Source organism: Neovison vison, chromosome 8 (assembly GCF_020171115.1).
Source record: "Neovison vison isolate M4711 chromosome 8, ASM_NN_V1, whole genome shotgun sequence".
NCBI lineage: Eukaryota > Metazoa > Chordata > Mammalia > Carnivora > Mustelidae > Neogale > Neogale vison.
The window spans coordinates 131,120,653-131,409,010 of record NC_058098.1 but is presented as its reverse complement, the minus strand read 5'-3'; the positions used below and the strand labels follow the sequence as shown (position 1 = coordinate 131,409,010).

At 40.0% G+C, this 288,358-nt stretch overlaps 4 protein-coding genes and 1 non-coding gene across 6 annotated transcripts; 3 read left to right on the top strand and 2 right to left on the bottom strand.

Annotated features, from left to right (window-relative positions):
• Window positions 1–45,245: 45,245 nt before the first annotated feature.
• On the bottom strand, window positions 45,246–52,628 carry RAD51AP2 (RAD51 associated protein 2). The gene is made up of 3 exons (XM_044262554.1): window positions 49,373–52,628; window positions 48,927–49,007; window positions 45,246–45,364 (listed from the first exon to the last, which is right to left on the bottom strand). The coding sequence occupies exons 1-3, from the start codon at window positions 52,626–52,628 to the stop codon at window positions 45,246–45,248; spliced, it is 3,456 nt and encodes a 1,151-aa protein (XP_044118489.1).
• Window positions 52,629–76,379: 23,751 nt separating this feature from the next.
• On the top strand, window positions 76,380–176,316 carry VSNL1 (visinin like 1). The gene is made up of 4 exons (XM_044262046.1): window positions 76,380–76,620; window positions 118,513–118,679; window positions 173,306–173,521; window positions 175,098–176,316. The coding sequence occupies exons 2-4, from the start codon at window positions 118,518–118,520 to the stop codon at window positions 175,293–175,295; spliced, it is 576 nt and encodes a 191-aa protein (XP_044117981.1). The 5' UTR covers window positions 76,380–76,620; window positions 118,513–118,517; the 3' UTR covers window positions 175,296–176,316.
• LOC122916613 lies at window positions 110,154–110,260 on the top strand. Its single transcript, XR_006386242.1, has one exon. It is a non-coding gene; the product is annotated as a U6 spliceosomal RNA (small nuclear RNA).
• A 6,836-nt stretch (window positions 176,317–183,152) lies between the features above and the next one.
• Window positions 183,153–254,887, bottom strand: SMC6 (structural maintenance of chromosomes 6). Of its 2 annotated transcripts, XM_044262044.1 has the most exons (28): window positions 250,193–250,334; window positions 247,748–247,954; window positions 246,661–246,803; window positions 244,846–244,963; window positions 242,622–242,727; window positions 238,409–238,545; window positions 237,722–237,783; window positions 233,752–233,832; window positions 231,967–232,068; window positions 227,801–227,920; window positions 227,604–227,702; window positions 224,659–224,805; window positions 224,293–224,381; window positions 223,951–224,115; window positions 223,144–223,322; window positions 221,805–222,009; window positions 218,582–218,696; window positions 217,229–217,389; window positions 213,006–213,141; window positions 211,839–211,919; window positions 210,586–210,756; window positions 200,065–200,202; window positions 198,776–198,921; window positions 194,369–194,494; window positions 191,173–191,278; window positions 188,016–188,168; window positions 184,425–184,522; window positions 183,153–183,662 (listed from the first exon to the last, which is right to left on the bottom strand). In XM_044262044.1, exons 3-28 carry the CDS (start codon window positions 246,796–246,798, stop codon window positions 183,548–183,550), a joined length of 3,294 nt encoding a protein of 1,097 aa, XP_044117979.1. In that variant the 5' UTR covers window positions 246,799–246,803; window positions 247,748–247,954; window positions 250,193–250,334; the 3' UTR covers window positions 183,153–183,547. The 2 variants fall into 2 exon arrangements, with proteins under 2 accessions (XP_044117979.1, XP_044117978.1); XM_044262043.1 differs by lacking the exons at window positions 247,748–247,954; window positions 250,193–250,334 and adding an exon at window positions 254,726–254,887.
• A 379-nt stretch (window positions 254,888–255,266) lies between these two features.
• GEN1 (GEN1 Holliday junction 5' flap endonuclease) lies at window positions 255,267–285,942 on the top strand. The gene is made up of 14 exons (XM_044262042.1): window positions 255,267–255,467; window positions 263,223–263,415; window positions 264,087–264,273; window positions 268,343–268,519; window positions 270,106–270,216; window positions 272,245–272,318; window positions 275,396–275,484; window positions 277,611–277,761; window positions 278,068–278,104; window positions 278,197–278,277; window positions 279,312–279,442; window positions 280,951–281,012; window positions 282,706–282,846; window positions 283,440–285,942. Exons 2-14 carry the CDS (start codon window positions 263,255–263,257, stop codon window positions 284,762–284,764), a joined length of 2,727 nt encoding a protein of 908 aa, XP_044117977.1. The 5' UTR covers window positions 255,267–255,467; window positions 263,223–263,254; the 3' UTR covers window positions 284,765–285,942.
• Window positions 285,943–288,358: the final 2,416 nt, after the last annotated feature.

The window sequence follows — 288,358 nt, the reverse complement described above, 5'->3', positions numbered from 1 at the left end:
TTAATTGTATAAACATCTCCAGCATTGTCATTAACCACTACCCCTCCACCCCCAAAAATAAATGCATCAAGACTTCCTACTTTGTGTAATAGTACCAACATTATTCTAGAAATACAAACACTTTTTTAAGGCTGATCTTTTACCCAGCATACTACATAACACTTCCATGAATAACATTGACTTTTTTAAAGATTTTTTTTTTTTTTTTTGTCAGAGAGAGAGGGAGAGAGAGCGAGCACAGGCAGACAGAGAGGCAGGCAGAGGCAGAGGGAGAAGCAGGCTCCCTGCCGAGCAAGGAGCCCGATGTGGGACTCGATCCCAGGACGCTGGGATCATGACCTGAGCCGAAGGCAGCTGCTTAACCAACTGAGCCACCCAGGCGTCCCTAACATTGACTTTTTTAATAGTAAACTTCTTTTTTAAAACCAAAAATTGGACCCAAAAAGAGTATCAAAAGGACAAAATTAAGTAGTCTGAATTTTGAGATCTGTAAAATTTAGATAATGTTACCTCATGGATCCGGTATTGAGATTAAACATGAATAAACACATGAAAGCTATTTTGGTGCCTGGTACACAGCAGATCCTTGCAGTGGGCTGAATGGTCGTTGCTCCAAAAAAATATGACCTTGCCCTAATTCCTAAAATCTTTGAGTGTTACTTCACTTAAAAAATGGTTTTCAAGATTTATGTTAAGGATCTTGAAATGGGGAAATCATCCTGGATTATCTGGGTGGTCCCTAATGGCAATGACATGTGTCCTATTAAGAGAAAGAGGATATGATAGATATGAAGATAGAGGCATGACGATAGGGTGATGTGGCCACAAGCCAAAGATACCCAGGAACTCTTCAACCCCCACAAGCTAGAAGCAAGGGATGATTCCTCCTTAGAGTCTCCAGAGGGAGTGTAGTGTGGCCCTTGGTTACATTTCAGAAGCCTGGTCACCAGAACTGTAAGGGAAAATTTTTCTGTTATTTTAAGTCATTGAAATTACCAACACCCAAGTCTCTCGGTAATTTGTTATGGCAATGACAGAAAATTGATACAGTTCTTACATGGTAATTACAATAATTAGGTCAAAGTCATTGCTGTGCTTTCCGGCTGGTTTAACTCAATGGCTCTTTCCTTCAATGTACATTAAAATCACCTGGTAAACTCCTAAAACATGGATGTCCAGACCCCATCACCTGAGATTCTGGTTTAATAGATAGGAGGTAGAGGAGTGACATGATTCCAAGGAGCTTTTAAATATCCTACTAAAAGTAATGTGGAGCAAATGTTGAGATTCATGGGGCGCCTGGGTGTCTCAGTGGATTAAAGCCTCTGCCTTCAGCTCAGGTCATGATCCCAGGGTCCTGGGATCGAGCCCAGCATCCGGCTCTCTGCTCAGCAGGGAGCCTGCCTCTCCCTTTCTCTCTGCCTGCCTCTCTGCCTACTTGTGATTTCTGTCTGTCAAATAAATTAAAAAATCTTAAAAAAAATTTTTTTTAAATGTTGAGATTCACTATTAACATTGCTTGTTCAGAGTCTGTCTTCCCAATTAGATTTTGAGCTCTGTTAGGACAGGGAGTGTGGTTGAATTGTTCTTGCTTAGCACAGTCCCTGACATATAGTAATACATTGAATAAATGAATGAATGTCTAACCCTATAACATAGTTTCATTCAAATTAGAGAAATGAATGAAACATGGCTCCTAACCTCAGTTCTTGAACATAAGAGGGAGAGGAAGGTAGATCGGGGTAGAGGAGAGAGGCTGACTAGGAATAATAAAAATTATACCAACTAAAATCATACTCAGATTCAAATAACAGAAACCCTAAACTAAAATGAACTAAACAAATAGAATCTTCTCTCATACATAAAAGAAATCTAGCTATAGACCATAACTAGTAAGATAGTTTTATGATTATCAAGGACCTAAGCTGTTCCCCTTTTCCTCCTTTTTTCTCAGCATATCTTAACTGATGGACCAAAATAGCTGTCTGATTTCCAGAGATGAGAGACACACTGCAGTCAACAGGAGGGGGTGAGGGACAAGCACCCCCGCATTAAGGATTCCTTTAATGCATGTGACTTGACACTCCCACTTGCATTCCAATAACCACAGTTTACTCATATGACCATTTCTATTTGAGAATATTGGCTGAGAATATTGCTTGATTTCAGGCTGTCATGAACCCAGGTAAAAAATTAGTTCTACAGGGCGCCTGGGTGGCTCAGTGGGTTAAGCCGCTGCCTTCGGCTCAGGTCATGATCTCAGGGTCCTGGGATGGAGTCCTGCATCAGGCTCCCTGCTCAGCAGGGAGCCTGCTTCCTCCTCTCTCTCCCTGCCTGCCTCTCTGCCTATTTGTGATCTCTCTCTGTCAAATAATAAATAAATAATATTTTTTAAAAAAATTAGTTCTACATATTATTAAAGAAAAGGGAGGGCACCTGGGTGTCTCAGTCATTAAACCTCTACCTTTGACTCAGGTCATGATCCCAGAGTCCTGCGATTGAGCCCCTCATTGGGATCCCTGCTCAGCCGGAAGCCTGCTTCCCCTTCTCCTGCTCCTCCTCCTTGTATTCCCTCTCTTGTTGTCTCTCTCATTGTCTCTTTCTCTGTGTCAAATAAATAAATAAAATCTTTTAAAAAGAGGAAAATTTATACTTAGAAGAATGAATTACTACCTCTGTCATTAACTCTACTAGAACAAAGTTGGATCCTGTGCTATAATAAAAGTCCATAGAACTTCAGGAGTACAGAGAAAGCAACTGAAATTCCAACTGGAAGCATCATAAAAGGCTTCACTGAAAAGATATCATTTGAGCTACGAAAGAAATAGAACAATAGGCAAGAAAAAAACTGCTCTAGGCAGGGGGAATATTGTGAACAAAAGCACAGATATGGGAAGGTACAGAGAGTATATTAGGAAAAGGCATCTAGTAGAGAACACAAAAGAAAAAAAAGCATCCTGTTGTGGAAAGAAAACAGGAATGTTGAATCACAGAGACAAGTTTGAATTAGTACCTTCACTACTCAATACATGGTTAATGGAAGCTGTGAAATTTAGAACAGAATATGAAACACAGTTTGTAAATAATAAAGTTGGAAAAATGTATAAGGGTGAAACAAAAGCCTTAATCTGAAAGGAAGAAACATAATTTTCATACTAAGAATGTTGAGTTCATTCTGTTAGTAAAAAAGAGGAAATTGAGTATATTAATAAAAATCATACTATTCCTTCTTTATGGAAAGTCCATTTGGTAATTTTCATTATAAGCTTTGGTGATTTTAATAACAAAAACCTGTTCATTGCAATGGGGAACTCTATATACCACCTCGGAATCCATTTGCACCATTTTATTCCTCCTTACAGCTTTCAAGCCATGTAGTAGACACATGCAGAAAATCTGTTTGAAAATGACAAGTGAAAGATGTTTTATAAACTCCAGATGGAATTTGGTCTTTACTCAGATCAAATACGAAAAGACATCCAGGCACCAGGGTGGATATCCAGGAAGTAAATTCTATCTGACTTTGTGAATCAAAGTGTTCTGCATTTTACTACCGGAACTTTAGTGTGGAAGCTCAGTAGTTACGATACTAAGGGGAGGGAAGAAGGGAAGGTGGAAGAAATGGTGGAAGGTTACCACTACTTATTGAGAACCACAAGATGCCAGGTATTGTGCCATATATTTTATATCCCATGTTTCATTAAACTTAACAACCTTATGACCTGAGGTTCAATAATGTTAAGTGTCTTACCCAAATCATTGGATGAAGAAGATTCAAAATTCAGTCTGTTTAATTCAAATGTATTTTATTTTTCCATACTGGAGTTGTACACTCTTCTTACTCAACCAGACACTCACTCACGAATTCTCATTTCACTCAGCTGTTCACGTCACTTCAAATTTATTCCATCCAAATTTTAACCAAAACTTTTCTTCTTCCATGCACCCAGATGTCTCTGATTTCAATATTCACGGATTCTTTATTTCCAAGTTCTTTATTTCCAAGTTATCTCACTTCCTGATTTATAACGAAACATATAAACATTTTAAAATTTAAGAAAAATTTTACCAATGAAATTAATGTATAACACTTATCCTGTCTTTGACAGCTCCCAATTTTTATCATCCTTTGCATAAACAGCTGCTCATTGATTTTAAATTTGTTCCTTTCTCTTTTCTGCAGGCACTTGCTATGCATCAGTGGTGGGCTGAAATATATGACAACTCTCTCTGCTCAAGAGGGAGACTCAGATCAGCCTAGGTACTAAGCTGATTGTGTACTGTTTAACAGGGAATTTATTTATTCAAAAAATATTTATAAGATGACTACTGTGAGTTAGGAATATTCAATAATTACCAGAAATTGTCCCTTATATTCCCCATGCTCCCACTCTATCTTTCCAACTCCTGCTTCCCACCCCTCCATCAAAGAAAATTGCAAGGAACCGTATTTAAGCTAGTGACATTCTCTAAACACACTTCAAGTTTTCCCATTTCTGAGAGTTTATTTATTCCTTCCTCTCTGCCAAGAAGGCTCTCTCACATCTCATCTTAAAGGAATTCCATTCATTCCACAAAGTTCATTGCAGCCCAAACGTCACTCTCTCCAGGACATCTTTCCAACCACCACAGCTGGAAGTAGTCTCCTTCCTTCCAATTGCTACTATAGCATTGTATTTGTTTTCCCAATCACTTGTAATAATTTTATTGTATAATTATACAAAGATACATAAAATCATATAAACCAGATGTTTGGCTAAATGAATTATTTTAAAGTTAATATCACCCAGGACAAGAAATAGAAATTCCTCTGGAAGCTCGGTAGTTACGATACTAAGGGGAGGGAAGAAGGGAAGGTGGAAGAAATGGTGAAAGGTTACCATGATTCACCTCCCCTTCCAATTTACCCCAACTCCCTTCTCCTCTCTAACACCCCTTGTCCTCCATGATATTTGTTATGCTCCACAATGGACAATACAATCTATGGAGTATGGACAAAAACAATCTGAGAGGTTTGAAGTGGTGGGGGGGTGGGAGGTTGGGGTACCAGGTGGTGGGTATTATAGAGGGCACGGATTGCATGGAGCACAGGGTGTGGTGAAAAAATAATGAATACTATTTTTCTGAAAACAAATAAATCAATTTAATAATAATAAAAAAGAAATAGAAATTCCTTCCACTTATGCCATCAAAATCCCAGCTACAACCCTCCTGCCATAGATTAACATTCTTCCTACTGAGTCACTTCTCATAGTCTACCTCAGATTACTGGTTTGAGTATCCATTTGTCTCTCAATTCAAGCACAAAACTTTTCAGTCTTCTTATTTAATAATCTTTGTAACTCTGCAGCTTTATGATAGTTTCAGACTCTGTTAAGTACTACAAAAAATAAACATAAACATGGTGATATGACAAAGACTAACTGTAATGGCAGGAAGGGGGTTAGATAGAGAAGGAATTGGTTACCTTAGGAAGGGGTCCAAAGAAGATATTTCTAAAGAGGTAGCCTTTCAACTGAATCCTGAAAGAAGAGAAAGAGAGCCATAAGAAGGGCTAGAGGAAAAATGGGACAAGTAGTATGAAAAGGTTCAGAGATAAGAAAGAGTTGGCATGTTCAAGGAAGAAAAGGGAGGTCAATGTTACTGGAATGCAGAGAGCAAAAGCTGGAGTGGTAAGAAAGGAGGCAGGGGCAGATAATAGAGAGTGTCATTATACGGCTTGAAATTTATTACAAGTGTAATAGGAAGCCATTCAGGCATTTAAACATGATATGAAGCACATTATTTAAAATATTATTCATCCAAGTTCTGAAAATATTAGTGTATCTCTTCCAAGCTCTAATGTCATTCATTGCCAATCAGATCTTTCTTCATAAAAGACACCTTCACCATAGATTCATAAAGCTAAGAACAAACTTTTCTTTTCCTTAGTAATTCACTCGGCTTCCACACTTCCATCATTTCCCTGGTTACTCAACTTCAATATTCTAATAAATCCTCCTTTTTCACCTCCTCCCATACCTCCACCCCGACCCCAAAAGCCTAGGCAGGGCTCTTACTTAGAAACTTCTTATTCCTTCCCACTGCTACTATTCAAGATCAGAACCTCACATCAAACTCCATCCTAAACTACCAAAAAGAGCACCCTAATACATCTCTCTTTCTTTGAGATTCCCAGCCCCTCTTAGACTTCTCACTATGGTTACATGACATCATGCTCCATATAACAACTTGCATACCCCCAAAATGTTCAACTCTTCAATGTAGCACTGAAAACCCATCCTAGCCATAAACCTTATCTTCTACTACTCCTTTAAATAAAGCTGCATCCTCCAGCCAATTTGTTCTACTTATATTTTTCCTTCACCAAAAATATTTTTCCCCTTCTTTCTACTCATCAAAATTCTAAGCCAAAGTCCACGTCAGATGCCAATCCTGTGAAGGTATAACTGACCACCCCAGACTTAGATTAGTTCTCCTTCCTCTGACCTCTCTCCTGAAAGTACTTTTTCTCTCTATCAGTCAATTAGCACTTATCTTGTATTATTACTTTATTTCCATATTTATATGTTTTATCTTTCCAAATGAAGAAAAGAGGGGAACCCTTGAACATATGCTGTTGAGCATAGCAGAGCACTGAATACATAGAGTTACTCATTACCTGTTTGATTTGCCCTCTTGACCATTTATTGGAAATAGAAATAAGAAACAAGTGTCACTGATTTCTTACAAAACCAATTCTTTGAGAAAATAAAATGAGTGTAGGAAACCTGCACTCATTCATCAAATCAGACAAATGCTCAGTTTAGCACATTTGGAGAAATACTTTCTAAATTTTCAATTTTGAATATTAAAAAAGCCAGCTTCAGTGTGCTGAATGATGTATTTTATCCCTTTTGCTCTGTCATCAAAGCTATATGGAACCTGCATTCAACATCAAACCTAATGATCTCAGCCTATCTAAACAATCTTATCTCCTCATTAATGCTTACTCCTGACCTACTGACAATCCAAATTCACAAATCAAAATAACTGAATTATCTAACCTGTGACCATCATCTCTATAAAACTGACTTTCCTGCAAAGTTCAACAACAGTCATTTTTCTCAAAAGATGTTTTTCATGCATAGTCAGAAAAAAGTAGATGCTGGGAAGTAGTATTAAAATGCCTTTTTAACTCGAATTAGATGTGTTTCAAAGATTATCAGAGACTCTGAATATTTGGGAAATAAATGAGTATGTGTTTACAGTAACTATCAGATATACCATCTAAATAATCTCCCTTGGATTTGTTCATGCAAGTTTTTCTATTTGTAGATCTTAAAAGATTAGACACTAGTCTGGTTTTTCATAAGTAAAATTTTAAATAATTGTGTGTACTCCCATTGAACTTAATTCATTTTCTGATTGTTTTTCTTAATTATATCCAAATGTCCAGATAGAAATGTCATGTATTTATTGTTTTATTTCAAATATTCAAGGATTTCAAAAACCTATCAATTCCTTTTTTCCCTGATAATCTATCTTCAGAGTCCCCCAGTTGCCTACTCTACTCCAGACTGCTTACTCTCTGGACCTACAATAGAGTTATCTTCTTGGTTCTTCCTTTTCTCTTCATCCTGCTCTCTTCTTGAAAATCCCATTATAAATCCACTATTTTCCCTATCTCATGACCCTTTTTTAAAATTTAGTATCCAGCCTCTAATAGTTTTCTAACAAGAATGAATTGAAGGTAAATTTTGAATATTTGAAACTAAAATTGTCTTTACTATATACTCACACTTGATTAAAAATTGTCTTATTAAAGGATTTTAAGTAATAAATTATTTTCTATCATATTCTTGAAATCATTGTTCCCTGTCTTTCCTTTCCCAGTTTGTAATAGTATACTTCCAATAGCTCTGATCTTTATTATTTGGTATGGTATTTTTTCATTCTTTAAGTATCTACTGAACACCTACAATGCACCATGTGCAGAATATCATCTACTCATCAAGGCAGTAGAATGTTACTACTCTTTAGTCAAACACATGGAGTAGAGCCAGACTGCCTAAGTTCAAAATTCAGATTTGCCCCTTTATTGCTCTTTGGGCAAGTGTGGTTTTTTTTGGTTTGGGGGTTCTTTTGCATCTCTCCCTCAGCTTCCTCACTTGAAACATTGAGAAAATTAATGTGCTGGCACATAATATACACTAAATAAATCTTTGTTGTTATCATCAAGGCTTTCTTTTGTATGTTCTATCAAGTAAAAATCAGACTTTCCTCAGGTATGCTTTAATTAGCCACTGTTTTTTGTTAGGTGAGCTAGTTTCTCTTAGATTCCAGTTTGTTATTTGTTTCTTTATGAACTAGACTTACCTGAGGCAAACTAATACAAAATATTTTAAGTGAATACAAGAGAATTAACTCTTAAGTAAGTTCTAAAATCCTAAGTTATGGTGAATTACTAAGTAGGACTTCACACTGCATCAAGGTCTAAATGTTCACCTAAGTGAGTACATAATAGCCACAAAATTTCATTATTATTTATGGTAATGCACTACAAAATCAAGAGCTAATGCTTATTTAATATCAGCAAAATTCTAGGTGCCTTGAAGGCTACACTACCCTGCCCAGGGGAATTATAATCTAAAGTGGACTGCTAACGTAAGCCGGGAGGATTGCTAGCACCAGTATGTACAGACAACCTGTTGTGTTGAGTGCAAAAATTTCACTCAGGGCTCTTTGTAGTCACACTTTAGGTTCCCACTTTTTCCCTCCAACCCTTGGAAGAATACAAAGTAAATCATAATTGGTTTTGAAGAAGAAAAAAGATAAATATAGCTATCCTAACTTAAATACTTCAGTATTCTTGTGTCACTGAAAGCAGCAAACAAGAATGTTCAGCATGAGATCAAAAGAAGTTTTTAAATCTTTATTGGAAATGCATTCAAGGGGCACCTGGGTGGCTCAGTGGGTTAAGCCGCTGCCTTCGGCTCAGGTCATGATCTCAGGGTCCTGGGATCGAGTCCCGCATCGGGCTCTCTGCTCAGCAGGGAGCCTGCTTCCTCCTCCTATCTCTCTCTCTGCCTGCCTCTCTGCCTACTTGTGATCTTTCTCTGTCAAATAAATAAATAAAATCTTTTAAAAAAAATTAAAAAAAAAAAAGAAATGCATTCAAGAAGTTATTTACTACAATCTTCGCCACATTGTGATTTCACTTGAGTCATATATCAATAAACAGTTGAGACAGAAAAGCAAAATGATTTCCTGATAACTTCGTTTCTCTTCTCAATATTTTTCTTTAGTAAAGTATACATTTTCCAAAGAGTGTCATGGTCAGATACTACTGTCAAAAAGAAAAAAATCAAGAATTCCAAAAAGGAACAGACTGAGCAAAAGCAGAGAAAATGAATAAATAAATTAATTAATTAAAGAAGGGCAAAGATGTTATTCTTTTAATGAAAGAAGAGAAATTAATGAAAAACCTGAAAAGAAAGAAAGTGACTTGGAAGCAGAATAAAAATAAAAACCCATCTACAAACTTACTAGTTTATTAAAAAAATAACATCTGAAGACAATTTGCACCAATTCCTGAGTGACTCTGCATGTGCTATTGTATTCCCTTAGCTATTTAAGCAGCCAGCTTTACAACAGAGTAAAACTGATGCGGAAGTAGAGCCATCCCCTTAGCCAACTCCTATACCCTAGACCCCGTTATCCTTCTGGGGAAACAAAGGAAAACAAATACTTGATAGATGTGAAATATTAAAGTCTGAAGCAAAACAGATCAAATCACACTAGAACCATGGGTGCATACTCAAGCATACATGAGGAACTGAGCACTGGGTACTACATAGGACTGATGAATCACCGACTTCTACCTCAGAAACCAATAATACATTATATGTTAATTAATTTAATTTAATTTTTTTAAATGAAAAGAAAATACCCTCTCTCCCCACAAAAACCTTCCAGTAATGGTTGTACAGAACACAGAAATCACACTTAGAATATGTGCTGACTCTGACCATACTAGGACTCTTGTTTGCATGTCTCTCGAATCAGAGGCCATTCCCTATTGCTCTTAACATATTTCAAACAACTTAACTGAAGTATATTTTACTAATCATAAAATATATTTCCAAGTTACAATTCAATGATTCTTAATAATTTACCAAGTGGTAAAACTATGATCATAATAAGTCAGCTTTAGAACATTTTCATCCCGCCAATAACATCCCTCATGATGTTTTAAACTTCTACCCTGGGGCGCCTGGGTGGCTCAGTTGGTTAAGCAGCTGCCTTCGGCTCAGGTCATGATCCCAGCGTCCTGGGATCGAGTCCCATATCGGGCTCTTTGCTCGGCAGGGAGCCTGCTTCTCCCTCTGCCTCTGTCTGCCATTCTGTCTGAGTCTCCCCCTCTCTCTCTCTGATAAATAAAAAAAAAAAATCTTAAACTTCTACCCTACTCCAAAGCCCAGATAGTAGTTACTAATCTACTTTCTGTCTCTATAAATGTGTCATAAAACATGTCATAAAAATGGAATCATGTAATATGTAGTCTCGTGTCTAAGAGCTTTCACTTTGTTTTTGAGGTTCATTCATGAAGTAGCATATTGCTGAATAGTATTCCATTACATGGATCTACTATATTTTGTCTACTCATTCACAAGTTGATAGACACCATTTCCAGTTTGGGGTTACAGGAATAATTCTAGAAGCATTCACTAACAAGTCTTTGATTGGACATACATTTTCACTTCTCTAGCATAAACACCTAGAGTGGGATTGTTGGATCATATAGTAGCTGTATATTTAACTTTTTAAGAAACTGCTAAACTATTTCCCCAAGTGGCTGAACCATTTTTACATTCCCACCAGTAATGTATGAGAGTTCACGTTTTCCACATCCTGACTAACATCTGTTATTACTGGTCTAATCTATTATAACTATTCTATTTGGTATGAAATGCTTCCTCCTCGTGGTTTAGATTTACACTCCCCCAACAACCAATGGTGTTGAGCAGCTCATAGCATTTTGAAATTTCAAGTTCCCTATTTTACAAATTAGGAGACTGACAGCTAGAGAAGTGCCTTATCTAAGCTGATTCTAAAATTTCATGCCAAAAATAGAACACAACTCTTGAGTCTTTATTGTTTATTTTTCCCCATGGAGCAAAAAATATAACCATTTATAAAGAAAGTTTATAATCTCCTCTAGCAGAAATCAAGATCTGTATCTGTCGCCAAACTCAGTACAGTTTCCATGTAATCTTTACATTCTTTCCCCTTGCTGTATATGGATCTGCAATACGTTTGATGCACCAAAAACATCTGAGTAAGTGAACGAACGAATGAATGAATGAATGCCAATAAATGCTAGATCACAATATATATCTGAGGAAAAGTCAATGTTAGAAAGAATTCATACCAAATATGTATGTGAAAGTTTGTTACAGTCCTTTAAATCAACAGGTGAAGTAATTTCCCCCTTACTCCCAAATTGAATGTGTGCTCACCACCCCCACTTACCCATTCTAGTGAAACTTTCATCATTTCTTAATTATATTATAGCAATAGCATCAAAAGTATCTTTCCTGCCACAAGTTTCCTCCAACTCCTGCTCATTGGTAAAATAAACACCTGAAATCATTTCCCCCTCTTTAAAACTGCTTTTTTATAGTCACTATTCTTAACACCCAAGTTATTTAGCATGACACACACACCTCTGTCACATATTAACCAGGTCTTAAGGGCAAGGTAAATAGCCTGGAGATAATGGGTGAGCTAGCATCATCAAGAAAATCTCTATTCTGAGGGAGATTTTCAGCCTAGCCACTAGCATCACTTAAACTTTCCTGAGATATAATCCTGGATTTGCAAAGTCTTTCTAAACTAGGAAGTAAGTGATGGAGGGAGGTGGAAGGGAGGGAGGGAGGTGGAAGGGAGGGAGGGAGGTGGAAGGAAGGAAGGAAGGAAAATTAATTATTCCTGTGTGGGTGGAAAATATGAACACTTTCTAACACAGCATGGTCTAATTCCCATCCTCTGTTTCCTATGGTCCTTCTCCAAAATCATGCCTATTTCACTTCTCTCCTTCAGACAGAACCACCACTTTGATCCAGCACCACTGGATAAGTCCAGTACTTAACTGAGGTAGGTAAGCTGAACCTTAAGGCTTTCCTGAGTTCACAGATGCAGAAATCCTGCTGATATTTTTGTTCTTGAGCAAAGTAATCCAGACTCTACAATGACTCATTTACTATGTTCACATGAATTTTCACAAATATTAACATGGATTAATGTATCAACTCCCACTTGGCGTGAGTTTACAATTCGTTAAGAGCAACTGCAAATTAGATTGTGTCAAAAGAACTGTCTGTGCAGAAGAAAACCACGCTCTTTCCAACTTCTGGAAAATGTAATGTTACAGACAGGCCAATCTAGATACCACATAAAGTAACAATATATTTCTGCCTACTCTTAGTTTGTCAGATTTATTACAGATGCTTTAAGAACTACCTCTAAATTCTTTTTTAGGAACACATTCAATCAACCATTTTGAACACTATTAGGTGTGATTTCATTTTTGCCAGTCAATGGCTTTTTCACATCTTAAAATGACCTGTAGATTTTGCAACATAATGAATAACATTGAAATGTGATGAAAGTTTGCAACAACAGTTCTTGTTATGCAAATCTTACCGAAGTACAATTATATGTATAAATATATTTAGGTATCATGTAAACTTGAGATATAGTTTTATATTTTTGTAGACATTCCAGATGGTAGAACACCTAAACATCTTTAAATAATTTTTTAATCCGTGGCATAAACAGTTTTTGCTGGCATTCTAGAAACCCACGCATTTTATTAGCATATGCCATCCTGTCATATTTTAACAGTGCCTAATAATAACCAAAACAGCGCATAAATAGCCTTGATAAGCTAAGCCAAACTATAATGTGGAGAGAAACTGTTGCAACAAGAGCATTGAAAAAGTGTCAGGAAACATTGTTTCCAACGTGGCTTTTACACTGGCCGTGTGACTTTTGACAAATTACCTCAGCTTTCTGGGCCTCCATTTCCCTATCTCCTAGACGAGAAGTGTCAACAACAGGGTTTCTTGAAAGCAGAGTTGAGGAAAAAAGCCCACATGCAAGCAGTTTATTTGGGAAGTGATCCCAGAGAGAAATGAAGGACAAGAAGAGTGACCCAGAGAAGGAGAAGAAGCCAACAGAAGCATCTATATGATATTGAGTTGGCCGTGGGTGCTCAGAACCTCCTGGGAGCTTTATGAAATGAGCAGTCCCAGAGCTGTCCACCTAGGCGACAAAAGGAGGAAGGAAATTTCTCTTCAGCAGCTCAGAGCCTCATCAGTCAAACATGGCTCTAAGGGTGCTACAGTCCCCACCCCCACCCCCAACCTGGCACCCACGTAGAGTTTGCACTTGCTTGAATACAGAGCCGGGTTCCACAGGTGTCCACTCAAGAGATGACAGAGAAACCCTGGTCAGGAAATGAAAAGTGTGACGAAAAGCCAAAACAAAGTGCTTTCAAGCTGCACTGTATGGAAGCAGATCAAAGCCTGAACTGAAGTGGTCACCTTCACAGCAACTGGTGTAAAAAAAAAAACCAAAGCCAAGTACATTTGAAACAGAGCACAGCAGGTGCATGATACCAGACAGGTGATCAACACATTTTCTAAAACCTTCCGGTTCTAATGTTATTTAATACTAATATTTATAATGCCCATCTATGGGTTTCTACTAAATGGATAACTGTTTACAGTACTGCAATCTAACTTTTGCTGCACAACAGTCCTATAAATGCATATTGTTATCTCCATTTTGTAGATGAGGAAACTAAATGGAGAAAGGTTAAAAATCTTCCTAAGGAAAGGTTCTTCAATGCAAATACTTTGGGCTAGGTAATTATTTGTTAGGGAGCAGGCGGGGGCTGTCTTGTGTACTGCAGGGTGTCTAGCAGCATCCTTGGCTTCCACCCACAAAATGCCAGTTGCACCCCTGCAATGGTGAGAATCAAAAATGTCTGCCAAATGTCGCCCAACAGGCAAAATCACCCCTAAGAAAGAACCACTGACCTAATGTCACAGTTTCAACAAGCAACATATGTGTACCTTTTTTAAAAAAAGATTGTATTTATTTATTTGACAGAGAGAGAAAGAGCAGGCAAAGCAGGGGGAAAGGCAGAAGGAGAGAGAGAAGCAGGCTCCCCACTGAGCTAGGTGCCCACTATAGGGCTGGATCCCAGAACCCTAGGATCATGACCTAAGTTGAAGTCAGACATTTAACTGAATGAGCTACCCAGGAGCCCCCATGTATGCACCTTGAATACAGAAATGGCTGACTCCAAAATTCACTTGAAACACAGAGTGTCCCTTTTACCATCTCTGATTAATCGAATCAAGGGAATGAAAGTTCTATGGAAATCAAATAAATCAGTTCTCAAACACTGAGTAAATGCAAAGGTAGAGAAAGAGAGTTAGTAATAAGAATCCTGAAGTAAGACACAGATGTCCCAGCACACTTCTGACAATATAGGAAATGAGTGGAGTCCAACACACCATATACTGTTCAGATGAGACCATAATCACTCCCTCGGAAACTAGAGTAATTGATTCTTATTACCTTGGTAACCAAAATGAAATAGCTGAAATCAGAACCTCTATTAGTCACTATACATGCACATATATACAAAATGCGTTATTAATTAAGTAAAGAGTTGGTATTAATAACTACTTTCTCTTTCCTAGGCAAGGAAAAAGGAAACCAATATGATGCTTCTAAGATCTTAAACAGTCCTTACCTCACCTCCAGTGGAAAGTAGAGTTTCGGATTTCAGTAGTCCCTCTTAGGGAATGCATTATGTGGTCCCAAAGTAAAAGAAGATGGAAGTTACCAGTGGTATTGAAATGAGGAGGGAGCCAGACTGAGGAGATAAAGGAGAAAAACAGGAATATCTGATTTTCCTAAATGCAGGACAGCCATGCCTGCTTAGAAAAGACAGTATAGGGTGGGGGATTGCATTGAGAAGCCCTGTACCCATAAGAGTAAGTAAGGGCAAGGGTTTCTGGAAGGGTTTGCCATCAAAATTCAACCGAGACCAGATTCCTGCCAGCTGAAGTTGGTAGAGGTGAGGAGGGTAAATTTGGAGTGGATTTCACTTGTTCAAAAAGAAAATTAATGTGCCAAATTTCATACCTTAAAGTTGAAAGTAGACAAATATTCTTACTTAGCTATATATATTTAAACTGTAAATGGTGTTCATTCCAGGTTGACATTCTAAACAAATCATCTGGTCATTTTTATAAAGTCTAAATTTGAAAGCTTCCTCAGCTATTGCTAAATATCTGGTAGTCTGTATGGTCTAGCCCACTGCAACAGGCAAAGCCCTGGGACATACAGGGGTGGAGTCAGATGAGCAGCTGCTTCTTCTGAATGCTGCTATAGCCATGCTCATTTCTTTTATCATGATTGTTATGTATATTCTTTAATTCAGTTTAATTCTTTAATTCAGAAGTGTAATCATTGATTCAACAAATATAAAAGAGCACCTGCTGTGTGCCACGCATCATGCTGGAAGCTGGGATTCACTGTTGAGAGAAACAGACATAGTCAGTGCACTCATGGATCTTAGACTGCTGGGTGGGCTGGTGGACACCTGTAAAATAATCACACAAATAAATGTAAAATTACGGTTTTACAAAGGAGGAGTACAGGGAAACATAAGAATTAAAATGTGAAGGCTTTACTTGTTTGAAGTCAAGGAACATTTGCTCCGAGTTGTGATGAGAACTGAGGACATAAACAGGAATTAAAGAGGCATAGAAGGAAGGGCGGTGGACAGTTCAAGTGAAAAGAAGACTTGTGAGGTTTCTGTTGAGAGGGAAGAAAATGGTGAGAAGGCAAAAGGCCAGCGAAGTAAATAAAGATGGACATCAACATTTTAAAGACCATGGTAAAGACCTGAGTCTTTAAGAAATACCGGATGCCATTGAAGTGGTTTAAATTTGAGGTTGAGAAGGGAGGGTGGGCATAGAAAATAACAAGATCAAATTGACATTTGAGAAATGATAGCATAAGTTAAAAATGTCTATGTCATGGTGCAAGGGTTCAAGAGGAGAGTTGGTAAGTAGGAGAAAAATTCACTTTCAAGGTCAAAAGAAAGTGAGCAGGGACTATCAACTATTAGAATGAGTCCATTATGTGCCCTAGGAAATCTTAGGCAGCACTGAAGGATAGGAAATGCTTAGAAAAGAAAAACTGTACTAGAAAAATGACTTAACCAATTGTACCACAATTGTTAAAGGTCATCTCACAAAGTCCCCCTATAGCTAGAATAGCCTTGTGATATTTTATTTCCTTTCCTTTTCTTTCTTTCCTTTTTTTTTTTGTTTTGTTTTGTTTTGTTATTTGTTTTAGAATTCCCATAGAAGTAATACATGTTCATTTGGAAAGTACAAGTGTTAAAAGGAAGATAATCTCACCAGACTTTATAAAGACATTGAAGTACAAAGTATCTACCTGAGGTAACAGAAGACAGTGAGATTACCATTTAAGCCACAGCCACTAGAAAAGAGCAAAAATCCAAATGCTGGAAAAAGTACACATGAACACCAAGTCTAGAGGTGTCAGAAATAAGAATTAAAATTAGTGGTACAGTGTGGAAGACAACAGAGTCATATTTGCCTTGAACACCAGCTGGTGTTTGCAGTTTATTAATATAGACAGAGGTTTTGTGGTGCATGGAAAAATTTACCTTGTGCTAACATCTAAGCCAGGTTTCAAACTATGGCCTTTATAAAACCAGTATCAGAACTACCTAAGATGTTTGTCAAAAACATACTAGAATGCACACATATACACACATGTGCAAACTCCTGGTAGCCTTCCCAAACCAATCAAGTTGAGTTTCAGAATTATGCATTTCAACCAGGTTAGAGGATTCTTCTGTGCCCCTAAGTTCAAATATCACTGGTCTGGGCTACTACTGCCATGCTATAAGAATCCCATTCCTTGTGACTACTCAAGTAACATTGACCCACTCTGCCTATTCAAAGAAGGACTTTTTTCTGGTAACTAGAAAAAGACAGTTAAGGTCCATAAACTCTGGTCCTTTCCTTCAGCATAGCCTTCCCAAAGCCCAAAAAGTCTAGAAATCCAATTCATTAGTTGCATGATAAACTTTGGATCAGCAATCTTCTACAAGTGAATTTATTAGGTACCAAAAGCTGAGTGGATTAAGACTTAGTTTCATTTAAAATATCATCTTACCTTGTGACCTGGCCCTCGAAGAGTGGATTAAGATTGAATGGATGAAGAAATTTTTTTGTTTGGTTTGGTTTGGTTTGGTTTGGCTTGGTTTGGTTTTTCCCAATTGAGATTAGTAAAAACAATTTTCCAAAAGGAAGAAGGAGTATGAGCAATAAAACGGGAAGTGTGAGAAAACTAACTGCTCAAGAAAGAGGTTTCTATATACAGAGGGCAAGAAGAATTAACATTGTTATTTTGCACAGGTTGTGGAATTTGAGTCACCAAGTTGGGGATCAAGTTCGGAATTTTCTAGTCCTGTGACCCACTCTTTTCTCTATGCTCCTCTAAAGATAACTAAATCAATCTCAGATTTTAAAATAAACTTAAATCCTTTCAAATTTAAGAAATGTACTCCGTTTTCACCCACTTAACATAGGGAAACAAGTGAAAAAGAAAATCTCCTCTAAACTCCTAATATTCAAAACATTCCATTTAATTTAAGATATTTACTCAAGAACAGTTCACACTCTGTTTAGTTGGGGGTTGACTATTGTTTTTCATCCTCTAACTGTTTTGATGCCAGCAGTCACAGACTATTTATCTTCTATGGTTGTTTTTCCCTTACTAATCAACATAAGGGAGAAGATTTTTATTGTCACACTATTAAACAAATTCTTTGACAAAAAAATTAAAAGTCAAATATCATCCTTCCTTTTTATATCATAATAGTCCCTACACCAAAACAGTACTCATTATACTAACTTTAGTTAAATTTTCACCTGGGTAGTAGGAGGTAAGTCAAAATCTTCTACACCAATAATTCATACCTTTTCAGTCTTATAAAGTGCTTAGTTAATATTGGAAAAACAAAAACCTGTCACTTGTCATGTCCAATGAGACCGTGTCACTTTTCATTGAGGATTAACACACAGAAAAGAACTGGCTCTAAGTATAATAGAATATGACCAAGAAATCACAAAAGACAAAAAGCTGAATAACAACCAACAAAATACTCATTTTTAAAAATCAAGCACAATTTAAATTCATAAGTAAGGTATAAGACTTAAGAATTATAAGATAATCGTCCCATTGTATGCAGCCTCACTCAGATGCTCAAATATTGAATCAAATTCTGAAGTCCTAAAATCCAAAGTGACATGCGATAACCTTATGAAGTATCCAGAACTAAAACCTGAATATAGGCTTGAAAATATTTATTGTAACTCACCTTAGCTGTTGAAAAAAATAAGCGAACCTACTTTATGTATAACCAAAGAAAGATTTCTTAAAACAAAACTCTACAAGAGATGTGATTTATTTGTTTTATCCTCTCTAGGCATTAGAATCTTTATTATTCTGCTTAAAATTCTACAGTAATTTATAGGAAAGTTCTTTAACCCAGATCTTTCTTTTCAAAAACAAAAAATAAATCCACATAATGGAATATGCATTATATATAATTTCCTTTTTAGTTAACTTGGGCATATTGATATATGTCAATTTGATATATAATACAATTTGAACTGAATTTCTTTTTTTTTTTTTTTAAGATTTTTATTTATTTATTTGACGGAGACAGGGAGAGCACAAGTAGGCAGAGAAGCAGGAAGAGAGAGAGGGGGAAGCAGGTTCCCCACTGAGCAGAAAGCCTAATGCAGGGCTCTAAACCAGGACCCTGAGATCATGACCTGAGCCAAACGCAGAGACATAACTGATTGAGCCACCCAGGCGTCCCTAAACTGAATTTCTAATGCATGCAGTCAACAAACAATTACTGGGCAGTTAGGTGCTAAGTATTATTTTAGATGCCAAGGATATAGCAATTAACAAAATCCTGCTCTCACAGAACTCACATTCTAGTAATAATAAAAAGTAAATGCAATAATCTTTTAGCTAACTATAACTCCTTGAAGAAGAATAAAACTGGTGAGCAATGGGAAAATGTCTGCAGGAGGCTAAAGGAAAATGGTTTCTAAACATAAATTTCTTTGCTCAGGATTAACTATTATTCCAAGTATAAGGGCAAAATAGACACTTTCCAGGTAAGAAAATTTTCTACCTGTATTTGCCAGGATTCCATCAAGTGCAAGTGAAATAAATCTAATTCAAAAATTTTAAAAAGATGAAGAACTTTAATGGCTCATATAACTGGTAAGAAAATGGGTCATGCAAGCATGACTGTATCCAGAGTCTCAACTATTATTATCAGGTCCCTCTCTCTCTCTCTCTCTCTCTCTATCTTCTATATCTATTTTTCCCCCATCTTGTGGCATTATTCTGTCTCACTAACTACATCACTCTTCCATGTCATAGATGAAGGAGGAAACATCTATGATTTTATATCATCCCACTCATAAAAAACAAAATTACGTCAGTATACATTAAATCCCTGGAAAGACTCTAATTAAACTTAAATCATACACCCATCACTTTTTTTTATTTTCACCCATCTCTTTTTTAAAAATCTCTGTGTTCCAGGCGAGGTTGTACTATAACTGGTTGGACATGGATCAGATACCCATGTCCACGGTCACTGGCATAGAATATAGTGACTTACAGCCCCATGAAGACCACATCAAATGGCTAGTGCTAGAGAGCAAAAAGAAAAATGTGTTATTGGAATGCCTGGGTGGCTCAGTCAGTTGAGCTGCTGCCTTCGGCCTCAGGTCATGATTCCAGAGTCCTTCCTTTGAGATCTGCTTCGGGCTCTTTGCTCAGCAGGGAGCCTGCTTCTCTCTCGGCCTCTGCCTGCCACTCTGCCTACTTGTGTGCTCTCTTTCTTTCTCTCTTTCTGACAAACAAATAAATAAATAAAATTTGAAAAGAAAAGAAAAGTGTGTTATTGCCAGAAGAAGATAGAAGAGATACCAAGCAGCCAAAGCAATAGTAATGTACTATGCTAGCTATCTATCCTTTCTGAAAATTCTGGAATACATAATTTTCCAAAACAAAAACACACAAAAAGCATAATGAAATCCAAAGAGAAATGTAAGAGCAAGCAAAGAAACAAGCAAAATGTTTAATTTCATCCAAATGATTATTTTATTGTTGATAATATGCTTATTAAGTATAATGCAATTAAGTAAAATAAAACAAAGAAAAGGTATCCCAAAAATATCTTGTTTGAATTTATAAGAAGGGAAAAGCTTTATACATATTCTTCAATTATCTATATTAGTAGGCTATATTTAAATATACCTATGTTGAAATTTTAAAATAACACTAAAAATATTGGCTCTCAAAGCAGTTTACATCCTTATTACCTGCGATGTTTTATAAAAATGCAGATGTCTGGGCCTTAGAACTTAGAAGCAGTTGTTTTGTTTTGTTTCTTTAAAGTTCTACATGGGATTCTTATAGGCCACTGCAATAGAGAGCCACTGCATAAATAGAAATAATACTTAGAATTTCTGTAACACTTAAAGAGGGAAAGGGGGGATTATCAATCTGGGACAAGTCAGAAAAAGAATAAAGATAAACAAATATTTGACTTCCAGAAAAGATGACAGAGTGGGAGGATCCTGGGCTGCTCATCGCCTGGATACACCTAGATAACATTTACATCAGAAAACAATGCAAAGACTGGCAGAACAGACTCTCCACAACTAACTGTGGAGAAGAGGCCACATCAAAGAAGATAGGAAGGGCAGAGACGCAGTCAGGAGCTAAATGGACCCATAAGACTGTCCGTGGGAGGGAGGGATGCCTCAGGCAAGGAGAGAGGAGAGGAGCAGACCCCCACATCAGGCACCTCAGGCATGGCAGACCTGCACTAAGAATACAAATCCCCATAACATTTGGCTGTAAAACCAAGGCGCCTAACTTCATGAATTCTTACAATTGGTAGGGCTTCAAACCTGGAACTTTGAAAATCAGTAGGCTCAGCTCTGGGAAAGCCAAGAGGGCAATAACAAACTTAGTCCTTGCCTTAAAGAGACAGCACAACAAACAGCCCCACTGAGATATAGCACAGAAGAGTCAGTTTGAAATATACCTGGGATATATGGGAAGGAGATTTGTTTAGTCATTTCAGAGCATGTGCTAGAAGGGCAGAGATCTTTGGGAGACTTTTCCAAGAACAAAAGGGCTGGTGGGTGCCATTTCCCATCCCAACTCCAAACTAGACATAGGACACCGGAGGGAACCAGTACAGTGCAAACATTCTCCACCTAGTTTGTTAACAGCATACCCCGACTCCACATATTCTGCAGATCTCTCCCCTCCATCACAGACTTGGCAGCTTTCCGAGATGGCTGCAGGTCCATTCCCCCACCAAACCAGCTCAGATTTTGTTGGTAGCATGCACCCTACCCCAGCATTCTCCTGCAGACCCACTCATCCAACATGCCACTGGGCAGGACTCTTGCTAAGTGACACCACAAGCATGGAAGTATGCAAGTGCCCCAATGGGGGCTAGTATCACACCAAGGTGACTCCAGCCCCAGGGAGAGGGTAAGAAAACCACATACACCAGTTCAACTGTGGCCCCAGCCATGGGCTACAGGCAGATCTCTGGTCTGACTACAGACCCCAACCACCAAAGAAAATTCTTGGAAACAACCCTGAGAGAACACCTCGTGAATGCCTAGTCTGATTCAACTCGTGCCTCAGGTGATCCCAGACTGTCTGACAAACAACACAGGAAATAAACCCAGCCTATCTATCAGAAACACAAACAGGAATGCAGACAACAGGACTGAAGGCAAACATGGTTTAACCACAACAATAGGGTTCATGCAACACATGTAGGAGAAGCCCCTAAAGTGCCATGTTCTGTTGAAACAGAGATGCTGCACTATTGGACACTATAGGATCTATTCATGAGGCTACTACTTTCAGGAGTAGAAGAAGTAGCTGAATTTCCTAACACATAGATACAGAGAGATAGACAAAAATGAGGAGACAGAGGATACGTCCCAAATGAAAGACCAGAACAAATATCATATAAGAAAGCCAAATAAAACAAAGATAAATAATATGCCTGATAGAGAATTTAAAGTAATGGTCATAAAAATAGTCACTGGACTTGAGAAAACAGTGGAGGACCTCAGTGAAACACTCAACAAAGAGATAGAAAACATAAAAAGGAACAAATCAGATACGAAGAGCTCAGTAATTGAAATTGAAAATACACGAGATGGAATAAATAGAGCAGAGGAATTAAAAGAATGGCTCAGTAATCTGGAGAAGAGAGTAATGTAAAGCAATCAAGGCTAACAGAGAGGAAAAAAGAATAATAAAAAATGAAAATAGATTTTAAAGGAAACTCAGTGACACCAACAAGCATAATAACATTTGCATTGCAGAGATCTCAAAATGAGAAGAAAGAGAAAAGGAGGCAGAAAATTTGTTTGAAGTTATAATACATGGGTTGCCTGGGTGGCTCAGTCAGCTGGGCATCTGCCTTTAGTTCAGGTCATGATGCTGGGGTCCTGGGATCAAGCCCTGAATTGGGCTCCCTGCTTATCAGGGAGCCTGCTTATCCCTCTGCCCCTTCTCTCTGCTCATGATCGATCTCTCTCTCTCTCTCTCTCATAAATAAATAAATTTTTTTTAAAAAACTAACACATGAAAATTTCCCAAATCTGGGGAAGGACACAGAAATCCAGATCCAGGAGATCCAGAGAGCCCTCAACAAAGTTAATCCAAAGAGGTCCATATCAAGATACATAGTAATTAAAATAACAAAAAGTAGGGAAAAAGAGAGAATTTTAAAAGCAACAAGAGAAACAAAAACAATTACATTACTATAAGCTGATTTTTCAGCAGAAACTGCAAGCTATAAGAGAAGGACATGATATATTCAAAGTTCTGAAAGAAAAAAAGTCTGCAGCCAAGAATACTCTATCCAGTAAGGCTATCATTCACAATAAGAGAGAGAGAGTTTCACAGAATAACAAATATTAAAGGAGTTTATGATCACTAAATCAGCCTTGCAAGATGAGGACTCTGAGTGGAAAAGACAGACCATATGCAGGAGTAAAAAAAGCAAGAACACAAAAGCAGTAAAATTAAGTATATCCATTAAAAATCAGTCAAGGGATTCACAAAATAAAAGGATATAAAATATGACACCATATTCCTAAAATATGGTAGGGGAAAAGAGAAAATTTCGTGTTTTTAGAATGGATTCAAATTTAAGTGACTATCAATTTAATATAGACTACTATATGCATTAGATGTTATATATAAACCTAATAGTAACCACAAATCAAAAACTGGTAATACTTATGCAAAAAGTAAAGAGAAAGAAATCCAATTATGTCACTAAAGAAACCAGCAAACCATGAGAGAACAGAGCAAGAGAAAGGGACAGAGAAGAACTATAAAGACAACCATAAAACAATTTTTTTTAAAAAAGCAGTAAGTACATACCTTACTTTGAATGTAAATGGACTAGATGCTCCAATCAAAAGACATAGGGTGATAGAATGGATAAAAAAGCAAGACCCATCTATATGCTGCCTACAAGAGACCCATTTCAGATCTGAAGACACATGGATTCGAAGTGATAGGATGAAAACCCATTTACAGTACAAATGGAAATGAAAAGAAAGCCAGAATATTAATACTTATATCGAACAAAATCGACTTTAAAGCAAAGACTGTAACAAGAGTCAAAAAAGGACACTACATAATCATAAAGGGAACAATTCAACAAGAAGACAACAAATGTAAACATTTATGCATCCAACATGGGACCAACCAAATATTTAAAGCAGCTAATAACAAACATAAAGGAAGTAATTGATAGTAATACAATAATAGTGGGGAACTCGAACACACCATATACCTCAATGGATAGATCATCCAAACAGAAAATCAACAAGGAAATGGTGGTTTTGAATGACACATTGGACCAGATGGAGCCAACAGATATATTTAGACCATTCCTTTCTAAAACAGCAGAATACACATTCTTTTCAAGTCCACATTCTCCAGATTAGATCACATGTTAGGCACCAAAGCAAGTCTCAACAAATTAAAAGAGATTGAAATCATTCCATGCATCTTTTCTAAATACAATGCAAGGAAACCAGATATCAACTACAAGAAAAAGTCTGGAAAGAACGTAAGTAAATGTACTTTAGGTTAAATAGCATTCTACTAAACAATGAATGGGTCAACCAAAAAATCAAAGAGGAAATCAAAAAATAGAGACAAAAGAAAATGAAAATACAACAGTCTGAAATCTTTGGGATGCAGCAAAGAACTGTTTTAAGAGGGAAATTTACAGCAATACAGGCCTACCTCAAGAAGCAAGAAAATCTCAAATAAACAATATAAACTTACACCTAAAGAAACTAGAAGAACAAACAAAAACCCAAAATAGTAGAAGGAAGGAAATAATAAAGATTAGAGCAAAAGTAAACAAAATAGAAACTAAAAAACAATAGGACATATCAATAAAACCAGGAGGTGATTCTTTAAGAAGATCAACAAAATTGATAAACCTTTAGCCAAAATCATGGAGAGAGAGGGAGGAAACTCAAAATAAGAAACAAAAGAAGAAAGGGTGCCTGGGTGACTCAGTTGGTTGGGCATCTGACTCTCGATTTCAGCTCAGGTCATGATCTCAGGGTTATGAGATAGATCAAGCCCTGCATTGGGCTCTGCACTGGTCATGAAGCCTGCTCAAGATTCTTTTTCTCCTCCTGCTCCTCCTCTGTCCTTTGCATAAGTGCACACACATGCTGGGTCTCTCAAATAAATAAACAAACAAATAAATAAAATTGTAAAACAACAACAACAACAACAAAGAAATGAAAGAGGAGAAATAACAACCAACAACAGAAATATAAAGGGTTTTAAGAGAATATTATAAAAAATTATATGCTAACACATTGGACAACTTAGAAGAAATGGATAAATTCCTAGAAACTATAACTTCCTAACACTGAATCAGAAAACAATAGAAAATTTGAACAGACAAATTACCAGCAATGAAATTGAATCCATAATTTTTAAAAATTTCAAAAACAGATGTGCCTGGGTGGCTCAGTCAGTCAAGCATCTGCCTTTGGCTCAGATCCTGGGTTCCTGGGACTGAACACTGTGTCCAGTTCCCTGTTCAGCGGGGAGTGTGCTTTGTCCTCTCCCTGTGCCCTTCCTCCTGCTTGTGTGTTCTCACTCCCTCTCTCTCTCAAATAAATAATAAAATCTTTAAAAATTTTGTAGATGGAAAAAACACTTCCCAACAAACATAAGTCCAAGACAAGAAGGCTTCACAGGTGAATTCTACCAATTTAAAGAAGAGTTAATACCTATTTTACTCAAACTATTTCCAAAAAATTGAAGAGGAAGGAAAGCTCCCTAATTCATCCTATAAGGCCAACATTATGCTGATACCAAAACCAGATAAGAACACTGTAACAAAAGACAACTACAGGCCAATATCTCTGATGAGCATAGATGCAAAAATCCCCAATAAATATTAGCTAATCAAATCCAACAATACATTAAAAAAATCATTTGCCAAGATCAATTAGGATTTATTCCTGGGTTCATTATTCACAAATCAATCAATATGATACGTCACATCAACAACAAAAAGGAGAAAAACTACATGGTCATCTCAATAGATGCAAAAAACATTTGACAGAATACATCTAATCATGATAAAAATCCTCAACAAAGTAGGTTCAGAGGGAACATACTTCAACATAATAAAGGCCATATTGAAACCCACAGCTAACATCACACTTAAGGGTAAAAAAACCTGAGTTTTTCCTTTAAGATGAGAAAGAAGACAAAGATGTCCACTCTCACCCCTTTTATTCAGCATAGTACTGGAAATCCAGCCACAGCAATTAGACAAGTACAAGAAATAACAGTTATCTAAATTGGTAAGAAAGTAGCAAACTTTCACTATTTGCAGATGACATACTATATAAAGAAAACCCTAAAAACTCCATAAAAAACTACTAGAACTGATAAATGATTTTAATTAGAATGCAGAATACAAAAATCAATGTACAGAAATCCACTGCATTTCATACACTAATGACAAAGTAGGGGAAATAGAAATGAAAAAAAAAATAGTCTTGCTTACAATGGCAACAGAAATAATAAAATACCTAGGAATAAACTCAACCGAAGAGGTAAAAGGTCTGTACTCTGAAAATTATAAAACGCTGATGAAGAAAATGAATATAACACGAATGAAAAGATATTCTATGCTCATGGATCGAAAGAACAAATATTATTAAAATGTCCATACTACCAAACGCAATCCACAGATGTAATATAATCACTATTAAAACATCAACAGCGTTTTTCACAGAACCAGAAAAAATAATCCCAAAATTTGTATGGAACCACAAAAGTCCCCAAATAGCCAAATCAATCTTGAGAAAGAACAAAATTGGAAGTATCACAATTCCAGATTTCAAGATATAATACAAAGCCATATTAATCAAAACAGTATGGTACTGACAGAGAGATAGACATCTGGATCAGTGGAACAGACTAGAGAGCCCAGAAATAAATCCATTATATGATTAATCTTTCACAAAGGAAACAAGAAAATACAATGAGAAAAAGGTTCTTCAACAAATGGTGCTGGGAAAACCGGACGGCAACATGCAAAAGAATGAAATTAGACCACTTTCCTACACCATAGACAAAAATAAACTCAAAAGGGATTAAGGACCTAAATGTGAGACCAGAAACCATAAAGGTCCTAAAAGACAGCACAAGCAGTTATGTCTCTGTCATAGACCATGGCAACATTTTTCTAGATATATGTGCTGAGGCAAGGGAAATAAAAGCAAAAATAAACTGTTGGTACTACATCAAAATAAAAAGCTTCTGCACATTGAAGAAAACAACCAATAAAACTGAAAGACAACCTATTGCATGGGGAGAAGATATTTTGAAATGACATAAATAAAGAACTTACACAACGCAACACCTAAATAAATAAATAAATAAACAAAACAGAAAAGACTCCAGATAATCCAATTAAAAATGGGGAAAAAACATAAACACATTTCCATAGAGGACATACACATAACCAACAGACTCATGAAAAGATGTTCAACGTTGGGGCGCCTGGGTGGCTCAGTGGGTTGAAGCTTCTGCCTTCCGCTCAGGTCATGATCCCAGGGTGTGGGATCGAGTCCCGCATCGGGCTCTCTGCTCAGCGGGGAGCCTGCTTCCTCCTCTCTCTCTGCCTGCTTCTCTGCCTACTTGTGATCTCTCTCTGTCAAATAAATAAACAAAATCTTTAAAAAATATATATATATATGTTCAACGTTACTAATGATCAGGGAAATGCAAATCAAAACCACAACAGGATGTCATCTCATACCTGTTAGATAAATAAAAAAAGCTAAATAAAAATAAATAATATAGTGATGTCTCTCTCCTTTACCCAGATTCTGCTTTTATTTAACATTTTCTAACATACCATATAATTTACTTAATTGTTATGTTTACTGTTGGTTGTCTGTCTCCCCTAATTAGAACATAGAGGTCACAGGGCACCTGGCTGGCTCAGTTAAGTGTCTACCTTAGGCTCAGGTCACGATCCCGGAGTCCTGGGCTCAAGCCCCATGCCACACACCAGGCTCCCTGCTCAGGGGAGAGTCTGCTTCTCTCTCTCCCTCTGCTGCTCCCCTTTGATTGTGCTCTCTGTCCCTCTCTCTCTCAAGTAAATAAATAAAATCTTTAACAAACAAAAAAAGGGATAAAGAAGGTAGAGTCCACAAGAATAGTAAATTCTATTTTGTTCATTGGTATATCCTAAGTGTCTAGAGTAGTGCCTTATACATAGTAACAGTTCAGTAAATATTTTGGGGTGAATTAGTAAATTAATTCTATTAGTTCTTACATTAATAAATAATAATAAGCATTTGAGCAACTGTTCATGACAATGCTTAATTCAATGTTAGTTGCTAAGAGACCCTGGATGGCTCAGTCAGTTAAGTGTCTGACTCTTGATGTCAGTTTAGGTCGTGATCTCAGGGTCATGAGATGGAGCCAGAGTCAGGCTCCCCACCCAGCTTAAGATTCTCTGTCTCCCTCTCCTGCTTCCCCTCCCCCCTCAACCCCTACCCCCACTATCACATGTATGTGTGCTCTGTCTCTCAAAAAAATTTTTTTAAATAAATATTATTGCTATTGTTTATTAAATGCCTACCATGAACCAAATACCGTTTGACAGTTTACGGACTTTATCCATAATTCTGATAAAAAACCCTGAAAGGTGCATTTTACTATCAACAATTAATAGATGAAGAAACAAGAGAATCCAAGAAGTTATTATGGATTGGAGCCAGATCTAGCTCCAAAACCTCATGTTCTTTCTGCTACAATATGCTGCTTCTGCTTTCAGTTTATGTGTTTCACACCCTTTTTGGAAATGCAGAGTATGATGTAACCAAAAGTCATTGCGATGCATTTATTTTCATCTCTTGTCTGATTCCTTTTCTACCACAAAACCATTACCCAAACTGCTGATTAGGTCTCCACAAGTCAGAGAAAGAAGTATCAGGCCACATTTTCCCACAGTACTCAAGTAAAAAGAAAATATTTTACAAAAACTAGATATTAAGTTAGAAAGAAGAAAATTTAACATAGATTTTATTTTAAACATCAGTGAGGCCAAAAGGTAGCATATTCTTACTAGGAGAGAAATTTTTATTTCTCCATCTTGCTTAAGAATAGAAAAATGAGGCAGGCAGATTTTGTCAAATTCTGTAATTTCCAAAACTAAAAAGTCTTTCATGGCTGAAGGCCCAGCAATGTTAAAAATTTTAAAACTTGAATAGTGAATGTATATATCAAGAAATCTTTTAAAATGTTTAACTCTTTTTACTACATACAGTTTACCTCATATAGTTTGCAATTAGGAATAGAATGAAGTATTAAAAAGGATTCTTTATGAACTCGTTTTTAGGATTAACTAATGTTAAATAAAATCCTTTCTAACATGTTTGTGAATATTGTCAAAATATGACCTTATTATTCTAATCTTGTCCAGTGACAGCTTGACAATTTGAGAAGGTTGTATTTTAATTTTTTAGTTTTATGTTCTATGCGATAGAACTTTCCCAACTGGCAAGCTACATATCAGCATAAATAAAACTAGGGCTAAAATATATGCATATATATATTTAAAACAATATGAGAAGAAGAAAATATGGATATGAATATAAATGGATTAATTTATATAATGCTTCATTAATAATTTTATATGTCTGAATTGAAAATATATATCAATATATTTATTAATGTCTCATTTTTTGCAAGAGTTTTTAAAAAGATTTTATTTATTTATTTGTTTGTTTGTTTATACAGTATAAGCAATGGGAGGGGCAGAGAGAATCCCACCCAGACTCTGCACTGAGCACAGAACCCTACATGGGGCCCGATCTCACCATCTTGAGATCATGACCTGAGCCAAAATCAAGAGTCAGGCACTTAACCAACTGAGCCACCCAGGTTTCCACCCAGGTGTCATATTTTTAAAATACAGAACTGGCAAGGTGCTAACATTTAACTAGTGAGTAATACAGACCAAATTTTTCGAGTTTGCTCATCAAGAACCCATAAACCATAACATCACTTAATGCCATGCTATATCATCCCATTAATGTTTAATATAAAAAATAATATTTTAATTAAAGAAATTAAATTTAACTTTTTCCTTAATATGCTTTTCATTTAAGCCAATGCTCTAAATTATGAAAATTTAAAATATAGTTTCATGAATATAATTGTAAACATGAAAATATGATTTAACACTTAAAAGATTAACATACTATGCACTACAGATAGATGAAACTTCTTTGGAGTTCTCCCTTTTGACTTCTTATCTATAAGATTTCAGAAAAAAGAACACTAGCTTTTATTTTTATTTAACTTTGTAATGTGTGACTATTGTTTCTCCCCAAACAGGTAGTCAACCTCATGAAAGCAAACATGTTTTATACTCATTATATATCCAGCAGTTAAACTTATGTCTCAGATATAGTAGCACTCAGTAAAAAAGGAAATGGGAAAATGGGGAAGGAATGAAGAAAAACAATAGGAGAGTAGGTTCCTTTGTAAATTTAATGGGAAGAGTATTAGCCCTAATTTCATTTCAACCATTATTTCCATGTGCCAGGTCTTGTATTAGGATCTAAAGTCTTATAATCTGCTTTCTTGAAAAGGTTACCTAATCTAGATATTAATTTCATTATCTGAAAAAGGGGTTGGATAATGAACTGGTGAGAAGATTTAATGGGGCAAACTATAGAAAGTGCTGTAAATTTCATAAAAACTATAGAAATATACACAAAGATGATAATGATGAGCTAGGTACAATTTTGCAAACATGATAATGAAAAAGAAACTAGTAGTTTAAGAGATAAAGTTAAATTTTCCAAGTTTTTATAAAAGAACAGAAAAATAGAAAAAGATATCCTAAAAAGAGATGTCTGAAACATTTATCTTGCATACCTCAATTATTATGTACTTATAAAGAAGGTAATTAGAGACAAAAATTAAATCTTTATCATCAATGATCTCATAGTATAGCAAGGAAGATGGTCCAGTAAAATGTGTAACAGTTGAGGGTAATAAGTCTTATACTATTGTGGAAATATTGATCATGAAGTTCCTTTCAGTCCTAAAAGCTTTGACTCCACTGACAAATAGTTTCCCTCAGGAGAATTGTAAAAGTAAAGACAGAAGCAGATCTAACCATGGGTATGTTAGAAAACAAATATAATTCGGGAGAGGGAGAATATGACATAAAAATAAAGATAAAACCTTTGAGAAACTGAATCAGGATAGAAAGAAGAGAAGAAATAGAAAGTAAAAAAAAAAAAAAAGGAAGAGAGGAAGGAAAAGAGGGAAGAAGGAAGAAGGGAGGGAGGAAGAAAGAGAAAGAAGGAAACTTGAGTATCCTGCCTTAACTTTGAGTTACTCTCAGGGTAGAAGCTTTAGAGAATTTCTTCAAAGGCATATGAATCACTTGAAAATGCAAGCATTCCTTATTCTTTAAGGGGGCTATACTGTTAGATTAAAATTTAATTTGTTCTAAATTCTGGAATTTCAGTATAATGCTTCTTATCTCAGAAAGCCTCTTTAAATTTCATTTATTGAACACAAATCAAATTCTCAAAATTAAAAAAGACTTCAAAATATAGTATAAGAATTTTTTATTATAAGGGAATTAAGTCCTTCAATATATTTTCTTTTTAATCTATAATCCTCCATAATTTTATAAAATATTAAAATAAAATATATAATTAGCAAGTTCAAAACTCCTCAGCTAAACAAAATTACTCATCTTCACTCTTCCCCTCCCCTATCTTAATCTATAATTATTAAAACTCATGGGGCACTTGGGTGGCTCAGTCAGTTAAACTTCTGCCTTCGGCTCAGGTCATGATCTCAGAGTCTTGGGATTGAGCCTCTAGGTGGGCTCCTTGCTTAGCGGGGAGCCTGTTTTTCTCTCTCTCCTCTGCTGTCTCTCTTGTGTTCACTCTCTCTGTCAAATAAATACATAAAATCTTAAAAAAAAAAAAAAAACCTTAAGATTTGGTTTAAGTTCTGTGTGTTTCACATAAATCTCCTCCTCCAGCCAGTATCAATCTTTCAAATTTCTGCACCCTTAGAACACTCAGATTGTTCTGTTCTATATTATATGCCAATATGTTTTCCCTTCAATTATATTAAAACTCCATATTTTGTAACTCCCACAGTACTTACCAAGTGCTTTATATATCAAATCTTCAAAGAATGTTTATTCAATTGAATAATGTCTTATCTATCTTAATCTAACAATATTTCATACTTTCTTTCAAATTTACCAATATACATTATTTTTCTATGCCTTACAAAACATTTTGTAATTTTATTGCATTTCAAGTGTAATCTCAGCTACTTTTATAATTCTATCCCAATTTAAAACTTTCCTCCTGTTGTACTATCTTTGTAAGAAAAAGCTGTTAAGCAAAGGAACTTCATGTCCAGGTTCTAACAAATACCCAAGCAGTTTTCAAAGACACATAAGAATGTGTTAACCATAGCTAACATAAAATCAGTTTGAGTTAAAAACTAGAAAGAATTGCAAAAGTGAGTTTTCTTCCTTCTGTTGTTATGAATTTATGATGTTGCTCTTATGATAAAAAAGGAAATCTGAGCAAATATATATTTTTAAATACAGTGAAGTTTGAAAGTACTATATATAACAATGTGAATGTACTTAATGTCACTGAACTGCATACCTAAAAATCATTAAAATGGTAAATTTGTATTGAGTATGTTTTACTGCATTTGTTTATATTAAATGGACTTCCATGGGACCTGGCAGAGTATATTACACATATGAAAATAAATTGACCCAAACATGTATAAGTGTTTAACTTGTTCCTTATAAAGAAGGTAAGTTGAAAAGTAAGTATTCAAAACATATGATAGACTTCAGTGCATAAAGATAAGTATTCCTCATCCCATACCTCGTGGGTGAGATCTCTTAAGGCATGAGACCCCATTGGTAATCTTTTTACTTACAGCTATAAGGGATGAGAAACCCCTCCTGAAATATTAATAATAGTTACTAGTAATTATATGCTTGTTATGTAATGGGAGCTGGGGTAGACATTTCATATATAGTATCTCTAACATTAGTCCCATGAAAAGCAATAAAATAACCCCTACTCCACTTTCCAAGTCCTCATAATCATAAATAAACACTGGCATTATTGAAACTCTTTTTCAAATTTAGTTATGGAAAATATGTCACATCCATAGGACTGTCTTCATGGCAGTCTTCAGAAAATCCAAGCAATCATTTTTTAAAAAGTCCATCCTTTATTATTGATATAGAATAATAATTAATTTAAGGGAGAGTTCCTTATAAATTAGGCCCAAGACATTCTGTGGGTAGATTCTCTTTTTTAAAAAAATGCCTGCTCCATAGGAAGAATGATGAGTAACATGCTCTGAGCTTTATAACTGAGAGAATTCACAGAAATGAGATCATTTGTTCGGTTCCAGACTCACAATATGCTCTCAATAAGTGTAAATTGAGTGCATAAATAAATGAATAAATGAATGCATTAGGAAACAGATAATATTCTTCATATTTGAGATGTATGAAAGATAATGGGGCACGTGGGTGGCTCAGTCAGTTAAGCATCTGACTTGGGCTCAGGTTGTGATCCCAGAGTCCTGGGCTGGAGTCCACCCTTGGGCGCTGTGCTCAGCAGGGAGTCTGTTTCTCCCTCTTCCTCTGCCCTCCTCCCGCTTGTGCTCTCTCTCTCAAATAAATAAATAAAATCTTTTTAAAATGATAACAACTACTCTAATCTTTATTCTTTTTATATCATCCTTTAATAGCAAATAAAAATGCTAAAATATCTAAAAATATTTCACATTCTTTGATTTTTACACTTAATGCCTTTCTTTCTTTATAGTTCTCCTTTTATTTCTAATGAACAACCCACAGTGTATTTCATTTGCAAAACAACAGAATATCAGAAGTTATTTTGGTGATTACAATAAAAGCCAAATGAGGAAACATCTGAAAGCCAAATGCGGCTATATGACATATTCAAGATCATGCTGAGAGAGTCAGAACAAAATCTCAAGTCTCCTAACTATTCTTTTAGTTCTTTAGTGGGTTTTGCCTCTTAGATTTTGCCAACTAACTTTGTATACTCTCTAAATCAGGAGCCATGATTTATATATGAATATTCCATATAGCACTTGATAAAGTGCTAGAAAATTACTGAGTCTAAATACATACTTGATGATTATTAACATTCAAGTAGTCACAGAATGGGAACTACTAATAGTATTCGATGTCCATGCAGCACATCACAGGGCCTTCATTATACAAGATATCACAAAGAGTAACACATTAAAATATTCCCTTATATTGGCTAGTGCTTTTGATTTCCACTTCTAGAAATTTTCCAAGCCTAGCATCGACTTTTACAGCACCATCCTAATGTTGACCATTTAGTCTCTGGCGCATTTTGGCTCCTAAGTGCAGCTCTTACTAACAAAATAAAAGATAAAACCTTCTTTGGAACCATTTTATCATGGCTTAAAATGCTTTGAAATGTCTCTGTTCAAAGAGAAGCTTTTGTTAATGTTGACAGTGTAGCTCCTTAGAAGAGGAAAATCTATGAGAAAAACTTTCAGAAGTTGATAGGTGGACAGAGCCACAGTTTTACCTGATTTATAATTTCTGCCTTTTTCCCTGAAAGAAAATGGAATGGTAGAAGGGAAGGCCTAAAGCATTTGGGACTTGAAGTCTTTTCCTAGAAAAATACCTTTTGCTAGAAAAGTTAAGATCATAGGAATCTTAAATGCAGATCGCCATGTGAAAGAAACCATCTACATAATAAATAATTCCAGCTTATATGGTATTTTGGAAAAGGCAAAACTAAATAGAGTAAACATATGAGTGGTTCCCTGAATTTCAGGAAGAGGGGCAAGGAGAGACGAGCGGGTGGAGCAGAGAGAGTTTTTAGGGCAGTGAAACGATTCTGTATGATACTGTAAAAGTGGATATGTGACATCATGCATCTGAAAAAACTCAAAACTGTACAACACAAAGAGTGAACTTTCATGTAAACTGAACTTTAGGAAATAATAATGTATCAAGGGTTGCCTGGGTGGCTCAGTTGGTTAAGTGTCCATCTTCAGGTCAGGTCATGATCTCAGGGTCCTGGGATTAAGTCCTTGGGCTCACTGCTCAGTGGGGAGTCTGCTTCTCCCTTTGCCCCTTTCACTGCTCATGCTCTCTCTCTCAAATAAGTAAAAAATTCATCTAAAAATAAATAAAAATGATAATGTATCAATATTGGTTCAACAATTGTAACATATGTACAACACCAATGCAAAATGTTAACAATAGAGGAAATTGAGGAGATGGAGGGAGCAGTATAGGGGAACTCTGTACATTCTATTCCATTTTTCTGTAAATGTAAAACTTCTCTAAGAATTAAGTTCTTCAAGTCAGTATTACAAAAATCTTAATGATTTATGAAACTATGCTTTCTCATTTCTTTTTTTTTTTTTTAAGATTTTATTTGTTTATTTGACAGAGATTACAGGTAGGCAGAGAGGCAGGTTGTGGGGCAGAGGAGGGAAGCAGACTCCCTGCTGAGCAGAGAGCGGATGTGGGGCTCGATTCCAGGACCCCAAGACCATGACCCGGGCCGAAGGCAGAGGCTTTAACCCACTGAGCCACCCAGGTGCCCCTGATTTCTCATTTCTTAACAGGGGTTTTAATCTAGCATGAGAGCATTAATATCTCTTTAGATAAATGTATTTTCAGCATTGATGAATCATTGGAGCTGTTGAAGCGTTTGTGCTGTTACATCTTATTTCTTTGTAACCACTTCCAAACTGCTCTGTGTTTGTAAAGAGCACCTGTGAAAATGTTCCTAGATCCAACTCCAAGTCGGCAGCATTCTAATCAAAATACATACACTCTAAGAAATTACTTCACATTGAGTTAATTTATATATTACTCTGCCACATTCAAATTAAAACTTTCTGTCAATAAGTTTGTGGTTTGTCATATCCAAAAAAGAAGACTTGAGATGTGCAGAGAAATTTCATGAACGTACATAAAATATTTGAACAACATGCTACTAAAGTAATTAGAAAATGAAGCACCAGCTCTAAGACTCTGACCCACCCAGCAGGCTATGAAAGAATTATTTGTTTGCTCCATTGCAAATAAGCAACCTCCACATTTTGATTATTGACACTAAGTCCATATGTGCCAAGTTGTCCTCCTCATAAAGACCCTTGATGGCTAACAATTATGATGATAATAATGATGAGGATAATCATTCCAAGTATAGTATTTAGAATTGCAGTAGATTTGTGAGGTACTATTTTGTGAAGCAAACTTTCAAAGACAAGGAAAAAATAAATTTGTACAACATTCATTTTTGCTTATAGCTGAAAGCACAAATAAACAATTTTGTAAAGTTTTATTGAAAATCAGTATTATCAAGAAAAAAATGAGTGTGTAAATCAATTTAAGTAGGTGTTAGTCATATTAAAAGGTATTTATAAAAGCATTGTGAGGAAGAGTTGGGTTCTACTTTGAAGCTGGTCTCAATATTGAGGGGAAGTATAAAGAAGAAAGAGCCAAAGATGAAAATATATCAAAAAGCCCCACTGGATTTATTATATTTTCTTCTGCAAACAAACAAAGAAAAAAAGCTATAACCTTAGTAGATTTGCCAATAAAAACATAAAACCAAACATAAGAAATCATGAAATAAATGTATTAATATTTGACATATAAGTAATAAACCACATTTAATACAAAACACTGATCAAATGCTTTAGAGACTGACTATAAAGAATTTTCTAAGATGATGCTTATGCAGAAGCTTAGAAAAGTAAGGGGATAAATAATATGGATAGTTGTATAATAAGTGTTTTTTAAGTGAATTTTAAAAGAATGCCCTATGTTATTCATAAGACATAAGATGTTCCAGTTGTTGGTGGAAACATTATAGAGGCTGTAGTTTAAGGATAGGTAAGACTTAAATAGGTATAAAAGGAGAGCACCTTAGAAGAGGAACGACTATGAACAGAATAGAAAATATTAATTGGTAGAAAGTGAAGCATTAATAGAATAGTTAAGTTATAGGGAAATCGTGGGGTGGTCATCTGAAAAGATCACATTATGAAGGCTCAAATGAATGGAAAAGTATGAATAGGTCGGAAAACTCCTAAGGAGAAGGAAGCAACAGGTTTGATAATGGGAAGGTGGGGTTGAGTGGCTCAGTCAGTTAAGTGTCTTGATTCTTGATTTCAGCTCAGGTCATGATCTCAGGGTCATGAAATCCAAGCATCTGTGGGGCTCTGCACCAACAGGGAGTCTGCTTAAGATTCTCTCTCCCCCTCTCCCTCTCCCTCTACCCTTCTTCTTTCTCCCCCACGACCCCCCGACACTTTGCTCAAATGTGCATTCACATGCACTCTCTCTCTCTCTCTCAAAAAAAAAAAAAAAAAAAAAAAAAGGATTTGATAATGGGGAATAAATGTCAGGTAGGAGAGTGAATGAATGAAGACTCATAAGACTTTAGATATACTGAGTTAAAGTTATTGACCCACAGCAATATGGAAATTAGAGCAGTATACTGTAACAGTTAAGAGCTTTGGCCTTGAGGCAGACTGCCTGGGTTTGAATTCTGATTCTGTGAGTTAATACTTTATGACCATACACAAGTTATATAAATTCACAGTGTAAAAGAATGATGAAATAGTATTTTACTATGAGGTTATTTAAGGATTGAATGATTTAAAATAGATAAAGAGCATAGACTATCTTCTGACTTGAAGCACATGACTAGTGCAGTCGGTTAAGGACAGACTCTTAGTTTTGGCCCAGGTCATGATCTCAGGGTCATGAGGTCATGCCCTGAGTAGTGCTCCACACTCAGAGTGGAGTCTGCCTGAGATTTCTCCCTGTACCCTTACCACCCTACATGTGTCATCTCTCTCTCTCTCTCTCAAATAAATCTTAAAAAAAAAAAAAAGAAAAAAGACTATGTCCTGACTTATACCATGCACTTAGTGAATATTAAGTTTTTTTTTTAATTTAAAGAGATTTTTTTTTAAAGATTTTATTTATTTATTTGACAGAGAGAAATCACAAGTAGATGGAGAGGCAGGCAGAGAGAGAGAGAGGGAAGCAGGCTCCCTGCTGAGCAGAGAGCCTGATGCGGGACTTGATCCCAGGACCCTGAGATCATGACCTGAGCCGAAGGCAGCGGCTTAACCCACTGAGCCACCCAGGCGCCCATAAGTTTTTTTTTAAATTATTGTTATACAATTGAAATTTGAATCTAAGAAAGACATTATTTGGTACCAAAACCATAGGTTTGATATGCTAGATGATGCCATGAAAACTGAAGAGGTTTCTAAGGAATATAAAGCAGAAGAAAGGAGCAAAAGGCCATAGACTAAACTGTGCAGTTTGCTTCTATCTCAGAATCAGAAAGTAAAAGAACTTGTATGGTCAGAGAAATAAGGAGTGGTGTATCATCACAGATTGAAGGGTTCAAGGATGGAAGGCTGCCAACAATTAAAAAAAATGCAAACTGAAAAATTGTCAAAATCCTCAGTAACTCTTAAGAGTGTCCTTTCTGGGGGTGTCTGGGTGGCTCAGTCGGTTAAGCATCTGACTTCAACTCTTGTCATTATCTTGGGGTCCTGGGATTGAGCCCCACCATCAGGCTCCCCACTCAACAGGGAGTCTACTTGTCCCTCTGCCTGTCCCCCTGTTAATGCTCTCTTGCTCTGTCTCTCAAAAAAATAGATAAAATCTTTAAAAAAGAAAAGAAAAGAGCATTCTTTCTGGTCAAAGGAAGCAGGGTAGGGTAAAGAAAGATAAAGACTCTGAGGAGAGAAGAAAGGGATTGTGTATAAATATACAATTAGAAGCATACAAAAGAAATGAGTAGAAATTAAGCTACTGGATGTAAAGCAGTGAAATAAAGGAGAAATTGGAATGGCAAATAGACAGGCAGCAGAATCAATCACAAAGATTTTTTTAACTATTTTATTTTACTTTATTTTAAGATTTTATTTATTTATTTGACAGAGAGAGACAGAGTGAGAAAGAGAACAAAAGAAGGGGGTGTGGGATAGGGAGAAGCAGGCCTCCTGCTGAACAGGGAGCCCAATATTGAGGTCGATCCCAGGACGCTGGGATCGTGACCTGAGCCAAAGGCAGACGCTTAATGACTGAGCCATCTAGGTGTCCCAATCACAAAGATTATGGATTATATGATTAAGCATGCTATTAAACTATATTTACTAAAATATAAACCCAAGAGTTATGTTAGAGTAGTATTAAGAACTTTTTAAAGTTAAAAGTCAGAATTTCTAAAAATGCTTTAAAATTACCATAAATTTGGTCAAAATGTCAAATTCATTAAATGCATTTGACTTCTTTTCAAGTTTCAGTTTCTTTAGCATTAAAATGTTTTTCTCCTTTTAATCTTAATTTTTTTAAAAAGTTTTATTTATTTGAGACAGAGAGGGAAAAAAAAACAAAAACAAAACACAAACAGGAGTGAAAGGAAAGGGGGGAGGGGAAAAACAGACTCCCCACTGAGCAGGGAGCCTAACATGGGGCTCCATCCCAGGACCCTGAGATGGCCTGAGCCAAAGGCAGTGGCCTAACCAACTGAGCCACCCAGGTGCCCATAATCTTACATTTTTAACATGCTGAAATTTATAAATTACTGAATTTATTAAGTATGCTGGAAAAAATGGGTATAAAAAAACAACTAAAAATACTTTATATGCTTATTAATAATAACATATTATTCTTTCATGGAAATATATAGGGGAAATGAATTGTTAACCATTATTTCCTCTGTGGAGGAAGACTAGATAGCTAAGTGTCAAAAGGGGTGGAAGTACTTTTATTCATTGTTTCTTTTTTTTTTTTAATCCTTTGCATTTAGTACCATGTCTAGATATTAACTTTTTAAAAATAAATATTGTTTTAAAAAATAAAGCTTAAGAGATTGTTTAAAGGGAAAATATAAAAGTAAAAGGACAAAAATAAATAAAAATAATACTTCTTTTCTACTAACACAAAAGAATAAGTAAATAGGAAATTTTTATTTATTATACTGACTTTATTTATAAAGATCTTAAATGGGATCAGAGATAAAATTGATTTTGAGAAGTATTTTTATAATTTAGTTTTCTAGATTATACATCCATGTTTTAGCTTTAACTGATTTTTCTCTTCATTTAAATTTAAAGAGAAAAACATTTAAAATTCTGACAAGTTAATGTCTAATTTCTGAAGAAAGATACATAGTTACTGTTAAATTTACTGTCCTAGATCCAAGCTTTGTATTCACATACTTGGATCTAGCAGACATTGCAACAAAGAATACCAAAGAGACCTTTGGTATTCTAGGAGGACAAACAGTTAAATGCCTCAAGAAGAAAAGTTTAATCAGAGCAATGTGTTTAAGACAAACTTACTCTTGTTGGCATTGTTCACTCTTGTTTTCAACTAACATTTATTACGTCAAGCACCTGGGCACTGGGGATACAGTAATAAAATAGGAAACGCTTTTGCCCTCAAAGAATTTAAAATCCAGTGGGGAAGACAGACAATAAATAAAATAAATATGTAAAAGACAGAGTATGTTGATAGCAAAGTATTAAGGAGGAAAAGATACAAGCAGGGAAGGGGCATATGAATGATAGCAGGAAGAAAAAGCACACTAACAAGGTGACATTTAAGTGAAGTTCAAGGAAGGGAGTAAAGAACAAGCTATACAGATAACTTACGAACATTTCAGAAAAGGCAAGTAAAAAGTCCCTGAGGCAGGAATATTCCTAATGTATCCAAGAAGCAGCAAAGTCAGTGTGGTTTCAGCAGAATGAACAAAGGGAAAATAGCAGAGAGGGCTTTAGCGAAGCAAGAGAGATCACTGTCAGATGATTACATATAAAAGTAAGTAAGATTTTTTTTTCCTCTGAGTAAGATGGAAAGCCCGTAGAAGGTTTTGAACAGATCTGTGATATGTTATGACATATTTTAAAGAATCATTCTGGCTAATGTGTTCAGAATAGACTGAAGGGCAGCAGGTACTAAAGCAGGGAGACCTATTAGGACTCTACTGTAATCATTCTGGCAAGAGAAGCTAATGCCAATAGAGTTTGTTTTTGGGTCAGCAACAGGTTATGAGAAAATAAGAAGTGGCAAGGATTACTCCAAGATTTCTAAGAAACTGAATGAATGGGGTGACCATGCACTGAAATGAAAAGCCCTGGAGGAAGAGTTAGGGGAAAATAGCAGAAGCTCAGTTTGGGGCATCTTAAGTTTGAGAAACTTGTTAGACATCACAATAGAGAGGCTGAATAGACAGTTATGAGTCAAGTTCAGAGAAAAAGTCCCAATATGTCCCTTTAAAAAAAAAAAACAAATCCTGATTTTGTTTGTTTGTTTATTTAAAAGAGACAGAGAACATGAGCAGTGGGAGGGGTGTAGGGAGAGACTCTCAAGCAGACTCTGGGCTGAGCACAGAGCCCAACTCCGGGCTCAACCCCATGACCCTGAGATGGTGATCTGAGACAAACCCCAAGAGTCACTCACTCTGAGTCATCCTGGCACCCCATCTGGATACTTCCATTTAAAAAAAAATACACATAGTCCAAATCTGTAAAAATTTATAAAATTACAGAAATATTATAATCATAGAGACTTTAGATCATGAGTTTATTCTTCTGCCCATAACCTGGATAGGTGGAATAGTTGAGTTACCATTTCTTCTGAATCTGCTGTTATAGCACATGCCTATGCTTTAAAAAACAAACAAAAAAACCCCACCACCATCACCACCAACAAAACACATGAAATAGGAATATCCTGGCAAGGATAGTCTGAAACAATGACATATTTTACAACAAAGTGAAGAAACTATGATTTGGATCCCTTCTGACATCTTTATATCTTAGTCCTCTCAGCTCAAAAGATACCTTTTTAAGTAGTATACACTAACTAGTAGTAGTATACACTAAGTCATGAACTATTACATGCCTGTGAAAGTGTGTGATGTCTGTGTTATTAAAAAAAAAATCCAAAATGATGGCTGGCTCTATAAATATTCTTTTATGTGGCAACATAGATGGAACTAAAAATCAACTTCTCTACATATTTTGTTTCACATTTTGCTTAACTAAACAAGGTTAAATAGATATTAACTCAGGGTTTACTTTTATACTTCAGGTACTATCAACATAACTTTTGCAAGTTGATTTAATAGAATGCTCCTCTTCTTTTCTCACGCTCACAGTTATGCCTCCCTAAGCTTGTTAATTTGAACTGAAGTAGCACAGAGATTTATTCTAAGGTTAAGTAAAAGCAAGTCTTTTTAAAGTGGTTTTTCATCCTTTGAATATTTTTCTTCTGATCTGCAAGTATTCAACTTTTACATTTTAGGAATAAAGATGAAGGGAACAGGTGGAAGGAGAATGGATTTCAATTTAAAATATCTTCTACCATAGCCATCGGTGCAGCCTCTCCAAACCTGGCCATCAAGACACAAAAACGTAAGAGCTAAAATGTTACCTCCCTCCTATCCTCCAGCTTTCTAATTCCAAAGGCAAGAACTCACAGAAGTAGGGAGAGGGGGTAAGGTGATACCTGTTTGTGTGTGCCTATATGTGTGTTTGCATAGGAAGTACTGGGAGAAGGGGTGTTTAATAAGACTAGCAAGAGAGAGTTTTGCATTTGAAGAGATGTGGTCTTCCCCGTTTTTTACACAGGGGTGAGGAGTTTAAACTTACACGTAGTTTGGCATATGAGGGAACCAGCAGTGGTTGTACACTTTGTAAAACTGAATAAAGGAAACTTCATTTAAAATAGAGTCAATGGAGTGCCTTATAGCTCAGTCAGTTAAGTGTATGACTTCCTGGGTTATGGGATCCAGCCTTGCAGCAGGCTCCGCACTTAGCAGAGAGTCTGCTTGAGATCTCTCCACCTGCACCCCCATAAAATAAATAAAGAAATCTTAAAAAAAAAAAAAATTGAGAGTCAGGATGCCAGAAGGGAAAGATCTTTTATGCCCTATCCTTGGTTGTCAATTATAGACCCCAAGAGAAAGAGCATATCTTGCATTCTCAATCAAGAGAACCCTGTACTTTACTAGCCCTGTAGGAGGAAGAAAGATTTTCTCCTTGCCTGGTAACAGCCCAGCTAAGAGACATCCACAGCTTGCCCATGAAAAGCCACTCCACTTTGAACTCCCAGTAATTTCAATTTTTTTTTAAATAATAGCCCCTTCCAACTCCTCTCTTTCCTCTATAAGTGTTTCTTATCTTTGTTCTCCAGACTTGACTATAATTTTGTCATAACATGCATAGCTTGGATTGCAATTCTCTGCTAGTCCCCAAAAAAACCATTTTGTTGTTATCAGTTTCTATATCATTTATTTTTATTTTTTAATATTTTATTTATTTATTTGACACAGAGAGATCACAAGTAGGCAGAGAGAGAGAGAGAGGAGGAAGCAGGCTCCCTGTCGAACAGAGAGAGCCTGATGCAGGACTCAATCCCAGGACCCTGAGCCCAAGGCGGAGGCTTAACCCACTGAGCCACCCAGGGGCCTTGAGACAAATCTTGATTGTGATGAGGTTTGCCTTGTATAAAGATAAAAGGAAAAAATCCAAATGAGCCTTAAATAATAAGAAGAAAAAGAAAAAAAGAGATATGTGAGGACCCTTTTAGAAAAAAAAGTAAAAGGAACTCAAAGGAATAGGTATATTCCTAGAAATACTCTAAATCATGATCCCCCCCAAAAAAATTTTCAAGAAAAAGTCAACCATTCTAAATGATTATTAATTATTGAGTAGTTAATATGTATCAGCATGTTGGTGTTCATTATTGAGAAGTTATTATGTATCAGAGCTATTATCAATATATAACATATACTAGCTCATATAAACTTTGTAATGACTCCATGAGCTATTGTTATCCTGCTTTTAGAAATAAGGACTTGCCCAAAGTCATAAGCTATTAAGAATTCAAAAAGGGGCACCTGGATGGCTCAGGTCATGATCTCAGGGTCCTGGGATTGAGCCCTGCATTGGGCTCCTTCCCACTCAACAGGGAGTCTGTTTCTCCCTCTGCCCCTCCCCATGCTTGTGCTCTCTCTCAGATAAATACAAAAGAAGAAGAATTTAAAAAGACATAGGAATTATGAGCAGGTGTAGAAATTCTTTCATTCATTGGCTATTTTATGGGTACTTACAAAGGTCAGGTACTATTCTAGGCACTTGGCTATACTAGTTTGTGGAGAGGAAAGAATCTTGCCTTCAAGGAACTTGCATTCATTCTAACAAGATGTTTATAGTGTTTAAGAATGTGGTGAGTTCTGCCTGGGAAAAAGAAATCAGAACAAGATATTGAAGTTGGAAAGTACATGGCTGGGGGGTGGTAATTAAAGACTATAGCTGAATTTGAGATATTTTTAGTGTGTTTCAGAATCCTAGCTTATAATAGGATAATTTAATCCATCCAGTCACATATGTTTTGTGAATTGGTACATTTAGTCTTCCTTCTGTATTGTATGCATTCTGTTTTTTAATGTTTTCTTGATGCCTCCTTCCCTTACTTTTTGTTACTTAGCCCATTTTATCCTTACTTCTTTGTATAGTGTTTTGAAAAGAATTATTCTACTGATGGCTACCTTTAAATTATGTATAATCTACATTTCTTTACCTATACATTTCTTTTCTCAAGCAGAGAAAATTAGTTCCATAAAGCAGGCTCTTTACATACCTTCTTTGGTATTCTATCTCTGAATTTAACACAATGGTAGTATTAAAATGTATCTGTTTTATAAATGAATAAATTATTAGGCATTAACTACATGATCATAATTCTGCTCTGGGGCCAAAGATAGACTCTGGGGAATGAAATAAAAATTATAAAATGAATGCAAAGAAAAGTAGGAAAGAATTCTTCAGAGAGTGCCTCTATCCCAATCCAGACACTAATTCTGTGTTCTTAAAAACTTACCCATCCTCTTTGCACCTCTATTTTTCACTTGATAAATTAAGGAAAGTGGATTGAAACAGGTTTTTTTTTTTTTTACCTTTTTTATGAATTACAGATCCTTTTGAGAAACCTATAAAGGCTATATCACTCTTCTCCATAAAAGTTTTATAAACATACATATCATGAAATATAAGTTGACATGTTTCATGAGATCATGAAAATCTTTTAATGTACATATTGTAATAATATGAAAACAATAATGAAAATTTTTAAAACATTTAAAGGCAATTATATAATTCACACACAAAAAAACACACACACTAAATCCTCTGCATACTTCATAATAAATAAAGCTCAGAACTCTCAACCAGGAGAAAGCATTTAACCAAAGTAAGAGACAAAAGATTTATAAATATGAAATGTTTTGAAAAATTAAAGTCCAGTGCCTTCTTTTAAGTTCTCATAACATTTACTTCAGATAAGGATGAAGTTGTTTAAGCTTAGCTTTTCTTGACAAACCAATTCTTATTGGTCGACTGCAGGTCTTAAGAGGTAGTACTCTTGAAATTCCATGTGAAAAATTACTACCTAAGATATAAGACAATAAAAGTGCATGAGGGAATAAAAATTACTTGTAGTTTCTAAGCTTAAAAAATTCTACTTCTCATCAACATCTAGCAATGTTTTCTGAGTCACTGAGCTAAGTGCTTTAAATGCATCAGTTTGCTTATCCTATCTCCATTTTTAAAATGTGGAAACCTCAGCACAACAGAAGTTAAGTAACTTGCCCACACAAGATAGCAACTAAATAAAATCAACATTCCAGTCTGGCAGTTTGACTTAACAACAACAAAACTATACAGTTAACTTGATGCTGTGGCTTTAGAAACCAAGTCGTTTTTCTACTAGAAGCTTAACTGTAGGTTATACTATTAATGATTTCATTTGGCTTCTAATGGAGATTATTATCAACAGTACTGCACAAATACATTTCACTATTATGTATAAATAGAGGGCTCTGATTTTGAAATTTTTATGCAACATCATACAGTCATATTCAAAGTTCAAAGCATTTCATGGACAACGAACGGTTGACCTAACAGGTAGGATCAACATTCTTGATAATGAAACACAAAAATATCTTTAATTTTCCAAATGCTTTTTTAAAAAAAATAAACAGTGAGGTACATATGTAAAGCTAAAAATGTATCAAACTTTAAGCCAGCTTCAATCAAGTAGTATGATCTTATTATAATAGCATATTTTACTAAAAATGGTGTAATCAACTTAATAATACTTTTAACAAAAGATAAACGGCATGATTTCTACTAAGCTGAACCAAGTAGAAACTGTGTGTTTATCTATGTAAACATTAATGAAATAAAATACAAAGTTTAACTATATATAAACAGGGAGAAAAAACTTACCACAAAAATAGTTATAAATATGTTTATGATACTTTGTTCAAAATTAAAAGTATACAGTTAATTATAAAAGTATATTACTAGTTTTTTTCAGTTTTTACAGAAAAAGGGATTGTCCAAATAAAATAAAATTGTTGGATCATTTCTGATACACTGGATTTGTTTATAAATTAGATAATTTCAGAAATTTATGCTAAGTGAACTTCTTCATTATGAGATTATGATTTTAGAACAAAGCAAGAATTAGTCTACTTGATTACTTTTTCAAAGAATAGCTTTCCTCTTTCATAGTCTAATATAAAAGATACTTCTGGTAATTTTGCAATGGGTAGGAAATCACCAAACCACTTTGTATCAACAGCAGGCTCTTTGCAAAGCATATGCCCTTAAAGAGTCATCAAGTTGTGGCTATGAGGATATGCTTCTTTGTCTCCTTGGATTTCCTCCTCTTAGATTATAAGTAATTTTATTATTTTATTATTACTTTTATTATTACTGTGCACCAGATTAATTTATTGCTTTGTATTATTTAACAATTCTAAACGTTCAAGCATTAAATTATTTATTTTAAAATTCAGTGTTAACTAACTGAACTTAAATAAGTTAAAAAAAAGCAGTGTTTAAAAAAATCCATAAAATGTGTTAGTAATCTTTTTAGAGATAATATTAACTCAAATATTTTCTAAATTGTTGCAAGTCAAAATACAGTCCACAGGCTAGCAGCATCTACGTATGCTAGGAGCTTGTTGGGCATACAGAATCTTAGGGCCTACCGCACAAAAGAATCAGAATCATTGAACAGGACACCCAGGTGATTTGTATATACCTTCAAGTTAGGGAAGTTTGGGTGCAAATGATATATAAAGCACCATGTGCACTGACTGGCTGTCATATTTCACATGTTCAAAATAATTTCAAACTACTTTCATTCTCTACACCACAGAGAAAGGAGAGTGAAACAGAGTGAGTTCGGATGCACTGGAAATATTAGAGGTAGATTTAACTGGAGGCATCATGATGACATCTGAATAAATATAAAAAACACTTCAGCATCACTGTGAAGCCAACCATTTCCCAATGCCTTTAAGATCACACTGCATAAGCAGTCACCCACTCTATCGAGGCAGAATTAGTCCTTGTTTGCTAGCTCTGCTTCGCACCATTTCCCAACTTTTCCCTTACACTATGGATTTTAACAAGTCTCGGGAAAATCACTCCATTTTTATGCACTTCGAATGTAAATCCAAGAGGACAGTCTTAACATAGTACTAAATAACTCTGACTGTCCATATGATTTTTCATGTTTCATGACAAGGCTCTTTTTCTTGTAAAAGCACACTAGAGTATTATGGGCTCAGATATTCCCAACAAATGTAACATTCCTTTTCCAATTTGTGTGCATACTTCAATTTTCCTCATATATCCATTCCATTGTTACAATTATGACCATGATGACAATATGAGTATGAGCTACCTACTCTTCTTCCTTTCTATCTCAATATACTTGCCTAAACCCAATCTCTTCCTGTTTGTCCTAGAAGAAACAACCTATTTCCTTTCCAGGCTAATTCTACCACTTTGCTTTGAATCTCAGAGTATCGTTCTCTCAACTATTCCTTTTATTCAAAGGAGAAGAGACTACCTAGGGGCTCTTGACCTTCCAAGGAATGGAATTAATTTTTAAGATTATCTCATTGTAAACTAAGAAAAGAGAAACCGGTACAGTTTTCAAGTGACTGAATAAAGTTATCAAGGATACATCCTACAGATGATGAAAGGTCAGGAAAAATATTTTGAGAAATAATGCATGACTAAAGATGTTTTGGTTAATATGTTCACCTATATCATTACTCTTTCTAGATCTAGTCTTGTGGTGTAATGCCAGCAATTTCTGACCATATGAAAAAATCATTTAGAAAACAGTTTCCTAATTTCAACCCTACCCCTACCTCACTCCCATTGGTATCACAAGTTAAAGTGGATATTAGGTTGGGTGAGCCTGGTGGTGGGTATTATGGAGGGCACGTATTGCATGGAACACTGGGTGTGGTACATAAACAATGAATTATGGTAAAATGAAAAGAAATTTAAAAAATAAAAAATTTGAAAAATTGGATATTAAACTTAGCATGTTTTATTCAGGTGTTGTAGACCTTTTAGGCAATGGATAAAGTTAGTTGTTTAAATTCTCTTTAATCAAATTTTAAATGTCATAGTCCTAGATCATGTTAACATATCTAAGTGATAATAACTTTTTAATTACTAAATAAAATATTCATATATAAATCCCCAAAATAAGAAACATAGACAAAAAATATGTAAATATTTTTTTCATCAATGAAAATCCAACTTAGATAAATGCCTTTTTTGGTTTTGCTAATTAATGTTACATACATTAGATGTGTATATTAGCCAAAAAACAAACCAAACAAACAAACAAACAAAAGAAAAGCACACACTTCATCATCTAGTTATTGCACTGCATCACTGCAAATACTGAAATATGGTTTCGTAGAGCACATTTCCCAGTAATATTCTAAGTGACATTTTAATTTTTAACTGATTTGTAACTACTGGAATGTGCATCAGTAAAATGTAATGGTTACAAAAGTGATAAATCTTTGTATTTATCTTCTCACAACCTGAGGATATTCTCCTCATGCTAAAAAATACAAAATGCAAAAATCATCTCTGAAGGTATTCTAGAAAATAACCAAAAATCTTACCTCCCTTCAGTAAATAATTAGATTTTCCCTCAAGTTCATCAGAGAAATAAGCAGGCCTTTTAGATGAAGATTTTTCACAGTCTGCAAATAAAAATCAATATGTTACAGCAAAAAGTAACTTTTACACAAAATGTTAATACTATAAATAAATTAATTTCTCAAAAATGTTTCCTCCTATTGGCTTCTAATATTAAATAAATGAAGCAGAAGCAGGTCTCACCAAGGCTCCTTTTTAAAAATTCATCACTTGTGTCCTTCAACTTCAGGGTATTATTTAGTGTTTGACCAGCCAGGCTTTCATAGGAAAATAATATGCATCTGTAAGTATTGTCTTACTCTTTACCTCGCTCTCCTTTTTTCAAAAAATTGTATATTTGGCCTACACAGAAAAAAGGCAACAATTTTTTTCAATCATGAGAAAAAACGTTTTAACACTAATTTCATACCTTCCTTGGAAGTAGAATAAAATTCCTCTTCCAGGGTTCTTGGACAGCTATATTCATTTGGAACTTCCTGTTCTCCACGATCGGGTATTGTTTTCCATTTAAATGAACTTCGGTGTCTTTTAGGCATGTTAGGACATGTTATAGCATCACAGAGCAAGGAAGACTCACATACTTTGTTGACTGTAACCATTTTCAAATCTTTTTTTATCTCCATTTTTACCTCTTCAATATCATTCTTTTCTCTAAAGTAATTTTCTTGCCCATTGTTTGTTTCCACAGCACTTGGAATTTTGTTTTCCTTACTAATTTCGTGAAACATATGAAGTTCTTCAAGTACTAAATCAAATTTACTCTTCATCTCACAATCATTCACTATTGTCAGAGCTTCTGTTGATAAACACTCAGCAGTTGAGTCCTGAAAACATTCATTGTTCCCTAGACTCAAATCAGTTTCAAATTGATGATTAACACATTCTGTAGAATCATTCTTTGGATGAAAATGCTTTGAAGTAGCCAACTCACTGTCTTGCAAAACACTCTCAAATTCATTTCTGTCAGCCACATTATTTTGATTAACATATTTCGTTTCTTCCAGATTTACTTTTTTACTCATTAAGGAAACTGGTTGCATAGAAAACATGCCATCCACTGAATAGAAATTACTTTTCTCTTCCTTTTCTATCTTAATATCTTTGTTAATTTGACAACTGTTGGGTAAACTTTGTGCCATGACTTCTACTTCCGCCTTCAAAATTAAGTCATGTTTTTTCCCTTTGATTTCACTTAGCAAGCTCATAACATTTTGCACTTCGATTAGAGTCCTAGGATTGGTTTGTTCACTATGTTTTAAGTCGGGGTTTGTTGGTATGGCCTGTTGCCTAATATTGAAGAAATCTTCAAATATGCACTTAAAATTAAAGCTACTGATCTTAGCACACTCCTGTTTTCTTTCAGTGTCTAAATCTGGGTTGTACGTATTTATTTCATAAAATTTTTCACTAATGTGTCTATGGCCTTTCTGTATAAATGGAGAGCTAGACTTAACATGTGTTGTAACAGTATTAGGACTACAGTGAACCCAATTTTCCTCATTTATGAATTGTTCAGGAAAACTCTTATTCTTGTAAATTTCTTTTGTCAAAGAAATTTCCTCCTCCTCATCAAAATCCATTAAAAGAGGAATTTTTTCGTACGTTTCAAAAATTGGAATATGTTTGTTTTTAGTTGTCAGACAAAAGGAATTGATGGTTTTTTTCTTAGACTCCTGAAAATCTTGATCAGTTTTAAATAACTTTTTTTCTAACATAGGTTTCATATCTTCTAATAGTCTTGAAAAAGTTGAAATCCTTGCTAGCTTTACAATATGATTTTCCTCTATGTTTTTTGAAAAATGCAAATGCACTAACCATTTGACAATGCATCGCTCCTCTAACTTAGAATCATTTTCAATTCTCATTAAAGATTCACAGTTACTGAGCAAAGACATTATGTTGTTTTTCAATATGCTATTTAAAGGTTCTGAAACACTAGTTTGTAAATATATGCATAACATATTCTTTCTAATGACATTCATATTCTTAGTTATTAGATTTTGAAGATCAGTTTCCTTTTTATCCTTGAAAATTTCACACCAGATTAAAAAATTATCTTTTGGATTTCCTGAAATATTTTCATGAAAATAAAAAATTGCCATAATGAAACTTCTAAAAATATTGTTTAAATGAAAGTCTTTTTGTGTAGTATATTTTAACTCTAGCGTATTACTGTTTTCTCCCTTACCATTTAACCAAAATAAAATTATTAAAGCCTTTTGGCTACCAAGCGTTCCTATCATGAGCGGTTTGGGTTGTTTTTCATGTGTTTTCATGGCTTTTGGATAGTGATAATTTTCTTTGCTTAAATTATCTATTTCTAATAATTGTAGAAAATTCATTTTTTCTCCAGTTGTATTTTCACTTTGAGTCTTGTAATTATCCGTAATCCAACAACTTGCCCTCTTTTTCCCCAAAACATGTCTAATGTTACAGTCCTGGCTTTGAGAGTTTTCTGATCTGGTAAAAATGTAAATGTCCAGGCATGTTTCTACTTCTCCCAAGTTTGCATTCCTTAGTATTATAGTGAAATCCTTTTCAGAGTCTGTTACATCAGATATGATACTACTGTGGTTATAGTAGTTTAAACTGATCAAGTCTTTTTTTCTCACACAAATATTTTGGTTGCTGAGTGACTGGTGGTTACTTTCACAGCATGCAGAAAAAATATTTTCTGCATCGGCTTCCACAATGTTTTTATCATCCTGTAACTTTTGCTTCTTAACATCAGGTCTATTTTTGGACCAGTAAATGTTTGTGAAATCCCTAACATATGCCTCGTTTTTGTCTTTCTTTTTCTTTGCTATTTCCTTTAAATAGACAGAGGACATTTTGCTATTTAAATCAGTTGGAAACTCAGGGATACTTATTGTGCTGCTATCTCTAAAATAGCTGGGTTTGGCGATTTCTATGCTGGGTTGGTTTTGTGATTTTGAGATATTTAGTGTTGATGCTGAAATGATATTTTCTTTTTTATTTGATGGCATAACACTGTCAACTTGACACCTGTTCTTAATATCATGAAATGTTGACTTGGTTTCCTTGGGAAAGGTAACATCCCTAAATAGGTTTTCTGTCTGTTTTACACAACAATGGTCTCCCTGAATATTGTCTCTCCCTTGGACTAAAGACTGGTTTCCGTCCGCGTCTTTAACTCCAGGTAAATCGTGTATTGAGGCGTTGGGCAGAAGCGAACCGGCCTGGGCTTCAGCGCCATCGCCGTAGTGCTCACTGAAAACCTCGTTGTCACACAGCCCTGCTTCAGGAGACCTTCCAGAAGCCCTCAAGCCAGGATCAAAACTTTGTGAGGGGAGAGACTGCAAACAACCACTCATCTCAGATTTGCCATTTTGGCATCGCAGATTAGCTCTCTGCTCCCCACTGACGGGTTTCCCCGCAGACGAGTCTGTGGAGTGACCAAAAATCACGTTAGTTGAAACAAAGCGCGCCCTGACGGGTCTGGGCGACAACTGCCAGACTTTTTCCACCTCAGACAAGCGAGGCACCAAAGGGAGCCTCCACTGCGCCTCAGAGGCACTGCCCGGTTCCGTTAGACGTGGCCGCTTACTACTGGGGGGTTGGGAATCAGGGTCCTCGACAGGCGGTAAAAAGCAGAGAGGTTCCCTGAACTCCGCACCCCGCGCGCTGGAGTGCGTGAGCGACATGACTGCGAACCGAGACGTTCTGAGGTTCCTGCGGGCTGGTCTTTTAAGTAGGCTCCAGGCGACTCCGCCTCACCCCAGCCCTCGACGCCCTGGCCACGCCCCTGACACGCCCCCTTGAGGCTGCTTTTGACCCCAGACTCCGAAAAAGTCCCGCCCGTGACACGCCCCTGACACGCCCCAGAAGTAGGCCCCGCCCCCACTCTGCCTTGAGCCGGGTTGCGCCTAGTTTTTTCTTCAAAGTACAACTTACCGAGGGCGGTTACGTTGTCTATTTTTAGCGCCTCTTGCTGGTGCCTGGACTGTAGCGGCTCTAAGTATTTTCTTCCTTTTGGTAGAATTAAGGGGAAAGTCAGAATCTCTCTTTCTCTCTCTCTTTCTTTTTCCCTCTTTAAACTTTATTTTAAAAATTCTAAAATTCTGTTTACCTCAGAAGCGGCTTCTCCACAGTTGCTCTAGAGCGTCTTCTCCAGTTTAAAAAAAAAAAAAAAAAAAAGTGTAGTTTTGTGAGCGCCGGTCCCAACCGCTCCGTGTCTGGAGTAATTTTTTAAAAAGGCTCTTAATCACCCCAGTAGCATTTAAAATCAGATTTGCACCTCACTAATAAAGTGTTGTTTAGGGGAAAGAAGGCACTGATATTTACCAATCGGAATATTTTAGGGGAAAAATGTGTGGAAATAATTACGCAGATAATTATTAATCTTCACTTTAAAACAGTAGAAAAATTGTTTTCATATGTGCTGTGGGATTTTCTTCCCCAACACTGTGGATAAAAGAACTTAAAGATAAAAACTGTGTTTCAACTACTCCAGTTACTGTAAGCATAAATAATGATACAGTCTCGACTCCTACCTAATAAATTGTGCGGACATTATTTTTCTTTTTCCTCTGTCTTGAGAATAATTCATTTATTATTTCAAGTCAGCTCTGATTTTTTTGTCAATTTCGAAGAAGAAAATTATTTTCAAAAATGTTTATTATTATTATTACGATGTACATATTTATTAAGAAATACGTGATTACTGTTCATTCATCAAAAACCTCAGTCCCCTTAATGGTCTTTTCAAAGTTGGTCAGTTTTATGTGCCCTGGTAAAAATTTATAAGAACCACAAAAATGTGCCTGAGGAATCCTAATTTTAGAACCCATGGGAGCATATATGGCAAAATGTGACCAGCATACTACTTTAGGTAATAAGATGTTCATCAGTCTTGTGAATACTCTTAGATATATTGCGATTTCAATTCTGGGTATCTGCTATTACTTTGGCTTGTTAATTCCTCAAGAGAAATGTTTGCTTGGATTTGTAGAAAGCCTTGCAGTATAAGCACTTCATCAACATTAAGAACGTGGCAATTGCTTAAATTATACATCAGTGAGTTCTCAAAGTGCTGCTTCTATGTCTCTTGAATTCCATTCCTTTTTTTACCACAGACTTGCCACAATTCTACATTCCATACAAATGCAATCTGTTCTATGCTTGTGAACAGCCTGTAAGGACTGACTTGCTTGGCTAACAGTGCACTAACATAATATTAGGAACAAGCTTTCTTTTCTTTCTTTCTTCCTTCCTTCCTTCCTTTCTTTTTTTCTTTCTTTCTTTTTAACCTCTATCCTCAATGTGGGGCTCCAACTCATGACCCCAAGACCAAGAGTTGCTTGTTCTACTTACTGAGCCAGGGAGGTATCCCAAGAACAAGCTTTCTATTAAATGCCATAGTTTTGTGATTCTAGATTGATTTGTAACTTGGTACCTGTTTCTTCATCTTACTAGTTTTCCAAGAACATACTCTTTTTTTAGATTGCCATGATACTATTATTTAAAAACTATGGATTGTTGGGGTGGGGGATGGGAGGTTGGGGGAACCAGGTGGTGGGTATTGGAGAGGGCACAGATTGCATGGAGCACAGGTGTGGTGCAAAAACAATGAATACTGTTATGCTGAAAAGAAATAAAAATAAAAATAAAAAACAAACAAACAAACAAAAAAACCCTATGGATTGTTTAAGGACTAGAATTCAAATAAAACCCAGAAGTATTATTTGAATTCAACAATTGTTTGGGAATTGGATCTAAGACCCTGTTAGGTGTACAGAAATGTACAGGGTTTGTAGGTTTGTTTGTTTTTTCCTACCCCAAAGAAACTTCTAGCAATGAAGACAGAAACAAGAAGTCTTTTTTTGCACGTACTTATTTAAACATTACATTAATGACCACTGTCATTTCAGTCAATGCCCGTTGAAACTATTATGTGTTTTTTGCTTTATTTTTTAAATGCTATCTTGAAAACACACTAGTTATAAGTGAGAAAGGCAAAAAGTTGCATCTTCAATTCATCAGAATCAAAAATACAAATGAGACTTGTTCAAATCTTATCTACCCTTCAAACCCCATTCCAAATGTCACATAATCACCTTACATGCCTTTTCTTTGAAAGCTCCTACCTCCTTAACAGCAGTAACCTGAGCTTTGAGGGCAGTACCTGCCCTTCCTTTCAGTTTGCTGTCTTATTATAGTCCAGCTCTGAATGAATGAGAGCATGAAGTAAACCCATACAGAAAATACAACACAAACTCCCCTTAGAGTTTAAGTCATCAGTTCACTCAGTACCTCAGAATGTTTAGTCTTAATGTCCTTAGCATGACATGCCAGATCTTCACAACTAGGTCCTACCTTATGTTTTTTTGGCTTCATATTTCTTTCTTTCTTTTTCTCTTCTTTTTTTTACAATTTGCACTGTGTTGCCAATACCAGGCTGTTTGTTATTTTCTTGCTTTTCCATGCATGTTTTCAATGTCCTTCTCTTTCTCCAGCTGACAAATTCCTATTCAGCCTTAAAGGGTTCGACTCAAAAGAGACTTAAACTGTGAAAGCTTTACCTCCTCCCTGCTCTGTTGGATCCCTGGGCAGAACGACTTGCACCCTTTCCTGTATAAATAAAGTTCCTATAGAACTTTATTTTTAACTGAATTATAACCATTAAAACATCTTACTCTATGGAGTTGTTTACATCCTCTCCACCAGATTTTATGTTAACAGGCCAAAGATTTATTCACTTTTAAATTCCCAATGCCTCACACTGAATACTTCAGTTAAGGAGAAAAAAAAAAGAAACAACAGAATATTATTGTTACTATACCTTTACCAATCCAAATGAGATTTAGTGGTGTCTTGAAAGTGTCTTAAGTTTCCCGTTTCAGTTTTGGTTTTATATGTTAAAAATGGAGACTTGCTTGAGACTAAACCACCATCAAGGCCAAAAACTGACTTTGAATAGTACTGGTTTTAATATCATTTAAGGTTTTGTTTGGTTTTTAAGATTTTATTTATTTATTTGAGAGAGAGAGAATGAGTGGTAGGGAGGCGCAGAGGGAGAAGCAGACTCCCTGCTGAACAGGAAGCCCAAAATAGGACTTGATCCCAGGGCCCAGAGATCTTGACCTGAGCCAAAGGCTGGTGCTTAACTGAGTGAATCTCCCAGGTGCCCAGCATTATTTAAATGTAATGGTAGGACGAGATACTTGATGTGGCAGTTTTTCTCTTTTATGTCTCCAGTAAATTTTATACATGGTGAATAAATATACTAAACCTAAAACTTTTAGACTGACAAGATAACAAATATCTTTTCAAGACTTAATAAGAACCACTAACAAAAAAAAATGTAAACCAAATACAGGGGCTAGAGAGGAAAATATCATCACTGCTAAAAATATTTAAAACAAATATGGCTGGATGTAATATAAATAGCACATTTTTCAAGTCACTAATAAGCACTAGGTGGGAAAATATTTCAGAAAACCATGATGGCGTGTATATCTTCATGAGCAATTAAGCGTTCAGAAGAGCTCTAATGTTAATTTATAACATAAATATAATCTTAAATGAGACAATGTGTGTGCAAATACTTTACACTATAAATCATCACATTATTCTCAATTTTCATTAATGACATCATTATCTCCCTCGTCTCCTACCCTAGAAACTTTCAGTGTTCTTAACTTTTTCTCTCTTTCACTCTTTACCCTAAATCCAACTCCTATGTAGACATTCATTAAATCATGTTAATTTTACATCAAACATGACCCTGAAACTAATTCTTATTCTTTATCCATATTATCTCAGCTTTATTCTAGGCTGTCATCATCTCTGGGAATATTGTAGTAAACTAAATTTTTTATTAGTCCCCCTCAACTTCTTCTCAACACTACTTACTATAAGACTCTTTTGTCTTAAAATATTCATCATGTTATTACTTCCTTAAGAATATCTTTTGATTTTTTGATACTTAAAGAATAAAATACACACTCTTCAGTTGGACATAAAACATTCTTCATAATTTATCTCCAAACTGTTTTTTCAGCTTTTCTGTCTACTTCCAAAACAACTCTCTTTCCTGCAGTTCTAAACCTCTCACCTTTCCTTAAATATATAAGGCAATTTCACAATTTCAGTCTTGGGCATATACTGGCTCATTTACCTTAGGTGGAGTGGCAGGCCTTACTCGAAGTCTTCTGAAGTGATTCCAAAGTTTATAGCCTCAGTTTTATCTGCAATCCCTTCTTTTTCATTTTTAAATCTTACCTTATTAATGTACTATTATATTTACTGCATGTTTAGCTAGTCAAAAATAACCTTTTTCTTGAAACCTCAGTGTTAGAAAACCAGGTGGGAATGTTCAGCTATTTACAACCTCCATTTGATGTTCTAATAAATTTCAGTATCAATTAAAAGATTCTTTGCTGCTGAAATAAAAGAGTCTGTATTATTTTTGGAATTCATGCAATTGCAAATAACAGCTCTTTTAAAAAATAATTGTGAATTTTTTTTTTAAAGATTTTATTTATTCATTTGACACACAGAGATCACAAGCAGGCAGAGAGAGAGAGGAGGAAGCAGGCTTCCCGCTGAGCAGAGAGCCCAATGCGGGGCTCAATCCCAGGACCCTGAGATCATGACCTGCGCCAAAGGCAGAGGCTCTAACCCCCTGAGCCATGCAGGCGCCCCGGGAATTCTTTTTAATTAACTTTCCCCAAGAAATCTTTTCAAGATTTTGAGATGGTAAAATGTGTATCATTTTTTTCATTATACAAACTTATAATTACATAGATTGCTTTCTCTCTTTGTACAGTTTTTCCACTGAGACAAATCACTTTGTTTTGGTTGGTTGCACAATAAATATTTAGCTGGACATTGCAAATTCATAGAACTACCATTTACCTCAACTTTTTAAGGAATTATACATTTGCATTAAATGCAAAATACATTTAATATGAAAACTATGTTAACCATAATTTAATTTTTTTATCCTGAAAGAAATATAGAATAGTGTTTAGGTGATTAGGCTTCAGCATCAAATTGTCTGTGTGTGAATCTATGCTCCACCTCCTCTTATCTGTGTAACGTGAACAAATTGCTTAACCTTTCGGAAATACAGATTCATGTAAGTGGGAATTATAAAATAGAACGTACTTCATAGATTATTGTGTAAATTAAATGAAATACACCAGTTAGATGAGTGATCGACATGTAAGTGGGTGTGCACTAAATTTTTAAAAAATTACGGTAGTTATTATTAACATCAAATTAGCTATGTGCTGGGCTAGCTCCTACAGGTTCAGATGAATTGACAGTCAGCATCTCTTCCTAACCATACATTTCAGAAATTTTATGTGAGTACCTTGGATTTGGACCATGACAGAAATACTTACATCACTGAAACCAGCAAATACCACAAATCAGGGTTTGCTTGCTTCTTCCTTTCTAGAAAGCCCATTGTTAAATCATTACCAGTGTAATTCTGAATCAGATTCTATCTTCCAGTAGTTCAGATACGTTACTATGCCATCAATTCTCACAACAGAATTAGAGCTGTAGCCAGCCAGGTAGTTTTTTGTATCTTGTCTGGTTGAGGTCAAAAACAACTTGACAGACTTTATATTGATGCCAGCACATACTGTAAAAACCTTATGTAAAAAAAAATTTTTTTAAATGAAAAACAAAACAAAACTGTATTAGTTTGTTTTAATATCATTTGATACTTTTTAGGAGTGGAGAATTCAGAATTTGCCACAAAAAAAGAAAGTATCTATTTCAATATTTTAAGTTGGTTCAGAGTTCTACGATTTCAAGATGGAAACAGGTTTGGTTCATGGAAGAATAATGGATAAAAAAGAATGTTTCTTCCATCATTCTCTAGAATAGAGTGTAATCACTCTTTTCTATCAATCAATAATCATTGACAATGGAATAATAGCATAGTTTTTAAAGTACTTTTAGTGGATGCTTTCACTTTTAGTGATTTAACTCCCCTTTGGTTTGCTGAACACTTATTATGTGCAAGGAAATATGCCTGATACTGAAGTAAATATTATGGCATATAAAATACAATCCTTTTCTCTAAAGAATGTATTCTAGCAAGAAATATGCATATAAAAGGATAATAAAACATACATGGCCCGCTGTATAGGCTAATCAGCCATTCACAACTTTGTCCTAAACTACTTTCCAGCCTGATCTCCAGCCACGCCATTTCCCTCTCCAGTATCACCTTTACCACACAAAAGTGCTTGCAAATCCCAACTCATTTTGTTGTTACTGATTTTAGAAGACATAAAAGTAACTTCGTTAAGTATTAGGTATTGAAAAATTTAGTATTGTTGAAGAACAAGCACAATCTTTTTTTCAAGGAATTTGCAGCATAGCAGAAGAGACAGACATACAGAGTTTATTATAGTATAATACATATGTGCCACAGTAGAGCTATACCCAGGCATTGAAGAGAAGGAATCAAATCTAGTCTGGGAGCTTAGAGAAGGTGCCCAGAAAGAAACAGTGCCCTCAAACTGATTCTTGAAGAATACATTCTTTTATTCTATCCCTCTGAGCTTATAATTTTCTATAAAACTCCCTTTCCTGGGGCACCTGGGTGGCTCAGTCATTTAAGCAGCTGCCTTCATCTTGGGTCATGATCCCCAAGGTCCTGGGATCCACCATGTTCCCTCTGAGCGGGGAGGGGAGTCTGTTTCTCCCTCTGCCACTTCCCACTGCTCGTGCTCTCTCTCTCAAACAAAAACAAAAACAAGAACAAATAAACCAAAACTTTTACAAACAAAATTAAAAATTCTCCCTAACCATAATAGTTAATTTTCATACACATATCTATAGCATTTCAGACATCTATTGTAATACTTACAAAATCACACAATGGTCAGTCGTATATATATTATCTTCTCCAACAAATTATTAATTCCCTGACAATTAGAGCAATTACATTATTTACCTTTGTATTCCTGAAGTATAACATGGGATCTGCCATATGATAGACAATTTTTTTTTAGTTGTTGGGTTGAATACATATCAAGTGAGTAATATATAAAATAAGTATATTAAGAAATAAATAATATAAGGAATTTCAAGAATCATGAAATCAGTTCTAGATAGGGTCGGCAAGAAGGTATCACCAGAGGACAGAATTGAACTTGGTCTTAAAAAATGGGATTTGGTGGACTCAGAGCAATAGTTTCAAGTAGGAAACAAAAATTGACCTAAGGTCCAGCAAAACAGAGCTCTGTTTTCTCAGAGCAAAGAAGTAGAGAAATAGCCTTAGCACTAGACTGAACAGTAGGAATAAAGAATAAAGATGAATTAATCAGGAGTCATTGACCCAACGGATCTGGCTACAGGAAGAACTAGCCAGTCAGGATGTAAAAAACTACACAGGATAAGGGTTACTTGGTTACAATGTCATCTTTAAGAAATTATTGAAAGAAGGCTAGCTGGGAATATAATATGTAGCTAACAGGGACAGAACCACAGTAATCATGGTTGAGATGAAGGTCCTCTTTTTGGTATGTGAAAAACTGAAAGATAAGAAGGAGAAGCAGAAGCGCTGTGACCATGCATTTCCAAGTTGTACTAACTGGAATTTATCATTTTTTTTTTAAGATTTTATTTATTTATTTGACAGACAGAGATCACAGGTAGGCAGAGAGGCAGGCAGAGAGAGAGAGAGGAGGAAGCAGGCTCCCTGCTGAGCAGAGAGCCCGAGCGGGGCTCGATCCCAGGGTCCTGGGATCATGACCTGAGCCGAAGGCAGAGGCTTTAACCCACTGAGCCACCCAGGCGCCCCTGTACTAACTGGAATTTAAAGGAAAAATAAGTAGGTGCATTCTCCAGTATAAAAATGATAACATAATCAAAGGATTATAAATAAAATATTAGTTTAATATGCTGTATGACCATCCAATTTCTATATCAAAAAATAAAGTCTGAAAAGGCACAGAGGTTTTCTTCTTTGCTTTTGCTTATGAACCTCTGGAGGGTGGAAACAAACAAAAATATTTCAGTTCAAAGAATATTTTGTACAGAGTATGTGCTCAATATCAGACTGGGTGCCATGCTCTTCCAAAAAAGTATAGGCTTATAGTCATGAACACTTAAATATGAATGTGTCTTCCTCCTACTAAATAGCCCTATTCTTGCATGGTAATATAATAGCAATATCATCTTTTCCACTCTTGCTCTTCAAACGCTCTCTGGTTGAATAACTTCTTTTAAAAAGGCCAAGTATTTCAATATCTACACGCCACTAAAGAAAAGACTGCTTCCATTAGGTTTGATTTATAAACTAATTGTCTCAAACTGTAATTACCCATCCTTGAAGTACTGATATAAGGTCAGACTTTGTCGGGAACTTTAATATGGAAACAAAATAGCCAGTTTAAACCCCAAATAGTGGTCAGTGGGTCTACAGGACAGCTTGGTGGTGGAGGCTGGCAAACAGAGGGCTAGAAATTAAACTATGGCATCCTTCACCATGAGCCCTTCCTGTAACATTTCTCCCCCAGTACTGATCTACAAGACCATAAGGATTTGCATGTGGTCAAAACTGCTTAACTGTCAAGAAATGTACTTTTACTGACTTTGCCAAAGGATTTGTAGAATTACAAAACTACTTTTGACTTTTTAAATAATTTTAAAAAAGAAAGAAAAGTACTTCAACTGTCAAGAAAACAACAAAATTTAGGCTTTTTTTTTTCTTTCCTTCTTGTTTTATTCCCTGATATGGCTTTTTGGGAATGAATGCTATATATTTGAATCAGTTTAAACTGAAATCATAGTAAGAACTTGAAGGTGGTGAGAAATGTGCAGAAATCCACCAAGAGACAATGCAGAGAGAGGTTAAGAACTAAGATTATGAATTCTGTACTTCAGAAGTCCCATTCATGCTTCAGTCCTCTTTACTTGGGTGGTGTATTCATCTCGTGATATATTTCATTGTGTTGTAAATTCAAGAATGCTATCTTTTTCTGTATCTATCTCTTATACCCATGGAAGGAAGGAAGGAAAGAAGGAAGGGGAAGAAAGGAAGGCATTGATTCTGAGACTAAACTAGTTTAAGATTTGAATCCTGATTCCATAGATTCCTATCTATGTGACTTTGGATAAATTCCTTAACCCTCTGTTAGAGGGTTACTCTTCTATTAAGACTGTTTTTTAAAGTATTATACATATTTATTCATTAATCCTCATTTGGTAATAGTTAACCTATTTTTGTGACTATATATCCTAATTCTTTTCTGCATCAGTTGTCTTCACTAAGTTTTTTCTTTTTTTTTTAAATATTTTTATTAAAAGATTTTATTTATTTATTTGACAGACAGAAATCACAAGTAGGCAGGGAGACAGGCACAGAGAGAGGGGGAGGTAGCCTCCCTGCCCAGCAGAGAGCCTGATGTGGGGCTCGATCCCAGGACTCTAGGATCATGACCTGCGCCAAAGGCAGAGGCTTTAACCCACTGAGCCACCCGGACACCCCTATCACTAAGTTTTTTAATGGTGCTGCTAAGTATAGCCAAATAAGGCCCTCATTACTGAGGACTCAAAGACGTTTACTCTGGGAGCCAGTTCTTTTTTTTTTTTTTTTTCCCTCAAGATTTTATTTATTTACTTGACAGACATAGATCATAAGTAAGCAGAGAGGCAGGCAGAGGAGGAGAGGGAAGCAGGCTCCCCACCAAGCAGAGAGCCCAATGCAGGACTCTTTCCTGGGATCCTGGGATCATGACCTGAGCTGAAGGCAGAGGCTTTAACCCACTAAGTCACCCAGGCACCCCTGGGAGCCAGTTTTAATCAATGAAACAATCATTAAGTACTAGTATTTATTATTTATTCAATATTGTGTCAGACATCATACCAAGAAGTTATGACACAGAGCCAAGGTATTAACAATAAGAACCTTAATAACAATATAAAAGTTTTTAAAAACCTTGTATGTAATTTTCAATAGATTATGTAAATGATACATATACATGTGGTTCAGAAGACTTGAATCATTAAGGATTGGAGTATATCTAAAGGGATCACAAAGAATATTTATGATTTGGATATAAGAAGAATAGTTGATATATTCCAGATAAGAACGAAAAAGAGCATGACTAAAGGTATAGACAAAAGTGTAAGGTATGTTTGGGGAATAGTGAGTAGGCAAGTGCATTTGAGAGAGAATATTTTTATAAGGAGGTGAAAGAAGATAGACAGAAAAAAAAACTGATTTTAGGGTATTCAGAACCTTGAATCCCAACCTTAAAAAAAAGTGTGGACTTGATGCTATAGGGAAGATTATATCTGTGGGTTTGCTTCAGGAGAAAGACGCATTTAAATAGAATTTGGGGGCCACCTGGGTGGCTCAATGGGTTAAGCCTCTGCCTTCGGCGCAGGTCATGATCCCAGGTCCTGGGATGGAGGCCTGCATCAGGCTCTCTGCTCAGCAGGGAGCCTGCTTACCCTCTCTCTCTGCCTGCCTCTCTGCCTACTTGTGATCTCTCTCTCTCTGTCAAATAAATAAATAAAATCTTAAAAAAAATAAAATAAAAATAAAATAACATTTTAGAAAAATTCACCTAGCAGCCACTTTTAGGATGAATTGGAAACAAGTGGAAGAGCATGATCTCTAGCAAAATTATGATCCATTGCCATAGAATCAGAAATATTAAGGACCTGTATTTGAGCATAAGCCATAGGAATGGAAAGGAAAATACAAATGGGAGTGATATTCTTAGAAATTTTTAAGAAGTTTTTAGAATTTGATACTGCTGTGCTGTCATGTGGGTAAGGAATCACCAATGATTTTTAGGATTAAAGCCTAAATGATTAGGAAAGTCAATAGAGATACCATTGATAGAAAAGGCAAATGGAGAGGTTATATTCATTTAAGAGTATACCATAGAATAAAGGTGAGAAGTTTGGGTTTAGGTATATTGCACTGAAGAAATTGCTAGACTTTTTCTAGTTGGAAAAGCAGAAACAGAGCTCAACAGCAGGCAAGACTATAAGTGCAAAAGATTTTGTGTCAGTATGTGTATTAAAATGCATCAGCATGTTTGTAAAGGGCAAAAATATCAGAACTGATGCTCCCTGCAACTTTTTATTGCTGTTATTATGTTCTAACTATACATGGCAATGAGCAAAAGGATATAATTTATATTCTGTGCTACTTATATATACAATCACATCACATCCATAAACTGTGTGGGCATAAAAACCTCTTAACTCTTGATGGAAATTAAACCTCATCGCTTTTTACTGGCATGGTTAGCTTGGTTTTAAAACATGATTGCAAAGTGTGATCCTTGCTTTAATGTAGTCAGATTTTGACTGTTTTGTAAGCTGGCAGAATTTTTACTAGGGGATGATATCATCATCAAAAGGCTTTTAAGCAATAGCTCCTTGAAGATATTTCACTTATTGTTTAATATGGTTAAGTTTTAATGTTTGAATTTTGGAATTCATTTCACAAAAAATTAGCTTGAGTGAGTGGCAAAGAATCTTCACATCTGTAGCATGTAGATTTCAGTGTTCCCTAACATATTGACAATTTCTCTCAAAATATAAAAATAAATAACATTTTCCTTCGAAAATATAAAAGAAAGAACTACTCAATCTTTATGAAGGCCTTGAAAAGCTATCTTCATGTCCAAGAGAGCTACCAAACAGCAGGGGGAAAAAAAATGTAAGTCTAGAACAGCCTTCATTTCTCAATGAGAAAAAAAGAGAGAGAGAAAAGAAAAAAAAAAAGGAAAAGACAAGAACAGGACAAATACATAGGGTAGAACAGTAGAAAAAAACCATATTCTTTGTGTTGGAAATTATTGCAACACTTGCCAAAAGGTAGTTCAGTTGCAGTGTCTAATGTCAATTGTAAACACTGTTGCCCAAATAAGCCTAGAAACTCCTTCTGTCAAGTCTAACTTCCTCTTCCTTTCATAAATCACTTGGTGTTCATGGAAATTAACTCAAACACTAAGTTATCTCTAAATGCTTTTTTAAGATATTCCGCTCTATCTGACACAAACCTGCATTAAATAATAAAGATAATGAGAATAAAAGTAGGGTTACTATATTTTTTCCTCTCCACCGAAGTGGCAAGTCATTCACACAGCTTTTTGGATAGAAAGAACATAAACATAAATAATACCATTCTCTTAGATTAATATGTTTATTAGCTCCTAAGAAGAAAGAGTTTCTCTCTATTTAGAAGTATTTAGAAAGAACTACTTGTAAAAATGCATGTGGAATTCCTAAAGACAAGTAAATTTTAGCTTTTTCAAAACTGACCTCCAAAACTGAGCCTGGAGCTGAGGGAAATTGGAAGGGGAGATGAACCATGAGAGACTATGGACTCTGAAAAACAATCTGAGGGTTTTGAAGGGGTGGGGGGGGGAGGTTGGGGGAGTCAGGTGGTGGGTATTATGGAGGGCACGTATGGCATGGAGCACTGGGTTTGGTGCATAAACAATGAATTCTGTTATGCTGAAAAAAAATTTAAAAAACAAACAAAAAAACCCAAAACCTGAGCCTGGATGGCTCAGTCAGTTATGCAACTGCCTACAGCTCAGATCATGATCCTAGAGTCCTGGAATCCAGCCTGACATTGGTCTCCCTGCTCAGCAGGAGTCTGCTTCTTCCTCTGACCTCTCCCCTCTCCTGCTCTCTCTCTCTCTCTCAAATAAATAAATAAAACCTCAAAAAAACCAAAAAACCCAAAACTGACCGTTCATTGGATTCAAATTGCTTTCAAAAGAACCATAATCCCAAGTTTCAGTTACTTATTTTTCAAGGAATAGATCTATGTATGAAAATTATAATGATTACAGGTAGCAGAATTTTAATAGCATGTGACCTTTATAGATTAAATACTTGGGTTGTATCTATTTGTGAATGATCTTAAAGATTATGATGACAGTAATATACCATTTTGTTAAAGCACAGATGTGAATCTTATGCAACCATAAAGATGGCACTTGTAACTGATAACCAAATTGGTAAGTCTAGGCCACGGATTATCCTGTGTCTGCAGTTCAATGTAGCCTTGTTGTTCTTATTTAATTTATTGTCTCACTTCATACTCTATAAGGAGGCAATATTATATGGCCACTTTACCAACAAAGCAATTTTATAGGGGATATTCATATATTGGAGAGTCAAGAGTGTCTTAAGACATAGCCCTCATAAATACCAGGGCCTACAATATATTAGAGAAGGAATACAGTTAACCTTTCATTTAGTCTTATTTTCCATCCAATCCACAATCAAAATGCTTGAATTTCTAATACTATGCTACAATCTTCATAATTGAAATTGCTAAGATCTATGATCACTGAATGTTTCTGAAAACATTGTGCTGCAAACCTAAAATTTGTCTAACTAGTGCAGCCAAATTTAAAAAATCATTACATTGACAAAGTGTTAAATAAGTCTAATTTCAAAATATTGCTTAACATTTCGATGTTACTAATACTCAATTTTATTGGGCCATCTATAAACCAGTCTGGGAAATCTTAAAAGGAATTTATATTACTTCTAGCAATGGTACTGTGATCAATGTACCTAATCTGATTTTTTATGAAAAAACAATATGAAAGGTCTCTAAGGAAATTATTCATAAAATAAACTCAAAACCAAAACCCATTTATTTAATTTACAGGCATGCATACTGGAGACATTGTGGGTTCAGTTCCAGACCACTACAATAAAGGGAATATTGAAATAAAGTCAAATGAAATCCTTTGGTATCCTAGTGTTATAAAAATTTTATTTAATTTTACTGTAGTCTATTAAGTATGCAATAGCATGATGTAAAAAAATTTACATACCTTAACTTTAAAAATCCTTTATTGTTAAAAAATGCTAACCATCTTCTAAGCTTTCAGTGAGTGATAATCTTTTTGCTGGTGGAGGGTCCTCCCTTGATAATGTTTGCTCATCAGGTTGCTGAAGGTTGAGGTAGCAATGGCAATTCCTTAAAATAATGCAACAGTGAAGTTTACCAAATCCATTGACTCTTTCTGTCATGAATGATTTCTCTATAGCCTGGGATTCTGCTTGATACCATTTTACCCACAGTAGAACTTTTTTCAAAATCAGAGTCAGTCCTCTCAAACCCTGCTACTGCTTTGTCAACTAAGCTTATGTAATACTCAAAATCCTTTGCTGTCATTTCAGCAATCTTCACAGCATCTTTAGCAGGAGTAGACTCCATCTCAAGAAACCATATTCTTTGTTCATCCATAAGAAATAATTCTCCATTCATCAAAGTTTTATCATGAGATTATAGTAATTAAAATATAATAATATTCAAAAGTTTAAAATATTACAAGAATTACCAAATATGACACAAAGACACAAAATGGGATGTGCTTTTGGAAAAAATGACAAGGAGACTTGCTCAATGCAGGGTTCCTACAAACTTTCAATTTGTGAAGAATGCAATATTTGCAAAGCATAATAAAGCAAGGCACAATAAAATGAGGTGTGCCTGTAGTTTTCAGTTAGAAGAAAATAACTCAATATGATCTTGAATGTAAATTAGCACTATTCCTTTACTATCCAAAATTTTGTGGATGCCCAATATCTTGAGTTTTAGAACTGTGGAGACCCACTTTTTTTTTTTTTTTAAAGATTTTATTTATTTATTTGACAGAGAGAGATCACAAGTAGACGGAGAGGCAGGCAGAGAGAGAGAGAGGGGGAAGCAGGCTCCCTACTGAGCAGAGAGCCCGATGAGGGACTCAGTCTCAGGACCCTGAGATCATGACCTGAACCGAATGCAGCGGCTTAACCCACTGAGCCACCCAGGCACCCCATGAGACCCACTTTTATGTAGAGTTTTAAATCTTTCCCAATTTATAAGTAAGGAAATCAAGTCATAGAGGGAATTTAGGTGATTTGCCCAAGACTGCATCTAATACATAGTAGAGTTGGTTCTTGAATCCAACTCTTAACTCAAAGTCCACTGGTTCTCATGGAGGGGGTGGGAGGGGGAGTATATCTATTTGTAGAAAACTTTATCTTTCTATTATTTCACTGGCAGAATATTCTTTATTGTAAACCTAAGTGTCAAATGCTGTATTTAAATGCACTTCTCTCCTCTATATTTCTCAGGGCTTCTGTAACAAGATACGATAGAATGGGTATCTTAGAACAATGAAAATTTGTTTTCCGACTGTTCTGGAAGCCAGAAATCTGGAATCAAGGTGTCACTATGGTCTGGGGGCTCTGAAGAAGAATCTGTTCCGTGCCTCTCTTCCAGCTTCTAGTGGTTGTTGAAAATCCCTGACATTCTTTGGCCTCTGCATAACTCCAATCTCTGTCTCCAAAATACACCAAATCAGTCTAAAATAATAAACTGTATTTCAATCACCAAATTTCAGTGGATCACCAAATTTTCAGTGGAAAACTATGGACAATTAACCAATGAAATATTTCCATTTCCATTATATTACAAGTAATTTGAATAAAAGTGAATCCTTTGATGGCACTGAGATTGGGGCAAAATGTAAAAATAAGAAATGTTTTAATAAATAAATAATTTGCAGTTTTAGTGTAAAAAGTTCCCTGTGATTATACTGTGGACTGCTAACAGATGCCCAGCCCCTTTGTCTTTGGGTTTGTAATGAACTGTGATTTCTTAAATCAAGGAAAACAAAGTGAGGCAAAAATGTGTTTTTTAACTTTAGTAGTGCAAACAATAGTAATTCACCTTCTTTCTAGATTATAGTCTACTACTTCATGTTCTTGTCATACCAAGCAAGAACCTGAAACTGAAAAGATGGTAACCAGTGGAACATTTGTCAGTATCAGAGAGTTGTTACTCTAAAAGAAATAAATTACCGAATTGCACCTATTTCTACCACACTATAACCACATAACTTCTAGAAAGCATTACAATTTGGACTTCTTAAAGAGTTGATCATCTCGTGTATAAAATGAGGATGGGGCACCTGGGGTCTCAGTCATCTGAGCGTCAGACTCTGGGTTTTGGTTTAGGTCATGATCTCAGGGTTATGAGACTGAGCTCTGTGTTGGGCACTGCACTCAGCATGGAGTCTGCTTGGAATTCTCTCTCCCTCTCCCTCTCCCTCCGCCTCTCCCTCTCTCTTTCTCAACCTCTCTCCCTCTCAAATAAATAAATGAATCTTTTAAAATAAATTAATTAATTAAATAAAATGAGGATAATGATTTCTAGGGATTGTATAATGTAAGGATGGTACAATCATTTAAAACCTGAAAAGTATAGGGTATTTTATTATAGTTCCATGCTTACAATTTATGCCTAATGTCCAGAAAAGCAAACAAAAAAGAACAACAAAATAAAAAACTTTGAAAATCAGTTGGTATATAAGTGTTTCTAATTATGGTAAATGATAGTAGTTCAACCAAGGTGTAAGACATACATACATAAATGTTACACATCTCCTTATAGCAGCAACTAACTCTAAATTCAATCAAGGACCATACATTAGTTAAAACAATTCAAGAGTTTTGTTTTTACACCAATATCATATATTCATTTTACCTTTTGAAATGAAAAGGAGAGCTGCCTGGGTGGTCCAGTCCATTAAATGGCCCACTCTTGGTTTTAGCACGGGTCATGATCTCAGGGTCATGAAACAACCCCAACTAGTGGGGTTCCACACGAAGCCTGGAGTCAACTTGAAATTCTCTCTCTCCTTCTGCCCCTCCCCATCCCACACTTGCACTCACCTTCTCTCTCTAAAATAAATAAATAAATAAATCTTAAAAAAATAAAACAAAACAGCCAACATACCTAATGGTAAATTGGACAATTTACCATTACATCCTATCTTATGTTTAAATAGAGTCTCATAGTTTGAAATATTCTCCTATATACAATTTTAGTTAATCTGGACAGCAACCTTGCAAACTGTCTTCTAAGAGTTAGTAGGAAAACGATTCCTCTATTGAGAAATAATATTTTAGCTGAACTTGAAGTATTAATAGATATGTTCCAGGCAAGGCAAAGCTTCCCAGGAAGAGAAAAAGACTAGACTAAAGAGAAGGAAAAAGAAAAAGACAAGACTAGAGAGAAGTAGAAGTACAGTTCTGCAGTGTGCTGGAGCATAGAACACTAATGAGATGCAGCAGGAGATGGCGTGGGGGGTAAGCAAGAGCCAGAATATAAGGAGTCTTGTATGGTGTGCTAAGAAATTTTTATTTTTCTCATTTAAAGTGAGAAACTACTCAATATCTTTGTTCAAAGAAGTGATGTGATTTTATGTGAAATTTTGCACTCGACATGAGAATAAAAAAGAACAAGTCCAGCAGGGAGATGATGAAAGGCTGAGTGAACGATCACTGTGGCAGGGAGGAGTAGATTTGACAGACATCCTGAAAATGAAATTCACAGGATTTCGGAGACAATTTGACAGGGAAGGAGAGATAGAAGAGCTAAAGATGATGCCCCAGGTTCTGATTTAGAGCAGTGGGTTGATAATGGACACCTTCAAAATGCTAGGGAGCACAGGCAGATTGGTGGAAATGGGGGGCAGAGGAGATCATTATTTTTTAGATATTGAGTTTAAGGTATCTCTGGTAAATTCCCATGTAGATATCATGTAGGTGTTCTGTAGGCAATCATAAATAAGAAACTGGAAAAAAAAAAAAAACAAAAAAAAAATAAGAAACTGGAGAGCAAGGGAAGCCTGGGTGGCTCAGCCAGTTAAGCATCAGACTCTTGATCTCAGTTCAGTTCTTGATCTCAGGGTCATGAGTTCAAACCCCATGCTGGGCTCCCTCTGGTCATGGAGCCTGCTTGGTGAGAAAGAAAAGAAGAAAGAAAAAACAAAAAGAAAAGAAAGAAAAGAAACTAAAGAGCAAGAGAACAGTCTGAATTTAAGATCACCAATAGTCATTCTTTCTCTTCTGGAATATTCCTTTAGGAAGGCATATTGAAGTTAAAGGAGAAATACAGTAAGAACAAAAACAACTTAAAAAACAACAATAACAAAAAGAGGGAGCCTTCAGTTTCTCTTCTCTTTCATGCAATAGATGAAAATGCAGGAACTCTGGGAAAGATGGACTTTTTTTTCTGGGCCCGTTTCCTCCCTCTTCCCCTTCCCAAATTTGATGCTCTACAATTAAGGCAGGCAAGTAGTCATCTGCCACATGGTGGAAGATTCTGAATATATGACTTAGGGTTTGAAGTTTTCTCAGGAGGCAATGGGAGACTAATGAAGAAAAACAAGATGATCACAGTATTCACAATACTCAGCTTGCATAAGTATACAGATGGATAAAAAAGGTAGTAATATATAGAGGGAGTATCGTAACTTTAATTGGAATGGGATGGAGAAAGAGAAACTGAGCTAACTGAAGAAGGCATGTAGAGATATTACTAATATATACGTTGCCTCAGCTCCCTCTTCATCTGTAAAATGGGTTATAATAGTGCCTATAGATAAAGAAAGTCATTGTGGAATGGAATATGGCATATAAAGTGCCTGACACAAAGAAGATACTCATTCGGTGTCTGATAAATGAATGAGGGAGATCAAAAGGAATTCAACCTGTAGCCACTACCAAACACCACCATTAGTTACTCAAGCATTTTTTTTTTTCCTTTTTAAAAAATCAATACAATCCACTCTCTTGGAGACTGTAGTACGGGTACTAAACCTACATTCTGGAAGAAAAACAAGAATCATTGACAATCATTCTCTCTTCCTAAACCTCCTTAGGTGGGTCAAATGAACTTTAAAGGAGAAATATGATAAGAACACTAAAAAATGAGAGAGTCCTTTCCTCCATCAAGCAAGGTAAAAATATAAACTCCACTGTGAAAATCATTTGGTAAAAGAGTTTGTTTTTGTCGGTAGTCTCAAAAGGAGTGAAGAATTCATTATTTTTATTTTCCTTATATGTTATGCTAACATTCTCTGTTGAGTTTAAGAGTATCATTAAAAGGAACTATATTAAGGAATATAAAGACTGAAAGTAGAAACAAATTAGTAAAATCTGTTTTAAGCAAGAAGGGCTTTTGAAGAGCCTTTGTCATTATGTGGTTTTCAAAGTATGGAAGCTCCAGAATATGCATCCATGGTTATATTTACAGTGGGTGGCTATTCACACAACTAAAAAAGAGCACAGCCTAGTGTATAAGACCACCTAAAGACTCACTGAAGAAAAAAATAGAAATCAGATTTAGCACACTTCTGCTATCACCCTTTCTTTGGTGTGGTGAAAACACAACAATAATGGTGAAAATTTCCAACTTAAAAACTCTGCTGGGAATCTATAGATTAGGCCCAAATGTGGAAAGTAAATGGAATAAAGCCTTTCTATTCTTAAAGCTGCAGAGCACCTGCATTTACCATGACCATTTCTAAGACTCCCTAAGAAAATTCCAGGAAACTCAAAGGTTTGACAATATTCATTCAGCAGGGATTTAAGGAACTTTTATTGTGGATTGTTCAATTTTTAAGGGAAATTGGTGGCACAGCTAAGAATAATCTTTCAGAATTAATTTAGATTTAGTAATGGCTTAGAGAACCACGGGTCACTGGGATAAATGATCAATGGAGTTCATTAACACTAAAACTATCAATCTCTCATCCTCATAGAGACCTGGAACTCACCCCCTAACCGCATGGGAATCACTCCCTCGTGGTCTTGCATTTTCCCACGTATTCTAGAAAAACATGTAGAAGGAATACAAACATATAGAATGAAACCCTTTCTGTTAAAAAATGTTACTGTATAGTTTTATTCTAGATAATAATTTGCTGTTGACCTCCGGAAGTTATTTTATTTCGTTCATCTATCCGTGTATTGTTTAAAATAAGATAAATAAAACAGAATAAACATAATTATCTTAGGTAATGCATCTTTGTAAGGATTAATACCCACAGCTTTCTGAAACAAAGACAATTTACCTACACAAGAAAATTACTATCATTATTCTGCATGAATTTAAATGAGTTTAAATCCATTTTTCCAATTCTTGTCTCTTTTCATTTTCTAATGTTGACTTTCAAACACTTCATTTTCCTTCCAATTTCCTAAATGCCCCCATGCCTTAAATTCCGCCCTTCTTGGCTCATAAATTTTACACACAGCATGTCTAACAAATAATATTACCATGAGCTCAGAGCACCACAAGCTCAGACGTGTTAGCCCCCTGGCGTTTTGTAGTATCATTTTCCGTGTTCTACTTGTCTGTCTCCATTAAAGCGGATGCCAACATTACATGAGGTTGTGTACACCTAAAAAGTCGCTCTTAGTTTCATTTTGTTTGTTTGAATCTGGGAAAGAGTGAGGTGGGGAAGTAAGGCTACCTCGGAAAACAAATTGTGAGGAAAGGAAAATGGCTCCCCAGGAATTTCTTAGCAAGTGAGGATTCTACTAGGTAGCCCCCCCAAAATCCCAAACTCTTCTCTACAGCACCTTCCTCTCCCCCCCCCAAAAAAACCCTCCAGAGTATGAAAGCTGACAAGGTTATATCCCTCCACAGTGTTGGGGATGAGGTTTAAGTTCAGAAACCACTGCTACAGCTCAATGGCATTCTGCACTCGGCAGGGTGCGGTGTTCCTGTCCCTCAACTCCAGGGCTCAGAGCGCTGGACGGAGCGCCTCTGCTCTTGTGGGATTACCAGTGACATCTGCAAATGCGTAAAGAAGGAAAGAAACAGAGGGTTCCCTCATCGTTTAGTGTCTACCCCATTCCTCTTTTCCAGTTCATTCTGTCATCCCAAAGAGGGGAACTGCTTTCTGTAATTTAAACGATCATATTCTTTTGGTGTCTTTTAGAATTAGCTTCCCTACGGTGATTTCAGGCAGCACATGAAAACTCGACCAAAAGGCATCTCAGGGGGAGAAAAATTGACAACAAAACATTAAGGCTTAAGAAAATAAAGTTACATAATGGCTGGAGGTTAAAAATTAAAATACCGCAGTAAGGACGCCAAACAATGCTTCAGTGCAAATGAAACTTTTTAAACATTGTCTGCCCACTGAGACAAAGCTGCTTCACAAAAGCGCACGCATCTAAATCAAATCTCCCCTACAAGAGAACACGGCTTAAAGTATCGGTGTTCGTTTTTTCCGAAACACAGGTTGAAAGTAAGTTATCTAAAGCCGAACAACCGCACGAAAGAGACCGCCAGGGCGCACTCAATAGGCACGTCTCTCCCACGCGGGGAAATGGCATGGTGACCCTTTCCTTCAGCTGATGCAGCTTGCAATGCGGAGGCTGTTCTCTAGAGAGAAACCAGGCAGCCCAGCGTAAAATGCTTTAGGAGGGGAAATGGACAGAAGACGAGAAATTACTTGGAAAGCTTTGGAAGCCGTTTCCACGGCCATCCAGAACTGACTTCGGACCCCACCCCATCCCAAGAAACAGAAAGAATCCGCCGACCAGCCCCGCTGCGCACTGCGCACTGCGGCCCGGGAGCGCGGAGCTGGCGCCCGCCAGACTCTCACTGTGCCCGGCTTGCCGCAGCGCGCCCGGGAGCGCGCCCTGTTCCGCGCGAGTCCGCGCTCCGGGTTTCCGAGGTCGCCAGCACCCCGCGAAAGAGCCCCGCCGGGAGGGGACTTCTGCGAGCTCCGTCCCGGGAGTCCCGAGAGCGCTTCCCGGCTCTGCGCCACCTTCCCGAGGCGTCTGTTCGGGAAAGCACGTTCCTGGGCTCCGGGCCGACCAGGTTAGCTTTGAGCGTCAGGCTGCGGCTTCGGTGTCACTCCGGGGGTCTTCACCTAGCATAAGCATTTTCCAGTGCCAGAGACTGGTGGGGTGGAGGTTCTCCTGGTGTTGGTTAAAGTATCCTCAAGTTCTTCCAACCTGGACTCCCTGACTTGGTGGGTAGGAGTAGCTCCCTCCTGGCAACGGAGATTTGTCCGTCTGGAGACCTTCTGCCATGGGAGATGCTCTTGGTGTCCTCAGAACCAAAAAGGTTTATTAACACTGCAGTTCTCCTGAACGTGCTGGGGTGTGCGGAATTGTAAAGGTGTCTACTTAAGGAGAACCTAGACCTTCACTGTGCCCCCCACCCCAGAACTCCCCTCCCTAGAAAATAGAACTCCCATCTGAATGTAAATCTGAGGGTGGGCTTTTGTTCACTGCATTTATACCCCAAATAGTGGCTAATAGTAAGTAGTCGGTTAATGCATAATTGTTGAATGAATGAATGTGCAAACATACACACTTGAAGAAGCTGATTGGGTTGGGAACATCTGGGAATTCTTGTTTTCCTGGTACGGAAGCGACCAAACATTTACTGGGCACTACTCCTTGCCAAGTCTTCTAGGCTTTGGCAGGACAGTGGGGAGAGGGGGAGGGCTAGCAAACACAGGCGTCCTTAACCGACACAAAAGGGGGCTTTATAAAATCACGTAGTCCAAGCTCTCAACCCTGTATTCCAAGGATGGGTTGTCCTCTCATCCATCTCCTACCCCCTCACCCTGCGGAGAGTATTAAAATATGTATGTGTGTGTATATATATATGTATATATATGTGTATATATATATATATATGGAGTTCCCGCGGGAACTCTGAGCCCCTCCAACAGAGCATACACACACACACACATATATATATAAATAATATATTATATATTTATTTATTGATTTTATATATTTATTTATTGATATTATTATAAATATAAAAAAAGTAAATATTTATTATATATATTTATTTATTAACTGCACACTGCAGGCGCTGGTTAAATGTTCCTTGATGGTTAGCATGATTTGCCCAAGGTCACACAGGGCAAGAAACTTCGGACCCAGCTTCCTTCCAACATACATTTCTCCAGCCTCTCTGGACAGGACGGTCCTGGGCACTGGGGTACGAGAAGGCCTGTCTCCCCTTACTCCCAGGTTAAGACCCTCTGATGAAATAGCCCAAGAGAAGTGGCCACCATAACCACTCCTTCACAGGGAGCCGGGTCCATATGCTCAGAGCTGGCTGGGGATACAATTTCATCTAGAGAATAGGATTTCTGCAGTTTTCTCCGTCACCTTCCAACCTGACAAAAGGTGGGCCGAGGGCCCTCTAGGGCGGGGAGCCCTGGGAATAGAAGGCTCCAAGTGTCCCATCTCTGGCCTTCGCCTTCATCATCAGACTTCATAACGGCGGGGTGTGGTGAGCCCAACGGGCTCTCCCTACTGCCAACCCAGGTGCAGGCTGCTCCGGTAGTCTGGCTCTCTTTTCCTATGTACTTTCCTTTTGAGTTTCTGCTAAAATCTGGAGACATGGAGTCCACCCGCGGGAACTCCGAGCCCCTCCAACTGAGCATGCGCCAATGCCAGGCTGCTTTTGGTCACCGACTCCAGAGCTCTCCAAGCTGGGGCTGCGGAGCTGGAGGAGGAGGGAGGAGAGGAAGGGGAGGGGGTGCCTCGAGACTCGGCGGCTCGCGCGCCTGCGCATCCAGCTCCAGGGACCCTAGGTTTTCTATGGGATTCCCAATCTGCAGCAGAGACTTACCCGAGCTTGTTGCGGCGGCGGCTGGGCTTGCAAGGCGCGATCCAAGAGGGATTTAAGCAGCCTAGAGCTCCAGAGCCAAAAAGAAAAAGAAAAAAGAAAAAAAGCGCGAGAGAACCGCACAGAGAGACGGCTTAACCGTTTACCTGAATTATACATATATATAAAGAACTGTTGAGTTTTATCATTTTCGTTAAGTGACCGTGCGCAGCGCTATAACTGTAAGTGGAAAATGCAATCTTCGTTGCTTTTCTGCATGTGTAGTACAGCCAATTGTCTGAGGGATGCTTTGGCTATTGTCACATACTTTGCATAGATGCCTCTGAATGCATGGTGGCGATTGCTTTGGTTAATGCTGGCCATCTGAATGTGCTGCCTGTCAACGGGGGGATCTTTGGGGATAATGGGGGTGGGGGAAGGGGGAGTGTTTATATGCGGCGTGTTTGGGGGACTGTCTTAGGCTGGATTTAAGATAGGTGAAACAGAGGTGGTTTTTTAGTGTAAGCCTAAACAGATTTCCTTACACGGATTTAAGTAGCTAATTGAGCGATTGTGAAGTTTTCCGGTTGCTGATAAAACTATTGAGCGGTTGCAGTCAAGTACCAACCTGTCATCCGTGGGGCTGGGGCACCATTTTTCTCACCGTGGAAGAGCAGTGAAGGTGTTTGCTAAGTGAAACTGAGTAGACGAGATGCGGTGTGGAAATCAGCGTTGGTTTCCGAGCGGGATGTTCGTGTTCAGAACCACGGAGCGAGGCGCAAAAGAAGCACATTTCCTAGTATTTAGAAACGAGAAGATAATTTTTCGGTTTTGATTTTTCGTCATGACGGTGAATGGGCAAAAAGGGAAGGATGTACAATCACATAGTCAGCCGTTTTCGACAGACCCTGAGTCTCAGAACCTCTGAATGGGAACAGTCAGAGCCAAACTAGTTACCTGCCTTTTCATCCCGTGTTCACGTTCTGGTATACAGGGTTGAGAAATGTTAAGCCCAGATGTGTTAAATTTGGTAGTGTTTCTTTAAAGGAGAAAAGGTCGTTTTGTGTTTTGAGTTAGAATGGGTTGTTCCTTGCCCAGAAGCTGAAGCGGGGTCTTTGCAAGGTCAAACCCCCTTTGGAAACCAGGGGCACTGGTGAATGTGGCTGGGGGTTGGAGGAAATGGTGAGGCTCGGTACTAGTGCTGAGCACTGCATGGATCAGTGCTCTGTGAGATGGGGGAGTGGGAATCCATTTTTCTAGAGTTGTGCTCCTGCCCATATTTTGGAGACTAAAATGAAATGGAAATGCTAGTGGGTGTAGAAAACACAAGTGGATACTATCTGTGTGTCACCTCTCACTTGAAGACAAGAGGAGGGAAGGAGTTATATTTCTACATATTAATTTTTTAAAAAAATTAAAGGGATTTCAGGTTGAGACAAATTAAAAAGGAAACTCTTGTGAAAACATATTTTATCCCCACTATCATCTGAACTGCTTACATGTGTGTGGTAGTGGGGGGGGTGTCCTGTATCACTGTATACTTGACGCGTAAGTGCACTCTCATGAAGCTGGGGTGTTTAATAACTCCAGAAAATGCTGCATGAAGCAGTTGGCAGAATGGCATGAGATAGGCAGACAAGAGAAGAGCATGGCCAGTGTGAGTTGGATTTCCATGGAAAAAACAGATTCGATTTCTGTAACGGCATAAATTTTCCTTTAAATAAGACAGTTCATTTTTTAGCCCTTTGGCCCTTTCGGCAGTCCAAATATTTCGAACACCTCAAAGGAATTTGTAATTTACAATGGATAAAATTTGAAATAAAAAATTCGAGAATGTTCTCTCCTTGGAAACCCAAAATGTAAATACTGGTTCTTCCTTTCCTTACTTAGGGCAGAAGGATCAATCTCTTGTCATAATTGAGCCATTCTCCCGGTCATCACTGAGAGTTGGGATCTGCTTCATGAATGGTGCAGGTGCTGTTACACTGCATTGATAAATGGGTAGTGCAGGAGGAATGGGGAATCTGGCACTAAAACTGAGAGATGTTTAGTATCAGATACCCTAGCTTGTAGGCTGACAGAGTCACCCGAGGCAGAGACCTTCAAAAGCATCTAGTCCAAACCTCTTATTTTACAGATGAGGAAACTGAGGCCCCGCACCACGGAGCTTAGAAGAATCAATTAACTTCTAGTCTATGAAATAAACAATTACAGAGTAATGGGGATGGAAATGTTCCCTTCTCCCTACACTTTGAGCATCCTCAGTGACATTGCTGAAGTCTTTAAATAAACAATTGTCTGGTCCCCAGCACATCTTTCAAGAGAATCCCAAGGATTCCTTTTCACACTGTATCATGTCTTCTTTCTTGTATCTCTTTGCTATTGTCCCTCCCCTCCAACATACCCCCCTTATTCAATGTTTAACGTGGCCTTCCTGGCCTCCTCTGCAAGTCAGTAAATTTGTTTGGAATCCTTGGATTTTTTTTTTTTTTTTTTTTTTTTTTTGAGAGAGAGAAATGAGCTGTTTGAGCACTGGCCGGCCCCTCTCCATCTCCTCCATGCGCTCATCCTTAATGGACTGCAGCCCTCTAAGACGCTGCATCCTCACTCCTCGGCCCATCCTGCATCTTCCAAAACTGCTGCAGCTGCAGGGCCTGCGACCTCCCGGAGTGAGGCCCCTGCAGTGTGAACACACAGTGGGTTCTGCCAGCTCTCCTCTGGCTCCTAGAAGGCAGAAGCCAAATCCAAGATGCCTAACCCTCCCCAGCCTTCATGGAAATCCTCCAGAGGCAGCCACCTGCAGAGAAGGGGAGGGGTGGGGGGCAGGAAGACTGAAAGAAGGCGGCAGCAGCTCAGCCTGAAGTGGGCGCTAGAGAGGACAGCAGTTAGGGCTCGGAAAGTACTTGCACAGCTTCCTTCTCTGTTTTGCGGCACTGAGACTGCAAAGCAAGCAATCCTACCTGCCTACCTGGGCCGCCTTCTCGTTCCTTCTTTTTATTTATTTATTTTTTCCCTCTCAATCTTTCGGCTTCTCCCTCATTTTCTCTCCCGAATGCCAAGACAGTAAAGCTCTAGGCCTTTTAAAGATAATCCAAGCCCTCCTGTTCCTTTTTGCAACACGTAATCTCCCACACCCTCAGAAAGATAGCACAACCACCACAGATGGCCCCTTCAGGAGAATGCCAGGAATTTCTACCTGTGAAAAGCTGAAGCATTAGGGAAGGCTTGAGGAAGACAGTCTGAGTCTTTTTTCATTTGAAAGAGGAGTGAAATACTCTTGGAACTTTTTGAGGAAGCATGGAGGTGAGTTCCTCAACATTCAAAAATTTACAAGTGTTTAAAAATTTTATTTATTTTAAGTAATCTCTACCTCCAGCATGGGGCTTGAACCTAGGACCCTGAGATCAAGAGTCACATGCTCTGGGGCGCCTGGGTGGCTCAGTGGGTTAAGCTGCTGCCTTCGGCTCAGGTCATGATCTCAGGGTCCTGGGATCGAGTCCCGCATCGGGCTCTCTGCTCAACAGGGAGCCTGCTTCCTCCTCTCTCTCTGCCTGCCTCTCTGCCTACTTGTAATCTCTCTCTGTCAAATAAATAAATAAAATCTTTAAAAAAAAAAAAAAAAGAGTCCAATGCTCTACTGACTGAGCCAGCCAGGGACCCCACCAATTAACAATTTAATGTAGCCCTTCCCTTCAGGGTAAACCTTTGCCAAATTGGGTTGAGCTCTGTCTTGGGTAGAGTCTGTCTCTAACAAATGTCACCTGGTCTTACTATCCCATTCTGAAAATAGTCATGGCCAGACTGTTCTGAACACCAGGTAGCCTAGGCAGAGACTCACAGTTGCTAAGTGCCCAGCTTTCATTTGCTATGCTGTGAATTTCATCTGTAATGGGATAACACGATGAGAAATGTTGTCCAGTGCAAGCTATAGATTTTCTGTCGGGGTTGCATATAGGTTTGGGTTCCAAACATTGCTGAGGAGCTCCTTGGGGAGTTTCATAAAATGACAGTATAATGTCAATATCAAACAGGTAACCTAATTCAGGAGAGTAATACCTTTTAATGTCATTCTGGAGGTCTTTTTCTTTGTATTGAGTGTTACCTGTGCTCCTTAGATTAGTAAATATTTAGGAACATTGGATGGTTTTCTTAAAGAATGGGTCACATTCAGTTTAGTCTAAGGTTGAAATTAACAGTGTCCATCTTAATTACATTTAGTAGGTATAAATGTATCAATTTTCCAAAAGTATGAAATGGTACACAAATAAGTTAACAAATGGTATTTCTACTGTCCCAGTGGTTAATTCAGATAACTAATGGAGTAAAGGAACTGGGTGGGATCCATATAAATTACTTAATCCATCCCTCCAACACATAAAAAGTGCAGTATATCAAGGAGCATTTTCATCTCAAAGACATATCTACAATATGATAGCACAGCCCACAAGGGCAGAGATTTCAATGACCCTTTTCATATTTCCATAAAATTTGTACAATGTCTTTTTTTTTTTTTTAATTTATTGGACAGAGAGAGATCACAAGTAGGCAGAGAGGCAGGCAGAGGGAGAGGAGGAAGCAGGTTCCCCGCTGAGCAGAGAGCCCGATGCGGGGCTCGATCCCAGCACCCTGGGATCATGACCCGAGCCGAAGACAGAACCCACTGAGCCACCCAGGTGCCCCTGTACAATGTCTTTTATAGTAGATATTCTATAGTAGATATTAACATATGTCAAAGATATTTAATATTTATTCCAAGAATCAATTGTATGCACCTTGTTAATTACAGCAAGAAATTAAATTATTTTGACTAAAAATAGGCACAATTTAATTACTTTCAATATTATTATGTTACTAAAAGGAAATGTAGATTAAAGGTTATTATATAATTTGTTCTCACTAAAAATATAAAAGCTCTATAATAAGATCTTTAAGAGTTCATTTTAATCCATGAATATTTTTCTGTTTATCTCTCTCTTTTTTTTAAGATTGATTTATTTATTTATTTTAGAGAGAGACCGAAAGAGAGAGAGAGCACTCAAGTGGGTGGAGGGGCAGAGGGTGAGAGAGAATCCCAACCAGACTCCCCTTTGAGTGTGGAGTCCAACTATGTGTGTGTCTCTATCATGTGGCTAGATCTCAGGACTCATGAAACCACTACCTGAACTAAAACCCCAAGTCAGATACCCAACTGACTGAGCCACACAGGCACTCCTCCTTCTATATCTTAATAAGTCAAAATATAAGTTATTTTTACCTAGTTACAAGAACTGATATTAACAGGTCAAGAAGGAAATCTAAACCCAGACTATGGTAGCTATGTGTACCACAGTATCTTGCGCTATGGAATTATGGGTCTCTTGTGCTATGGAATTAGGTTAACATGTTCACACTGTGAAGGGACCTCAACAGTAGTCCTCATTTACAGTTTGTTTCTAAAGATAATTTATGCTCTCTTAAGTGAGTCAAAATAGTTTGAGTTTCTCCCAGCCTGGTTCATTGAGAACTTCACAAATGGGGATCCTGGGGGTGCTTCAGAAACTACTTAATGAATGAAACAGAAATGGAATAGCAAATTAGTCAAGAATCCTCACAGAGGTTTGACACTTTAATAATAAGGTGCCTGTGAATACATTAAGGAGATGCTCTATACCCTTACAGCTAACTTAAAGCAAACAAGTTGGGTAATTTTTCATGATTCTTATGCATTCTCTGGATTTCTCCACTGCCTTACTTCACTGTGCTTCTGGCACAGATGACCTGCTGGGTAACCACCAACTGTTTATTTTTTTTAAGACAATGCCCTGCATTTATAACCATTTGTTGGATTATCTTCAGGTCAACAATCTATTTCCTTTTGTTCTAAATTACCCTTAAGACTTGGAGCACTCTCATTCACCAACTGGCCTTCAAGCTCAATATGTGTGATACAATAATTGCCGAACTTTTTATAGAAAGTAGGGCTCTCTTAATTAAAATGATTTCATTTTTATGAAGTATTACTCATAAAAGGCAAAGTGTTAACATATTGGTTAAATGTACTTGCAGTTATTACAGATCTATAGAGTGAATTTGGTTTTTCTTTATTCTTGCTCATATAAGGACTTTTCTGAAAATGGAAATCTTTCAGTTCAAATTTTTTTTTCTCTCCTTTGTTTGGATTTTATTTATTAGCGCTTAGACTCTGAAAGGCAATGAGCTTTTGAGGAGCTGAATGTAAATAGATTTTTGCAAATGATTAACATGTTAAATGTGCTTTGGAGCCAGGGTGGATTTTTTTTCTAACCCAAATAAATAGACCCTAATATTTTTGTTGTTTCGTATTTTATTGCAATAGGAGATTCTTAAAATAGTAGCCTGTGATGTTACAGGAGTCCTTGGTATTTTATATTTTGTGTTAGTTTTATTAATTTGTGATTAAAGTGTTTATTTCTGATTTCTTGAAACCCAATCCTAAATTATGAGTGAAATGTCTTATGAAAGGCTTATTAAGCATTACCAATAAAGTTAACATGCTTATTAATATATTTTATTTTAATGTACCAAATAGTGCCATGCAAGTGTGACTTTCAGTTAACAATTTCTATTTGTTGGAATCTTTTGGCAATTGGTGTTATGAGTTAATGGAAGACCATCAATTTTGTTTATTCCAGAAATTCAAGAGTTTTGAAATTTATACTGAAGGCATTTGATGTTTATTTTCTTGCAAATATAGGAAATTCTATACAAAATATAAAAGAACTTGTGAAATCAGTTTAAATTCTATACAAAATTTTAGCTTTTCTTTTAAATGATTATAAAGGTAATCTTTCCTCAAAGAGATGAAAATCATCCATTTAATCTTTACTCATTCTTAGTTTGTGAATGGGAGAATTCCTCAGCCCTCTCCAAGGTTTTAACAGGCTCAAAAGAAAGTAGGGTAGGAAATGTGTATCAGAGTTTTCCAGCTTGATACTCTTAGATAAAATCCCAGTTCCACAGATTATTAATTCAATGACCTTGTATAAGTGATTCAAACTCTCAGCCTCACTTCCCATTTAAAATAGTAATTCACAGGATTCTTGAACAGAAAACGAAAGACTACATATATAAAGACATAATGTTTATTAGTGAAAATGCAGTAAATGATAGTTACTATCATCCCTTTCCTCAGAAATCAAGTGTTCTGAAACCATTTTATTCTTTTGAGTTGTAGTAGAGCCCACATTCGTCGTGGAACCTCTAAAGGAGGTGTCGAGCTATGGAAAGCAGTGAACATTCGACAGTGCCAGCCTACCTTGTAAAACAAGTGTCTAGGGAGTGAATGTGCCAAGCACAGTGTTGTCCCTGTGCAATCAGCATTAAATAAGTTACAATCCCAGCCTTGATGGAATTGATGCCTAGGAAAACATAAAAGCAATTCACTAAGTCAAGTGAAATAGAAAGGTGGCCCGGATGCATAGAAAAGAGTTTCTGGAAGAAAAGCCTACACCGACACCTCAAACTGACGTTTTTCTCATTCTTTCTTTCAGTCCACCTCCTTGCCATTAGACCTTTTCTTTACTATCATCCCCCTGCCGTGTAATACCAGCATATAATTGGACCCAACAGAATAGGGAACTAAGAGCACATTTTTACATTTGTTAACTTATTGAATCTATTTTAAATCCATCTATTATTTTTCAAGGTACACTTGTCTCCCCTTATCTGTAGTTTTGCTCTACACAGGTACAGTTAGTTACCCCTGGTCAGCCCAGGTCTAGAAGCTGATGATCCTCCTGATAATTGGTCAGAAGACCAACAGTCAGCTAATGCTAAGTCACATGCCTCCAACAGTTACCCCACTTCATCTCATTACGTAAGCATTTTATCAGCTCCATCATCACAAGAAGAAGGATCCATACAGTACCATGAGATATTTTGAGAGAAAGGGAAACCACATTCACATAACTTTTATGACAGTATATTGTTATAACTACTCTATTTTATTATTACTTATCCTTGTTAATCTCTTACTATGCCTAACTGATATATGAAACTTCATTATGGGTATATATGTATAGGAAAAACCATAGTATGTATAAGGTTCAGTCCTATCTGAAGTTTCAGGCATTCACTGGTGGTCTTGGAATGTATCTTTTGGGGATACAGGGAGTGCTACTCTAACTGAACAATGTGACCCTTGTCTCCCACTCAAGCCTCCCACGAATCATAGGACTTGAACAAAAACATTTCAAGAGTGCCCCTCCTTTTGATTTAAATATCATACTATCACACTTCTATCCTTTATTACCTTCCAAAAAAGGAATTTCTAATACTCTCCCCTCACCTCCCTTATAATTCAAACTAATTTCATGACTTACCTTTCAATGCCTGTCTGTGGGAGGACTTTTATGTGATCTATTCTTTCATTCTTTCCTCCCAGGGATGATAAGGAAAGTATATCTCCCAACCCTTCTTAACTACTGAGCTGAAAACTTGATTCCAACCCTTCTGTGCGCGCGTACACACACACACACACACACACCCCCAAAATGGCCTTCTTTTCTTTAGCTCTTCTAAGACCCATTTTTCTCCTCAGCTTTTTCTCTCCTCTCCCCATATTTCCTGCTTCATTTACTAGGGAATTTCAGATATATTTCTAACCTGTGGCTACAAAAGAACATCCTTTTCTCCCTTTGAAATCTATAAAAGTTATTCATACATTCTGAAGCTCTTTTGTGTAGTAAGAGTCTTGGATGATTCATAGAACTAGGTAGGAATTTTGGTCCTAATTAATTTGGGGGGGGGCTCATTTTCTCACTTGTGAAATGGGAATAATATATTTGCTTTATAGTATAGGGCTGTTGAAGACCATATATATGGTCTTGTATATACAGGTATGCATACACACACACACATACATACATATATGTATATACTCACATACCACCTAAAAGAGCTTAGCACAGAGTAAATCATTCTCCCACTCTGGACCTCTACCTTTCCTCCTGCCATTCTCCTCAGTCTGCATTTCATCGTTTATCTTAGTCTCCTGTTCTATGTTCTGCTCTTTCTAAGTGTATGTGTTCTAATTTGCTGGTAGTTAAATAGTAGCTAATACCCACATATCCCAGGAAGCCTGGTGAGTATGGTCCTAGAAAAAGTTTCCTAACTGAGTCAGCATCCTAGCTTAGACCTGTTCTCTGCATCTGTTTGGGAAACTCTTCCATTTATTTCAGACATGCCTCCTGCTAAAGCTCCCCCAGCTTCCAATGACTAACGTTCGGTTAATGAACAATCCTTCCCACGCCAATGACTTATGGCATGCTTCATAAATAATGTCAGAGGATGTCTACTAGTGTTTAATTGTCTCCTGCCCTTAATCCTCTCTTTCCTTCACCTCCAGCACCTGTGACACATTCCCATGACAGCCTTACTTCACTTCTTTGGCCGAGTCTGGTATTATCACTTAGTCCGTCTGTTGTCCGTCAAATAAATGTCCATCAAATAACACCCAGTATATGGCAGAAGGGGAAGAGTCAGTGGCGCATGCAATAAAGTTTGCAGAATACGTTTGAATCAGGATTAGCCTATCAGGGCCTTCATTGGTTGGGTGTTTGTAGAAGAGCACAGTAATCACTGAAGCACATTGCCTAAGAGCAGAGAATGGTTCTCAAAGCAGAGATGAGGGAGTACCGCGCGCACGCGCACATACACACACACACACACACACACACATATACATACGTGTACAATAAGCTCAAGTACTGTCATCGATCGTTTCACATTTTTAAGCAAAATATTTAAGAGCAAATGGCTTTAGAACAAATCAGTACTTAGGAAAAGGTATTAAAAGAAAGGCCTATTGAAAGTTTGCTCATTCTCAAGGAGGTGGCAGAGTTGAAAGGGAAAGTGGTTTAAATTTTGTAGTAAGGACATTTTCAACTTTGTTTCTTTAAAGAAATATTTCAATGACCCTGATAGTTATTGCCCCTCAGAGAGTTTTGTGGAAACTTTTTCTGAGGGACATAATGCTTCCTCCATCCCACTTTCAGATATTCCTCGTGCACGTGCGAATTGAGTTTAGTGTTTCTCTTATAGAGACTCTGGTAGCCGTTGAGATTTGTTTGGCCTTGTTTCCAAACTTTGCTCAGGAACTTTTGTTATATTATGCTGGTTACCGTCTCAGTGTCTTCTGAGGAACCCAGCTGGTAAAGCTGCTTTAGAAGGACATGAGTGGAACTACGTAATGGGATGCCTGTAAAACTGGGAGGCAGGCGTGCCTGGGTGGCTCAGTGGCTTAAAGCCTCTGCCTTCAGCTCAGGTCATGATCCCAGGGTCCTGGGATCCAGCCCTGCAGAGGGCTCTCTGCTCATCGGGGAGCCTGCTTCTCCTCTCTCTCTGCCTGCCTCTCTGCCTACTTGTGATCTCTGTCTGTCAAATAAATAAATAAGTAAATCTTTAAAACAAAACTAGGAGGCATCACAGGTTATAGTCATCATTTATGTGAATTCCTAGAAAAATTACTTAAACATTCCTGAGTTTTCATTTCTTCATGTGAAATTAAATATGGGTGTCCCTTTCTTAGGGTATAAAACACAAGCTATGAACAACATACTCTATACCTTATGATATTCAGGGGCTTTGCAACTCCTCACAGTGAATCCAGCAAGGAAAGGTAAAGAGGAGATGCTTTCTGAGGGGTGCAGTGTTTGGAAACATGCGTGGCACATCCCATCTCTCTGTGTGAAGGGCTCTGCCATGTTCTTTGTTCTACTTGTATATTAACCCATTCATTTTCACAACAATCTGATGAGATAGCTCTACTTTAGACCAGGAAATTGGCGCAAGGATTAGAGAATTTGCCTAAAGTCATGAGTTTTGTAAGGGATAGCTCTAAGATCAAAAACAGATCTGTGCCCTTTCTGCGTGCTTTACCCTGTTGTTTTTGTATTCACTGTGTTGCTACTATGTTATCAATGCATTCATTCTTTCAACAAATACCTGTTGCATATCTGTCATTTGCATTATACTCGCTATATGAGGTAAACTAAAATGGCATAATCCCTGCACTCATTGAGCTCAGAGTACAGCTAGAGAAACATATATTAAACAAATAACCACAAAATAGCACAAAATTACAAATAAGATTGGGTACAATGGAAGAAAATACATGACACTATAAGAAAATGTGACAGGAAGACCCTATTTTGAGCTGTTGGAATAGATTCCAGGGAAATCCAGTGAGATTTAGATTTCCAATTCAGCCTCCTGGGATTGCTACTAAGATGTGGTTATAGCTGCTGGGCCTTGAGAAGGAGATGAGTACTGCATTTCTCTTTGAGAACAGGAGAGTAGGCCTTGCTCCCAGGTTTAAGCATCTACTACTTTATCCATGACTCACAAGGTCCCCAATAATGAGGACAACAACAAAGCTTTTGATGGCAGTACATCTACAAGAGAACCATGCTGTGATGCATTGTTCACTAGGACAGTTTCCAGGCAGAGAAATCTGTAAGCACCTGTGTGTCCAGTGCTCTTGCCAAACCCTTGGCTGCTTTCAAGTGGTGTACATATTTGGGTCTTTAAACATGCTTAAATGTGTCTATAATTCCATTAAGTTAAACGTGGTTTTCATTTATTCAACAAGTGTTTATTGAACACTTACTATGTATCTTGAGGATATAAGACATTGTTTGTGCCCTCTCGGCACTCACATTTCAACAGTGGAGACCAATAATTGATGGTCTGATAAGAATCATCATGGGGGGTGCGCCTGGGTGGCTCAGTGGGTTAAAGCCTCTGCCTTCAGTTCAGGTCATGATCCCAGGTTCCTGGGATCGAGCCCCGCATCGGGCTCTCTGCTAAGCAGGGATCCTGCTTCCTCCTCTCTCTCTGCCTGCCTCTTTGCCTACTTGTGATCTCTGTCTGTCAAATAAATAAACAAAATCTTGAAAAAAAAAAAATGAATCATCATGGGAGGAGCATAGAGAACTATGGTCGCACTTCTGGGGCACACAGAACCCAAATCTCCATATGGTGAGGGTTGGAGATAAGCTAATTTCAGAGATGTCAAGAGTAGGAATTACCTAGATGATGAGCAAAGGGGAGCAGGGATGCTATTATTGATAGAGGGAGCGGGAAACAAAGTATGCGGTACTGGCAGGCCAAACTTTCAAGTTCATGTGTCTGACATAATGTTTTAAAAGGTTATAGAATCTTGATCAAATAAGATTAGCCTGATGTTATGAAAAGAAATATGGATTTTGTAATCAGGCTGTGTCACAAATTATTCTGAATTATATGAATCATTTTCTCTATGACATTTAGATAATGATACCTATGTGGCAGTATTATCCTACTGATTAAATTATAAATATTGCCACATAGTTATCATTTGATGGATTTTAGAGGTGAGTAGTAATGGTGTTTTTAATCAATAATACTACATATGGTTAAGTTATATTGACTTAATTACATGCATGTATTCATCTGATGCTCACAACTCATGCTAAGAATTTTTTTTAAAAGATTTTATTTATTTGAGAGAGTGAGCCCACATACGGGGTGGAGCAGGAGAGAGAGAAGCAGGCTCCCGCTGAGTGGGGAGCCCAATTTAGGGCTCAATCCCAGGACCCTGAGATCATAACCTGAGATGAAGTCAGACACTTAAACAACTGAGCCACCCAGGTGCCCCTTTGCTAAGAATTTTTATTGTCCCCATTATAGAGATGAGGAAATGGAGACTTAGAAACAGCAAGTGACAAGCCCACAATCACATAACAATAAGTGCCAACAGCAGAGACTGACATTAGAGCTCTTTTCCTGATTGCTTCCCACTGTCTCCTTGCAGTACTCAATACACAGCTATTATTATTATTATCATTAATATTATTATGATAATTATTTTAAATTTAAAGCTCTTGAGACCATAATCAGAATTCTTTTTTTTTTTTTTTTTAAGATTTTATTTATTTGAGAGAGAGAGAAGAAGAGACCATGCACAGAATAGGGGCAGAGGAGGGGAGTGGGGAGCCTGATGATGCCAGGCTCTATCCCAGGACTCTGGGATCACGACCTGAACTAGATACAGACACCTAACACTCTGAGCCACTCAGGCAGCCCGATAATCAGAATTCTGATATCAAACATCTGTTATGCTTTGTTTCTTTTCTTCTTTGTTCTTTGAGCCAGAACTTAGAGATCATCTTTAAGATATTGCATTTACACTTTTGTTGTTCTACCTTATAATTTACTTTACAGTTAGTATTAGATCCAGCTTAAAATGATAGAAAATCCCAAATAATGAGGGCTTAAATAAGAGAACTTCTCACCCAGATAAACAAATCCACAAATAAGCAGTCCAGGGCTGATAAGAGGCTTCACAAAATCTCAAGGACTTAGACTCCTTCTACCTTTACCCATGCCCTTTTTAGCGTGTGGCTTCCATCATGGTCCAATATGGTTGCAGCCTCCATCAATTGAAAGTAGGAAGGGGTGATGAAGAACATACCCCTTCCCTTTGAAGAACTTCCTTGTGCCATACCCAAAATTGATATACGTGCCATTGACCTGAGTTTAGTCACATTCAGCAAAACTACTGCTAAAAATTAGGGGTTTTATCACTGGGATAAAAGAAGGAAATGAATCTTGAAGCAAACTGGAAACTAACTGTAACAAAAATTTAAAGTTTTAATAAATATTTTAATTTAGAGGACGCCTGGATGGCTCAGTTGGTTAGGTGACTGACTTCGGTTCAGGCCATGATCATGGAGTCCCAGGATTGAGTCCCATCTTGGGCTCCCTGCTCAGCAGCAAGTCTCTTCTCCTTCTGACCCTCCCCCTTCTCATGCTCTTTCTCTCTCTCTCTCAAATAAATAAAAATCTTGAAAAATTTTTTAATTTAGAGTTTTAAATTGTTCTTTAGTTATAGTTGTAATATAAAAATAATATAATATAATATGAAAAATCAGCACAAAAACAATAATGTCTTAAATTCATGTTTAAGGTTCTAATCACCAAGACTTTTACAAAGAACATTGTCTCAGGGACCAAAAAATCTTTATATTCTTGCCTGAGCTTTACTTCTAGGTTTTCATCTTGATCAAATCACTTTCTCTTGGTGGGCATTGGTTTCCTTATAGGTAAGAAGAGTAGGATCAGGCTAGAATGTCTCTAACATCCTTCCAGCTTTGTCTACTAGTACTGAATCTCATAGGGAAATCTCTTACATTTTCAGAATTTTAAAGACATTCTGTACAGCAAAAATCTATCAAAGAGTCAATTTCTCAGGAATAGATACAGACTTGTGTCTATATTATATCTTGCCTTGTCTCAGAAAAGGTTAAAAACATCTAGTTTTTATTTGTGCAAAAGCAATATGATAAGAAAATGAAATAAGCTGAATAAATATTGGAAAAATTAAATTATTGTTTTTTGTTGACTATATAGAGAGAAAATTAGAAGACTGAAGTAAAAATTAAAAATAGTGAATATTTGATAAGGAGTTTGGATGGGAATTAAATTACAAAAACAGTCTTTTCTTTTAGTCTATCAAAAAAATTCAGAAATGAAAAGTGGAAAAAAATATCCTATATATAATAGCAACCAAGTGATAAAATATTTAAGATTAAAAATTATAAGAAACACAAAGTGCTTTGTGGAGCATAACTAAAAAATCTTACTGAAGAACAGAAAATATGATAATAACAAATGAAAAGATAATATGGACACATCATATTTATGTAATATATAATAATTATAATGTCACAGGGTTTTTTTGTTTTTTGTTTTTTACTGTAGTCATCATTTATATTGTTTAACCTGGTTTTAAAGTTTATCTGGAACACTACATTCTCAAAATAGAATAGTCATGAAAAGTATTAAAATAAATAGTCAGTATAGTCTTGCATTACCAGATGTTAGAACATACAATCATTATAGTCAAATTAATATGGAATCAGCATAGGAACAGGCAAACAGACCAGTGGAACAAAGTAAAAATTCTACAGAGATATCTTACGTTTTATGAGATGTCTTCAATTACCAACAAAAGTGCCATTTTAATTTAATGGGAAGAGTGTAGTTTATTTTATAAATAGCACTGGCACAACTTAGAAATACAGAAATTTGGATCCCTATCTCACACTATATAAAATGTATTCCAGATATAGTAAAGACTTCAGTTTTTTTTTTAAAGGTTTAGAGGAAAATCCAGGTGATGTATTTGTAACCTAGAGATAGTGAGAAATAAGCAATCAAGAAACTATAAAAGAATAGGCATATTTGATTGCATAAAAGATGTCATTATGTTAAAAGATGTCATTAACATGGAAACATACAGTATATTTTAGTAAACTTCAGAAGACAAGTTTCTGTATCTGGATCATGACACCTGGTTCATAGCTGAGTTTTAGATTAAAACATGCCAGTAGAATGGGATACTTCACTACAAGAAGTATAGATTATGTACTAAGAAAGGTTGGACGTGGAAGAGCAAATTTGTTTTCAGTAGGTTTCTGAGGTTGTCTCTTTGGGGCTCAAAATTTCTTCTGTAAGAATATGACAGTTAAAATCCAGCTCAAAAATCCTGAACTGATTAAACCAGTTTAACAGACTTTGAGCGCTTATTATGGGCCAAGCCCTGTCCTGGAAATATTTAGAAGCAAAAAGACTCTCTTATGGAGCTTATGGATGGAAAGGCAGGGCAAACAGGTGATTAAAAATTGATCAGCCTGGAGAAAAGGGAAGATTATGTTCCTTTGGGCATGCATAACAAAGAGACTTAGTCCAGGGAATCCAGGACAGAGTCAAAATGAGATTTATGGTCGGATCCTAAGTGGGAGCGGAGGTTAGCCAGGTGAAGAGAGGCTCACAGAAAGAGGGCTCCACTCATGGGTCATGTGTATGCATTTGACAGTGAACCCGGTGAGAAACTGATGAGTGGCATTAGATGAGGCTACAGAATTAGTAGCAAGCAGCCAGGTTCCAGGTTGCCATGAATCTCACAAGGAATGTTAGGATTTTTTTTTTCTTCTTCTTCTTGTTACTGTATCCTAAGAGCAGTGAGAAGCTATTGAAGATTTTTAAAAGGGAGTGGCTTGATCGGACTTGAATTGTCAAATGATCTTCCTGGAGAATGAATTAGGAGACCAGTTTGGAAGCAGTTGTAGTACCCAGGTGAGGAGTGAAAGGTGGTATTGGCTTGTTCTAAAATGGTGCAGCATGGATTCTGGGAGATGTTTAGCAGGTGATTCATACAGGAACATGACTATATTTGTGAAGACAAGGAGAGAACTGTGTTCGTGAGCAAATAGGTTGATAACAGTACAAATCTTCAGATAGAAAACCTATGCCAAGTAGGGAGAGGGTGTTTGGGTTATGGACATTGGGGAAGGTATGTGCTATGGTGAGTGCTATGAAGTATGTAATCCTGGCAATTCACAGACCTGTACCCCTGGGGCTAATAATACATTATATGTTAATAAAAATTTAAAAAAAAAAAAAAGAAAGAAAACCGATGCCAAGTATCTATTCTTTTTTTGTGACTCTTAAGAATGCAGTTTGGTGGCACCTGGGTTGCTCAGTGGGTTAAGCCACTTCCTTCGGCTCAGGTCATGATCTCAGGGTCCTGCGATCGAGTCCCGCATCGCATCGCATTGGGTTCTCTGCTCAGCAGGGAGCCTGCTTCCCCCTCTCTCTCTGCCTGCCTCTCTGTCTACTTGTGATCTCTCTCTGTCAAATAAAAAAAAAAAAAAAAAGAAAGAATGCAGACTGGAAGTTAATCAAGAAAATGACACCCCCTTTGCCTTGTTCTAAATAGGTATACTCATCAGAATAAAACAAACCCTCTCACCCAGTCATTGGGGTCTGCAATACGCTCAGCTTATGGAATTGGAGTCTGTTGTGTTTCTTTTTAAACCTATTGAGGTTTTCTCCAGTCTATACAGGTTGTATTAGGTGTCCTAATCTTTTCCACCACTATTTATAATTCTGGGACTTCTCTTCAATGCCAACAACTTTTTCAAGCTTCCAAAGTTAGTAAGTTTAATTTCATTCTTAGCTGCTTTGAAAGAACCCACTGCACAAATAACTACTTTGAATTCAACAATGTCTAAAATTCACATTTAAAGTTTACATTATTAATAGCAATAGCATTGACACACATTTGAAAAATAATGCAATGATATATGAAAGATACACTATTCAGTTTCCAAGGCTGGTATTCATACCCATTCACAGACCCTTTTGAATAGCTAAGTGAATTCTCCCACCTCCAGACTTCAATTTTTAAAGCCATAGACCAAATTTAATCTTTCAGATGACCATAAACTTTTTTTTTTTAATTTCAAATAGGAAACAAAGCTAATGTTAACATGGTCTCTTTGAGAATTGCACAGTCTTTAGAAATCAAAGAATAAATCTTTGCTCCCCTGTGATGGCATTTAGACAGGATAATGGGATTGTGTAAACAGGCATTCTGTCTATTCTGGCTTATGTTGGGCCCTAGGTGTAGAACCTCAAGTCTGTCTCCAGTGAGGGCATACACTGCATTAAAGCAGCTTTATCTTCCTCTGAATAATATTATACAAAGGAGGGTTATTTTCAGGATAAACATGAGAACAAGACCTACAGAGCCTTCAGGAACCAGCATTACTCTAGGGATTTGCCACTACTTCCTTTTCTTGATCTGTGGGATCCGAGATGCTCTTCTCTCTATGTATATAGCACATCAGCTTCTCTCTGTAGTCTAGCTCTGCACTCACTATTGATGAAGGATCTGGTACCATCTCTCTTCCATTCCAAATCTGTGAAAGAGCAAGTCTGATTACTTCCATCTCTGTTTGCAAGCCCTTCCCACCATCCAGCTTCATCAGCTGACCTGGGTTGTACCTCTCTTGGGTCAGTGACCCAGCTTTGATTGGATTTGTAGGCCATTTCTGCCTAAAAACAACTTAACTCTACTTTCCTGAATATGAAGTATGGATAGGGCCACTGCAGCTAAAAGAAGAGATGGGACATATTAATAACTGATACATTTAGTATGTCGGGCAATGTATAACCAAGAAAATGGGATGAAGGGAGAAGGGAATTATTTCATGACAAATAATTCTGGTACCTCACCTACATGTGTTACACAATACACTGTCTTCAGGGCAACATGAGAGACTGTTACAGTACAAAGACAGAAAAATCATCCTCCTAATATTCAAAGCTGATGTAATTATTTGGCATATTTCTTTCTGGCCTCTTTTTTATATGCCTATTTTTTACATAGTTGTCATGTTAATATAGGTAAGATTTACCCTCTTTTAAGTTTTCTGTTTTCAAACCAATTCAATTTCTTTAATTACATCAAGTGTTTTTTCCAGAGTCCCTCCCGCTCTTCTCCGTTTCCTTTTATCTAGTTGTCTTCCTTGCTTCAGAAAGGATTTCAGTTAGGTCTGGAAAATGTATCTAATACAATCAAATTTTAAAAATGAATTTTAAAAAAATGAATTGGAAAAGAGAGGTTTCAAAAAAGGAAAACGAGGGTTTTCTTCTGATTTGTTCTATCGCACACTTCTGGGTGTTCAACAGATTGTTGCTTACGTGGTTTGGCACTGTCCTCTGTATCTCCTCGGAGTCTCTCTGACCTCAAATACACTTTGGAGCCTATAAGCCGAAATAAACTCTGTAGTTGGCCAAAGATCTTATTCCGTTTTGGCAAAGAAACGGGTATTTATCATTAAGTGGACTTTATTACACCACCTCATGAGGCAGTTCAGAGAGGCCTTTAAGAAATTATTCCAGGGGCACCTGGGTGGCTCAGTGTGTTAAGCCTCTGCCTTCGGCTGAGGTCATGATCCCAGGGTACTGGGATTGATCCCCTCATCAGGCTCCCTGATCAGCAGGGAGCCTGCTTCCTCCCCTCTCTCTCTGCCTGCCTCTCTGCCTACTTGTGATCTCTCTCTCTCCGTCAAATAAATAAATAAAATCTTAAAAAAAAAAAAAAAAGAAATTATTCCAATACTCATGCTTAGGCTTCTGGAGAAACAACAACAGCAACTACAAGCCATTACAGACTCATTTTATGTTTTAATCCAATGGCAAGAAACCAGGTGACTCAAAGAGTCGCTCTCATGCCAACTCTGAGTCTCTCGGAACCTCTCAAGATGCCTTGCAAATGTTGTTAAACAGCTGTGTCTACATATGCCTATTCAGGATGAAAACTGAAGTTTATTAAGTCATTTTTAAAATCACTGAGTGCCCATGTGGTGTAGGCATAGATGAGGAAGATGGGGTCCCCCTTTTCTAAGTGTTCCAAGAGTCTAGTGGAACCGGCAAATAAACAAGTAATTGCAACACACAAAAAATGATCTTGTAGCTAAAGCATCAGGTGCTGCCCTAGATGTATGCCTTGTATGTATTTATGGTAGCATTGATCAGAGAAGTGTTTTTTCCTAAACTGAAAATGGGCTACTTTAAGTAAGTAAAAGTCTTAGAGGATGGCAAAATTTTCTCTTCGGCTTTCTGCTACATTTCCTTTGAAATGTACATGACTGCTCTTTATGATAAGAACTGGAGGAAAATATCATTACCCCGAATCAAAAATGATACTCAAGCCATATGATTCATGAATCTTCAATGATGTAGAGTACTTCGGAAAAAGCCAGAATTAGAGAGAACTATGAATTCCAAATGCTTTAAAAGAAAACATTAATTTTCTATTGTGAACAATTTCAAACATACATTAAAGTTCAGATAATAACATAGTAAGTATGCACTATCCTACCACCGAGAATTCTCAGATATGAACGTGTCCGTATCTTTTGAAATTATGTTCATTTCTCTTCTCAGTTCCACTCACTTCTCTTTTTCTTCAGAAACATTCTATTGAACTTAGCATGCATTTTTTTTCATGAACATGTTTATTCTTTTTACTAAATACATATGTCTCTACAGTATCATTTTGGCTCTTTGATATTTAAACAGATGACATCATACTGTCTCATTCTCTGACTTGTCCTCTCAAAAAAAATTTTAGATCGCAATTTTTATTCATTTAATATCATTTATTCGTTTTAGTATCATGCAGTATTTCATCAAGTGACTCTACCTTAAATTACTTATCCCTTCCCTATTTGATGATCATTTAGGTTGCTGTGACTTCTTAGTGTTTGCAATTCCAAACCTGCAGTGTACATCTTTTTCATATATCCCTTTGAATATCTGTGTGTTTCTCTAGGGTATATGTGTAGAAATAGAACTGCTAGAGCATGTTCCATATACACCTTCTGCTATATTACAGATTGCCAAATTGTTGTCCAAAGAAGATGTACCAGTTAATATTCCCCATCAGTAATATATTAGAAAGAGTTCATATCTCTCTACATTTTTGTAAACACTTGGTATCAGCATATTTAAAAAAAATTTTTTGTCAAACTAATTGGAGAAAATTGTCCCTTGTTATTTTCCATTTCTTTGCGCTTTATTGGCCATGTAGGATTTCTTCTCTGTGAATTATCCATTCTTATGCTATTGTTAATAGGATTGTTTGTGTTTTTCTCATACATTATTTGGAATATTTCTATATTTTGAATACAAATCCTTTGTCATATACATTGCAGATACTTTCTCCTTGCCTGTTACTTATTCAACTTTATTCATGATTATTTTTCTCTAAAAAATAGTTTTTAATTTTGAGGGGGTCATGTTTATCAATTTTTTACCATGATCTGTGCATATTGTGTTCTTTGGGTTTTAATCCATCAGAATACATTTTTGTTATCAGTGTGACACTGGCATCAAATTTCATTTTTGTGCAAATCTTTGAGCATATAACTGATAATTTTCCTTAAGTTAAATTCCTGGGATGAAGAGTATTAACAATTCAGGGGTCTTGATGTCTATTACCAAAGATTCTATTTTTTTCTTTGCTAATCATTAACAATTAATACGCTAGAAAGTTGAGATACCAAGTATAAAGTTAAACTACCTTTAAACTTTCATTTCTTTTTGCTTCCTTACTTATAGTCAGAGATAAGATTGCATCAATAGGGTGACATATAGGCGGACCTTTGAGAGAATTCCCATATTCTTTCTTTTGGGTTTGAGAAGAGGGTCTTTTCTCAGTCTCAGATACCTGGCAGAGTGAAGGATTACACCTCAAAATCTTGGCAGATCTCTCACATGAGTATCCCTGTTCCATATAATTTTCCTTTTGTAATATAGTGAGGTGATTGCCCTTCTCACTTTGTCTTCACCCCCCTCACCAGCAAAGCAGACATGATTTTTAAAAAGACACTTCCCACAAAGAAACATAGTTTTTTAGTTTTTGCTTTTTTTTTTTTTAAATCATGTAAGAGAGATCCTCCCTACATGTGGAGGAATGAATATCAACAAAACAGCACTGAGATGTAGATACTTGGAAGAATCACAGCCAACCTGAGTGATTTACTCCTACACACCAGCCCTGCACCAAGAATGTCTCAAGTACATGATCCAAAACACTTAAAAATTCCTTCATTTCATGGGTCCATAATACAATAGTCAGACTTTGAAATGTTAAATCTATTAACACCAATGGTTTACTATACTTGCCATCAGAATTTTTTTAATGAATCAATCTGTGGATTATTATAGAACTTTTCCTGAATGTCAGTGGAATGTACTGATCAATACCACATGGTAAGGTAAGCCATAAAAGTAGATACTCTTTGTTGAGCATCTACTATAACAGACACTGTGTTAGGTTTTTAACTTACGTTAGCTCTCATTTTACGAAAGCCTTTGAGTCAGGTGGTATTATCACAAGTTTACAGATGAGGAAGCCGAGTGTCAGAAATGTCAGTTAACTGCCCAAAATGTAAGACTAATATAATCTAAATTCAAAACCAGTCACCTTTCCGTTGTTCATTCTTGCTTTGAAGACCTCCAAAAGCACTCTAGAACAGCAGAGAAAAAAAAATGATGTATAACTTAAAAATATCCAGAATTCCAAGAGCCGATGGTTTAGCTATGGCTTGTGTCGGGTAACTTCCCTGGTTTATAACTCACACTTTGCTCTAGATCCTAGGATACTATCTGGGTCAAACCTAACACAATTAATAACATTTTTTTTTTAACTGTAGCCTCTAATCTGACTTAAGCCTGTTTATTTCAGTTTTTCTCTGAAGTTGTCAATAGTGAAGAACTCTAGTGTGTTGCATATCCCTATTGAGCTCATGAGCAGGGAGATAGGGGAACTTAAATGTGATCTTTCCTTCAAGTAATTTGGCGTACAACATCTTTGCACTGATATATGAAAGAACACATTCATAAGGTAACTATCGATCACTGTCACTATCAAGAAAGGAAGCTTATGCTTAAACATTATATTGAGTTAAGATATTCATTTTATGACTATTAAATACCTACTCAGTATTAGGGATGAGTCTAGAGAGAAAGAGTGGTGCATAAAACAGGCCAGATTCCTGCCTTCTTGGTACTAACATTCTATAGTGAAAGAGGAACACAATAGATAATCGTAAATTAATAAGTACATTTGCTAAGGTCAGATAGTCTTAAGGGCTACAAAGAATATAAAACAAGATAATGAGATCATCATTGGAGAAGAAGCTAGTTTTAATAGTTTAAATAGAAAAATCCAAAAAGTGGTATTTGACCAGTGACTTGGTGAGAAGTCAGCCATGAAAGATCTTTGAAGTAGAGAATTCTAAGGAGAAAGAAAAAGTAATGCAAAAGTCCTAATGTGAGAATAAATCTGGTGCATCAGAGAGAAGACACACAGTCTGTAAAGCCACAGCGTAAGAAATAAGGGAGATTGATAGGAGATAAAGTTGGAGAGGTAATGTGATGCTACAACCCAATTTGCTTATGAAAGTCCTGAATAATACCTCTTGTCCTGGTAGAAGGACAAGACCCTCTCTGAGTGTGCTCTTTGGACAAAACATTATAGGATCTCCCCAGTGAAAGTTAAGTAGGGGACAGATTATTTGATTATAGACAACAAATGAGCAAAAAATTTTAGGGGCACCTGGGTGGCTCAGTGGGTTAAAGCCTCTGCCTTCGGCTCAGGTCATGATCCCAGGGTCCTGGGATGGAGCCCCATATCGGCCTGTCTGCTCCGCAGGGAACCTGCTTCCCCCTCCCCCGCCTCTGCCTATTTGTGATCTCTCTCTCTCTGTCAAATAAATAAAATCTTAAAAAAAAAAAGAAAGAAAGAAAGAAAAAAAATTTAGAGACTAGCTAATAATTGAATTCCTTCTTGTTCCATTGGCCCTTCCTATTTTAATCTGAGTTGGAGTCAAAACATTTTATTCTGATTTAGTGTGATATATGCAGTAGGATAAGCGAGACATACAGATAAGAGCTGGTTGCTGAGCATCCTTTGGAGAGGTTTTTAGATTTAGATCTGAAAGAGGCCCTTAGTCTTGCCTAGTGACTAAAGCAGCCCAAGATACTGGTGTCAAACCAAAGAATTAACATGATGAGGAAGAAGAGGAGGGGAAAAGGAGAGGAAGACAGATCTTCTATTCTAAGCTATTCAATGTTCAGAATCTTATATGATCTCATCTTTAATTTTCACCATTTTAAGACGAAATGGAAGCTATGAGAGTTTTAATAGCTTGATTGGGGTCAGACAAATAGTGAGAATTACCTCTGGGATTTGAATCTAACTCTGTCTAATACTTTCCTTTCGGTTATCCTGCCCACCTCAAGCGTTCCAGCTGTATTCTAGTATTTCTTGATCCCTGCAAATGCCGTGTTCTTTGCTACCTCATTGTGTCTGTAATTTCTACCTGACAATCCCTATTCATACATTGCAAATGTTGCTTCTCATGTGAAACTCTCCTTAATTCCCAGAAATATGGTTGTTTCCTCTGCCCTTCGAAAACAGCCATACCAGTCTCTGTTACACAGTTTTATTCATCCATCTATGCGTTTATTCAGCTGTGAAATACTGGACATAAAACAGTGAGCAGAACAAACACAGCACCCAAAATCATTGAGCTTATGGTTGGAGAGGATTAATTAGCCAAAACATCAATGCCATTAAGAAATGTCTTTATTAGATTTCCTTTATCTCATTTGTTCATTCGTCTGTTCAGCAAGTGCCTCCTATGCTAACAGAGACATGATAAAATATTGACACATTTTTGAAAATACAAATTCAGTGTGAGTATGAGTCTGGAAGTATGAGACAGGAGTAGTAAGAGATAAAAGTGAAGGAAAGGTACTGGCAAGATCATGGCGGCCCCTATGGGTATTTTAATGGAACTTAGACTTTATTTTTAGGCAACAAAGAGGCATTGAATGCCTGAAATGGTCAGATATTTATCCTAGTAAAATCAACATGGCAGCAGTGTCCAGAACAAATTTGAAGGATTGAGTCTGCATATAGAAAGACTAATCAGATAATTGTTGCAAAAAAGGTAGTGTATGAAGTAAGATAGAATTAGTCAAGGCAGAATTTCTGACTAGTTAGAATTAGGGTACATGGAACAGAGAAGCCAACTCCTGTTTGACCTGGACTTGCACACTCATGTCTCTTCCCTAAATTACTGAGACAGAGATGAGGTCCTGCCCACTGTATCCTCCATTGCCCTTACACATTTTTAGAAGATAAGTAGCCTGTTTCTTCTGTCATCTTCTGTTTTTGTTGATGCGCTCCCAGTGAAAGCCACATTTGAGGAGAACACTGGACTTGTGATCTGGAAACGTGGCTCTGGAACCAGATCTTCTTCATTTTTTTTTTTTTTTAGATCTTCTACAGATATTCTCTACACTCTCAGAAAAATCTTGTGTTTTCTCTAGGTATCGGGTTTCCATATGGAAAAGGAAAGCATTGATCTAGGTTCTATGTATTTACTCTCTGCATCTCAGCCTTCTCAGCTTTACAATAAGAAAGATTAATTAAATTTTACAAAATCTTTTTTAGATTTACAAAGATCTTTTCAAGTTCTCCTATTTTAATGTAAGTTAATATGGTAATGTATGTAAGAGATCTTTACCCCCTAACATGTGTTACCATAAAATCTTGTACATTGTAGGAATGTCCTTATGGCTCCTTATTATATATTGTAGATAAATGTTTGCAAATTATTTGTCTCTCCCATTGGGTCACTGGTCTCTATGGGAAATAAGCAGCTTTTTATTCATCTCCATTCCCTGTTACATAACATGATTTCTGCACATAGTGTGCACTTTTTATTGATTTGCAAGGAGGAAGAGAGGAAAAAACAGAGTACTTTTTTTTGCAAGAAATAGTTGTAATTATCTTGTGTATTCAATATTGTATGTCTGCTTTTTCCACTTAGCATGTCATAAGTGATTTGCCATGTTTCAAAACTGTACTCACAATTTTATATTCCATTGAGTTAATTCACTATAATTTACTACCCATTTCCCTAATGAGGAGTGGTCACAGTTCTAGAGTTTTTACCTTATTAAATAAGGCTGTAATAAATATATTCCTTTGTATAACTTTCTTCTCTCAGATTGTTTTTTTTAAAGATGGCTTCCCTTGGAATGAAAAGCATTGATATTTAATACTTCTTGATTTCTAGTATTTTTTAGTGGGTTACACAAACTTGCAATTTTACCATGTTTGATTATTTGTAGGCTTGAACTTGGCCATTGATATTTCATCTCTGTTCATATTCTGTTCATGCTGGTTGTCCAACTTTTTATCAAATTCTCTTCTTATTAATTTTTAAGCACCTTTAATGTTTAAAAGATATTTATTTGCCTATTTTTTTCCACTTTGATATTTGCCCTTTTTTCAGGAGTTTTTAGACTCCCTAAACATTGAATTTATGTAGTTATATGTATCAACCTTATCTTTTATAATTTCTGCCATTGCTTTTATGTTTAGAAAGTCCAACTTAAGCTTAGTAAATAGGTTGAACATGTTTCTCTGGGTTCATTTACCATTTGTGTTTATGCTGATACAAATTTTCTATTTACACTCTATCGCTTCCGATTCTCATGATTCCCTTAATAATTGAAATTTGCTTTATATATAAAGCTATGGATAAGTGTATATATATACACATAACTATTAGCATTTCATCTAGCATACTTTCAGTTTCTATTAGTTTTCTTTGACATATTTTTATATTAAACTGTTTATTTCCAAATGTCAGTGATTTTTTTTAAAAGATGGTACATATTGTGGTTCTGACTTAATATTTTCCCACCAAATTGCTATCAAATGATGATGGCATCACTTATACAACTATATTTCCTTTTCCTCTTGTTCTGAAAAGCTTCCTTGATCATACATTAAGTAATTATGTGTAGCCGAGTCTATTTCTAGACTCTCCATTCTGTTATGCTGATCTATAGGTCTATTTTTGTGCCAGTAAATCCTTCACTTGTTCAAGGAGAGCTCAAATTTCCTTTTTTGAGTCCTTCTCCAGCTTAAGCATCCTCAGTTCCTTCCATTGCTGCTCTTGTATTTGGCATCTAAGACCTACCCCAGTCCCCTTGGGGCCCAGAAGCAAGCAGTTGGGAGAGAACAACCAAAGCTTAGTACCTGAAATTGTCTTACTTGGGTAAAGAAATGCACAGATCAGGGCAACACGCAGGCAAGAAAAGAGAATGATAAACTTTAGATTGAAGTAACAGTTTCTGTCCTGAAAAGTACTTTCTTCTCTCTCATCTCCTTTAATAGAGCAGAATAGTGAATGGTAGATCAGAGCCTTCCAGGGTTCAAGTGCCAGCTCCACCATTTTTTTTCTGTGTGGCCTTGGTCACGTTTCTTAAATGCTCTAAGTCTCATTTGCCTTGATTGTAAATGGAGACATCGTGGTATCTACTTTATTCAATTATTATAAAGATGAAGTAATAATCCATGAACAAAATCCAGTTCATAATCCATGAACACGTAGTTAGTAGGATGATGTAAACTATGGTGATTACTGCTAAAATATCAGTCATATAAATTTATTGTTTCACTTAAGTTTTCAAGAAATTGCTTATTGCTATAGAGTTGACCTATGAAATTGGCTTAGTTTCGGGTGTACAACACAGTGATTTGACAATTATATACATTATAAATGTTCAGCATGATGAGTGTAGGCACCATCTGTCACCATACAAAGTTATTACAATGTTATGGACTACACTTCCTATGCAGTACTTTTCATCTTAATGACTTACTTATTTTATAATTGGAGGTTTGTACCTCTATATCTCCTTCACCTGTTTCACCCATCCTCCCCACCTTCCCCTCTGGCAATCATCAGTTTATACTTTGTATTCATAAGTCTGTTTCTGTTTTGTGTTTGTTTGCTTGTGTGTATGTTTCATTTAACCTTTAGAGGCACTTATTAGCATAGACATTTAAAGTTGAATGAACAAGATGAACTTTCCCCAAAGCACCAGCTAATGGAAGCGCTAGCTTGGGATCTCCCTCTTTCTAGCTCCCAGGCCTATGCTCTTCCTTGCAGATGGCATCACTACACAGCATGACGTAAGGTACTTGTAGATGGTTCTCTGGGTTCTGTGGTGACTATGTAGCAGTTAAATTCTTAGGTGAAGGTAAGTATAAATAAATAAATAAATAAATAAAGGTAAATAAAATGTTCAAATGTGTGATACGATATATAGGTCTTAACGATTTCCTTTGGGTTTCAACTTGGAAGGGCATTCGATTAAGGGCTTAATCTTAATATGCAAATCGGCTGGTGGGGAAGCATATCCCTTCAAGTGATTACTCCACATACTGCTCCAAGTGGCAGTGACACAGCCCAGCAGCATTTGTCATCCCCACGGGGTGCCAGAGGAAGAAGCACTTCCTCTCCCTCAGCACACGCTACCTGTGCTCTCAGAAGGCACACGGTGGCCGGGAGGGAGGCGAGTGGAGGATGCCACGTTGGCAGCCTGTGTGCACAACTGCCAAGTCAAACAGCGCCGGAAGGTCTAATTTTAGCCCACTCAGCCTTGGCATTGTCCCTTTTAGCCAAGATATTTTTCAAGCACCACAATAAAGTGCTTTGTTCCAGCCTTGCTGGATACTTCACAAAGGCCCAGCAAGGACAGGGCAAGCATAATTCAGACCTGGAAACATATCAAAGACAAGGAACCTCCCTGGAGAGGGTCAGCACTCCTCCGGCAACCTTTGGTAAATATACCCTTTCCGTCCACCTCCCAAAGCTACAAGTGGCCCATGGTCGCGTCCTCTTCCCCCAGCTTCTTTGTCAGCCTTCTGTGAGCTGCTTATTAACAGGTGTCTTTGCTCTTTCATGCTGGGATTTGCAATTTACTCCTTCTCTTTTTTTTCCTGCCTAACAAACCCACTTCTTTCCATATATCTGGGTCTAGTTTCCTTTCCTGATGTGTCTAGAAGGTGCCCTAGATTAAGAGCTAAGAACAGTTTTACCACTTACAAATGGCCTCTGAGGTCTGTCCCTTACAATGACCTGGTGAATTAGGTGAGGTAGAAACTTCCCTAGAACTTTTGACGAAAATTGAAGCTCAGAATAGAAGCTGACCTTGGCTGAGGTCACACAGGAAAACACTGATGGATGTGGGACTGGAACCAAGGTTGGTGCTTTAGGGAAAGGTATGGTCAACGAACCTGTCAAAGCAGGGACCCGGAAAACTTTTTTCTGAAAGTATCAGTTGGCATCATAGCCAACGGTTCCAGACTGAGGACTGAGAATGGTGGCTTCCTTCAATAAGGACATCACGACTTCCTTATTTCCTGGAAAGAAGGTAGGGAAGGTTGATCCACAGACACAACTGGCGACACTCCTGTTTCCAAAGTCTTTGGGGGAGAAACAATTTCCCCTCAACCCTTCTAGGTTCTTGACTAAGATTCCTGCCCCTGACCCCCATAATTAAAAAACAGGCTAACAGGAGAGAAATAAACATAAGCGTAATAACATGTATACCTCCTAAATACAAGGGAGATACCCAGGAAAACTGAAGAACTCACTGAAATGACCCAAGCGATCACTTTAAAGCCTATCTCCAGCTAAACACAAAAGGGGATTGTGGGGAGGGAACCAGTCTGGGAGTACTGTCAGGCAAAGCACAGTAAACATGTGCTTTTACATGTTTAAGTCATGTAAGTCAGTGGCCTTCCCCACTGGCAAAACTTCTAGGGATTTAACCTTCTCCCCCTTCATGCTGCAGAGAGAGACACCCTTACAAATGGAGATTTCCCTTATAAATGTAAATGTCTCTTCCTACTCATATTTTAGAGATTCTCCTATGTCTGCTGTTGCTTAAAAATAATCAGCCTGAAAGGATCCTATGCCAGAGCGACATATATTGGGGTAGCAAATTCTGCTCCCTTTCACCTTCTTGGATCTTTTCTTTGACCTTGGAGTAGATCTCTCTGGACCTCATTAGACAATCCTAATCTGGCCTTAGGCAACCAGCAGCGATGATCTATGGGATCATCATTTCTATCTTTGAATTTTCTATCTTTTGAATTTGAATTTCAGTCATTATAATGAACACTGGATAGTGCTTTAGCATTTATAAAACTCTTTCCTAACACATTTAAACCATGTGCTAACACACCAAGATGGATATTGTTATCATCAATCTCACACATGGTTGCGCTGAGCCTCAGAGTGGTTTCCTGACATGGCAGCTCTGGAGGGTCAGAGACTCTGACCTGGACATCTCCCAACACTGACAGATCCAGGGTCCTTCTGAGCCGCTCTTCATATTCACTTCTTCACCTAGAGCAACCCAGGATGGTCGTCAGAACTAACGGTCTTTGGTCTGCAAGTGAACCCTGACCTATTGCTGTGAATTAATTGTTGGAAAAGGGACTGGCTTAACTGAAAGCACCGTGAAAATACTTTCAGGACTCCCAAGACTGAAGATTTTATGAACAAAAGCCATTTTGTTTGTTGGTTAGAATTACTTATGTATAGGGGCACCTGGGTGGCTCAGTGGGTTAAGCCTCTGCCTTCAGCTCAGGTCATGATCTCAGGGTCCTGGGATCAAGTCCCACATCAGGCTCTCTGCTCGGCAGGGAGCCTGCTTCCTCCTCTCTCTCTCTCTCCCTTCGCCTCTCTGCCTACTTGTGATCTCTCTCTGTCAAATAAATAAAATCTTTTTTTTTAAAAAAGAATTACTTATGTATATATTTCTGATTATAAATGTTATGTGCATTCATTATAAAAAGTTCAGAAGTATAATGAAAAGTGAAATATTACCACCTACCAGCAGTTAGAATCACTTAAGATTTTGATGTAAATTGTGTCCTGCCCAAACACTGTGTACACACAAGTTGAGCATGTGTATGTATAAAGCAAAGGCAAGGTGATACTGCACATACTGTTTTGTGACTCCTTTTTTAACTCTAACAGCATATTGCAATATCTTCTCTCCTTTTTTCTTTCTTTTCTTGGACCTCAAGTGCACATTTATGTTCATCGTACTCCTCTGTCCGTGACACTATCATCACTGCCTATCTAAGCCCCTCCTGTGTTTTATTCTATATTTTTTCATCTTCTGTACTCATTCCCATTTCCTCCTTCCATTCTATTGTGTTTAATACATGTCCTTGGTTAAGTGTTTATCCTTGAAAACACATAGTTGTTTTGTATACTTCCATGTTAATTTAAATAAATGACATTGAATCAATACCAGTCTATGTCATTAAGTGTAGATCTGTATTACCACTGTTAATGGCTTCGTAATTACCTCTGTGTGATTCTTTTTTAAAAAGATTTTATTTATTTATTTGACAGACAGAGATCACAATTAGGCGGAGAGGCAGGCAGAGAGAGAGGAGGAGGCAGGCTCCCCACCAAGGAGAGAGCCCGATGCAGGGCTCGATCCCAGGACCCTGGGATCATGACCTGAGCCGAAGGCAGAGGCTTTAACCCACTGAGCCACCCAGACGGCCCACCTCTGTGTCATTCTAACGAAATCAATTTAACTAGTTTTCTATGATGGACATTTAAGCTGTTTTTTGAAAAGGTGCGGTGTTTTAAAAATGGTTTTAAACAATGCTGGATGTAACATCTTGGTATCTACATCTCTGTGGATTTGTGCGATTGCTTCCTTGAGATAATTTTGAAGGGTCACCTTGCAAATAATTCTTCACCCAACTTTTCAGCTCCTAAAGTAGTTTTGTTACTGATTCCTTGGGGTTCCCTTTTACTCCCTCCTCTTTCTCTGTTCCCCCGCTCCATCTCCACTTTGTGCATGTCTCCCTGATGGCACTTAGCACATTCATCTTTGATCTCTGTTTCATATGTTCTCTCTTATCACTCAGCTGATAAGCTCCAGCTAGTTGTTGACAGAGACCACACAGTAATTAATTGATTCAACAACATTTCCTGGGCACCTGTTCAGTGTAGTCTGAGGTGAACCTGACAATCACTCTGCCCTTGGGGAAGCCCGTGTCTAGTGAGGTGGCAGACGTGCCTAAGGCAACCAGATGTGCTATACAGTCACCACACCCCAGCATGCACAGACGTCAGGGTGTGAAAGAGGAAGCCAGACAGCAAAGTCACCTAGACGAGGTGCCTCATCTATGTCTGGTACATGGTTTGGAATTTACTAGAAAGCTAAAGGGGAGCGAATGGCAACTTCCCTCAAAGCAAGAGGAACAGCCGGCACACACCAGAGGTTTGAGATAATATAGCAAGTTGGAGCGTAGGATGGCATCACACACAGGGGTGAGACCAAAGAGATCTCGCATGTGGGGCAGGGGAGGCCCAGGTGAGCAGGCCTGGAAAGCCTCACTGAGGGTTGGATTCAGAGTGAGGCCAATAGGAGGCCACTGAATGGGTCTCACAGGACAATGGCATGATGGATTTGGTGTTTTAGAAAGGTCATTTGGCTATCACGTGGAAGATGGGTTTCAGAAGAGCAGACTGTCAATGGAGAAGCAAGTTTGGATAATGATAAAAGTGGGAGATGATGGAAGCCTCAGTTGAGGTAGTGGTGAGAGAAAAGTCAGTGGATTTAGAGGGACAGTTGGGAAGTAGGGTCTACAAACTACTTCACTTGACTGGTGTTGTGAGGAGAGACAGAGTCCTGGATAACCCCCAGGCTCTGAATGGGAATCTGGGCAGATGGCAGGGCCATTTCCCGAGAGAAGAGCACAGGAAGAGATGTTGACTTTGGTATGGTTGTAGGATTCCACGGTGGAGAGGCCCAGCAGGCAGAGGGAGAGACTGTCAAGCATCCAGGAAAGGCTTACCCTGGAGATAGATTGGGGAACCATACTTACCTTTGTAATACAGAGTAATATTGAGTAAAAGATTGTTGAATAACTGAATGACTGAATTATTGAATTAATTTCTCATGTCATACTTCCTTCGAATAGAACATTTTACTCTCATCAAGGCACCTCGACCCGAGAATTTCAAAGTTCTCTGTATTTAACATGAGTGAAACTATTTTTTAGAATTTTTGTAGAGATAACAATTTAGGAAGATGGTAAATGCAAACAGCTTTCAGAAAGGAAAGACCACCAGCCTAACAGTCAAGAGACCTCAGTGATTCTGCTACTATGGACAGACACTTGGATATGTCACTGGCCCCTCAGGAGAGCTGAGTCCTTAACTCTGAGATCAAGGAGAGGGCAGGCATGGCTGAGGTCCAAGGATGCTCCTAGCCCTGGGACTGGGGATGTGCTGGTGACATGGGCGCCCCTGCTCTGTACTTCTCTCCTGCAGCTCCCTGCTGATCGGAGATAAGGACCACGGTCCTTCCCCACTGGGACTTGGCAGCACAACCTAGCACACAATCTGTTGGACAGAAGGCTGTGATTATTAATGAAAGCATTTCCTCTGTTACCTCACAGAACTCAGTGAGGTTCTGACACTGCTAGAGACGACCGTTTCCTTTCATAGAAATTGATGCTCAGACACACAGAGAAGAGTTGGAGAAAGACGCACAGGGGTGTAAAAATAAGATGCGGAAAAGTGGGCGGCTGCTTGAAACCCTCCCAGAGGAAACGCTACCAGCTATTAATCAGCTACACTTCTGTTCAGTGGGTGAGCAGGGAATTAGATAGAAACTTCACTCAATAGTTGATGCTTTAGGCCTACAGGGTCCTCGGATGACTTTCCTCTGTCAGGTTGGACAAGAAACACTTCAGCTTGACAGTGAAGAAGCAGGACCACAGCAAAATTCCCTAGGTGTCACCATTTGTATACTTCTGTTTACACGTACCAGGTGTGGCACGCGGTGTCAAGGTTAAGGTGACGCCTAGATATATGGGCCTGGATCTTGAAAAGTTTGCCCCCCCCCATCGTCTGGAGCAGCCCAGTTTGCCAGGTCCGATGATGAGGCTAATAATAGCTACTGTTTGTTGAACACCTGCTACTTGGAAGGCACGTGGGTAGGAATTCAGTGTGTTATCTCATTAATTCTCGTAACAGCCCTGTGCGCAAATCTCATCGTTTCCATCTGACAAATGAGGAAACTGAGCCTCCAGTGTGCCAAGTAGCTGCTCATAAGTCACATACCGTGTGCGCGGCGGGAACATCATTTGACCCCGGGTCTGCCTCCAGCCCACTTTTTTGTCCCACTCAACTAAGTCCAGTGAAAAATGAAAGAGACACTGTGACCAAACAGAAAGGGGAAGGGAACCCACCAGATGGACTGAGTCAGAGTAGAAACTTTCCCCAAGTCCTAGCTTAACACCCGGGCACCAAGGTGGCTTCGGGCTTAGCCGTGCTTCCCAGGTGCTTGAGTGATGTTCTTTGTGCCTGGCAAAGGAGGACGAAGGCGTGGAGTCTCACCCCCTGGGCTGGTCGGGCCACTTGACCCCCTTATAGATCAGAGTTCCTGAGCACCTGCCACCTGCTTACCAGGCGAGTTTTAGTTTAGAACCACTTAGTCAGTGCTTGCTTTGGCAGCACATGTACTAAAATTGGAACAATACAGAGAAGATTAGCATGGCTCCTGCGCAAGGATGACACGCAAATTTGTGAAGCATTTCATATTTAAAAAAGAACCGCTTAGTCAGATCCAAGAGCTAATGTCCACCAGCAGCTGCCATCTTGGGTCAGGGCTGTCCCCAGGCAATGCCTTCAGACTTTACACCTGAGCTGCAGAGGGAGCACTCGGGTGGGAACTTTCTGGAAGCAGCTGGGGCAGGCCTAAGGAAGACCACCATTCTTTACAGCCTGGTCACAGGGACCTGGTGTGGTTCATTCTGGTCCTGCAGAGCCTAGGACCCTCAACCCATGTCCGTACCCAAGAGTCACAAGCCTGGGCATCGTGGCAGCCACCGTGTCCTGCCAAGGCTAACTAGTCAGGGCGCTGCTAGCTAAGCCCTGTTATGGACTTGCCCTATTCCCTCACACAAGTTTCCTAAACTTCCTGGGACGCTTCTAGAAAATGAAGGGGTTAGAGCAGATGATTTTTTGCTCCCTGGGGCCCACTTTGCTTCCATCTTCAAGTATTTATTGTTCTTTCTGGGTTGGAACTCTTGTCACTTGCCCTGACAGGGCCTTTGCCACTGCCATCAAAATGTTTTCCTCGTTGCAGATCAAATAAGGACTCTGGCCTTGAGTCCCCAGGGATGCCGTCTGCGCCCTCCTAACCTCCCTCCTGTGTTATGCTTGTGGGCCACACCTCGGCTACAGTCCCACGAGGTTTAGGGCTTGAGGTAAAGTCATCAGAGTATGCCGTAAGAAAGGATTTCTCGCCTTTTCTGAAGCTTCTCTGGTCCCCAGAGACGGAAAAGCCAGCCAGGGATCCACACTCTGCCTTTAGAGAGATGCTGCTGGGGCCTTGGGAGGAGCCAGCCTGGAGGGGTAGATGGAGCCATCATGTCAGATAATTGTCCTTATTAGAAAAGAAACCCCCACACAGTGCACTTGGCAACTTTGAGGCCTGGTTTTCAGGGTGGCTTTAACAGTCTCTGGAAACTAGCAATCTAGTTTCATTTGTTTATAGGATCCAAGGGAGGTGGTGATGGAGATTGTTTCAACATCCCTGCTCAGAGATAAACATGTGTCCTGGCTCCTAGGCTTTGGTGTTTGGTATGGGGACAGCTCACTGCTGGGGTAGGAGGGTGAGAGCACCCAGTTGGGTCGGGAGACCAGGGTTCTCATGTCTACTCTGCCATTGGGGTGTCCACGTGATCTTGGAGAGCCTCAAACTCTCTAGTCTAAAATCAAGGGAATTAAAGCTAAAGAGCCCGAAGACAAATCTTTTCAAGCTTTGGTCTTCTCTAGTTGAGAAATTTTTAATTCTTTTTTTTTTTTTAAGGGTGGGTAGGGTCAGAAGGAGGGGTAGAGAGAAAATGAAGCAGACACCGTGCACAGCGTGGAGCCCAACACGGGGCTCAATGTCATGACCCTGAGATCAGAACCTGAGCTGAAATCAAGAGTCAGAAGCTTAACAGACTGGGCCACCCAGGTGCCCCTTAAATTCCTAATGTTAGTCCTCAATACAGGATCTTGAAACAACATCAGAGGTGTCAGGCAGAGGGAGCGAGGCATCAGCGAGAACTGGGTTATGTCTGTGCTTCTTGGAATGCTTCCTCCTCAGACCGTCTACTTTGATTTGTGTTCATGGTTTTCATCAGTGCTCCCCAAATGGACCCGAGTCGCTTGCTGAAAGTATGGATTTGCTTCTGAGGGAGGGTCTCGTGAAGCTGCATTTTTAACGACAGTAGCGCCGTCGCACTGAAGCACTGTTCCCCAGGCAAGCTTGGGCAATGCCAACTTAGAGCTTTCACCTGGGGACCAGTCAGGTGAACTTGCCTGACCAGATGGTCCGCTGTCGCTCTGTCCCTTGTGCTCTGTGTCTCTCCGATCTGAGCACTCATCTCCTCGAACCCCACATTCCAATGGGCAGGAATGTCTCCTGCACTCATTTCTGAGCTTTTCAAGACCCACGTCTTTCTCCCACCGTGCCTAGCACAGAACCTTTCTCGTAGGCAACACCTGCGAATGTCCGCCAAGTTGAGTTGCCCAGAGCTAACTGGGCCGTGGGTCATTATTGATGCAAACCGTTCGATGGAGGAGAAGAGGGGCTGGTAAGAGCTTGTGGAGGAGGGTCGCAGAGAAGACAGCGTCGGAACCTAGCCTGGTTGTTTAGACAAGTGGGAAGGAAAAGGAGGAGTCCTCTAGGCAGGAGACCAAGCATGACAACGCCTGTCTCTTCCAGTTATTTCGGTGTACAAGTGAGGAGCCCAGGGCTGAGAGAGGGCACCCGCTGTATTCAGGGCTGGCCCCGTAATCTGACCCTACAGCCGGCTCTGCTCTGCCTGGCGCTGTCCTCCCTCAGCCTCCAACTGAGCCCCGGAAGTCCTCCCTTCCTCCCCTCGAGCTGTACCTCCAGGCCTGTTTCCGCACTGGTGTGCTTAACCTGTTGTGTATCCGCACGAGTGCCTGGGCCTCTCCATCTCGACCCCCAGGCTTTGCACGAATCTCGCCAAGGTTCAGCCAGGCTCATGGCCGGATTACCTGGGAGAAGCCAGGCCTGCTGGTCTGTGCACCTCCTCGCACTCAGCGGGCCCTGCTGTGTTCTGGGAGGCTGGCCTTCGATATCGGAGGGGGTAAAGGACAAGCTTGGGCCAGCACACACATGCACATACACATATGATCCTTGAATTCTCTCTCTCTGAGACGCAAAGGGTTTGTGGAGGAATGAAGCTCATGGGCGCTCATTGCCTCCCCTGGCCGGCCTTTTCCTCCTACAGGAAGTCTCCCAGATCTGTGCTAAGAGCACTCATTCACGCCCTGGTTCCTTGGCTCTGCAGTTCTGCTATTGAGACTAGGCAGGAAGTGGAAGAGAGGCAGGCAAGACTCAAGGCAGGCAGGCCGGTGAGAAAGTGTTTGCAGAATCCAGGCAGGAGAAGATGGTGGCCTGTGTTAGGAAACCAGGGGGTTCTGGAGAATGACTTTTTTTTTTTTTTTAAGATTTTGTTTATTTATTTGACAGAGAGAGAAATCACAAATAGGCAGAGAGGCAGGCAGAGAGAGAGGGGAACAGACTCCCTGTTAAGCAGAGAGCCGGATGTGGGGCTCGATCCCAGGACGCTGAGATCATGACCTGAGCTGAAGGCAGAGGCTTAACCCACTGAGCCACCCAGGCACCCCTGAAGAATGACTTCTGTTCTGTACGAAGCTTTCTCTGCTGGTTGAGCTAAGACAGAGTACCCATTCCTCTGGGCTTCAAAGCCCTCATCAGTAAAGAGGCGGTGGTAATAATCTCTTTCTTACTGGACATGGGTCCAGTTACATGGGTAACTGTTGTTGCACGGAGCCTTTTGTAAACTATGGAGCATAAAAATGTGGTCTTGGGGCGCCTGGGTGGCTCAGTGGGTTAAAGCCTCTGCCTTCGGCTCAGGTCATGATCTCAGGGTCGTGGGATCGAGTCCCACATCGGGCTCGCTGCTCAGTGGGGAGCCTGCTTCCTTCTCTCTTCTCTCTCTCTGCCTGCTTGTGATCTCTGTCAAATAAATACATTTAAAAAAAAATCTTAAAAAATGTGGTCTTTTCTGGGTATCCTTGGGAAGTTGGTGCTAGGCTTTCCTCACCCATGGGCTCATTTCTGCTTCTTTTGCCCACACCAGATCTCCCCCATCAGGCCTGTTCCTTGTCTAACACTGAGTCTCTCTAATGCCATGCAAACCATGAGAAATCATTTGGGTTGGGGCTTGGCTGGTTTTTATCTTATAACCCGAAATGCTAGCTTTAAAATCATACACCCCCATGTCTGTCCCCTCCCTTCTTAGGCAACAAATATGCAAGTACTGACGGGTACCCAGGTGAAGAACCCACAGAGCCAACATGTGTATACTCTTTCGAGACAAGCCAATTTGAAGTCTGTGACTCATCTTTTCAGCTTTATAGAACTTCAGCTGCTGATCAGTGAACAGTGCGGTTGGAAGGGCCTTAAAGGTCACTTGGTCCAACTGACTTGTTTTTCAAATGGGGAAACTGAGCAACAGAGGAGGAAAGGATCTGGCCCAAGATCACAGAATGAACTAGAAACAGAACGGGAATTACCCCCCCCACACACACACGCATACACACATGGATTTTTTTATTTTACTTTATGTGTGTCATGAGATCTTTTTATTGGGAATGCGATAAGTTTTAGGGTCATGTTTCCCCTTTCTGTTTTCCTGGGCCCATAATGAGAGAGACTGTGGGCCTCTCTCACGGTACTTCCAGGACAGAGGGGGCAGAGGTAGGGCATCTTAACCCATCATCCCTGCTTTCCTTCATGCATCCGACATCACTAAGCACCACCTTTATGCCGAATCCTGAGGATATTGGCTTTAAGATGTTCAAAATTTAGTGATGAAGGCAACAACAAAAAAACAGCCTCCGGGTGGGCAGGCGATTTTCCGTACGGCGAAATGAAAGATCCCTCCCATCTGTTGCCGGAGTGTTATATTTATACGCATGATGGCACTGACTCTTCTCCTATACAGATTACTATGAGACTGATTCTCCCAGAAAGGAACGTACTAAATACCACAACTTGATGAAGACCAGTGCCAAGGTCCTTGAGTCCCTACCTCACAGTGGTTCAGGGCCCTTCGTTCATTCTTTTCCTCAAAAAAATACTCTTCGAGCATCTAGTCTGAGGTAGCAGGGATGCAACCATAAATAAAAGACAGTCCTCTCCTCAAGAAACTAACAATCCAGTAGAGAAATAAATAATGACCAGGGAAGCTTTTACCAGGGAGTGGAGATGCCTTGGAGAAAGGACGCCTACATCAGCCTTGGAAAGTCCGCAAAGGCTTCACAGAGGGGGCGGTGTGTGAGCTGAGGCTACGTAAAGAAAGAGGAGAAGCCTGCTGAACAAGTGAAAAGACAGATGGGCAGCAAATGAGGATGTGAGTAGGCAGGACAAGCGCCAGGCGAGGGAGAAGGGGCCACATCCTGCAGACAATGAGAAGTGTTGACAGTTTTAGGGAGAGGCTCAGATGGTAAGGTTTGTATTTTAGAAATTCATTCAGGCAGCCATGCAGAAGGTGGGCTGGAGTCAATCAATCCAAACAGGGTCTGGCCAGAACTTGATTTTCCCCGTGATTCATCTCACTGCCAGGCACACCTGGCTGATAGTGGCTGACCATGACCCGTGACCGGGAAGCACGAGGTTAGGCCTGTGAGTCTCCAAAACTGTGATTCATGGTCCTCACCGTGTTCCCTGTGTGAGACCCACCTCTTTTTTTTTTTTTTTTTCTTTAAGATTTCTTATTGGAATGTGCACAGGTGGGTCAGAGGGAGAAGGAGAGAGAGAATCTCTAAGCAGACTCCACGCTGAGCACAGAGCCTGTTGTGGGGCTTGATCTCGCAACCTTGAGATCAGGACCTGAGCCAAAACCAAGAGTCAGGGGCTCAACTGACTGCACCACCCAGGCGTCCTCATGCTGTTGACTTTCTAAAGGCATTTGGGAGAGGCAGTTTTTAATAACACTTAATCCACTTTCCCATCACGAATACAAACTCACTCTGGCTTATGGTTTTAGTTAACTCCAACAGTCTTTTCCAAAATAGGGCCTGGCAAAGTGACGGGTCCTCCTCTCTTCTCTTCTTTCATTGCCAAGGGGCACTGATTCAGCCTCACAAACCTTCCTGCATTTGCTCTTCCCGTTCCTCCTGAGATGCCTTCCATCCACCTGTCTGTGATTGTGTACTGGAGTCTTACTAATCCAGGTTCAGGTTCTGGTTCTGCCACACAGTACTTGCATGGTCCTGTACAAGAGAGCTGCCCTAATCCTCACTGCTGAGCTGTCATAGGGTTAAAGATCGAGGGCATAAAGTTCTCAACACAGTGCCTGTCCCACAGCCGACACTCAGCATTCAGCAGCTGTTATTGTTCGGGGAGATTCTGGTTCAATAATGAAAATTTGTAATTCTCGACTGTAAACGACAGAGTGAAGTCCTGGAAGTTTGGTAATACACCTTTTGATTAGCAGGATAACCACGGATTACAGTTTTCTCACCCAGATTAATTAAACTTGACACCTGAGTACCCAACTTGATTTCCATATCCAGCTGGGGGATCCCACAGTACCTATAATTAAGAGACAGTTGCTAATAAGAGACATGGAGCTTGAAATTAAGAGCAAAAATAAGTAGAGATGTTCCACGATAAAGGGCATAGTTGCTGATCCTCAGGTCCCTGGCTCAAACAGAAGAGCTTGGGAGACAAATGGGCATTTTAATTATATCCTCTCATTGTGTTAGATTGCGATGATGCGATGAGATAGCTTTCCTTGGAAGTAGCAAGAGTGGTCTGGTTTCATCACAGTGAAAGAATTGTTCAATGTTAGGGAGGGTCGCTGACAATGGGTGTGGAATGTGTTGTGGAAGAAGGCAAAAAATTAAAAACAACGAAGTATGGGATGATCCCCTTCTGGGATGATTGCAACTGTAGACCCACCTAGAGCCGAGGACAGAATTTGTCTCAAGCATGTTGAAGGTCTGGATGCACGTGGGTAAGATTTCAAAGCCCAATTCAATTCTAGTATCAGGATTTTGAAGATCTTGTGACACTTTCCTTATTCTGGTGATCCTTCAGATTTTCACTTTGAATTTAACTTATTTTTTTAAAGATTTTTTTTTTTTTTTTGAAAGGGAGAGAGAAAGAGAAGGCAGGAGGGAGGGACAGAGAGGGAGAATCTCAAGCAGACTCCGCACTGAGTGGGGAGCCCGACGGGGTTTCCATCTCACAACCCTGAGATCAGGACCTGAGATATAACCAAGAGTCAGACAATTGACTGTGCCAACCCCTTGATTTGAATTTTTAAATCAATCTGGGGTTAATTTGTTTATTTTTCACTCTTTTTTTTTTTTAAATTGTAACACCACAACATTAAAGGGACACTTTAAAGAATCCTCTTTAATTTTTCTGCACTAATACAAAAACTATTTTAATTTTAGAATATTGTTTATCGTTGTATACCTGTTTCTTAATTAGTCCTCACAGTGACTCTGAGAAGAGTTTTGTTGTTATATACATTTTATTAAGGAAGGAATTTCAGTGGCTTTTAAGGCCTGGGTGGCTCAGTCGGTGAAGGTCTGCCTTCGGCTCATGTCCATGATCCCAGGGTCCTGGGTCGAGCCCCACATTAGGCTGTCTATTCAGCAGGGCAGTCTGCTTCTCAGTCTCCTTCTAACCCTCCCTCTGCTCATGTTCTCTCTTGTTAAGTTTCTCTCTCTCTCAAATAAAATCTTTAGAAAAAAAAAAAGGAAGGAATTTTAGATAAAGCTGTTGGTTTACATATTTTTAAAAGATTTTATTTATTTACTTGAAAGAGGGAGAGAGACAGTGAGAGCAGGAGCACAAGTGTGGGGAGTGTGAGAGGGAGAAGCAGACTGCCGGCTGAGCAGGAAACCTGATGTGGGGCTCGATGCCAGTGTCCTGGACACTGGGACGGTGACCTGAGCCGAAGGCAGATTCTTCATGACTGAGCCACCCAGGCATCCAGCAGTTAATTAATATTGCTCTAAGTAACACACATGGTATACAGTCAATAACCTGGCACATAGCGGGTATAGGTAACATTATTTTATACAGTTATATTTTTACCTACCAGCCGCAATATCAGAATGGAATTAGGTCAACTGGAATTCACCACTCAATCTCTCTAAAAAGCCACCAAGTTTGCCAACATTGACAGCAACGTCGTAGGAAACCTCTGAAGAAGAGCAGAGAAAGAGAATTAATTTGACTAATAAAAATAAGCTGTTTCCATTAAAAAAGAAAAAAAAAAGCTGCAACGTTAGAACTAAACCAGCTGAGATTTCCTGCCGTCGCTGATCAGATTTCCCAAGTCTGCTTATAATCATTTGTCTGTAAAGCCCTCTCATTGCGTGTGTCAATAATCCCACTTAATATCCTTATAAACTAAATGTGGAATTAGATACGCAGGCAGCAAATGCTGATGCACTTTAGTTCATACCAGGAGAATGTAAACAGTGCCCATGCACTTGACACCAGCGGCACAAACAAGGGCAGCTGCCTCTCCGTGGGGTGGTCGACGCTGTGTGTTCGGGGACGCGGGATGCGTGATGGACGGGAGTGATCCCTACAGCCTTTGGAGCCGTTCGAAGGGTCTTTCTCGCTCATCTTCTTTCTCGAACGCCAGAGAGAAGGAGGCCGACCTGGGTGGGGGCGGGGGGACGTGATAGGACACGCTAGAGGCTGCTCAGACCTCGGACTTGGCTGTTAATCAAGTTTGAAATGATCGCGGCTAATCGCATGCATCCGCTTTTCTCCAGGCACAATGGGGAAACAGAACAGCAAACTGGCCCCCGAAGTGATGGAGGACCTGGTGAAGAGCACGGAGTTTAACGAGCATGAGCTCAAGCAGTGGTACAAAGGTTTCCTCAAGGACTGTCCGAGCGGGAGGCTGAACCTCGAGGAGTTTCAGCAGCTCTATGTGAAGGTAAGTGGCTTTCAGTCTCCTGTTCTCTTCAGGCCACGAAGCGCTGTCTTCGAGAAACGTCCCACCTCCGAGGAGCCTGTTCGTTTCAGCCTGATGGTTTTCCAACCAAAAGGGAAAATGGGCGTTTTTAAAAAGGCACAGAGATGTGTTTTGTTCCAGGCTTAAGTCGAGCAGGTTCTGAATAAGAAGAGCAAGGGTTCAATGAGAACACTGACTAGAGTTCAGATGCCGGCACTGGGTGCAACCACAGTGGGAATCTCAGAGAAGAGTGTTTGCGGATGCTTAGTGACGCGCTGCTAATTCCACTACTGCTTGGCTTGTTAAAGGTATCTGCGCCTCTCTCCATTACAGAGAAAGTACACGGGACGCTTTTTCACCAGGAAATGGCCTCCTATTTGCAGATAAGAAAAAAACAACCTTAGATTCCCACCACAGCACATTTGGAAGGGGGTGGGAAGGTCTGGTGCCTATCTGGGCATCAAGGTCTTCAACATGCACTCTTAACATTTTGTACTGTGTACAGGTTAATCTTACCCTGGGCATTAGCTAAAACCATTCATTGAAAGTATAATCTCTATTGTTGTGGTATTTTATTTTGGTTCTTCTGAGTTTATCAGTTGGACTGGTTCTAGATTTGGCAAGATCTAAGACATTCCGTTTCGTGTCTGCTTATAGAATGTCAGGCTTGTAGAAGAAGGGCATTGTTTTACTTTGAACTTTTTCTGACTAAAATACCAAATAGTAAATATTACTTTCATCCTTTAAATGTAGCAACTGTCAGGGGCGCCTGGGTGGCTCAGTGGGTTAAGCCTCTGCCTTCGGCTCAGGTCATGATCTTAGGGTCCTGGGATCGAGCCCCTCATCGGGCTCTCTGCTTGGTGGGAAGCCTGCTTCCCCCTCTTTCTCTCTCTGCCTGCCTCTCTGCCTACTTGTGATCTCTCTCTGTCAAATAAATAAATAAAATCTTTTTAAATAAATAAATAAATGTAGCTACCGTCAGTTTGAGGAACATGAACTATCCACCCACCCGCATCTCTGTGCGGGCATGATTGTACCAAGTACTAAGACTGCTTTTCCCCTCCCAAAGTTGAGTGCTTCACCTCGCCTGTGCCCCAGCAGTTCTGTCCTCACACGTGTACAAGCAGCGGCACGTATAAGAAAGCTCACAGCTGCACCGTTCGCAGTAGCAAAGCTGGGAAGCAGCCCAAATGCCCATCAGAGGCTGAGTGGAAAGTGAATTACGATCTATTCACATAGCAAAGCATTGAACTATAGCGTCGCAGAAACATCAAGCCCAAAAAGTAAGTCTTAAAATATTTTAAATTAAACACAAATCAGATTTAAAAATATTTTATAGGATGTAATAAAATTGTACTGGAAAGGAAAGCAAGACTGATGGACACAGGATCCAGACTGATGGCTACGTTCAGTGGAGAGGAGGCGAGGGATGGGAAGGGGGTAGGACCCCATCGTTAGATATAGATTGTATCTCAGTGGTAGCTGTGGTTTTGGGGGTGAGTTTGCAGATGGGAGCTTACTGCATTATTAAAAGCTCAGAAACCCCATAAGGACCACTGATGAGTGTCAGGGACCCAGAATTATGGTTAAGCCAAAGCTGAGCAGCCAAGGGCCCCAAGTACATACAAAACTACCTCCTTAAATGTATGTAGAAAGGTATGCTTAGAGTGGCAGGTATAGTATATACATATATATATATATATAGTATAAGACATAGAGTATATACGTATAGATAATATAAGATCACTTGCCATTTCTAAGACCTAAAACATGAGTTTTTATCACATAGAGCTTTTTCATGTAGAAGTGCTGAGAAATGCTTTTATTATCCAATGGCTATAAATTGCTTTTGCCGACAAGCAGGATGGTATGCATTTTCCCTCTATTGTTCAACCACTCTCTTCAGTTTTCAAAGTCACATCTTCTCACATTTTGTCACCCAGGAGTGAGCCTAGCTTCACCACAGTCTTCACTCTCAGCCCCAAGGAAAGTACAGACAAATGAGATTTGTCAAAGCTACTTTCGTATCACTGCAGGTCATACAAGCTGTCACTCCGTGTTTAAGAAAGCTCTGTGCGCCGCGTTCCCCACGAGTCTTTTAAAATGAGAGAGACTCGCCTTTGGAGAAGTAGTTGACATGCAGGAAATGAGGTATTTCCTTTACGTGCTGGAAGTTCTCAGCACTGGGACAGCACCAGCCTCAAAATGGAGGTGGGGGGCTGTAAACGTTCAAGAGGGTCAGCATCTTGGGGTACAACTGATGTATATATACCAATATCATGTCCCTCCTTCACCTCTTCCGCCCACCCCAGAGTGGATTTTTTTATTCCAAGAAGAGAGTATCTGACTTTCCGGGAGGAGTTTAGATTCTTGACAGCCTCTTAACATCCGTGTTCAAACTCAGCCTGTGTTCCTGTGTTGAATCATCAGAAAGCAGGCAAAACCTTTTTTTTTTTTTTAAGATTTTATTTTTTTATTTATTTGAGAGAGAGAAAGCACCAGCAAAGAGAGGGGCAGAGGCAGAGGGAGAAGGAGACTCCTCACTGAGCAGGGAGCTGGACTCGGGGCTCAATCCCAAAACCCTGAGATCATGACCTGAGCTACCCAGACGCCTCTGAAAACTGGCACAGTCTTCTCCTTCCAGAGTTGTCCAAGGACAGACATGATACAAAGGAGAACCGCAGAGGAAATATGTCACGTATACAGGGAGTAAAGAAAAGACAGCTCTGGTAAGCGAGAAGGAAGAAGCCCAGAGAAAGATGTAGATTATGTAATAAGGCTCAAGAGAAGGGCTGACCAGAAAAGACTGCCTTTAATGCTACTGCAAACTGCAAATATTCAGCTAGGCATCGTCCTTATCCTGGTGAGCAGGCACTTTTCAGTGGCTCCTTCTCTATCAGTGTGGACATGGAGACATTCTAGAATTTAGCCGAGCGAACAAAACTGCCTATGGCCTCTGCCCACCGTCTGTGTCGTCAGCCTGGTGTGTCTACTCTTACCAACCCGACCCACCGCAGGCTCCAGGAGAGACACTTCGCTGCTATAGAACCCTGCTCTTGGGAGGGGTGGGATAAAGAAAGAGACACCTCTGCATGGTCAGGAGCATAAACTGTCAACTGTAGAAGTCTTTGTATCCAAAATAGAAAAGAACCCCTACCTTAGGTCTACGTTTAAAAATGTTTCAAACTGAGGTTCAGAAAAATGAGGCTTAGTGTCACAGAAAGAGCGAAGGTAGGACGCTTAATGAAGATGGGCTTGCCCGCTCTCACCGCAGAACACGGCCCTGCCTTGCAACGGGGGTCCACGGAAGCCCCCCATCAGTCCCCTCCAGCCCCTCCAACACACAGCTGCTGGGGCGAGCTTCGCGGAACACAGGTCTGGGCACAAGCCTTCCTAGTTCAGGTCATTCTTTCGTCCTGTAGACCCTAGTCACCTCATTTCAATCAACGTAAGACCCAGTAGTGATCACAGAGCCTGACACAGCCTGCCACCAGTAAGTGTTTGTTGAATGAATTATAGATAAAATTATATTCTGGCGGGTACCTCCTTCTCAGGGAGCCTCATAGTGGAGACATATAGAAGTGACTGAAGGATGGGTCCTGCCTACCCTCCGGGATCTCACAGGCTAATCGAGAAGGCACAGTTAACCCCCATGGAAGGCACAATGACATAAATGCTTGTTGGTGGGGCAAGAGGAGAAAGAAAGATTCATTTCAAAAGGAAAATTAAATAAGAAGTTAATGAATGCAGTGATGAAAGGCAAACTTCCTTTTCTCTTCGCCTTTTAGAAGATAAAACGTCTATGAGTAGAGAGTTTTTACCTTTTCCAAGCTCAGTATCATGTTTACTTTACAAAAATATATTGGTGGAATTCCATTCAATAAGAAATTTTCTAGGTCTAAAGCTTTGGAAATATAGGTCTGCTCACTAAAACTCTGTTTGTTTGTTTAAAGATATTTATTTATTAGAGAGAGAGAGCATGAACAGGGGCAAATAGGAGAGGGAGAAGGACAAGAAGGCTCCCCACTGAGCGGGGACCTCCCCGCAACGTGGAGCTCAATCCCAGGTCCCCCGGGTCATGAGCGAGCCCAAGGCAGACACTTAACCGACTAAGCCACCGAGATGCCTCTCAACGAAACTCTATTGGCACAGGTACTCAGAGACAAGTATGAAAACAAATAAAAATAAATGATATCATAAAATCTGCAGCGCCTAAACATTTTATGATAAAGATATTTTAATAGAATAAGAAAGATTTTCTAGTTAATAAAGTATCACAACCATATTCTATAAATCTCTATAGAGTTTTAGCATTTTACTCACAAATTATGCTCTTATGCTTAAAAACCAGTATCGGGGCACCTGGGTGGCTCAGATGGTTAAGCGTCTGCTTCAGCTCAGGTCATGATCTTTAGGTCCTGGGATCGAGCCCCATGTTGGGTTCCCAGCTCAGCTGGAAGTCTGCTTCTCCCTCTCCCTCTACTTGTTCTCCCTCTGTCTCTGTCTCGGTAGCTCTCTCAAATGAATTTAAAAAAAAAAAAAATTAAAAAAAAACCAAAAAATTGAAAAAAAATGAAAATAAAAACTAGTGTCAGGAGTAAAGGTATGCTTCCTGAAAGTTAGATGCAAACATATAATAAGTTTAGGATTTTAGGCATGTAATCTTTGTTTTATAGAATATAACATAAAACATTTGCATCTCATTTTGCCCTATTTAAGTTGTGACTTTGATCTAGTGACTTTGCAAATGAAAAGGTCGATCTACATCAATGGCCAATTCAAACTTGAATGTGTCTCAAAATCACTAGGGCTGATTATTTAATTGCCAGATTGCTGGGCCCCTTCCTTAGGGCTGCTGTTTCACTGGGCCGAGGACAGAGCCCCAGCAAATGGATTCCAAGGAAGACCCCACAGATCGTTCTAATGGAGAAAATCCATGAATGGCATTTTGAGAAGTCTAGAGTTTAACCCTGGGCGTATCCTTGAGTAGGCTCCCAGAATTCTGTATACACTGAGATGGTGTGTGAACGTTTGTACCTATGCTCTCTTGGGATAGCTTTAGTCAGGTTTATAAAGTGTTCCCTATGGTGATTTTCCATAAGAAAAGTTAGGAACCACTAAAGATGTTTCTAACCATGGGTGGGCTTAACATTCTAACTCCCAAGACAGCAGAGCCAGTGGGGCTTAGCGGACACCAAGACAAATGAAGAAATATCCCCTTTTAAACTACACTTTCAAATAAACTTCTCTGGCAGGAAATAAGAATGATAATTTCTTCCCTGCACCCTGTTAAACTTGTTTCCAGTTTGCAAGAGATGTTTTCCTGATGTGGGGCCATTAATTAAATTGTGTTTTGTCCAGAGCCCCATGAAAATGAAAATGGGAAGGCCCCAGTGGGATAAAATGCAATCCCGGTTCGCCATCCACTCTCCTGAGCACAGCTGTGGGCCGGGTTCTCAGGAGGCCCCGAGCCAGTCGAGAATGTCAGGGTTCCTTTCCTTGGCCCACTGTGGTCCGGTCTGCCGTCAAGCAGCCAGCGGTCAAGTGCAGGCTCACAATGTCCATATACCTGCACCTGTGCTGAGGCCCACAAAAGACAAGGAAGGGCCTCTGGGTCCTCAGAGGGCTGGAGGGGAAGGTTATATTGAAGCTGATCCTCAAAGGAAGTGTGATTTGGACATAAGGAGCTGTGGCTTATGTCTGGGCTCTCAAAAGTGTCACTGACTAGAATCCCAAAGGTGGGAAGAAAAAATAACTATTGTGTTTGAGAGCCGCTTCTTACGGCCTTGGCAGGAGGCCCACAGACTGAGCGTATTAGGCTGAAACAAAACATAACAAAATGAAACAAACAAGGACCCCGTGGCCATCCGGCTGAGAGAAGGTGAAAACCACCTGTGGAAGAAAAAGCTTGTACACAGCGGGCTCCGAGCACAGTCCTCCTTTCTTGTTTCTCCCTCCCTCGATCCCTCTCTACTCTCCTTTGTCTAAGTCCCTTACCTTTGTTGACTCTCTCACTGGTTCTCTCTGACGGTTCGCTCACTTGGCTCTCACCTCGACCTACCGTGGAGGGAGACTGTGGAGTAGAGTTCCCTCACTTCAGGGCTTAGCGGCTGGAAAGTCAGGAGACTTGCCCAAGGCCCCGGAGAGACCAGCACAAATGAGGACTGTCACCACCGTGCAAGCAGCATTCTCTCCACCTTGCTGTGCGTCCTGTGTCCTCTTGGCTACATTTAGGAGCAAGCATCTGGAAGCTTCTCTAGTCTACTTTATTGCGAAGCAGAATGCCTCCAGTGCTCCCTTGTCACTCCATCCTAGTCATGCTTCCGGGACCAGCTCAGAAGCTTCTCCCAGGAGAGCTGTCCTTGATCTCTCCATTCTCAAAGCAGGAACAGTCTCTTCCTCCTCTGCAGTCCAGTGACTTCGGTCTCCCCGCCTCCTTCTACAAGGATATTATGTCTTTACAACACAATTATGCAAGCTTTTCTCACCCTGTCACTAGTTAGAGCCCTTCTCCACTCCCCAGAGCCTACACTGCTCGTGTGTTTTGCCTGAGTGCGCATAAATCCGGTGGGTTTCACCGGAAGGCAGAATGTGTACCTGCCGCTTCCGCATACTAGCCGTGTGACCTTGGGGAAGCCCTGTGCTTAAGTATTTGTTAAATAAATCAACAAACCACTCTACCTCTCAGCTTCCTAATCTGTCCAACGGGGAAACTCTAGTGAGCCAGAAATAGCGAGTCATCTTGCCCAGGAAAGGCTCATTAGTGGCTTGACCTTCGGCACCTGGGCACGGGAGCGCTTCCAGATGCCAGCCTACCCCGAGACGGCTACCATGGCTTCTCAACACCGGATTCCAATCAATTTTGAAAATAAAACTCTTGGCTCAAAACAGATTTTTGGATGATCAGTTTTCAGGGATTCAGACTCTGCTCGTTCCTAAGAAGTAATGAGGAGTAGACCTTATTAAAAATTTGTTAGGCAGAACTATATACAGAAACATCTTAATTCCCTCGGGAAACAGATATTACATAAGACACAAAATGTCATCCAGATTGGGCTGGTGGGGACGTTGCAATTTTTAGTGAGAACCTGGGAATTCATTTCCATTTGGAATGTTTGCCAACATGATCGAGGGTGCACTTCAACTTGAATTAATGTGCAAAACAAGAGCTAAGGGCTGAAATCTCGAGGAAGAGATGACAATGAAGTTATAGTTCTGGGAAAACAAAGTCTCCTGGGAGGCTCCGAAGGCATTTTATTATGGCGAGATTGTCTCAGGGAATAGCTAGCTACCGGCACGTCTTGCATTAGAGCATTTATCCCAGAGGGGTGGCAATGATAACCTTCTCCTGCCTCACTGGGTGTGAAGTTATTTTGGATGGCTTCCACACCTTGGGATTTTGCTTTCCGGTGATAGGGCAGGTGTCAGTTCGAGAGATATCAATGGTCATTGCGGCCATGATATCCGAAGGAATGCTCTTAGATGATACCTCAACTCCTCTGCCCTCAGGATAAGGTCGGAAAGAGCGCTTTCAAAGTCTCTCAGTCCGCCCACCCCCAACTCCCCCCATTTTACACAGGAGGAAACCAAAGCCCTTGGGAGTCAGGGGGCAGTCCAAGGCTGAGCTGCTTCTTCATTGCTTCACACGCCCGAAAGGATGTGTCTCAACTCCAGCCCGATTATAGCAGTTTCAAGCCAGAAGGACATACTCTCCCTTTAGCTATTCCCTGCAGCTAATTGTTAAAGGACAATCCGTTTCTCATTGGAAATAGAGCCAAAGAGGCAGAAATAGCCCATTTTTATTACAGAATTGGACTTGAAGACACAAAATCTGTCTGGACCTCTCATTATAAAAGCTGCATTACAGTACTGGATTTTTCTGACCTTTGAGAGGACCACGGGGGTTTGGATCTGGTACCATTGACTCACCTTGGTGGGAATCATTTCCTCCCTCCTTCCGTTCGGCCCACAGAGCACTTGCTGGAAGCATGCTCTCTGTCATTGATTATTCGTTCTCCTGGCTTCACTGGGAATGGGTCTTGAACCGCAGATGTTTCCTTCTGAGGGTAGTTACGGAGCTTGGGGTTCCATCCTTGTGACCTCCTGATGTTGCTGTCCTGTCACCTGTCCTGAGCTCTAAGTCACTTCTCCCCTCTCAGTTGAAATGCAGTCCAAATGGGGGAGACATTGGGGGGTGGGGAGTCAGGAGCAAAATAGGGCTAAATCCAACTACAAAATGTCCAAGGGCCTCCTTAGGTCCAGTGGAGGAGAATCCCTCTGTAGATGGTAATTCAGAGAAGCTGTTAGAAGTCAACCATCTTCAACAATCACTTTGAGCAATATCTATAACAAATCTGTAACCAAGAGCCAATGGGGGATGAAGAATTCAAGCCAGACTGCCTCCCTCATTTAAAGGGCTAACAGCCTACTCGAACAGTCCATGTAGAGAGCCAAAAGACCACAGAGAAAAATGGCATTTGCGCCAAAGCTGGTGCAGGTACTCCAGCCTAGCAAATGTCTGTGTAAATATCTTCACTGAAGATTTCAAGATACCTTGAAATGCAGATAGGATCTGTGGCTTTGAGGATTTCCTTAAGAGGAGGGACAACCCAAGCAAGGGCATGGGGGCAGGGAGACCGGTGGGTGGTGAGGGGGAATAGCCAGCCGCTGTTGTCGAGTGACTGCCCAGGTATCAGGGGACAAGTGAGGTTGCAGATGTGAGTGGGGGCTCAATCACAGAGGCCATCAGGTGCCAGAAAAGCCCTAAAGTTCTGAATCTTGGGGACCAGGTGAACAGGTGCTTTCCTACCAAGAGGTGTTGGACGACCGCAGACGTTCTGATGACATGGCATTGTCTGCTTCTTAAGACACCGTAACGAAGGTCTCGGGCATGAGCCGTTAACTTTCATTTCCCTCGTAAGCATTCTCGGTGACTCAGTGAGGGAAGCTGCAGGAGCTTGCCGCGTGCCCTCCCGTGAATGGCTTAGGAAAGGTTGGCTGAGTTATTCATTGACTACTGTCTGTACCTTGCGTGTGCAGCACAGGACTAAAGACAGAGAGAACCAACAGGTAGTACACCCACGCAAGTCCCCCGCCGTCTAGGGAGAGAGATGCCTCGCAAGCAGACAAACGCAGAGAGCTAAGTGAGGATGTGGGTCCTTCAGAGCTTTGGGAGCTCAGGGGAGGGGAAGGAAGGCGGAGGGTCCGGCAAGGCTTCCCAGGCAGCGGGGCAAGGGGCTGTGATCCTGGGGTGAACTTAGACAAAATGAACACACTCCCTCCACAGGGCAGGTGGTAAGCAGGAGGTGGACAGGGCCCAGATCTCGGAGTGATTGGGACCCTGTTCAGGGCATTATGGAATTGTCCTTCACATCGCCTGTGGCTGCCCAGGCTGCCACCCCACCTGTTCTTTTCAGTGGCAGAGGCTCACCCGAGCCCACAGGTCTACTCCAGTTCTCATCCTGGTCCCGGCCCCAGCAGAACGGCGGGCTGGGAGCCCTCCACTCCCTTGGGGAGCTGGACTTCCCTGGGCCTTTTTTCTGTTATGGTGAGGAGCTGGTGCTGACTTGCTGAGAAGAAGGTGAATTCATTAAATCTCTTGGGGTGACAACAATGACATGGGGTGTTCCACGAAGCCTCTGGCTCTGGCTATGACAAGCAGCACCCATTCCATCAGGCCCCCTGCCCATCTCCTCTGTAGCTGAAATTCCTTCTCTCTCCGCTAAAAAGCAAACTCAACATGTTTGGGCTTGAAATTATAGACAAGCTAGGTTGTCTTATCAGGGTGACTTACATTGTTTTCAGGGAAAATGGAAGATGTATTTTTGTGATTATATATTACACTAAATGACCAAAGGATGAGGGTCAGATCAGGCATGTTATCATTTTAGGCTTGGATCCCTCTATCAGAGACCCAGAGGGTGGCTTAGAATTGTGTGAGGTGTTTGAAAAGGCAGCTTCTTTTGTGGGAAGGCCAGCCCTGGAACCTGACAAAGCATTTTTGGGAGGGGGGCTTTGACACCTCTGAGGTGTCAGAGCTGCGAATTCTTGCCCAGGGCCCTCCACTTCCCTCCACTTCCTTCCACTTCCTTCCACTTCCCGTGTCTTTAGCTTCCAGAGCCATCGAATGATTCTCTGTATGTACCTTGCAAGGGCTTGATATTAAAGGTGCTCAGTGAACGCTCAAGGTCACTCTTATTATTACTGGAGCCTTGAGGACTGGTGACAGGAGCCCAGAGGTGAGGACTCTGGCCTCAATGTGTGCTTGTGCAGGAGAAATCTTTCATGGTCTGTTTGGCTCTGTGTGGCCTCAAGTGGCCATCTGCTCCAGGGGACTGTTCCTCCCTTTGGAGAGGCCCGCCTTGGCTTATAGTCATGAGAACCAGTCTTGGCCACATTTCCCTGCAAGCCCCCCAGGCTGGCCCAGCCGCCACTGCTCCTGTGTGGGAGGAGGGGAAGAGAGGAAAAGAAGAGCCTGCTCCAGGCACAGGTGCAGGAGGGAATGCTCCCAGCAGCGGGCTCACGGCTCACGGCTCACGGCTCACGGCTCACTGCAGAGAGGAGAGGCTCCCCTCCTCCCCCTTGCACTTCTCTGCAGCAGACATTAACAGTTCAGAGCAGTTACATTAACTCCAGAGAAAGGCTGTGGGAGAACAGGACTTCATCTGTACAAGGCGCTCAGGCAGGGTCCCTGGGGCAGGCACGCAGGCCCCACCGAGGGCTGACCCAGAGGGACGGGATCCCATTTGAGGCAAAACATCCCCACGCTAGATATTGAGGCAGGAGGTGGGGATGGTTTCTGCTATCCTATGCGATCAAGTTTACTGTCTGTGCCAGGGGGCTGTCTCTCCCTCTCACACACACACAGTTATCCGGCCAGTCAGGGTGGGGCCCCTGGTTGGCTTTACAACATTGAACACCATAGAAACTAGGCACACCTAAGGTCCTTTCTAGAATAAATCAAAGGATGGCAAGATGCAGAGATGAATAATAAATAGGTAATAATAGCCCGCATTAATTGAATGCTTATTGAGTGTCAGGCCCTGTTCCAAGCACAGCATTCTGCATATATTATTCATTTGTTCCTCACAAGGGTGTATGAGGAAGGTATCATTATTTCCTCCATTTTACAAATGAGGCAACTGAGGCACAAAGCGGTTAATAACTTCCCCAAGGTCATAAACACCAATGCAGGCGGTTGGACCTGACTGCCGGTGGTCTTTCCTAGGTAGGTGGGTCCTGGATGGAAATCTCAGGGGGTCCGAGCCCTGCTCATAAGGATGGTCTCTGTGGTTTATCTAACCATAGTCTTTAATTAAAAACACCCAAGAGGGGGCGCCTGGGTGGCTCAGTGGGTTAAAGTTTTTGCCTTCGGATCGGGTCATGGTCTCAGGGTCCTGGGATCGAGCCCCGCATCGGGCTCTCTGCTCAGCGGGGAGCCTGCTTTCCCCTCTCTCTCTCTGCCTGCCTCTCTGCTTACTTGTGATCTGTCAAATAAATAAATAAAATCTTTAAAAAAAAAAAAAAAACACCCAATAGACGACCAGTGTGGTTCTAGATGACTTATGATTGGAACGTGGCAGTGGGAAGGAGCGGGAGGTGTGGGAACGTGGCAGGGCGAAGGAGCCGGAGGTGTGGCCTCAGAGCCAATTCCGTGTCCCCGCCCCTCTGCTGCACTGGGCAGTGGGCAATCCTTCATGCTCCCAAGTCCACAGTTTCCCATCAGCAAACAGAAAACCTGCCTTTCCTGCCCCTCAGCGTACACATGTGGGCCAAAGAGACAGAGTCTGACAGCACGAGAGCTCCTTGCTGGCTGTGCTGGAGTTGGGTCAGTGGAAAACCCAGTGGGTTGACTGTCTCCATGAGGTTGGAGAAGCCCACCCACCACGAGGAATTGCAGCATCCTTCTTAAGGACATTTAATGTCCACACATTATGGGATCATGCCCATAAGGGCTGGCACTGACCCAAGGAGACACGAAGGGGGGGCTTGATTAATTGAGGTGTCAGACACAGTTGGTTACCTACCCGGCGGCCATCTCCCTCTCCCCTTGCCTTCTTCTCTGGTTGTGGCCAAGCTCCCACTGCAGAAGCGAATGACCCACAGACACACTTTCCTGGTCTGCTTTGCATCTAGGATGTGGGCATGTTAACCAATCCTAGTTGAAAGGGATCTGAGGAAAGATCTGCTGGCGGGGACGGGGAGGGTTGGGGGAAAGGTTTTCTTCTCACTCAAAGAAAGGCTGGCATGCTGATATTTGTGGTGTCTGTGTATGACCCCGGAACAGCTATCGTGGTGAGAGATGTCACTTCCAAGCTGAACGTGGACAGAAAGAAGTTGGACGCTTCGTGATACCCCAGATCTGTTGGGTCAGTCCCGAAACTGTATCTGGACCATCTGTTGGGTGGGATCATTTACCTTTTATGGTTTAGGCCACCTTTAGTTGGCCTTTCTTTCTCATAGGAGAAAGTACCCTTAATACAAAGTAGAATGGGAATGAGAGGCAGAAATCCCAGTCGTCGTCGGGATGCTGCTGCCGACAAGCTGTGTGATTCTGGGCCAGTTAATAACCTCTCTGAGTCATAGAATCTCAGTTTATTGAAAACCCTGGTAATTCCTGCCCTAGCTCCCTCAGAACATGTGTGGGACCACATGAAACATTTTTTTGGACTCCCACCAGCTGCTTTGTTCTGGAGATCTAGAAATGAATAAAATACAGCACAAAGGCAGATATGGGAATGTACTCTGTGTTCGACAGACAGAAGGTCAACATGGCTGAGCAGAAGAGATTGAGGAGCTGAGAGGTAGAAGGTGAGAGGCAGGCACAGCCTCAGTTTCTTCCTCTGTAAAATGAGGGAGAGAACCACATGACCTCTTAAGTTCACATCTAATGCCAGGATTCTAGAAGTCAAGTGGGGCTGTTTCTGTTAGATCTCTGCTGAACATGAATGTCCCTGTACCGTAGGTCACTTGGTATCATAGCAGTTTCCCTGTCCTACAACCCATAGGGACAGAGACTGTATCTTACCCATCTCTGTATCCCCAGCACTCAGTAACAAAAATCAGTTGGTTGATAGAACAAATTAATAAGTACGTAAAGGAATTTCCCTTATAGATTAACCAAAATGCGATTTGAAGAATAAATGAAAAGAGTAAAACATTTTATAGTGTGTTATCCAGAATAATAAACCACAGAGGGTCATAATGAACCATTTTGATATAGGAAGTTTAAATAAGCCGAATGGAACCTAACAGGATCGCAACGCATCCATTCTCAGACTCAAGCGGTTAGCTGATTTTCTTACGAAGATGCGAGGCACTTGCCAGCGAAACAGAGCAGCCAATGAACTTCCTTAAATGTTATTTTCCCAAAGAGGAAATGAAAGGCTAAAATGTAAAACTAGAGACGTCTAGTATCAAAAAGCTAGCTGATGACTTGGAAATTAGGCTGCTTACGTTGGAGTTTGTAGTGAGATTGATTGTCAGAGAAAAGTGTGAAAACTGAAAGAGTTTTAGGAAAAATGCAAGGGAGATCATAAAAGACATAGATGGTCTCTGAACATAAATAGCCGTGTGCTTTCTAAGTAAATCTCACTGCATAGTCAAGGTAGGACTTATCTTTATCTGTATTCTTTTAAAAAAGATTGCGACATGCCTACCAGGAGGACAATGAATGATGACATCTTGTTAGAGCTAATATATTGTGGCTTTATGGCTTGGCCTCAGTCAAATCTCTTGCAGACTCAGAAGTCGGTGCCTGGAGACATCTTTCAAGATGACACAGCTGGGTTGCCAGGGTAACTTGCTGGTTGAGGATCTAGCCAGCATTGGGAGAGCTTACATAAGACAAAACCAGCGGATGTCCTGGAGCTAAGGGATGACAGGAGTTGGGACCATTGTCCATTTAGCTTTCAGGATGATGACAAGGTGGGGACTTTAGAAGTTGCATTAGCCACCTGAATCAGCTACCTGAATGGAAAAGTCTTAGTGTCCAGACTGATGAGGAATGCCTTGGGTAACTGAGGATCCTGGTTGATAGAGAATTAATATGATATATATCAAGCAAGGATGACTTTTCACAAGAATCAGTCTCACCATTTCCTTATAAGGTTTCAAAGATATTGAAGATGCCCTATTACTTTGTGTTAGAGACACATGTTAATACGCATTTATTGTTCAAATGGATGAATGACTTCCTTGAAGGACCAAAACTCAATTGAATTAAAAACTGTCAAGAGGAGAAAATGAAGATCCTGCTGAGTGCGTATGTGTGAGAGAAATTTTATATGTATACACAAAAACACACATACATATTCAATTCATTTACAGACTCATGTGGTTTCAACATGACTGAAGATTGTTTTTCTCTCACAGAAAGTCTAAGCTAGCCTAGCGGCGCTGCTCTACAAGCCACCCAGAACTCATTCCCTTTTCTACTGGTTTCCTTTCCTAGGCTGTTTCTCTGATTCACATGACCCCAAGGGACTCCTCACAGTGTCACCTTCTAGGTAGTGGGAAGGACAAGCTAGAATAGATGGGGGAATATGCCCTCCTCTTAAGGGCAAGACCCACAAATTACACACATCACCTCAGCCGTATTCAGAACTTAGTTTCATGGCCACACCCAGCTGCAAGGGACACTGGGAAAGGAGCCTCAGTTTTGGATGACCCTGTGCCTAGCTAAGAAGTCAATTACCCTAGAAGGAGAAAAGACTAGATGGGGGACAGGTAGCAATCTCTGCATAGAAGGTACATTCCTGGAAGGCTTCTGTCCACCAGTAGCCTCTCTTCTAAAGGTCAGGTGCGAGATGGACAGCAGGATTGGCATTTGAGCTTCTTTGTGGATGAGACTTGAGGCCAGGACAAGCAGAAATGGGCTCACTCTGTGTGTGCTTCTTCTTTGCCAAGAGTAGATGGTGCCAAGATACTGTTCTGCAGCCTGAGCTGGGCCTGACAACCTCCCCAGGGCTTCGATCTGTTTGATACAGTGGGGCCCGATGGAAGCTTCATCCAAATAGAGAGTTAAATTGGAGCCGTAAAGTTCCCAACAATTGGTCACAACTGGGGTTTGTTTTTTAAACATGAGAATCTGTTGTCTATAATTTGCTAATATAAGAATGCCCTGTGCCTCTGCTTTCTTCTCACACCTGGTGCTCGAATCTTGACCCTCACTGGGGTGCCTCTGCGGGGTGCACGCTGGACTAGTGGAACGTGTTTAAAGGCTTGCATTGCTCTCCTGGTATCTTTTTGACAGTAGAGGCTTTTATTTGCCCACATGACTTGAACATCATGTGAAAAGCAGGTCTGTGGTGGCATTTGGCAAATGTAATGTCACATAAGGGACAAATACCTAACAATGGGTGAGAGAAGCTAAGACATAGGACTTGTAGTCATGCTTGTAGTAAGATTTACCAGTGCAGAATATCTGCTTGGTCTTTGTATTTCATCCATCCATCCACCCTTCCATCCATCCATCCACCCTTCCTTCCATCCATCCACCCATCCACCCATCCATCCGTCCATTCATCTATCCATCCATTTATTCATTAAACTTATGGGACATCTCCTCTACAACACTCTCAAATTAAGAGCCGGGGTCACTGAAATGAACCAACAGTGGCTACTGTACTCAGGCGGCTCAGCTGACGGGGGAGCCTGTCAAGGAAATTGGCAATGGTAATACAAGGAGGTAAATGTTGTGCTAGATGCATTGGAAAATGGGTAGTTCTGGGCAGAGGATCTAGGGGAACTTCCCAGAAGAAATCATTCTTGAGTTCCATCTTAACATAATGAGCCAGTGGCAATGAAAAGATGGAGTTCCCAACAGCAGCAAACATTCGCAATCCTTTTTTTTTTTTTTTTTTTCCTGGGATTCTTTTCCTGGTCCTAGTCTATAAAATCATCTTACAGGTCAAGATCCTAGCTACTTCTCAGCCACACTAAAAATACATCCATAATCTAATGGAAACAAGCACATTGGCAAAACTTTCCTCTTCCTGCCCATTAGACAGCCCTTTATCAGAACAGGCCTGTCGAGGACCGAGAACATGACATTGGATTGCAACGTGTCAGTGATATGGGGCTGGAAGCATCTGATGACAGGGCCTTGGCTCTCTGTCTCTACTGTGGGTTTCCAAGGAATCTTCCTCTGAACTCTCGCCAGGCCAGGCCCACAGCTCAAGGCCCTGAACCGTGCTTGCTTTGATCCGGTGGTGCCAGGTTTGGCCACTTTTCCCAGGGAATATGAAAATCTTTGTTCCATAAAACAAGTGGTTGTGACATTTTTCTGATCCTGATGGCAATTTTCAGAAAGACAAAGGAAAGGGAGCTAATATTCACTGAGTTCCTGCTGTGTGTCCTGTAGATGCTACAACAGAAACAGAGGCTATAGGACCCTCTGGAAGCGATTTTGAGTAGTAACAATAGGAAGATCAATAATAATAGCAAACACTTCTGGGTGCTCACTAAGCGTCAGGCACTATTCCGTGTATGTTGTGTGTATTGATCCTTTTAATTCACACAGCAGCCTTTTGCACTGGGTACCATTACTGTCTCCATTTTACAGATGAGACAACTGAACACGAAGAATAGTAACAAGTCTAAGGTCGCTCACTGATGAATGGCCGAGCTATGTATTGGCTTTAATTTTGGATCTCCCAGTTCTGACCTTTACTGTGTGATCTTGAACAGATTATATAAACTTCAGTTTCTTCCTTGATGCCATTGAGATAGCAGTATCTCACACACAGTTCAAGTGCAAGGATTCCAACTATGTTGAGAGCCCACGCGTGCACAGAGGTAAAATGAGGGGTGATCACGTCATATAAAAAATATGCTTTTATGCTCTCGTATGGCTGCTTTGGGGCAGGCTTCCTCTAGGAAGTGAGCTTTGAGCTCAACCAAAATGTAGACTTTTTACCATCTAGGATGAGGTTTGGAGAATAATTCTGAGGAGGACAGTGGTGGCTCCAAGCGTGAAATGAGCCAACTCCGTTTTCCTGTGCCTTATTCTCTGCGCCATATTTCCCTACCCTGTGCTGTCCTCCACCACCCGTGGCCTTCCCTCACCCAAAGGTTTCTAATTAACTTATTGATACTAATGTACCAGTGACTGATTAGACTTAATATGTACACCATGCTAAGGGATTCACAGTTTCTCAGAAAAGCCAAGGTAATAAAGGTGAGATTTCAAGGCCTGTGGAGGGAACCTTTTCTGGTGCTAAAATTCACATCACCTCCTATGGGTAGACAATGCAGGGCAAGACTTTGCCAGTCATGAAGGGTGAGGATTGGACAAACCATGTTCTTCATTCCAGGTGGATGTGTGAATGTGTTTCAAGGGCATGGGAGGAATGGGTGTGTTTGAAAGTTTTTGCCTTCCTTGACTTTGGCTCCTTCAGCAAAATAATCTCCTTGCAATGTAGTCCTTTGCTGGAAGGAAGCTCTCATTCGGCAAATGTAATGTCACATAAGGGACAAACACTTATGTTTAGGAGGGAAGCAGGGCATGGCTCCAGAGTGTGCCTGACACCGGGTAATCCCTGTGGCTTGTGAGGGGGTACTGACCAGCAAGGAAATCCCATTCCAGAATGATTCTGCAGTTTAAAAGCCCCCTTTCCTGTCCATGAACCTCTCATCAGTCCTTCATCAGAGACCCCTGGGGTTGGGGTAAGGATGAATGTAAAAAATCCAAGTAGACAGTCAACCCTACAAACCTTACCGAATAGATCACCCCAGATATGACAGAGATGAGTTGGCTACAAGGCCATCTCCAGAAGAGGCCAGGGAAGGTGGAAGAATCTAAGAGCCATTCCTAACCCCAGGAGTATGAATTCTTGATTTCCACATGCCTGAGGGGGCCCACCCCTCCCCAAGTAGGCACCATCTCTACTTGAAAAAGTTCCAGGATAACTCTGAAATGCATCCCCAGGTACCATTGGGCTTTAGCATGATGCTAAATGGGGGCTGATGATTCTGGAGGACAGTAGTCATTTCATTTCCCAGAGAGTAGATTTGCCTATTCTACATCCATTCATTCACTCAACAAAGAGTTCCCAAGCCCATCATGAAGCCAGACCCAGGCTCAGTTCTCAGTGCTGAGGGACACAGCCACATAAGACACATAATCTTGCCTCGAGTGATCACAGTCCCATGATGCCATTTCTTCTCCCACACCCTGTCTTCCCACTTCCTTCCCTTTACTCCCTAGGCTCCCCCAAGTCCAATACCCTCATAGTTCCATCTGCCTCTCTCTTCTTTTACCTTTGGGAGCTTATATTGCATAGTGCATCACCCTTCCCCCATAATCCATGTGCTCTTCCGATGGCCAAGAAGGCCAACCTAAGTAGAACAAGAAAGAACATGGCTATGTGCAAGTTGCACGAGCGACCTCTCGAATCTTCAACAGGGGGTTACTAGTGAGTGCACAGAAAACATCAAGTGAGGTAGAAAATAGGGATCACATGAAAGAGTGAATGAAATGGGTTGACAAGTAAAGTAAAATTCTTGGAAAACATTTGATGAATTATACACATGTCTACATTCCTAATCCAAATGGTGACCACAGGCAGGATAGCCAACAAGCAGCCAACAAGCTAAGGGAGCTGTGAGCTAGACGTTAGCAGAGGGGGGTTCTAGTTCCAGCCCCACCACTGACACCTTGAGCCTTGAGACACTTCTGTTCTCTCACCACGAAACACATCAGGACTAAACTATTTTTAAGGACCCTTCTTCCTGGGGTAGTCACCCCAATGTTTCCCTCATGGTAAGCACTCTTCACTCACAGTAGCCCCCAGGCTTCTTTTCCCAGAAGTAAGACCCTATGCAGGAGGGTGCTCACTTTTCCCCTGACTTGGACACAGCTCCTTGTCCACAGTTCATTCACTCACCTTCTCACTTTCCATCCCGTTGCCCAGAAGCAAAGGATACACGTCTCCCTGACCAGTTCATTCATTCATTTGTTTCATAAAAATGTAAGTAGCTCCTAACATTTAAATGACTTTCAGGGTCATCAAGACCTAGAAATCAGATAAGATCTTACCCCCAAAGAACTCCCAGTCTAAGGGGCAGGACACAAATGGTTAATGCCACAAGGGAAAATATGCTTAGCTCTCTTCAAAAGATAAGTCACAAAACGTTAGGGAAATGACATGGGAGGTGGGAAACAGGCATGGGGAGGGGCTATCAGAAGAGACTTCCAGAAGAGGTCGAATTAGAACTGGTCTCTAAATTGGGGTGGGATTTCCCAGGAGTGCTGGGGAGGGCACGACACCGGGAGAGCCTTTCCTATGGGCAAAGCCCCTTGGGGTGTAGCTGAGTGCTGGAGAAGACTCAATGGTCTCCATCTCCACCTCCGCTATTGAGGCAGCGTGAGAGGGGGATTGAAGCTGCAACTTCCTGTTGTCAGACTTCCAGTTGGGGGAAACATTGGCTTAACGACGTTCTGCAAATTGCATATTCACAATGAATCCCGTTGGCAGATCTTCACAGCCCTGAGCACCAGAGATGCCTCTGACAGCATAATTACCCCTCACTGTAAGTTTTGCCAGTTGTCATTTTCCCAAGAGCTTCACTTAACAGTAGGCAAGGAAGCCAGCCTGATGGGCTCCACACGGCACTTCCTTTGGTTTTCTCGTCCTTTCTCCCTTTGCCTCCAAACCCATGTGAGGGTGTCCCTGCCTCATTCACTTAGCTTTGGCCAGCACCAAAATGGCATCCATCCTTCAGAATCAGGTCCATGGCATTTTGCCTTTTTAGAAGGACTCACTAACAAGATGATTTCTGGGCCCCTAAACGTGATGGGGGGGCTATTACAACAGACCACCCATAGAAAAATGCAAACCTGTGTGTTGGGGAAACAGGGTCTTTGGGGTCAGAAAGAACTGGCTTCTGATTCTGAGTGAGCCTCTATAAAATGGGAGTGATCTTCCAGAGGAGCTGGATAGGATGAAAATGCCTGGCATAGTGCCTACCTTTAGGAAGTTACCAGTAGATCTCAGTTTCCTCTTTTCATAGCAAAGGTTTTGTCTGATTTATACATTAATGATTCCATATCCAATTTACCTTCCTTAAGTACAGCTCCCACAATAGCCTATCTCCTCAAAACCCTCCTGGATCCATGTTACCTCATTGAATGAAAAAGGCCAGTTGCAAAACACTTTAGAGAGAGACATAGAGCATGATCCCACTTTTGCAAAATATACATACCTGTCTCACCACACCCCTCCTTTTTCATAGTGTTTAACTTCTAGAAGTTCTGATGAGAGGGGGCCCTTCACTCCTTACTTTATATACTTCTTAATTGCTTGAACTTTTCATTACATACATGTATGAATTTCATTCTTAAACTAACCTTAGAAGCAATAATAAAAGCTCTTCTATGGGTCTCTTTGCCTACTGGAAAAAGAATGAGTTCCATTTCCTCACGCTGGACCTATGTCACTTCCTTGGCTACCAATAACCAGAAATCCAATAAGCAGTGGCTTAAGTAGCAAGAGTTTCTTTTTCTCATATATTAAAAAAAAAAAAAAAAAAGAAGTTTGAAGGGCCACCTCAGTGGCTTAGTCGGTTGAGTGTCCAACTCTTGATCTCAGCTTCGGTCTTGATCTCGGGGTCATGAGTTCGAGCCTCACTCTGAGCTCCATGTTGGGCGTGGAGCCTACTTTAAAAACAACAACAACAACAACAAAATTTAAAAAAAAAAAAATTGGAGATGGATGGAGATGGAGTTTGGAAACTTAAAAACTTAAAAAAAGAAAAAACCTTAAAAACTTAAAAAAAAGTTTGGAGATGGACATGTGTTTGGTAGTAGATCATGACTTCTGAACATCCCTGGGACTCTCCTGGCCTTACCTTCAAGGATGCAAGCTGGTTGTTTCCATCCTGGGCTCCATGTCACTGCCAGAGTCTGCCAGGGAAGGAGTCAGGGGGCTAACAGCGATAATCCCTTTCTACCAGGAAAAAAAAAACATCTCCAAAAAGTGCTTCCATCCCAGTCACCTTCACCAGACTTAACTCTTCGGTCGCTTTGGCCTAAACTATATTACTTGCCAAAAAAAAAAGAAAAAAAAAAAAAAAAGCAAAGAATAGGATTACTATTATTAGTTTTAGTCCAATCATTACATTTTGCCTCAGGCTGGGAACACTGATGCCTTGAACAAAAGCCAAGTGAAAAATCAGGGAAGGGACAGTAAGCAGGTGACAGACCACCTGCCACAGGGCCCCATAGCCTCACCGCTCCAGTCCACACGCTAACTAACACGGGCCGCCTGCAGCCGCCACACACTCTCCCGTAAGCCACCTTTAGCCCGGTACTCACGCTGTTCCCTAGGCCCAGGACGTGCTCCGCTGGGAGGTCGTGGCAAAGGGAACAAGGCGCACACATACTGCGAACATCTTCCAGAGCACAGCCCAGCAAGCCTCACACTGTCACTCGACTCCAGGAGTCCCTGCGGCCAGCCCCGGCTCCCGTCCTGCTGTCATGTTTAATTGATGAACTCCAGCTTCGTTATCACGAAGGGCTGGGAAATGGTGCCCCATCACTGCGGCTAGCTCTTCCTTCTGCAGTGTGGTGGCTAAGTCCCGCAAGGATGGCGGAGGACAGAACTTCTCCAAATATCCCACTGCTGACTCGTGGCACCGGGGTGGGGGCATGAGCCGATGGAGCAAAGTGAATTTGCTTTTTAAACCTAGGCTTGACCGAGGGTCCATGTAGACCCTAGACTGCAGTTACCTCGGGGGTCGGTCTCAACTTTCCCGCTGGACTAAAGCTCCTGGAGGCCAGGCGCTAGTTGAACGTCCTTAGAAAAGCAGATGAGTTAACCAGATTGACTTGAGGAGTGCCTCCTGCTTTGTGTGATCTGGACCCCAGAGTCCATCCTGGCCAGCGGCAGGGCTTAAGAGCTATGCTAGGTCCACGAGGAATAATAAAGGAAGCGACTCCCTCAGAGCTCAGCATGGACCATGGCCCGTTCTCCTACTTCATTCACTGTGAACTGGGACACCCCTCTGACAGTGACTAACACAGAGTACAGCTTCCTTCCACCTGGCTGCTCCTGGGGTCTTTCCTTCCGGTGGAGAAGGCTGGGTTTGAGGAACACAGAGAAATAGCCATCAACGTGACGGTCATTCCTTAACTCCACACTCTTCCTCGGTCTAAGTTTAGCACCTCCCCATGAACTTAATTTCACAGCTCTTAGAGGGACTCCCAGGGCTCATCCTGGCCAGCCCCTCTGTTCTTCGCACAAAAGAGGAAAATGGGTTCAGAGGAGGAAAAGGACACGAACAAGGAGATCTTGAATCCAGTGCTGTGTTTTCTGTATCCTGCAGCCTCCCATCCCTGTCCTCACACCCTTTTCCTGTCTTTCCGAGTCCGTGAAGTTACTGTTGAAAGAGGGAAAAGAGGGCGCCTGGGTGGCTCAGTGGGTTAAGCCGCTGCCTTCGGCTCAGGTCATGATCTCAGCGTCCTGGGATCGAGTCCCGCATCAGGCTCTCTGCTCAGCAGGGAGCCTGCTTCCTCCTCTCTCTCTCTGCCTGCCTCTCTGCCTACTTGTAATCTCTCTCTGTCAAATAAATAAATAAAATCTTTAAAAAAAAAAATAAAAATAAATAAAAAAAAAAATTAAAAAAAAAAAAAAAAAGAGGGAAAAGAGCAGAAGTGCTCCGGGCTTAGGTCTGCCAGACCCTGGCAAGGTGCTGAGCGGCTGAGCAGTGGGTGCTAACTGGATTGCCCATGGGCAGAGCTGTGCTAAGGAGGCTGAGAGCAAAAGCCAAGGGATGCTGTTTCCATGGCAACTGCCATTCATCCTGGCTTGCTGGGCTGGGCGTCCTGAGTTGAGCAGGGCTGAATTATTGTCCCTATTGTATGACACTCTTTTTAGTTTTGAGATCCCTTCCTCCGCACACATACATGCATACACATTTCCCTCTACTTTTGCACAGGAAAGAAGAGGTGTGGTTCCCAGCGGCACATTTCAGACATAGTAGCGTCTTCTCAGCCCCTGACAGTATCATTAACCTGATAAAGGACTATGGCGGGGGGCAGGTGGGTATGAGAGAAGTGTGGGGGGAGGCAGCTATTGTCATAGTACCTAGTGATCAAAGGAGTCCAGTGGGTGTTCAAGAATGTAGTCTCCCGAAGCCTGTTTCCTGCAACTACCCTAACTAATTAGGACAAACCAAGTGGCTTAAAACACAAATGTATAATCTAACAGTTCTAGAGGTCAGAAGTCTAAAATGGGTTTCACTGGGCTAACATCAGGGGGCTGGCAGGATTGCTTTCCTTCTGGGAGCTATAGGGAGAATGTGGTTTCTTGCCTTTTCCACCATCCAGGTTTTGACTTATGGCCCCTCCTCCATCTTTGAATACAGCTTCTCCAGATCTCTCCTTTTGCTTATGTTTTCATATCTCCTTCTCTCATTCTTTTAAGGACACTTGTGATTACACTGGGTTCATCTGTATGATCCCGAAAGAGTTTCCCCATCTTAAAGTCCTAAACTTCATCACATCTGTGAAGTCCCTTTTGCCACATAAAGGAACTTATTTATAGCATTCAGGAATCCGAATGTAGTCACCTTTGGGAATGGCATCATCCTGCCTTCTCCATCCGGGTTCTATGAATGTGGGTCCTTAATAACCTTTTTTTTTTTTTTTTTGGAGAGTCATAAATTTCCCACGTACTTAGGACCTCATATGTGATCAGCACCTCTAAATTCTTACACATGTTAGCTCATTTAATCCTCGCTAAAGCTCTGCAAGGATGGTATGATTATCTTAATTTACACGTGAGGAAATTGCATATGAGAAGCTCAGTGAATTGGTTCATTGAGTTTAGGTTAAGGAGGAAGAGGAAGGAATGGCCTCAAGTGTCTGTGAATGCCTTCCATTATGCCACTGCCACCCCCAAATTCTCCCAGCACCTTAGACCAACTTTGCTGGTCAGTGTTGTCTCATTTCTAAACACACTGGAGGTGGAAGTGGATGGGAGAGGCTATGGAGAACACATGATGAGGACACTGGACCTCCACCATGTGAGTACCCTCTGATGGTGACCATGCAGGCCGTTCCCCTGATGGAACAGCGCCATCACCCCAACCTTAGAGTCGACCACGGTGCCCAGAAGGGTTAAGTAACGTACTTAAAGTAACACAATTACTAAGTCGTAGAACCGGAATTGGATCTGGGCTTCTCTGAGTCCAGGACCCATATCTCTTCCTCTTCTTTCATTGTATCTGACTAGTTTTCTATAGGGTAGCGAGCTGGGCATAGGCAGAAGATAACTAGGGTCTATTTTCTCAGAATGCTTAATTTACTTGAAGACTGAAGGGTGATAGAGTAAGTTAACTGTAAATTAATTGTAAACATGTTTTAAAATTTTCCAGCTTTATTAAGGCTAATTGGCATTTCAAAAAACCCACCCATTTCATGTATATAAGGTCTAGAGTTTGATGAGTTTGGGCATACGCATACATCCATCACCATAGTCAAGGTAGCAAACGTATCAATCACCTCTGAAATTTCCTTGTGTCCCTTTGTTTTTGTTTGTGTTTGTGTGTGTGTGTGTGTAACAGGGCATCTGCCCACCTTAACAAGCATTCAAGCTCACAATACCATTTTGTTCACTATAAGGGCTGTGTTGTGAGCACATTTCTAGAACTGATTTATCTTGAATAGCAGTAACTTTATGCTCATTGAACAGCAACTCCCATTACTCCTTCTCCCATTCCCTAGCAACCCCTCTTCTATTTTCTTCTTAGAGATGTTTGACTGTTCTGGGTACCTCATATAACTGGAATGATGCAGTGTTTGTCCTTTCGTGACTGACTTATTTCACTTAGCCTAATGTCCTTCAGGTCTCTCCACATTGTCACATAGGGTAGAATTTCCGTCTTTGGGGTGGTGGGGATGAATAACTTTCCACGGCAGGTATATACCACATTTTCTTTATCCATTCATCTGTCGATGGACACTGGGTTTGTATGTTTCAATTTGTTAAAAAAAAAAAAAAAGCCATTTTAGGGAACATAATGCAAATTTCAAGTAAATGTCAAGTAAAATGTGAAACTTACAGGTCAGTAGCTCTAAGCACGCTGAAGCCCCAGGGGTATTCTCCAGTCTTGGTGCCACTGCTGGAAGCATCTGGGCATGGACCTCAACATGTTCAATCAGGCCAACTTTCTCACATGGGTCTTTTTAGACAAGGCCCCTTCTTGGTAGAGAAGTAAAATAACCAAGTCAAAAATAATACTAGAGCACCCTGACCCGACTCCCACCTGGGGGTCTTTTTACTGCATTCTTGGACTCTCTGGGTGTGCATTTCTCCCCTCGAAAAATGAAGTAACTCATTCGTTCACAGAATAAAGGTTTACTGGATACCTACTATGACCAAAAACTATACTAGACATCAGGGATTTAAAGTTGGATTAGTTTCGGGGCACCTGGGTGGCTCAGTTGGTTCAGCATCTGCCTTCAGCCCAGGTCATGATCCCAAGGTCCTGGGATCGAGTCCCTCATCAGGTTTCCTGCCCGCTTCTCCCTCTCCACATTTGTGCTCTCTCATATTCTCTCATTCTCTCTCAAGTAAATAAATAAATAAACAAATAAAATCTTTCCAGAAAAAGATTATTAGTTTCAATCTGAAAAACAATTAATGCAGTCCCTATCCTCAAGGGCCCCCAGAGATGTTGCAGATCCATCTTAAGTGATCACAATAGCAGGGGTCAGTGCCCTGTTGAGAGTCACACCCAGGCTGTTAACAGCATGGAGGAAGGGCACTCAACTTAGGTTTGAATTCAAGCTTCTTTCTTGAACTAAATCCCAGAGGATATGTAGGAAAATGCCATTTTATTTTATTTTATTATTTTAGAGAGAGCGGGCATTCGAGCATGGGAGTGGGAGAGGGTAGTGCAGAGGGAGAAGGGGAGAGAAAATCCCAAGCAGGTTCCATGACCAACACAAATAGGAGGCTCAATCCCAGGACCCCGAGATCATGACCTGAGCTGAAATTAAAAATCAGATGCTTAATGACTGAGCCACCCAGGCGACCTGGAAAAAGCCATTCTAGAAAGTATGAGAGTGCCACCTTTCTGTGTCATGGGGAAAAGATGGAGGTAAGAAACTACCCACCCCACACACCAGACAGGAGGTACATTAGGAAGCACAAAAGTTCATTTTGCGGGAACGTCAAGTGTTGGGATCCAGCCAGGGGGGTACCCCTGTATGAATGGGCTACACCCTGGAGAAGTGACCAGGGTTTCTCTCCCAGAGGTTCTACAATTCAGAAAGTGATGAAAAACTCATGAAGTAGGATGACTCCGTGACATTTTTATTTTTAAGTAGCTTGTTCTGGCAGCAGTGTGGACAGTGGACTGGCCTGGAGAGGAGCAGGCTAGAGGCAGGAAGGCTGGCTAGCAGGTGCTGCTAAGGGATCCAGCTGGGATTTGAAAGCAACTGCGTCCCTTCCCTCGGGAAGATGGGAAGCTTTGCCTTTTCTGGAAGGTTTTCTGGGTGGGGGACTGTCACTGGCTCTGGTGTAGGATACCTCTCTACAGATCAACGTTCTAATTAAAACTGAGGGCCCACTGAAGAATGTAGTCTTCTCTGCTCCCCTGGGAAAAGGGGTGGGTAGGTGAGCAGTACGCTACTTGTGATATTATCTTTCGAGAAAAAAAGAATTTCACACCCACCACTGTCTTTTATCTAGTGACATTACAAATAGGTTCCAAGCCTCAGCAATCAAAGGGGGTGTATAGTAAAAAATAGCAAAGTTCACACACTCTTCACTCGCTTGTGTAAAAAAAGCACAGAGAGTAACCCCTCATAAATTCAGAAAAAAAAAAAAGAGTAGAGTGAAACCTCTCAATTTAAACTCACGGGAGAAGGCTTATTTGAATTTCACATCATTTCTAAGGAATGCAATTATAAAATCTCACATCTAAGCATAATAAAACCATAAGAGAATATTTGTGTAATCAAAGCTAATAAGTAGAGTAAGGTAATCATAAATTTTCATAAGAGACTTGTCTTACATAATGGTGAGTCACAAGCATTTTGGTCATTTGGTACCTGAAAATGAAGCTGATGAAGGAGACAGCTTTCTTAAAACAATATCCAGCATTTCACTTTACACAGAATCTCACTGAACAGGCAGTCCTATCAAAATCAGCAGTTTCTGGGGGTGGGGGGCTACTGGTTTTTAGATTGGATTCTTCTGGAGAGCCGAGACGACTCTGAAAAGTCATAACAGGAGAGAGTAATTCAAGTAGGTGAGGTTTGCGTCATGTCCTTCGTTCTGCCCCATGCTTCCGGGTCCCTTCCTTCTTCCGGGTCCCTTCCTTCTTCCGGGTCCCTTCCTTCTCCCTGCTTCCTTCTCACTCGCGTCCGAAGCCAGACCCAGACGCATCCCAAAGCACTCAGCCTGCTCCCTCTTCATCTCTTAATCTAGCATCAGTCTTACCTCTACATATAAAAACATTGTCAATGAATCCTAGGAATCCATATTTAATGCATATTAAAACAATCATTCACCACAATCAAGGAAGACCCCCTCCCCAAGAGTTTAAGGACAGTTTAGCATTAGAAAAACTATAAATACTTTATAATATAATTACACCAGTATTTCTCACGCATGCAATCATTTGGATAAATGCATTTAAAAATGGCAGCATCCTCTAAAAGAAAAGAAAAACCTTTAATATCTAATAACAAAAGGAAATTCTTTAATTTGAGGAAGGGTTTCTATGTTAAACCTACACTAGCATCACCATCCTTAAAACAAACATCCATTCAAACCAAGACAGAGAAAAGGACACCCTTGGTCTTTTACCACCGTTACTTAATTTTGTTAAAGAAATTCTCCTCCAACCACTAAGGTAGGAAATTAGCACGTAGTATCAAAAATTAAGAGATTTCGTTATCATTATGGAGGAACCACGTATGCTCCCCAAAATCTATGAGAACCAACATTTAAAAAATGGGTTAATAATGATTGATTTTATTTCTATTTTTTTGAAAGAGTGAGCATGCACACACAGATGGGCAGAAGGAAAGGGAGAGAGAAAAGCTCAAGCAGATTCCATGCCCATTGTGGACCCTATCTCAGGGCTCCCTCTTAGGACCCCCAGATCATGACCTGAGGCAAAACCAAGAGTCAGATGCTTAACCAATTGAGTCACTACGTGCCCCAATAATGACTGATTTTAAATGGCTGGATTTAAGTTAAAGATACAAGTCATTGCATTTCATATATAGCATCAATAATCAATCAGAAAACATATGAGGAAAAGATAACACTTATAAGAGCAATAAAGTAAAAGCCTAGAAGTAGCCTTTAGGAAAAAAAAGTGTGGGGCTTATACAAAGAAAATTTTATTGAGGAATGTAAAAGAAGGTATAAGTAAATGGAACCCCAATGTTCCTGGATTACAAAATTACATATTATAATGATACCAAGTATTCTGTAATTAAATATCAATTTCAAGTTATTCTGAATAAATAAGAATAAATACTTGAGAACGTCATATTTTCTCTGTTCAATGTGAAAATGGGTTTTTTAGCTACAGGAATTAAAACAGGATGGCCCTAGTGCCGGGGCGACTGTAAGGACATGGCACGAACAATTAGGTCCGAGCCCTCCCCACCCCCAGCATTTATAAGAACGCAGTATATGATCAGATGCCTTCACTGACTGATGACTGTGGGCACAGCCGGTTGTTTCCTCCCCTTCCACCAGACACTACATAAATTCCAGATACATTTAAGGAGGTGCTTGTTTAAATTAAGTAATAAAGAAATTCTAAGGAAAGAGAAGTGGCTGTTAATTCATCGTCTGTGAGTGGGTGATTTCTAAGTGTGAAAGTGATAGGAAATGTCTCTTCGATCTGTAGTCTCACCACACAGAAAGGGAAGGTCATGTAGGTCCAAACACCACAGGCCCAGCTGAAGGCCAGGAGCCACCTGGAATCATGCTAAAGATGGACTTCGTGGTGAATTAGGGCCAGGATGGAAGGAGCTAGTTGGAAACACCAATTTCCGCAAGGCACCCCCTGGGAAGGGAAGAGCTCAACCCTTCCCAACTTGTTTCTTGGTTACGGCCAGGGTGGATGTTGCCTGATCAATGTCAGACCGGGTGCTAGGGAGCGCAGGCTCTGTGTCTCTCCAGATGTGCCCAGGACATGACTAGACACTGGTCTGCTGCTTCAACCTGGGTAAACTTGGATTGGTCACTTGGCCTTTCTGTGGGAGGCAGAATAACGTCTTGCCGCAAAGACATCCGCATCCTAATGCCTAGAGCCTGTGAAAATGCAACCTTATGTGGATTTGGCAAAGGGGAACTGAAGTTGCAGATGGCACTAAGGTTACTAACATGGGGGGCAACCCTGGGTTATCCTGATAGGCCCAGTGTAATCACAGGCAGCCTCAGAAGTGGAAGAGGAGGTCCTAGAGATGCAGCGAGAGAGGGGCTCCACCGGCCATTGCTGGCTTTGAAGATGGCGGAAGAGGAAGCCAAGCCAAGGAATGCCGTCCGGCCAACACACTGGTGTCATGAAGTCGGAGACCCATGTCTGACTTTAGACCTCTCACAGTGTAAGACAGTAGTACATTCGTACTGTTGCAAGCCAACCAAGCTGAGGTAATTTCGTACATACAACAGATAATATTCAAATGTATGGCTAAGGTTATTAAACGAGAGCAAAATGTGAAATGTCTACTCGGCTGGCTGCCACCCAAGGGCTCGGTTCAAAGGACTCTGGTTACCAGAACAGTAGTAGCTCTAATGCCACTCAGTATGGGAAAGCAGATTTCCAGAAAAGTCTCCATGCGTTGACATATAAACACAAAGGGATTTTTTTTTTAATTTATTTATTGTAACTGTACTTGGTAACCAAGCTGTGGTGAACTACTCTGATGTGTGTCGTGGTTACTTTGGTGGCATCTTGGCAAGATTCCTTCAGTCTGCAGTCACTTTCTGGAATTACAACAGGCCCATTTCAGGTAATCAGAATTCAGTCCTATTCATCTAACAAAATTGTGTCTCCACCTCAAGTCAGAGCCCCCTTTGCCTCCTCCAGCACAGGCCGACTTCTCTGTGGCCGAGGCTTCTAGGGATGGGGGTGGAGGCATCAATGACCACGTCTTGCACCCCTCCCCCACCATCCTTCGTCTGCTCCTGGCCAGCTCCTCCACCCCCACCAGTGTGCGGAGCCAGGGAGAAAGTAAGAAAAGGGAGTGATTGTCTCCTTATTGAACTAGGAAAGCTACGATCCTCTCCTTGGCTGACCGTCTGATTAGCTCACCGTCTCGGGGCTCCCTCGTGCTGGATTCCAGTGCGCTCCACCTACAAGAAGGAGACTTCTAGCAATGTCATCTGAGCATCAGCTGCCCCTGGGAGCTGGGGATTTTATGCTGCATTCCAGGGAGGACCCAGGGTGGCCCCCTCCAGCGTGGACTTGAGCACATGCAGGACCCACCGTCCACCCTGCTTAGGGACTTGGAAGTAGAAGCGTCCCCGGAATGGGAGCATCCCGCGTGGCCATAATTCCCCACATCTCGTCTGCCTCCAGTTCTCTTCCCCAGTCAGAACACACAGGGGCCCACGCAGCAGCCATCTGTGGAACAAAAGACCAGGCTTTCCCTCATACAGAAGCCACCATTTCCTGGTACTAACTCCCTTGGACACACCCCTTTGTCTGTGAGGAGGGGAAGCGCTCACCCGCCCCCTTCCTGCGCAGGAGGGAGGAGAACAGATTTTCTCAGCTGACCTGGAGACCCTGGTTGGACACGGGACGGGTTCTTGAATTAGCACCTTGTAATCAATCCTATCCGCGTATGGCTGACCCCAACTGCGAAGTTAAAATGAGGGGTACTGAACGCCTGTGATTCCCAGTTTGGGGCATTTGCCACCATTTGAGGACACCAGGAAAAATCTGTCACAGGCCTGAAGCTTCACGAGGATTCTTAGAAGAGGCTTTGGAAAGAGTCATGCATTTATTCTCATGAGGAAGAATTACAGCACTCGTAAGCCAACCTCACTTCCGAGTGAGGCTGACTGTTGCCAGGACCCGCCGGGTCCAGCACGCCTACTGCGCGGACCCAGGATGGGGGAAGGCCCGAGAAGGGTTTTTAGCAGTAATTAAAGCAATACAGGACTGTGTCGTCCAAGGCCTGCTGTTCTTGGCCAACCTCAGCAGTTCCACCCTCATTTCAACAATGCTGCATCCTAACAGCCTCGTGGGCAGCAGGCAAACCCAGGCCCACGTGACCCCACACTTGGCCCCTTCACTGCACCGCGGCTGTCCGGCTGCCTCAGGGCTGCCCGAGAAGGTTAGATGAGCAAACCCCAAACGCTGACACACGTGTACATGCGGACAGACCTGCCTTTGCCTCAAGAGCCCATGGGGTTATTCACTCTTTCGAGAAGGCACCTGTCGTGTTCCCGGCTCCATGCTTTGAGAGATACAAAGGTAGGCAAGAGATGGCCTTTCTCCTTGGTGGTGTACCCTAATCTCACAGGACAGACACAGACACAGAGCTTGAAAACTAGACACAAGGGGGCCAATGCCCTTAGGAGTAGTGTAAGTAGAAGGTTAAGAAAGCACAGATCCAGGAGACAGACTGTAGCCTGTACAGCAATGTACTCTCGACGTCATCGAGAGTGAGCGCTTGAGGAAGCAGCCACGTCTTATCTCTGTGTGCATCAGGGTCCGGCCCCATGTCTGACACACGTCAGATGTCTAACCCCGGTGTATCCATTGGGCACTGGAGGCATGAAGATGTGAATAAAAACAAAAAAATTTCGGGGCGCCTGGGTGGCTCAGTGGGTTAAGGCCTCTGCCTTCGGCTCGGGTCATGATCCCGGGGCTCTGGGATCGAGCCGTGCATTGGGCTCTCTGCTCAGCAGGGAGCCTGCTTCCTCCTCTCTCTCTCTGCCTGCCTCTCTGCCTACTTGCGATCTCTGTCTGTCAAATAAATAAATAAAATCTTAAAAAAAAAAAAATTCAAGATGTCTGGTGTACAGCACAGGGAGGTGGGGGTTGTGACGAGAGGTCAGCCGCCATTTTGAAGGCCTGGAATGCCCAGCACAGGCATCTACACTATTTCCTGCGGACAAGAAGGGGCAGGAAAGGTATTAAAGAGAAAAATGATGAGAAATACGTGTTTTAGAGAATTTGCCATCCATGCCATCAGTGAAAGGCAGGGGTGGGGGAGTCGTTTTGTTTCAGGGGGAGAAGAGATTTGGGAGGACTGTGGTCCTCTGGGTGTTCAGATATGGTTTCGGTTTGTTATGATACCTCCTTTGAAAGGACGTTAAAAGAGAAATTCGGAGTCGCGTAGCCTGTACCGCAGGCTCTGTGATGCGAGTGAGATCTTACCCCTCCACCGGAGGTTGGCGAGTTTCCAAGGGTCCACCAGGGAAGGCATGTTTAGGACACGGGGAGGAGTATAAATAAGACATATATGCAATATTTGTTTTATTTGTTTTTGTTCTTTCTTAAGATTTTATTTTTTTATTTATTTGAGAGTGAGAGAGAGATCATGGGCAGGGGGAAGGGGCAGAGGGAGAAGCAGACTCCCCGCTAAGCAGGGAGCCCAGTGCAGGACTCGATCCCAGGACCCTGGAACCATGACCTGAGCCGAAGGTGGACACTTCACCGACTGAGCTACCCAGGCACCTGATACTTCTTTTAAAAGTGGTTTTTACGCCAGCTGTCTGTCCAGAGAGGTCCCTGCTGGTGGATGCAGTTCTGTGGACCCCAGCAGTGGAATTCATCAATAATGGGGGCTTTTGGGTGGCTCAGATGGTTAAGTTTGCCTTGGGCTCAGGTCATGATCTTCGGGTCTGGGAATCGAGTCCCACATCTGGCTCCTCATTCAGTAGGGAGTCTGCTTCTTCCTCTCCCTCTGTCTCTCCCCCGGCTTGTGATCTGTCTTTGACTCTCTCTCAAATGAATAAATAGAATCTTTAAAAAAAAAACAAAAAAACTGTCAACAACAGAAAGCAGCTGGATTAAGGCCCCGCAAGGCAGCAGACTGGTAAGCAGGCAAACACATCTCTAAGAAGATGTGTCAGCGGCTGGAGAGCTGAAGATTGTTTCTATATAATGTACAGCCTTCGGACATTTTAAAACAGAGTTTCAAGGGCAGGCCGGCCCCTGACCTGACAGGAAGCTTGGCCTCCTGGTGCTCAGCCCCGCCAGCCTCATTAAGGATCCAGGGCTCCAGAGCTGACTGTCCCCGCCGCCTGCTTTCAGGCCTTGTCTGGTGCCCTCATTCTGTCCCCTGTCCACCTGTGTTCATCCCTGCCACCCCCATGGCCACAGAGCCTCCCCGCTTTCTTGTCTATATTTCAAAACTCCTGGTTCCCACTAGATGAAAATAATACTTGCTTTCAGCACAGGGCTCAGAGCCAGGGGAAGCTCGGTTGACCCCGGCCCATCTCCTGTCCCTACAATTTCTTTGGGTCTCCGCATCCCCCACCGCGCCTCTCCCGGGCACCCGGCCTGTCTCCCTGCTTGAGTCTTCAACCCCTCCCAGACTGGGTTTTCAGGCTATTACTAAGTTCCTTATGGTCAGGTCGTTTCAGTGAGAGACTCGGAGATGGACAGATCTAGGACCCAATCCCAGAGCATTAGCTACCGGCCTCGGGTGGGTCAGCGAGCCCTCGGCTCCTTCCGTGATATGGGGCAACACCACCCATAGTCAGCCAGAAGATGCCGTGTGATGCTCACACAAAGCGTCTGCCAGACAGACCGGCACTCCGACCTGAAGCGTCGCTGGGCACTCTGCATCAAAATTCAAAATTTGTGTACTCTTTCCCCAACGATCTATTTTGGAAGATAACCAGAACAATTTTATGAATAAAAAAGTGTCAGTCCAGTACTGATAACAATGACATTTGTAACAATTGCCTAAGAGTTAAGATCTGGTAAAATAAATTATGAAATGTACCAGCCATAAAAAAGAGTCTCATACGTGCAAAGCCAGGGGCATAAAAAGATTTTCACAAAGTAGCAGTCAATGAGCAAATCTAGTTAAAAACAACAAATATACGTGTGTGTGTGTGTGTGTGTGTGTGTGTGTACACAGAACTCTACAGAGGCACTTACATAAACAAGGACCCGAGGGAAGAAAAGGCTTTTTGTGGGTATGATTCACTGCGGTATCCTGAATGCATGAAACATAGCCATTGTTCAAAAAACACTTGTTGAATCTGTGAAAGAATATCTAGAACAATGTTTGCTGTTAAGAATAACTCTGAGTGGTAGGTTTTTGGATAATAATTCTTTATTGTTATTTTTTAATTTTTTTTTAGAGATGTGTTTTATTTTTGAAGTCAGAAAAACGTGGTAATTTTTTTAAATTAAATTTATTTATTTTCAGCATAACAGTATTCATTATTTTTTCACCACACCCAGTGCTCCATGCAATCTGTGCCCTCCCTAATACCCACCACCTGGAACCGCACCTCCCACCCCCCGCCCCTTCAAAACCCTCAGATTGTTTTTCAGAGTCCATAGTCTCTCATGGTTCACCTCCTCTTCCAATTTCCCCCAACTCCGTTCTCCTCTCCATCTCCCCATGTCCTCCATGCTATTTGTTATGCTAAATGTGGTAATTTTTATTAAGTGAAAATAAAAATACTTTAAGAAATATCAACAGTGAAACTGTATTATACACTGAACAGATCACTCATTAGAGAAGAATTAAGAGAACAATGTAGAAATAAGCACGTAAAATAGAACTCTTAGTTAATTTAATAGTAAGGTAAGAAAAGAACTATATATGAGAGATTTCACAGGGGGCTACCTTCAACCATTGTTAGTCAAGAGCTGTTTATTGAGTATCCCCTCTATTCCAGGCATTAAGAATTCATAAATGAGTTAGGATTGACCCTTCTCTCGAGGACCTCATAGCAGAGTGGGGGACAGGTGTATTAACAGATCATTACAATGACGAGTAGTGAGTGTCCTGAACACATCGATACAGGCAGGGCTTAGGTGTGGGAGCGTGTGGGTTTAAAAGGCAAGAACAGTCTAGGAGGCCAGCTCAGAGGAGGTGACCCATGAGCTGAGTGACAAAGGCCTAGTGGGAACGAGCGAGGAGTGAGAGAGAAAAACAATACTCCTGGCTGAGAGGGAAGTGGGCAAAGCGTGCAAGAGAACTTCGGAAGGATTCCAGCGGCTCAGCATGGGCCTGGAGTGCCCGAGGTGTGGGCTGGGAAATGAAGCTGGAGAGATTCGCGGGTCCCGGGTGGTCCAGAAGGGCTTCCTGTGACTGGCTAGCCCTGTGCTTGGTTCAGAGCTTGGCCGCTGCCCTCTGGAAATTCGTCGTAATTTTTTAAATAAGGGGCCCACATTTTCATTTGGCACCGGGCCCCCCAAATGATGGGAAGAATCCTGGCAAGGTGAGAGGCTGGCTCCTTACTGCCCGTGACCAGGAGAGAGGACAGCTGTCCTCCTCTCCCTCCGACGGCCTTTGTGTTTCGGCGTCTTCTCAACACGTTGTCCTGGGAAGGAGCAACAAATAAAATGCCAGCGTGTGGCAGTGGCCAGGCCAGGGAAGGGGTCCCGCAATGTGTGAGTGGGAAAAATGAGTCCAGGACAAAGACTTCCTAAGGCCTCCGGTCCCTCCCCCACACCCGCATTTCACTTCTGTTTAGAAATTAGGATTAGCCGAGCAGAAGAGCAAGGTTGTCCAGTAGGAGCTGGGAGGAGCAGGACAGCTGTTTTGTGCGTTAATTTTTCTCTAGAGAAGATGGAGGGCTCCCTGCTGGAGAGCACTTGCCCCAGGCCCCCGCTATGTACCCTCGGCTGCTCCCACACCCTCCTGGGCTCCTGCTGCAGGGAGTTGCGGCTTTGGTCTGATCCTACACCTTCCTGCCCCCACACACGCTCACGTGTGTGCACCTCTGGGCACATGAGGGTTTGTTTGTGTCACATGAGGGTTTCCTTCCACACATCTCAGTGTGCACAGCTGCTTAGCAACAGGCTGTAGGGCAGAGCTGGGAATTAAAGTGCCCCTTTGGTGCTTCAACCTCGGTTGTCCCTTGGGAGGGGAAGGGTCCACGGGAGTGGCTTGAGCTGGAAAACAGAGGTGTGCGGCCCCCAGAAGGACACTTCAGAGATGGTACAGTCAGGGCCCTGGGGCTGTGCCAGGAATCTCAGAGACCTGCTGGGAACAATGCTCCAGAAAATAGAATCACAACGCAAAGTACAGGGAAGCTGCAGGGATGGCTGGTAACAGGTGGCAGACGAAATGTAAGAATCCAGAAGTATCTATGGATGGGGTTTGCTTTGATGGAATCTGGGTTCAGGTCATCATTACGGCTGCCCTAAAAGCTTCTGCACGGTTTGGGGTTTCTGCCTTTGGAACTCAAGTTCAAATCCCCTCCCCGTGGAGTCCTGCCCCTGGTAGAGCAGCAAAGCAAAAGAGATCTGCACCAGGGCTCTGCAGGTGGATCTCCTAGGTTCTCCTCTCAGCCCTGCCATTTACTGTGTGACCTTTAGAAAGTTACTTAACGTCTCTGTGCCCCCGTTTCCTCATCTATGAGCCCTATATCTTAGGAGTGTCTCGAGAGTTAAGTTTAAACAGTTAAAAGGCCTTGAAACAGTGTCTAGCACATGGGTGTGAGCCAACGCATGTCAATTACACTTCTCCAGGATAAGAGTTCTTTGTCAGAAATGGCACAGACGGTAGACTCCCAAACATAGAAATCCGTGGTTCCGAGAGCAGAAAGAGATGTAAGCTACTCTTTCTCTTTCTTTCTTTCTTTCTTTCTTTCTCTCTCTTTCTTTCTTTCTCTCTCTCTTTCTTTTTCTTTCTTCCTTTCTGTGTCTTCTAGGCACCCGGTATTATACAAATCGCTTTACATTAGCTATTGCCTCTATCGTACCTGGGTATGATTTGGTCTTTCATACCCGTGGGTTTGGTCTTTTCATACCCTTGGGAACCGAGATTCAGAAACAAAGGGCCCTGCTCAGAGCCCTATGACACTCCAGAAGTAGAGATGGGGTTCGACACAGTCATCAGCTCCAGGGCCCTCACTCATTCCTTTAAGCCAAATTGTCTCCCCTATTGCTTCTCAGAGAAGTATAAAAAAGTCTGTTTTCTTTTGGAGAGTCAGGACTTGCTAGAGAGAGCTCCTCCCCAGAATAGTGTTCCGGAAGTAGTGTTTGGCATTGGTGTGATGGCCCTGAGTCCCTGGGGCATGGTACCCGAGATGGGGAAATACTAGCCAGGGTTCTTGAAGCCTAGATGATGTTATCAAGATACGAAGACATGAGACACATGGATGAGGAACGAGAACATGAGTTTGTGCCACCATTCCAAGCCCCGCGCACAAGCAGGAGACCACACTGGCCTCTCACTGGCCTTCAAGCCTGATGGGTCCAAGAGCAGGAAGAGAAACTGGGGTCTGAGCCTGAGAGGTTAGAGGCTCTCGGCTTTCCTGATGAACACACAAACCCCTGCTTCCCTGACCAAGTGGATGCTTGCTCTGGGATGCATACGTATTCCTCAAGTTCGTTTATAGCAAGATCCTGAACGCATTTGTTTGCCTTGTCCGTGTTTCCAGGCTGCAGGTCTCCATAATGCAGCCCTGAGCTCAAGCACCCCGAATGTGGCGAGTGGGAAAGGAGATGCGCCCTACATAGGCCACACACACACTGAATTCAAAGACGTGGTCCCCCCAAATGCGAACTATTTCATTAATACAGTTAATGTTGATTACGTGTTTAAATGATATCATTTGATGTGTTTGAATATAGTGAGGTAAATAAAATACGTTGTTAGAATTAATTTTACTTGTCTTTTTTCTTAACTTTTTAAGTAGTTACAGAAAATTTCAGATAATGGCTGTGGCTCAGAGCCTCTTTCTGTTGGACAAAACTCCTCTCCAGGGGATCCATAACAGGCCTTTAACTTGGCAAATGCTTTAGTGATCATAAAACCTCAGCCCTATTCTATGATAGAGTCACAGAGAGTCAAGCCAGGAACCTGGAGCCCGAGCCATTTGGCTCACTGATGTACAGGCACAGAAACTGAGGCACTCAGAGGAGAAAGGCTTGTGGTGCTCCAGGGAGAACCCCAGCCGCCACCCCCCCACCCCTGCACTCCCACACCCCAGCCAGGGAGGGATGCCCCACTCCGCTTCAGCACCTCCTGCCCAGGCCTCCTCTTCCCCAGCTCCCCTGCTGTGCTCTGGGGGGTGGGGGGCTGGGAGGACTCTCCTGGGAGAGTCTGGGGCATCTTTATTCATGAGCCTGGCGGAGGGCAGCCCCGGAGCCTGTCGGAAGACTGCTCCCTGCTTTCCCTGCAGAGATAAATATGGAAATGAGGGAGGAGAGCTTCCCTGTCAGGAACCAGGACTGCTGCCTCATCCGATGCCGCCAACTAACTAGGCCTGCAGGAGGAGGCTCCTCGTGGCTGAAACCAGCTGAGTCCCCTCTGACCGGCTTGTGCCCCCTCCAGCCTCCGGCCCCTCACTGGGCAGAGCTACTCCAGGCAGGCTTGGCAGACCCAGCGGGTATCTCCCCACGCCGATTCTCGGTTTCTGTTCCCCGCAGCACCCCCCAACAGTGGGTGCCCTCAATACCCTCAAATGCCCTTGGGCCTCCTTACCTCCTGCCACCCTCATAACCCCACTCAAGCCCCCCAGCATGCCTCCCCTGACCTCCCCAGGCCGTCTGGGCTTCCTTCTTCAAATCTCGGATGCTGGGTGTCTACATTCTTGCTTCGTGTGGTTCGTGGATCAGCAGTTTCTGGAGCCCGGGGGACGGTGTTAGATATGCAGACACTGCCTGCTGAATCAGAGCCTGCATTTACACAAGACTGCCAGGAAACCCACAGTAGGGGAGCAGAGCTGTGGCTCCCACCAGCAAGAGCAGGACGCTGTCAGGTTAGCAGTGTACCCTACGGACCCAGCACGGCGCTGAGCTTACAGGGGACACTGCGCACAGAATGAACGCCAAGCGGCATTTTCTCAGGTGCCATCCACATAATCACCCACTGCTCTGGACAGTGCTGAGCAGTTAAGTCAAGAACCCTTGACTCTGGCCAAAGCCCATGACCCCTAAGCAATCTCTGAGCAACTTGGCCCAGCGGGGGCTGCCAAAGAACAGCTGACCTCACCTGCCCTGTGTCTTTTTTATATATATTTTTTAAGATTTTATTTATTTATTTGACAGAGAGGGATCACAAGTAGGCAGAGAGAGAGGAGAAAGCAGGCTCCCTGCTGAGCAGAGAGTCTGATGTGGGGCTGGATCCCAGGACCCTGAGATTAGGACCTGAGCCGAAGGCAGAGGCTTAACTCACTGAGCCACCCAGGCGCCTCCCCCCTTTTAAAAGATGTTATTTATTTATTGGTCTGAGAGAGGGAACACAGGCAGGGGCAGCAGTGAGGCAGAGGGAGAAGCAGGCTCCCTGCTGAGCAAGGAGTCGATAGAGGACTTGATCCCAAAGCCCTAGGATCGTGAACAACCAAAGGCAGATGTGTAACCGAGTGAGCCACCCAGGCGCCCCACTGGTCTAGCGTCTTGGCCGCATCTGTCTGGCTTGGCGGGTGCAGGTGGTCTGCTGCGGCTTTGTGGTGAGGGGTCAGAGGCACAACTGGGGATTTGCCCTTTGTGGTGTCTGTGTTCCTGGATTCCTTAGACCAGAGGCTTGTAACTCAGAGCCTGTGTAGAGCCTCCTGAGCCAGATGAGTTCAAATTCTGCCGCTAGAGGTATGTGATCTAGCCCTGGGCTTCTCTTTGCTCATCTGTGTAGTGGGACCAGCAGTAACACCTACATCAGGGGTGTTGGAGGATGACATTGTTAAATATTGACAATGTGCTTAAACCACGCCTGGCACAGAGTGCTATAAAAGTTTAATTAAGTCAGCAGCTTTTGTCAAGGATGATGTTGACAGTGTGCAGGTTTAGAATCATAATAGCAGACAGAACCCCTTGGGCTCATAGAGAACCTACTCATTCATTCTACACAAGAGGATCCAGGCCCAGATGGTCATATCCCTCTCCCGACGTAGCCCAGCCAATAAGCAGCACAGTGGGGACTCGGACTCTGACTCTCTTCTGCTGGGGGTCGCACCCTGCAGGACGTGATTGAAAAGAAGACCGGCTCCGGCCTCTGTCCTTGTTAGGGGGGAGGATTCCAGCAGCAGTCACTTCTGGCAGTCCCTCCAGAGACTTCCCCATACCCTGAAATCTTACCTTTGAGTCAGTCCTTCTAGACTGCAGACTAAGGAGTCAGATGGTGTTTGCTGGGGGCACACTCCGGGGAGAGGAGAACCAGCAGCCTGCCTGTGGGAGGAGAGGCACCCAAGGAGGGCTCCTCCCAGGGAAGGCTGGCTCACTCCTTATTCTAAGGGTCTGCAGGGATGATAAGGAATGGTGGGGTCAGGTGGGCACCCCTTTGTGGGTTTTTTGTTCCTGCTCTGTGTGCCCCTGAGTTCTGGCTCTTGGCGCATCTTTGGGTCTTTCCAAATGAACCCTCGTCTGCCCCCAGCAGGCTGTAACCTCTAGCGTGTCAAGATACACAGGGATCCCTCCTGGAATCTGCCTCTGGGGCCCAGCACGACTGGACAGTAGAGAGTGACAGTTCTCTGCGTGGATCTGCTGCGACGGTCTGGTCTTTCCACTCTTCTGCCACGGGGCTGCCGGGGTACCCTGCCCTGCTGTTCTGGAGGGGAGGGACTACCCGAACCCCTCAGTATTTCTTATGTTACAAGATTCTTTGCCTCAGCTGGATTTCTGGTTTTGAGCAAATCTGGGCTCTGGTTGACATGGGTTTTGCATGGGCTTGAAGGTAATAAAAGGAAGATCTAGATACCGCAGGACATATCCTCATTCTGCAAGGCGGGACCAATAGTCCCAGCCCTGGCTGGTGGTGGCTCCCTGGGCTGCCTTGCATCGCTCATGAACCTTGGGCGTGCCTCTGTGTCTGCCACCCTAAACCGGAGGGAATCTCTAGCTACAGTTTACACTTGTCTGCATCCTTTTCAACACCTAGCCCAGCACCTGGCACATAGTGGGTGCACACAATAGGTGATTATTGACTAATCTATCAATATATTTTTCCCATGAAAGAATAAAAGAAAAGAATTTCCTTTAAATGAATTTTTTGAAGATTTTATTTATTTATTTGACAGACAGAGACCACAAGTAGGCAGAGAGGCAGGCAGAGAGAGAGGAGGAAGCAGGCTTCCTGCTGAGCAGAGAGCCCGATGTGGGGCTCGATCCCAGGACCCTGAGATCATGACCTGAGCCGAAGGCAGAGGCTTTAACCCACTGAGCCACCCAGGCGCCCCCAAAATCATTTCCTTTACTTGCATGTTTATAGTCTTCATCGTCTTCATCGTTTTAGTGCGTGGAGAACACAGGCTGGCCACAACACAAGATAGTACTAGCAGTAATAATACGGCATCTTTCATTAGCTGAGAGCCTACTATGTGCAGGAGTTATTACACACATATCATCTTAATCCTAGAGCATCGTTCCTGGGTCCATCCCGAGAGAGAGAGAGCCCGCTGCTCCCAGAGGCTCCTCTCCTCTTTGGCGGAACTGGTAGCCAGTCCTGGGCAGGCTGGACATCCTTTGCAGCCCAGCAACCATTCTCACCTCCAGCTCCTTTTTCATATGAATAAACTAAGGCTTTGAAAAGGATTACAAGCCGTTCCACATCTAGTAAGCTGCAGAAGTGGTCTTCAATCCCAGGCCCCCCCCACCCCAAGCACAATCTCACACACCAACACGGCCCCCACACTTCCCTACATGATGTACTTCCTTTCTGTCTTGAGCCGCTGCACCCACACCTTTCCCTGTACCTCCAGTGGCAGAGATGGGAGTACATGGAACTGGCATAATTGGGAAGCAGTTATAGATACGGCAGTCCTGGGGGACAGTAACGAATTTGGGGAACCATCTTATAATAGGTTGGCAGATTTCTCCTTTCCAGGAAATGGAGGGCGCATCTTCTGGGGCAGTGGCCCAGAATGTGTTCATTTCTTACAGACTCCCGCTTCTGCAGATAGAGCGCGTCCCTTGCTCAGGCTGCTGTTGCTGCCGCTCCCTGGGCTGTGGACGGCTCCCTCTCTAGTGGTCCCCCCATGCTGGTAGGGTTCTTATTAAGACACAGCCTGGCTAAGCATTCTCGTCATCACCACAACATTGCGAAGCGAGTTGGGTGGAGGGTAAAATGGGAATCGATCTTGAACAGAGCACTTCATTCTGGGAGGAGTGGGAGAGATGAAACATCCAGTTTCCCGACCAGTTGCAAAATCTGCTCTACTCACGTTAGTTGGAGTCATTGAAGGGATACCAGGTCAGGGGTGTCTTTCCAGTTTTCCCCCATACCAACCAGTCTTCCACCAAGCACCTGCAAAGATCCTCACCCCCTTGTCTGGTTTCAGAAATGAGCTCCTTTTAAAATTGATAAGTCTTCGCTCTAATCAAACGGATTGCCTTTAAATGGAAATTCATGACCATTCCCAGAGTGTAATTTACTATTGGTGACCATCTATTTTGTAACACACGTTAATGGTGGACTAATTTATGTTGGTGGCTCAAGATTAATCAGCCAATGAAGTGCTGGAGGGAATCCCCTGCCCCAAATCAAGATGTCATTGATCCAGTTTGCAATGTGAATTGGGTATTGGATAGAAATAAAGAGTTCATTTGATTTTTTTAAAGTCTGAGTAACCAATGAGTATCTGTCAGGCTCTGTGAAACTTGCAATAGGAATAGAGATAGAGATATGATAAAGGGATAGAAATGGAGATAAATACAGAGATAAGGAGACAGAGCTATAGTGACCGAGATAGGGAGAGATGTTATAGAGATATAGGTTACCTATAGATAAAGAGACAGAGACGAGGTAGTGATACAGATACATAGATATTCATACTGATGTATACATATGTAGATGGAGATAATACTCGCCCTTCAAAGTCTAATCCTGTAATTAAGACATAGCGACACAAGGGGGCGATATGATCGGCTCTTTAGTTGATAAATGAATGTCGAATAATGCAAGGATCATCCACTCGTCCAGTTCATTATTAATTAATTCTTCTTCTTCTTCTCTTTTTTTTTTTTTGAGATTTCACTTCCAGAATCAGAAAAATAAATAAAATAGTATAGCTAAAAAGAATTTTGAAGCTCATCTGATTTGTGCCCTCATTTTACATCATTTATAAGAAAATGGAAGTCTTAAGAGGCAAAAGGACTTGACTTTAGTCACACACAGACACCTTGTCATTCAACGCAGCACGTTGCTTCCTTTATCCATCAAAGCATTTATAGAGCACCTACAGTATTCCAGGTCCTAATTTGATATAATGAAACGCAAAGCATATTTCCCTTAAAGTAGAGGTGATATGGGCTGTTCTCTTGGTGATAATTCTAAAACAAAAGAGACCTAAAGATGAGTGAGGAGTCTGGATTCATATATATATATATATATATATATATAACAGAACGTCTCTAGGAGCTCATGACCTTCTTGTGGCCATGTAACAAGGTCAAAATGCACACAGAGACCTGGTCTAGGACATAAGCAAAAATTGCTTCCCCTACCCCAAGAGGCAGAAACCCCCTTCTCTAGAAATTTAGTTCAGGATGAATTTTCTTCTCAAGTAGCTGTAGTTCTACAAGAACCAGGAGTTAATAGTGGTTGCCTTGTAGGAAAGACTGGAGCCCCGAGGGAGAGAGCCAGGGGTGCAGAGAATTGATGTTGTTGCCCGACAGCTAGTGAAGAGTCAGCTCTGAGGGGGGCAGGGGGCATGGGGTGGGTGTGTTTGAGCCCACCCCCCCGACCCCAAAAGACCTCCCGTGTGGACGGCAGCTCCGGCTCTGGGACAGAGACCAGCTCTTCGGTTTCACTCCGATTTTTTGTTACCTCTCCTCACCCTCCCTCCTGCCCCCTCGGAGCTCAGCATAGAGCCTGACCCCAGCTAGGCTTTTGTGAGTATCTGTTCAATGAAGACATTGGCAGAAAACAGCTTTTGGACTCCCCATTTCTAATTAAGAGGAAGCATCTCTCCTCTTCCTGTGCATGTGGCAGGTACGTGCCCAGCTCCGGGATGATTCACACCGTCATGAATCATCAGCTAAAGTCTTAATGGCAGCGACAGGCCTTAAGGCCAAACAGCGAGCCTCCTTTAGCACAGCTGACTTCAGACGATCTTCAGAACACATTTCAGCCCTCTGACCGGTCACCGTGTGTGTTCGCCACTGTCTCCTCTGGCTTGAAAGACGCCTGCTGTGCTGAGTTGCTCCGTCGTCCGACAGACCTTTAATGAGCACCTCTGGTGTGCCTGGCCCCATACGAGGCACCAGGGGTTTTAGTGGTGGGGAAAAGCAGGCCATTCCCTGCCCTGGTTAGCTTACAGTCCACAAGGGGAGAAAGGCATCAACCAAGCGGTCCCCTGAACACAGAAGGATGGTCACCAAGGGCGGGACTCGGTGCTGTGCACACTGTAAGGGAGGGCTCCGACCTAGGCTCGGAGAAGGCTTTCCTGAGGAAGCGAAGACTGAATCGAGGTCTGAGAAGCAGCAAGGGCTGACTGGGCAGGGGCAGGAGAGGAGCATTTTGGATGAAGGGAGTAAGGGGACTGCGGCCAGAGGGCACAGCAAGGCCCCAGGCAGAGGAAGGGTCAGGGAGCAGAGGACTGGACTGCACCTGGGAAGGCTCGGAGGCCTGGGGAGAATTTTGTTCCTTCTGAGAACAGTTAGACGCGACGGGTGGGTACGGGAAGTGGACACGAAGAAGCGGGCGTGAGAGGTTCCCTCTGGAGCTATGGGGAGGAGGGACCGCAGAGCCCTGAGGGTGGGTGTGGGGGACAGAGAACGTGGGCCAGTGAGGCAACGGGGATCCTATTCCTGGTGAGGCTGCACGACTGTGAAGAATCTGAGGCTGAAACCAAGTACCACGTTAATCCTCAGGGGCCCCAGCTTGGCCTGCAGCCCGGGGTGTGTGCGCTGAGAGCCCACCACAAAGCGCCTGCTCCCTGGGGGTGGGAGGCGGTTGGGGGGCTGTAAGTCCAGGCTATGAGAAGCATCGTGGCAGCCTTGGGGGAGGGGGAAGGGAGGAGAGAGCCTCCAACACCCAGTGTCCCAACCGCGTGCAGTCTCAGGTGCCTTCCACATCTGTCATCTCCAGTAAATCTCACACTTGGAATTAATCCCTGTTGCCCCATTTGGTGGATGAGGAAACTAAGGCTCAGATGGGTTAACAGATTCAGCCACCACACAGGGTTTTCATCCTGCCTCTGCCTCTCATTAGCCTCAGGGGTCGTCCTTTCTTTCAGGGACCAAGTGGAGGTCCTGGAGGCTTAATGGAAATCTTCGGGCTTGGCTGGCACCTCTCCCTCCCTCCACAGCAGCACCCGCCACAGAACCAGGCCCACAGCCCCCATCGGCCTGCCCTGGGTGTGGCTCTGTTGAGCCGAGCAATCCCACCAGGGATCCCCAAGCTGGGATGGCGGGGACGAGTGTGGACCTGTGTGAAGGCCCTGACGGGGGTTCCACTTCCCACGGGCCTGCTGCGGCCCAGCCCGACTGAGGAGAACAGAGATGGGAAGGCCTGGCTCCTGTGAACACAGCGCAAGGCAGGAGGAGCACTGTGTGGCGAGGAAGGGCCCACTCGACCGGCGAGGATTCCTCAGACAGAGCCGGTTTGCCTGGCCTGTCGCAGCCCCCCGCCCTTAGTGGTTTAACCTTATGCAGTTAGTGAACTCAGAGTAATGACCCTCGAGCCCTCAACTTGTTGAAGAAGCCACTGAGGGAGCACTGACAAAAGGCCTTCTTCAGGCTTTGCTCCCTGATAGACACTCATGAAGCGGGAGCTGCGGATTAGTGGCAGGGCCTGAAGAGGGAGCCACTGAGCCAGGGATCCCAAGGAGGCTAGAAGCTTCTGGCCAGTTCCAGCAGACGTGAGGGCAGAGAATCCCTGAGGTACAGTAGCCCTATTTTGGATGCCGGGGTAGGGGGGAGATGAAGAAGACACCATGCTTGGGGAGGGGATTGTGTTTGTGGGTTCATTAGCCAAAGAACATAGGCTTGACATGTGAGAACAAAGGTAAACAGAATTGACGTGAGTCAGGACGTTTTTAAAGGGACAGTGTTCTGTGAGGGATTGGATGGCAGACTTCTCCAAGCCCGTGAGCCATGGAGTGTCCAAGAATACTCTTCTGTTCTTTGATCCCATCATGAGCTCTATTTCAGGCAGACTAATGGGCACAAATCTATTCTGAGTTCTGAGGGCTGCTCCGCATCAGCCGGGAGCTAGGCCTTGGGCAAAGTGCTGGAGAGCCTCTGTCCTCCTCGGAGGCCTTCTGTCACCCCTCTTGACCCAGCCCATCAGCTGTCACTGTGGGCCGAGGCCCTGCTGTGCAAACCTCCCTCAACCTGAAGGTCGGCTGGGGCAACCGCTAGGAGACCCGCAGCCTCCATTAACTTGAGGCAGGCCCCAGTGGCTGCGGGAAGAGGGAGAGGTTCTCATGGGAAATGTTAGAATGTTTTCTCTGCACTTGGTACAACTTCTGGAAGGATGAGACGTACAGGCAGCAAGATAGAGCAAAGAGCTGGAGTGGGAGGCGCAGAGGGAGGATTACACGAGGGGACGGAAGCACCGTGTCTTCAGGCTTTTCTTAACACAGCCACCGAACCACCGAACAGCCTTCTGTGCCAGGTGGGGCCCCGGGCTTGCAGAAGCCAATGACACCACGCCGAGTCAGCACGAGGTGTCTGGGGTCTATTCACCACATATTTAAAAAAAAAAAAAAAAAAAAAAAAGTCCCAGCTGAACAGGTTATTGAAAAGTTGGAAACACAGAGCTTCAGCCCTCTATCTGTAATGTAGGGAAAAGCTCCCGGTAGCTTTGGAACAAGCTGGTGCAAAGTCTCCTATTATCTTCCTGAGGAGAGACCAAGTCCTCAAGCTTTTCCTGGGGTTTTCTCTTGCATGTTGGATGGTTCAGAGTAGGGATGGGTGGTGCAGTTGGATACAATCTAGGTGAAATCCCAGCAAGTTTCGGTCTCTGAGACCGTTCCTGAGCTATGATGAACAACAGTGCATTGACAGGAGACTGCATATTAGGGTGCAGGGAGAGGAACATGGAAAATTTCTGTTTAAGTTTCAAGCTCATAAGATCATCCCCATCACTCGTTTGATACATAGTAACTGCTCAATAAACGTTGAGTTAAAGAATGAATGAGTCATTTTTAAAAAATCCTTTTTAGCAATTTTTATGTAGTGCATACATGCTGCCAGAAGGTGGCGATAAATGCCCACCACGGAAGACAGCGAACCTTGGAAGGTAGCAAAGAATTACATAAGGTAACAAATACGTTCACTTCATCAAATGTGGATTTAGGTTTATTGCCTCAGTTTGACAAAGAGAAACAACAGGATGAAGCAGAAATGACCAGACAGATCCGTATGCAAATCCTACCTCTGTCACATTCTGCCAGGAACCTGGGGCAAATGCCTGGACATTTCAAGCTCACTTCCTTGACCACAGTGCGTGGTTTAGGGTGGCCGGTGTTGCTGTAGGAACTAAAGGAATTAACACACATGAGAAGTACTAGGACTGAGCCCATTCCAGTGCTGTGTGATAATCATCAAAGTGTTCCAACAAATGCTGAGACAGATGAAAATCTGTCCCTAAGTTTCTACCTTCTGTTTTGTATGTTCATATTCTGAAAAGGAGTGTCCATTTCTCACTGCTCGTCTGCATAACCTTGCAGCAGACTGACACAGTGGGAAGAGAATTAACTTCAGGGTTTGCTGGACCTTTCCAAGTCCACATTTCCTTGTCTGTGAAATGGAGCTGAGGAGGACTGCTTGACACGGGTATAGTGAGAACTAACGACGTAGCATAGAAACGACGTAGCATAGATCATAGAACTCCATACAGAAGCTGATGGGTGCACACGGTTTTCTAACTTGACAGGTTAATTAAACGCTATTACAACATTCAGTTCTCTGGTTACACTGGTAACATTTCAAGGGTTACTTTCCCCACTGTCCTCAATGCTGTGTCTTTTAAAAATTTTATTCCCAGCACCTATGTCAGTGGTACCTACCTACAGTAGGTACCATTTTGAACAGGGCAGTTATTGAGTATCTTTATAATCACGAGGCGTTCTGGTGGACAGAGCTGGTTAGATTACGATACGTGTCCAATGAGTGGGGTCTGTTTCCAGCAGCAGTGTTCAATGACCTCGTCACTCTGAAGTGGGCACTGCAAGGGTCTCTCTCATGTGCTCACTCAACACGGTCATGTTTAGTCCCCGCCATCTGAGACCTGTGCTCTGTGTTATGGAAGCAACGGTAGCAAACAAGGCTTTGCCTTCCGGGAATTTGCAGTTCAATAACTGATGTTAAATAAATAATCCCCCTAAGAAATAGGAATGACAGATGGTGCTGAACCTCTGCCCTAAAATCCCGCCTCTCTATCACCAAGTCAAAGTGAAAGAGAACCAAACCATCCCTTTGGGCTGTCCTGGGTGTTCTAGGAGACCGTGAATGCATAGTCAATAGTAACTGTGCGGTACAGTTATTAGAAGGACAGTGTCAGAAAGAAATCGGTTCACTCGTTCATTCGCTAAGTCATTGCGGAGCGCTTGCTATGTCGAGATTCGGTCAGAAACCAAATAGTGCAGCCGCCAAATAGTGTAGCCGCCATTACATCACAGAGTTTACATTTCTCATAGAGGAAGAAAGAAGATGAATACATAATTGAAATAAGTTGGATGGTCATCAGCTTTTTGGAGACAAGTGAAGCAGTGAAGGGGGACAGGGAATTCTGGGAAAGGGAAAGCTGACATTTTAATGAGTCGGGTGCCATGGTTTTCGTCACTGTTGAGTTGTGGAAACCCCTCTTGTCTCCCGGGCGCATGAAAGCATTTAGTTAATGCAGCAGCCCCATTCCACAGATGGAAGAGGGACACAAGGACAAATCCACAGATGGGGGAGACCACAGACCCTGTGCTCGCTGGAGCCCTGCAGCTCCTCCTCGGGAGACGCTAAGCATTAACTGTGGGGTGCAGGGGGAGCAAACCATCCCTGCCCTCACAGAACTCTCCTGCCAGGAGGGACAGAGCAGGAACAGACTGACTGTGGTCGAAGGCAGACACCCCTGGGAGCACAGTCAGGGCACAGAGGCAGAAAGCAAAGGAAGGAGAGGATGGGTGTGCAGGTTGGGCATTCACGAAGGGCCACGGACAGCAGGGTGAGAAGCTCAGACTTCAGCTTCACAAGCCTCTGGAGAGCTGGGCCCCAAGCAGGACACGAGTACCGAAGGCAGGTAGTGGGTCAGATACGGAAGCTCTCAAAGAGCAAGCGAAGGAGTTCAGGTTTGATTCCACTGGGCGTTTCTGTAAGAGAAAGGCGCAGTCTGAGCCATGTTAGGGGAAAGTCAGAGCTGCTCTGGGTAGTGGACCCAGAGGACACCCGAGGCAGGAGGGAATTAGGGGACTGTAGCCAGAATCCCATGGGAGACGATCGGCCTCTGGCTGAGGCGGAAGAGAGAGAAGAGGGTAAGCTATATTTAATCCTCCCAAAGGAAAGTCAACTGGGGAGATCACGGGGGAGAGAAGCAGAGGTGGTCTTGACCCACTGGTCTTCACGGAAGGGCCACCACTGTGTGAGGAGAAGGAGATGTCGTCTGGGCCCGCTCTCCGTGGTGCTGGACGGGGCCCCGGGCGCTTCCCCGTGACACAGCTCTGCAGACAGACAGCCTTGCTGTCTCTGTGGGGGCCACCTGACTGGGCTCTGCTTAAAGCCCGAGGGAGGGGTCTGGTCTTCCCCCGCAGACCCTCAGGAAAAAGATGCAGCCCTTTGTTGCAGCAGCCCCCCACAATGTGATGGCCGGTACAATGACAGTCCTTGTTCCCGGCTTCCCGGGAGGGAGAGTCAAGAGGAAAGAAGATGTGGGACCCAGAAAACCTATCTCAGGAACTTCCAGAAATCAGTGCAGGTGAATTCCATGGGGACAAGATACATGCTTCTCCTGCTTGTCATTCAGCAGGAAGGGAGCAGGAATGGGGAGATTCTCCTGTGGGTCTCATGCTACACTCGGTGGGCCGGATGCTCCCCCCACCGCAGGTCAGCAACATGGACAGCCCGTGTTCTCAGGACACCGCTGGGGCAAAGGATTGTCCCTATGATAAGGCAGGGACAGATCAGGGTGTAGTCTTGAGGTCACAGTCTCACCAGCAGGCCAGAAGTAGCCAGGGGTAGAAGGCCCTTCCTGCCCCCACCTTCTGTCAGTCGCCCACTCCTAAGTTGGAGGCCCAAGTGTCAGAGCAAAAGGGCCGCGGGCCGACACAGGGGGAGTCCTAGACCTGAGGAAGGAGACTCCAGAGAGCCCTGAAGAAACTGTCTCTGGTGAACCATCCCCTACCCAGGAACCTGTGTCCCCCTTAGACTTGAGTCTAGGGTTCTGCTGGCCAGCCCCTGCAGCAGACTCCGCTCAACCCCCAAACCCTGCCTCCGAAGCGGAGACTTCTCCTAGGCACCCTCAGGAAGGCAGGCTGCCCCCAGGTGCCAAACCAGACAGGTGTGGCCTTCAAGAGCCACCCGACCCGGGTGCCACCACTGCCAGAAGGACCTAGTACCTGGATTCAGTCAGCTGACCGTCTGCAGCTGCTGGGCACAGAGTCTGCTTAAGATCCTAGGGTTCTCTCCCCATCTCTGTCTGACCTACCCCCCCCCCAAAAAAAAGAAGCAATAAGGGACCCAATAGTTTCCTTGCTTTCTATGAGGACAAAGCAAGAATTTAGCAGTGTGCAACCCGAAAGAGGGCCTTCACCAGAGACTGCCCTCGCTGATACCGTGATCCTGGATTCCATCCTCCAGAACTGTGGAAATAAACTTCTGTTTATAAACCGCCCAGTCTGGGACACTTCGTTACAGCAGGCTGGATGGACTAAGACACAAGTGGAATTATATATCATATATTGTGTGTTATGTATTATGCATTATATATTATATATACACACACATAAATATATACATGTGACTTTTCAACCTCAAAGTTTTGTTATTATATAGACTTGCAGATTATTAGTGCCACTGAGAATTATTTCCACATCAACATGTAATACAGTTATTCAAGCAACATACATTGAATTTAAAAAATAAAACAGTATACATTTCAACTAACAATACACAAAAAAATACTTGTACTTCTCAGGGACTATCATAGTCCAGAAGTGAGTAAGAGCTCAAGATCCTGATTTCTTCCCGAAGACACTGAAGAGTGTAGTTTCATTTTTCTGTGATGATCCACCCAGAGATGAATCATTTCATCAAAAGAAGGGGCACTCCCCTGATTAGAAAAGCTCCTAGCTCTCAGAACATACTGGGTGAGTTTTCTAAAGGGAACAAATCGCACCGCGCCCCCGATATGTGAGGGCTCCCGAGCACACGCTCAGTTCTTCTGAGGTAAACGTGTTGGCTATAAAAGTCAGTCAATAGCCCTTCTACAGGGCACATGTAACTTTTATAGCTCAATCGATTTTTTCCTCAAGAATTTTCAGATCTACATTAATTTTTAATATACTGGCTTAAAGTTCCCTGCTATTTTTAGATGAAACTATCTGACACCCCTTTTCTTTAAAGCTCCCTACGAGAAATAAAATAGTTAAAGCAGTTCACAGCCAGAAACCCACCCAGATGGAGAAAAACACCCAGTGGTCTCAAGTCACTGTCTAGAGCAAGCTTGGTGGACACACGGCACTGAGGGATGGGAAGCTGCCGAGGGCTCCCTGTGCTGTGCTCGGAGGCCATTTCACTGGGACCAGCCCCGCCCAAGACTCCTGACCAGGGTGCAGACGGCCACATCCGCAGAGAGGAGAAAGGGGTGAAGGACATTTGTGCACAAGGCACTTGGGATGTGGTGATATAGTAAGAAATTAATACTTGGTCTCAGCTCCCAGTTCCTCACACTGGAGCTTCTAAGAGGCTTGGACTTTCTGGAAGGGTAACAGTGCCTTCTGTATGCTAACGAGATGTCCAGTGGCTGGGGGCCCTTTGGTAGCTTCCGGATGGGAGCTGGTCAGAAGATAGAAGGAGGCGTGGTTAGAGGACTGGAACTTGCAGCTCCACCCCCTGGCCTCTCGGGAGCGGAGAAGGGCTGGAGATGGAATTAAATCATCATTAGCCAGTGATTTAATCAACCATGGGTAAGTAATGAGGCTTCTGATAAAACCCTTCAACTACAGGTTTGAGGAGCTCCCCAGTTGCGGGGGGGTGGGGGGGCACATTGAGGTGCTGTTAGGGAGGTGAGCCCAGAGAGGGCTCTGTGCACCCTCGCTGCGCCTTCCCCTGCACCCCGCCCTATCCGTCTTTTCCAATAGGCTGTTCTTGTGTCCTTTAAAATAAACCGGTAATAGTAAGTACATTGTCTTCCTTAATTCTGTGAGTTCTTCTAGCAAATTACTGAAGGAGGGCTTTGTGGGTCCCCCTGACTTTCTATCAGGTCTCTCAGAAATATCCAGGACTGACCACTGGCATCTAAAGTGGGGGGCAGTCTTGTGGGACTGAGCCCTTTCCCTGTAGGGGTCTGCACAGACTCCCCCCAGTCAGAGTCACAATGGAACTGAATTCAGTTGGACCAGGTTAATGCCCAGAAAATCGGAGTTGTTAGTAAGGAATAATCAAAAACCAAACCCAATCAAAACAAACGCCACACATTTGGTGTCAGAAGTAGCGTAAGTTTAAAAACGTTCAGGGCACATGTGAATCAAACTTACCTCTTCAGAAACTGTCAAGGTCAAAAGTGTGCAGTTCAAAACTCAGTGCCCGGTAGCCTGTCCTCAGGTACCCAAGGTTCTAATGGCATTACGGGGTGGGGTGGGAAAACAGGCTGAGCCGGTAGAAGAGGACGAGAGCCTTTCCCTCCTAATGTTCCACTTTGAAACCAATCCCGTCGTCTTGAAGGGTGGGAACGTTTTGTCCCCTCGCCCGTCCTAATTCTCATCAGTTCTGCCTTGGGTTCCTCCAGTAATTCTGAATTCCTGGAGCCGGGGGACCATGAGGTGTTGATCTGTGGTTTCCCAGTACCGAAGACGGGGCCTGGCCCCAAAAAGTCCTCAGTGGATTTTGACGAATCATGAAAAATGAAGGATAGAAGTTAACATGTTCAGGGGATGAGGGAACAAGGGAGAAACTTGTGCTCCATAGCCTCAGGAAAATGTCGTTCGATTAAAAGAGAAGAGGTTGTCAAATCCTTCTTTTCTGAGATTAGTGAAATAATTGTTGTCTCAAGTTACTCCGTTTTGGCGGGATTTTTTTACCCAGCAACAGTAAGCACGACAGATCTTGGGGTCCAGAAGTGGGTGTTACTGAGATGCGGGCCTCGGTCTGCTCCTCCCACTGCACGGCTTGTCCCTTCTCTGGCTCCCACTATGGGATCCACACGTGGAAACACGCATTTCATTTCTGCACGGAAATGTTCCACCTTCCACGGAGCTTCTAAGTATGGGAGGTGTGGGCAGCAAGGCCCAGGACAGGAGGCACAGAGAGAAACGTGCGTGCGCTGAGGGCCCCCAGAGGGAGCGAGCCCCAGGTGGGCACGAAGCAGGCCCACTGTAGGGAGGCTGGCTGGCCTGTCCCAGCAACCAGCGACAAAACTTGGGAAGGAGCAGGGATACCCGTCACATCCTCAGACACCTGCTTTGGTCTTTGTATTTGTCCGATGGATTCTTCCAGAAACCTGTTCATCCCCTCTCTGCCTTAAAACAGCACGTGGTTTGTTTTTGCTTCTGGTTTGGGGTTTGAGGCTTGTTCGTTTTCTCCCCTCTACCTAAAGAATGTCCTTCAGCTTCTCTGGGGCAGCTGGAGGGCAGGTGTCAGAAACACCTGCTGTGTGTGACCGGCCCAGACTCCTGTCCTGTCCGCAGGCAGAGCCACCGCCTCATTCCCTGCGGTCTCCCCCTCTAGGGTCGGCTCTTCCCTTTCCTCCCGTGTCCATTTTTTGTCTCCAGCGGCACTCTGGCCAACTGTTGGCTCTGAAAAGAAACCTCTTTATAGCTCTCAGAAATAAACCCAGTCATGTTCTATTTTTAATGGGTTTTAAATGTCTCTTCTACAAAAGAAAAGTCCTTGTAGAAAAGAAGCCAGCCGCTGGAGCCTCACCCGGGGAGAGGAGTGTGGGCGGGCCATGGGGAGCCGGGGGCAGAGAAAAGCAGGTCTGGGCAACCTCGCTCTGGCCCCACAGGGCAGAGAACCTAGAGGTCCCCGGGGAGGCAGAGGAAACTCAGGGAGCACCACCCTGCCTGGGGATGGAACTCGGTTACCTGCCTCAGTCCCTGTCCTTGTGGGAGAGGGGGCAGGGAAGCCACGGATGAGGGACCCTGGCTGTGAGCTTGGGGGCCCTACCAACACGAAGGCCACATGTCCCCAGCCTCCTCCCCAGGAAATAACGGGATGGACGCCTGCCCTCGGCCTTGAGCACCCGCTGTCCCGGCGGGAGGCCTGCGGGCCACACCTGCTTCCCCAGCTGCCCGGCTCCGCGGCCCGGCGCAGAGGCCGTCCAGGCTTTCCCGGACCCCATCGGGCCCTGAGGTTTGGGGCCTCCCATCCCCTGAACCTGTGCCTTCTGCTTACAGTTCTTCCCTTACGGGGACGCCTCCAAGTTCGCCCAGCACGCCTTCCGAACCTTCGACAAGAACGGCGACGGCACCATCGACTTCCGAGAGTTCATCTGCGCCCTGTCCATCACCTCGCGGGGCAGCTTCGAGCAGAAGCTCAACTGGGCCTTCAACATGTACGACCTGGACGGCGACGGCAAGATCACGCGGGTGGAGATGCTGGAGATCATAGAGGTGCGGGGGTGGGGGGGCGATGGGGACCCCGGGAGGCAGGGCCAGCCCACGGGCCGGGGCGGGGCCAGGACCCTGGAGGCTGGGGTTGAGGGGTGGGGACAAGGGTGGGAGGCCTGGGCAAGGCAGAGAGGAGGGGGTGGGGTGGGGTGATCGTGGGGGAACCTGGGTGGCAGGGGCGGGAGAGGGGGGCCTTGGGGCGGGGCCGGGCCGACGGGGCTTCAGTGGACCTGGTGGTGTTGCTGGACTTCGGGACCAGGGCGGGACAGTTCGGGCTAGGACCAGGGCCGCCGGGCACAGAAGACAGACCCCCAGGAGGAAGCTGGGGCGGGCCTTAGGCTGCGGCGACTTCTTTTCGTCCCTGCCTAGAGCCCAGGTAGTTGCGTGCCAGGCCTTGATTTCACCTGACCCCGGTCCCCTGCCTCAGCGCCGCGCTGGGAAAAGTCACCGATCCAAGCCGCTGGGCGCAGAGGATATTAGCAGACTCAGTTCTTCTGCCCTCGGCTTAGATCCGCTCTGCTGGGTGTTCCCCTCTTCCTCAAACCAGCTTGCCTTCCCCTGGTGGGCATCTTGGCTCCTCTAACAGGCATCTTAAAAAGCTTTATTGAGTTATAATTTGCAGACCATAAATTCACCCGTTTTAATTATAAAACTAAATGATTTTTAGTAAATTTACCAGAGTATGCAGGCATCACCATAGTCCAATTCTGGAACATTTTCACTCCCCCAGGAAGGCCCCTCCTGCCACGTGCCAGCTCCTATTACAGACTCAGAAGACTCCCCTCTTCTTTGTCTGTAGGGATGTGTGTCTCTGGACATATCATATAAACACAACCATACAGTGTAAATATATGGTCTTTCCATCTGGCTTTTTTAATTTTAGGATTTATCAGTATTTCATTCCTTTTTTCCCCCTAAAATAGTATTCAGTTGCGCAGATCTGGCTTATAGTTCACCTGCCTACCAGATGGCGAGTGCTGGTGTTGCTTCCACTCCGTAGTCGTTCTTAATAATGCTGCTAGGAACGTTCTCCTGCAGGTCTTGGTAGGGGTGGGCAATAGAAAGTTGTTTCTATTTAGGAAATTGCCACGTTGAGAATTACTTGTTTATGGTTAATTGAACCGAATAGACAAATTCTTTAACTTACGAAAGAACAAGAATCCCTGATCCACGGATCTGCCCACACCATCTTCTTTCTGGGCTAAGTGTTACTGGTCCACCTTGGTTGATTGTCTTAGCCAACTGTAAGTTCATTACGACAGTTGGGACCCCATTTTTGTTTTCCTAAATCCGCAAGGACCGGTGCACTTCAAACCCGGATTGTTTAAAACTGAGCTCGTCATTTTCCTCCTGAATCTTCTCATCTATTACTCTTGCTCCTACCACTTTTCTCCCCACTCCCTCCAGTCAGAAATTGGGAGTCGGATGAAATTCTTTTATACCCTATTAGTCACAAGCCTCACACACATTTGATCATATCACCATCTTATTTAAAATGATTTTGGAGTCCTTTGAAGTATATTTAAATTCTTTATCAGATCGTGGGAGACCTTTACGCTCTGTTTCTGGTTTTCCCAAGGCTATCTATAAGATGGTAGGCACCGTGATCATGATGAAAATGAATGAGGACGGCCTCACCCCTGAGCAGCGAGTAGACAAGATTTTCAGCAAGATGGATAAGAACAAAGATGACCAGATTACACTGGATGAATTCAAAGAAGCTGCAAAGAGCGACCCTTCCATTGTATTACTTCTGCAGTGCGACATTCAGAAATGAGCTGAGATCAATGCTATGGACTGCACAGAAGTCTCAATGTTCCATTCAGTCTGCAGCTATACACACACACACACACACACACACACGCACACAGATATTGCTTGGACTACCTATCAATGGACTTGCTTCTTGTGTTTGAAACACTTGTGTGCATGAGAATGTCATTTGCTAATGAATTTTAAAAGCATATATTATAAAACAACCTGCCACAATGTGATATGTGTAACATCATTTCCTAAAACCCTTTCTCCCCTCAAGCCTGGGCAGAAATGTGCTGCAAAAAGTTCTATGGTTTCTTGTTCATGTTTTGCTAATGCTCGTGTCTCCTTGATTACATGTTAGTAGCACTGAGCCCCCCATGGTAATGTAACTTAATATAGGCTGTGTCTCCATTCTCCTGTAAAATAATACTGGACAGGTCCATGGCAGGGCCTCGGCTCCTCTGGGTGGTCCACACTCAAGAGCCTGTGTTACCAGTGAACATAAATGTGCTACATTTGCATGCCTTTTAGGTTTGCCTTAATTCTTACCTCATTTGCATTCTATCAATCTGGAAAGAGCTATGTTGGAATTAATGCAGTATAAAACTTAAAAATCCTGCTAACTGACTCATTAATTAAGTATATCTATCTCTATATACATATACACAAAGATATTATTTATTGAAAGTAAAAAAAAAAAAAAAGCTGGAAGTGTATTGATTTCTGCTTGGATTTTCAAAGGCTTCCAAAGAGGTAGGCAATAGATGTCCCAAATAAATTTATAACATTTGACTTTTTCCTTCAATTCTTATTTCAAAAGAACATCTGAAAGGGATGTTCATAATTATCAAGGGTCAGCTAGCAACGACTTACCAAATTTACCTTGAAATACATATCTTTGGAATTCAGAGAATTAACAACCACAAAACGGGAAAAAAAAATACAGCTTTCCAACTCTTCATCCTGGCCCTCAAAAGAGGGACAGTTAACGTGGTATGTAAAGTTTCAATAAAACGTAAAACCTGTTTGTTCTCAAAAAATGCTCATCGTATAAAATTCAGTTTCATCTTGATGTGCCTGGTGCTAGAAACACGCCACCTTCTTCAGGGGCTGTGGAGGACATGCCGCCAGCTGAGATGTGTCCTCACCAAGCACCTGTGGGAAAGAACACTTCTGTCTTTCCAAGTCAAAAGTATACTAGTTATTTTATTTTTTTTTCTTTTTTTTAGAGAGAGGGTAGAGGAGGGGCAGAGGGAGAGAGAGAATCTAAAGCAGACTCCATGCTGAGTCCTGAGCCCAACGTGGGGATTGATCTCATAACCCTGAGATAGTGACCTGAGCCGAAACCAAGTGTTGGGACACTTAACTTACTGAGCAACCCGGGCATCCTGCTAATTGTTATTTTTAATGATTGGACAAAATTCTGACTCTTTTAAGCCTGAGGAAGGCAGGCAGAAAAGAGTCCCTCAAGAAGTCTAAGGACAGGTTGGTATTTTCAGAACACGTCTAGAGAAGCTCAGGTCTTTTCTACAGTGCTGTGCAACAGAACTTTCTATGATGATGGAAAGGTGTATGTCTGCACTAGCTATGTGTAGCTATTGAACACCCCAATATGGCTAGTGTGACTGAAGAACTGAATTTTTCATTTTAACAAATTAAAATTTAGGGTTCCTGGGTGGCTTGGTCGGTTGAACGTCCGACTCTAGATTACGGCTCAGGTCATGATCTCAGGGTCATAATGAGCCCCGCGTTGGGCTCTGCACTTAGCAGGGAATCTGCTTAAGATCCTCTCTCTCCCTCTTCCTCTGCTCCTCCCCACCCCCTAAAAAATAATAAATGATAATTAATTTAAATTTAACTTGTCACATGTAGCCAATAGTTAGAGTATCAGACAGGGCAGTGCTATATTATTCACTTTTTATTGAGTGCTTTTTTTTTTTTCCTAAATACTCTTCATCTGTCTTAGGATCATTAACTAAGACCAGAGCCCAGGGCCTAATGATTCCATGCATCCACTCAACAAGAGGCTGTGAGCAAGCACGTCTCCCCACAAACACTCGGGACACCCGACGGTACCTGAATCACTGATGGAACTGTCCCAAGGGTACTAGAATGACCTTCCCCCGTGCTTGGTGAGTCCAACGTGGGGGCAGGGAGAGAAGGGAGAGCTTCAGGGCCTCTGGATGTTCCCTGCCCCTAAGTGAGGAGGGTGGGGGGTGAGGAGCTAGGGAGGCTCCTTGGAGTGGCACTTAGTTAAGTCAGACTCTGACACTACGTTCATAGCAGATCTTCACTGGTCACCTGCTGGGCACCCATCATCCTTATGGGGAAGACAGACAATAACTAAACACCACACACACACAGACACACAAACACACACACGACCACCTGTGAGAACAGTGAAGAACCACAAGCTCAGAAGGATGGGGAGTGGTGGGATGTAGCAGCGGCGATTTGTGATAGTGGCTAGATGAGATCTGAAGTAAGACCTGAAGGAAGGAAGCAAGCATTGAGGGCAATTATGGGTCCAACAGACTGACTAGTTCTTCTTTGTCCCCACCCCTTTTTTTTCCCCCTAAAGATAGCTTTTATTTCAGAGAGAGAGAGAATGCACACGAGTGGGGTAAGGGACAGAGGGAGAGAGAATCTTCAAGCAGACTCCCCGCTGAGCATGGAGCCTGAGAAGGGCTATTTCCCACAACCCAGGAGATCCCAACCTAAGCTGAAACCAAGAGTTGGAGGGATACTCAACCAACTGAGCCTCCCAGTGCTCCCCACCACTAGTTCTTTTCATAAATAAAATGTGGAGACTGGGCCAGCAGGTGAGCACAGCACTGGTAGTATAGACGGGGGTACCAGGAGGCTGACGAGCTGTCCGGGCACTTGGCTAGAATAAGAGGGCATGTGCCTGAGAGGCGGCACTCCCACTTCTGGGTGTACTGCCCCAAAAGGCTCTCCCAGAGGGTCATGAGAGGATGTGTTCCGAGATGTCTGTGACACCTCTTTGTGGGAACTGCGGGCAATCTGGTGGCTCACTACTAGAGGACTAGGTAAGTACAATGTGGTCAGTGAAACTTATGAGTACTACACGCTGGCTGGAGGCAAGAGACGGACGCACACACAGCAACATGGATGTAACTTTTTATTTTTTAAAAGATTTTATTTATTTGAGAGAGGGAGTGAGATAGAGATAGAGAAAGAGCTTGAGAGAGGGGAGGGCCAGAGGGAGAGGGAGAAGCAAACTCCCTGCCGAGCCGGGAACCCTGTGCAGGACTTGACCCCAGGACCCCGGAGATCATGACCTGAGCCGAAGGCAGACAGTTAACCGACTGAGCCACCCAGCGCCCCAGACAAAGCTCTCTTAAATGCTGAATGGGGAAAAGAGAAACAAAATCTTAGGCACAGTATAATATATACAAATGAAAAATTCGTTCTCACAGGAAGAACACTGAAGTTTCATAAAAGGAAAGGAACCGTCCCATCAGAATCGTTTCTAGGGGTGGGTGGTGGAGTAATGGGCGCGGTTCAGTTGCTAGTGCTCCACAGTAACTGCTCCCCAAGACGTCATGGCTACAAACAGAAACAATCATTTTGTTACTCCCCTGGTTTCTGAGGGTCAGTAGTCTGTGAGAGGTTGGCGTGGGTGATTGTGGCTCCAGATCTGGAGCAGCCAGGGTCTGGCCGGCCTCTTTCTTCCTGTGGTCTCAGGTCTCCTCCCCCTGGCCTTGTTTGTGCTGCTTCACAGGATGGTAGCCTTAGCACACACGATTTTTTTTTTAAGATTTATTTATTTGACCGAGAGAGGAAGTGTGTGTGTGCACTAGCAGGGGGAGCAGCAGGCAGAGGGAGAACCAGGCTCCCCGCTGAACAGAAAGCCCTACACGGGGCTCGCGGATCCCAGGACACTGGCATCACAACCCGAGCGGAAGGCAGACACCCAGCCGGCTGAGCCACCCAGGCGCCCCGGCGCTCACGACGTTCACGGTGTCAGACTCCGGCAAAGAGGCTGGAGGTCTCATAGATCTTTCTGACCTGACCTCAGAAGTTGGGAAGTATCACACTTCCACAGCATTTTACTGATGACAAGACAGTCACAGACCCATCCATATTCAAGGGAGTTAGATTCCAGTCTTGCTTTTTACAAGGGAATCCTATTGTTGGAAGACTTCTGATTTCCTGTAACTCACTCATTCAGGAGTCTCTGGATGAACAATGCGGACTTCTTTCTTAAAAAGAGGCCAGATGCTTATTTCCTCCACTTGGCTGGAACGCATGTCAACAGGTAAAACACATGCTTAAACAGATGTCTTCAGAGAGCCTAAAGGCAAAGTATGGGTAGGGGAATAGCAAGAAACTGATAGCTAAAGAGCTCTAAAGAAAATAACATGGGTTCCCTGAGGTCCTTTTTTAAAAAAAGATTTTATTTATTTATTTGACAGACAGACATCACAAGTAGGCAGAGAGGCAGGCAGAGAGGGAAGAGGAAGCAGGTTCCCCATGGAGCAGAGAGCCTAATGTGGGGCTTGATCCCAGGATCCTGGGATCATGACCTGAGCCGAGGCTAGAGGCTTAACCCACTGAGTCACCCAGGTGCTCCATTTTTTTTGCGCCCCCCCACCCCGAGCTCCTTTCTTGTAAGCAATTAAGCTTCTCCAATATTTTGGGCACACAATTCGGGTTTTCCCCAGCATCTTGCTGGTGAAATGTAATTTCCAGACTCTTCAAGTCACGTTATTGTTTTCCATTCTTACACTCACCAGCGTTGACGTTAACGCACCAAGTACCAGTGCCCTTGCCCCCACCTCCGCATCTTCCCTGTGAACGGCACACTCATTCTTACACTTTTTGGGCCCCAGAACAATTGCCCTTGATTTCTCCTCCCTCCTCCCTCCGTAGTATTGCCAGCAAATCCCACTGCCTCATTTTCCACTTGAACGCTTCTACCTCCTTTACTTCGGCCCAAGTCACCATGACCTCTTACCTGGACCATTGCCAAAGCTTGCTCTCGTTGGCCAGACTCCAATCCTAACCTAGTCTCACAGCGGCCAGGGATTACTCGAGTATGTTGACTGGACCAGGTCTGAAAACTTACTAGAGGTCGAACGATTCTGCTTCCTTTTGCCCGACTCTGCTCCTCATCCCCTCTGCTCGCTGAGCTCTGCCAACATGGGCCTCCCGACCCCTGGGCATGAAGTCCACGCTCGCTTACGGCCTCCGCCCTCGTGTGCTCTGCTTGGAACCCTTGCCCATGTCTTCCCACAGCTTGTTCTCTCGCTCATTTCAGCTCTGCTTAGATATTCACTTCTGCAAAGCCTTCCCTCGACACCACTGAGACACCACCCCTCCGCTCAACTCCTCACCCTGCTTTATCACACACAGCAATTACTGTTCTCGAGAATTACAGACAGTAGATCTTTCCCGGGACTAGACTTGGAGCTCCCCGAGGGCAGATTTGGTATTCACAGTAGTATTCCCCGTGCTTTAAATTGTTCCAAGCACGCACGTGGCAGGAACTTCATCATTTCTGAATGAATTAATTATCTACATTCCTATACTTGAGAAAGTCAGGCAGCAACAGCTTTCTCAAGTGCGCTGATCAATGAATATTCTCAGGCCCTGTTAGTTTCTGTGGAATCTATCCAGATGCCTTAGCCAAAATGCAATAGGTTAGGTGTCAACATTATAAATAATGAAGAAAACATCATTTGCTGACTCAAAGAAATAGCTAATTTATATCCACATAACTTTACCACTCTCTAAAGAACAAAAACTGTTCTTATTAAATAATATTTTGATGGATCTTTCTGTACACAGTCACTTCGTTCAAGTTATGAGGTATCAGTTACTGTTTAAACTTTTAGAACTTGAAATTTCAAACCAATTCTCTGGAAAATCTGAGTTGGTCAAAGCATAGGCATCTTTGTTGATGCATATGAAACAGTCCTCGTCACAGACTCCGGTTATGATAACCCGGACTAATTCACGGGAAATCTGGATCACTTGGTCTCCAGCACGGCTGGCGACACTTCAGCCCGAGTCCCAGACAACAGTTACTCACCCAGAATTGAAGCATTTTGGTCTCTGGACATCTTGAAGACGTGTGAGGTGAAGAGGGGAAGGCGGGGGCGGGCGGGAAGCAGCACTTGAGGATGGGATGGAGAGAAGTGAAAATACTTAAGAAAAAAGAAGGCAGTGCCTGAATCTTTAGTGTTAATTATCGGTGTGAGTAGCTCTATTTCTATCTTGGTTTACTACAACTCGTCACATTTGTCATTTGGAGAACACTCTTAATCGTGTCCACCCCACAGATTTGGGAAGGTGGGACTGAAGAGGCCAAGGAAACAGGTGGTTCTTGTTTCCTGGGATCTCATCACTCAGCTCAGTCCTGACTAAACCAGGGGCCAGGGAACCCTCTGCATGATGTCGTGAAGTCACTCAATACATACACATTTCAAGTTTTATTTCTAGAGGTTGCACATATTTAAAAAAAAAAAAACTTTTTCTTCTTTTATTCTAATTAGTGTTATTATTAATTAGAACATCAGTTGAAGATATTTTCACTTATGATAGTTGAAACCAAAACTCTGTGAGGCTAAAGCAATGAATCACCTTCGACTCTTCACAAAAGGTGTTCGGATACCTGAGGATTGTTATTTTCCATTCTGTATTCAGAACTGTAATGTTCAAAAACTATCACAAAGCTTCAGACACTAAAATTACTTAGCTAATATGCATTTGGTATATTCTATTTCATTCTTTATTTGAAAAAACACATGTATGCTAAAAAATAGTTTTGATACAAACTAGTTATAAACATACCTTTACAAGGTCAGACCTCATATTGGTATGGGAGATGTTTATTAACTTTCAGCATACCTCTTTCTGTAAACTTTTAATTAGGAAAAGCACAGATTTTAGGGCTTCTCATTTGCCAACTGATCTCACTTTAAGGTTAATCAGATTCCTCCTGCCTACTAAAATAAAAAACAAAATCCGGTTTTTCTTAGTAACAATAGAAGTGCTGCTGCTTTTACAATACTGCTTTTTTTTTTTTTTTTCTTAAAATGCTTCCTTTTCAATTACATAAATATTTATTGCTAGCAATACAGGGAACGCTTCTTGGATAGCCAAGTCTGTCTTTTAAAAATTCAGCACTCGCCCTAGTATCAAAGAGAACATAGGCGGGTGGGAGTCTTATTCAAGCCTTCTTTAAAAAAAAAAAAAAGTCAATAAATACCATTTCCTACAATATGCTATATTTTATCATGCTAAGAAGCACACTCAACTCTACAATCAGGATGTGTCTTGCATGATACGGATGCCAGTTCACCATCCGCACGTTGGCCTCTGGCTCTGCGCTGCTTTCCCGCTCGAGGGGGAGCCCCAGTTTTCCCAGCCCTTCTCCACAGCCTGGGTCCTCTCAGCTGAGCCCGAGCTGAGCCAAGAGAGCTGGCCCATGGACGGAGGGGTCTGAAACCGGGCAAGCAGGTCAGGGTGTGGTGCTGTGTCACAATCCCACTGTGACACGGGTTCGACGCTTACTTGGGTGGACGCGAGTTAAAGGACCGAGAAAGGCTCCGGGTCGGAGCGCTGGTGCTCTGGGCCTCCTTCTGAGTGCCACAGAGGCAGCATCCGGAATCTGAATGAAATATGATCATTAAAAGCACAGCCCAAATCCACAGTTGCATCCCTAATGATACGAAATGCCCTGTGCAGGAATTCTGAGCTATATTTTATAGTCCTGTGCGGGTCCCTTATAATTAATAACCAAAACAGACAATAAATCCACTGCAAACTGGTCCCTGTCCACGACCACCTGTGTACCCCAACACCTGCAATGAGAATGTCATATTCTGGAAAACAAAACTAAATATAATCAGGTACTCAAACTTTTATTGTAATTCTTACAAAATACCATAGAAATGAACCCAAACTAAACAGATATGTACATGTACATATGTACAAAATTTTACTTCTGAAAAGCAATCTATAAAAGTAGATGTTTAAAAAAAAGCAAACTTAAAAAAAGATTTAAAACCAGTACTATGAAATTAATTTCCTCAAAGTAAAGTAACAGAAATTTTAAACTGCTTGTTATAGTAGCCTTTCTAGAACTATTTACATATTTTATTGGGGCCAGATATATAAAGGAGTTTCTTTTATTTCAGATTATCTCCAGTTTCATTTTATTTCATCAAATACTCCTGAATCTGTTTCCCTTTACAAATCCTTCAACATGAGGACATGGTGCAGGGCACAGGGAGTTACAGATCAGCTTCGGTCTTCTTCTTCCTCTTGACCCACAGGTCGGAAGGGCAATGTAGTTTGTCCTCTTTCAGGGTCAGACATCCGAAGGATTCTAATCAGTTTACTTGATGGAAGTGAACTAGAGGAAGCAAAATTAATTACTCAGATTACTAGAAAATGTTTTCACATTAAAAAAATTCTACTGCTGACTATCTGGAGTTCTAGGAGAAATATAATTTGCAATAAAGAAATAATTTGTTTTCATTTTGAAAAATTAACTTCCTGCTAAGTGCTGTGGGCTTTCAGTTTAGAAGAAAAAGAAAAAGAGATTTATATCCCAGCTATTTCTAATTCTTATTCTTGTCTAGCCAGGAAGCAGTTACCTGACTATTCTCGGTCATTAACTTCATAAATTTCAATCCCCATGGGGTCAAGTGACCACATTAGAGGCAGGGACACAATGCCTGACACTTTGTACGTCCACAACCCCTGCTGACTGGCTACAGAACAGAGTTCTTTAGTTAGAAAGACTAGTAGCAGTAAGTCACCAGGAGAAGAGCCAAGACTAGGGAAATTATGAATTGTGTCTTTAGTCTAAAGAGAATTACCAAAATTACTTTATTAGTTGGTCATAACCACAAAGGAACAGAGTCAAATTAGAAATAGTAACAATTCAATAATCATATACACATCAACTTGCTTCTGTTATGGAAGGGAGATAACAAAAACAAAATTTTAAATATTTAAAAAGGAAAAACTATCTTAAATCTCCTAACATTGGAACTGATTTTTCTTTCTATTGTTTTATGTATTTGCCTATAAAACTTGAGATTACAAGAAATTTATTTCTACCTTTTATATACTTGATTTATATATTCACAGAAGAATTTTCTGAAGTTACCTCATGCTCTGAGGGGTGAGCAAGATGAACTGTCTGAAACGCTGGGAATCGGCCATCTTGAGTATCATGTCCATCGCAATCCTCCGGTTGACCATGTCCTGAAGAACAAAGTTAGGATCGCTGCTGCATCAGTCATGTTCCTGCAAAAGCAGCGTTCTGCTGGCTACTCGACAAAACCCCCACACTTTTGTCCAGGATCGGCTACCACCTTACATGTGATGCCAAACTATCCATACAGGGAAAGACAGTATCCAGAACTATTAGGGGAAAATAACTGAATGTACGTATCTTCCAGGTAATTTCTACAGTCAAGTTTATTTGTAAATACAGCTCCCTCCCTCAAATACACTTAGCAATTAAAATAACCTGCAAATATTCCAAAGACAAAATGAAATGTTAGAGAATGGATCTAATTTGTACAGTAATAGTAATTAATCCCTCAGGAGAACAACATCAAGTGACAGCTATAAAGTTACTAAATTCTCTCAAAATTCCCCTCAATGATTAGGATGTTTTAAAACCTCTGTCCCTACCCCATCACTTTCTACAATGCATACAATGTGAACCTACTTATTTATTTATTTATTTAAAGATTTCATTTATTTATTTGACACACAGAGAGAGAGCGCAACAGAGAGAGAGAGAGAGACAGCGAGAGAGCGCCCAAGCACAAGGGGCGGGAGCAGCAGGCAGAGGGAGAGCGAGGGAAACGGGCTCCCGGCTGTGCAGGGAGCCTGACTCGGGGCTTGATCCCAGGCCCCCGGGATCATGACCTGAGCCGAAGGCAGACGCTTAACGGACTGAGCCACCCAGGTGCCCTGAACCAATTTAAATTTATAAACCATTTCCTCGACTCAATCTTTAAAGTAAGTTAAATAGCATATCAGTGTATATAAAAACAATGCTTCACTGTAACAGGTTTTGAAAACTAAAACGGTGGGCTTACATTTTCTGAGTATAAATAACTGTGACAGAAAAAAAATCAAAGTATCTTGAAAACGAAAAGTTGAAAACATAACCAAATGTGTTTACAGGCATATATTTTTAAAGGTCTGTCTGAAACTGGGTGTGGAGGACGGCATGGGCTTCAGGACACACGGTTTGGGAGGCAGACCAGCATCCTGGTTACACTGCTCAGTGGCTTGGATTACATAATTTCTTCCCTCCGGCATATCTGTAAAGCAATCTCACTTAAAGTTAACAAAAATAACAAGAGCTGGCACAAGCAGATGCTGTCTTTTCACAACATTGCCCTGGGGAGGCCTATCATTTAATAACAAAGCTGCCAAACCACCAAAATATACGCATTTGTTTCTGATTGGTTTTCAGAACTTGGGTACATTTTTCTCAGTTAATTCCAGTGAGGCAAAATGCCATTCTGATTAAGAACCTCTAAGTTTCTGAAAGAGAAAGAAGTTATCGGAATTAAATCTGACAAATCAGATGGGTGCGAAGACTGCAAAATGGTATTTCAAACAAAATGAGCCCCTGGTAAGAACAGGTCCTCTTCTGTGGTTTGTGGATTAGTCCTGAAACCAGTTCTCAAGAGAATTTCTAACCAACTGCAGCAATGTTATCGCAGGGGAAAAATGACACTGAAGGGTGGATTTTACAAGTCACAGGTATGAAGTCCATGAAGGAGCACTTTGTGAGTATTTATTATGGACTAGGCAGGCATCAGGCAGGTAGAAATATCATCGAGACATAGTTGGTAACATCAGGATGAAAATGTGTAAGATACATAATAGTAAAATGTATATAATATAAAATTATATAATAATACATTTTATATTATAAAATATAAAAATAATAGTATGAATTGGTGTGGGGTGGTGCCAAGGGAGCTCTGGGAGGTTCTTAAATCCTGCCTGGTGGTCACAGAGGCTGTATAAAGGTCACATCTGAGCCAAGTCTGGAAAGAGGAGTGGGATTCTGACAAACACAAAGAAGGGCACAAAAGGCAGGGACACAGTGTTTGGAAAATCACAAGTAGCTTAGGATGGCCACAGAAGTAGGGGCATGTAGCATCTCAGTTACCCAAAGAAGTAAACGTTCATCCCAGATAAGATAATTCACCACCACAGAGTTCGAAACAAGCAAGTGACCATGACCAGATTCATTTTAGAAATATAAACCGGGCAAAACAGTGAGGGAGGGACCACAGAAGAAGGAAGGTTAAAGTCTGGGAGTCTGGACAGGAGGCGGTAATGACAGACAGGGTGAGGAGACAGAGCCAAGCTAACAGGAAGGAGCAGAGACTTGGAGTCAGACATGATGGGCAAGTAAAAATGAAGGAAGGATCACAGATACATCAAAGTTCTGGCAGTGAGAGGTAACCACGTAGGAAACAGCAATTTGCCAGCAATCAAAGGAGGGGATTCAGGAAAAGGAAGAGGTTCTGAGTGGAAGACTTGCAGAGTCTGAGGCACGGTTGTGCCTGACGACGTCTAGCAGTGGCTGGGCATATAGGTCTGGAGCGTAAGAGAGGGGTCAGGGGGAGACACTCAGATTTGCTGGTGTCCAGATGCAGGTGTAGTGTTGGAGACTGCGTGTGTGTGTGTTTAGTGTGTAGGCGTAGGTAGGGTATGGTATCCAGGAAAATGAACAACAGTATAAAAAACCGAGAGGACCTCACACATTTAAGGGGAATGGCATTAGGGGAGGCAGCTTGGAACACAAAAGACCAGAAAAGAGGAGAGCAGAAACTGGCAAGAAGACACATTATAGGAAATGGAGGATGTGTCTCTGGTACCAAATCCTTCAAAAAATTAAAATAATACTAGAAGTTCATTGATGATCCTCGCTAAGCAAGTTTTGCTGGAGTATCATAGTCTAGACCCAGATTACGGTGGGTTTAGGAAAGAATACGTCATGAAGAAGTACGCAGCATGGTTAAGAGCTGGCTGGTGAGGCCTCACGCTCCCTCTGCCATAGGAAGTGCATTTACACGTCAGACTGGAGCGTCTCACCGTAACGCTGTGAGACGGGAAGGATTAATGATGTTACTTTATGCATGAAGAAACTGAGACCCAAAGTCCTCTGTAGAAGTTAGGTCTCAAACCTAGGTCTGTGATTTCCAGTTCAAACGTTTCTGTCCCTTGTGTGGTTATCTGCTGCTCTTCCGGCCCAAGCAAGTACTAGGAAATGCTTACCCCTGTGAAATGGAAGGTGGAGACAGGCTAGGCAAGAGCCGGAAGCCCAGGACGGGCTTTTGAGGACAGACGAAAATTCTTTTTTTTTTTTTTTTAAAGATTTTATCTATTTATTTGGCAGAGAGAGAGAGAGAGATCACAAGTAGGCAGAGAAAGAGAGGGGGGAAGCATGCTTCCCGCTGAACAGAGAGCCCGACGTGGGGCTCGATCCCAGGACCCTGAGATCACGACCTGGGCCAAAGGCAGAGGCTTAACCCACCGAGACACCCAGGTGCCCCCAGACGAAAATTCTTAAGTTATTCCCTACCACCTCTCATGGACTAAAGTGTCAGGGCAGGATCCCTTCTCTTGTGGGTAATACTAAAGAGAGAATTGCTTCCTTTCAAAATACATATTTCCAACAACAACAAAACTTGGAGAATTCAAAATGTAACACTACCATGTAGACATCAAACTCATCCAGGCATCTGAAAGGAGACTCAGCAATGGACCACAGGGAAAGAATGAAGCAAACTGTGGAAAAAGAACGTTCTCCTCCGGACAAGGCTCTCATGTCGTTGAAAGCAGCTTTGTTTCCCTCTCCAGGCTGAACCTTGAATGAGTTAAAAAACAAAGTGGAGCCAAAGTCAGACTAAATTCTTTACAGAAAGGTTGGCTAGCATTAGAAAATAATGGGTTTACAGTCAAAACAAAACAAAAAAACCCAAACTCATTTAGTGATTTGGAAATGACATGTATTTAGCAATATTAATTAATTCTGATTAATGAATGTGGGCTATCTTCCCATTTATTTGTATCTTCTTCAGTTTCCTTCATCAATGTCTTATGTTTTCAGTGTACAGATCTTTCAGCTCCTTGGTTAAATTTATTCCTAAGTATTTTATTATTTTCAGTGCTACTGTGCAAGAAATCGCGTTCTTTCTTTAAGCATTTGCTATGGGCTAAAATAATCTTTTGTTACTTGAATTACAGTGACATCTAGTGGCTAAGCTGCTTTAAAGGTAATTACTGACTGTCAAAAAGACAACAGGACCAACTTAAAGAGGCTCACATTGGCCAAGGAATATCAGCAGCAACTAACTGAAACATGTAAAATCTCTTTAAAAAATTCCTCTAAGTAAGGGCTCAGAGGGATAATGATAAAGTAATTAATAAAATTAATAAACTTTCACACAATATCCTGGGGAGACAGTATAAAATAACATTAGAAGGAATTCTATCTTATTTGGACAGAAATCCAGACATACATATATACCCATAAGGTGGGAAAATGGGGTACCATCAGCTTGCCCATCATGAAGTTTCACCATATGAGTTTTAGCAAACACATAGCTTCGCATATTTATCTCATCCATTATTTGAAAATTATGTGCCTCTCAATTAGCATTCATTTATAAAAGGGTTATAAAAAAATCTGAATTTAAACATACACAGAAAATTTTAATTTATCATCCGTAAACCTGAATCTGGGAGAATCCAAATGAAAAAGGAACTCCGTAGTAAAAAGCCAAATCAAGCCAACCAACCAACTAACCAACCAACCAACCAAACTACCCACATAAAAGCAAGAACTAAATTAACAGGATGCGGTCCTTTGCTCCAAAACTGCATTTTGTATCAATCTAATAAATGAAACCCTAGACTAAATGTGGAGAACTAAATTGTACTCCGATCTATTATTAACTTATCATGGGACTTTGGTCTCAGTTTCCTTATTTGTAAAATGAAGACTAGAGAACGAAAGGATCCTAAGAACAGTACTATTCTTTTTGAATAACGGGGTGATAATGTCCGAGGGGCTTGCTTCAGTTGTCCCGTACAGTTAGATCTGGGAATAAATTATCCAAACACTCCTAATATTTTCTCCTTTTTTTCATTTCTATTAGAGTATAATTTATATACAGTAAGGAAGATAAAGTTTAAGTCTTCAGCTCAGTTACCTGGGTAATTACTCAGATCAAGACACAGAACACTTCTAGCATCCCAGCAGATTCCCTGTGTTCTCTCCCGGTCACTACAAACCCAAAAGGTAACAAGTATTCTGACTTTTTACTTATTTTAAAATTTATTTTTATTTTTAATTTTATTAACATATAATGTATTATTTTAAAAATGTTTCATTATTTATTTGACAGAGAGAGAGACACAGTGAGACTGGGAACACAAGCAGGGGGAGAGGGAGAGGGAGAAGCAGGCTTCTGGCCGAGCAGGGAGCCCGACGCAGGGCTCGATCCCAGGACCCTGGGATCATGGCCTGAGCCAAAGGCAGACACTCAATGACTGAGCCACCCAGGAGCCCCAACTATTCTGACTTTACTCATCACCATTTAATCGGGTGAATTTTTATCAGTTTTTGAAGAGTTCTCAAGAGTGGAATTGCTTTCATAAACACTGCCATACAGGTCTCCAAATTAGTTCTATCAAATTCTACCCCTGCTGACAAGGTACGAGGGTTCCAAGTCCGCACCCTCACCAGCACGAGATGTTTGCAGCGTGGCTCTTTTTGGTCACACTGGTAGCAGTATGATAGACATTTATTATGGTGTAAGTTCGTACTTTTCTTTTTGCTTTCTTTTTTTTACAGAGGGAGAGAGGGGAGAGGCTGAGGGAAAGGGAGAGACAGAATCCTAAGCAGACTCCCTGCCGAGCGTGGAGCTTGATGTGAGCTGGATCTCACCACCGAGATCACAATCTGAGCCGCAATCAAGAATCAGATGTTTAACTGAGCCCCCCAGTTGGCCCAAATTCATATTTTTCGGATGAATAATGATAATGAATGCTTTTTCAGGCACTTATTCACCACTTGGATACTTTATGAAGTTCCTTTTTAAGCGTTTAGACCATTTTTAAATACATTATCATTCTTTAATTATTATTTCTTAAAAAATTATATGAGTCTTACATATATGTACTATAAGTTATCATTTATTCTAACTATCAAAATGAAGTATAAAATTTACGGCAACTAAGAGCAGTAAGCAATTACTTCAAAATTTTGCCGCAATTACTTAGAGCGGTGGTTGCTTCTGACCACCTGTATACATAATTTTTAATGCTGTCTCCCACACTCCCTCTTCCAACGCATGCGCCCATGAAAGAATCCACACACACAGTCTCTGCAAAGTTGCATATGGTGGCTTTGTTTTTCCAAAAGAGGCTGGATCTACAGACACCTTCAGAAATAAGTGCAAAGACAATGACAAGGAGTAGAAAGTTCTTCTGAGAAATCCTTTCTTGGTTTCCTATAGTGACTTCCAGAGTCCATGGACTTTCTATAACAGCCCACATTAATTTAAAATGCTACATGAATTTTAAAAAGAAACCTGTGGAGTAGAAAGAGGGTTAATTAACATTTGCCACTGAAAATAAAATTCCTAGTCATTTTCTTGGTGGTTGTCTGAGGTGGGGAGGAGTACCATGGCAGCGTTAGCTAGTGAGATGGATTCAATTTTCAACACTCTGGCAAACAGTAGCCTTAACTTAAAAGTTCTTCTGTTTTCCAAACATAACAGATTAAAGCTTATCAATGTATTATCAAAAGAAATGCAGCAGTTAATTCCCTTAATAATTAGCATACAAAGAGTTAAGACACTTACTGATATGCTCAGAGTTTCATTCTTGTGGTCAAAATTCATCTTTCCACAATAAGCCCGCTGAGACAGTAGGTTGTCAAAGTACAATTTGCATCGTAAAGTCAAACACCTTGGAGTAAAGAAATGGGGCACATTAAAAAGAATATAAATATATAAAAACTGTATATTCAGCATGATCTTTAAACTAGCACGTAAGACCAGAGAGAAATATGCCAAAATGTTATCTCTCATTGCCCAGGTAAGAGGTAGGATTTTAAGATTTTTTCCCCCTCATCTTTATATTTTGTGTCCCCACATTTTTACCCCGTCATTTCCTTTTAAAATAAACAAACATATTTAATAAATTCTATTACATTACAGCCAATCCATATGAATATATCAATTAATTCAAACAATTTTTATGAGGCAGTGCCCTAATACAGAAGACATAAATCTTGTCCTTGAGAGAGTAAACTCTAGTAGTGTTAAGATAATAAATAAATGGCCTAATCATTTGCATATCTCCTCTCGATTTATGGAGATACTAAGGGTGAGGGCAAGTTCTTTATCGTTCCGTACCTATGATGCCTTATCCACAGCCTAGAACAATGCAGACTCCGTTGCATTGTTGAAAGGTAACAAGCACCTTTCCCTTCTTCCTCAATTATTTATTTATTCACTTTTCTGTATATCAGGATGGAGTCAAAGATTCTTATTTTATTCACGGGTTACCAACCATTTCTGCCTCAAATGGGCCCAGGTTTGGCCAGTGGGAGCCTCCTGGGCTGCCTCTTAGGTCCTTGCATCATGACTCTCTGTTCCTTCGGAGCACTGACTTTCTGGCATAGCAAGAGGCTCATCTATACTTTCTCTGCCCAGCTCTGGAAGCAGCCATTTCTCCAAGGGGGGGATGGTATAGAAAATAAGATCTAGACAGAAGGAGACTTGGTATCTTTCTTAACATCTCTGCTCCTTAATGAGCCCAAGGTTCATTTCTTCAGAGTAACTATCATTTTATTATTATCCCTCCTAATTTCCTTGCTAAACTACGTTGCATTTCCACCCCCAGAAAATATTGATAGCTTGAGTTTTCTTTTGTGACACAGCAACCACAGCTAGCTGGTTTTCAGAATTTTCTGTAAACGTTTCTTTCTTTCACTACTGATAAGTATTCTTTAATTGCTTCCATACATGAGATGTCTAAGAGAGATTCATAAAAGGGCAAGGTTCTCCTGTGTAAAGAGATAAACAATTTTTAAAAATTTGATCATTCTTATTCTACTCTTAAGACTGGGTAAGGAAGATAAAACATGTCACTGGTGAAGAAACATATCACGATAATAAACTATAAGATGAGTACTTTCACAGAAAATATTTTAAATATAAATTTTCTGGATAACAATATAAGAGCAAACCCCACTGCTTCTGAAAAAGATGGAGAAATAGGCATCGGATATAGTCCTCGCCTGACGCGTCCAAAAGCACTGGACAGAATAAATTAAACAAGTTTTCAGACTGAACATCAGACAGTACAGGCAATCGCAGTCAAAATGATCTCTAAAATACAGGAAACAAACAAACTGAGACTTATAGATGTCCCACATCAATATTTACAGAAGGAGTAAAGGGGAGTGGAAACCCAGGCGGAGCCTGGAGGTCTCCCTGTTAGAGAAGACAGAGCTGGGCGTCTGGAGAGCCCAAGCTGCTCTAGATCTCAAAGCCTAGAGCGCAGCACAGGGAGAACCCCAGCGCACAGACAGTCTCCAGCTGAGAACTCTCTCTGCATGTGGGAAGCTGGGGCAACAAACATCCCAGTGCAGCAGAAGCAATCCCCAGAGGTCACCCGGAGCCAGGAATAGTCCCAGTTCCCGAAAGCAGAAGCCTTCTAACTCACAAGGGTCCGTGGAGTACTCTGAAGGGCATTGCTTCACGGGTAGGAAAGAGTTGGTCCTGAACCAGCTGCTCAGGTCCCACCTAATGAGACTTAACAAGCAGCCTCAAAAGGATAAAAATAAATCCTATAGAAGTGAAGTCCTAAAAACATGCTTACAAAACTGAAGCACACATTTCAACCAACCAAGAGTTTAGTTAAAGATATGACGACACATGCAAAGCCTACTTCTCTTTATTGAATTAACTGAATTTCCTCATACATATTAGATACATTTTTTTTTTAATTCTATAGTCTCAGGATTGTAGTTTTGGGTATAAAGACAGGTAAAAAGCAGGTCACTGAGGGAATGTCACTGGGGAAAACAAAGGTTAAGTGCAGAGATTAGGACTGCCTTGACTCTAAGTAGGTCAAGGACCATCCCTACCTATAAACTGACCTCTGGTTTATTTCTGTTGTTTGTGATTTTCATTAGGGTCAATCTATCCCTGAGAATATGAAGATTTCTGGGTACACACAATATCCAGTTTCTCTGATCTTTTGTTCATTCTTTCCACCAATATCTATCAACTTTCTACTGTACTTCAGGCTCAGGAGCAGGTACTGGAGACACAGCAGTTAACAAATCAGAGTCTACATCCATGGAGCCACACCATTCCATTAGATCCTAAACTGAGTACCACCTCAACAGGTCTCCTCAAAAACTTGTGTCCCTTTAAAAAAAACAAAAACAAAAACGAAAAAAACCAAACTTGTATCCCTTAACAACATGCAGTGTCCCAGAGTGGCAACAGGCTGTTGCAAAGCCAGCGAGCTCCCATTCAAAGGACCAGAGTGAGCAGAGATGGAACAGCTGTCTCTGAGTTACTTAGTAAAGGGTATCTAATGGAGTAGAAAATCTGGATAAGCTCCCTTTAAAAGTCCCTTCCACGGGGTGCCTGGGTGACTCAGTGGGTTAAGCCTCTGCCTTTGGCTCAGGTGATGATCTCAGGGTCCTGCGATCCAGCCCCGCATCGGGCTCTCTGCTCAGCGGCGTTTCTGTTTCCCCCTCTCTCCCCCTTTGCCTGCCTCTCTGCCTATTTGTGATCTCTCTCTGTCAAATAAATAAATAAAATATTTAAAAAATAAAAAAGTCCCTTCTAGTCCAGAATTTGCTGATTAAATGACAGGACCCTAAGTACTGGCCAATAAAGGAAGACCTGGCAATTTCTTCTTTAACTGAATCATGTAAAGTTCTTTCAATTTAATTTTATTATTTATAAGGGGTAAGTGAAAACAAAGAAAATATGCACATGTAAAATATGTGGTAATATTTTTAAATGCACTTACCTTCTAAATTGTTGATATGTTTTGTATCTATGAGTCATTATTTCTTCCAGCAATTTAATAAACCTTTTTAAAGTCTTTACTTTATTATCCAGATCTAGGTAGGTTTCTTTTGCTTCTTGATACTGCCTGTTTTATGAGAAAAATATTAAGTCAGTAAGTGTCATTCAAAGAAACATAAAGAAAAGTAAAATCTCATATATTTAATGGGGAAGAAGGGAGAGTACACGGAGTGCTAAGGGGCCCATCAACCACAGGTGTCCTGTCTCCAGGCGAACTGTACTCCCAGAATGAGCATGTGCTGTCCCAAAGCTGAAGAGGGCTAGGCAGGAGAAAAGTCCAGGTCCTGGAGAAGGCAGAGGAAGTAAGTGAGGAAAGTACCGGGGTGGGGGGAGTAGCACGGGGCAGAGTGGCAGATCATGGAAAATGCCAGCCAGTATACACCTTCTAAAAGTGAAGGGATCATACCAGAAGGCAAGAAATGTTTCCCTGAGTGACAGATGCCAGTTCAAGAACAGAGGAACAGAGCTGGGCATTAAAATCTGCCAACACCTGCCTGAACAAGACAAGGTCAAAGAGGCAGAGAAGGCAGGGTCCCTCAGAAGTGCTATTGCAGAGGGCAACAGCTCACTGGAAGAGGAGAGGAGAGAAGGTTGTTGACCGAGTCTGCAAGGCAACGTTGGCCAAGGCACCACAGCTCCCCATCACAAGCTCATTCAGATGCCCAGTCCAGGAAAGTCCATGTAAAAAATGAGTAACACAAAAGGCACAGATATAGTCTCCACACACAGATATTAATGGAAATAGGCTTGGGATAGAGCAGCACCATGGCCCCTACAGACAAAGAAAACTCAACAAAACAAGGCTGTTACAAAGCTGATGAAAACTGTAATTGAAAACCACAAATTAGAACAGAACATGATGTAAGTTCTAACAGGAAGAGACACCTCAAAATAGACATAAAAAACCTGAAAGAATAGAGAAATCAAAGTACTCAGAGAACAGGTAAACAACAGCGGGTGATAACCAAGTAAGAGCAGGCAGCGGGTGAGAACCTGTAGAACCCAAGCTGGGGGAGAGGAAGGGGATGGACAAAAAAGAACAAGGATATGAAGACAGAGTGAGGAGATGATGCACAGCGGAAAAGTGACAACAAAGAAAACACTCACAGACACAGAGATCAGAAATGAGAAAAGCAAAAACATGGGGAAAAGGAGAACATGATGAGACAGAATAACTAGAAGACAAAGGACATGCAACACGTTTGCCACAAAGGCTATGCAAAACCAGCTGAACGACAACACAGCGAACACGTACCAGTAAAATACAAACAAGAAATTTTAAGAAATAAGGTAAATCTATGGATTAAAAAAACACAGTGTACACCAAGGAAAGGGTGACAGAATCTGACATTCTGGACAAGTTACAGCTCTCATCATAAACAGATGGTCAGGAGAAAAAGAATGTTCTCTCAGGCTGAACTATCCCTTCAAATTCAAAAGCTACAGACACACAGTTCTGAACATGCCAAAACAAAACACTTTACTTCACACGGCCGTTCTTAAGGATGCAATTAATTATAAGACAACCAAAATTTCAAATAGCTATGCAGCCCTTTGGAAAAAGAAAAAATACACTCTTCACATCAAAAATACTCAAAGAAAAATGAAGTACATAAAAAGTTCACAGAAAAAGATATAAATAAATGGTCCTTAAGGCAGGAAAAGATGTTCAGACTCAGTATAAGTGAAGCGGAAGTTAAAATTACATTGAGCAATATATTCTTCTCTTCTTCTTCTTCTTTTTTTAAGGAAATCTACCCATTGGCCAAAAAAAAAAAAGAAAAAAAAAAATCTAAGGTTATCACACAGTTTAGGCTGAGGGGAAACAAGCCCTCGGACACACTGCCCTCAGGAGTGCCAACAAGCACAGTCCCTGGAAGGGAGTCTTCCAAAATGGAGTCAATCCTATAAAAATACCCGACTACACAATCAGACACATAATACAAAATTATTTACTGTGACCATCATTTCTAACAGCCAGGGATTAGATTAGAATTCGACTATCCATCAGTAGGAGTTGATTCAATACCATGTAATTATAAAAAGCAATGAGAAAATACCTGTGTACTGTATCATTAAATCAAAGAACGCAATCTGTCCAAGTTTATTTACTGCGCTACCTCTTGTATCTGGCAACAGTGAAGAATAACAAATATGCTCACATTACCTTGCATCTACATAAACGATGAAAACGTATTTAATAAGTTTAATTAGGTAAAAAGAGAGAGAAAAGTGGTAGAGATGAGACTGGAGAGGGAAGTAGACAGCCTTCACGGGTCCTCACTTCCAAGATGACCAAGAAAAGAAGGAATCATACTGGACGTGCCACAAAGGGCCCTTCCACTGCCCCAGCCTCACCTGTGGCACAACCCGGGACAAGGCTATTAAGTTGCTTATTCACTCGGGACATGCATTTGCCGCGTCAGGGACACTGCCCAAGTGAGTGTCTTCCGCGGCTGGGTGCGAGCCCACAGGGCTGAGCGAGCCATGCTCTTCACAGCAGGGCAGCCGGGCAACCCTCTCGGGAGGTACCACCGGACCCAACACCCCCGTCCCCGATGTGGGCCCACGGGCTCTGCCCCTAGACCTCCAGTAAATGTGGTGGAAGAAGCCAAGTTCCTAAGGACTGAAGAAAAACTTCTCTGGGAAAAAACAAACTTGGAGATTATACTTTATTTGTCTGTATGTATGTTTACTTTAAAAAAAATTTTTTTTTAAATTAAAATCCAATTAACATATAGTGTACTGTTAGTTGCAGAGGCAGGGTTCAGTGATGCATCAGTCTTACGTAACACCCAGCGCTCACTACACCACGTGCCCTCAATGCCCCTCCCCCAGTGACCCCAGCCTTGTATCACGCCTCTCCCCAGCAGCCCTCAGTTTGTTTCCTATGATTAAGAGTCTCCTATGGTTTCTGGAGATTATACTTTAAGAGCAAAACAAAACACATGAGGTATTGATCTACTGTAAAGAAAAACTACTCTTAACTATGATTGTGTTTCCTCCAATTGTTTTCCACTGTTTCTGTAAACAGAATTGAGAGCATTCCTGTTCTTGAACTTTATTATAAAAAGCTCTCCATAAAGTTAAACAGATGTAATTTTCTACTATAATTCAACCAGCATCCTATAGTTGCACATAATTCCTAATTTCCCAGCTTTAAATAAATACCTCTACAATAAACATACCCAGGCACAAATAGCTTTTCTCGTTTTGGATTATAATAACAAAATTATTTGGCCAAATTGAAATTTTTGAAGGTGTTTGACATAAGCTGCCTTAATGCTTTTCAGAAAAACTTCAATAATAATCACAGCTAACATTTTATGTATCCCAATATTGTTTATTAGGGACTAACTCGTTTAATCCCTATAAGCACTCTACAGCTATAGTTTCCCTATCTTACAGACAAGCAAATTAGGTAATTTGCAAAAGTCCTATAACTGGAAGTAAAACTGCAATTCAAAACAAGGTAGTCTTGCTTGAGAAACTGTGCTTTCACTACACTAACACAGCTTCCATTCTTTTTTTTTTTTTTTTTAAGGTTTTATTTATTTTTTGACAGAGATCACAAGTAGGCAGAGAGGCAGGCAGAGAGAGAGGAAGAGAAGCAGGCTCCCTGCTGAGCAGAGAGTCCGACTTGGGGCTTGATCCCAGGACTCTCAGATCATGACCTGACCTGAAGGCAGAGACTTTAACCCGCGGAGCCACCTAGGCACCCCCAGAGCTTCCCTTCTTACCACTAACCTAAAAATAGCCATTTCTCTGAAATCTCACTGACATGAGACTGACATGTTATTTTTCATCTTGACATATATGAAAATGGCTTGTAATAGTTCTGGTTTGCATTTCTTTTAATTGCTTGTGAAGCTGAACATTTTTCCTATATGAATCTTACAGGTATAAAAATGGCATTTATGTTAAAATATCATTCCCTAATGAGTTTTCCTACAGTTCAGAAGAAAAAATGTTAATTACTTTTCTTAAAGATTTATTTGTTAAAAAAAAAGATTTATTTATTTTAGAGAGAGAATGTGTGTGTTGGGGGGAAGGGTGGAGGGAGAGGGAGAGCGAGTCCTAAGTGGACTCCCCACTGAGCGCAGAGCCCCATGTTGGGCTCTCTGGGTCTCAATCCCATAACCCATGACGTCAAGCTGGACCACCCAGGAGCCCCATTAGTTTGTTATGAATGACACACATGAAAAACGAGCTTGGTTATAACTATTGCTATGGTACCATACCATACGATAGCAATACTCAAACCAAACTTAAGATTTACATATAAACATTTATTTTTTATGACTTAATATATATGAATAATAAAGCAGAAAAGTGACCAACCACTTACCTCATTATTTCCTCTCGATCTCCATGACTAGCATGTTCGGCTTGTATCTTTTGTCTTAATCTATTAATTTCTTTGTCCAGAATTGATGCAGATTTTTTTACTTCTATCCGTTCTGGGCAGATTTGTCTTGCTTGTGACATTTTCTCCTAAGGTTATATCTTAAGTTTAATATCTTTAAAACTTTTCTTTGACATAGTAATAAATTGTACTACTTGTGCCAACAAAAGCAAAGTAAAATTCTGAACTTAGGATCAGACTTTTACATGTATTTTGATTACTTTTACTATCAATGTTATTTAAGCCTTACATTGAGAAGAGAGTTTAGACTATACAGCTTCAAGAGAAAATTGCATTACTATGCACAACTTTAGTAATTTGTAAGATCTCCGTATCTTCCTAGTGAAACCAATTTCAAGTGGCAGTCATGAAAAGTGTGGCAGACAGCTTTCTGTGTTTTAGAATGGCCTCTGAACACCAAAGAGTACTGAAAACATAAACAAAAAGACCCTCATATTCATAAAATATTAAAAAACTCAAAGCCCTTTATTTATAGGACTTATTTTGCATTCACAACATTCCACATAGTAAGTCATAAACAAGTGAGACAAGAGATCAGAGTTTAAAGGCTTTTCTTAAGAAAAGTTGGAATCTCTTCCAGTTACACCAAGGTTGCCTTCAACTTCTCATCTAAAAACAGGGCTGCTGCTGACAGCTGTTAAAAAAGGTGTGTAGGGGGGCTCCTGGGTGGCTCAGAGGGTTAAAGCCTCTGCCTTCGGCTCAGGTCATGATCCCAGGGCCCTGGGATCGAGCCCCGCATTGGGCTCTCTCCTTGGTGGGAAGCCTGCTTCCTCCTCTCTCTCTGCCTGCCTCTCTGCCTATTTGTGATCTCTATTGAATAAATAAATAAAATCTTAAAAAAAAAAAAAAAAGGTGTGTAGGAAGCAAGAGCTGAATTTCAGCCCAGTCCACACCCATGCTGCTCAGAGGAAGGGGTGCCTTTTTCTGACATAAAATTGCTGTCCACTTGCCAAGCTGGGCATGTAAGGAGTTAAGTAGCTGAGAGCAAGTGTCACTTTCCAAATCACTTGGAGGCATGAGATTAAACTTGCTGCCTGACCCAGAGCCTTCTCCGTGGTGGGTCGCCTCGCTGATTCAAACATGCGTCACTATACAGAACAGATAACTCATCAGACAACGTGTCTATATTTGGAAAGACGACGTTAAGGAAAACACTTTAACAGCCCTGACTGAGGTGGTAAACAAAACATAAAAGAAAAATGCTGGATAACCTCTAGTTCTTTTTCTTTCATATCGAGTTCTCGTTTCTTTTTATTTAAAGTATCCAAGTGTTCCTTCTGTTTTTCCTCATAATGCCGCTTCCCTCGTTTTTGGTTATCCACTTCAGAATCAGCAAGGTTTAATTCATCCTGTTTAAAGAAAGCCAAAATAATCTTTAAAGAAAAGATTGTTTTAAAAAACAATTACCAGCATAGGTACAAAACTAACTGATAACAAAGTGGACAGGGTTGTTAATGTTGCTTCCAGAGGCAAGTGGCAGTGCTCAGATCCAGGCATATGAATGGAAGTGAAGGGTCTCCACAAATTAAGAAGTCACATTATTATATTCAAATCCTAACATGAAGTCTCCACATATTATGGTGCTTTCAACTATATTTTGGGAAATAAGACAGTTTTGTGGAAAGTCAAAAGTTTTAAGCCTGAAAAGACTTAAGACAATCCAAGTGCTGGATATTTACAGAGGTGATCTGGCTTTTTAAAAAGGTGAGTCACCATGGAAGAGAAAAGGATGCAAAGATACTTTTCACTGACCTATTTATCAGTCTGGAAACATAACTCACAATTTTAGCATTTTTAAGATGCCATTAAAAATAAATAATAGTGGACTATGATAAGGTAAAGATCCATATTATAATGCACAACAACCACTGGAAAAACAAAAGACTTATGGCTTAAAAACGAGCAGAAGAGATTAAAAAAGGGAACACTAAAAATTACCAGGCTAACCCCAAAAGGAAAAAAGAGGAAACAGGAATAAGAACAATTAAAATACAAATGGCAACAAACCTTTTTTTTAAAGATTAAATGCTTTCTTTTTAAGACCAAGTACAAGGCAAGGATCTAGTCCCATTCTACTCAACACTGTATTGCAGGCCCACGCTAATTCAATGAAAATGTAAAAAGGAAAAAAAAATGTAAAAAGGAAATAAAAAGCAAAGATATCGGAAAGGAAGAGTAAAACCACATTTAAAAAAAGAGATGACTGGAGCGCCCGAGGGGCTCAGTCAGTTGAGTGTCCAGCTCTTGGTTTCAGCTCAGGTCATGATCTCAGGGTTGTGGAATTGAGCCCTGCGCTGGGCTCCATGCTGAGTGTGGAGCCTGACTGGGATTCTCTTTCCCACTCCTTCTGTCCTAACCACCCCCCCCCAAATATATAAATATATAAAATCTTAAAAAAAAAAAAAAAGAGAGAGAGAGTGTATGAAGAAACTTCAAAGGAAAAGCTTTTAAATTAGTAAGTTTAGAAAACTCACTGGATACAAAACCAAAACAAAAATCAGTAATATTTCTACATGTTAGGAATAATTTAAAAATTACTTAAAATCTGTAAAATTCACTATAGCATCAAAAATATCAAACATATACCCAGAATACATAAAGAACTCTTAAAACTCAAAAAGAAAAACATATAACACAAGTGAAAAAAGGGCAAAGCTTTGATCAGACATTTCTCCAAAGATACACACATGAACAATACGAACATAATTTGTTCAACAGTATTAGACATAAGGAAAATGCAAATCAAAACCACAAAGAACATTTCATTCTTTGGGGCACCTGGGCGGCTCATTAATCATCTGCCTTTGGTTCCGGTTACAACCCCAGGATCCTGAGGTGGAGCCCCATATCAGACTCCCTGCTCACCCAGGAGTCTGCTTCTTTCTCTCCCCACCCCGCTTGTGTTCTCTCTTGCTATCTCTCTCTCAAATAAAATCTTAAAAAAACAAATTCACACCTAACAATATGGTTAAAGTAGAAAAGGCATACAATAACAAGGATGTGAAGGAACTGTGACACTCAAACATCACTGGTGGGAACATAAAGTGGTGCACTTTTGAAAATAATTTCAAAGTTTCTCAAAACAGCGTAAGTGTGTGGCCCAACAATTCTACTTCTAGGTCTTTATCCAAAAGAAAGACAAACATGTACATGAATGCTCACAGCAGGAGGACCTGAAGTACCATCAAATGATGAATGGATAATAAAATGTGATACACAATAATAAAATGGCATATTACTAGGGCATACAAAGTTACTGCTGATCATGCTACAATGGGGACGGAGGTTGAAAACATTATACCAAGTGAAAGAGTTCGGTCACAAAAGACCACATATTGTATGATTTCACTGACATGAAATTTCTAGAATAGGCAAATCTATAGAAACAGAAGTAGTGGTTGATTAAGTGTGTAATCTGTGCACAAAATACAGGTCCCAAATATATTTTGTTAGATGTACATAGAAACATTTCTTTTCAGGAACTGTGAAAGGTGTTTAGTTTTAATTTCAGCAACCACAAGTTCATATGCCAGTGTATCAAAGTGCAAATGGCTTTTGTTATGTTTATCTCGTATCCTGTGACTTTGCTGAACTATATTTTGAGTTCTAGGAGTTTTCTTGTAGACTCCTTGAGGTTTTATTTTTTTTCCAAGTAGACAATTATGGCATGCCAAATAGAGTTTTATTTCTTCCTTTACAATCTGTATATTATTTCCTTTTCTTGTCATATTACACTTGCTAGAACTTCCAATACTAACTACACTGAGTAAATATAGCAAGACAAACATCTTTACCTTCTTCATGCTAACTAGGTTGTTTCTGGCCTTTAATGTGACGGAAGAAAATCTTTATTTCTGTTTTTCCAAGGACTTTTTAAAAAAATCATGAATGAGTGAATGTTATCAAATATTTTTTCCTCACTGATATAGGATTTCTCTTCTTCAGCCTATTAATATGGTAGAAATAGTCTTGCATCTCCAGAATAAGTAAACCCCATGTGGTCACTGTGAATAATATATAATAAGGATATGTATTTTATATAGATATAGATATAGATATAGATTTTAAGATTTTATTTATCTACTTGACAGAGAGAGAGAGATCACAAACAGGCAGAGAGGCAGACAGAAAGGGTGAAGGAGGCTCCCTGCCAAACAGAGAGCTTGATATGGGGCCCAAGCCCAGGACCCTGAGATCATGACCTGAGCCAAAGGCAGACGCTTAACGGACTAAGCCACATAGGTGTCCCTATATATTGTTTTTCTAATGAATTGTTCAGTGCTGTAAATTTCCCAAATCACCTTCATTTTCATTTGGCTCAATGTTTTAAAATTTCTCTCAATACTTCCTCTTTGGACCCTGGGTTATTTAGAAGGATGATAAGTTTCAAGTATTTTAAAATTATCTATTAAAAGATTTTTAATTGATCTTTCAATTAAAGATTTCTAGTATGAATGCATTATAATTAGGAAACACACAGTTTAAGTTCAGTTCTTTTAAATTTTTTTTTTTTTTTATGGTCCAGGAGATAATCTATCTTGGTGTACATGCCGTAGGCACTAGAAAATGAGGTGTATTCTGCTGGTGTTGGTAATCTCTAAGTAATTCTCTAAGTACTAGATCCTATACGTTGATGGTGCTGTTCAATTTTCTAAATCCTTACTGATTTTCTGTCCTATCAATTAGTGAGGGAGTTTTGTCATATTTTGCAGGTTATATGTTTGGTGCAGCTGTGCTGTTTTGGTGCACACATTTACAATTGCTATCTATTCTTGGTGAAGTAACCCTTTTGTCATTATATAATATGTCCTTCTCTGCCTCTGGTAATTTTATTTTGAAGTGTACCTTACAGATTTTAATACAGTCACCCCTGCTTTCATTTGATTATCGCTTGCAAGATATATAAACTTCCATTTGTTTATTTCACTCTGTCCGTAGGTTACATTTGAATTGACCTTGCAGATAACATATATACTAGTCATGTTTTTAACCTAATCTGCTTATACCTGTCTTTTTTTTAAGATTCTAATTATTTATTTATTCAAGAGCTAGAAAGAGAGAAAGAGTAAAAGGGGTGGAGGGGCAGAGGGAGACGGAGAGACAGAGAGTCTCTGCACTGAGCATCGGAGACTGATGCAGGGCTTGACCTCATGACCTGAGCCAAAACCAAGAGTCAGATGTTTAACCAACTGAGCCCTGTTCCTATATCTGTCTTTCAATTATTTATTTAGACTACTTACATTTAATATAATTACTTATATAATTAGGGCTTAAGACTGTCATTTGTTTTGTCTTTTAATCTTCTTTTTCCTTCATGTGGGTTAAACGTTTTTTTAGAATTTCACTTTGATTTGTCCATATATAGTACTTTTGAGTGTATCTCTCTGAACAGCTTTTTTGTGGTTGCTCCAGGTATTATATATATATTTTATATATTTAACAACGTAGTCTACTGGTCATAATTTTTACCAGCTTGATTATAAATACACAAGTCTTACCTCCCGTTCTAGCCCTTTATGCTTCCTTATTTTTTAGCATAAATGTCTTAAAATATTTCCTCTACATATTTTAGAACCATCTCAGACATTATTAAAATTTTATTTGGTTTTAAACACAATTTTAAAGACTTCAGAAAGAAAGTCTGCTGCATTTACATATATGTTTAACTTGTTTTTCTTCCTTCCTGATGTTCCAAAATTCCTTCTTTTTTTTTCTATTTAGAGAACTTTTAGCCATTCTGTTAGAACAAGTCTGTTGGCAACAAGTTCCCCAAGTTTTCGTTCATCTGAAAATATTTCAATTTTTCCTTTACTGCTGAAAGATATTTATGTTGCAATTAGATTATGCGTTGGCTGGTCTTCTCTTTCAGCACTGGAAAAATGTGCGACTTCCATGTGGTCTCCATAGTTTCTGATGAGAAACTGGCTATCTTTCAAACATTGTGTTTGTTTCCCATAGAGGTAAGGTTTCTCACTTAGTGCTTTTAAGACTTTAGCGTTCAGAAGTTTGACTATGATGTGTCTTATTGTGGATTATCTTGGGTTTATCCTGTTTGGCGTTCACTCACTTCCTTAATCTGTAAATTCAGACTCTTTGCCAAATTTGGAAAGGATGCAGCTATTATTTCTTGGAGTACGCTTTTAGCCCTGTCCTCTTTCTCCTCTCTTTTGAGGACTCCAATGATACAAATGTCGGATCTTTGGTTATATGGTCTCACAAGTCCTTAAAGTGTTATTCATTTTTATTCAGACTTTTTTTCTTTTCTTTTTCTTTCTTTTTTTTTTCCTTTTGCTTGGTTCAGTCTATTTTCTCTCTGTTGTTCAGTTTAATAAAGGACAATAAAGAAAAATTATGAACTACATGTTCAATACCTATGATAAATGTCAATGAAACAACACAATCCCTAAGAAGAAAACTTAAATAGTTCAGTATCAATTAAAGGAAATGAATTCGTAGAGAAACTATAGGCCACAAAAAAGATTATAGGCCAAGATAGCTTTGCTGGTATATTCTATATGTAAAAAAGAAGTAATTCCAAATCTGCAAAAACTTTCAGAAAAGGGAAGGGGAAACACTTCCAAACTTATTTTATAAGGCCAATACAGCCATAATTAAAAAAAAAAATCAAACACATCACAAGAGAATCAAAGACTAATGAATAAACACAGGTCAAAAATCTTTAAGAGGGGGCACCTGGGTGGCTCAGTGGTTTAAGCCGCTGCCTTCGGCTCGGGTCATGATCTCAGGATCCTGGGATCGAGTCCCGCATCGGGCTCTCTGCTCAGCAGGGAGCCTGCTTCCTCCTCTCTCTCTACCTGCCTCTCTGCCTACTTGTGATCTCTCTCTGTCAAATAAATCAATAAAAATCTTTAAAAAAAAAAAAAATCTTTAAGAGGATGTAGTACACACACACACACACACACACACAGTGGAATGTTAGCCACAGAAAAGAAAGAAATCCTGATGTTTGCAATAACATGGATGGAACTAGAGAGTATTATCCTAAGTGAAATAAGCCAGAGAAAGACAAATACTATATAATTTCACTCATATGTGGAATTTAAGAAACAAAACAAACAAAGGGGAAAAAGAGGGAGAGGCAAACCAAGAAACAGACTCTCAACTACAGAGAACTGACAATCACCAGAAAGGAGGGGGTGGGGGGATGGGTGAAATAGGTGATGGGGATTACGAGGTGCACTTGTGATGTGCACAGGATGTTGTATGAAGTGTTGAATCACTATGCTGTACATCTAAAATTAATCTTGCACTCTATGTTAACTGGAATTCAAATAAAAACTTAAGAAAAAGTCTTCACTAAAATTTTGATGGATTTAAGAACCACCAAAAGAAGGTTTAGACTGGAAGACAGTTTGTTCATTTACTGTGATATACAAAGACTTGTACACTAACGGTCAAGGCAGCTTTATTTATAAAGCCCCCAATATAAATATTCAATTTATAATAGCCCCCAAACTGAAAACCTGTATGTCCCTCAATAGGTAAAAATAAACAAACAATGACATAGCAAACATAATGGAACACTATTCAGCAACAGAAAGGAATGAATGACTGATTCAAGTAAAAATATAGATGAATATCAAAATCCAGAAGAGTAACTTTTATTCTATTCACTTTCAAAATATAGTGTGGACGTATGTGCTAGACAATGTGTTATATCCTGAAGAAGGTCAAACCAAAAAACAGTAAGAGTACATAATATGTGATTCCATTATACATAATTCTAGAAAGTGTGTAGACTATAGTTAACAGCAAGGAGATTGGTAATTAGGAACATGGAGTGAGGACAGAGAGATTACAAGGGACATGGGGAAACTTTTGAGTGTGAAGAACACATTCCATTCTCTGTGGTTTCACAGTTTATACATGTCAATACCTATCAAACTGTATACTTTCATGTGTATTCACTACACATCAATTGCATCTCAATAAAACTGTTTTAAGTCAAAAGTGTCCTGATTTGGGGCGCCTGGGTGGCTCAGTTGGTTAAGCGTATGCCTTTGGTGCAGGTCATGATCTCAGGGGCCTGGGCTCAAGACCCACATCAGCCTCTCCCTCTCTTGTTCCCCCCTCTGTCAAATAATTATTTAAAAAAATCATTAAAAAAAAAAGTCTCCTGATTTAAGGACCACCAAATTAAATTTTACTCCGTGTGTTGGTTTGGTTTTTGGACCCAGCACTAGCCATACACACTGTGATGATCATGGGTCAGCCTTAGGAGCTACAGTCAGAAACAGAGAAAGAAATAAACACCAACCAAAACAGTCAAAACAGACTCAAGAAAGACAGAATATTTGGAAGTAACCCGAAAGGAAAAGAACTTGTGAGGTATCTGAAAATATTTACCTAATATAACACTGGATATAGGCTATCTTCTATTTTAAGACTACAATTTATTGCACCTTGTTCATATTGCTAAAAATAACTATCCCCCAATCAGAGAAAGACAATTATCATATGATCTCACTGATATGAGGAATCTGAGAAACAAGACAGAGGATCATGGGGGAAGGGCGGGAAAAATAAAATAAGATGAATGCAGAGAGGGAGACGAGCCACAAGAGACTCTTAATCTCAGGAAGCAAACTGAGGGTTGTTGGAGGGGAGGGGGTGGGAGGGATGGGGAGGCTGGGGATGGACACTGGGGAGGGCATGTGCTATGGTGAGTGCTGTGAGTTGTGTAAGACTGATGAATCACAGATCTGTAGCCCTGAAACAAATAATACAGTATATGTTAATAAAAAAACTATTCCCCATGGTAGATACCTGATTATAAAAGGGTTCTATGAAAACTAAAAACACTGTTACATCGATGGAGAAAAACTGTTCCTTTACTTCAAACAGAATTTTTAAAAGTGGGTGCAACTGATGTAGGTAGGAGACATTACAGTTAGTGAGTAATTTATGAAACAGGATGTTTGAATCATTTGTGGTAGGAACTTTCACACTAAATATGCCGTTTGTTTCAGGGAGCCGAAGCGTAAAGTGTTTCGGGCCACATTTGTGCCGGGAAATCTTCCCTCCCAGCAGGCGTGGAAATGTACAGACTTCACTTGTGAAATAGGATGAAAAGAACCTGATCTGGTGGCTGGCCACCCCTTCCTCTACATTTACCATGACTGTTTGATCTGTCCTTGTGCACTTCATAAATGTATGTCAAATTTAAAACCAAAAGTGAAGCAAGAGGGTATTTCATTTCATTTCATCTTATCGATGGAAAGAAGGGCTACCGGTATGAACAGCCGGTTAACGACACCCATCCTGGGTTAGGTGAGGGTTACGAGGGATTAGGTCTAAAATTAAAGTCTGATGTAGTAGCCCTAAACCAGTAGCATTTCTTTTTTTTTTTTTTCCAATTTATTTATTTTCAGAAAAACAGTATTCATTATTTTTTCACCACACCCAGTGCTCCAAGCAAGCCGTGCCCTCTATAATACCCACCACCTGGTACCCCAACCTCCCCCCCCCCCGCCACTTCATTTTTAACCTTTAAGAAGTTACAGCCTTTAAAAAGTAGGCTGGGATGGTACCAGGAACATAATCATTAAAAAATGTTACTATCTTAGATGCCTAAGAAAACCAGTGTTACTCTGTGACATTAGATAAATTGCTACAGTGCTATTACTGGCACTTGTTTCATATAAACCTGTATCAATTATGAGGTTTTAAAAAATTATAAAACATTACCTTGGAATTTTTAAAAGCACATGATCACCCATCATCCAAACAAGCTATCAGAAACTGAGAGGGCTTCCTATTCTAATAATGTAGCCCATCTCTTCTAGTAGGCTCAATGTGGGTCATGTTCCCCGTCCAACAAATTCAACTTGCAACTAAAACTACAGCATTAAGTTTGTAGTAAAAATCTAAACAAACTGTTCAATGTGAGGAAAATATTCCCCATACCAAAATTTCAATGACTATATATCTAAGCAGAGCCCTTTAACCCTCACCATCCCTGACACAACATGAACAGTTGTCCTAAAAGCAAACAGATCACATCTAAAAGCTGCTAATGTATCATGACGGCAGTGTCTCAGGAATTAAATTATTTTGTTAACCCGTTGGTCCTGCTGTTATTGATGGACTAGTGAGACACGACACTGGGGAGGAAAAGCCTCTGGGCTGCTGGCTGACTGCAGGCAAGTTCACTGAAGGACTCCCCTCCTGGCTTTCAGTTATTTGCAGCCAAGGCAAAGAGCTAAGATCAAGAACCCTCACTGCCCTATGCCCGCATTTTCTGCTCTTAGACTTTTTCAAACTCCCAATTCCAGGAGTTGCGTTAGCCTAGAGGTCCGTAAAAGAACAGAACAGAGCTCTTCATCATTTCTTGTTTTGAATTTTAAATGGTCTGGGATGAATAATTTAGGTGCTGATCTTTCCTTTCCTTTGTTGTTTTAACATATCTCATCATTTTGATTTTAAGACACCCTGTTCTGTCCCTTACCCATTTAAAATATTTTTTTATCCTACCTTTGCTGTGACTTCACTGCTTTAATTCCTGAGTGCTGAATTCTACCTTGTTTATTCCTGATGATTTTTAATATTTATCTTACTCTGTCTTACTTTGTTTTCTTTTAAAAACTAGTCTTGTCTTTTTTTATTTTAGACTCCTTGCCTTTTTCTTATTTCCTGTAGCAAATGCTTTCATAATTATTTTTCTCAATATTACCTTAAATACATTTTCCTTCCTCACAATTTTAATACTGAAACGTTATATTTTCGGGGGTGCCTGGGGGCTCAGTTGGTTAAGCATCTGCCTTTAGCTCAGGTCATGATCCTAGGGCTTCTGGGATCGAGTCCCATGTTGGGCTCTCTGCTCAGCAGAGTCTGTTTCTCCCTCTAGCTCTACCTGATGCTCCCCTGCTTCTGTGCTCTTTCTCTGTCAAATACATAAATAAAATGTTAAAAAAAAAAAACCCAAAACAAAAAACTTTATTTTTAATTTTCATTTTGATTCAAAGGGAGTTTTCCTGCCAAAAAAAGGGGTTTATGTTGAAATTGTATCACCAACATACCCCTCTCAGACTCTTAAAATACACTATTCATGCTTCTCAGAGTCTTGTAAAAAAATTTAAAGTTCTGAGAATTGAACTATTCATAAAAATGATAATGACAATAAGCTATTGATAATTAAGCTAATAAAAACAGGGAAATGTACATATTTAATTGTTAAATAATTTTATTTTCCTAAATTTGGTTTCAAAAAGCATGTGCTTAAAAAAAAGAAAAGACCAGTTTAATTGAGGCTGGAACATTAACAGAGACATATCAATAAATAAGAATTCAGTGGTATTTTATTTCAAGTTGGCTTTTATATCTAATCAATAACTATTTTTATATAACTAATCCCTGAAGGACTGAAGGAACGCAAGGAGGGACAATGGAATAGGTGAGCACAGAAAGAGAACAGATGGATAAGATATCCATGCTTCTGGTTCTAAAAAAAGAAGAAGAAAATCACAAAACAAAGAGAGAACCAAATTGTAATCTTCTGGGGGAACAATTCTGGCAATTTATGATCCTAAAAAGATTAACAGAAATGTTTAATTCTAACTGACCTACTGACGAAAATTTGGTTTACATCCCATTTTATGTGGTTATATTCACATTTGACCATGAATTCTATTAGGGAATTATCTTGCAAGTACAGCACGGATACACAACTGAACCATAAAATACGCATATAACAGAATAACAATAACATATACCTTAAGTGGTTCTGCTAGGTCTGAGAGCTGATTAATTTTCTGTTTAATTGCATCATACTTGTTTTCTGCTTCTATTTTCAGACTTTTAAGATGTTCCTTATTTTTTTGTTGTTGTTCCATATTTTTCTCAACCGTTTTCATTTTGATTTTATTTTCTTGCGCTTCATCTTCCTGGTTACATTTACAGAGCATATGGAGTTAATTAAAATACTTAAGTTATGAAATAGAAAAACAGTACGAAATTCTGAGAGCGGAGACACTACAGGCTCCAGGCAATCTGATGAAAGACAAATACAAAGAACACTAGTATATTTTCATACCCTTAGTTGTTAATCAGGAAGTACAAGAAAATGACTCAATAAAAAGATGGACATTTGGGAGACAAGTTAAACTAAACTCTGCTTGAGGTCATCAACAAAGGAGAAGAACTTTTATTTTATCTAGTTACACTGTCTTTCAAAGTGCAGTGTACTGAATTAGCCCCAGCAAAAGTTAGATGCTGAGGAAACAAAAATGACCAAGACCTAGCCCATACCTTTAAGAAATCTAAGGAATTAAAGCAGAAAAATAAACAGTGGAAAACAAAATTACTGATAACAAATGAAGACAAATTCTCATTCCCAGAAAGCTCCCACGCACTTTTTGTCTTGTTCTCTGTGATATCTCTCAGCACTTAATACGGTGCCTGGTGCAGAGTGGACACTTAATAAATAATTATTCACTTTAACCAGACCCAATCTACCTAATTCACTGCTTACTGTAACTCAGAGAAGCTAAGCTGAATGTCATACACAGTTCCTTGGAGGGGGGGAAAAAAAGAGGAACAAATATGTGATAAATTAAAAGGAAAACCAGTTTCTAGCAGAAAAAAAAACCAATGATGCGGAGCCTAGCTACAACTGACTAAGAGATATCCATTAATACTAATACTGACTAATTGTGAAATATACTATGTTAGGCAGTTTGGTTTAAAAGGCCACTGTTCAGAAACATACTGTTTAAGCTTTTATCGTTTTATTACATGCAGTAGAAGACAAAATCAATTATTATGAATGCAAGTTACATATACAAAACACTAAGGAACTTAAATGCCGGAAGCTAGGTAGTTTCTACCTTATTTGTAAATGAAGATAGCAATCATAAAAACTAGCTCCAATTAAAAGGATTAAAAAAAGGCTGAGAGAAGGTGCTATTAACATAAATGACAGTTTTGTCCTTTAACACTACATTTAAACTGAGGAAAAGAATCTTACCAACGTTGCAATATCTACAGACTGGTGTTCTTCTATATTCTCAAGCTCCCGAATTTCAGAAATACTTTCTGTTATTTTTACCTGAAAGAAAAGTATTTCAACTTTAGTAACATAAAATAAATTAAAGGGCTGCCTGGCTGGCTCAGTCAATAGAGCATGTGACTCTTGATCTCAGGGTTGTGAGTTTGAGCCCCGTGCTAGGTGTAGAGATTAGTTAACAAAATAAAATCTTCATAAATAATTAATTAAAAACAAACAAAACAAAACCCCAGAAAGGATATATTAATTCACAAAGTTCTTATTGGCTTTTGTTACAGAGGGGGTTCTGTAGCTAATGAAAGAGACACATTAGTATTAAATGAACAAAAGGAAGTTGTGTATCAAGTCTGCTGCTATCACCCTTATGACTAATCCACTCCCATGGAAAAAAAGATGGAAGAATTCCATCTTCGCATTTAAAATGGTGACAGTGTTGGACTCATCGAGAAAATCTTTTTCTGAAACACCCAGACTGAGGTTACGGCAAGATTACTCCAATGCGGTGCTTCACAAAGTATGATCCAAGCACACCCTGGTGCTTCTGAGACTCTTTCAAGGGGTCATGAGGTCAACACTATTTTCATAAAAACACTAAGACACTATGTACCCTTTTTATCATTTACAAAAATATAAAAATGTCAATTTTCTCACTAATTTTTGGTTTTAGAAAAATATCCATAGAAATATTATTTTTGTTAACACATGAGTTTTTGTTAAGTACACCAATAAATATTCTTAAAGTTTTTTTTTTTTTTTTTTAAGATTTTATTTATTTGAAAGAGGGAGGCGGAGAGCAGGAGCATGAGTAAAGGGAAGAGCAGAGGGAGCAGACTCCCCACTGAGCTGGAACCCAGCAGAGAGGGGCTGGATCCCAGGACCCCGACATCATGACCTGAGACGAAGGCAGCTGCTTAACCAACTGAGCCACTCAGACATCCCTTAATTTTTAATAATTAGGTAAAACCCACACACATGAAAGCTCTGTTAAGACTGTAAAGGGGCTTGAGGCCAAAAAGTCTGAGAACTGCTCCTCTAAAACTAAATGAATAGTAGGAACTTGAAAACAACTGCGAAGTAGTAAGTTGAGAAAAACAAAAGGACATTTTTTTTTTTTTTTTTTTTTTTTACCTTTAACTCTCTATAATGTATTTGGCGCCTTCTAAGAAATTCTTCATTGCGCTTAATATCCTTTTCAAGGGCAGACAAATGTTGCTGAAGATTTAATATCTGGGCCTTTTTATTTTCAACTTCATTCTCCAAGTCACTGGGCAGAGAGGAGAGGATAAAAAACACCTTAAATCTATTTCTGAAAATTACAAATACTTTAGATCTTTACAAGGAAGAGCTTATTTGTGATAGTTTATTTGCAACTCTGTTCAGTTAAACCAGTTCTATATTCCTACCGAGTTATTAACAACATGAAAATATAGAGATTTCAGTAGAATCTAAACAGAGTCATAGTTGACTCATTTCATTAAGAAATATTTATGATTTCTGTGTGGAAGGCATCATGTGCAGTGACAGGCAGAGGTGGAAACAGAAGGATTCAAAGAAAAGGAAAAAAAAAAACCTAGGAAATAAACTGTAACGTTAAAATGTCACTTTTTTCTTTTTTAATAACAGGGCAGCTTAAATTTGATGAAATACTCTGTGTTACCTTGCCAGAATCCTCAAAATCAGAAAAAGACTCAAGAAATGTCAGCTGAATGAATGATAAACATGAGGAAAGGAGGAAAAGAGTTGTGGTATTTCTGGTAAAAATGGGGCCAGATACAAAAACTTAAGATGGCTCCTCAAGATGTAATAAGAAATACTTGAATTACTTGAACTACCATATATACACCTATGCCTATACTAACAAATGGTAACTTCACTAAAAACAATAGAATATTTACCAAGTAAACAAACTTTGAAACCCAGAGCCTAAACCAAAAATAAAAACCAGTGAAATAAGCACAAACAATATTCTGTTTTACCATTTCCTGAAAACTGCTAAATTGTACAACTTCCTTTTTGCTGGCTAGGATGAATTCTGTCACACACTTTCTTTTTAAATTTTATTTATTTGAGAATAAGACAGAGTGAGCAGCAGAGATAGCGAGAGAAGGCACAAGCCTGCTTTTCCCTCTGCTCCCCGCTGAGGACATGAGGCTCGATCCTAGGACCCTGAGATCATGACCTGAGCTGAAGGCAGATGGTTAACGAACTGAGCCACCCAGGTGTCCCTGTCACACAATTTCATAGAGTGTTCCTCCTTAGTTTTTAAATAACTTTCACATGGAGCAAGAACCTTTGCTACCAATGAAATAGGTACAACAACTGAGCTAAGTGTGTGTATGCCATTTGCGCGGGATGAACACATGCTCCAGGGCTGCCCATCCACATGGTACACTCCTCAGTCTCCAGCCCTTCCTCTGCTACGTCTGTCTCCACGGCCCTTGAACGAGTTAGTATTCGTCTACAGTCTCTGCCCACTTTCTTAATATAAGCTCCGGGATGAGGAATTTTTTGTATTTTATTTTGTGCAGCGTTTTGTGCCCAGATCAGGGCCCAGCACATCAAGTACTCATTCAATATCTGTTTTATAGAACAAATGCAAGAATAAATTTGAAAAACACACTTTGGAAAATTACATTAAATATGCTACAGTAGTTTGACAATTCAAAAATCCACAGGTAAACTTTTTTTTTTTTTTTCTGATCTTGTATGTAAGCGGTAACTGCACTGGAATTATTCTGAGAGCTACCTTAGACATTTTTCTCACACCTTCTGTGTACTTTCATCATGGGAAAGCACACTGGGATAATTCCACTATTAAGAATGTAGGATCTGCACACTTCCAAAACTATGCTGAGATGCACGTATGTGTGTTCCCCCTGCAGCACTGTTAGAAGAGGAAACGGTGAGCAACTCCTATGTCCATCAACAGGGAATCGGAGCAGCAGTGTACGGATTCCGCTCATAATCTGCTTGGGTGGCTCAGATCATGATGCCAGGGTCCTGGGATGGAGACCTGCCTAGGGGTCCTGTTCAGGGGGAGGCTGCTTCTCCCTCTCCTCCCCGCCGAAGCTCTCTCTCACTACCTGTCTCTCTCAAATGAATGAAATCTTTAACAACAACTGTAACAAGGTGATGAGAACAGTTCATTCTGTATACTTTCCAACACTGTTCGAAGTTTCTCGGCATATGCATATATTCCTTTTAATTATTTTTTAAATGTCAACAAGGACTATGGAAAAACAGGATAATGAGCTACTTTTGTTTCCTGATTTATACTTTTCTGCATTTAAAAAAACTAGTGAATTTTTCTAAACTTCAAACTGTCAGGCAACTATCAGACTGGTTCAGGTCAATAGAGATGACACGAAATTCATGTAAAATACCATTAAACTTGGTATATTCTTTCTTTTACTTTTTTAAATTTGTTTTTATTTTTTCCTGAAAATCCAGGAATTTTATTTCCTTCAGTGCCTTCATCTCCTTCCTATATTCTTTCAGACATGGCTTTTTTAGCTATTAGCCTTTTTCTTTCTCTCTTTTTAATTGAGGTGCAGTTTACATATAATATTACATTAGTTTTAGCTGTACAAGACAGTGATTCAAAATTTATATATATTAAGAAGCGACCATCACAATAAATCTAGCAGCCGTCAGTCACCAAAGTTGTTAAAATATTAATAATCACTAATATTAATTATATTCCCTAAGCTATACATTGTATTTCTAAGATTTACTTATTTTCCAATTGGAAATCTGTACCTTTTAATCCCCTTCATCTCATTCAGCCATTCCCTCATCCCTCCCTCCTCTGGAGAGAGACTGTTCAACCATCAGATTGTTCTCCTTATCTAGGAGTCAGTTTCTGTTTTATTTGTTCATTTGTTTTGTTTTTTAAATTCCACATAACTGAAATCATACAGAATTTGCCTTTCTCTGTCTGACTTAAATTAACATAATACCCAGAAATAGCATATTCACAATTAATAAAGCTGATCAATGTGGGAAACAATTTTCTAAAAAACCAGTATTCAACAGCCTTTTGAAACAAAAGATGTGTCCCCTACATATTAATATGAATACTATTAGCTAAAAAATGAAGCCATGTATCAACTTGAAATGTTTATTTCTGAAATGTTGCAATCAGAGGCCCTAACTCACTGCTGGGGTTTATTTACATTCTTTTCCAATAATGCCATACTTCTTTTTTTAAGACTCAGGACACAAATACACGAGGCAGTTTTTGTTCAAAGGAACGTGTGAGCAACATAGTATAACACGACTGTATTTTTATACATTTGCACTCATGTCTGCTTGAGCACCATATACGTTAGTCTTACTCAGTTAAGAATTAGGAAGACTGGATTTAAATGTCATGGCACGATGGAAAAAACCTACCACTTCACACGTCACTTTTATACAGCACATTCACACATCTATCCTCTAAGACTCAGTGTCAATGTAAAACGTGTGCTTTGTGCCACAACACCAAGTTGCTAGTCATTCAACTTTTTTTTTCTATTGCTAAATAAGAAGTTTTACCAAACTTTCTGATATCCATTATGGCTACTGTTCTTCATGCTGTTCTCAAAGTCACACTAAAATGACTAATATTATTTGAAAACAAGAGATGTAGCTCAACAAAACTCTCATTTCTCCTACATATATAAGTCATTTAGAATACTTTCACTTTTACTCAGTTTTCTTAGATATTTATTTTACTTAAGTTCTGAGTTCTATTAAAGGTCTTACAGGTCACTAATTTAGTTCCAACTCATCAATCTGTCAACTGAATTTGTTTAGTTAGAAAATCACGGTTTTTTTGGTAACCAAAAATCCTTTCTGCAATGCTTGTGAATCTCATTAAATATACTTAGTAGTTTTTTGTTCAACTTCTCACTTTGTCTCCTCTGGCAGCTCTGTTTTTCCTAGATATGTGTTCTAATTTGCCAAATGATCTTTTTAGAACAGTGCAACTCGAAATACAGTCAGAGACAGAATATGAACTTGAGCCAGAATGTAAACCGGCACACTTATACTCTCACTGAACGAAGTCAAAACTAAATGACGGGATAGTGGTGTAGCTGATGTACGTTCTGAGTTCGGCTCCTATGTCCTTGTAGATCAGCTGGTCAAGGAAACACAATTGGTGCTCTTAGCACAGAATACTGTTGTCAAAGTGATGATGGGAAACAACCATCAACCCAGAATTCTACCTCCAGCTAAATGATCTTTTAAACCCAAAGAGATGACTCACAATCCTTCCCTGAAAGAACTACAATAGAGTAATACGAAGGGAACCAAACCCTCCAGGAAGCAGCAGAACACCAGAGCAATGCTACACTGACACTAACCTTATCTCAGAATCCACATCTTTGCTTAGGAATTTAGGTCTTGTATTTTCAGACGAATAGTAACGTCCAGCAAAGACTTGATCACCATCAGCAGTAAAAGCTTCTCTACAGTTCTTGGGTGGTTTTTGAGACTGCATTACTGAACGAGCTACAGAGTTGCTCTAAAAAAATGGGGGGGGAGACATTTTTTAAGTTATGCCATAGCACTTCTGATACACAATTTCAAAATGTTACCTATCATTATTTTAAGATTCAAGTATTTTTACTTAAACATTTAAACATAAGTAAAATAGTTCCAGAAAGTTAAAAAAAGAACTTCAAAAACAACCTTCATTAATTCAAAGAATTAAAACTGACAACTTTTAGAACAACAAAGTAAGCAAGGCTTTATGATAAAGTGATTTAAGTTCTAATGCTATCCATTAGAGTTAAAATTTTAAGTACATTTTCACATGAAAACATTTACTTTAGAACAGAGTTCATACAAATCTTACTTTTTCTAAATGACTTTCACAGCCTGAAAAGAAAGATGTGAGTGAACAGCAAATGGCAAGAAAAGATAAGATACTGAATTATGTGGAGGAAAGCCTGGAAATAAGCCCTAAAAGAAGTAAAATAAGCATTAGGCTTTATGGAGGCCCCGCCAACCTCTGAGGACAGACAAGAGGACTTCATTATTTCCTTTCAAGGATCTTTCTAAAATATGACGGAGCAAGAACCACAAATAATTACAATATGACCTTGCAACACATATACTGTATATACATTTAAATTACTGATACCATTAATTCTCAGTTTCTGTTAATGAGGAAAACAAACTCTATTATGTTTGTTTTGATTAGATCTATTTCAAATTTCCTTGTTCCTTCTCAACCAATGACAATCTAATCCAACAAGTTCATAAAAATACATAAATAGATGAAAAGTAAATACTGATGTATTTTATAACACATTTAAAGTTTTAAGATAATGAACTCATAAAATATCAAGTAGAGTATTTGTTTAAAAATTAGGATAATAATACACTTATCTATAAGGGTAAATAAAAAATGGATTTGGCAGCCAATCAAGAAAGAATGAGTAACAAAAATTATAGCATCATTCACCAAAATAATATGTACTTGTGAATACAGTTGTACTGAGGAATAGCCAAAAATGTGAAAGTTCCCTCAGGCAGAAAACGCAAAAACCAGTTCTGTATTATTCTATAGCTTCCTATGAGGTAAAAGTACAGTGGTAAAACATATTAACAACTTCATAATATAGACTAGACTGGGAAGAGGAATTTATAGAACCAACTTCAGTTTTGGAAATTTAAAAGCAATGCAAAGTTCAGCAAGCATTTTATCTTACTTTGATCAGAAGCACTGTCTCTATGCTTCTCATGTCAATCAGGCTGTTTGCAACCACTGCATTATCTATTTCTAAAGCTGTCAGGACTGTTGGAAACTCTGGATGATAAGCAGCTCTAGGAGACAAAAATATTTAAGTACTAAAAAATTACATATTAATAATATGTAAGTACTTTCAAACTTCAATTTTATATACATCTGTCTTTTTAATGCGTGACTATAGATAAGACAACGGAAAATAACTGATAACATTTGAAAACATCTGTAAGAGGTGAATTTGATTTAAATAGCGAACATTTATATTATGTGCTAGGCATTCTAAGAATATTATAAATAGTATCAGCTCATTGAATCCTCATAATAACCATGAGATTGATAATAATATTCTCTAATTTAAAGGAGTTTGTTCTTAAGATGGGGGAGGCAAACCACTAGCCTAGGATGCTTAAAACGGAGAGAAGTCAATGGAGTAGGAAAGTTTAAGGTTCAGAACAGAGGTGAAATAATTAAAAAAGCAGTCCAACAAACCAGGCAAGAAGGCAGGCAATTCAGAGCCTATGTAGCATAAAGAGCTTTTGAGAGAAAGAGCATCTCTTCTGCCAAGCAGGACAGGATGTACAGACGCAGACACGGTTATGGGTGGCTAGCAGGCCGAGCACTTCGGCAGCCTGTATGTACTTCAGAGGGAACAAACCCATTTAAATAGGAAAGGAAACTATTCCTAGATCTCCTGGGGAGCTACACACTACCCCAGGCTCCTCTGCTGAGGTTCTCTAATGTGAGCTTGATACACCATGTTCCAAGGGTGTTTTCCTGCTCTTTTCCACATTAAAATAACATGCTCAATTTTAAAATTTAGTGCTGGAATCACAATATATACCGATAAAGTTCTTTACCAAAAATCACCCCTCCAAAACGTCTGCAAAGGCAGCTGAAGTTGAGAGACTATTAAACGTACCCGACCTGTCGATATTCTGTCAACATCCGACTTCCTCTACTACGCCATTAACTTGAACTTCAGCTAAATTGCAAACTACTCTGAAGGGTGAATGCCCTGGAGCTGCGCCATTGACCTCTGACTTCCCGCTGTCACCAGGAGCCCACCGCAGCCCTCCCCGCTTCCCGCACCTGCTCAACCTGCTCTCTGTCCGCACTGGCAGATCTCTAGAGCTGCTCCCATGCCTCACAGTCCTCCCTCTCCAGCTACAAACTAATGAACTTTCCCAGCAGCACTTTCTCAACGGCTTCCCTCTTCTTCTGTAAGAACCACCCGCTCTAACAAATCCAAATGGAGCATTAGTCCAACAGTACACATTCTCTCCTCAAACTTACTAAAAAGGTAAGAGTCCCGTAGCCACCATGGGTGTCTGAATGCGGAGCAGGTGTCGGCTCTGCTTCCTCTCTCGCTCTCCCAAACCTACCCAACGGCTGAGGCCCTCGTCCTCAGCACATAGATTCCGCTATTTCCAAGCAGTGACCTCATGCTGCACAAATGGAGCTCACCCCGCAGCCCTTCAGGGAATGACACACTGCTAGGAGCCAGGAAACACGGTGTGCCAGGAGGGCCATGCCAGGAGGGCCGTGCCAGGCGGGCCTACTCATGGGAGTCTGTGCAGCGGCTCACGGAGGGGTCCCGGCAGCTGCTCAGGACCGCTGTCCCTGGTGCCCGAAGTACACGGCTGGTGCAGGAGGATACTCCTCAGAGGGGCCCATCTCTCCCAGCAATCTCGGGGACAGTTTCCAAGGTCCCCGCAGGAAAACCTGCAAGTCAGCACACTGGCCTTCTACCAGCTGTTCAGAGGTCTCTCACTCGAGATGCAGCTAGCCCGTCAGGGGGCATCTTTACCATAACCAACACTGTCTGGCAGCACAACCGAAATTTCACTTTTATCAGGTTTTAGAAATCAGGAACCAGAGCCAGAAACGTTGGGGTCATATTTTCAGGCAGACAGGGAAAATAGTTTATCTTGAACTTCCAAATCCTCATTTCTAGCCTAAAAGTTCAAAACTGGCAATTCCACAACAACAGGACTCATCCACTTCTGACAAATCCACCTTTTCCTTATACTTCTCCTAAACCAGTTACGAGCATACCTGCTCAGTCGTCACTCCAGCCAGAGACCTCGCAGTGATCCTCAATTCTTACATTCTCTTACATTCAAGTAACAAGTTCTATTGATTTTGACCTAAATAGTGCTTTCGTTTTTATTATTTCCTTAAGGATTTATTTATTTGAGACAGAGAGAGAGAGAGCGCGCACGTGCGCAAGCAGAGTGAGGGGCAGAGAGAGGAGGAGAGGGTCCCAAGCAGAGCCCCTGCTGAGCGTGGAGCCCCAGACGGGGCTTGATCTCATGACCTTGAGATCATGACCTGAGCCAAAATCATGAGTTGGACACACAACCAGCTGAGCCACGCAGGCGCCCTCTAAATAGCACTTTTAACCTGCCCCTTGCTATCTATAATGCAAATGCTATTTTTTGCAGAATAATTTATGATGCCTTGTCACTCTGCGTTTTGCACACAGAATTCTCTTGCTTCTAAGGCAGTTGACCCTTCTCTGTCACTTGACAAATTCATCAGGTTCGAAGACTGATCATTTGTCCTCTTTTCTCTAACTTCTTTGCCAACCTGCCCACTAATGTATAACATAATTAAACTCTCTCATTTGAACTACATCTGCATTTTGTGATCCAATTTGATCAAAGCTGACGAAGAATAAACTGGAAAATATGTACTACACTTAAAAGTAAAGTGACTAGCCAATCAGCAGTTAGCAAAGAGGCCAGTTTAAATACTGTGTCCGTGAGAAGGTTTGTTGGGTTATCAAAGAAAACCACCACAGCTCTTTATGGAATCTGCAAAGCACCTTGAGAGCTGAACTGTGAGTGCTGAGTGCCAAAGCTCTTCCTTAGTACCCCGGCCCCACATACCCCTTAATTTGCCGTGGTCTATATCACTTCCCTCAGTTTAATTTCTATGCCACACCACATCTCTTCCCCTCTCCTGATGCCCATTAATAGACCTTGTTTAAGGAGTTCAAGGGCAGGGAGCATGTCTTATTTATCTATGTGTCTCCATTGCCTAGACTGAACTTAAAGAAGTGGCTTGATGAAATTTCATCAATTAGTACTACAGATTTAGTTGACGTAAATATGTCTTAATTCTTTCTGATTTTGGACATGATTAACCAAACCAGAAATGGCATTTAGCTACCAATGCCTCACCTGTGTCTTACATCATACATCTCATTCCGAAACTCAGAAACTATTATCTGTGGTCGTGAGGTCCCCCGTGAATAAAACCTTTCCATCAGGGCCTGAAGAACTCTTTCATCGGCATGGTTATGGCAACAGTAGGCCTGCAGGAGTCCTTTCAAGCAAGATTCGATAGCCAAAGCAAGTTCGGGGTCACGAAGATGAATGCAAGCTCCTAAAGGCAAGAGAAAACTATTAAAAGGCCCATAAATACTTATTTTGAAATATTAATGTAACTATCTTCTTGTAACCGTTTATAAGTGACTTCAAAATATTTTCACATAAAGAAGCTTAAATGACATTACAGATCTTATGTTAACTATATGGGAAATCCCCACATATCCACTGGATACACTGGGGCGAAAACCCATCAAATCCTGTGAAAAGAACTGCCCTAGTAACTCCAGTGTAAACCAACAGAGGTTTTTCGGTTTAAGTGTATACTACTCGAGCCTCCGAATGGCACTTTGGAAAGTAAACCAAAAGGTTTACAGACTCTTCATTATTTTCTGTAAAACTGATTAACACTGGTATTTTTAGATGAGGAGAATACCAGGAATTGGTATTTCAGGAATGGATGAGGAAATGCCTCATCCACTGAAACAGATCCTGGTATAGAGGTACATATCATTTATATGAACAGATTTTACCGTAATACTTAATACTGTGTGAAATGCTGTACTAACACAGTAAGACAATACTTTAACAACAAAGCATTTTTATGTTGACAGCATCATTTTCACTTAACGATATTACACAATTAGAGATAACTCCTCAGGAGAATTCAACAGATACATATATTATTTAATCTCATGTATAATAGGGATAACTCAATAAACCCAGGATTTATACTTGAGAAAGGACTTAGAAATAATGTTTTCCAACCTAAACAGAAAATAAGAAAATAAGTCATTTAATAAAGGTTACATAAAATTCAGGTAGTGAGGGGCCTTCTGATTCTGGATTTTCAGACTAATCAATTATTTTCAAATTAGTTCATTCGTTTATTCATTCATTCAGGGAAAAAAGTTAGATCAGATTATTCAACTCAATAGTTTTTTTTTTCCTTTTCCTAAGTTCTCTTGCTTTTTTTTCCTTTTTCTAAGTTCTTATGCTTTAAAAATGCAAAAGGGAAATTATAAAGTTTAAAGTGATTTTAATCCCTGTATCCTAAAATATATACAATTAAAATCCACATACACTTATGTTCCTTTTTGATAAGTTTTAAAACTAGATTCAATAGACCCTTTCTGAAAATAAAACCTTATTTTTAATGTTTCTTATACCCTGACCAAATGGTGACAAATACCTAAAGGGCCCACGGGTTTACACGTAAAAAGCCCACGTCTATAGGCATCATCTATTGCTTCAAGAAGGGCTGGAACATGAGGGCCAAATCTTTTCAGTCGATCAGTTTTACTATCTTTTAATTCTTTCAGTTGCCTCTGATTATAGCTCAGTGTATGCTTGACATCTAATTCTTCTCCCCTAAAAAATAAAAGTGAAAAACAGAAGAGATATGAGATATAGTTATACAGAAATATCCAGCCTCTCCCCCCAACACCTGCATATCAGTGAATGACTCAGCTACCCTAAAGACTAAAGTCAGATTTCTTTATTTGAAAATGATGGTGTTACTAGAGAAAAATAGTCTCAAGTCCATAAAACTTAGCACAAAAAAAGAAATGATGCCATGGGAATGAGGATTAGAAATTCCAGAAATGGCCCAGCTCTACAAGTGTTATAAAAGTCTGGGAAAATTGATTTTTTTTTTTAAGATTTTATTTATTTATTTGACAGACAGAGATCACAAGTAGTCAGAGAGGCAGGCAGAGAGAGAAGAAGGCAGAGAGAGAGGAGGAAGCAGGCTCCCCAAGGAGGAGACAGCCCTATGCGGGGCTCGATCCCAGGACTCTGGGATCATGACCTGAGCCGAAGGCAGAGGCTTTAACCCACTGAGCCACCCAGGCGCCCGGAAAAGTGATTTTTAAAAGATATCTTATTCAATACAAGAAACAACAACCATAATAAAACATGTTTTCTCTCTTTCTATAAAGACCAAACCATCTGATTTTCAAGTCATTGAAAAAAATCATTATAGGGTATTGAAACTTACTTAATTCTGATCCGTTCTTCTTTGTCCTTTTCTATGGCTTGCTGAAACTGTTCGATCTCTTGATTGATTGAGCTTTCTTGATCCTGCAAGGCCTTTACTCTCTCTTTTAACCAAGAAATTTTTTTTTGCCTTTCCAATCGTTCAGGTTCCAAAGATTGATCGGTACTAACAATAAATAATCCAAAATGGAAAATGTTAAGTGAAAAACTTAACATTTAAAAAATACAAAGCTATGTGATAAAATTCCTTTAGAAATAATATGAAAAATATAATACTCCACTTTGCAACTTGGCTATATTACAAAATGAGGCAATTGTGAACACGGCAAAGTAACCATCTTACCTTTTCTTTAGTTCTTCGATTCTTTTGCAAAGCTGCTCATCATCTTTCATTAATGCTCTATACTCGTTTAGGGAACGATTATATAAAACCTGAAAAAACATTAGACACAGTTTGGGAAGATAAAAAAATATACTAATCCTATTCAAATCCACTTTTGCCAAATCTTCATATTGGTGGCTAAATATATGCAAAAATATATTTTTAAAACAAAGTACATAAATGGCCATATGAAACCATTATTCTTTAAAGTCTGAAAGCAGCACAGATTTCTATCCAGTTGCAATAACTCTACTTTTAAAAGTAAATGAACAGTATTTGTGTTTGATATGCAGCATTTAACATTCCAGGTTGGAAAGTTTCTCTCACCTCAGCTTCATTATAGACCCTTTTCTTAGCAGTAACATCTGTTTTCAACGCCATACATTCTGGTGCTCTTGCATTTGTCTCTTGACTAATCTTTTCCAGTTTATCTTGAATATCTTTGTATTTTTTTTCTGCTTCATTAAGTCTAACCTTTAAGAAAATAATATCGTTGGAGTGTTTTTTACTTTTCTTCAATAAACAGAAAAAAATTTTTAAACTTAGTTTTACTCTAAATAATCTCAAGATATCAGGTAAGCAAACTTAATTACATGAAATACTAAAATACAATTTTTAATTCTACATTTAGTTATCCAACAAATGTGCTATCTTTTGGAGATACAAAGAGTAACAACGGTTTGCAGGTAACACAACCAAACAGAGACAGACAAAATTTCACAGAAGAACAGACTGCTTAAATTGATCATAGTTTGGATATAATAATGCTTAAGTTGGCTATGTCTATAATTGTGGAAGCCCAGGGAAAGAACCCAGAGGTCTGCCAGAAAAAGTCAAGAATGCCTTCAAGGCAGAAGTAGCATTAGAGCTGAGACTTGAAAGATTAATGCATATGTACCAGCAGAAAGGTTGGGGAAAGGTGTTAGAGGCAGATGGGAAAGCATGCAGAAAGGCACTAATACAACTTTCAGCAATGAAAATATTTGAGCTTAATCTGAGAAGGTAGTGGTGGGAACTGAGCCAAAGCATGGAAGGGCCCAGAATTTCCTAACAATCAGCTTACAACTTAACCCTCCAGACCACAGGGAGACAAGACATGACCAAATCTGTACATCAAGTCACTTTGGAAGCACATGCAGGGTGGAGGGAAAATGAAAAGAAACAGTGTCAGTAAAGAGGTAACATTCCAGAGCAAAATGAATCAGAAACCAAAACGGGACACTGACAATAGGAATGGATTAGAAGAAACAGATATGAGAACTGTCTGGATCAGGGATTAGCAAACTTTTTAATGAGTCAGATAGTGTAGCAGACACTATTTCTTCATATCCCTTCCACTTAACAGTCATTCTGTACTCAATTACCACGCCTAAGACTACATGAAAGGTTTTATGTAAGACATGGTAGGAAGATAAAATATAAAACAAGACAGTTCTTACCCTCCAGAAACTTACCATTTACTACAGAGTGCCCAAATGCTTAAGTGGGCCAAAGGCCTGCAGAACTCAAGTATCACCCAGCCTCAAGATCCTCCTTTTCCCATTTGAAAAACCATGAACATTTATTACATTTAATTCAGACTGGATTTAATTACTTTTTTATTTTTTACTTTTTTTAAAGACATATTTTATTTTGAAGTAATCTTTACACCCAACGTGGGGCTCAAACTTAACAACTCCATAATCAAGAGTCATATGCTCTACTGACTGAGCCAGCCAGGCGCCCCAGATTCCATTTTTAGGTTGGAGATTATCTAAAGAGAAAAATAACTTAAGATCTTCCTCTATGACAATTAAGAAATGAGGATAAGGAGAATTTGGTGGGAAAAAAATTCCAGAATATTCTCAGAAAAATGAAAATCTGAGGTGAGAAAAGATGAGTGGGGCTGAACTTCCATTTGCTACCTGAAGAGGGAATAAGAAATTCAGTCTATTTCTGTTATTTTTACATATTTATTTCTTACTTTTGATGGATGAATAACACTTAAAGGGAAGGAAATATATCTGCTTACTATAAAAAAGTAATGTGGGCAAGATTACATTCTATATTATAAACTAAGCTTGGGGGCCAAAACACTTAAGTAGAACAAAATACTAACAGGTTAAGTCAGCCACACTTAACTAAGTAGAGCTTCTATAAAAATGAAAAGCCTACGAGTTCTACTTCTAGCATGACAAAAGGCAAGGAATTCTGCACTGAGGGCTACATACCCTTGTGAAATACTAAAAGACCACTCAAGTGCAAATTTTAACCTGGTGAATTACACAGTGTACGAATTATACTTCAATAAAGCTGTTAAACAAAGAATGAAAAGGCAAGTATGAAGAGTGCATCGGCTATATGATAAAAGGTTCCTGTGGACAGTCCTAACAGAGTATCACTGCTTTTATTTACCATCCAACCAACTTCTACCTCTATCCCAAGTGGAAGACTCTTGAATCATAACATAAATAGCATAGTTCCCCCTGGTATCTTAAATCTCATGTTGAAATTAACCTTAACAAACCTAACAACTTGTCCCACACATGCTGCACCTACATGAAATCCTCTGATGGTTCTGGGCCCTCAAACTTTAGTTCCCTCAAATTTCTGGTAGCAATCTCTGGGCACTGTGCTTAGTTTTGAAATGTTAACTTCATGATACTTAGCTTTCTAATGGACTATTATCCTAGCACCTCAAGACTTTATATGTTGATACGCCCAATGAACACAAGAGTAAAAGCTTCATATTGTAGCATCGCTGGTTGATAAGAAAATACTGTTTTCCAGATGCATGAGTTTAGGGTGTTTTATCACCGGGCTCAACCGGCTAATCATGTCCAAACACAATACTCCTTTTAAAAAAGAGTTGCTGGGGAGCCTGGGTGGCTCAGTTGGTTGGGCATCTGACTCTTGAATTTGGCTCAGTTCATGATCTTGGGGCTGTGAGATGGACTGTGTTAGGCTTGACACTCAGTTCAGAGTTTACTTGAGATTCTTGCTTCCTCTCCTCCCTCTGGCCCTCCCCTTGCTTATGCTGCCCAACAGCCCTCCCACCAGATAAAAAAATTAAATGTAAAAAAAATAAATAAATAAAAAAGAGCTGCCACTTTAGTACTTGAGCAAAAGTTTATGTTAGTTTCATTTAAGTAATAAATTCAAGCAGATAAATATATAGGTTCAAACTGCTCTTTTTGTAGGTCTTTTAAAATGGTCTGATATAAAAAAAATGGTCTAATATCAGTAATCTCATATGATTTAAACTGCTAAATCTGTATTAAAAAAACAATTACCTGCTGTTCTTCCATCTTCCTGTCAAGTCTAGCAGCACGATCTTCCCCAATTTTGATATTATCTCTGATAGCATTCAATTGTTTTTCAATTTCATTGACCTAAAAAGAAATTATAGTGTAAATCACATCTAAGAGTGACTGTAACCAAATATTTTCTACATATTAAAAGCATAAGTGAATAACAGAGAAAAAATTACCACTGCCCAAGCCATTTCATGTTTCAAGTATTCTAAATTAGTCTTCATTGTACTTAAACCCGCAATACTTTGAAAACGTTCTTCTTTCTCCAAACACTGGCGTTTTAGTTCAATAAGTCGCTTAAAAAAAAAAAAAAAAAAAAGGATTTGTTTCTTATCAACATTGAAAAGACAAGACTTTTTAACAATTATATATTTTTTGAATGCACCCCCTTAACAAGTATTAAAAACGATATGCAAGGGAACGACTTCCTCAAGGTAAAAATAAAAGTACCTTTGGTTCTTTGGTATACTTTTATTAGGTGTAATTGTTGTCTTAATTTCTGCATTATAAAAATGTCCAAATACTCATCAAACGAAGATCAAAGGAATAAAACGTTTAAGAATAGACAAATCACAAAACTCAGTTTTCCATTTCTCTCAACTCTTTATCCGACAGAGAGACTGGTGTGTTCTTCTGGGCAAAGTATGCCCAATACTCACTCCAAAGATAATGGAAGACACATAAGAAATTTATTTCTAAAAGCCAAGTAAGTTATAATTATTGACTTATTTACTTTATTTTTTAAGAAGGCTGTACATCCAGTGTGAAGCCCAACATAGGACCCAAACTCAGGGCTTTGAGACCAAGATTGAGCTGAAATTGAGCTGGACACCCAATCAATTAAGCCAGACATCCCAATTTATAATTTTTTTTTTAAATCTAAGCTCTCCTTAATAAATAAAATCATCAGGGGCACCTGGGTGGCTCAGTGGGTTAAATTTCCAGCTCTTGATTTTTGGCTCAGGTCATGATCTCAGGGTCATGAGACTGAGCTGCTGCCGCCCCATCTCCCTGGGCTCTGTGTTGGGTAGAGACTGCTTGAGATTCTCTCTCTTTGTCTCTATCCCTCTGCCCCTTCCCCGCTTGCTTGGATGCACACACATGCTCTCCAAAAATTAAATTAATAGTATAAATCATCAAACAAGTGTCAAATATAATGACATTAGAACAGCTTCTGAGGTGGTTTAGATTCTGTACACCTGGGTAGATGGCCTCCTCACTTCATCCGTGCTTACCATCTTCAACTAGGGCCTCACACTGTGGATCTAATATGTCCCTATCAGTCACTTTCCCAATTCTCCAGAATTATTTCAATCCATTATCACTCTCTTCAAGCCTCATACTCCCCCATCACCCTAATTCCTCACTCTTTCTCACTGCCTCCTACTTCAGAGAACTTAGTGGTCATAGGAGGAAACTCTCTCCAACTTCCACCAACCTCATTTACAAATCTAAAGCAGGAGGAGGTGGCTTCCTGACGCGAGCCCCCATCTCCTACCTACATATTTTGGATCCACCAGCTTCTGCCTTCTCAGAAGGCCTGAATTAGTTCATTTTTCGTGCCTATCTTTTCATCTTTGTTTCCACTTGGACCTCTTCACTGACTTCCTTCTGTTATCATGTTTAGTCTTTACTCACTTAACTTTCCCATTTACAAACAAAACCACTACTACCCATACTTGGGCACCTCCTCTTCCTCTCCTCCCCTAAGTTTTCTGAAAGTTATCTCTCTTCCATTATCTCATATTTTCAGCCCCACAAATCTGGCTTCTGCTTTCACCACTACTGAAACTTCTCTTGTCACAGGCCTCTCTGCAGATTATGTCACTAAATACAGGGAGCATCTGTCAAACCTTGTGGTACTTGCCACTGACCACTGTCTTCTCAAATTCTCTTCTCTTGGCCTCTGTGGCTTCCATGAGCGTTTCTCATGGCTCAGGCCCGGACCCACTTTCTCTCCTTCTCAGCAAGCTAAGTCATTCCTGCTGCTTACACACCAACAATACACTAATGAGTCTCAAATTTTTACTGAAGCCAGACTTCTGAATTCCTCACTCATATGTCCAATTGGATGTTCTGTAAGCACCTCAAAACTAATGTGTTCAAAATGAAATTCATCATTTTTCTAAAAAGAAAAAAAAGAAAGAAAAGAAAAAATGCTCCTCTTTCCAAGATTTCCTATCTTAAGAAACTTAGCCTACAGCTCAGGTCATCCACCTGGAGGTCATTCAGTCACCTTTGTTATCTCTTCTGTCTCAACTTCACTCCTCCTTGTCCCACAATCACATCTGCTCAAATCATTTCAAAACTCCCCTCCACTAACCTGCTACTGCTCTTACGTCATCATTATATCTATGGACAATGGTAACTCTTTATTGATCTCTCTACATTAGTTCTTTCCTTACAGCGATTCACCCTCTTCCACAGATTACAAATATTCATTTAGTCAATCATCCATTTCACGTGTTCTACAGCTCTTAGGTTTACAAAGTCCTCTATAGTTTGGCCTCTTCATTCTCACCCTTGTGCACGCTGGCCAATCTGGAATTCTTTCAGCTTTCTAAAAGCACCATATACTCTCTTGCCCAAGATGCTGCCACACTCTTACCCCAGGACCCACACCCTTCCTTACTCTCTCCATCCCTTGCCTGGCATGGTTCATCCTTCAGTTCTCACCCTGGATACCATCCTTAGCGACGACACCCCTCCCGTGTCTCTACCCCCACTGCTGATACCCTCTTAAATGCTTTTGTACAAATCTAATCACAAGTCCTTTAGTAGGGCCCACCATACTGGTATTTACTATATGTTTCCTGCTGAACAGTTAGGTTTATGACCCCAGAACCCGGATATGTATTTGCTGTCATATGGCCATGGACAATGCACAATGCCAGGGGGCACGTGCTGGAACTTGGTTTTTGTTGACTGAACACCTTCTAGTTTCTATCTAACCTTCACATACTATTTCCTACAGATTTAAATATTCAAGTCCAGAGCTTATTTTGAGAATATAAGACATTAATTAATTAGAAAAAAAGCTCTTATTATGGGCATATTATATATAATGAATTCTGCTACATGATACAGGGAAATAGTTCTTAAACTTCATAATCAAAACACCTTTAGTAGTTGATAACAAAGTATACCATAGAGAAAGTGGGTGTTCAACCCCCAGCTGTCTGAAGCAAATACATTTTTTCAAAGTCCTGATTTATTATTTTTAAAATAATAAGTAAAACATATGCTATCATTTTTAAAATATGCAAATATTTCCTCTTGCCAAAAACACCATACACCAAGAAATTGTGTTGTACTAATTCTGTGGCTTATAGTTTATAGTGTGCCTCCTGGCACACTACCACTATCCTGGGTTTGAAGGGATAATGTGAGGAATAAAAATAAATATATCCATCCTTGCTGTTAAGAGTTTTCATACAACCACAGACCTAACTTTAAATATGCAATCCTCAAAACCTAAAGTAAAAGGGTCACTGTAGCACCAAATAAAGCTGACCTGGGTCAATCATTAGCACAATTCTGTGTCAAAAGAACAAGCTAGGAACTAGCTGAAAGCTCCCCTGATTTTAGAAAACTGATTAGGTAACTAAAGAACAAGATACAGAATCACAATAATTGGTGAGAGTCAATGTACAGGATAAAAAGCTGAAATGTAAGCCTTATGATTTTGAGGTCCTTGATTAGCATAGAGAAGGTTGGATCTTTAGGAATCTGATGAAAGTACAAGAAGAAAATATAGCAGATGTAAAACCAAATTTAAGAAAGTCACATTGGCTTGAGTAATTTCAGATTCACGCAAGTATACACAGCTGCCAAGCTGGTGAGTACTGATGTGACAGGTGCTACCAAGTCATCAGTGCTTCATGAATGTTAACATTTCCCCAGTGTAAGGAAAGAGTTATCTACCACAGATAATGACAAATGCATATTGTGCTTTTTATCAACTTGAGGCATGCGCTTATTTTGCATTCAAAAGAAATATTATAGTTTTTAAATTACGTATAGTGGGAATTAGTGATACTTTACTGTAATACCAACTAGTCATATATCAAGGCTTAAGCTGTAAAATACTGCTCTGTCCTCTAGTTTATGGCCTAACAGAGGAAAATGTGTACATAGCCATTATGCCAAAACAAAAAATAAAGGCTGATAAATGCCCTGAACATAAAAACCACATGTCCTATATTTCATAGAGTGTATGAAAGTGTCATCAGTTTTATACAGATACACACCTACAGACAGGTATGCAATTATATAGTACCACTTATAAGTACTACAGGAATTTGACTGATCTCAAAACTATTTGCATTAAGTATTTTCAAACCTCTTCTCCTTGATTTATCTGCTCCTTTGTTCTTTCTTTTGTTTCCATAATATATGAATAATCTTCTTTCATCTGTTCAAGTTGGGTTGCTTTCATAAAAAACTGTATCAATAAGAAAAACACAATTAGGAGTTTATAAATTTCCACAGAACTGAAAAAAATCTGTTGGTCTCCAAAAATATTTGTTTTTTTTTTAATTTTTAATTTTTTATAAACATATATTTTTATCCCCAGGGGTACAGGTCTGTGAATCGCCAGGTTTACACACTTCACAGCACTCACCAAAGCACATACCCTCCCCAATGTCCATAACCCCACCCCCCCCTTCTCCCAACCCCTCTCCCCGCAGCAACCGTCAGTTTGTTTTGTGAGATTAAGAGTCACCTTATGGTTTGTCTTCCAAAAATATTTTAACAATTATGTAAAAAGACATTAAAAACACACTCAAGTTTTCACACCCAAAATTTACTTAATATACTCTGTTCATATCTATACATTCGTTTGCAATAGCTCTTAAAAACCCACGTTAAGAAAACACTTCTGGTGTAAGAATAATACCATCTTGAAAACTCATTTTCACTGATTCTTTCATTCTTTAAACAAATATGAATAAAAAGAAAACATCTCGACTCTTGATCTTGGTACATCTTGAGTTTTTAGAAAAGGAAATAACGAAACCCATTCAAAAGTTATAGCAAAAGTAGTAATCAAATATTTTGTAAGCTTTCTAAATAATTTACAGTTTAAAGGTTATTATGTATGGCCAATCATTCCCTTGAATTTCCTTAAAGATTAATTTTAAAATAATCCATTCTCTGGCAAAGACCGAGAAGGCAAGAAACAAGAAATGTTGGAGAAATTGTGAAGAAAGGGGAAGCCTCTTACACTATTGGTGGGAATGCAAGTTGCTGCAGCCACTTTGGAAAACAGTGAGGAGGTTCCTTAAAAAACTAAAAATAGACCCTATAACCCAGCAATTGCACTACTGGGTATTTACCCCAAAGATAGAGATGTAGTGAAAAGAAGGGCCATGTACACCCCAGTGTTCACAGCAGTAATGTCCACAAAAGCCAAAATATGGAAAGAGCGAAGATGCCCTTCTACAGGTGAATGGATAAAGAAGATGTGGTCCATATACATAAAGGAATATTCCTCAGTCAACAGAAAGGATGAATACCCAACTTTTGCATCAACACGGATGGGACTGGAGAAATGCTGAAGTCATGTGAAATAAGTCAGAGAAAATCAGTTATCATATGGTTTCACTTATTTGTGGAACATAAGGAATAGCATGGAGGACATTAGAAGGAAGGGAAAAATGAAGGGGGAGAAATTGGCGTGGGAAACAAATCATGAGAGATTATGGACTCCAGGAAAGTTGGGTGAGCCTAATGATGGGTATTAAGGAGGGCACAGATTGCATGGAGCCGTGGGTGTTATACGCAGACAATGAATCACAGAACACTACATCAAAAACTAACGATGTACTGTATGGTGACTAACATAACACAATAAAAAAAAATAACAATAACTTTTAAAAAAGAATAATCCAGTCTCTCTCAGAATTAAAAGCCAGAAAGTGAAAACAACAATTTACCAAGAAAATTATACTTCCATCATATTTAGACCTTCCCTAAATTAGTTCTACAGTATTACTGTAAATAGGTGGCTTTAAAAAACCCAACTCAATATTTATTATGTGAGCAAGAGTTACGTTCGGTATATATGGTTTATCTATAAATGTATTCTTTTTGATAAATTCCTATCTCCTTTGGTGCTCCTTACTTTGTATTTGTCTCCCTCGTTTTTAGACTGCAAGAACTGCTTGCTCATCTCTTGTGTTAAAACAGAAACTGGATTATCCACCTGAAACAAACAAGAGAGGTTATTTTTGAGTATTTCTTTTTTTTTTTTTTTTAAGATTTTATTTATTTATTTGACAGAGAGAGATCACACTAGGCAGAGAGGCAGGCAGAGCGAAGGGAAGGGAAGCAGGCCTCCTGCTGAGCAGAGAGCCCGATGCGGGACTCGATCCCAGGACCCTGAGATCATGACCTGAGCCGAAGGCAGTGGCTTAACCCACTGAGCCACCCAGGTGCCCCTGAATATTTCATTTTAACACCTTAAAAATAAATGAACTGAAATACAGCATACAATTCACCAACGGTGTCATCAAGAAGGCTAAGGTTAGAGTATTAAGGTAAATATACAAAGAAAAAATATTAGAACTTCTTAATGTGAAGAAAATGTTTCATTACTTCATGATACTAAAATAAATACCATATACAAAATTATTCTGCCACTCAGTGAGGGCACATGCTTTCTTTTACCTGTTTTATAGAATTTCACTCCTATGCTACTGGTTAATAATCAGACAACAGTGAGTAAAGCCCTCCGCTGCCTTGGGTTTTTGTGTTTCATGGCCCTATGTAGCCCTGGGCAAATCAGTTTCTCCAACTGAATACAGAAAGTCCAACTAATTTCTGATCAGAATTATGATGCCAAGTAGTGTTTATTTTTCTTACAGCAGTTCTTCAGATTTTCCATTTGTTATTATTTCTTCATGATTATAAAATAAACAGAAATGCTAAAGTCATTTCTACCTTTTGGGGAAGGAATCATTTTAAATAAGCCATTGCTTGAACTGCACTACCTATTACTAACAAGCTAAAGTATAGTTATATAATGGTAAAGTACAGTAACGGACCAACGCACAGGGGAGAAAGTTTAAAACATATATATATGAAACTTGTTTCAGAAAGATTCGCGATCATTACTCATTGGTATCTTTAGTATTAGTAAGAAAGTAATTTGTGTATTAGAAATAATCCCATTTGCAAGTTACAGAATATGTAGGACGAGTAAAAATGAAAAAATTTTTTTTTCAGGTTTTATATATTTGAGGGACAGAGAGCATGAGCAGGGGGTAGGGCAGGAGAGGCAAAGGGAGTGGGAAAAGCAGACTCCCTACTGAGCAGGGAGCCCAATATGGGGTTTGATCCCAGTACCTTGAAATCACAACCCAACTGAAGGCAGATATTTAACCACTGAGCCACCCAGGTGCCCCTAAATAAAAAAATTTTAAAATTCTTCATTTTGCCATCTGCCATTGTAAGATGCTAAATGTACTTTGTTAGCATAACAATGGTTTAAAAATCGTCCCTTTTAAATAAAATTTTGTGCTTGCTTCAATAGCACAAATACTTTTTAAGTAAAATTTTGGGTGTCCTCTTCTAAAATAACAAAAACATTTATAGGGTTATAAAGAACCCTCTACGTTACTTTATTATTATCATTATATAGGTAGACCAGACTGCCAAGTATTTTTGCTCTGTATCTTAATTTCACACTCCGTCTGACTTCTTAAAAAAAAGACCTAATGCACTAGCTTTACCAACAGAGATTTTAACCAACTTTGAATTAGTAGCTTCACCAAAATTTATATTCTTTTGTCTACATCTTTCTGATTGTTCCTGAAATGGGGTTCCTAGTTCCTAAGTCTAGCGATTATGTAAGAATCTTGCAGCTTTACCTGTTAAGACTAGAGCAAGCAAAAGGCAAGCACAAACAGGTAAACTTCAGAGAAAGGACAAGAAGGGGAGGCATTGGGGCGCCTGGATGGCTCAGTGGGTTGAGCCTCTGCCTTCAGCTCAGGTCATGATCTCAGGGTCCTGGGATGGAGCTTTCTGCTCAGTGGGGAGCCTGCTTCCCCCATTCTCTCTGCCTACTTGTGATCACTCTCTCTGTGTCAAATAAATAGATAAAATCTTTTAAAAAAAAAGAAGAAGGGAAGAGAAGACAAATAAAATTAGGTACTTAAAGACATTAAATATCCTCCTCCCTCTGGGTTATTCTAGGTCATCATTGTCCAATAGATACATAATGCAAATCACACAGACAATTTTAAATTTTCTAGTAGCTACATTAAAAATATAAAAAGAAATGGGTAAAACTGGGATACCTGGGGGGCGCAGTAGGTTAAGCATCTGTCTTTGGCTTAGGTCATGATCTCGGGGTCCTAGGATGGAGCCCTGCACAGGGCTCCCTGCTCAGCACGGAGTCTGCTTCTCCCTCTCCCTCTGCCTTTCCTCCCTGCTCATGCTCTCTCTCTCTCTCTCTAGCTCTGTGTTCTCTCTAATAAATAAATAAATTAAAATCTTAAAAAAAAAGAACAGATAAAATAATTCTAATTTAAAATATTATCATTTTAACATATATCTATATAAAAATGAGATTATTCCTTTGCATTAAGTCTTCAAAATCTAGTGTGTATCTCACACTATAGTGCATGTCAGTTTGGACCACCCACATTCAAGTGCTCAATACCCACATGTGGCGAGTGGTTACTGTACAGGTTAGTGTAGCTCTAGGCCTTCCATATGTTGATCAATGAACCCGAACCTTTGGTTAAATGCAGCATACCAGAAAAGGACTAAAGAAGTTATGATAACAATCTTCAAATATTCCAAAAGAAATAAACATATTTTTATATTCCCCAAGGAAGTGGGAGCTTAGAGAAACAGGCTTTTTTCAACTTTTCCATAATAAAAACCTCCTGATGGAGCTGTGTGCAGAAGGACTCAGAAGTCTCAGGCACAAGTGATGTCTCCACTGCAATCCACTTAATAAGCACTTGCTGGAGGGACAGGGGGGTAAATATGGACAGTGAGAACTCTACTGGATGCCCTTCAAGATGCTCCCAAACATCCGATTCCATACACTTTTGGTTTTCTTGATTCTGCTTAAAAATTGTCCTGCATTCTAATCTCAAATTTATTTGACACATCTGCTTTTCTCTAGATTTTAATAATTATTTTTCTAACCTTCTGTTGCCTGATATACAAGCTACTACTCACATGTAGTTTTTTTTACACTTAATTAAATCAAATCGAACACTTGATTTCTTAGTCCTACATTTCAGGTGCTCAAGAGCAATATATTAGTGGCTGGCCCATTGAGCAGCATCATACAGAATATTTCTACCATCAGAGAAAGATCTTCTGGATAGCTTTGTTCTAAACGAAACTGGAAAAAAGACCTAGAAAAAAGACCTAATTCGTAATTATTCTTTGTCCTTGGTGACTAGTCTTGCTGTTCTTCATCCTGGAGTAACTAAGGCAGGGTGGTATATTAGAATGGAACAGGATGCACAGATCCCCAGCCAGGCTCTACCAGCAACCATGCCTAGACCACTGTAGGGGTAAATTTACTTTTTCTAGTTCTATTATCACCTAGAAAATAAAGGTGAATTAGATGACCTCCAAAGACAATTCCAGCACTAATAAGACTACATGCTCTACTTCTAATTATTCGAAGTATCTTAGCAGAAAGGACTGGAGCCTGATCTCCTTAGGTATGATCAGGAACTCCAAAACTATACATAAAGAAGGCTTTATGTTTCTAGAATAAATTTTTTTTCTACAAAAATTTAGCACTGCATTTAGAAAACTATGATGCTATTCTGACTAAGATCGCAGAAAGCAAAGAAACGTTATAGCCTTTATTAACATCTACTTTAGCCTGTACCAGTATAGACTAGATGTTCTTGACTCCTCTTTCAAATCACAGGTGTTCTACTAGGCACTGAAAATTCCTGCTGAATTAGTAAATTTTAAGCAACGTTGCTAACAATAGTTGTACATGTTTGTCCTACAGTCAGTTTACTCACAGGAGCCCATTTTAATTCTTTCAACACTACAAATGAAATCATATGAGAAAGTGACCAGTTACTCTTAAACGAAAATTTAGCAATTACCTGTATGTTAAAATGATCAAGAATCGCGATCAGCTCTTCTTTTCTAGTAGAAACCACGGTACCTGGTTAAGAGAAATACATAAAATGACCAGACTGTTTCTAGGGTAAAAATACAGAGAAAAAAATAAGCACTCATTTGAAATACAAATATTAACTACTCTGTTATGTCCTTAAGAACAGGCACACATGGGAGAGAGCCACAGGCTGCCTGCGTCCCGAGCCAGGCACACGGCAGCGGAAGCAGCGAAAGCAGCAGACGCAGGGACGGTGCTCCTCTTCTCCCTGCAGCGAAACACTTGCTTTTCCTTCTCATCTACGGCTTCGCTTCTTCTTCCTTCCTGTCCTTTTCCACCCTTGGCTAAGCCCCCTTTCCATGTGTGATAAAAACTACGGGGGTGGAAGGAGGCCCGCGGGTGAGAACAAAGCAGCGCAGCCCGTTTCAAGGGGACCCAGGCTCTGATAACCGTGGTCCTGCCCTACGTCCTGGGGTCAAACACCTGTGGGTGCGTGTCCGTACAGCATCCCGTGTATGTCATACATGCAGCCGACCGATCACATGACGAGAGAGAGGTTTCAAGAGTTTGGGAGGGAATTCCCTTCCAATGAATACCTGAGCAATCACTTTGCTCTGTCTAGCTGAATATTTACTTGCATTTTATATGAAACGAAAAGACACTCATAACAAACCTGTTTCACTTTTTAGTTTATAAGACCGACTTCCATCCATGCTGATGTGCTGCTGCACGACTATAGAGTTGCCGTACACATTTGCTCTATAGGCATCATCTCCTCTGTTCCGTAATGTTATTGAGATATCTGCTGAGCTGAAGCAAGAAGGTTAAGCTAAGTCACATGAAGGCACAGTGCAATTTCAATACTAGGTTACTATAATTTTCAAAACCTCCCAATTCATTTGGGAAGTAGCTTTACACAGCGATTGATGGCTGACAGGCTATACAGAACAACGTTGAAGATACCACACCTAACAAAAAAGTGAAGTTGAGAATAAGGCACAAAAACATTGACTACCTTATCTATAACAGAAATACCACATTCACATAAAAACCACTTTTTAAAATATTCTATTTATTTATTTGAGAGAATAAGAGAGAGCACTAGTGGGGAAGGAGCAGAGAGAAGGGGAGGGACAAGAGACTACCTAATGAGCAGGGAGCCCCATGTGGGGGCTTCTCCCAACACCTCTCCCCCCAGCAATCCTCAGTTTGTTTTGTGAGGTTAAGAGTCACTTATGGTTTGTTTCCCTCCCGATCCCACCATAACAGACTCTTAACAACAGAGACAAACTGAGGGTTGCTGGAGGGGAGGCGGGTGAGAGGATGGGGTTAACTGGCTGATGGACTTAAGGAGGGCAATTAATGCAATGAGCACTAAGTATTATATGCAACTGATGAATCACTAAATTCTACCTTTGAAACTAAGAAACTATATGTTAATTAAACTAAACTTAAATAGAAAATTAAATAAAAATAAAGTGACTATGTATATTTCCTCTCTGAATCATTAAACACCTCTCCTGATGGACAGCAAACATCTACTTTATTCTTTTCATTCCTAGCTACTCCTTGTATTTACATACCTTTAGTATTGTTAGAACTTTGGAGGCACTGGTATCCTGCTGTGACAGAATTTGGATAAAAAAAGGCAAGTTTTTCAAAAAATACTATGGCTGAGGAGAAAAGTTACATAATAACTGCTCAGAACACCTGTACAAGGAAGAGACATGGACAACTTTACTGGGCACTAACTGCTGTCCCCTCACCATCCTGATGTAGCTCATCCTGAACTGCGGTTAAAAGCCATGGAGCAAAATGTCTATAAATATGGGAGACCCTTAAGTGAAGAGACTATCGAAGGGAGTTCTTTCAGAATGACAACACAAACCAGTAGTGCCACAGAAAGAACGTGGCTTCTTTCTCAACTCGGGAAAAAAATTGATCTGCACAGAGGTATCTGGCACCAGCAGACCAACGGGAACAAGGAACAAGGAACAAGCCATGTAAAACTACGACGCATCTGCTCTGTCCCCGAGTAGCTAGCTCATCTGCAGGAAGTTCTGCAGCCTTGACTGAATCAATCAGAAATGCAGAGTAGGCGAGTATGAGTTTTTGTCCCTCCATAACCCACTCCCAACGGCACAACCGATGTCAGAAATGGGACTGCTGCAAAGATCCCAAAGCCCCCAGGGCTAGTATTCGGAAGGCGAGGGGAGGGAGCCGTGAGCTAAACTTGTTCAAGAAGAACCTGAATAACAAGGGGCATGAGACCTTGGATCACTGAGAGGTTTCCATGGAGGAGCTGCATTAGGCCCCAGCACCACTGTAAAGGGTTGGCGGCTGACAGAGGGCCGACTCCCAGGTAAAGTACCTCAGGGCACAGTTCTCTGAACCTCACTGGACAAGCATTGCTACAAGAGCTGAAACCCCCAACAACTGAGAGCCCAGGTGCTATCAATGGGGAGTGTAATGTTTGGCAGGGGTGGGTGGGGAGTAGTAGGGAGCAGAGTCCCAAGGACTATCTTGAACCTGAGCCAAACCAACAGACCTTCTTCAGGCAAAGTGGGACAGCCACGATTTTAGATACAGAATCGACTAAGACTAGAACTGAAAAGCTCCATGAGCTGATTCTGTAAAAAAGTGATGACAGAACCAGAGACTATAAAATAAGAAGAAATTCACAGATACTGAATATTTTAATCATTTATTTTAAAATGACTTATTTGTGGGAGAGAGAGCATGCACGCTCATAAGTGAGGTTTAAAGCAGGCGGGGGGGGGGGGGAGAAGCAGAATCCCCAGTGAGCATGGAGCCCATTACGGGGCTGGATGGATCCCACAACCCTGAGATCATCCCACAACCCCTGAGCCGAAATCAAGAGTCAGACCCTCAACTGACTGAGCCAACAAGGTGCACCATGAAATTCAGATATGAAACATTTTAAATGAAGAAGGGACGACTAGAAGAATAGTAATGGGTTTGAAAAAGCTGTTTTAAAGCTACTTTTTCAGACAAGGTCAGTAAAAAGGAGATTGAGCTCAGGAAAAGCTTTTAACTGTTATTAACTGTTTAAAATACATTAATATTCCTATCTACAGGCAGCTATATCCTTGAAAGTTGGTGATTCATGTAAGCTGGACTTTTCCTTTTTTAAGTGATATTCTGAGGACAAGTCTCAGAAAGAAGTTTCTGCTTTGGTCCAGATATTTCCCAAGTGGCTAAAAACAAAAAAACAAACAAACAAAAATTTAACTGAGACATAAAACATTCAGTGGTACAGAAAAAAAATTTTTTTTCCCCCTCAGAGTTCCTATTTGAAAGAGCAATGTGTTATCTGGCTAGGCAGACCATGTGATTGTTTGGACAACTAAGAAATGTATATTTAAGTATAATGAATTGAAACAGAGCCGGAACCATTAAAAATGTTGAAATAACTTATATTTGACATCAGATATCATTTGGTTGGGGACTACGGAGAGGAGAAGACCTTGCTAGGCTGGGACCCAAATAAGATAAGGAGAGACAGAAAATATGCTGGAGAATTGTTACCAAGTAGTTTGTTTCCAAGGCCATACAGCATGGGAAATTATTTTCTGTGTATCTTCACCCCTTCTCCTGTGTCCACTTGGAACTCTGGCTTAGGGTTTTCGGAGAGATACATGAGAAAACTGCAGTCCTGGTTTACATCCCATCCCTGTTTATTTAGTATGAAGTATTTTAGTAAGAAAACTGAAGAAGTGAAATGGATATGACACTGAGCAGAAGGAAAGTCTATTATACGAAAAAAGATCACTTAATTCTCAAAGTTCCAGAGGTTCTAAGCATGGGGCATGCAAGAGAGAAATGAGAGATGCAAGCAGCCTCACTCTGAGAGCTAGTATAACAGAGTTTTGGGCTTCCAGTTTTTTGGAGACGCAAGGATCCCTTCAGAGTTACTTGAAGTTGTATTAAGAAAAGGAGATCAGCCTGAAGAGTGGTCTTAATGGGCAAAAGGACCTAAGTCTAAGACAATGCAAACTAGGGAATTAAGAAAAAGTTACATGAAGGCAAGTTACATCAAAAAGAATTACAAATGGGTCACCTGGGTGGCTCAGTCGGTTAAGCGTCTCTTGATTTCAGCTCGGGTCATAATTTCAGGTCTGTGGGATTGAGCCCCACACCGCGCTCCGTGCTCACTTGGAGTTGGGTTTATCCCTCTGCTCCCCCCACCCTTGTGCTCTCTCATTCAAATAAAGAAATAAAATCTTAACAAAAAAAAAAAAAAAAGAAAGAAAGAAAGAAATGTAAGCAGAGAGCCAATAAGAGTAGTTACATGACCATTCTCCAAGGGTCAAGATGGACCACAAATAGATGCGTGGATGTGGTCCTCAAATCGAACTCATTGGCAAACCACCTGAGTAAAGGACGTAAAATCAAAGACAGAGAGCAGAATACTTTTTTGGAATTCTTAGGGACTGGAGGCAGAAATTTTGCAGGGACCCTTGGCTGGTCATGGACTCTCTTTTGCCTGTATCATACCAATACAGACTTAGTGAAGTTTGGGTCAAGAGCCAGGCAAGTCCATTATTTATAAATATTCCTTTAAACAGAAATAATGCAGATTTATCACTGTTAGTTCTTTCTTCCAAAAAGGTAACAGAAACAAGAGTATAAGTGGGCAGGCACGTGGAAATACCTTACACAAGCTTTCTGTCTGGAGAGAGTAACGGACAACAGAGGCCATGCAGGCAACAGGGACCAAGAGAAAGGAATGGAAAAAGAGGGCTGTTCTGCTCTGGTTCTGGGAAGTCAATCCATTTCCTACCATGTTTACACGAACTGCAAATCTACAGTAAGCTGCTTCTTACTAAAGAATTGAAAAATCCATGTAGAACGCAAACACTTACTTCTGTCCATCTTTCACAAAACCTTTCAAAGAAGAGCCTCTATTAGTAGCGACAGCTTTTCCTCCAAGGCCGACGATGAGAGCTGTGAGTACTGCGCTCTTCCCACCTAACGAGACAGGTGTTGAAAAAAAAATCACACTCATTAAAGAGAGAGTAATAAAAAGGCTGACTCCTACCATTTGATGTACAAAGATTTCTGAATGAAAATGTAAATTAGTTCTAACCCTGAAATGAACTGTTACACTTCCATTATCATTTTCTTTCAGCGAACTTAAAAAAGTTATACCTATCATGAGATATTTAGCTGCCGCTATTAGAAAAATATTAGTATGTTTCAGGAATCAAATTTTTGGCACTAACAGGGAAATGGAAAAAATGGTTGCTATCTTTCCAACCTACAAGTCTCATTGTTGCATCTTGGTCCATCAGCCTATCAAAAACGAGTCTATCTTTTCTAATTACACATGTATACTTGATTCACCTGATTTTTATTACATTCTAATTTAGGCATAATTTACTTTTTCCATAAATTCAGAGAAGTCAGAAACTATTTTTAACAACCCTTGAATGCAAACAAGCCCCACAGGGACAGGGATGTTGTTTGTTTTCTTCAATGCTGTTTGTTTTCTTCAATATCTCCAAGAGCAGCCCATCATAGGCACTCTGCTATTTAACAAATGAATGAACTTAAATATGAAAAAATCATCAGTCATACAGATGAATGTTTCTGTGTAATATTTTGACAATTATTATTCATAATTTGAAAATTATTCATCTCCTAGCTCTCTGAAAAGTACACTTCTTTTTATGCCAACAGATATAAAATATCACAAGCTGAAATTTCAAAATCTAAACAATTACCCAGGATATGTAATCATTTTCTGAACTCCACAATCAACCAATTAAATCAACTCTTACGAGGCCATCATTTTCCACAATATAACCCAAATTAACCCAAATATACCACTGGTTAACCCGATTTAGTTCTTGGAATGCCTTTTGAGTCTCTAAATCTCTGCTTGTTCATTTCCAAATTCAATGCCTCCACTATTTGCATTATTTCTTCTTCTCTCAGTTTTATTAATAAAATCACTGCTTCAAAATTAAAAACAAAAACAAAGAAAAGACCTAATTGCAGAACCTATCAGCCTTTCCTTATTTCTTATCCTGTGGGACCTCCCAGTAGCACTGGATCCCTCTGTCCCTTCTCTCCTTCTTGTAACATTTTCCTCTTGACCAAATATAGCACAGGAGAAACAAAGAACACCTACTAAACACTCAACAGAATTCAGAGCTGCACTCGCCTAAGGTCCCTTCTAGCACACCACCAGCTGCAGGCTCTGACAAGCCTCTTCTCCATGTATGGCTCAATTAAGTTGTCAACAGCTCAGGCCTGGCTGGTCCATCACAAAAGCTGCCTAACACGTCTTTTTAACCCCTGTTAATCCATTCTCCACAACGTGGCCACTTTGTTTCATAAATCTTGACCATGTCATCCCTTACTCATAAACTTTAACTGGTTCTCCACTGACTTTTGAATATAACACAAAAATCCTTATCATGGCATTGAAGATTCTCACTAATGTCACCTACAACAGGACTCTCCAGTGTCAGCTTCTACCTCTCCCTATCATGTAGGATACGACAAAGCCATATAAGGTTGTTCACCACTGTCCACGCACGTCTATTTCTACTCCTTCAAACCTGTGCTGATGAGCAATCTTTGCCTGAAACATCTCAGACTCTTCCTCCCCAGTGAGATCTGCACAATCTGTCATTTTCATTCAAGTCCACCACAAATACCACCTCCTCTCCAAGTTTCATTGGCCACAGTGAGAATTAGTTTCTTTCATGTTTGGATTCTCATGGCACTCTGTTTGGGCTCTGTCATAACATTGAATAGATGTAAAATGCAAGGCTGCCTCAATCATAATGAGGATTGCTTGTCCACTCTTCTAGGGTATGAATTTCAAAACAAATGGATTAAAAAAAAAATAAGCAGGAAATGTTTATTCTTACTACATAAATAATAAACTGACAGTTAACTCCTAATTTTCTTAAAGTGTAGACTGACAGCAAATACTGAAAATACTCATGACTGTTAAGTTTATAGATCTAAAACTTGGATTTATCAGCATTCAGTCACCTATTTTACAAAAGTTAATGCATTCTAACTGTAAAGTACTGCTCAAAGTCAAATAAGGAGGAGGACAAAAGCACTTACTTCCATTGTTACCAACAACAAAGTTGACATTAGAACCAAATTTAAAGGGTCCAAGCATCGAATGACACATAAAATTTCTTAGCTGAATACTCTCAATTATTCCAACTTCTGCTGCAGTCTATTAACCCAAAAAAAGGGGGGGAGGGAGAGAGAAAACAATTAATCTAATAAACTCACTATAACCATCTAAACATTTGGAGAAAGTTCAGTGGTGTAATTAAAGAAAAGTTATAGTAAATGATTAATGAATAAGATGAAACTAAATGGGAACCTTCTATGAGTAATCACTCATTCTAAAGTCCTTCAAGGATCTAATAATTGTTATCACATAGTTTCTCAATAGGACAATGCTAATGTTTTGAGTCAGATAATTTTTTTGTTGGAGGGGGGGCTGCCTGGTGCATTTTGAGAATTTTAGCAATATCCCTACCTTGTACCCACGAGATGCTAGTAGCACACATCTAACCCCAAGTTGTGACAACCAAAAAAATATCCAGACATTGTTAAATGTCCCCACGAGAGGCGGGGGGTTGCAAAATCCCCCCTTGATTGAGAACTACTGGTACAGTGACATTTTTAAATCTTTTTTAACAGTGTGTTTAAAAACTCCTGGTTTCTCTTTTCTGGACACCATCTTATTAAAAAGCAGAGACACATCCTTGTATGAGCAGAATACTGGAAATTATGGTTGAAGACTCTAAAGTAAATTTTTATTCTGATCTAACTGTAGGTGCAGTTGCAAGAATAGAGGGATCCTGTGAATTCTCTATTCAGTTTCCACCCACAGTAAATCTTACAAACTGTAGTACAGTATCACGACAGGGATACTGACATTGATCCAGTCAAGATATAGAACATTTCCAACACCACAAGGATTCCTCACGTTGCCCCTTTTATAGCCAAGCCACATCCCATCCAATCTACCTCTATCTTAACTCCTGGTCCACTAATCTGTTCTCGATTTCTGTAACACTGTCACTTCACAAATGGTATAGAAATGTCTATTGTTGCCTACACTGGGGGTTCACTGCTAAGTAGTTTTTCATGGTATGAATGTACCACAGTGTTTAACTGTTCACTCACTGAATGACACCTGGGTTGTTTCAGTTTTGGGCTATTATAAATAAAGCTGCTATAAACATTCATGTATAGATTTTTGTGTGAAGGTATATCTTCATTTCTCTGGGATAAATGCTGGATTTTATGGTAGGCTGTTGTTGCATGTTAAATAAAAAAAATAAAATAAAATAAAATAAAGAACAGCCAAACTATTTTTCAGAGTAGCTGTATCATTTTACATTCCCACCAGCAATCCATGAATGATCCAGTTTCTCTGCATCCTTGCCAGCATTTGAACTTGTCACTGCTGTCATGTTTAATTTCAGTCATTCTGATGGGTGTGTAGTGATATCACATTGTGGTCTTAATTTGCACTTCCTCAATAACAACTGATTTTGAACATCATGTCATGTCACATCCCCTATTGTCCTTCTGAAACCTTCTAAAGGGTTGATGTTTAGAAAGTTGAAACCTTCTAAAGGTTTGTTCCTGTTACCAGTAATTTGTGCCTTTCTTTTCTTCCGTTGGTAGCTTTGTTAGAGGTTTGTCATACTTACTGATCATTCCAAAGAACAAACTCTTTGTTTTCTTTACCAATTGATTCTAATAGTTAACATAAACATCAAGAGAAGTCGTATTATTTCGCTTTAGTTGGTTTTTTAAAAATCATACTGCCTTCCCTGATATTGAATTATCAAGAATATGACATATAAACGAGACGTAAGAACCACGCCAAGCCCCAAATTTTGCACTTACCAAAGTAGAGGTACCATTAGTGAAAGAAACTGTACATTCATCTTCATCACCGTCTTTGTCAAAGTCATCCAACTCTTCTTGTCTTGGTCTTTTGGCATTTTCAGGAGAGAAGAAATTTTCTTCCTTTCTTTTGGCCATCAGGTCTGAACATGTATTAGAGTAACAATGAAGTAAATCAAGAAATCCATATGATTGTTCCATACATATTAAACTTAACAAAATAAAGGAGACAAAGCTTAAATTTTAAGTACTATGTCCATTAGTTTTCACTTTTAAGAAAGTTGAAATATCATCTATAGAGGAGGAGGAGGCCATAAGACAAAAAACACCAGTGGCTACTAGAGACTGGAAGGGCAACAAAATGGATTTTCCCTTCAGGTCTTCAGAAAGAAACACAGCCTGACCACCACTTCAATTTTAGCCCCAGGAGTCATGTCAGACTTCTAACCTGCAAAAATATAAGGTAATAAATGTATGTTGTCATCTTTTTAAATCATGTGCATATGCTACACTAGTTGATTTTACTTCAGAGTTATTCACGGCCAAGATTGTATTGATATGGACCTACCTGAAAGTTCTGACTCCTGAACTGACAAATGGTAAAAGATTTTGTAAAACTATGGTTTCTAGTTTCCTAGATCTAACAGAGATGTCATAATACCTTCTGAAATTATCCCACAGCGATCATTCGATTTTTCAGATAAAACTATAAGTAGTTTCCCTTAATCATTCCCTAAAGAAATAGTCCATGCTGTCTTTTTTTTTAACCAATGTACTATGAAATTAATGCCTAGAAAACTAATGTATTTTAAATTACACAAGATTTTCTGAACATATGAAAACTGCACCTCAAGTCAAACCTGACTTAAATGTTATGCCTACTGATAGCAGCTTTTACTCTTCTCTGTAAAATACAGTTTAGACTTACGATATGTACTTAATAACTATTTGCTGAGTAACGGAGAGAAAAATACACAATATAGGTAATCCAAAATGTCTCAGATACAAGGAAAGAACAAGAAGAATAGCTCTAGTCTTGATCCATTTAAGACCTTCAAGTACTATACCATAGCAACAAGGTCTGTACCAGGTACTGGGCAGGAGGAGAGCAACTGAGGTTTTCTCTCTCTTGATTTTGGACTGATGAACTCCAGTTAGTCCTCACTAGAGATGACAGCCCATGTGATGATATGCACACAGGGCAACAAAGCCAGTCTTAGTGTGTGTGTGTCCGAAGAGTGGGAGACTGGCGGAGTGGTGTTCCAAGAGATGTGCAGGAACCCAAATGGGGCCTCTAGAGAAGAAAAGTGAACAAGGAAAGGAGGGTGAAAGAGGAAGAGACAGACAGTGACAGACTATCTCTGTCAGGCTTGGTTATCTTTTTTAAAATTTATTTATTTGACACACAGAGGGAAAGAGCAAGCACAAGCAGGGGGAGTGGCAGGAAGAGGAGAAACAGACTCCCCACTGAGCAAGGAGCCCAATGCTGTAGGACTTGATCCCAGGACCCTGGGATCATGACCTGAGCCAAAGGCAGCCACTTAACCAACTGAGCCACCCAGGTACCCCAAGGCTTGGTTATTTTCACAATGCAGTCTCATTAAATGAACTGAGTGGTTTTCCCATCCTTTTAAGGCTCTCAAATCATTGCTACTGCTTGACATATTAAATGTTTTTTCAAAGACAGAAAGAAGTAGAATTAAAGCTATTACAAAGTGGAGACTGCTTAAAAGTTAACTTTATAAAATCACTTAAATTTCTTTCTTGTACACCAGTTTTTACAGGTTCACTATATCCTCCTGAATCATTTTTTCTGTAATTTTATTTTGCAAAACCTCACAGTTACTACACAAGATTACCTTATGTTTTGTAAAATCCTCAACTATAGTCATGTCTCCTTCATGCAAATTCTATTTAATTAAACTTGGAAATATTTTCTTCAAAAACTAGATCTTTACTTTATCAAATCTAGATTTTCCTTAATGTTTTATTTTTTTTAATGTTTTAATGTTTATTCATATTTTCTATACAACAAATATAAAGGATATGCAGTGGGTCTAGAGGTCAATCTTTCCCTCGAACTGCAAGTTAAAAAAGCAATCAGAGGCTTCCACTTCTAGGAAAATGGAATAGATATACTTCTCCCTATTCCTCTTGCTGGGAAAAACTAAAAACTTTGGAAATTACATATATAACAAACATAAGACAACTCTGAATGAGAAGGAGACAGATTGGCCAGGGACCTTAGGACACAAGGAATGACATCATGATGAGTTCCCTGAGTTTTTGTTTTGCCTCAAATACACCAGACTTGGAGAAGATGGCAACTGGGGGAAACACAACAGGTGCAGGGGGAAAAGGGGCTAATGAAAGCTTGCTCTCTCTAGCCGAAGGACCAAAAAAAGGGCATCCTAACAAGAAAGAAAACTTTTAGACAGTAATACCAAATACCACAAAACAAAAAGCAAACCAAAACAAATGAACAACAACAACAAAAAAACCGGTGATGTTCCTTCTACTTTCCCAACACACACACTAGCAAAAGCCAAGCAGGTAGCCTGGACTTCCACCTTTTAAGGCCATAAGGAGACCAACTGGGCTAGTGTCAGAGAATGCTATGTAGCCCAAATAGAGAGCCATGATAATGGTGTCAGTGGGGCCCACCTGAGAAGCCTAGATGTCTATCCTGATCAGGCAGTTACAGGGTGCTACTTACTCCCATTTTCCTTTGGGTAGTATTCCATGAGACCTTTTACCACTGCCCAGAGAGATAAAGTACACAGAAGCCACGTGGAACGCCAAAATTCCCACCTATCCCATGTGTCACTGAGGCTAAGGAAGGAGCTCTGGTCAAGTTCTAGACCTGAGTCTTTGCATTTACAGCCTAATACCATAGGGCAGCAGTTCTCAAAGGTTGTGGCTGATCTCTTCTTAAACAGTACTTAGGACTTCAAAGAGCTTTTTGTTTATACCTATCAATATCTACAAAACTGTCAATTAAAACTGAGAAACTTTTTCTTCTTTTAAGATTTTATTTATTTATTTGACAGAGAAAGACACTGCGAGAGAAGGAACACAAGCAGGGGGAGTGGGAGAGGAAGGAGGAAGCAGGGAGCCGATGCAGGGCTTGATCCCAGGACCCTGAGATCATGACCTGAGCGGAAAGCAGAGAGGCTTAACGACTGAGCCACTCAGGCGCCCCAAACTGAGGAACTTTTAAGACAAAGAACACATATGTACACATTCTATCAATCCTCAGAGCAGTGACCTCATCAAGTCTTGTAACCTCTGGAAAAACCCGTTCTCTCATAAGTGAATGAGAGTGAAAAAGGCAAATAACATCTGACTGTTAGTATGTACTGTTTGACTTTGTAGACCCTACGAAAGAGTCCTGGACCACACACCGGATACCCTGGTACAGTGGATACCATAAGCAAGTCCATGACACAGTGCCATAAATTATAAGGTATAGCAAGCAAGCAAGCAATTAAGTTAGAGCAGCAGAGAAGAAGCTGATCATATAATGACTTACAGACTTTATATTCAAATACGGTCCAAGGACCAGCAAGTAGCATCTACATTTCCTGGGAATGTATTAGAAATCCAGAATCTCAGGCCCCTTCCTAAACCAAATGAATCAGAATCTTCATCTTCAGCAAGATCTCAGGAGATTCCTAAGTGCATTAAAGTTTAAGAAAAACTGTTGTAAATAACATTTAAAAACTTGGACTTTATCCTATCCTGAAGGCAATGAAGAGCCTAATCATGATGAAACAAATACCATCTAAAAGGTATTTATTAGATCAAATCTGAAGAACATTTAACCTAAACAAATGCCTGAGACAGTATCAGCATTACAGTCACAATTACATAATATTCAACATCTGTTCTTTTAATAATCGAATGTTAATTTTGAATCTCTTAAGCAAGTCAAACAAAACTTAAAAATCCAACCTAGTTCTCAAACTATTTAATAAGAGTCAATGTAGGCGCCTGAGTGGCTCAGTGGGTTAAGGCCTCTGCCTTTGGCTCAGGTCACGATCTCAGGGTCCTGGAATCAAGTCCCACATGGGGCTTTCTGCTCGGCAGGGAGCCTGCTTCCCCCCCAACCTCGCCCCCGCCTCTCTGCCTACTTGTGATCTCTGTCCGTCAAATAAATAAATAAAATCTTTAAAAAAAACGAAAAACAAAACAAAAGTCGATGTATATTAGTTTGTTGTTGCTTGTTGCTAACTTAAATTCCCTGGAATACCACCAAGCCATTATTTTCCCAAAAATACTTTCTCTCCCACCCATTCTTTATTTCCTTCTCAATTACTGAGCAGTAATTTATTGTAGGAAAACAGAGTGGACAAATTCCATTTGGTTTTCCCCGCATTAAATTCCTTTTAAGATCTAGTTTTCATTAATGCCCAATAATGATCTTGCAATTAGCAGGCACTCAGACATCAGCTGACTGGTTTTAGTATCTTACCATGAAAACATGGTAGTTTTCAAGTAAAACTGGGGGAGGAAGGTGCATGTAGATAAATGTGGTTAAGCTTCTTACAGTGAATGTGAGATTCCGTACTACACAGAAGATGGTGTGCTACGTGATGATGATGTTTTTTATTTGCTGTGTTTGGCCTGGGATTTGCAGTTTGCTACTAGGCTGCCATGGTAACGTGCACCTGACAGACAGTGAAGGCTCCTACTTTTTAAAATACAAATCACTCTGTAATTTAATGATAATGGATTTTTAAAAACACATATGAATGTCCTGAGAGTTAGACACAAGTTAATACAGTAAAATTGTTTCTAAAGGCTAAAAAGACACATAAATAGATGCAAAGAAAAATACCTCTAATATTCTGAAATACAAAAGGGAAAAAAAATTTCCTCTGGGATTTTCAATACATCCATAAAGCTCTTCATTTGTTTATTTACAATAAAAAAGTCAGAATTAAGGAATACATCTCTCTGTCACAGGAAGCAAATCAGAGCAGAATAGTAACACATACATAACTATCAATAAAAAATAAGTTCAAGAAGGAAAATCGGTAACCAATTCATTACAGCAAGTAAGTGAATAGGAAATTTGATAGATCAAATACACTTCAACAGGATTATAAATGCCTAAATTTTAAATTTTATTATGAGCCATCTAATAATTCATACTTCTCATTAATATCCAAGTAGGAACTAAGAGCAGTCAGAGCAGATGTAACAGAATTGTATAAACAGTAGGAAATAATGGTCAAAAATAAAGGCAAATTGCTGCCACATCTGAATCTGCTGTGGAGTGTGTTTACGGCATCTCCAACCCTGCCCCTCCCACCACCACTGACACACTCAGTTCTGTATTAAACGACCTCATTTTTATATAGTGAACTAATTAAGCACATTGCTTGGGATATACCATAAAATCCTAAGATGCAATACATAATAAATAATAGTGTTAAGTGAAAAAAATTCAAAAGTCCATCTATCAAACAATTCTAGATCAGCAAAACTGGGAAGCACTAAGCACAACATTCCAGATAATAAAATCTGAACACTCGGATTTGTGTTTTAATAACATTCCTGTGGCCTCAACCTAGCGGACAGATAAAACAGAGTGAGTGTGAATAGGGCCAAAAGAGCCCAGCTACTGAGGGTGAGGGGGCACTGAAGGAAAGCAGTGACAGTATCAGGGATGAGAGGAACAGAAGAAACCAAGAGATTTAAAAGTATGGGTGAAATGGGAGTAGAATTAACATTTGTTAAATATCTACTTATTACATGCTTAGCTTTTGAGATAAACATTTTATCTCCTTTAATCCTCAACATCCTTGTAAGTACTGTCCTTAATTTACAAAAGGGGATATTGAGACTCAAGAAGACCTTTTGGCCAGACACAAGTAGCTGTAACTTAGCAGAACTCATATCTAAACCCAGATCTGTCAAAATCCAAAGTCAAACCTCTTCAATGCCCAGGTTCCTCCAGGCATGAACAACTAAGTTTGTTTATAGGCAGTGAAATTGGCTATTAATTTATTTGTCTTCTTATCTATCTTTCGTTAATGTATAAAACTACAAAAAGGATTGCATTGTGATGTGTCCTTCTATGTTAGTATTTGAGCCAATTAAAACTTGGGGTTTTAAAAAACGTCATTTTGTGTTTCATATTTAGAAACAATCTTCACACAACGCTAAATGCCATAATAAGTACACAGTGCAGGTTTGGAAAGAAAAGGGGCAAGTAATACATTTATTTTGCCTTGAAACACTGAGCTGGAAGTGTTTCTAGGATATTGAGAAGGAGAGGTGAATAGGCAGTAAAATATACTCCACAGTAAGGGTAGATTTGGGAGTAGTGCTGAGAAAGCTACAGAAATTATTTTGAATTTGGTCACCAGGGAAAGTATGTTAAATGAGAAAAGACGTATCTCATTAACTAGTGAATCAAAATGCTAACATTAACAGAAGTGACTATAGTTGACCCTCACTCACCTGGACTTACTAATGTGTGTGTATACAGAACTGTGAAATGTAACTAATTATGCCTTAAATATAATGCATACCATTAGGGTAAAATTTTGAGTTTCTTGTTTATTGATTCCTGAAAGTAAGTCAAATACAGCTTTGATTAATTTGTCTAACTTAGTTCTAAAAAATGGTAAGTCAACATTTAGGTAGGTTTTATATAAAATTCTACGTCTAGACACTCAGTAAAATAAACCTTTAGGGAATTTGTACTTACTTTTGTTGCCAACCTCAACACTAAATGCTTTATATTTGTTACAGATTAAAATAGGGCTATAAATATTCTCCTCCCACCACACATAAATATTTAAGAATCTTGCTGTTAGGTATTACAGCTATTTCCCTCCAATTACAGAAAAAGAACTAAAACTTAAAGAGGTGATACCAAAGAGCTCTGGGTCACGTAACAGTTGTTCTCTCAGAAAAAAAAACATGTTTTACAAGCAATATTCTAGTGATCTCCAAATCTGATCTCCAGTCAGAAAAAGAAATTTTGAATACATATTTCAACATAAAATTATCACTCTGTGTATTTCACACAGTACTAGAATGAGACAAAGGAAATCAAAGTAGAAGTTCTAATATGTTCCCTTCCACCCACACACCCAAGGAACTACTTACTACCTAACACCTGCAGGCCAATGCATATGCTATTGAATTTCTTTCTTTTATCTTTTTTTGTTATTGAATATTTTAGAAGACTATATATACAGCAGTTACCTAAAAGTTACGGAGTTTGGACTTTTTTTTTTTTTGCTTTGAATATATATTCCGAAATAGCTTGTCTTAAAACACCCGCTTTTAATCTCCTACTCATGAAATATACACGGAGTAAAAAGCGCTCGCGTAAATTCTGGCTTCAGGGTTGACACACAAAATCGTTCCTCTTTCCAGGAATCATCACAGTATTATCTCAAGTCTTATGGGTCCCACAGCCGTTTCTCTATCCTAGTCTTGCGTCCCGCAATTCCCAATCGGGATTCCTCCTCAGTTCATTTCCACAAGAAAAGAGGGAACAGAAATGCCATCACAAAACCTCCACAAACATTACAAATTTAATTTTCCTACATAATACAATCGGCGTTGTCATGGCGCTGGGGTTTAACAACAAATCTAATTAAAGTGCTATTTGCATACATTCGTAAACAGACTAAGTTGCTGCTGGTGAGGTACCAGATTCGCTCTACGCGCCCGAGGTCCGAGCCCACTCGCCCCGGACCGCATCCCCTCAAGCTATTCCTCTAAGCCGAGGGCCGGTAGGGGCCGGGCGCCGGGTCCCACAGCCCGAGCCGGATTGCCAGCCCCGCCGGCGGAGCCCGAGGAGGGCCCCAGCTGCCACGGGCAAGTTTCCCGCGGTTGAGGAGACCCGTGTCGCCCGCAGAGAAAGCCCGAAGATCCCCACCGGCGGGCTGGCCCGCTCGGGCCCGCGGGTACACCCTCGACACCGCCGCAGCTCCGGTGACCGAGCCGCCACCAGGTGGGCTGGAGGGCTCCGGCTAACGGGGCAGCGAGGGGATTGATCCGGAGCAAGGGAGAGCGACAGCTCGCGCCCTCACCTTACCTCGAACAAGTCCAAGTCTCCCCAAGGAACCCGATCGGGGCTGCTGTCTTGGGTGGCGGGGCGCCAAGGGCACCCTGGGGCGTCTCGGCCTCGGCTAGCCGCCGTTGGCCCGCGGGGAACCGCGCGCCCGCGGTGGGAGAAGGCAGGAGGCTGGCTGCCCCGGCGCCCACCGCCGGACACTCCGCGCCTGCGCCCCGCCCCCCCCCCTCCCGCCGGGGCTCAGCGCGCGCGTGCGCGCTTCGGAGTTTTCGCGCCTCTAGAGTCTAAGAGGAGGGGCCGGAAGTGCCCCTCCGCCGACGGGGAAGCTGGTAGGCTCGCAGGGCTCTCGTCGGCGGGACGCGCGGGGCCGGGTGATTTGCCTAAGTGAAAGGGAAGAGAACTCGGAGCACCCCGGTAACAGTTCCAAGCATGCGTAGAGCCGGGCGACTGGAAGCCCGGAAAGCCTAGAGAGAGACTGCGGTCGCGGGAAGGGGGACGGTTGCTTCCCGGAAGAGGCGGGGCCTCGAGGGAGGGGCGCGGAATTAGAAGTGCTCGGCGACTTCCCGGGTCCGGGTGCTGCCATCCAAGCGGTAGTCTTTGCTTAGGGAAAAAGGAAAGAGCACTTTTCCTTTTCTTTCGCTTAATTTTTTTTTTTTTAGAAGAGAAAATTTGTAAACTTGGAGGCAGCAGTAGTTAGGATTCAGGCCAAACTGGTAAAAGACGGAGGGGCGTCTTCCAAAACCGAGGAGAAAGGGGTGTCCGGGTAAGTCCGGCGGATGTGGAGAGGCGGCCCGGACCCGTCCTTCCTCTGGCTCCTTTGAAAGGCTGGGTTGGGGCGCCCCTCCGAACCCCGGTCAGCGGCTCGGCTGGGAGTACGGTGGGAGCGCCGCCTGGCCGCGATCCGGCCGTGCTTGCTTGACCCCCGGCCGCCCCGCGCTCGCTCCTCTCCGCCGAGGCCGATGGCCCCTGGATGTTCTCCCGGGCACCCTGGAGGCGAGCGCCCACGCCCCGGTCCAGGCCCTGGCAGGCGTAGACTAACCGGGATGTTCCTTTTTCAGTGTTGTGCTCTGGACATACTTCCACGATAGCCGTTCCTTTAAGGCGTTGTGGTTATTTAGTCTCCACCCCCCCCTCAATAAATACCGGCACTAACGAAGTTTTAAGTCTTGGCGTAGCGTTCAGTGCTGTTCTTCCCCAGACATTAACCGACCTCTTATGTCTTTACACAACCCTTTAACTGAGTACGTTGATCTGGTCAAATACTCAATTTCCTATATTCCACAGTCTTCCCTTGTAGATGGGGGAAAGTGGCATTTACCGCTACGCTGCTTCACCCCCAAATAGATGGCAATTGTCTGGGCTCCAGTAATGAATTCCTTCTGTGAAAGTGACCTTTTGCTTCTAAAAAGAATCAAATGTATCTTATTCCCATGGTGACCCTTGCCATGGCACAATGAAAAGTAAGACCTGGTCAAAACACACGAAAACAGCACAACATGTAGTCTTAAGTGGTCCTTGTTGGTAAACAGTGGGGAACAGTTGGGTGGTTTCTGGTCAATGTCACTTCCTTTAGGAAGCCCCTCCTTGATGCTCAATATTAGGTAAGGTATTTATGTACTCCTGTAGCTTACGTTAACTTGGCCTGTCCTTGTCACGTTGTTGTAATTCTCTTTACATCTCTAGTCTCACTTGCCCTAATAAAGTCCTTAAATGCAGGGTTTTATCACTCATTATTGTATCTAGCATCTAGAGTTCCTGGTGTACATAGTAGGTATTTAATAAACACTTAACTATAAGTCTGGCGTATATTATGCTTCAAAGTTTATGCTAAATTCATATAAATAAAACTGAAGAGAGAATAAAAAACCAGCATTAATTAGTGAAATTAGGTGGAAATCCCATACAGTCCAATCTTGAACTGAAATAAACCATTTACCTATCTTTATGTGAAGATAGTCTTGTAAGTGGGAGCTGGGAAACTTAAAATATTTCTCGTTTTGTTGTTAAAGAGTTTTTTCCTAATGTTTTTGCTTAAAACTGAAATAAAATTGGAAAACTGTTGGTTTAATAAAATGTGTATTTTTGCATAAATCAAACCACTGACCTCTTTTTATGTTCTTTAAAATTTGATTCATTAGTGGAATTAGCAAGGCTCTGTGCTTTTCTCACCTCATTCAGTTTTATAATTAACCAATAAAAGCTTATTAGCTTTTAAGGAAGTTTTAGGAGCATAAATTGATTTATGGGCACCATATGGTTACATCAAAGGATTTGTTTTATTTTAACCTGTAGTGAATTCTTGAGGGCTTTTTTAAACTAGAAATTTGTGTTCTTTCTGACAAGCAGTAGTATCTAGAATAGACTGGTTTTATTTTAGTACAAGCTACCAAAATTGGTCAGGAGGTTCAAAGAATATCAGAATCCTATAGTTCATCTGGTTTAGTACCTCCCATTTTGTAGATGGGTTAAATGTCTTCCCAAGGTCATACAGCTTCAGTATTATATCCAAGACCAAAATCCTCGGTTTCTAATTCCAAGGCTAATGCATTTTCAGTAAACTAAATAAATTGAAGTCACTAATAGGTTATAAAGTTATTTACTGTGGGTTGTTATGACTTTGCCGATTCGTATAAATATTCTTGTGTCACATTAATTCTTAAGAATTGTTAGTATGTTAAGGAGACTTCTTTTTATATGTAATAATACACTGATGGCGTGATCAGGCTGATGTCAGTAAAAGTACTACATTATGAAGACGGGAGTAGAGACTCACCACATCCCACACGACGTTTTTTTCAAATTGTATCTTATTGAAAAATAAGAGAAAATTTTACGTAGTTGTGAGAGACTTTGATATGTGTTGTGTTTAAAGCTGAACTATTTTCAAGTAACCTCATCAAGTAACCTCAGGCTGATGATCATGACCTCATTCAAAAACCATCTGTTCTATCTTCCAGTGTAGTTGTACTTGGATATCTTAAAAGCTGTGGCATTCTGTCCCTTTTTGGAACATTATATGCTTTTACACTGTTACTGTTGAAGCTTAATGTACAGAGGAAGCACTGAAGCAAACAAAATGGCAAGGAATGGAAAACAATAGATCCCAGGAATAGACATTTAGGATTAACTGCATTCTTAGAACATGATGTTATTTTTCATAAAATATACATTTTACATAATTTTGCCCTTTCTGGACTATTGGGTATTTTTAATATATTCTGTTCTTAGGAATGATTTTCAAAAGGAACATGCGTTCTAAACTTAACTGATTTAGATCATAGATCTAATGAAGATAATCCTAAGATAGTATTTTAAAATTAATGTACTACATGTAGAACGCTTACGTAATTTTATGTATTTTTTTTGTTTTTGTTTTATAACTGGCTCTAAGATAGCACCATAAATGAACAAGTAAATTAATGTAATAAACAGAAGGAATAGATGCACATGTGACAAACAGGCAGATGATGATCTTAGTATGTTTTAGGTTCTTAAACAGGATTTTAGGCTTCTAGAAGGAGAATGATTGTGTAGGAGAGGAGGGTAGTAAAAAATGGAAGCAGGGAGGTGATTTGGAAGACTGTTAAAGTTTGTCTATAGGCAACGCCAGAGTTCTATCACTAGAAATGGGGATTTCGGGTATATCTTAAAGGTAGAGGATTTGCTGATGGAGAGGGCATTGGAGAGCTGCGTAAAGAGAAGAATCGAGCACTGCTAAGTTTATGGCCTAAGCAACTGGAAGTAAAAGAGTTTTGAGGCAAGGTGGTGGAATCAAGAGTTAAATGCATATTATGCATCCGCATGAAGGTAGAGTAGGGAATTTGGTATTCTAGTTAACAGCCCAGGGGAGATGTCAGGTAAGTGGGATAAGTAATATGAGGGAGACTGGTGAAGAGTTCCTTATAGAGTCTTCAAAGGAGACTCAGCAAAAATGTCCTTTCCAGTGTAGTCTGCCTCTGCCTCTAAAAATATTCTTCCTCAAATCTTCCTGCTCACTTTGCAATTCCCGTGCCCACTCCCAACCCTTTTAATATGTTGCTTGGCATAGTTCTAATTTGTTATTTTTTAGATAAAAACAGTGAAGGCTTTATAAAATCTTGTAATTCAAGAAGTTCTAACAAGTTCATTAATGTAAAGTTAGAGAAAAAAGATTTTGGGGGGCATGTCATAGAAGCTAGCTCCTATTAAAATGTTCCCTTGATTCCTATCATTCAGAGAAAAAAGTGAGGAAAAAAATATTTGACGGTATCAGGAATTCTACCATGATGCTAATGAAAAACTGAGCCAAGCATTACTCTTCTATAGGTATGTGTTTGGGGAGCACAAAGAGACCCTCCTCTTTGAAATCCATTTCAATAGCTACATGGGGACGGTGGGGTAAGGTATCAAAGTCTTTTTAAAAGCTTTGAGATAGATTTTAAAATATGGTGACCAAAAAGATTGGCAATGAAAGAGACAGTTTTCTGGAAAATACCGCATAACTTAGGAAAAATGGAGAAGAAAACACTTTAGTTCAGAGATAGTAACTCAAATTTTGCTTTCTGGGAACCAACAGATAATGCTGTTATTCTATTTGCCTACATGGTTCATAACAGTTGTGTTTAAGTAACTATGGTTACAACTTTGTAGCCGCCTCTCACATTTTAATAAAGGAAGAGCCAAAATGAATGTCCTAGGTAGACATTACTGATAACTGTTCAGCTACCAGTGCTGGCGGTTCTGTAACCTAACTGTGGATGCTCGTTCTTTAAACCAGGTTTATGCTGCCAAAAGAAAATAAAATGGCATGAAGAATTAAGTTTTAAATGTAATAATCATGTTATATTAAAAATATTATTGGGGGGGCGCCTGGGTGGCTCAGTGGGTTAAAGCCTCTGCTTTCGGCTCAGGTCATGATCCCAAGGTCCTGGGATCAAGCCCCACATGGGGCTCTCTGCTCAGCAGGGAGCCTGCTTCCTCCTCTCTCTCTCTGCCTGCCTCTCTGCCTACTTGTGATCTCTGTCTGTCAAATAAATAAATAAAATCTTTAAAAATATATATATATATTATTGGGTTGCCTGGGTGGCTTAGTGGGTTAAACATCTGCCTTTGGCTCAGGTCACCTATCCCAGGGGCTTGCAATGGAGCCTCTAATCTGGCTCCCTGCTCAGCAGGGAGTCTGCTTCTCCCACTGCCCCTCCCCCTGTTCCTGTACCCTCTCCCCCTGCCCCAATAAATAAATAAAATCTTTATAAAACATTATTTATGGGCTTAGTTGAAAGCCCTCTTGGTCTTGCTTAAGGGATCCAATCTGTGGAATTTTAATGTTTTAACAGAATCAGTTGTAGTCTTTTATTTTTTCTCATGCTTGGCTGCCCTAGTGAATAATATTTCATTAAATTCTTTTAAAAATGTTCCTAATATGCTTGAAATATTTAGAGGACTACAGTTTGTAAAATCAAGACTCTACCTCATCAACGGCTCTAATTTTTTTTCTACAACCTTCAGAAGGAATATAATATGCATTGCAGTCCTTTACACAAATGTGTGTTCATCTGTGCCATCATAAACAACACTGCACTAGATGGGAATCTTCAGTCATTATTACTTACTTAGATATGTGTAGTCAACTCATGTAATGAAGCATTAGAGATAAGACTGGAAGGAAGGAACCTGTGAGCAGAAAAGGCCAGAGGGAAAAACGAGCCTTGTCTAAGTCCACATGACTAGCTCCTAGAGAATCTGAAGAAAACAAGAGAATGTGAGTCACTCATCCCTAGAAGAGCCATACTCAAGTCAGATTTGATACGAGGTACTTATAAATTTGCAGAACCTTGCTTTTTAATTTGACCCATAAACTATAGTCATATTTGATCTCTTAATATTTAGGCAAGAAATAAACCACATAAAGATTTCTAGTTTTATTTCCCCAACATTTATAGATTTCTTTTAAAGATTTTATTTATTTGGCAGAGTTCACGAGTAGACAGACAGGCAGGCAGAGAGAGGGGGAAACAGGCTCCCCGCTGAGCAGAGAGCCCCATGCGGGGCTCAATCCCAGGACCCCGAGATCATGACCTGAGCAGAAGGCAGAGGCTTAACCCACTGAGCCACCCAGGTGCCCCTATTTCCCCAGCCTTTTACAGATACGTATTTTTGAACTTTTTTTTTTTTTAATTTGGAAAATAATGTAAGCATATGATTATGAAAAAAACAATGGTGTGGGGCGCCTGGGTGGCTCAGTGGGTTAAAGCCTCTGCCTTCGGCTCGGGTCGTGATCCCAGGGTCCTGGGATCGAGCCCCGCATCTGGCTCTCTCCTCAGCAGGGAGCCTGCTTCCTCCTCTCTCTCTCTGCCTGCCTCTCCACCTACTTGTGATTCTGCCTGTCAAATAAATAAAATCTTAAAAAAACAAAAAACAAAGGTGTGTACTTTGAAGAGTAATTCTTCTTCCCCTTCCTAGACTATAGTCATCCCTGATACATAACCTATTTTGTACCTGTTTTCATTTGAAAACTTGGAGACTATACAAGATCTATCCCATTTTTTTTTCTGTTCTTTTTGAACATGCCATAATTTATTAAGGTACTCCTTGATAGACATTTGGTTCTTATTGTTTTACTATTATAAACAATGGTACAGTTGATATCCTTTTATATAAATCTCACAGCTAAGAGCATATCGTAAATTCCTAGGAGAGCTTTTGCTAATCAGAAGATAACCTGCATTTAAAATTTTGACAGCTAGAGTCAGGGTCATATTTAAATGAAATATGATAACATTCCTCCAGAGAGAGAAATTGCAGAATTTCCTTCAGTAACCAACCATTCTGGTACACTCAACTTGAATCACAGATAAAAGGAAAGCAAAACTGTCAACAAAAATGTCCCTCCCAAACTTTCTACTTCTGAATTTTATACATTCTGATATTTAAGACTATGAAAGTCTTATTTCCTTTCATAATAACTTAGAAAATACATGTGTCTCCACTCTGTCCAGAATTAACTACAACTTTTCACATTAACAGAGATAAAACCTTATCTTCGAATCAATGCCACAGTGCAACATTGAACCAGTGGGGCTGCTTATGTGAAATAGACTACCTAATTCCTTATACTTTGCATTTAACAATGTGTATTTTTTCTTTGTAAAGTGATTTATCAGCAAATATTGGGTCAATTCTTCATTAAAAAAGTTAATACACAAAATACTACTAAAAGTGGCCCTGGCCACAATATAAAATTTAGATTCGGATAAGTGCAGAGACAATAACAACAGCCCAGCATTTGTTTTCTTTGCAACTATGTATAATTTGAGAAAATTTGCTTTTGCTGTGGAATCTGTTAAAGGAACAGACAACACAGTATTTTTTATTTAGAATGGGTTTGCATTGGTTTGTGTTTTGCATAGTGATAGGCTTTTGTAGTATTTTTTGTATGCTACCTGTGTTTCTGGAATGAATTAAGGTCATTATTCAGAGGATAATAATTATGTTTGTAGAGTGAGACTGAATCATCATTGCAAATAGTACATAATACGCTCATCAAATAATAACAAAGTAAGAGAAAAACAGATATAGGTGTTTAATAAGGAAAAAATAGACTATAGAAAATACCAAAGCAGGTTAGAATAGTTTAAGTCAATTTTGTTTTTAAAATGCTTTGTAAAACTGAAGAGTTTAAAAGTTTTCTTTGAATAGTGGCAGTATAGGTGATTTAAATTTTTTTGTTCTTTCAAATATATTTTTTAATTTTCTACGATAAACATGTATGACTTTGCAATTTGAAAAGCCAACTTTTTAAAAAGACAATTTCATATGCCTCCAACTCCCATTTTATGCCCCCCCATTTTCCATTGACCTCCTAGTGTTTTTGCCTTAATTTACTTATTTGCATGCTTCTTTGCTTTTGTTTTCTTGTATTTCCTGATTATGATAGAATACTAGTCCTATTCTTGCTTTAGGTATGTAAATCAAGGAGTGAATTCTCAAGAAGACAAATATGATTTATAGCATCATCGCTGGTACCCATCTCTGCATTTGTTATTGCTTGTTAACAGCTGGAACAAAGCCAATTACTACCATTTGGGTTTTTTTTTTCTCTTTTATCTTCTAAATTTCATGCAATCTTAGTATAACCATGTAAGAAACATTATTCTCAACCACTGCTAAAGAGAACATAGACAAGAAGAGAGAATGAGGAGGGATAAGACCATTGACATTTGGATTCCATTAAATTTAAAAATAACGTTATTTTTCAGTACTCCAAAGAAACACATATTTGGTGAAAAGTGGATTTTTAAGGACAAATTCAGCATGGTACCATTTGCAAATAACTTAATCCATTAGTTGCATCAGTATTTTCGTAGCTAGTAGGGAAATTACCACCACTGTTAAGGTTTCAGATGTTCTTGAAGCATTCCAAAAAGCTGAAGGAAATAAGGAGAGTTCTCTATTTGTGAATTATCCTAAACAAACATAGAATATATTGTGTGAATTTCTGTTCTGAGCTCCTGTGTCTTTAACAGTCCATATTATGAAGTGTGTTTCAGATAACAGCGGGCGATCACCAGAATGGGCGTGAATGACTTATGGCCAATTTTGGAGCCTGTAAAGCAGCACCTCCAGTTGCATAATCTCTGTGGGAAAACCATTGCAGTTGATCTGAGTCTCTGGGTATGTGAAGCACAGACAGTCAAAAAAATGATGGGAACTGTCATGAAGCCCCACCTCAGGTATAGTAAATGTTCTTAGGACATAGATGTATAATTGCATAAGCAGGTCATGTCTTGGTTTTGCTTCCACTTTGTTTCTTTGTTGTTGCTGTCCATTTGGGGATTTTAAAATATGTTACTAACATGTCGGTCTCTGCCATCTCTAATAAATCGATGGCTCACACATTTGAGCTCCAGATTCACAGACCTAGCTGCCTAATTCCCATATACACTAGGATGCTTTGGTGACTAGAAGCCAGAAATTTGGGAGCCATTCTCTGTTTGGCCCCGCCTTGCATCCAGTATATCAGGGAGTCTTGTCAGTTCTACTCCAGAATATTCCTTGTGTTAAGAAACTTCTGTCAGCGCCCAGAGGCGGGACCTCATTGTACGGCACCATCATCTCTCATCTGTACTGAAATGTCTTGCATGAGTTTTCCTTCCTCAGCTCCTGGCCTCCTCCTCCTCTAAACTGTTTTCCATGTAGCACTTAGAACCATCATAAATCTCTCCTGCTTAGAAACATTCCGTGGTTTCTCAGTTCACTGAAAACAGAATATGAATACGTAAAATGTGATTGCGTGTAACCTTTTTGGTACTCGTCTGATGTTCTTGCCATTATGTCATATTGCTGTGTTGACTTTTGCCATCAGCATCTGATTATTAATGGTTTACTGACTTTTATATTTAAGGAACTTATTTTTTCGTATCTCCTGTTTAACACTGATGGATGTAAAACTGGTGTTCGTTATGGAAGGGGAGCCCCCAAAGCTGAAAGCTGATGTCATAAGCAGGAGGAATCAGATTCGATATGGGCCTTCAGGAAAAACATGGTCTCAGAGAACAGGGAGATCACATTTTAAATCAGTTTTAAAAGAGGTGAGTGTTTAAATATGATTTAATAATTCTGATTTGAATTAGAGAATGCATTTTATTCTGATAAAGGTTGTTATATCATAATCTTTAATACTCACTAAACTTACTGTAACTAGAAGGCCAGTGGGGATATAGAAGAGAGTTTATATTCTGTAGTGAAACTCACCCAAGTTCAAGCCTGGTTTTGGCATATGGAAATTCTGAGATGTTGAGCCAGGTTTTTATTTTTTTTATTTTTATTTTTATTTTTTAAGATTTTATTTATTTGACAGAGAACACAAGTAGCAGAGAGGCAGGCAGAGAGAGGAAGGGAAGCAGGCTCTGCACTGAGCAGAGAGCCCGATGTGGGGCTCGATCCCAGGGTCCTGGGATCATGACCTGGGCCGAAGGCAGAGGCTTTAACCCGCTGAGCCACCCAGGCGCCCCTGAGCCAGGTTTTTAAATTATATCTGCTTTACTTCCTAACCTGTGCAATGAGGATAGTAACACTTTGCAGGAATGTGGTGAAAATTTAAAAAACAAACAAACAAACAAAAAACTATATATATATATGTATATCTCCAATATCTAACTCAACTACTACATAGTAGGGAGTTGATTTATGTTACCCGTTATGACACCTTCAGCACTTAAAGAATTTCCTAGAGTAGAGATCTAATGAGCTCATACTTCACTCATTCATTGGGGGATTTTTTTTTTTTTAAGATTTTATTTATCTATTTGACAGAGATCACAAGTAGGTAGGCAGGCAGAGAGAGAGGAAGGGAAGCAGGCTCCCCACTGAGCAGAGAGCCCTATGCAGGGCTTGATCTCAGGACCCTGGGATCATGACCTGAGCCGAAGGCAGAGGCTTTAACCCACTGAGCCACCCAGGTGCCGAGAGAGAGAGAATCATAAGGTGGCTTCCTGTCCAGCACATAGACCACAACCTTGAGATCATGACCTGGGCTGAAAGTAAAAGTCTGTTTAATTGACTGAGCCACGCAGGTGTCCTCACACATGATTTTTATCTTGGACTTTTAACTTAGCATATAGTACCCATGTTTCCCTTTTGCCACATTCTATCCAAATCTATAACTTGTAATGGTGGTGTAACACGTATGAAATACTACAGAAAGCTGTGAAATCATCCCCCCATGATTGCATATATGTTTGCTTTTCATTCTCTATTATTTGTGAAATTATGATGAAGATTTTTTTTGTGTACATAGTTTTTTCTTATGCCTTGGGTTGTTAAGATAAATTGCCCAAAGTGGGATGGATAGACCAAAGTTTGGGAATGATTTTATAGTTCTTGCCAATCACTTTCACCAGCACAGATCTGACATGTGCAATTTCAGTAAGCCTGAAAAACATTGGGTGCTAGGATGCTTATCTTTGTATTATTTTGTATACAAAAACAAAGATATTTGTTTATGTAATACATATAAATACATATAATACATACTTAATGTGTATTGGTCTTTTAATGGTAAGGTTAAACATTTTAGGTTTTAGTGTCTCAGTTGATAAAGGGCCATTGTCCTTGCCTGATGAATCTTTTGAGGTTTTAATTTGTTGTTGTTATTCAAGTTCTTTATGTTAAAGATATATACTTCTATTATATTTGCTTTTAACTCATATCTCCATTTTTCTTTTCTTTCTTTCTTTTTTTAAAAGATTTTATTTATTTGACAGGGAGAGAGAGGGGGAGAGCACAAGCAGGGGGAGTAGCAGGCAAAGGAAGAGAGAGAAGCAAGCTCCCAGCCGAGCAGGGAGCCTGATGTAAGGCTTGAACCCAGGACCCTGGGATCATGACCTGAGCCAAAGGCAAATGCTTAACCAACTGAACCACCCAGGCGTCCCATTTTTCTCTTTAATTGTGGTTAAAATTTTCATTTCTTTTAAAAGATATTACATAAAATAATAATCATTTTTCTCTTGAAATTTTATTTTCTATTTGTAATGTGATCTTAAAAAATAGTTTCCAATTAGTGATCTTTCCACTATAATGACTATCAGTAGTTGAAGAAAGTATCTGTACTAGATTCTAATTATTTCTTACATTGTTTGTTCCTGGAAATATCTATGGTCCACATACTGAGGGCATGAAATAGCCAGTATAAAGTAACAAGATGTTCATGTCTTCTTGAGAAAATTGCTCCGTTTCTATTTCTTTATTGTAGTAGTTGTAATTGTGGTGTTCCTAAGCATTTTGTGTCACTGTTCAGTGTTGCCTGAATGAACAAAAAATTCATTTTCATTTATCTGTACTTTTAGTTACTACGCCCTACTTCTTGCTAACCCACTGCCATCTTTTAGGTATAAGGATGAAACACAAATTGGTTTTCCTCTAATACCACCCCACATGATAGACTTAGGGTAGGGAAATTTATAACCAGCCTCATCTCAAATTCTGTGCTGGTTTTTGAAGAGTTGGAATGACAAATAATGCAGGAATCTGAAATAAGTTCCAAACTCTCTTGTTTATTATCTTTCTTGCTTTCTTTCTTTCTTTTTTAAGATTTTATTTATTTATTTAAGGATGAGAGAGAGAAGGATCTCAAACAGGGGAGAGGTAATGGGGAGAGAGAAGTAGACTCCTCACTGAGCAGGGAGCTGGACGTGAGGCTTGATCCTGAGTTGAAGGCAGAGGCTTAACCAGCTGAGCCTCCCAGGTGCCCCTGGAAGGATATTTCTTACCTAGAGGAAGGCAGAAGTATGAAAACTATCTCCCTAAAGTCACCCAGCCAGAGACCTGGAAAGTACCTTCTTTTTTTCCCCCTCCATAGTACTTTGTCTTTTTGAGTCCTGTCTGCCTTGGGCAATATCTTGCAGAGGTTTTTCTTATGTAATAATCATGCAAGCAGTCAGTTAAAGCAAAACATGATATTTACAGCATCAGTCTCTAGAAACTACAGGTTAAAAGCCTCTTTTCCTCGCCATTCCCAGTATTTCTCATTGTAAAGTGCATGAGGGACAAGAAAGAGTGCCTTAGGCTGTAAGGCTACACTACAGGCTGTTCATCTGGGTTCAACTCGTAACACAAAGGAAACTCACTGAGGATTATTTATTAATCAGCACATGGCTAGAACCAGCTTGCATAGACATTTGACCTCAGGGAACAAATCAACAACTGGTCCCTATGTGCTTTCCCACAACATGAGAGTTTCGTTATATGGACATGATAGAGGAAAAGAAGAAAACTGTAAAGTCTCAAATAAAATTTGATAACAGCATCTTCTTTGGAAGAGCTCGTATTAAGTTGACCATCATGTGAGAGGAATTTTTGTAGTTTTGCAGATGTAAATCTTAATGTAATTAATAATCATTTAAAGATTTCTTTTAAATCTTGAGATAACATTGAACAAAACAGTGAAAATTGAATATTTAATGCTTTTTCTAAAATGTAGCTTTTTAAAAAGATTTTATTGATTAGAGAGAATGAGTGGGGGTGGGTGCGGGGAGCAAAGGGGGAAGGAGAAGCCGACTCTCTGCTAAGCAGGAAACCCAACTTGGGGCTCAATTCCAGGGCCCTGAGATCCTGACCTGAGCTGAAGGCAAATACTTAACCAACTGAATCTCCCAGGTGTCCCCAAAATGTGATTTTTAAATTAATTTTTAATTGAATGTGGATTGCTTTTCAATTGACATTTTTAAAGCTTTCGTTATGGAAAATTTTAAATCAATATAAAAGTAACCCATCATCAATCTTGACCAATTAGCAGCTCTTAGCCAATCTTGTTTTATCTGTGTCCCCACTCACTCCCTACTCCCATATCATTCTGTAGCAAATCCCACACATAATATTGCCTCAGTTTCAGTATTTCAATATCTATGTCAAAAAATAAGGACTCTTTAAAAATAAATATAAACATCACCAAACTACATTTCTTATTATCACACCTAAAGTTTAGCACTCTTTAATGCATAAAGTATTCAGATTTCCAATCATTTCTTAAATATCACAATTTGTAAAACACCTAAATAGTTAACAGTTAATATTTATAACACAGAAGTCATTTACAAACACTGGAAAAAATAGCAGTACAATGGTGTTCTTAGATTTCTTGCATCTGTGTTTTCTTTTCAGTGCCTCGATATGCTGGATTGCTTAGGAATTCCCTGGGTCCAAGCGGCTGGGGAGGCGGAAGCCATGTGTGCTTATCTTAATGCCAATGGTTACGTAGACGGCTGCCTAACTGATGATGGAGATGCTTTCCTCTATGGCGCCCAGACTGTTTATAGGAATTTCACTATGAATACCAAGGTACTTTTCTTTTCTCATTTTCAGCATTTGCTCCACAGAGTACCTTTTGAAAAGCGATTATTAAATGGTGTAAAATACTTACCATAATGCCTGGCACATAACAATTGCAAAATGAAATGAAATGTGTTTACAAATATTGACACATAGTCCATTTTCTCTGAAAAGTGGATTTCTCTTTTAAGAGCTTGATTTGTTTCACATGATTTAATTCTAAGTCAGTTTTGATAATGTATTATAAAAATGCATATGAAATGTCTTGCTTTGACCCAGAATTTCCATTTTTAGTAATTTATCCTCAAAAACACCTGTAAATATGCAAGAAGAGATGTACAAGGATGTTAATTTCAGCATTGTTAGTAAGTACAGAAATGAGGCAAACAGCCTGAGTGCCCTTTTTTTTTTAAGATTTTATTTATTTATTTGAGAGATAGAGCACGTGCATGAGCAGGGGGAAGAGCTGAGCCCAGAACCTGACACTGGGCTTGATCCTAGGACCCTGAGATCATAGCCTAAGCTGAGGTCAGTTGCTTAACTGACTGAGCCACTCAGGCACTCCTCAAATGCCCATTTCTAGGGAATGATTAAACACAGCCGTGGTTCTCAGTTAGAGAGGTATTGCCAGGGGAAATTTTGGTTGTAACTGTTCAAAGTTGGGCAAGGGAGATTATATTGACATTTGGTAGACTGGAACCAGGAAAGCTAAACCTCTTGCCAGATGATTCTCTTATCTCTCTGAAAATGCTAATAGTGTTCCCACTGAGATACATTGCCTCAGAGTCCATTTTATTAGTAGCAAGCAGTCATTAAAAAGATAATATTGGAGCACCTGGGTGACTGAGTTGGTTAAGCAGCTGACTCTTGATCCCAGCTCAGGTCTTGATCTTTAAAAAAAATAAATAAACAGATATGTATTATTGATATTAAAGATATATTAGTGACCAAAAAATGTTACAAAATAATACTTTTATATAATTCTAAATACAGCCAATAATAATAAATATTTGCATATATATATGTCAAAGTGTTTTTTGGAAGAATATGCATGAGAGGGAGGCAAACCATAAGAGACACTGAACTCTAGGAAACAAACTGAGATTTGCTGGAGGGGAGGTGGGTCGGGGGGAAGGGTTAGTTGGGTGATGGGCATTACGGTGGGCACTTGAGGGAATGAGCACTGGGTGTTATATGTAACTGATGAATCACTAAATTCTACCTCTGAACTAATAAAAAAAAGAATATGCACTATAGTGTTAATAAGAGTATAGTGGTTAACTTTAGATGTTGCAATTACAGAGAATGTTTACTTTTTACAGTATTCACTTTACAGGGTCTAATTCTGTAAGATGAAAATCTTTTGTAGACATCAAAAAATAAGGAAGAGGAAAATTTTGACTATTATAGATTGTTTTTCAAGGCAGTTTTTGAAACTATGACTTTATTTCCAGATATTGAAGTGTTATATTCTGTGAAGATTCTGGTGATCAGGATAATTTTCCCCCCCTATTTTAGCTTTTAGGAATAATTAAGCATTTAGAGACAAACTCTTTTTTGTAATGTTTAATCTACAAATGTTTACTTTTTTCTAGGATCCACATGTTGATTGTTATACAATGTCATCTATTGAGAGTAAACTAGGTTTAGATAGAGATGCTCTGGTTGGACTAGCCATACTACTGGGCTGTGATTATCTTCCGAAGGTATGCTTAGATTGTTGTATTTACTTACTAGTCATAATGTGTCTTTTTTGATACCTTACATGCTGCATAAATATAAAAATGATATAGCTATCTGATTAAGAACCTAATTTAGAGTATAATTTTAGGCATAATAAACAATTTGCTAAAGAAAATAATCAACATTTCAAGTAACATTTAAAAAACTGGCTCATTGTGACACTGAATGTATAAATTAAAATGGAATAATAACTAGGCCCACAGCTTACTTGTCAGTAAACCATTACTCTAAACTAAGAGAATGACATTCAAGTTTTACTACCATTTTAAAAAAACACAGGAATTATTCTTTTCTTGTGTCATGCCAGTATTAATTTCTATCACTGTTTTGTCTGTTTTTTGGTTTTCAATCTTCCTTGCAGCTTTCCAGCTGTGCACATGCTCAGTATTATTACTGTTGCTAGGCAACATGATTATTGGGGTAAGCCATTCATCCTTCCTTGCCTCTTAGCATTGAATTGAGTTTTGTTCATGAAAACATTTTATTTAAGATGCAAAGTAAAGTACCCTGTAACAAATAGGTCTGCTAATAGGTGAGTGATAAATTAAGAATTACAAGGTGAGGGGCATGGGAGGGATGGGGTGACTGGGTGATGGACATTGGGAAGGGTATGTGCTATAGTGAGTGCTATGAAATGTGTAAGACTGATGAATCACAGACCTGTACCCCTGAAACAAATAGTACATTGTATGTTAAAAAAAAATTACAAGGCAAACCCCATTCTTAAATATATTTAAAAATACGGAATGCCTTGAATTGTAGTTCTTACTATGTCATCCCTTCCTTAGGTCCCTACTGATCATCTCTATGTTCTTATTAAATCCTTCATTATACTATTATTCTATCCCCAGGAGAAGTCTAACAAGGATGACATCTCTATGTTTTTTCATCAGAGTTTAGGAGAGAGGAAAAAATAGCAGGATAGTAAAATTATTAGCCATCATTTCTAACTTATGTCATCAGTGACCAGAGAGAGAAAATGACTTTTTTTAGCTAATAAGAAAAGGAAGCACAGGAGGAGGGAAACCTTTAAATAAAGCAAAAGTAATTATTTTATTATAATGCTTATTCTGAAATAGGAGATTCTTATTTCCCATATGTAATTATATCATAAATAAAGTTTAGAAACAGCCAAATGTTAAATGTAAGAAAAAACTTGCAAAATTAAACTCACAGAAACCAATTTTAGCTACAGTGATGTTACATTATATATTAACCTTAGCTGTTTTGACATTTTCTGTCCTTTGTAACGAAACTGGTATCTGTTTATTTTGTTCTACTTAAAGATTTTTACCACTTATGGACTAACATGATTTACCTTTAACACTGGTATGTCTGTCCCAGTACATATTGGCTAAATAACAACCCTGCTTCTACGGATATATTCATAAACTAGATTCTACGGATATATTCATAAACTAGAAGACTCAAACCAGAAATTGTCATGCAAATACACATACATTAACATTTGTGTATGTGTGTTGGCAACTTAACACTTGTTTTCATTTTCCTTAAATTATTAATTTCAAGAGTTAACTTGGAACTCTTCTTTGTTTTCTTTTGATGTCTAGCTGTATATTAAGTGTTCATCTAAGTGAATGAACATGCTTTTTCTGATTACAAATATAACCTGAAGTTAGGTCAAATTAAAAGACTATCAAAACAATTAATGTAAAAAGTGAAAGCCCTTTAAAGTTCTTTTCCTCCCTCCCTTAAAATAAACACTGTCAGTGATTTAGTATATAATCCTGTGACTTTGGGATTTCCACAGATTAACAATATCATATTCATTTTACTTACAAATCTATTTGGTGGGCTATTCTGCAATTATTATTTTACGTGTGGCAAGGTATCTTACACATCTTTTTTCTGTGACTACATAGTTGCCTTATTCTGTCAGCTGCACAACCTCCCATTGAATGGACATGTCATGCTTTATTTCTCCGTTCCCCAGTGACTAAAATTTGCATTTCTTTTCCGCTTTCTGAAAGGGAGTCCCTGGAGTTGGCAAAGAGCGAGCATTAAAACTTATACAGACTTTGAAAGGACAAAGTCTACTTCAAAGGTAACTAAAAATGACTCTCTTCTTGTGACATTAGACATTTATTTTTGTTGAACTGAATAGTGACTATTATAAAAAGTATTATACAAAAAGTGTTATATTACAAAAAGCATATATATTCAACTCAGTTGTATTATATAATTTTTTATTTTTATTTATATTTTTTGTGGGGGGAAGAGGGAGAGAGAATCCTAAGCAGGCTCCATGCCCAGCGCAGAGCCCCACATGGGACTTGATCTCACAACCCCAACATCATGACCTGAGCCCACATCAAGAGTCGGGTGCTTCACCGGTTGAGCCACGCAGGCACATCCTAGGTTTCATATTTTTAAACTTCTCTATATTTTCATTTAAAGTCGCTGATTTTTTTTTAAGATGTTATTTATTTATTTGTTTATTTATTTACTTGAGAGAGAGCACATGTGTCAGCATGAGTGGTGGGAGGGGCAGAAAGAGAGAGAGAAACAGAGTATCAAGCAGACTCCACTCTGAGCACAGAGGCGGACATGGGGCTTCATCTCTCTACCCTGAGATCATGGCCTAAGCCCACACCGGAAGCTATTGCTCAACTGACTAAGCCATTCAGGCGCCCCTAAAATCACTGATTTTGAGGACGGCTGACTGGCTCAGTCCGTGGAGCATGCTTTGATTTTGGAGTTGTGGGCTCAAGCCTCATGTTGGGTGTAGAGATTACTTAAAATCTTTAAAAAATGGCTTTTATTTTTTATATTTTAGAGAGAGTGTGTGTGGAAGTGGGGAGGGGTCAGAGGGAGAGAGGGAGAGAATCTCAAGCAGACTCCCCACTGAGTGTGGTGTTCCACCTGGCGCTCAGTCTCACAACCCTGAGATCATGTCCTGAGCCAAAGTCAAGAGTTGGAGGTTTAGCCAACTAAGCTACCCAGGCACCGCCCCCAAAATGAAATCTTTAAAGTAATAACAATAAAATAAAAAATTTTGGGGGGCGCCTGGGTGGCTCAGTGGGTTAAGCCGCTGCCTTCGGCTCAGGTCATGATCTCAGGGTCCTGGGATCGAGTCCTGCATCGGGCTCTCTGCTCAGCAGGGAGCCTGCTTCCCTCTCTCTCTCTCTGCTTGCCTCTCCATCTACTTGTGATTTCTCTCTGTCAAATAAATAAATAAAATCTTAAAAAAAAAAAAAAACAACTTTTTTTTTAAATTATGAGATTTCCAAAGAAAAGATAAGAATATACATCCTAAACCATACTGTATTTTTTTTCACTATTAGGTCACTACATACAGAAGTAGTAAGACGCCAAATGTGTTTTTTATAACCATGTGCTTTTACCACAGGCTATTTTAGACTGTTTTACCCCACCAAGGTAAATATAACCATAAAATAATTTTATATTTAAAACTTTATATTTAAAATTATTTTTGATATAAAATATTTTGATACCATATTTATTCTCTGTAAGTGAAATGCCTGACATATTGTAAGTATTTAAATACATATAACACTTGATCACAGTTTTTACTTGAATGCCCTTTGTTCTGGAGCCACATATTTAGTAATGTATTCTAATTAATTTAGACTGCGCAATTTAAGGATTCAAAAAAGGTAACGTATGGAATATATGGAAGGTTACCAACTGTGCTATTTAGTTTTGAAAGAATGTGAATATATTTACTTAATGAAAGCAATGGTTTATGTTAATGTTAATTATGAATTAATATTAATGATAATAAAGTATGGAGTGAATAAGAAAGAGCTCTTTCAGATATAAAGCTACTGATAGATCTAAGACTTTAATGAATATGTTGCTGGTATTAGTGAGTACTGTGCCAAAGCAGGAAAAAAAGCTATACTTTGTCATGGAATCATTTGGGAATTGTGAAGAATAATGTGAAGAATGAAAAGAGGGTATGGGACTTGGCTGACTACAAATCATCCTTATCGACGTAGTGTCAGCAAATATGTGCTTTTGGCAACATTTTATGAAGTGTTTGAACATTTGAAAAGAATAAAATTACCTTTCTTGTTATCATTATATATCATTCTAATTTTAATATAGACTGACTTTCTCCCTTTTTCTCCCACATTTAAAGTTCTATTTATTTATCTAGCATCTATTAATGCTTCATTTTTAGCAAGCTCATACTTGATCTTTATAGTAAATGGGACAGAAATTCCAAAAGCCAAATAATAACTCCTAGTACCAGACACTGCACAATGAACTGAAGAGGTAATTTACTTTTTTGTTAGACCTTTAACTTCTGTAAGTGGAGAAACATAATTCAGAGCACTTGTTTTTATGAGGAATACTTAATTATCCCCTTAATTATCCCCTTGGTGGCTTTATGTTGCCTCGAACTGTAGCCAAAAATAAAATTAACCTTTATTTAGTAGAAACCTTAACAGATACACATTTTCCTAAAAATCATTCATTAAGCAGGCAGTGTTTTACAGTTTACATAAGAGATTAAGGAAATGATAATTTCAGATGATCTAGATTTTTTAAAGTTTTTACTTAGAAACTTAATGTTCTATTTAGTTTTATAGTTTACCCTTCACCCCTATTCCTGATATTGGAAAATGTTCATGTACATCATTCTATTTGTTTTGTACTCACACAGAAAAGAGATCAAAAAGACATAAATACAAGTCATTCTCCTTACATCTTGCTGCCTAACTTAAGATTCTCTAAAAAGAAAACACCCCCAAACTGAATGAATATATGAATATATACATATGAGTACATGAATATATGAGTTCATATTCTTTTTCTCTTCTTCTCCTTATCCCTCCCTCTCCTTCCCTCCTTCTCTTTCCTCCTCCCTTCCCTTCCACTCCTCCGTCTTCCTTCTTTTCTCCTCTGTAACCGTCTGATTCTCTCTTACCCCTGTTGCAACTCTGTTATCCTTGGGGCCACATTTTTAAATTGAGGTACATAGTTTGAGGGTTTTCCCAGGCTGGGCCAGTGACTTTATCATCAAAGAGAAAACAAATGGGCAGGTAAGGAAGGGAAGAGAATAGCCTGGCATTTGAGAGCATGGCATTTTGGTGACCTTGTTTCTGTTTTGTGTCATTTTTCCTTTTAACATCTTTTTTTTTTTTTTTGCAGGTTTACTCAGTGGAATGAAGAATCACCCTCTGATCCACAATCACTAGCTATTAAAACACCGGCCCATTGTTCTGTGTGTTCCCATCCAGGTAAGCAGACATAGGGAATGAAATCTCTAGAACATTACTGTCTGATACCCACATTGTCATCCTGTTCTTATAATACTGGTTACATACTCTCTTCCTCAGTAGATTGAAAATCCTCAGTATCAGGAATTGTGTCTCATATGCACAATAGACTCTCAGTAGATGTTATTTGAATGAAATAATATGATGTAAACAATAAGCACAGGGCAAGTGCAATTTCAAACTATAATACCAAATTATGTAGATGTTAAAATTATGTTTTCAATATAGAAATCCATTTAAACAAAAAAAGAAATGTCATAATGTTAAATCTTAGGGGGAAATCAAACTAAAACCATTTATTTTTATTTGCATAAAAAAAGTGACTTAAAACTAATTTCTAGGGTATCTGGGTGGCTCAGTTGGTTAAGCACCTGACTTCAGCTCAGGTTATGATCCTGGGGTCCCAGAATGAGTCTTAAGTCAGTCATTCTACTCAGCAGGGAGTCTGCTTCTCCCTCTACCCTCCCCACTGCTCATGATCTCTCTCCTCCATGAATAAATGAAATCTTTAAAAATAACACTACTAATTTCTAATATATGTTTATTATTATTGAAAATAACTTGGTTCCTCTTCACTAGTCTTGGTTAAAAAAAAAAAAAAAATTTCATTAGTGTGTACTAGATCAGAAGCACATTTCACTCCCAGGAGAAAGTAGGAGATCTTATTAGCTCATCCTTTAAAAGAAATTCTTGGGGTTTCTGGGTGGCTCAGATGGTTAAGCATCTATCTGCCTTTGGCTCAGGTCGTGATCTCAGGGTCCTGGAACTGACTCTGTGTCAGGCTTCCTACCCATGGGGAGTCCGCTTCTCTCTCTCCCTCTACCTCCTCTCCCCTCAGTTCATGCTCTTTCTCTCTAACTCTCAAATAAATAAGACCTTTAAAAAATAAAAATTAAAATTAAAAATAGAAGAAATTCTTTGTCTGTTTGTCTCAGTATATGTCCATAAGCATTATTAAATTACAGGTGAAATCATGGACGATATAAATGTTTTTATCGGATACTTTATAGAATTCAATTCTGTAGTTTTTTGATACTTTATAAATGAGTTTTAGTTCCTATCAATTATTTGTGCTCTTCTGTATTCTCAAAACAATGTTAAAGGTGGTCATGCTTTCATTCAGAAGGGAACTAGGGCCCTACACCTGTGCCATAGTCATAATTCATTCATGTTCCAACCACAGTTTAAAAGTAGCTGTGAAGTTTACTGAGGGCTAGATACTAGCAGAGGTAATTAACTGTTATATTCTTTTAATATTCCCATTAAAGAAACCATTTCATGAATTCTGTTAAGTAAAGAATCTTTTTCTTTTATGATTGTATTTATTTATTTATTTATTTGAGAGAGGTGAGGATAAGCACAGAGGGAGAGTTAGGGGGACAAGCAGATGCCCTGCTGAGCAGAAAACCCAATGTGGGGCTCCATCCCAGGACCCTGGGGCTATGACCTGAGCTGAAGGCAGATACTCAACCAACTGAGCCACCCAGGCATCCCATAAATAATCCTTTTTAATGTTAGTGATTATATCCTACTTTTCTTGCATGTAGTTACCAAATACACCACAAAGTTTTCCATTGTTGATTATCGTAAAATTATAATTTATAGTTACAAATTAACAGTTTCAGATAGAAGAATATACTATAGAAACAACAAAAAAGTGTCATGTAAGAGCTCAGGATCTACGTTGTCTTAAGAATTATTACAGTATGGGGGCGCCTGGGTGGCTCAGTGGGTTAAGCCTCTGCCTTCGGCTCAGGTCATGATCCCAGGGTCCTGGGATCGAGGCCCACATCGGGCTCCCTGCTCAGCGGGGAGCCTGCTTCCCTCTCTCTCTGTGTGCCTGCCTCTCTGCCTACTTGTGATCTCTGTCTGTCAAATAAATAAATAAATAATCTTAAAAAAAAAAAAAGAATTATTACAGTATGCATTATTCTATTCAACCTAAATGTATTGGAACCTTTCTATAGGCTAAGGACTTCACTACACCATGTTCATTTTTAAAAATCTGGATAGGGCAAAAAAATAAAATGATACAGAAGGTAAATCAAAAAGCAGTGAAAATCATACTTCTTTGTGTTTCCATAAAGGTTCATCTAAGGATCATGTACGTAATGGATGCAAACTCTGTAAAACTAATCAGTATTGTAAGCCGCATGATCATGAATACTGCTGTCCTTGTGAGTGGCACCGCACAGAGCATGACAGACAACTGAGCGCCATAGAGAACAGCATTAAGAAGTAAGTTCTTTTGCCTCCTTTTTTTCTGTCCTGACCTATTTATACACCTCTAGTTGAATTATTTCCACATACCCTTCCCCCATGTCTAGATTAGTAACATTTTACAAAATCCGTTTTTTGATTTGGTTCAGACTTTAGGCAGGCTCAGAAGACTTGATTTAGTATCTTTTTTATTCAAAGAGAAGTTTGATGACTGGGATATTATACAAGGGCATTTTTCATTAAATCAGCAGAGATTGGATGAAATGAATTTATAATCTAAAATTGCCTGATGATATTAACAACATGTATATAATTTATTTTCAGAAAAGCTTGCAGTTGTGAGGGATTCCCATTCCATGAGGTAATAGTTAATAATTCAAATGTATGTCTTATTTCAGAAGTTCTTTTAAAAAAATTTGAAGTCTGAATTTCTATTTTATTTTCTCTTGCTAGGTTATTCAAGAATTCCTTCTGAACAAGGATAAATTGGTGAAAGTAATCAGGTACCAAAGACCTGATTTATTGTTGTTTCAGGTATGGGAAAATAAATACTTACTTTATGCTCTGTAGTTGTGTACTAGGAAGATAAGAAGGGATAATCACTTTGGTCTGAGAGGAGATTTAAAACAGCTTTGACTCTTTGACTGCACATGTATTTTTCAGCATTTATTTCTAATCTTCATTGCTTTGCCACATAAGAACCATACTTCGCAGACCACAAGACAAACCATAGTTATGCCCTTTAGAAGACACCTTATGTACCATGTACAGATTCATTGTATTTAGGAACATATTGGGGGCAGGACGTAATACCCAGAGAATATGAGAAATAAATTTGTTGTTATAAAAGTTTACAAGGGCAATGGAAATTTTTTTTTTTTTTTTGGTATAGTTGACACACAAGATTACATTAGTCTCCCGTGTACAACTTGGTGATTTGATAAGTTTATACATTATGCTATGTCGGCATTGGGATTTTTAATCAGTGAACTAACTTTAAGTTTGGACCGTCTATCACTTACTATGTGACCTTGTATATGTGTTATCCTCAAAAGAGAAATAATACTACTTTCTGAAGTCACTATGAAGATTAAATGAGATTATTTATATTAACCCCTAATATAATGGCTAGGGAAGCCAATAATAGTTCAATAAATTATAAGTACTTGTTGCCTATCCCTACCAACAACAGTAATACTAATGCAACCAGCATTTATTGAACATTAAAATTAGCTATCATATTTTAACACATTAAATGTAACCTCACTTAATCTTTATAATCTCTGAGTTGGGATATATGTTATGATGGAAATCTGAAGCTAAAAGAAATTAAGTAATTTACCCAACATCTTGGAAATAATCATACTGGGGTTCAAACCTACAAGTCTCACACTTACTCCTTATGCAACGTTGCCTCCTTAGGAGGCTTATTATTCTTTCTGGGAATACGCTCATTGATACTATTTTAACTAATGTTAATTCTGTAAGAAAAAAAATGATATTACCCGAGAGGGCTGTTTGTCTCTAAGAGATAACAAAATCTTGTTTTATTTGTTTTATATTTACAGAGATTTACTCTTGAAAAAATGGAATGGCCCAATCACTATGCATGTGAGAAATTGTTAGTGCTTTTGACCCACTATGACATGATAGAAAGAAAGCTTGGTAGAAGGAATTCTAATCAACTACAGCCAATTCGGTAATATGAAGAATTGTACAAAGAAGTCTCTGTGTTTCCATTTGAGTATCTTATGATCTATATAATAATCTAATTAATACCTTTAATAATCTTAATACTCTTAGTAGTGGGATATATAGCTCTTTGTTATATAAAAATGGAGTAAAGGTCTAGTATGAAATATTCAAAGTTTATTCATGGTTTACATTCAAGATAACAGTAAGTTCGTGTCTTCACATACTTTTCTGCTTCAAATAGTAATAATAACAGATTATTAAAAGAAATAAATATAAAATGATATAGCTAAGCTTAACCATAGAACTATTTCAATGAATCAGAAAGGGAACAAAAATCTAAAGTGGAGGCACAGGAACTGGGAATTTGTAAAACTCAGCAAAAAGTATATGAGTATTCATTGTGCCATTCTTGAAACTTTTCTAAAGACTTAAAAACTTACAAACTAAAAGTTGGGGAGGAAATATCAAAGAAAAATGATAAACTACAAAGGAATGACAATCTGATAGCATACATTTTTCATGACAGAATGCTAGAGTCACGTTTCAAAGCTTTGAGTAAAAATAATTGGCAGCTTAAACATCATTTAAGCCTTATTTACTGGTTGGTGAATAAATCACGGATCCTCATTAAAAGCACTCTTAAAGGGGGTACCTAAGCCAAAAGAAAAATGAACCCAGAGGGATGATGTAGATAACAAAAAACAGTAGTCAACCAATAAAAAGAAATGAATAAATGTATTTAGCTCATTTAATAAACTAACTGGAAAAATACATATATAAATAGCTGCATAATGCTTGATGATAAATATACAATGATGATAATAAACTAAAACTTGCAGAGTATGCATGTAAACAATGAATGGTAACCACTAAAACACCAGAAGTGCAATCTCTATCTTTGAAACCAATACATAAAGTAGAAAGTAAGACTGTCAAAATAAAAGAGTACAGGAAGGAGGAAGGGGGACATAGCAAAGAAAAAGTTGGGTGACAGAAAACACAAAATTAATTGTATAAAAGCATCCAGCAAGATCAGAGATCAATAATAAATATAAGTGGATTAAACTCATCTATTAAGAGGCATTATATAGGATAAACAGTTCATCAATATTCTGCTATTTATAGGGCATGTGCAGAATAAAACTACACAAAATTTGAAAATAAAAAGATTCATAAGATTACCATGCAAATATTTACCAAAGTGATATAGCAGAATTAACAGAAACAAAATAGACTTTAGAAGAAAAATTATTATTATGGAGGAAAGGAACGCTGATTAATAATGAAATCTACTGATAGGATATTACCCTTATCAACTCTGTGCACCTAACAATAAAATTATCTTTTGAATGAACTATTCAGAAGAATAACTGTGCCATAATTCTTTAAGTATCTTTAGAATATTATGAAAATAGAACAAAAGTCAATGAAAATTTAATAATTCAGTCTACAAATTGAAAATTTCAAAATAACTCCTGCAGTTAGACCTCATTGGAAGAATTTGTTTTTCAGAATCGTTAAAACGCGGAAAAGAAATGGAATTCATTGCTTTGAAATAGAATGGGAAAGGCCTGGTATGTATTTACTCTAAGCAAAGTTTGTAACATTTAACCATATATGTTTAGCAAATATGATATACATATGTAAAACATGTTGGTAACCTTATTCTCTTCGTGAGGGAGGGAAAGAGACATATCACATGCACTGAGGATTGATTTTGTAGTTTACCTGTGCTATTTAAATAAGTTTTGACTAATAGTAAATATTAAAAACTTTAATTTTATCTTAATATCTTACATTGACATTTCTATTGTAATTGATGTTTAAGAATGTAATATGGAAGTAGTTTTGGTCCATATTTCTCAAGAAATTCTGCAGCAAATGTTCTCCATTCTTTACTCTGTTTCATTTTCATGAGAATTTATACTTGTCAAATTACTCTTATTTTGCTGCAGGCAAAAATGCAGTGAACTCTGAATTAGCTCCCAAACTGAAGGCAAGGAAAGCACAGATCATTTAAAATGGAAAGTAATTCCAAATTCATTTTTATTTGCCTTTGAAATTAGATTGTGTGATTATATGTGAATGAGTGAGACTGTAGATTTGTCAAAGTTTAAGTTATAGGTAATTTTGAAGAATGAAATTATATGGAATTAGATAAACCATTCTAAGCAATACTAAGAAAACAGAAAGCTGAAGAATTTCAAGGATGTTTAGCAACAGTTCCATCAACTGTAGTATATTTTCAGGAAAGAAAATAGCGTTAACCCCATTTGGTAGTGCATCTCTGTTCAGAACTGAGCATTGTTAGGGGCACCAGGGTGGCTCAGTTGGGTAAGCGTCTGCCTTTGGGTCAGGTCATGATTCCCTGGGGTCCTAGGATCAAGCCCTGTGTCAGGCTCTCTCCTCAGTGGGGAGCCTCCTTCCCCCTCTCCCTCCGTCACTGCCCCTACTTCTGCTTTCTCTCTCTCTCCATGTCAAATTAAAAAATAAAATCTATTAGAAAAAGAAAAGAAGAGAGCATTGTCCTTTGTGGGTGCTATTTCTTAAGGAAGAAAATGTACTCCTAGCCAGTTTAACTACGAAACACTGTAAGTTAATCTGTTTCCATTTTTTGTACTTTAAACTCACTCACTAATATTTCATTATAGTGTAGCTTCTCATGCGATTTTTCCCATATGTAGGATAAACGTAAGGATCTAGTCTATTTATATATCACATTATAAATTTACATGCAAGCATTCTCATTTTCAATTAGTAGCTGCTTATGAATCCAGTGAGCCTGGATGTATCCTCAATTCTGTTCTTTTGAGGAACCATCAATAAAGAAAGTTAATGTTGGAGTTCTAAGAAACTGTTTATTCCCAATCTTTATCTGGAATTTTAACACTCATTATACTAAATTAAAAGCAACCAACCTTATCTAAGCAAAGTGTTCTATCCTGTAAGTACCATCTTTAGATCAAGAGAATTTAAAGTTCTCATTTTGAAAGGAATCTTTTTCCAGGTCTTGCCAGGCAGAAGAAAATCAATTCTATACTAGTATCAACTAGTATTAAAACAGTGAACTAGTGTCAACTAGTATTATCTAGCATTATTAACTAGTATCAACTAGTATTAAAACAGAGATGTTGTAAAGCAAGATCTGTAATGAATTATCAATTTGCACATGACTTTGCTTACCTGGTAAACTTAATTTTACCTAGAAAAATTGAAATTTACAAATCTGCAATTAATGCTGTTTTTGCTGTATTTTTTATCTTTTAGAACATTATGCTATGGAGGATAAACATGGAGAATTGGTTCTACAAACAATAGAAGAAGAATCATTGTTTGAAGCAGCTTATCCTGAGATTGTTGCTGTTTATCAAAAACAAAACTTAGCACTGAAAGGGAAGAAACAAAAAAGTAAGTGTCGCATTTGATAGCTATTTATACTACACCCAAATGTCAAAGAAGAGTTACCTATTCTATTGGAATCTTATCTTGCCCAAATTTTGCTGAAAGTTCTATAAAATCAAGAGTTAGGAATTTCCTCTTGTGTCTTTTTTTTTTTTTTTAAAGATTTTTATTTATTTATTTGAGAGAGAGACAGTCACAGTTGGTGTGTCTTTGTCTTTTTAAAGCCACAAGTAAACCGTTCTGCTCTGTGTCTGCTAACTTAACCAAGTGTTAATAGTAACTTTACTATTGCTTGTTGAGCAACTAGTATGCATGACATGTTTTGAATTATAAACACATTTTCTTTATTTCCTAGGACTTGATGAGGAAAACAAATTCAATTATAACATTGTTTCCAAAAGAAAATATTTTATAATATTTTATTAAGAATTATGTTGTTATTATAATAGTTTCCAGGAATGCACTGAGACAAGAAAGACAAAAAAAAAAAAAAATTACTCATACAGAAGATTTCTGATCTGGACTCTTTTTTTATTTGTTTACACAAGTTAAGGAAAATAAACTAGATTTTAATAGTATTGTCTTTTTTTTCTTTTCAGGCATGAAAATTAAGTCTAAAGAAAACAGTTGGCCAGAATCAGATAATGTGATGAGTTTCCAGTCACAGATGACTTTAAACCCCACATGTGAAGTCTTTTCTATGCCGAATTCCAAGTTAAATTTGGAAATTACCTCTGATTGTGCATTACCCCAGAAATCTATTTCTGCATCATTGAATAGCTTGATTTTACCTGAAGATACTCCTTGTTTGAATACACAAGAGCATTTAATGTCTTCTCCAAGACCTTTGGCTATGCAGCAAGTTACAGCTGTCAGTAAGTCTCTAATTCCAGAAGCTAGTCAACCTAGTACCTCATCCCATAACATATCAGCGATTTCTGATCTACAATTAAGCACCATTGACTGGGAAGGTACTTCTTTTAGTAATTCACCAGCTGTTCCAAGGAACACTTCCCCTTGTGGTTTAAAATCAGAACTTGAAACAGCCATCCCTGAAAATTTTAAAAATTTTCCAGAAGAATTATCATGTGAATCAGAATGGGGTACCACAAGCATTAATAAAGTGTTGGATCAGGATCTTCAAAAGACTAATCCTGAAGAGCATCTACTTTCTGGCATTACTCATTTACATCTTCAGGATTTGCCTTTAAAGGAACGAATACGTATAAAATCATCCTATCCCCAGGATAATGCACAACCAAATGTTGACCTGAAAACTCTGTCCCTAGGTACCACAAAAGAATCTTTTATTGCTAAGAGTGGTTCTGATTGTCTGTCCCATCCTTTAAAGGATCTTCTAGGAATTCATTTGCAAAATGAATCTAGAAAATCTAAAGTTATAAAAGGAGATCAGCTATTTCAAGAAAACTATAAAGTGAATACTTCTAAATCTTACCCTGTCAACAACCCAATAGTAAAGACCTCCAGTGTTAGATTTGGACCATCAAATACTGCTTTAGATCATAGTAGAAAAGGTGATGTGCAAACCACTCAGAAAAGTGTAATGAAGAAAAGCGTTTGCCTTGACAGACATTCCTCTGATGAAGAGAGTGTCCCAGTGTTTGAGAAAGCTAAAAACACAACTCAGAAGATGAAGCCTAGTAGTTCTCAGCAGCATAACCCAGCCCCATTCAAGAAAGATGATGCCAACAAGTTGAATAACTCTAAAATACATATTAAAGAAACTGAACAGTGTGTCCACACTTATAAAACAGCTGGAAATGAAGAGGACTGTTTCCCAAATGCTGCTAAAGGTTCTCGGAATTTTCTACAGTGTCATAAGGACAGAGGTGACTCTGGAACTTCTCTGGATAGTCTTCTTCCTTTAAGGGAAAGATTAAAACTAAGGTTCCAAAATTCTTGAAATAGAATTAAAAATATTTAAGTATAACTTAGTATTTTAGGATCATCAGCACTAGCAGAGGCAGAATCTCTACATTTGGCATAAAAATGTAATGTGGTTCTGTGTATCATGAGACACTTTTTCCATTTTAATTAAATTTATAATTAAAAATGTTGTCTAAAACTTTGGTTTTAAAAGGTGATCCTTGTGTTTAAAACTTAGGATAATGTATATTTTTAAAACATACTTTTGCCATTTTTTATATCTTTATTAATTTTTCTTTAAAGTTTTAAAATGTTAGTGCAGTACTAGAGTAAATGTTTCATCCATTTGCTCACTTTTGTTCATTTCTTCCACAAACCTCTAAAGTTTTCATTTATAGTTAAGCTTGTTACCATGAGGATAATTCTTCATAATTGCCTACACTCCCTCAGTGTCTTCTGTTGTGCCTTTCCCGAGAGTTTTATTTTATTTCAATATGAAGATACAGTTAGTATGCTCTTCCAGTGTTGGTAACCTTATTCTCTTTGTGAAGGGCAAAAATGGAAAAGGAGGAAGATTCTCAGTATAATCATTAAAAATTATAGTTGTATTGGCTGAAAAACTTGAGGAAAGCTATTTCTTACATAACCCCAGGAATCACAGATATGCCAAATGGAAGATTTTCAGTATAGAATATAGAATGATAAGAGACTTAGAAATTTGCTCAGGATCACACAACTAATTAATAATGGTGTGGGAACTAGAATTCTTGCCCCCTAATTTATTGGCTTTTCTGTTTTCCTTTTTTTCCATAGCACTTTTTTCTTTTCTTTTTAAAAGATATTTGTACTATGTGGACTTCAATAACTCTAAATATTAAATTGTGCATTAGTTTATTTGACATTCAAAAAGTCTAGGGTAACCAGACTGAAAAGTAAAAAGTAAAACTTGCTATTTGCAGATGACAAAGTATTTATATACAAAATTCCAACAAACCCACTAGAAACTATAAGAACTAATAAATGATTCAGCAAGATTGCAGGTTATGAGATCAACATACAAACATCAATTATATTTCTTACATCTGCAATGAATAATACTAAATGAAATTAAGAAAATTCTGTTCACAATAGCATCAAAAAGGATAAAATACTTTGGAACGAGTTTAACGAAAGAAGTGCAAAATGTACACTCTGAAAACTACAAAATATTGTTGAAAGAAAGAAAACCACTTCAAACCCCTCAGATTGTTTGAAGTGGCAGAGTGGTTGGAGGTCGGGGTACCAGGTGGTGGGTATTATAGAGGGCACGGATTGCATGGAGCACTGGGTGTGGTGAAAAATAATGATACTGTTATGCTGAAAATAAATAAATAAATAAATAAATAAATGAAAACCTAAATAAATGAAAAGACATCCCATGTTCCTGGATCAAACAACTTGATATTAAGATATTTCCCAAACTAATTTATAGAGTCAAGGCCGCCTACATCAATTTTAGCTGATCTCTTTGCACAAATGGACAAGCTGATTCTAAAATGATTAAGGAAATTTAAGGGACAGAAAATAGGCAAAACAATTTAAAAAAATTATGGGAGGACTTGCTTCTCTTGATTCTGATTTCAAAACTTACTACAAGTTTTCAGTAAAGAAGAATATATTGTAGTGGCATCAAGGTACACATAGAGATCAATGGGATAGACTTGAGGGAAAAGATATATCCTCTAACATTTATGTACAATTGATTTTCTGCCGGAGTACCAACACAACTCAATGGGGAAACCGTATTCTTCCATCAAATTCTACTGGCACTACTGGATATCTATATACAAAAGAATGAATTTTGAACACTACCTTGTACAATATGCAGAATTAACTCAAAATGGATCAAAGATCTGGTTGCAAACTATAAATTCTTAGAAGAAAACATGGGCATAAATCTTTGCGACTTTGGATTAAGCAATAATTTCTTAGATAAGACACCGAAAGCTTAGAATACAAAAGTAAATACATTGTACTTCATCAAAACTAACAACTTTTGTGTTTCAGAGGATACTGTCAGAATGAAGAGACAACCATTAAAGAGTAGAAAATATTTTTAAATGATGAATGTGATAATGGACTCTTGAATAGAGACACATGTCTAAAAAGCTCTTACAACACAATAAAAGACAAAGTGAATAAAATATCTGAGTAAACATTTCTGCAGAGAAGATGTACAAAGGGTCAATAAACACATGAAAAAAATTCAAATTCATTATCAGAAAAATACAAATCAAAATCACAATGAGATTCTACTTTACACCCAATAGGACAGCCAGACAGAGTCATAGACAAGTGTTGGTGAGGGTCTGGAGAAATTTGCAATCCTACCAGAAATAACCTACTGATTGGAATGTAAAAGGGGGCACCCATTTTGGAAATAGGTGATTCCTCAAATAGTTAAACATAATTACCATATGATCCAACAGATCCACTCCCAAAAATATACCCAAGAGAAATGAAGGCATTTATCCATCCAAAAACTTTACACAAATATTCATAACCCCAAAGTGGAAACAATCCAAATGTCCATCAACTGGTGAATGAGTAAGCAAAATGTGATATATCAATACAATGGAATATTGGCAATAAAAAGAAAAGGAAGTACTGATAACCTGTTACAATATGATGAACCTTGAAAGCATGCTAAGTGAGAGGCCAGTTGGAAAAGATTACATATATGATTCAATTTATGTAAAAAGTTCCAAATAAGTAAATTTATATAGAAGCAGGAAGTAGACTCAGGGTTGCCAAGGACTAAGGGACTTGGGGTAGAGGAGGGGAGGTTGAGGAGAGAGAAGGGAAAATGACTGCTAATGGGATGGTTTTTTGGGGGGAGTGGGTGGATGAGGAAAATGTTCTCAAGTTGATTTTGTTGATGGTTGCAAAACTGCAATTTACTAAAATTGTTGAATAGTGCAATTTAAATAGATAAATTCTATTGTATGTGAATTATATCACAATAAAACTTTTAAAAATAAAAAAAAATTACAGAGAATTTTATGTCCAAACTCCTTAGTATCTAAAATGTTTATACTCCCTCCTCTCCCACATATGCAGTGCTATTATTATTTTATTATTTTACAGAAAACAAGTCCAGAGTAGTGAAGAGATTTTTCCAAGATTGGCTATGAAACTTTGGTTTATTAGTCTAGCATTTTTTACATTATGCCATATTTTAAAGATTTTATTTATTTATTTGGCAGACAGAGATCACAAGCAGGCAGAGAGAGAGGAGACGGGAGCAGGCTCTCGACGGAGCAGAGAGCAAGATGTGGGGCTTGATCCCAGGACCCTGGGATCATGACCTGAGCTGAAGGCAGAGGCTTTAACCCACTGAGCCACCCAGGCGCCCACAACGTTATGCCATATTTTATAATTAGATTTAAATTTGAAATATTTTGGAATTTTTGTACTTTTTCTGAAGTTATAATTTTGGTTTTTCAACATTTCACTAAAAACAAAACTCTGAATCAAGTTGAACTTTTAGAGAAGTGTCATGTTTGTGGAACACTTATTATATATAAATTTCTAGGCAAGGGGAACCCTAAATAAATGTAATCAGTCCTCTCAAGGATCCCACCTACCCTAA

Excerpts from the sequence above, each read along its gene's own strand:
- GEN1 (XM_044262042.1), top strand. The coding sequence starts at position 263,255 with ATGGGCGTGAATGACTTATGGCCAATTTTGGAGCCTGTAAAGCAGCAC. Across the intron at positions 277,762-278,067 it reads ATAGAGAACAGCATTAAGAA|AAAAGCTTGCAGTTGTGAGG; the intron begins GTAAGTTCTTTT and ends ATTTATTTTCAG. Across the intron at positions 278,278-279,311 it reads CTGATTTATTGTTGTTTCAG|AGATTTACTCTTGAAAAAAT; the intron begins GTATGGGAAAAT and ends TTATATTTACAG.
- SMC6 (XM_044262043.1), bottom strand. The coding sequence starts at position 246,798 with ATGGCCAAAAGAAAGGAAGAAAATTTCTTCTCTCCTGAAAATGCCAAA. Across the intron at positions 244,964-246,660 it reads CTAATGGTACCTCTACTTTG|ACTGCAGCAGAAGTTGGAAT; the intron begins GTAAGTGCAAAA and ends TTGGGTTAATAG. Across the intron at positions 191,279-194,368 it reads ACATATCAACAATTTAGAAG|GTGTTTGACTTTACGATGCA; the intron begins GTAAGTGCATTT and ends CTTTACTCCAAG.
- RAD51AP2 (XM_044262554.1), bottom strand. The coding sequence starts at position 52,628 with ATGTCGCTCACGCACTCCAGCGCGCGGGGTGCGGAGTTCAGGGAACCT. Across the intron at positions 49,008-49,372 it reads TTATTCTACTTCCAAGGAAG|ACTGTGAAAAATCTTCATCT; the intron begins GTATGAAATTAG and ends TTTTATTTGCAG. Across the intron at positions 45,365-48,926 it reads TAATTATTTACTGAAGGGAG|GTAGTAATTTTTCACATGGA; the intron begins GTAAGATTTTTG and ends CTTATATCTTAG.
- VSNL1 (XM_044262046.1), top strand. The coding sequence starts at position 118,518 with ATGGGGAAACAGAACAGCAAACTGGCCCCCGAAGTGATGGAGGACCTG. Across the intron at positions 118,680-173,305 it reads TTCAGCAGCTCTATGTGAAG|TTCTTCCCTTACGGGGACGC; the intron begins GTAAGTGGCTTT and ends TTCTGCTTACAG. Across the intron at positions 173,522-175,097 it reads AGATGCTGGAGATCATAGAG|GCTATCTATAAGATGGTAGG; the intron begins GTGCGGGGGTGG and ends GGTTTTCCCAAG.